Source organism: Narcine bancroftii, chromosome 13, assembly GCF_036971445.1.
Source record: "Narcine bancroftii isolate sNarBan1 chromosome 13, sNarBan1.hap1, whole genome shotgun sequence".
NCBI lineage: Eukaryota > Metazoa > Chordata > Chondrichthyes > Torpediniformes > Narcinidae > Narcine > Narcine bancroftii.
The window spans coordinates 45,026,693-45,285,454 of record NC_091481.1 but is presented as its reverse complement, the minus strand read 5'-3'; the positions used below and the strand labels follow the sequence as shown (position 1 = coordinate 45,285,454).

The following is a 258,762-nucleotide window of genomic DNA, read 5'->3' as shown; positions in this document are numbered from 1 at the left end:
CAATATAAATACAGAGGTTTAAAGTTGAAATAGAGAAGGAAAAGAAAGGGAGGGAAAAAAGAAGAGCTTTGTTATATGTATAGAAAATGAACAGTGTTTCTCTGGGGGGACTCGGGATGGGGGAAAACCGTCACTGCAAAATTGATTGACGCTTGCGATTATTATCACAAACCAAATGGAAAGAGTAGTTGTGTTTGTCCAGCAAAACGGGGTTTAATGTTATTTTGGTTAAAAGTATATTTGTTGTGGGGATTTTAGGGGTATTTTCTGTTCTTATCGTGTTGTGTATTTAGAAAAGCAAGGAAAATTTTAAAAAATAATGTAAGAAAGGAGATGGAGGAGCCAAGGAGCAGAGAGAGAAATAAAAACAAAGGTATAAGATGGCTACGTTGAATTATATGACCATATACATTAATGGAATACACAACCAAATTAAAAGGAAAAGGCTAGTAACAATACTCAAAAAGGACAGAATAGCTATAGTATTTGTGTACGAACCAAGGCAGAGCATAACAAATTGAAGAGAGACTGGGTAGGTCATGTGATGGCATCATCATACAATTCAAAAGCCAGGGGAGTAGCTATACTAGTCAATAAAAATGTACCAATCAAGATAAAGGAAGAAATAACAGATCCAGCAGTGTAATGATGAAGTGCCAGATATACTCAGAATTATGGAATTTGCTTAATATTTACACACCTAATGAAGAAGATCAAGAGTTTATACAGGATATCTTCCTGAAGACAGCAGACATGCAGGGAAATATTCTGATGTGGGGGAGGGTTAACATTAATTTGGACTCAGTGTTGGATAAAACCAGAAAAACAAACAAAAAGAATAAAGTAGCTAAGTTCACACTTAAATCAATGCAAGAAATAAAAACTAATTGATATATAGAGGAAGCAACATCCAAAAGAGAGGAAATATTCATACTATTTGAGTAGGCCAAAACATACTCAAGGATAAATATGTTTTTGTTGTTGGCCCAGACCAAAGGGAGAGTCAAATATCTGAGGACAAAGCTCGGCTACTTTCCAATCATTCTGCCCTGCTATTAACAACAGAGTGAAAGGATGTCCCACCAAAAACATACAGATGGAGGTTAAACCCCATTTTGTGAAAAAGACAGGACTTTAGGGAGTATATTGAATGCCAAATTAAAACAAATTTTGAGATAAACACAGAATCTGTAAAAGATAAGTTCATATTATGGAATGCAATGAAGTCCTTCATTGGAGGACAGATAATTAGCTATGTAACCAAGATTAAAATAGAATATCACTGGGAAGTAGAGCAATTGGAAAGGGAGATAGCAATTGCAGAAAAGGAATTAGTGAAAAAGGAAGATATTGAGAAAAAGAGAGAATTGGCAGATAAAAAAAAGTACAAAATATAACAAACTTATAAGGTGGAGAAGAATATAATGAACACAAAACAAAGATATTATGAATTGGGAGAAAAAATATAAAATATTGGTCTGACAACTTAAAACAGAGCAAGCTAAAAGACAAAGAAGAATAATAAACAGATCACATACAATCCAATAGAGATCAATGAAAATTTTAACAAATTTTGGAAACAACTGCACCAAACTGAAAATGCATGAAAGAATGATAAAATAGATGAGCTTTTAGCTAAAATCAAATTGCCACAATTTGAAGTGGAGGACCAAAACAAACTAACAAAGCCTTTTGAAATGGATGAAGTACGGGATGTATTAAGGGAACTACCAAACAATAAAACACCAGGTGAGGATGGATTTCCAATAGAATTCTATAAAGCATTTAAAGATTTATTAATCCTGCCCCTTATGGAAGTAATTAAGTAGGTGGAAGAGATTCAAATTTACCAGAATCATGTAAGACAGCAATAATTACAGTAATACTAAAAATGGGGAAGGACCCAAAATCACCAGCATCATACAGAACAATATCCTTACTAAATGCAAAACTATTGCAAACAGGTTGATGGACTGTGTATCAAAATTGGTATGCAGAACCAAACTGGATTTGTCAAGAATAGATGAGCAGCAGACAATGTTTGTAAATTTATTAATTTAATTCATGCAGCACAAAGGAATAAAAGGCCAACGGTGGCGGTTACTTTAGACGCAGAAAAAAGCCTTTGACAGGGTAGAGTGGAAATATTTGTTCAAAGTACTACAGAAATTTAAATTCCCAGAAAAAAATATATTAATTGGATTAAGGCAATATAAAACTAGCTGTCGACAAAAGTAGTAGTAAGTGGATAGGTATCGAATAATTTTAAATTGAGCAGAACAACTAGGTAGGGATGACCATTGTTCCCTTCATTTTTTGCCTTGGCAATAGATCAATTGGCGAGGGATAAGAAAGGAAAATAAAATAAAAGAGATAAAATGAAGGAGAAAGAATACAAAATCAGCCTATTCACAGACAAATCATAGTATATTTAACAGAACCAGAGAAATCAATAAAGAGCTACACATGAAACTGAAGGAGTATGGAGAAATATCTGGGTACAAAGTTAACACAAATAAAAGCGAAATGATGCCAATGAGTAACATGGACTGTACAGAACACAAAAAAGAATTTCCATTTAATGGCAATCACAAGCGATATGTTACCTTGGTATCAGGATAGTCAATAACCTACATCATTTGTACAAATTAAATTATCAACCATTAATAAGGAAAATACAGGAAGATTTGGAAAATTGGAGAGAGTTGCCATTAACATTGATAGGGAGGGTGAACTGCATTAAAATGAACGTATTCCCATGGGTACAATCTTGACAGAGAAATTCTTTGTAGGACTCAGGAGGATAATAAGGAAGTTCTTATGGAAGGGGGAAAAAATCGAGAGTAGCACTGGATAAACTAACAGCAAGGAGGGTTGCAAGCAAGGAGGGTTACAGTTACCAAACTTTAAAATCTATTACAGAGCAGCACAGCTGAGATATCTATCAGATATCTATTAGACGGGAGAAAAACCGGATTGGACTAAGATAGAACTCGATAAATTTGGAAAAAAGGTACTGGGGCATATACTTTATAAATGGGATGAAAAGCTGGTGCAATACAATAATTCACCAGTACTGCACCACATACTTAAAATATGGAAGAGAATACACGTGGAACAAAAAAAGATAAATGATCAAATACCAAAAATGCTATTGTCACAAAACCCACTAATCCCTTTTACAACAGATAACTTATATTTTTAGAGAATGGGTGAGAAAAGGAAGCAAGAGAATAGAAAATTGCTTTTTGGGAAATAACATTTGAACAACTGAAAGACAAATATGGTACAATGTTCGCATATTACCAGTTGAAAGCTTATTTAAAGGACAAATTGGGAAACAGTTTGAGACTACCAGAAGGAAGCAGGTTTGAATATATAAATGCAGATACAAAGATAATAAAAGACATGAAATAGGCCTGAATGACTAACCTAGTCAAAGGCCTTGGTGAGGTCGAGGAAGCACACATAGAAGGGTTTGCGTTGTTTGATGCATCTCTCTTGCAGTTGGCTGAAGGTGAAGACCATACTGATAGTTGATCAAGATGGTCGAAAGCCACATTGGCTTTCAGGTAGTATTTTGCCAGTGATAGCTTGCAGATGGGGGAGGATTGCATGATCTTGCCTACAAGGCTGAACAGTTTCACAACATGCAGGCCACTGTCCAATTCGATGGCTCAAGATCAGAAGAGTTCCCAATCCGCTGTGGGGTAAAACAGGGCTGCGTACTCGCTCCAGTTCTGTTTGGCATTTTCTTCTCTGCTCTTCTGCGCCGTGCATTTCTGGAAGCTTCTGGCATAGCCCTGCACACAAGGAGCTCCAGAAAACTTTTTAATCTGCCACGGCTCTGGGCCAAAATCAAAATCAGAAGAGTTATGATTCGAGAACTGCTCTATGCAGATGATGCTGCCTTCATGGCTCACTCCTAGCATTGTGCAATGCATTTGCATCTGCCTGCTCTGAATTTGACCTGAAAATTAGCCTGGGCAAGATGTTGTTCTTTAGCCAAAAAACCCACGACACACCATAAATTACCATCAATGGGTCAGTGCTCACCAAACGTAGAGAAAATCTGCTACTTGGCTCCACAATGACAATGCAGAAATGGACACACACCTGGAAAAAGCATTCACTTCCTTCGGACACCTCCATGCCGGCATGTGGAATACTGCCACCTCTCCACCAAATTGAAGTTCCGAGTTTACGAGACCTGCGTGCTGAGTACTCTTCTCCGCAGCTGAAATCCTGGGTGACATACAGAAAGCAAGAACACCGCATTAATGCATTCCATTTCTGCTGCCTCAGATCCATCCTAGGCTACTCATGACGTAACAGAGTCACAAACGTCCAAGTCTTGGAGAAGAGTATGGACCCCTACTCAATCATCTGCGATGGGCTAGCCATATTGTCCGTATGGAGGACGGACGTAGCCAAAAGATATCCTCCACCATGAGCTACCAGATGCTCCCCACCCACATCTTCACTGCAAAGACGTAAACAAGAGTGATCTCCAGTCATTCCATGTCAACTATACTGACTTAGAGGACCTCACAAAAATGGCACTGCATGGTGTTCCATGATTCGCAGTGGTACGTCACCATGTGCCAACAACTGCAAAAAGTTCTGTGAGGACAGAAGAATTACAAGGCACTGTGTTCATCTTCACTCACGAAGGGATGGGCCAGGAATGAGTGAATGAAATTTTAAAAAAAATTATAACAAACATGTACATTAAATTGCAATGCAAAGAAGTGGACGAAACAAGGCTGGGATTCAAAATTGAAAACTTTCTGGGAAAAACTAAATCAGATATTAAGCAAAATTACAAAGAACAACATACCAAAACAAAAACCCAGAAATTTTTCTGTTAAATAATATAAGAGGGAAAGAACTAGGTCTCAAATTGGATAGAGCCCAAAAAAGATTTATTATGATAGCCCTAGCAGTAGCAAAAAAGTGCATAATGACAACCTGGAAAATGGAAGAGAAACTAAAAATACAACAATGGTTTATAGAAATGAATTCTTATTAATGCACTTCCCATTGCAAATCTGATTTCTTGTCTTTTGACAGAAGGTCCGAGTTTACTCATTTTCTCTGGGTGGCCTTTTTCTTCTCATATCTAAGCCAGCCTTGCATGAATGTAGACCCAGCAACATTGAAATGTTTCTCCTTTTCAAATATGATGTTGAATTCAATCACGGTTTGATAAATACATGAATTTTTATACTCTTAACTTAAAATGGATCATTTGGGATCACGCTGCAACATTTTGAACATTGATAGGTGTAGACTGAGTAGATTAAGAAAGCTTGATTCCCATGGTGGGAGAGTCTAGGACAACAGGGCACAACTTCAGGATTGAAGGGCGTCTACTGACAACAGAGATGCGGAGAAATTTGTTCGGCCAGCGGGTGGTAAACCTATGGAATTTGTTGCCACAGGTGTTTGTGGAGGCCAGATCATTGTGTGTATTTAAAACAGATATTGTTAGGTTCTTGATTAGCCCAAGCATCAAAGGCTATGGGGAGAAGGCCAGGCAGTAGGGGTGAATGGGGGAATGGACCAGCCCATGATTAAAAGATGGGCAGATATCCTATTTCTGTTTCTATGTCTAATGGCTCTTTTGCATGTAATGTCAGTTCACATTAATATGTTGGTTGGAGGAGATAGCAGCATTCTAGAAGCTGCCCCGGGACACTCTGAATCCTTGCACCCAAACCAAGGGGTCCCAGGACAGTCACAGCCTTAACTGCGTGAAAAGGAGAGGGAAGAGGGTGTGGGCACTGGAGGAATGGCCTCTGTAGAGGGACTGGGAAAGAAGAAGATACTCAGGAAAAAGATATGTACACAAAAGAGAGAAATGAAAGCACACTGCAAATACAGATGTGCAAAGTAATATTTTTAACTGTACCTCATTAAGTCTGTTGTTTAGGAGTCTGATGGTGGTGGGGGTGGCAGTGGGGAGGGGGGAGCAGCTGTTCTTGATCCTGGTGTTGTGTGTCTTGTGGCACCTCTTTCCTGATGATACCGGCAAGAACAGGCATGCCCACATACCAGGCCACGACACAGCCGGTCAGCACACTTTCCACTTCTGTGGAAATTTGTCAAGGGTTCTAATATTACACCGAATCCCTGCAAACTCCTGAGGAATTAGAGGCACTGACGTGCTTTCTTCATGTGATATCAGTACGTTGGGTGCAGGAAAGATTCTCTGAGATAGTAATTCTCAGGAATTTAAATTTGCTCACACTCTCCTCCTCTGATCTCCCACTTGTTTTCCCTTCCTAACGTCTACAATCATCTCCTTGCTTTTGGTGACATTGAATGTGAGATTGTTGTTAGTACACCACTCAGCCAAGTTTTTAACCTCCCTCCTGTATGCTGAATCAATGCCCTTTTTTATACAGCCTACTACTGTGGTAATGCAGCAAATTTGTAAGTGGCATTGTACCGAGCCTTGGAGTGTAAGTGGAGTAAAGTGGAGGCTAAGTATGCAGCCCTGTGGTGCTTCGGTACCAATGGAGATTGAGGAGCAGGTGATCTTGCCAATCTCCGCTGATCTGGGTCTGGGGGTGAGGAAATTCAGGATCCAATTACACCGTCTCAATTCCTCTGATTCCACTGCATTTGATCCCAGGATGTGGTTTTCGATTCCATATCATCCAAGATTACCTTTTTCTTCAAAAATTATGGCTTCCTCTCGACCACCATCAGCTCAGCCCTTACCCGCATCTCCTTCATTTCCTGCACATCTGCCCTGGCCCCCTCTGTCTCTAGACACAACAAGAACAGGATTCCCCTTGTCCTCACCTACCACCCCTGCAGCTTTCCCATTCAAAACATTAACCTCTGCAACCAGGCACATCATCCCCTCTCCTCACCTCGCTGCCTTCCATTGGGGCAGTTCCTCTGTGACTTACTGTCCACCAAATTTTGCCATTAAATGCCCACTTTGCACCTTCCCCTGTGGCTGCAGGAAGAGACCCACTTGTGCCCACACCTCTCTCTCCAATACTCATGGCCCCAAACAGTCCTTCCAAGGGGAGCAACACTTTGCTCATGAATCTGCAGGAATCGTCTACTGTATCGAGTGCTCAGATTTTGGCCTCCTCTACATCAGAGTTACTACACACAGTCTGGGAGATCACTTCATTGAGCCCCTTCACTCAGTGACTGAGATCACCATTTCAATTCCGCTCCCCACTCCCACTTTGAAATGTTTGACCATGGCCTCGAACTGTCGAACCGAGGCCACCTGTGAAATGGGCCATCTCCAATCAGATGGCAGTTACAATGACTTCTCTGGTTTCTGACAGCCCACTCCCCATTCTCCTCCCTTCCCCATCCCTTTGTCTCCATTTCTCCAGCTCTCAACCCCCTGGTCTCTCCATTCACAGAGCTAGCCCCTTACACCCTCTTTTCTATTGTGCCCTCCATCCCTTATTCCCTCCTTCCTGTGGATCTGTGCCCCTTCCCTCACCATTTTATTCAGGTGCCTGCCTATATTGAGCTTAAACCTGTTAGAAATAGAAGTACCTTAACAGAAATTGCTCGAGACAAAAAATGAGAACAAAGAACATTTATTATAACAACAACGCAAAGTTGGGTGCTTCCCCTTACTCTGGGAATACACACATACACTGGAGCTCACCCAACTTTTATACAGTGAATTTCTGTATAGGAATGCCCTTCCCCTTACATTCTTCTGCCTCCTGGATGGGTTTGGCATTAGGCAATCCTTCCTGCCTACGTGCAGTTTCTGTGAACTTGGAGGACCGGGGGTGGGGGGGGGGGGGTATCCTGTCGGTGTCTCATCATGTCATTGTCATCATTGTCCTTATTCACAACCTTGCCCTTGTCCCCATTCACACCTTTCCAACTCTCAGAGCTACAGTCTCTTCATATGCAGAGTTCGCTAATCCTGTCTAGGGTTTACTAATTTAATATGCATAACTTGATAAATCTGTGTAAGGCTTACTAATGATATATGTAGAACTTGGTACTTCTGTCTAGGGCTAGGAGACCCTTATCTCACCCAGACTACCTCAACTTCCATTCTCTCATTATTATTATTCCTTACCTCTCCTTATCTTATTCATACGGTGGGCTCACTGATCCTGTCGAAAAGACTAGAAGATTCTTATCTTACATAGGCTGACTCTGCTTCCTGCATTCTAATTTCCATGCTTAGCCTGTTCATACTGGTTTAATCCATCACTCCATGTGTCTGTACTAGTTTCCCCATCTTTCATATTTTCATGTCAAATTTATTCATCTCTCACAATCCTCACTTCTCTTTTAGATCAGTATCACTGATCTGTCAAATTAACTGTGCTATTGGCAAACTTGGTCTTTCTCCCAGCGGGTCAATAAACGAATTGCAGTGTCATAAGCATCCATTTGGGAAACACACATCCTTTGGGTTATAGAAATAGGGGTCCGCAAAATCATGAAATGAATACAAGCATTTAGGTAGGGGAGCACCACAATGACCAGAATAGTGAGTCCTGCTGCAAAAAGGGCTGTGAGTATCAGGCTCCAGTTTTCAGTAAAAAGTCTAGTCCATCCCACATCAGTCCAAGGTTGCCAAGTCTGAACATAAGCATGGGCAGATTCTTGTCGAAGTCCTGAAGCAGTGTCTTTATCCGCCTGACTGTTGTAAGCATTGTCAGTACTGAGTCTCGCACAGACGCTGCCTCCAGCAGCCAACGAGCAATAGAGAGCCAGGCGGTTTTGTTGAAACGTTGCTAATAGCTGCCGTCTTTCTTCATCCGCTACATTAAGGGCCATCGCCGTCCGTTCGGCGACGATCTCCAAAGCCGCCTGGAGTCTGAAAAAACGATTTAAATGCCCAGCAGCTTTTAGTATTCTGGAGCTGTTTATTTCGTTTACCATTGGGACTCCCCTTAAAATAGTGGTATTTAAGAATTGAAATGGCTGTGTAACCCAAAGGATGCTCTACAATAGCACAGGTTGGGGAGGGGTGTTTCTTGTAACTTAATCTGTGAGTTGTAGCCTGTCTGCAAACACTAGCATATGTATCAACTCTCTCTCTGCCACATGTACAATCCTGACAATTATCCTGTCTGCCTTTGTGCCCACATCTGCTTTGTGCTAAACGCTTTGAACTGATCTTGTTAATATCTGTAGAGTCCACAATACCATTAAAATCATCATATTGAGAGGTTTTCTGTTCCCCTGGTCCACATTTGAAATCTATATTAACCCCTACCTTACTATGATCGTACCCTATATCTATGTCCCGTCTACATTCTAAAGTAAAATAATGGCCATCTATGCTGCCCCTATTCCAGGAGGACTTAATACATTTTGAATACTTTAGTGATGTCCCAGAATTTGGGAGGTGTTGGAATCTAGGGGTTAAAACAGTATGAAATAAATGATTAATTAATAAGTGTATATTTACTGCATGGTTCAGGGAAAAAGGAATGTGATTAAGTGGCAATCACAGCATGGAGCAAAGCTGGCTGAGCAAAATTGTCTGCTCCAAAATACAGGGAGAGGAAATGCATAAAACGATTTAGGAGGAATGCTCAAACTAAAGGAGGTGGTGAGTAGCACAGGAGACACAGGCCAGATCAGAACAAAGAATGGCCTGCAAGAAACAAAGGGAATAGAAAACCAGTCTAGGAGGAAGATTAAGGCAGGAGGAGGTGTTAAAGAGAACAGCAGAAATTGGCCGGACAAGAACAGAATGGTGATTAGAAATATCTGGGGATGAATTAATTTCTGATCAACACAACAGGATAGTCTGGCCTGGAGGATTAAGATGGGAGTGCTACACCCCAGATATCTGCAAAACAGGAGATGACTTGTGATAACCCTTATGCAAAAAGATCTAGCAAAGGAAGACAACTTTTGTTCTGTATGATAATGAAATCTAGCAAAGGAAGCCAACTTTTGTTTTGTATGATAAGGTTGACCTATATAAACTGAACCAACTGGACAATAGGGGTCAGTCTTGGGGAGTAGCTCACTGTGCAGGTGACCTATGAACTAATGAGTGACCCAGAGCTCTGTTAAGTTTTATTCTTGTGCTGTGTAATAAATTGACTGTTGAACCGAATACCTTCTCCTATCACTTCATTCAAAGAACACGCTGGACTCAGACTACACATAGACTAAATTAAGAGTAAGGTAAAGCCAGAGTCCGACAGAGGTAACAATTAAACAGTACAATAAATAATAAAAACAACATTACAAGACTTTTTCCCAGCGTAGTGTAACTTTCAAGTCAGGATGAAGGACTGCACGCCAGGTGGAGGGTGGATTTTGAAGATCTGTAGTCTGTGGTTCAGCAGCTCATTTGATTCGTTGGATGTGGCTCCAACCCTTTTCTTTCGTTCGTACATCAGTGTCTGTAATCAAAAGTACACAGTAGGGGCCATCCCAGACAGGTTTTAGTTGTGTATCTTGCCAAGCTTTAACAAATACCCAATCACCAGGTTTAATAGAATGAATTGGATACTCCAGGGGGGGAGTTTGAGCTAGTAAACCCTTCTGTTTTAAATCAAGGAGCGAAGCAGACAGTTCCTGTAAATATTTAGAGCTATATTGGTCATTAGCCTCAGGGATGGGAGTATCAGTGTGGAATCCCATGTAAGGAAGACCAAACATCATCTCATATGGTGAGACAGCAAGGTCTTTATAAGGAGCTGTGCGAATCCTGATTAAAGCTAAGGGTAAGCATTTAATCCAGGAGAGGCCAGTTTCCTCATGAAGTCGAGTGAGCTGATATTTCAAAGTCTGATTCATTCGCTCAACCCGGCCCAAACTCTGGGGGTGCCATGGGGAATGGAGCTGCCAGTCAATGCCCAATCTTTTACAAACCCCCTGGAGTACCCGAGAAGTAAAGTGTGTACCACGATCCGAGTCAATGGTCTGGATCATCCCATACCGTGGAATCACAGAATCCAGCAGTACTCTGATAACGGTGCTAGCATGATCATTCGGGGTCAGGAAAGCCTCAACCCATCGCGTGAAATGATCTACCATCACCAACAGGTACTTGTAAACACCTATCTTAGGTAACTCCACTTGTATCCGTTGGAAAGGGCATACAGTGATATTGCGACCGCCAGGCATTACCTGGCGCATGACTTTCTTATTAATTTTCTGACAAATTGGGCACCCCTGAGTACTCTGCTTGGCTATAGTGTATACGCCCGAACAATGAAAGGAGCGTACAAAAGTGTCGACAAGTGCCTGGTCTCCCCAGTGTGTCTGTTGTTGGAGCTGATCAAACATTTGCCGTGCCAATGCTTTGTTCAGAACTTGGCGTCCTTCGGCTGTCCACCACAACCCATCACTAGTTTGACACATCCCCTGATCCCTCATATCAACCTCCTCTTCTCGTGAAAAGATGGGAGTCTTTTTAAGCTCCTGTGGGATGGGGAGTAACAGCTGCATGTCCACTTTCGCAGTGAGCGCTGCCTGTTTAGCAGCTGCATCTGCCTGTCTGTTGTCCTGTGCTTCAGGGCTATCACCAGTTTGATGGCCCCGTACATGGACCACAACTATTTCCTCAGGTAACATCAGAGCCTCCAAGGATTGGACAATTAGGTTCTCATGCATCAATTTCTGTCCTTTTCCCATTATCATTCCCCGTTCCTTCCAGATTTTCCCAAAGGTGTGCAATACCCCAAAAGCGTATCTTGAATCTGTGTAGATTGTGCCCACCTTATTTTCCAGACCTTGGAGAGCTCGACAGAGGGCATATAATTCACAAGACTGGGCTGACCAGTGACCGGGAAGGCAACCGGCTTCAATAACTACCACCTCTTTCCCATCCACTACACTATATCCGCTATAGCGAGTGCCATCAATATCAATACAGCGGGAAGAGCCATCAATAAACCACCGTTCTCCCTCCTGTAAAGGCTCATCACTCAAATCTTCTCTAATCTTAGTCTGCAGGTCTATCACTTCCAAATATATATGCTCTAACTCATTGATTGTGTTGGGAGAGGATGGAGAGACTAAAAAGGCTGCTGAATTATGTTCTCTATTTGTAGTCAGAGTTAGATCATCCCTATCCATCAAGATCGCTTCGTATTTCAAAATTCTAGAATCTGTAAGCCACCTACCAGCACGCTGTAACAGAATATTGCGAAAGGTGTGAGGAGTGTGCACTATCATTAGGGCACCAAATGTATTTTTTCGCGCTTCTTCAACTAAAATAGCAGTGACTGCGATAGCTTGAACACATTCTGGCCAACCACGACAAACAGGATCCAAAAGTTTTGAGAGAAAAGCAACTGGCTGCCTGTTGCCTGCAGCCTGCCCTTTTTTGTGTTAAAACACCGGTTGCTCCACCCCCTTTCGCGTTAGTATAAAGGTCAAAAGACTTATTAAGGTTGGGTAAAGCCAACACTGGGGCACTAATAAGGCGCTGTTTCACCAAATTAAAATTATTAATTTATTCTTCTGTCCAAACAAGTGCTTCGCCCCCTAGAATCGCGAGTTTATCGTAAAGGAATCGAACTAGATTAGAATAATTTTCTATCCAAATTCTACAGTATCCCACTAGACCAAGAAAATTCCTGAGTTCTTGGGCATTCTTAGGAGGTGGGATCTGTAGAATACCTTGTATCCTTTCTGGACTGATATTTCTGGTTCCCTGACTTACCAAATGACCCAGGTATTTAACCTCTGATTGTACGAATTGTCATTTGGATTCACTCACCCTGAGACCCTTCTTTTCGAGAAAATTCGAAAGTGCAATGGTATATAATTTAGCTGATTCATACGTTCTTCCTGTAATTAATAAATCATCTACATACATAACTGACAACTCTCTTTCCGAGGAGCCTCCTCTAATATTTCTTCTAGGACCTGGCCAAATAAGTTTGGTGATTCCGTAAAGCCCTGAGGGAGTACAGTCCACCTGTATTGATTTTTATGTCCCGTAAAAGGATTCTCCCATTCAAAAGCAAACATATCTCTGCTCTCTGTTGCTAACAGGCAGGTCTAGAAAGTATCCTTGAGATCAATCACCATTTACTATGGGGATCGATTTTATCCATTATTGAGTATGGATTAGGTACGACAGGGTGATGGGTGAGAATAATTTTGTTTAGTTCCCTCAAGTCCTGTACTAATCTATAGGTACCGTATGGTTTTTGGATGGGTAAGATTGAGGTATTAAAAGGTGACATACAAGGTTCTAGAATGCCATCTTTCACCAATTGGTCAATTACTGGCTGCAGCCCCTTTCAGCCAGCCATTGGAATGGGATACTGCTTTCGCCTAATAATCTGCTCAGGATCTTTTAAGGTAACTCGTAGAGGAGGGATATGTAACACTCCTCTATTGCCTCTTCCTGCCCATACTCTAGGATTTATGAGTTCCCGATCCTCCTCACTTAATACATATAGTTGAACCCCAATACCTGATTCTTGTGGTCTGATGCGGATAGCCAATTGATCTTGTAAATCTCGTCCCAGCAAACAAACTCCAGCTTGGGGAACTAGTAAGAGATCCTCCATTATAACCTTTTCTCCCATCTGTATCCTAACATCTCTTAATACAGGGACCGGGAAATCTCTTCCCCCTACCCCCAAAATCATTACTGTCCCTTCTATCCTCACACCCTCGGGTGGGTGTAATATACTAGACCGGGCTGCCCCAGAATCAACTAAGAATATCATCCTATCACTGTGGGGTCCTATGCTTAAATTTACCAGTGGTTCTCCGTGCAGCCCCACAGTGTGTATTGACTGAGAACCGTGACTCCCCTATTCAAAGTCTGTTTCCATCAGGGCATACGATCGCGTCTCCCTGGCTTGCATGGGGCACTCTCTCTTGAAGTGTCCCTCCTTGTTACAATAGTAGCAGACCATTGTTCCCACTTCCCAATTCCTAGTTGGGTCTCCCCGGGGTCCCGGGAATGGTAGGCATCCCCAGAATCCTCCTCTAATCCTTCCTCTTCTCTGGACCCTATTTCCCCACCCCTGGCTCTCCTCCCAATGCCCAGGAGCTGGCACAAAGTCCCTACCTTTTCCTTGTTGTCCCTCCACAGCTCCCTTTAATGCCTGCATTAAAATCTTAGCCTTTCCCTTCTGCTTATCCTCAGATCTCTGTACAAAGGCTTTTTGCACAATTTGTAGAAGCTGGGTTATTCCCTGCTCATGCCAATTCTCAGTTTTCTGTAATTTCCTCCTTATGTCTGGGGCTGAATTTGTAACGAAACTCATTAATACTAATTGTTCCCCTGCTGGGGATTCTATATCCAGACCCCCATATTGCTGTATAGCCGTTTGCAATCTATTCAAAAATGCCGAGGGGGTCTCCTCGGGTCCCTGAGGAACTTCAAATGCCTTTTTAAAGTTCTGTCCCTTCGGAACAGATTCCCTGATTCCTTTAATCAGATTAACCCTATACTCTTCCATTAATACCCGACCATCATTGGTATTTTTATCCCAATTAGGTCTAGCCAAAGGGAATTTAGCTTCTCCAGGTATCGCATCTGGTCCCCCTTGGGGATCCCGATCCCAGACTCTGATCCCTGCCTGGCGAATCATTCCACGCTTATCCAGGGTAAACAGAGTCCTAAATATAGCCGTTAATTCATCCCATGTATATATATATTCGGTCCCAACAATTGATCCAATTGTTCAGCGCATCCCTGGGGATCCTCTATCAGGGAAATCATTTCCCTCTTAAAATTACACACCTCCGTACTGGTCAAGGGCACATTTACAAAACTGAGACCACCTCCCATGGGAATCTCCTGCAGGGGTCTCATCCAGCTAACTTCTAGCTTATTATTTCTGAAATCCTGCTCTTCAGGAACTGACTCACAGTATCTTGCCCTTTCTTCCAGTAGGTTCTCATTCTGCTCAAAACTCTCGTCGACCGTGGAGGCAATCTAATACTTTGCGAACGGGTTAACATGCCACCCCTATTCTCTTCTTCTTTCATTAGTTGCCGGGGAGGAGGGGAAGGTGCGGAAGGGTAGAGCACAGGAGGGGGGGGTGGAGAGATAGGAACTGGTAAAGGAGGGGCATAGGGTGGAGGAAGGGAATGTAACACATCCCATCCTTGCGTTTCAAGTTCAAGGGGTTCCTCATCCCTCTTGTCCTCACTTCTCTTTTCGTTCAGGACCAGTTGGTCAACCGATCCCCTGAGCCAGCAGGCGGCCTATTCCCTGCTTTCAATGTTATCCCTTTGATTCTTATACAGCCAGATGCTCAGTTCCTGACACATCCAGTCATCCTCGGATCCGAGCCTCGGCCAATATACCGAGCTCCCTTTAATAGAGATATTAACCCATTCCAGACAACAGTACTTAATCATGATAAGTTTGTCTTTTCCCCGGGTTCTCCCCGAACCCCAGTCAGATAACATTACTCCTAACGGACTCTGTTTGGTTATCTGATCATCCAATCCTTCACTAGGATTCTCTTTCTTACTGCCCATACCTCCCATACTGACAGGTATAAAACTTTCTCTTACCAGATCCAGTAGCTACACTTATCGCGCTTCCTAAATGTTCTCCCGTCGTTTGTTCTCAATGCCTCTTCTCGGATATCACTCGTTTCTTCCACTGACCAGCCACCCGTCATCCGTGAGTCTAGCTGAATCAGCGGAGGGTGCACCTACTCTCGTCGTCAGGCACTCTGTCAGTGGAGGGAGTGGGATCCCGGATGAGCCCCCATTTGTTAGAAATAGAAGTACCTTAACAGAAATTGCTCAAGACAAAAATTGAGAACAAAGAACATTTATTATAACAACAATGCAAAGTTGGGTGCTTCCCCTTACCCTGGGAATACACACATACACTGGGGCTCACCCAACTTTTATACAGTGAATTTCAGTATAGGAATACCCTCCCTCTTACATTCTTCTGCCTCCTGGATGGGTTTGGCATTAGGCAATCCTTCCTGCCTACGTGCAGTTTCTGTGAACTTGGAGGACCAGGGGGTATCCTGTCGGTGTCTCATCATGTCATTGTCATCATTGTTCTTAATCACAACCTTGCCCTTGTCCCCATTCACACCTTTCCGACTCTCAGAGCTACAGTCTCTTCATATGCAGAGTTCGCTAATCCTGTCTGGGGTTTACTAATTTAATATGCATAACTTGATAAATCTGTGTAAGGCTTACTAATGATATATGTAGAACTTGGTACTTCTGTCTAGGGCTAGGAGACCCTTATCTCATCCAGACTACCTCAACTTCCTACATTCTATTATTCCTTACCTCTCCTTATCTTATTCATATGGTGGGCTCACTGATCCTGTCGAAAAGACTAGAAGATTCTTATCTTACATAGGCTGACTCTGCTTCCTGCATTCTAATTTCCAAGCTTCGCCTGTTCATACTGGTTTAATCCATCACTCCATGTGTCTATACTAGTTTCCCCATCTTTCATATTTTCATGTCAAGTTTACTCATCTCTCACAAACCTAAATAAGGTAAAAGGCTCAAGCTCGAAATATTGCATCTGTTTCTCTATCTTTGCTACATAAATGACACTGTTTGATCTGCTGAGTTTCTCCAGCTCTGTGATCTTCAGCAAGGTACACATTGGGTTGCTTTGTTCACGTGTGCTAGCAGTGCCATCGGGAGCTGTATGTCAGGGTGCTCACCCAGTAGTTTTTAGTGGGAAAAGGAAACTGAGCTATTTTATCTCTGGGTTTCAGCACTGTTGTCCTGTCAGCAGTTTGGGTAACTGGCCAGTGCTTCTCCTGTTCCTTTTCAAGAGGAGGGCTATGTGTGACGGGACCACTCAAACCAGGATGTCCAAAGGAGAGGACTTGTGTGACAGAGGGTCACTTACAAATCCTAAGAAGGGCTTCGGAGAAGTGAACCTCATGTGGTGACCAGGAGGGTGGTTGTTGCCACATTCAAAACTCAAACTAGTCTCGTGTTTCCCTGACAGGGTTGGAAGTCTCTAGGGACCACGGTCAGCTGGATATAGCCTCAAACTAAAAGATCAGTGGGCAAGGAAACAAATAATCTCAAACCTGGAGACCAGATCCGTGAGCTGGTCGTTCTTGGCTGGCTGACTTGATGAGACTGACTGAGGAATTTTGGTGATTTTTTTTGGAAATTTCAGCTTGGACTGTAATGGTCTGGGGTTTTTTCCCCACATAGGCCGTATAATAATAATGTTATTTATGTAGAATGTCCATTAAGGATGATGTTTGTGGGTTGTTTATTGGATTAATTCTATTATTGTAAGTTTGTTAATAAATTTTGTGCTAAACTTAACCCATTCGTTTATGTCCACACCCTTGAACCATGATTTAAATAAATGCTGTCTCTCCACTGATCCTTTAAGATTGTTTTAAGATTTGCAAATTAGGTTTGTCATTCGAGTACTTGAGACCCAAGATCTCAGATCTAACATCTGACCATTTAACTCCTGTGTGAGCTCCCCTGCTGGAGATGCAAATGGATGACCCTGGAATTTTGCCAACTCGTTCCATATACAACTGAATTAATGGAAAATATTTTCTGATTTTGGGCTAAGAGGCCCATTACTAATGTTTAATTCAGGGAACCAAAGTAATTGTACAAATGTGCAGTAAAACCCCGGGTATACAGCACCGATGGGGATTGGTCGATGCCAGATAAGTGAATTTTCCAGTTGCTTGCGATTATGTGTTGCGTGATTGGCAAACTGACTGCTGGGTGGTGGGGTGGGGGAGTGCAATTTTAAACTCCTGAATTTTTTAAATATTAATTTTCCACCTTTTTCCAGTTGCATGAGGCTGCCGGGAGCTTGAATTCAGGATAACGGGTTTTACTGTATTTTGTGAATTTATGATTATTGGATTAAAAATCTCTTTTGTTTCAAGGTATCACAGTCGGAGGATTAAGCACAATCCTCCAAGAGACAGATAAAGCAGTGAAACTAAAAGTTGGTCCCTCTAACTGGCATCTTGGTCCATTCCAGTCCAAAGGCAAGAACTTTGATTCATCTCCAATTTAGAATTTGTTGCTGTTTGGTATTTTCACTATTGAATTGTTTTAGAAGCAGATCAGGTTTAAAAGTCGTCTTTCACAGCATCAGAATGAAATGAGCTGATCCATCTCATTGCAGTTGGTTATCGACAGATCACAATGAATTGCTTAATACAATAAAATCTTAAATGTGAATGTTCTTGTCTCAGTTATTGATGAAGAAACTGTTGAACTCATTTATTCAAAACGAGATAAACAAGAAAAGTCTGCAGTTCCTGGGTTCAGTGTCACGCACAAACGTGCTGGAGGATCTCAACAGTCGTCGTTTCAGGCCTGATCCCTTCATCAGGAAGGTTGAAAATCAGGCAGATGTCTGAATGAAAAGATGTGGGGGTGGGGACATTGGGTGGGGGAAGGGGGAGGATCACAGACTAACAGGTAAGTGGTCATTGACACACCTACCGAAACAAAACAAAATCCTCCACACCCTATTGGGCTGTAGTTTTGTATCATCCAAATCCCTGTCTTAAGGTCTTAAAAATGCCTCTATTGTTCCACCCTCCACTAACACCCCTGGAAATGCATTTCAGGCTCACACAACTCTGTACAAAAAACTTACTCCTGATCACTCCCCTGAAATTTCTCCCTTCATTTTGTACTGATGTCCTCTGGTGTTTACACAGCCAAGGTTCCCTGTATCCCATGTGTCATAAATTTGAGTTTCCCATGCGGTATCTTGTCAAATGGCTTACTAAAATATATATAGACCATGTCGACTGCCCCATCATCAATTTTTTTGTTACTTCCTCAAAGTCCTCAATTAGGCTCAGGACATATAACCTGCCCCTAACAAAGCCATTCTGACAATCCCTGAGATGACTTCACTTCTCTAAATGGTGGTAAATACAGTCCTTAAGAATCCTCTCCATTAGTTTGCCCACCATTGATGTAAGACTCACTAATCTACCATCCTTAAATCCTCCCTATTACATTTTTGTAAAGATTGGGATGACATTTGCCATTCTCCAATTCTTCAGCACCCTCCCTGCAGCAAAGGAGAACGCAAAGATGATTATCAACACCCCCAGAAATCTCTTCCATCCCTTCCAGAGCAACCTGGGGTATATGTTGTCTTACCTCAGGGACTAATCAATCCTAATTTTTTTTTAAATGATCTAGAACTTATTTTTTCTTAATCTTGACTTGTTCCAGCACATAAACTTGTTTAGAACTTACCTTGACCCAGCTTCTCTCTCTTTACTGAAGCCATGTATCATTATGGACCTCCCCAACAACCTCCACCTCCAGATACGTTGCCTCCTTTATCCTAAGTGGCCCTCCCTTCACTCTCATTTTTCTTCTGTTCTTCAAGTAAACATAGAAAGCGTTAGAGGTTTCCTTCCTCCTACTTGCCAAGACCTTCTCATGTCCCCCTTCTATCTCTTCATTGTCACTTCTTAACTTCCTTCTTGGCTACCATATAATTCTCATGAATCCTTTTGTTTTTTTGCGTCCTAAATCCAATGTCTGCTCCCTTCTTCCTCTTAACCAGCTGCCTCACCTGTTTTGTCAACCACAAATCCCTTTTCCACAATCTTTTCCCTGACTCAAATGTAACATGACAATTTGGTGATGCAGTTACTGAATAAAGAGGAAACGGGCAAATATTTATTAATATTTGAATAAAACAGACATAAATTAAGAATATCTTCAAAATGCCAAGGACACACAAAATTAATGCTATGTTAACAAGAAATCTGTTGAAATAATCTCAGAGAAATTATGTCATTTTCAAATGAACACAATTTGAAATTTATAAATTGGAAAGTAAGCAGAATCTTTTAAGAAAGTATTGATATGCTTCTGAAACATAGCACTGGCCCTGTCACTGAGATATTTCAATTTCTGACACATTTACATGATGTAATTTCCTCATTTACAAAGAGAAAGGAAAATATTTATAAAAAAAATTAAAATATCCTTTAATTGTGATTTTTCACAGTTCATCTTGTCTCCATTTCAGACATTAAGTAGCCTGGGCATTGAATGTTATGGCGTGAGGTTTGGACCATGGGACTAAGTAGAAAAATAGATCAGCTTATCATTAAAGATTGGGATAGACTCGATGGGCTGAATAGCCTATTTGTTCCGTATGGTCTTATCCCATGCATGGAGGAAGAACACATGGAGGGCTGACTTGCTTTTAGTGGACAGTTTCCAGTTCTGAGATCCATATCTTGGTCTTTGCAATAGTTCCAGTAAGAATAATTTCATTCTTATAACTAATAACACTGGGAAACTATGATGTTGCTTCCTGAAGTATTTCTGGGTGTATTTTATGGATTATGGAACACAAAAGTCACCTGAATATTTTCTAATCACATATCATTATTTCAGATATAGCCTTTATTTTTTTTATTTCCTATCATATTTTAGGTCTATAGTATATTGCCCACAAAGCAAGCTGTTTAGCTCAGTTCAAATGGAAGTGCTGGGCACATGTTGTCTTAGGCTTAGTCATGCTTAACCAGGATAGATGCAGACGGGTAATAAAAGCAGTTCACATCTACAAATGCTCTGCATTACATTGATATGGATTGAATGCACGATGATGCACAAATTCTTCAGGCAAAAGTATTGCGACTGTACTTAACACTAGCATTTATTCTCTTCAGAAAGATTCAATGGAGCACAATTATCTCATCAATGTTGAAACCACAGCGATACATTCTTTTGAATTTGCTAAAGGCTCAAATACACAGAATGACAGGACTTATTAAGAAAACATATGAGCTCCACCTCAGTTGTAAATTTGGCATCAGGTGCTGAATTCGAATGAAAATTAGCAGCTAAACATTTGTAGGTCAGTTAAACACGTGCAACGTGTCAGCATCATCATGGTAAATTCAATTGAAGTTAATCTAATGTTTCCCCAACTTCCTATGTGATACAGTCAATCTGAAGGTATCTGTGTGTTCAACTTGAAGGTGTCCATCATAATCCCCAATTAATTTTCACGAAGCAAACGTTTTGAAAAAAATTGTTATCCAGTGTAATTAGTAAGTTTGGAGCTTCTGGCTCATTTCTGTGTGGCTGGTGAGACAAAAGTTTCCTGTTTAACTTTCACATCAATATTAACTATTGGTTTTTAAAAGAAATTTTTTCGATACAAAATATAAGCATAAACGTTCTGTGTCAAAACAAAGAATTATCATGGTTAATGCAGTAAAATTTTATTTTCAGTGAAAACCTTATGATCGTTAAGCAGAATGACAAATTCTTCGGCCGGGTAACTGAAATATTTCCCTCATTTTTTTCAGGAAGCCAACCAATTGAAAAAAAATTGTTCTCTGGTGTAATCACAAGTGGAACATTATGAGGTAGTTCCGTTTTGGTCCAAAGGCTGCATGATGTTTAAAGCTGTTCATTTGATTTGATTGGAGAGCAGAAGATGGCTCCATTCGTTTGCCATTATGTTGTTGTTTGGGAAGAAGACTGTGAAGAGAATTTTGAGAGTTTCCCCTTGTGCTGTGAAGAGTTGTATTGGTGTGGTCAACTATTGCCGCACTGCCAAGTCTCGTCTGCCACTGGGAATTCATTATTGGACTCTGCAGAATCATAATGTTACTCAGCTGGAGGTCTTGCTGCCTGCACGTAGATAATGTTATTCAGGATCAAAGGAGGAAAAGTAGCTCTTGATGGGAAGGTTGGAATCTGCAAGGCAACAACAGACCTGTGGAATGGAGCAGATAAGTGGAATCATCAACTAAAACATTACAGAAATTCTCCATTAATTTCAGATCTTTTGAATCCTCTGATCAACCGAACTATGAGAAAGCTGAGAAACTAAAGGAGATCTAAAATGCAACCTTTAATCTGCAGGATTTGGGATGATTATAGTGATTAATGGGTCTAATAATGGTCAGGATTGAATACACTTGTCACTAATTCATGCAGTGGCTCATGAAGAATGCAGAAAAGGGTAGAAGTGTCAGAGGACAGAGAGGACGTGGGAAAGGTGAGACATCAGGGAAATGAAATAGGAATTTAAATTTGAAACACTGGTGTGAAACAGAACACACATTTTCTGCAAAATTTTGTGAGAATAATTACAATTCAAAATAATGACTCGCCAGGTTAGGTTTTAAACCTTTCATTATGCAGAATGGAAACGTTTAACCAGACTATTCACTTTCAGATTCTGTGAAAAGTAGTTTGCAATATGATTCTTATTTCTCAGTTCAATATGCAGTTGCATCTCAGTCCCAACACACAAAATCTGCCCTTCACTCATAACCTGCAACAGAGATCTAGGAATGCATCCACTAAAAGTGAGCTGATTGAACTCAATTACATGAGTTCTCTTGTTTGCAGAAACAAGAGACTGCAAATGTTGCGAAGAACAAAATGCTGGATGAACTGTTGAATCAGGCAGCTTCTCTGGAGGCAGAGAAGAGGCGATGCAGAGTCTCAATCCAATCTGTCCACCATCTCTCTTTGTCCTCACATTCTGTTTGAATTCCTCCAGCAGTTTGTTTTTAGGTCTCTTCTTTACCCTAATAGCATAATCATGAAATAGCACATGCCTTCAATAACTGGAGGAGATATTCGGGAGTTCTGATCATTGAAAATCAGGATAATAAATAAAGGGCACACAATGGGAGTGTGGATGTTTATCCAAAATCCAGTGTATAATGAGCAAATTGAAATTAAATGCACAAAGTGCTACTGTTTACTGTGGGCAGCACGGTTAGCGGATCAACTCAGTTACATCGTCAGGATCAAATCTGGTGCTGTCAGTAAGGAGTTTTCCCCACATCTTCCTGGGTTCCCTCTGAGTGCTCCAGTTTTCTCTCACCCTTCAAAAATATACGGGGTTGTAGCTTAATTGGGTGTAATTGAACAGCACAGGCTCGAGGACTGAAATGGCCTGAAACCGTGCTGGGTGCTAAATTTAAATTTTAATTCAGATGTCATTAACATACAAACGATAAACATTTAGAATTTATTAATTTGAAATTTCCTCAGATGATGAAAATGCTAATTATGTTAACATCACGTGCATTCCCATCCTCTTTTGACCTTTCCCACCATGTAAATTCATCAAATTGCCTTGATCGTGCCTTTTCGTGTGGCCTTTTATTTATTCTTTCTTTGGACTGACCGCAAATCATGGAGACGGAGCTTTTCCAATTGAACAAAGCCCCAAAGGAGCATCGTAGAAGCAGTAGAAGGGGCAAACCTCACATACTCCCCACCTACCTGTCTCATGGCCACAAGAGATTTTTCAGCTTCCTCAAAGCCCACACAAGCACAGCAGAATGAAGTTGTCTTCAAAACAGGAAGAAGACAATGACGCTAATATCTTCTGAGAGCAGTATTTTCAAAGTTTCACCGGTCTGACTTCTCCCCCTCCACTCCGATAGTAATTTACAACTTCAATTGTTGCCTTTTCCTTTCGTTCTTATTAACAACATTCCACCGCCCTGGGCTGGGACATAACAAGGATCCTGAATGGATGTGTTGAAAACGTTTTGTCATTTAGCATCTGATCAGGATAAGTTGGACTGAGAATTATTTGACTCTCCTCCCAGATACTAAAAGTGGACACCACTTCAGTTTCATACTGGAGTATAAAGATAACTTCATCCTCAATGATCTTATTCACTCTCAACTATAAAAACACTTCATGCATGTCTTTGTCACAAAGATCAGGACCATCTAGTCTCCTATCTCTACTGCTTCACTTCATTTACCACACCAGCTACACATTTTCATCCCCAGACTAATCTCCAACTCGGGTGACCATTCCAAAAAGAGGATATTATCATAGGTTACCATGTATACATACAGTATTAGCCAATTTCAAATTATAAAACACAGTAAATTGTGCTATTATGAGGAAAGTGTGTTAACAATTTCTGAAATTTGACAAATATAAAAAAAATTAAGGTTTATTCCTTCCTTTAATTAATCCTTACCTGTTTTTGAAAGAGGGGCAACAGATAATGACTGATGGGCACTGACTAAAGCGCTGATTCTAACGATGTTGGTGGGTTGGAGGAGTTTCCTCTTTTCCTCTACTTCTACAAAAAGTGTAATATTAATGACTCAGATTGGTCATCTAATGTAAATATCTGCCAGTCCCTGGTTAGAAACTTAACAGATTTGCTCACATGCAAAACCACAACTTCACTCTAATTTCATATTCTCCGAACCTCATTTAAATTTTCAAATCATTGAAATGATTTGCAGTTAAAAAAAGATCTCAATGTGTGGCCTCTTTATTAGTCATTGTCCTTCCAGCAGCACGAGGCCTACCATCATAGAAAGTGTTAAGATCATGGATGCTTAGTGAACAAATATTTTGTTCATCCTTAAACTCATAATTGATTGAAATTCCAACTCCTATCAATTACTCATGTTTCTCCTTTCTCTAAATTAATTTAAATGTTGTTGAAAGAAACAAGAATCTGCCAGTGACTTTCAGCAACATTTTGTGATGACACTTTGAATTCTTTTATATATTTTTAAATTCTCTGTGCCCTTGGAAGACGTTTTCCACTAGTTCGCTGAACCACACCAGAAATTGTCGAACCAGGAATATTCGCCTGATTGCTAATGGATGGCTTCACAACACCATTTTGTAACCGTTGTGATGTACTGCAAAGGAACAGAGAGCATCAGGTGGCATCGATAAAAAGGAAAAAGCTGTTGACTACATCCTCGATGGGGATTCTTATGTGGTTGGGGATTCTTTGGTTAGGTGAGGTTCTGTGAACAACATCAAGCCTCCTGGATACTATCTTGCCTCCCAGGTGCCAGGGGCCAGGGACTTCTCTGATCCAGTTTACAGCATTCTGAGTGGGAGAAGGTGAGGAGCAAGATGTCATGGTCAATGTTTGGACCAATGACAGAGATAGGAGTCCTGGAGAGGGAGGAAAAGGAGTATGGTGAGAAGTTGAAAAGCAGGACCTCATTGGTCATCTCAGGATTGATGCCTGTGTCACACACCAGCAAAGGTTGGAATAGGAAGTTGTGCCAATAAACGAGTGGCTGATGAGTTGCTGCATGGGCCAGGTTTGTGGATCGTTGGCATCTCTACTGGGGAACGTCCGGCCTGTGAAAAAAAGGACAGGCTGCCTTGGGGCCAATATCCTGGCAGGAAGGTTTGCTGGAGCTGTTCGGGTGGGTTTAAACTAGTTTGGGCGGGAGATGTGAACCAGGATGTGAGTGTAGAGAAGAGAACAGAAGGTCAAAAGCATGATGCTATGCGTTCTGAGTTTGTGAGGGTGGACACGCAGGGGATGAAACATAAATGGAATCAGTGAGAGGTTTTGAAACATGTCTATTAGGAATAAAGGAGATGAACTTAAGATTATGGATTTGTTCGTGGAATTATGATGTGGCCATTACAGAGACTTGGCTTGAGGAAGTGCAGGATTGGTTGATGCAGCAACTGGGATTTAGGCATTTAAAAAAGAATAAGATGGGAGATAAGAAGAGGGGTGGTGGAGTAGCATTACTGGTCAGGGATACAGTATCACATCTATAGAAAGGGAGGCGCTGCAAGGAGGTGTCAACTGAGTCGGTGTGGCTGGAAGTCAGAAATAGGAAGGGAGCAACCAATGTATTTGGAGTAGTCTATATGCCCCCAAATAGCCCTCTGGACACCATGGAGCAAATAAGCAGGCAAAATTTGGAATGGTGCAGGAAATACAGGGATGGTGTTATGGGAGAATTCAACTTCCCTCACTTTAACTGGCTCTCCCTGACTGCAAGAGGGATACATGGGGCTGAATTTATTAGTTGTTTTCAAGAAGAATTCTGGACACAGTATGTTTACCAGCTGACAAGAGGAGAGGCCATATTTAAACTAACACTGGGTAATGAACCATAACCATATCACCATACAACAATTACAGCACAGAAACAGGCCAGATCAGCCCTTCTAGTCCATGCTGAACACCTCCCACCTAGTCCAATTGACCAGCACCCAGCACATGACCTTCCATCCATATACCTATATCCATCTCTCATCTATGTGCCTATTCAACTTTATCTTAAATATTAAAATCCAGCCTGCAAAGAAATGTCCTCTCATGCTTCCCCTATACTTTTCCCCCCTTCAATCTCAATCCCTGTCCTCTTGTTTGAATCTGCCCAAAAGCCTATCCACATGTACTCTTTCTGTCACTCTCATAAGTTTAAATACCTCTATCATATCACCCCTCATTCTTCTCCATTCCAGGGAATAAAGTCCTAGCCTGTTCAACCTTTCCCTGTAACTCAAACCCTGAAACCCTGGCAATATTTTTGTAAATCTTCTTGTAAACCTGGTCAGGTGGCAGACCTCTCAGTGGGAGGGCATCTTGGTGAGAGTGACCCAACTCCCTGACCTGATCAGGATAATAGCAGACAAAATGGGAATGAGATCAATTGGGGAAGGGCTAATTATGATGGGATGAGGCAGGAAGGAGCAAGAGTTAAATGGAAACAGAGTTTCAAGGGTGATAGGTCAGAACTAATGTGGAGAAAGTTTTGGGACAACTTGTACTGGGTCCACTGGGACAGGGAAAAGATGGTAGGAAAAGGGAACTGTGGTTGATGAAACAGGTGATGCAGCTGGTCAAGTGGAAGAAGAAAGCATACATTATATATGGGAAGCAGGTAACAGGAAGCACTCATATGAAATATATGGTAGTCAAGAGGGAGCCTAAGAAAGGACTTAGTAGAACTGGAAGGGGGCATGAGAAGGCCTTGGCATTTAGGATGAGGAACCTATGGAAAGGATTCAGAGGAGATTTACCAGGATCTTTCCAGGATTGGAGAATAAGTCTTCTGAAGCAAGGTTAGCAGAGCTGGGACTTTTCTCTTCAGAGCAAAGAAGAATGAGTTGAAACCCAAGAGAGACTGGCAAGATTACATGAGGCAATGATAGAGTGGATAGCCAGCACCTTTTTTCCCAGGGCAGGAATATCAAACACCAGAGGACATGTGTACAAAATGAAGGGAGAGAAATTTTAAGGGTGACATCAGGGGAAGTTTTTCTATACACAGAGAGTTGTGGGACCCTGAAATTAATTTACAGGAGTGGAAGCTGAAACATTAGGGGCATTAAAGAGACATGGATGGAAGGAAAATCGAGGGTTATGGAGTAGGGAGGGTTTAATGCTTTTTTTAAAGGAATATATGGTTTGGCCACCAAAGAGGTACAAGGACTGCTTAAAGAAATCTCTTAGTGCCTGCCACATTGACCACCACCAGTAGGCTGATATCGCCTCCAACCGTGCATCTTGGCGCCTCACAGTTCGGCGGCCTGCAACCTCCTTTGAAGACGACTGCAGAGCCCACCTCACTGACAAAAGACAAAGGAGAAAAAACCCAACACCCAACCCCAACCAATCAATTTTCCCTTGCAACCGCTGCAACCGTGCCTGCCTGTCCCACATCGGACTTGTCAGTCACCAACGAGCCTGCAGCAGACATGGACATACCCCTCCATAAATCTTCATCAGCGAAGCCAAGCCAAAGAAGAAAGAAAGAAGATATGGTTTGGCATAACATTGAGGGCTGAAGGGTCTGTACTGCACTGTGGTTCTTTATGTTATATGATCTAACCACTGGTTTATCTACTCTGCAATGTTGAAAATAGTCCAGTTTTCTTTTCTTTTTTAAAGGATGTTTTAATTTGTTAAATATTTATACATACATATATTTTTTTTTTTCTTTGGCTTGGCTTCGCGGACGAAGATTTATGGAGGGGGTAAAAAGTCTACGTCAGCTGCAGGCTCGTTTGTGGCTGACAAGTCCGATGTGGGACAGGCAGACACGATTGCAGCGGTTGCAGGGGAAAATTGGTTGGTTGGGGTTGGGAGTTGGGTTTTTCCTCCTTTGCCTTTTGTCAGTGAGGTGGGCTCTGCAGTCTTCTTCAAAGGAGGTTGCTGCCCGCCAAACTGTGAGGCGCCAAGATGCACGGTTTGAGGCGTTATCAGCCCACTGGCGGTGGTCAATGTGGCAGGCACCAAGAGATTTCTTTAGGCAGTCCTTGTACCTTTTCTTTGGTGCACCTCTGTCACGGTGGCCAGTGGAGAGCTCGCCATATAACACGATCTTGGGAAGGCGATGGTCCTCCATTCTGGAGACGTGACCCATCCAGCGCAGCTGGATCTTCAGCAGCGTGGACTCGATGCTGTCGACCTCTGCCATCTCGAGTACTTCGACGTTAGGGGTGTAAGCGCTCCAATGGATGTTGAGGATGGAGCGGAGACAACGCTGGTGGAAGCGTTCTAGGAGCCGTAGGTGGTGCCGGTAGAGGACCCATGATTCGGAGCCGAACAGGAGTGTGGGTATGACAACGGCTCTGTATACGCTTATCTTTGTGAGGTTTTTCAGTTGGTTGTTTTTCCAGACTCTTTTGTGTAGTCTTCCAAAGGCGCTATTTGCCTTGGCGAGTCTGTTGTCTATCTCATTGTCAATCCTTGCATCTGATGAAATGGTGCAGCCGAGATAGGTAAACTGGTTGACCGTTTTGAGTTTTGTGTGCCCGATGGAGATGTGGGGGGGCTGGTAGTCATGGTGGGGAGCTGGCTGATGGAGGACCTCAGTTTTCTTCAGGCTGACTTCCAGGCCAAACATTTTGGCAGTTTCCGCAAAGCAGGACGTCAAGCGCTGAAGAGCTGGCTCTGAATGGGCAACTAAAGCGGCATCATCTGCAAAGAGTAGTTCACGGACATATATACATTGAAAAGAAATGATTTAAAGTAATATAAATAAAAACAATCAAATAATCCTTCCTTTAAAATCTTTCCCAAGTAAGTGCAGTCTAGTTGGTTGGAATAATGTTCACTGGATTCGGGAAGGTAGCAGCAAGACCTGTGGAATCATCAACCAAAGCATTACAGAAATTCTCTATCGATTTAAGTTGTTTTATTTCTTCTGATTAACCAAAATACGAGAAAGCTGAGTAACTAAAGGGGATACAAAATGCAGCCTTTAATCTGCAGGATGTGGGATGATTACAGTGATGGTCAGGACTGAATTATATTGGTCATTAATTCTTGAAACAGGTCATGAAGAATGAAGAAAAGGCTCAAAGTGCAGGAGGGCAGAGAGGACATGGACAATGTGACATCATGGGTAAATTAATAGGAATATAAATTTGAAACACTGGTGTGAAACAAAGCATATTTTCTGCAAAATATGAAACATATCATGACTATTTGTCAATTTGTGACCAGAATTTCAATTCAAAATGATGACTTAACAGGTAAGTTTTTAAACTCTTCATGGTCTCGTGCACTGTCAGGCTGGGGCTAAAGTAGATTGTAGGATCAGCACCTCATATTCTGTCTGGGTGCCCTCCAACCAGATGTTATTGACTACTCTGGTTTACATTCCTCCCACCTTCGTCTTACCCCTTCCCCATCCCAATTTCTCTCCTCCAGCTCTGCATTCAGAGCCACTCCCTTACCTCATCAATTCCCTCCTTTCTTCTCCAGTCCAGCTATCAATGCCCTTCTATCTGTTGACCTGATCCCACTCCACCACCCCCCCCACCCCCCCACCACCCACCTTTCTTCCCTCCTTCCCGAGCTTTTTCACTTCGATGTCTGCCTGCTTTTTGCTCATAGTTTGAAGAGTGGCAGAGGCCCAAAGGTCACTAATATATCTTAATAATCTCTGTACTCTGTGAGACAGGCTGAGTCCCTCCAGTGTTACTACATTCCTACAAAGTATTAGGGATGAGGTGAGACTTTAGAGACTGTAAATCAACAGACCAATTTACAACTAACAGTTTGTTCCTTCTCTGATCTGCTTCAATAAGTGGCTGATTTAGTGCCATCACATAGAGCCATTATTGAAGACCAAATTAATCCATGATATTCATGGATTGAACTGTTGTTTGCTGTTATGTTGCATGAATTCAGATTCTCTGAAGAATACCTTGCAAAATGATACTGATTTATCAGTTCCATTTCCAGTTGCATCTTAATCCCACCACTTCACTCATAAACCTGCTGCAGAGATCTAACGAATGCAGCCACTAAAAGTGAGCTGATTCAACTCACTTGCATGAGCTCTCTGGTTTGTAGACCCCTGTCCCTCCATGTTAATTCACCAAAGTGCATTGATCCTGCTTTTCCTGTGGCCTTTTTTTAATTCCTTCTTCAATCCAGGTTCAAAACATGGAGATGGTGTTTTGGCAATTGTACAAAGCACCAAAGGTACACCCCAGAGCAGAAGGTGCAAACCTCACATACTCCCCACCCACCTGTTTCATTGCCAGAAGTTTATCAGCTCCCTCAAAACCCACAGAAACAGAGCAGAGTGAAGTTGTCCTCATTTCTGTGAGACTGCTCAGAAAGAAGACAATGATACTGATTTCTGAGAGCAATATTTTCAAAGTTTCACCTGTCTGACAGAGAACCCTCCAGTCCCAATAGCATTTTGCACCTTCTAACCTGCACAACCCAATCGCTGCCTTTTCCTCTCATTCCTATTAAAATCACTTCCCTCACCCTGGCCTGGCACAGCACTCCCGACATAACAAGGATCCTGAGTGGATGCGTTGAACACATTTTGTCATTTAGGATCTGATCAGGTTAAATTGGATTGAGAATTATTCGACTCTGCTCCCAGATACTAAAAGTGAACACTGCTCCAGTTTCAAACGAGAGTATAAAGATAACCTCTTCCACTTTTATCCAAGTAAATTGTTTCTAAATTCCTCTAAATGATCTCATTCACTCTCACCTATAAAAACATATCATGGACTTCTTTGTCACGAAGATCAAGACCATCTAGCCTCCTCTCTCTGCTGCTTCCCTTCCTTTACCACACCAGTTTAAAATACTCATGCCCAGCCATTTCTCCAGTTCCTCCTTTCTCTTTTCATTCTCTCTGCCAATAAATTTTATGCAGATTCAGATTTATTGTCAGTATACATACATGACATCACCTACAACTCTGAGATTTCTCTCTCCTGCCGGCGTTTCAGAATTACCACTAATTGGCGGTGCAAAAAAAAAACGGTACAGAATATAAAACATGGAAACAAAGAAAGAACTAAACAAACTGACAGTGCAATAAAGAGAGAACATGTGGAAAATCAATAAAGTGCATAGGTAAGAGTTTTTGATTGAGTTTGTCATTGGGGAATCTGGTGGTGGAGGGGTAGCAACTGTTCCTGACCCTGCTGGTGCGAGTATTGTAGCACCTATATGTCTTCCCCGATGGCATTAATGAAAACACAGAATGTGATGGATGGTGAGGGCCTTTGATATCTGCTGCTGCACTCAAATGGCAGCACTCACTGTAGATGTGCTCGGGGGTCGTGGCAAGATGGCGTAGGGAACAGACGTGCCTTCCAGACCTCTCCTTACTCTGATTTATTGTTTTTCTTTAAGTGCCCGTAAAAGTTCTTTTAAAAGTTTATAAATAATAAGAGGTGTTGGATTAGTGCCTAATGGTTTATATGAAAAAAAAAGGTAAAAGAAAATATCAACAGACTGTTAAAAAACTACATTTTCTGAAATTGTCTGAAGCCAGGTCTCAACGTAGAATGGATCCAGAGGAGGACGTGCAGAGTTCGGCATTGAAGCTTCGTTTTAAGCCGGTGAGGCTCTCTGAAGGCCGCACTCAACAGCTTTCAGAACAAGGGGCTGGACGGGTGCCAGTATTTCACACAGTGGCCACTGCAGGTGTTGTTGCTGAGGCTTTGACAGTTGAATCAGCTGGGGCGCCACCAGCTGGAGAGTTAAAGAGTTGTCATTTGACTGCTATAGTGGTGGCGCTGCAAAATGCATCTTCAATTACAATGGTTTTTCCAGTCATCGATTCAGTGAAGATGATTAAAGAGATTTGGCTTAAAGATAACCCTGATCTTCAGTCTCCTGGCATTGCTGGGAGGACTTTGAGAGGGATTTTTATACAAAGTCAAACTGCTAGAAAAGATACTACATTAAGGGAAGGGACAGAAGATCCCGTGGTCTCTAAGGAACAGCAAGACCCCGTTATGCCTGAATCTACTTCTGTTGAAATCTCTGTTAAGGATCTTGAAGATAAGATATATTCTGTATCAAGTCACTTAGCTAATTTTGTGAACCTGTTTATTTCCAAGATTAATGCGATGGCGGAAGTCATTAATGGAGCTTTTAAGCTTGAAACCATTGAAAGATTTGAAATGTGTGATCAAGGTTTAGTTGATGCACAGGATCAACTGCAAGATGAAAATAGAATAATTGAAACATTGCAGATAAAAATTTAGCAAAAAAGGTTGATTATTTGGAGAATCAATCTAGACGGAACAACGTGAAAATTGTTGGTTTGACAGAAGGCATAGAAGGACCAGATCCAAGAAATTTTTTTACTGAATGGATTCCACGAGTGTTAGGACAGGATAAATTCCCTGAAGGTTTAATACTGGAACGTGCTTATAGAGTTTTAAGAAGAAAATATTTTTCAGGACAGAATCCAAGATCTGTTTTGATCCGTTGTTTAAACTATTGTGTACGGCTATTAGAAATGCCCAGCAAAATAGATCTCCTTTGATGGTTCAGAATAATCCTGTTTTCTCTATCAAGATTTGAGTCAAGAAATTATGTTTCAATGATGCAAATTTAATTCTCTGAAAGAACGGTTGTGGAAAAAAAGACATAAGGGAACATTCAGGTATTCTGCAGTACTGAAGATTTTTTAGGATGGAAATTAGCCAAAGTTCTTTGACAATCCTAAAGGGGTTATGGACTTTGCTCAGTCTCTACCAATCATGCAGTTTCAGGAACGATGTAGTCCTTCAAGGTCTCCAAAGAGAGTAGAGATGTAAGGTGGGATCCAGTTTTTTTAAAAGAAATGGAAGCAATGGTAACCGAAGTGGTAACGTTGATTTTTAAAAAATAAATCTTTTATCTTTTTTTTTAGAAGAGTTTAAATAGTTTAAATAATGATGATAGTTTAATGAAATGGGAGTTGGGAGAAGGAACTGGGTGGGCACTAGTTTCCAGAAGTCATCAGCTACCTGTGAGTTATCTCACAGCCAATATTTTGGGGGAGTTACCGCTTTGGGCGGTTTAAACAGGAGGAGGTAGTTGTGACCTCCGACCTGTTTTTTTCTTCTTTTTAATTTTTGGGTTAAGAAGTGAAGGTTTTTTTATTATTATTTTTTTAAATAAATAATTTTTTTAACTCTTTTTGTTTTCTGATTGTAATTGAGAGGGAATTAGGAGGTTTTTTTTCTCTCCATTTTTTCTCCTTTTTTTCGGGGGGGTTTTTTCTCTTTATTCTTTCTTTTTTATGAGGATGATGTCACAGAAGATAATAAATCAAAAATTGAGGATGTTGAATTAGATGAAGAGGAAGATGAGGGGAAAGGTGATAAGAAGAAAAAGTACAAATACATTGAGGGAGAAGAGTTTAATAAAATTAAGTTAATTTCGATAGAGAATTTTGAAGATGTTATAAATGAAGAATATGGAGAATTTTATAAGAGTTTGAACTTTTTCTTTTTTTATATAAGGGGAGGGGAAGGGAATAAAAAGTTTATCTGATTGTTCTTCTAAGGGATGTTTTTGTTCTCTCGATGAATTATAAAGGAAACTTCGTATTAATGGAAATTCTGTATTTATGTATTATTAATTATGATTTTTTTGAATAACAGATATGTGGTTGATATATGATTTTAATATTTGAACTTAGTTTTAAAGTGGATTTCATTTGTTAAATACATGTATTATGTTTGATTTAAATATATGTTTAAGGGTATTATTTTAGTATTGATTTTTTTTGTTGTTAGTAATTTTTGTTGTTGTTAAGTTTTATTCTTTTTTTGTACGTGGGGTTTTTTCTATTTTATTTACAATATTGTTAATCAATTCTTCACTCTTTATATTGGGGGGGAGGGTTGGACTAATTTTAAATTAGATGATTAATGTTGTGTTATAAATATTGGGGGGGGGTTAATTTGTGTAGTTTAATGATGTTGTATTCTAATTTTTATTATCTTATTTTTTATTATATCTTTAAATGTAATTTTTATTTTATTCATGTCATAAAATTTTAAATAAAGTTTAAAAAAAACTGCAGATGTGCTCAATAGTAGGGAGGCTTTTGCCTTTGATGGCTTAGGCTGTGCCCACTACCTTTGGGAGGGCTTTACGCTCAGGGGTATTGTTGTTTCCTTACCAGACCGTGATGTTGCCAGTCAGCACACTATCCACCTCTGTAAAAAAATACAGGGTTTCTGATATCTTATCAAACCTCAACTCCTGAGGAACCAGAGGCACTGACATTCTTTCTTCATGATATCATGGGTGTGTTGGGTGCAGGAAAGATCCTCCGAGATAGTGACAGCTAAGAACTTAAATGTGCTCACCCTCTACACCTCTGAGCCCTCCCTAACCACTGGATTGTAAACCTCTGGCATTCCTTTCTTGAAGTCAACAATCTGCTCCTAAGGTTTGGTGCCATGAGTACAAGGTTGTTGTTTCATCATTCAGCCAAGTTTTCGATCTCCATCCTGTATGCTGACCCATCCCCTTCCTCTTTTAAGCCCTCTACTACGGTATTGTCAGCAAATTTGTAGATTGTGTTATTGTTGTACCGAGCTACGCAGCCAGGAGGGTAAAGCGAGGAGAGTGGGGCTTAAGAACCGAGCCATGTGGTGCTAATGGAGATTGTGGAGAAGTTCATGACACACCGATTGGCACTGAGCTTGAAATCCCCTTTAAATGGGGTGAAAAGAATAGTAAATCAGCAGGATGAAAGGGGGTGGGAGACTTGATGGGCTGAATGTCCCAATTTCACTCATGTCTTGTGGTCATTCCTGCTCTCACATTGAATGACTGTTAATGATTCTCTCTTTAGGCTCTTTTGCCTTTTATTGAAATGTTCTATTTTCACACCTCTTCCAAAAGGTTCTGTTTCATTTCTGACCACATCATCTCTAACTGCCCTTTCCTATCCAATGCCCATGAAGGAACTACAGCTTCCTACAACTGTGTCAATCTTATTCAACTCTCCATCTGATCCCTTACATCAGATTCTTATTGGTGCTGCACTATTGATCCAGCTCAAATCACCATTGTCAGTACATTTGATTGTAACAAGAATCTCTCTCTCTATCTCAAATTCAATACCGTCAATCTCACTTTCCTTATCCCTAACACCTATTCACTGTTTTGTGGATACAAGGAACCACACTTACAATGTTAAACCCTGATCTAACCATTCATCGTCAGACTGTCATCTGCAATGGATTTTTGTGTAGCATTTTCAGCATTTGCTCCATTATCTCTGGTGTGGCTCGAAGGATCCAATGTCATCTCCCACCGAAGTGTCATACAGGAAGCCCCATTGGAAACCTCAGCTGCATTTGAAATGGCAGTGCACAAATGATATACACTTTTACCTGACAATCACTTCTCTTGACTTGTGATGTTCTCTAAATTAATAGACTGGCCATTGATAAGACTACCAATGGACCTCTATTTTTTTTCGCTCCACTCCAACCCTGCCACAGCTCATCTGCAACTCAAATATTAGCCAATTTCATATTACGAATACTTGGAAAATCATACTATTATTAGAGGAGAGTGATAGTTCACTGTTCCTGAAATTTGGCAAACATCCACAAAATATTATTTTCAAGTTTTATTGCTTCCTTTATTTAATCCTTACCTGTTTCTGTCAGAGGGGCACCGACTAAAGAACTTATGTTAAAGATGTTGGTGGGCTGGAAGTGCAAAAAGATTAACATCAGTAACTCAGATCGGTCACCCAATGTAAATCTAAGTCAGGCCCTGGTTTGGATCTTGACAGAGTTGCTCATATGCAAAATCAAATAGGATCATTGTTATATTTTCATGGGAATTTTACATCTCATGCACTAAAATATTCTAGCCATGAAACACCCACAATCCGCCAATCGAATTCAATTTCACACCCCCAGCGGCGGCATTTGTTTGATTTTCGTTATCCAGGTCTGATGAGATGGAAATAAAATTGAACGAGACACAACCAACAACTGTGCCATCTCCGAATCGTGACTGAAGGATGTTATTGAGGAAACGATTCACTGGATTTGGGTCAGGAATACTGCCCGGAGAACACCTGTCCAGATGCTCCTTTGTGCCCGGTGCTTTCCCTCTGATGCCCACTGTTGTCAATTGATCAGGATGCCTTGATACCACATTTCGTCAAATGCTGCCTGTCTCTCTCCCCTCACGGCCGCATTTCTGCTGCTTGAAACATTTTTGCAGCGAGACTAGACTGATCCTGGCAAAGCCAAAAAGTAGAACTCGTGTCCAACAGCTGATCCTTTCCTTCTCTTCCACAGGTCATTGAGCTGGAGGTGCCCTGGTCATAGACCAAGGAGTTTCAATGGGAAATGTTCGCAACCTCGCACCGCCTTCCCGCGTGTCGGCATTACATGAATACATTCGTGGCTGTTCTCTGGATTTCAATGTTTTCATGGTCCACTCCCAACTCCGCCGAAAATGTTTTGACCATGGGACCCAGCGACCATCCTTGAACCTAACCTGGGTTAAGCTGCTAATTAAGCAACTCTTCGGCTGCTCACCCCCGAACTGACCTGAACAATGTTGCTCGAACCCACACTTCCCTCACAGAAGAACCATTTGTCAATCAACTCCCACCTCCCACCCCGATTTCATCAGATTCCAGAAATGGAAGTTGATTCCCATATTTTCGTCCATCTTTCCTCGAATCCTTCCAGTTCCTATATCTGCCCTTTTAAATCACTAATGACACCCGCTGTGGCTGGAAAATGAACATTTCTACTTTTCCCTTCTCAACACTTTGATTTTTTCACCGTCGGCATGTTTGCTGTGTCCACAGGGTGTGATCACATCGTTAAGTTATTGTTAAATGCATTGTACAATGTACAAATGCACGGAACATTCATTTCCCTAGTCCATTTGTTACTTATCCATGCTTCCCGCGAGAGAATGATTTGTTGTCACACGAGAGTTTCATGTCTATCTATTCTTACTGAAATTCTCACTTGTTGCAGCCAAACAGGTCCCTTTGCAGCGCCAGCAATCGGGAAGGGGGTTCGAATCCCGCGATGCCTGTAAGGCACAAATGTACATTCTCCCCAGGGACTCCGGTTTCCTCCCACCGTTTGAAGCCTACAGGGATTTAAGGTTAATTGGAGTAAATTGGGCCACACGGACTCGTGGGCCGATGAAGCCTGTTACCGGGCTCTATGTCTAAAACATACATAAAATGTCGATAATACAGATGATGCAAGAAAAGAAACAAGTTCAGACAGGTCTTTTTTGTGGAGCTGTAGTAGTTTATTGTCCATGGTAGGAAGGTGAGGTTCAAGGGTCTGATGTCCGTTAAGACTCCGAGACAGGCAGATGGATGTAATCAAATAGAGAGTTATCGATATGAGGAAGGAAAGGTTTAGATTGTGGGGCACAACATGGTGGGCCGAAAGGCCTGACATGTGCTTCAATGTTCTCTAGAAGCAAAGCACAGGAGGTCGCGCACTATCGACATACGAAGGAAATGTAACTAACATTTCCGACCCGTGTCCTTCGTTAAGGTGCGAACAAAAAACAGACAGGCCTGCTGAGTTTCGCCGGCACTTTCGTGTCTTGTTCTCAACGGCAGCGTCTGCAGATTCTCCATTTTCTCAGCCAGGAGAAACAAAACCATTGTTGAACGTAGAGTTGATGCTGGACTTCACACTGCTGTCCCCTTTCCAGAAGGTCTCAGAGCGAGAAGAGCTTGTGACCAGCTTTCTGATGTTGGCTCCCTGTTCAAACATCGAAATAGAAATTGCTTCCGTTAAAGAAAGAATTGCCAATGGTGAAGCAAACAGTCTCATTTTCCCCCATTCAAATCAGACAATTCACAATATCTGATCGTCCAGGTCAGTATCTGCTCTCTTTTCAGCAGCAGAGTCTTTGGATTGTCCAACTTCGCTGCAGTCAAGACTTATGTCGGTGTTGCCGAATCTTTCAGCCATTGCCCTCGATACCTGTTGCCTTGACTCCTCCATAAGTACAGATACCCTCGTCCCGCTCCTCATGAACCACTTCAGCCTGAACTTTGATGGCCGCCACGCCTCGCACAACTTCCTTTCCATCATGGCCGTTTGCTCTGTACTTTGTTGTCCTTCAATCTTCCGGACATGCAACTTGTTGACGAAATGGAGAGAGTTCAGCGCTCGGCTTGGATGGGCTTTCGGGGCCGCAGGTGGACAGAAATGTGATGGGAACCATCCCTGGGATCTTCCTGCTGCCCTTCGTTTGCGGCTTCTCCGTGTCCTCCAGTCATCTGCAGCCACCTGTGGGGTCGTTCTTTTCCGTCGGCGCCGTGACCTGGTGCCTCGACCCATCAGCTCGGACGCAGTTGTTTCTCCGCAAGGGAAGGCCCTTCTTCTTCCTGGTCGGCAAAAGAGCTGGTTTCTCTCAGGCGACCCGTGTCGCCCCCGGGAAACAGTGGGAATTGGTCGATGGCGTGAACAGGAGTTGAGCATCGCTGGTTCCGAATGTGCCCCGAGGTCTCCGTTCCTGCCGAACATCGGCTCCGCGACCTGTTGCAATTGGTGGCTCCACTTTGCTGCTTGAAGCTGAGCCGCAGATTTGGCCGTTTCCGACCTGCACCGACTCGAGCTTCCGACTTCCATCCCGCGGCATCAGGCCAACCCCCCGCTGCACTTCTCCGCATTGGCTTCTCTGGGGCTCTCGGCTCCTTGCACCAATGGGCCTTTCCCGTGGAGGGAGGGGAGGCCCGTGTCCTCGTCCTCTGAAGGGAACGAATGTGGAAGCGGGCCCGGGATGTCAGGAGTTGCCTCAGTTCAATCTCCCTCTGCACCGCAATCCTCACCGCAGCTGGAAAATTCACCCCAACAGGACACCTTCCGTCGTCCGTTAACCGTCCCGCCTCCCCCGTCCCCCCCAAACCCGTCCCGTCCCCCCCAATAGACTGGATCCCCCGACAAGAAACGCGCTCAAGCGGGTTTCCCTTCACAGGGTCATGAAATGAGCCGAGTCCAGAAAGAGCCAAGGAATCAAACCATTGGCTCATCACAGTTCCCAGGGACAGTGGTGCATGAAACGCCGCGTCATTTCAGGGAGACCGTGAGGGAGAGCAGTTTAACGATGAGCCCCCAACATGAGGCCGACACTCACAAGGTTTCCCGCCCACACACCGGGCGTCCGCCTCCCTTTACTTCGCTCCAACCGGTTCGAACACTCCCTTTTCCCGCCCCAGCACCATCCTCGCGCCCCACACCTCGCCTCGACTCCCCATTGGCTCAGTCACAGGCGCGTCAACGCTGCTTCTCGCTCTGACCGCGCCTGCACGTTCCTAACGTGGAAGGCGAGTGAGGCGCATGCGCAATACGTTGCCAAGGAACACCCGCGCTGCGTTTGGGCCAGGTCAAAGTCGGGGCGCGACCACGACAACAGGCAGCTCTTTCTGTAATCCAGGAGTAGGTTATGACTCGGGCCGTGAGGGGAGGAAACTGTCGACGAAGTCAAGGTGCTGGACTGCAGCCTTCTGTGCCTTCTTCCCGGAGACGGCAGCGAGAAGCCGTCGTGTCCAGGGCGACGAGGCGCCTTCATGATCCGCCTTCTTGAGGCAGCGCCTTCAGCGCGCTGAAGGTCGGAGTCTGTGAGGGAGTTGATTGTGTTCGCTGCCCTCGGCAACTCTGCTTTCCTGGGCTCCTGAGTTTCCAGCCCGGGCCGTGATGCAGCCAGTCAGTCTTCTTTCTGCAGTGCATCTGGAGAAGTTTGATGGAGTCGTTCGCGGCATCCAAATCTCCTCCAACTGCTGTGAAAGTCCACGTGTTGGTGCAGCGTCTTCACCCTGGCCTCCATTGGCTGCCTTCAGGAGAGGTTCTCTGATATGTGGAGCCCCACGAACTTGAAGTTACCTCCACCGCTGTCAAAGAGGTGCGTCGTCCCTCAGTCTCCCATTCCTCCATTTACAATGACCTCCTTGGTCTTGTTAGTGTTCAGAGCACGATTATGGTCTGGCACCACCCAACCACATTCTTGATCTCCATCCTGTATTGTAGTTTATCGTGTCCACCAACTTGCTGGCTGAGCAACTGATCAAGACAATGCAATTGTGTATTCCAGGGTCGAAAAGCTCATAGCTTTAAGATGCCCTTTAAGATCGACAGCAAAGAGGAAGTAACATAGAACACTGCAGCACAAACTAGGCCATTCAGCCCTTGATGTTGTTCTGACCAAACCATTCTGCATTAAGGTGGGTAACTGTCCCACTCCACAACAATCATTTCGGGCAAAGCGTGTGTTGTGGGTGATGTTCTGGTTGTACAGGAGGGATCTGACCAGGAGGGCTCCTCCCACCACCAGACAGTCCAAGTTTTGATGCTTGTTTGTGAGCACTGGCAATGAGGCTTTCCATCAGATACCCTGGACAGTGTTCTCAAGGAACCATCCCAGCATATAAAAAGAAATTGATATAGATTGGGAAAGAGATGTGGTGTTTATGGATTTTAGTCGGCATTTGTCAGGGATGTCATGGGAGATGTTCAGAAACTAATGAGGCATGGGATCAGACTGATGCCGCCACACACAAAGGTGGTCATCAGGTTGTAGGCCTTTGGCACCTTTGTATGGGGCAACTTGCACATGTCTATCCTTTGTACCCTTTCCATCTTGGATCCCCATCTGAACCTAAAAAATGCTATTGTTGTTGTCAGGTTGGAGGTTTGGGGCATGAGCCATATTGCGCCATGTACAGCTGTACCAAAAGCAACTCGCACCTGATGACAATGCTATTGAGATGGATATCTGTGCCCACAGATCATGTTTTGGGTTGATCTTTGCAATTCGCTCTGACCAATTTGTGTTCATGCTCACCAGACCAAAGACCCATCTCCTCCATTCTGACTGTAAAGGGGATGGTGGACCAGTCAGACAATTACTGAAGTCTCTCTCTTTTCAGATTTATCCTGGTGCCTTATGCAGACTCTGAGTTGCCACAGATGGTGATCATTGTTGTCCATGTAGAGGATAACCTTGACCAGAGTGCCTCTACTGCCTGCTTACATTGCTTCTCATACCTTCGTCTTTCCTGATGGATTTAGCAAAGGGCTCTATGCAGCACACAAATTAAACTGGAGAGAGAGGGTGATCCTGCCTGTCTAGTTTTGACCAGCAAGAACAATCAGCAATTAAATGACAATTGTTTTTCCCTTTCCCTTTACCAGTGCTAGTTATCTTTCTTGCAGACCCAGCCTTCTTAGGATGAGTTTCTGATTCTACCCAATCTGGCGTATACCAAGCGGTTTCCTGTTTTAAGTCTTGAATGGACTTCCTTCCATTTTCCTCCTGCCCTGGTGGTTCCCAAGAAGAAATGGGCCTGAATCTACCCCGTCAAATAGTTCCTTCACTTTAACAGCCCTAACTCATTGAATCAGGTGAGATTCGAGGTTCTAATTATTGTCGTGCACAAAATACACAACATCTGTTTGCCCCATGAAGGTGTTCAGAGGCGCCACTGGTCCAGTTCCCCGATAGAGATCAGGAAGAGAATCAAATGAGAGTCCGTTTAGAGAGGTTTCCTCCTACACTTCAAAAACACATGGGTTTGTTAGGTTAATTGGTGTGCTTGGGCAGCACAGGCTCATGGGTTAGCAGGTCTTGTTACCGTGTTATATCACGATATTATTCTTGCATGTTCTCCATCCTATGTTTGAACAAGTGTGCTGTATTCAACCTCCATAATCTGGGGACTGATTCCTGTTAATGTTGGCAAACAATCAATAGCTGTTGACTTCAATGCTCCGATAATTGTAAATCATCACAGCCCTTCGGCCCATGATGTTGTGCTAACTCATATGTACCTATGAAAACAAAACTAAGCCCTCCATATCTCATAAGCCTCTATTTTTCTTTCGCCCGTGACCCTGTCTAAAAATCTCTTAAATGCCCTGACTGCTCCAGCCTCCACTAACACCACTGGCAAATTATTTGAGGCACACACAACTCTGTGCAAAAAAAACAATTCCAATCACTCCCCTGAACTTTCCTCCCTTTGGTGTTTGCACAGCCAAGGTTCCATGCATCCCATGTCTCATGACTTTCAGAATTTCCCACGGGGGACCTTATCTACTGGCCTATCATCATCAATTTCTTTTGTAACTTCCTCAGAGACCTCAATTAGGCTCAGGACACATAACCTGCCCCTCACAACCCCTGAGAAGAATGTACTTCTCTAAATGCTTGTAAAGCCCGTCCTTAAGAATCTTCTCCATTAGCTTGCCCAACATTGATGTAAGACTCACTAATTTATAATCCCTAGATTCTCCTTTTTATGTTTTTTAAACATTGGGCCCACATTTGCTATTCTCCCAAACTTATAGTCAAGGAGAACTCAGATATCATTGCCAATGCTTCAGCAATATCTTCCCCTAGCAACTTAGGGCATATCTTGTTTGGTCTCAGGGACTTAAAAATCTTAATGGTTACACGAAAATGCAGCTCTTCCACTTGCTTAATATCAACATGTTCCAGCACACATGCTTGTTTTATTCTGACCTCACCTTGACAAAGATTCTCTCTGGTGAATACTGAAGCAAAGTGTTCATTTAGGACCTCCCAAACCTCCTCTACCTTCAGGCACATGTTGATTCCTTTATCATTAAGCAGGCCTACCTTTATTCTCATCTTTCCTCTGTTCTTCACATAAGCATACAATGCCTTGGGGATTTCCTTCATCCCACTTGCCAAGGCCTTCTCATGTCCCCTTCTAGCTCTCCTTAGTCACTTCTTAACTTCCTTCCTGCTACCATATAATTCTCATGAACCCTTCTGTTTTTTTCTTCCTGAACCCAATGTCTGCTTCCTTCTTCCTCTTAACCAGCTGCTTCACCTGTTTTGTTAACCACAGATCCCTTTTCCTACAACCTTGTCCCAATTTGGAGATGCAATAACTCCACAGTCATATTTGAATAAGGAGACAGTCAATTGTAGATTAACCATTTATTAATATTTGGATAAAACAGACATAAATTAAGACTTCACTCATTCTTCAGAATGCCAAGGACACACAAAATGAATGACAAGAAATTGGTTAAATTAATCTCTGTGAAATTATGCCATTTTTGCATTGAAACAATTTGAAATTTATAAACTGGAAGGTAAGCAAAATCTTTTTTTAAAAAGTATTGAGATTGATACGAACTACGCGTAACGAGCAGCAATAGACAATGAAGCAGACAATGTTTTAATTTTAAAACACTAACTTAATTTATAACTTTAAACTTTTAAACTATCTTTAACACTAAAGCTATCCCCAACTAAGCGCAGGTGTGTGTCTGTGCGTCCGTGCGTGTTATACCCAGACCATTAGAGTCTATGCCAAAATGTAGAAAGTTACTACAGGTACAACGTTCAGTCTTTTAAATTCAGTATTGAAGAGTAGGCCTTTGAAATTTGATGCCCAGAACTAGTGTCGAACTGATGGGATGAATGGAGTTGTAGCTGCGACACACTCACAAATTCTCCTTGTGTTGCCTTTGAAGAAATGTCCATCCATACGAACTGTGGGCATAACACACCTGGATCTTTTGTAGGCGAGACTTCAACTGGGCAGTCTTCACAAAGCACCAGTATCTCCAAATGACCTTCACAGTTAGCCACAATCAAAATGTAGCTTCCCAAAAGACCCTCCTGGCACAAGTCAATCCACTGTTATTCACAGAGCATGTTTTGCTCTGAATTCCACAAAAATGGCTGGCCATAAGAGCTGCATCAAAATGCCACTTTCTCTTTAGCAGTCAGAATAGTTCTCAATTTGCAAATGTATCGAATTTGGAACAGACGATGACAAGCCTTCCCTCAGTTCTCCCAATGTTTCCAATTGTCACTGGGCTGTGACTTGTGTTGTGATGGTGCTTGTGTGAAATGTTAAATGTTATCTGACCATTCAGTTCCTCCTGCCTAACTATCCCTTGCAGTCATAATCCCATTTTATTAAAACGGAAGCTTGAAAATATGCATCTAAAACCCTGTCCCTGAGATATAGTTCCATTTCCAACATATGTACATGGATGTGGGAAATATTATTAAAGAAAATATTTTAAAAATATATATTGAAACCTCTTGTAAGATATATTTTCACAGCTCACTTTTGTCTCCGTTTAAGAGATTGATAGTTGTTGATTAGCCTGGGCATCAATGGTTATGGGGTGAAGGCTGAGCTGATGAACTCAGTTGGGATCAGCTTATCATGAAATGGTGGGGCAGACTCGATGGGTGAATAGCCTATTTCCACTCTTGTGTCTTATAGTCTTATCCCTGACATGGAGTACAAACATTTAAAGGAGTAAAGGCTGCCTTGCTTTTAGTGTTCCAGTTCTCAGATCCATAACTCATTTGTTTCAATAGTTCCAGTTGGGGTAATTCATCCTTCTTGTGACTAATAACACTGGAAAACTAAGATTTTGCTTTCTGAACACTTTTGAGTGTATTTTATAGATTTTGGAGTGCAGAGCACAAACATTACCTGAAAATTTCCAATCGTGCTGTTTTTTAGGTGTTTCCTGTCATATTTTGTCTATTAATATATTGCCCAGAGAGCAAGCTATTTTGGTCAGTTGAAGCATGCAGTACAGATGCTCTGCAAATGTCTGTTGGTCCTAGGCATGCTGAGCTAGGATAGATGCAGACAGACTATAAAAGCAACACATATCTTCAAATGTTTAAGACTCAAGGTGCAGAATGACTGTACCTATTAAGAAAGCCTATGAGCTCTACTTCGGTTGTAAAATCGGCATGAGGTGCTGAGTACAAACGAAACTCAGTGGCAAAACATTTTTAAGTCAGTTGGACTCGTGGAATGTGTCAGCATTGAGTGGCTTGGACTTTGTGTCACTGTGAGTGGTGGTGGATGGAATGGACTCCGGGCATGTGGGTGCCACTCAATGCCAAAGCTGGACTGGACTGCTTGTGCCATGGGGAATAGGGCACTTTTCGGGTGACCAGACCAATGATGAGAATGATGGTCTCGTGACTTCTCAGGTGGTCTGAGGCAGGCGTGAGGCATCACGCGTGTCTGTGATGGCGATGAGTTTGATTCCATCTTTCTCGCTTACTTTGTGCACAAGTTTTACAGGGTGCATTTTTCCAGGATCGACCAGACTTGGAGGAAATGTGGTTCAAAAAGCAGAATTCTGCTGACTCCTCTCACCAATTTATATCATTCTGTTCTCAGTCTCTTTCATTCCATCTCTAATTCGCTGGTTTTAAAATAAAATATTTATGCATCAGTAAGTAATACAATTTTATTTCAAAAGATAATTGAAAGATACCCTCTTTATATGGGGAAATGCTTCTCCATTTTGGTTAGAAGTTCAAAAGTTCACAGTTGATACCAATGATCATTGGAGGAGACAAATATACTTTGAGAAGTATCTTCATCAACTTTATTGCTGACTCAAAATATTAGGTTTCATGTAACATTTTAAAATTTTATTGCAGATGTGACAGATTATGTTTGTATTGTATGTTTTGGGGATACAAATTGGGGCAGGCTTTTTAGTGTAGGTCACATACAAACACTTCAAAGCATCTCATTCAAAATACTGGAGCTCTGCTCAAGCCAGATGGGGCAGCTCCTGGGTGCCTTTGCAAAAACTTGGGGAGTGCCCAAGAGACTTCACTAATGGTTGGTTGTTTACAAAAAGGCAACAGATCAAAGAGATCAGAGGAGTAGTTTGGAGCTGCAGGTTGTCTGGAGTGCAGCTTGCTGTTCTAAGAGGGTCATGTGGTTTTGCAAGCAGAGAGAGTCAAAAAGCATTTTTCTTTGAGTGAGAGAGAGATCAGTTCTGCAGTTTTACTGTCAGCAGCAGCAGTTGGGAGTGGAACAGGACAAGCTGGCAAAACCCCATTTGGAAGACAGGTTGTGAGTGCTTAGTTCAGCCTGGTCAAAGCCCTTGTGGTCCATACAAGAGGAGAAGACTGGCTTTTCACTTGATATAAGAGAAACAAAAAGGAACTCTGGTGACCTGAAAGAAAGAGATTATCATCTGGAAAACCCTGATGGGACAAGTTTCTTCGGTAAGACACTGACATGGCTGATTAAAAGGGATCAGTTTGTGTCCAGGAACAACAAATCTCTCTCTCAAAACTGACAAGAACCTTCCTGAGTGGTAACCATTTACCTTTCAAGCACCAAAGCTTGGTGGAATTCATAAATGGTAAATTCTGTGCACAGTATAAGAATTGCCTGCAACCAGTGAACTTGGAGGAATGAGAAGTGTCAATCAAAGAACTTTTCTGAACTTACCTACACTTTACATACATGTGTGCTTAGAATTAGATAGGGGTTAAGTTAGTTTAGTTAAGTTAAAGATTGATTCTGTTTTCATGTTTAAAGATAATTAAAAATAACTTTTATTTAAGTAACCATTTGTTTTGGGGTCCTCTGGGCTCATAACCCAGAGGAATATATCTGAGAAGAAATCTCAGAAGAACTTCAATAGAACTGGACCAATGAAACTGGACCATTAACAACAAGCCATCAAGAACCAACGGCTGGAACTGGCCGCCCCATCCATTCCAACTCATCTGTGGGGTGGTCTACTTGTTTTCTTTAGTACCACATTTGCCATTTTGATACCACTTCCTCCACCTTGGTGGTTACCTGTTGCTTAATCGGTATCCTTTTGAATATCATCATAAAACTGGATAATGGATTTTAGAACCTAATTGTCAATAATCTGTTGTCTCATATGTTTCACTTCACTGTTGTATATTGGTGACAAGTTGCCTCTTGCATCAATCTTGTTCATGAATGGAATCATTTCAGTAAATAAAATAAATGAATTTAAACAGAGAAAGGATTGTCGTGGAGGCAGTAATAATCATTGTGTAAAATATAGTTAGTGCATTTTATAATTAAAATGATTTTGACTTGGGACAATAAAAGAAAGTCTACAGTGTGCTTATGCAATGTTTATGGCATTTCTATGTTTATGCGTTGTTGACCAAAAGAGATTTCCTGCTCTTTTTAAATAGGTAAATGGGGCCTCTAATGTATTATCTGTTGTAGGTGAAGTCTGAAGGGTGTTACTCCCTCAGCATTGTAATGAAGTAATTAGTGTTGGTTGAATGCTCCGTTCTCTGTGGTGGAGCCTGAACAAACTTTTTTTGAAAATTCCATTTTTCAATTTTTCCAAAAACATAGTATCACATCTCAAAAAACTGTTCTGTTTAACATATTTACACTTTCTTTTAGAATCCTTCACTTTTCAGACTAAAAACATTCTACTAGTTACTTACAATTTCCTTCTCTCCCCCCCAAAACTTTGAATATTAAACAACTAAAGCAATTAATGTAAGAAGCAGAAAAAAAATAAAGAGAAAAAGAGAAGAAAGTTTCAGCATCTGCCACTGTCTCCAATCTACCTACACTCCTTGAGGTGCTTCACTGCTGTTGTCTTTATGTATTTTGTTACCTTTTTTGAACTGTGAATTGTTGTTATAGCTGTGGACCAAAGTGATCTAGCTTGGGTTGTCATATTTTGGCAAAAATATCGTCCTTATTTCGTAAATTACATGCTTCTTTCTCCATGGGCACACAATTGTCGCATCTCTATTGTCCATCGAGTGATGAATAGGGGGGAGTCGGAATTCCAGGTCTTCGCTATGCATTTCTTTGTGAATGAGAGGGCAATATCTACAAATTTAATTTCTAATTAGTTAATGTTCTGCCCACTGTAAGAGTATATAGAGGTGTTTGAGAGAGAAATTGGGAAAGGATTGTTAGAGCAGGTCATGCACAAACACTTTAAAACACAGAAATTTTGCAAGAGCTTTTGCAGAGTGCTCCAGTGCTCACTGGAGTGTTGTTTGCAAAAGGCAACATATATAACAACAGGCAGTTGTCGCTTTGTCTGGAAAAGGGAGTTTACTATCTGGAAGATCATGTGATCTTTGCAGACAGAGATGAGAAAAAAGCAGGCTTTGCTCTCAGAGTTGGGGGGAGTGAGAAAGAGAGAGAGAAGAAGAGACACAGACTTCGGTTCCAGAGTGTCACAGCCAGCAGATAGTAGCTGGGATTTGGACAGGACAAGCTGGCAAGCTTTTGGAAGATAGCCTGGTCAAAGAAGAGGACTGGCTGTCTGGTGTTTCCCTTAGAATTGGAGAAACAGATTGCAACTCTGTGGTGACCTGAAAGAAACAGGTTATCATCTGGAGAACCCTGAAGGGGGCACATTTCATGAGCAAGACACTGGAGTGGCTGATTAAAAAGGAATGAGTTGTGGATGCCCTGGAACAAGAAAACTCTCTCTGAAAACCAACAAGAACCTTCCTGAGTTCAGAACCACTTACCCGTTAAGCAATAAAGCCTGGTGAACTTCATTAATGTTAAATTCTGTGCACAGAACAAGAATTGCCTTAAACAAATGAGATTGGACTGTGAACCAAAGAACTTTTCAGAACTTACATACACATTACACACACATGTACTTAGAATTAGAAGGGGGTTAAGTAGCTGAAGTGAGTCAATAGAGATAAGTTAAAGTTTGATTCTATTTCCATGCTTAAAGATAATTAAAAGCAACTTTTGTTTAACCATTTATCATGGTGAATATCTATTGCTGCTGGGTTGTGGGGGTCCTCTGGATGCGTAGCATTTTATCGGGGTTAATCCATTCACGATTTTAAATTTGGAGTTTTTGTGATTTATTAGTTAATTGGGTTTTTTTGTCAAGCTAATTTAAAGCTTGTGTGGAATAACAGCAGAGGAAACTGAAAAATGGAGGATAGAGGAAGCTGATAAATGGAGAAAATAGGCAGAAGAAGTTGAAAAACAGAAAATATTGACTTGGAAATGATTGAAAGGGACAGACAGTTTTAATTCGAGAAGTTAAAAATCGAGATGGAGAGAAGTAAGAGAATTGAGGCTGTAACTCCTGGGGAGAGTTTTCTGGCTAGTAGAGAGGTAAATCTAGTTCCTCCTTTTGATGAGGGATATATAGGTACATATTTTCAGCTTTTTGAAAAGGTTTCTGAGAGCTGAAGATGACCAAAAGAAAAGTGGCCTCTCATGCTCCAAAGTGTATTGAAAGGAAAAGCACAAATTGTATACTCTAGTTTGACTGCAGAGCAAGTGGCAAATTATGATACTGTTAAACAAGCAGTATTGAAAGCTTATGAGTTGTTTCCAGAAGATGATAGACAAAAATTTAGGAATTTACTGAAAACATAGAATCAATCTTACATGGATTTTGCTCTGAAAAAATCTGTGTATTTTGACCATTGGTGCACCTCAAAAGGAATAAACATTGATTTTCACTGATTGAGAGAATTGATATTAATAGAGGAAATTAAAAGGTGTGTTCAAAAGGAGATTAAATTATACCTGGATGAGAGAGGTGGGGATGTAGCAACAAATGGCTAGATTAGGAGATGAATTTGCTCTAATTCACAAAAATATATTCCAGAATAGTAGGCGATGTTAATGTGGAGCAGAATAGTAGGCCTGAAATTAAGTATGAAGAGCATGCTAAGAGAAAAGATCAAGGTAAGATGGGAAAGGACAGAACTTCGGCATTTGTATATCATTTTTGTAAGAAATCTGGTCATGTGATTGCGAATTAACTAGTGTTGAAAAGGAAATGAGATAAAGAGGTTTTACCAGAAGCATGTATTCAAACAGTGGAATTTAAGGAGAGCAGATGTTTCAAGCCTGGTAAGGAGGTCATGGATGTTTTCAAACCTTTTGTGTCAGAGAGCTTGGTTTCAGTAAAGGAGGGAGAAGCATAGGTTCCAGTTAAAATTCTTAGAGATACTGGGGCTGGTCAGTCACTGTTGTTGGAAAGTCTTTTATCTCTGGATCAAGGGAGGTGAGGTAGAGTCAATATCGCATCACAATATTGTGCAAAATTCAGAATTAGTTAAAGGACCCGTTGTAGTAGAAGTAATTTCAAAGTTACCCATGCAAGGTGTCTCATTTTTATTATGGAATGATTTAGCAGAGGATAAAGTTGGCTCAGTTTTGAGATTAACAAATCGGCCTAGTAAGGATGAGGTTAGAGAGGATTGTGAGATATATCCTGTAATGAGGTCTGTGACTAAGAAAATTATGAGAGCTGACGAAGATCCACATGATAGAGACTTGCCCAGTACTTCTCAAATACTTTTGAAAGAGCAGGGCCATTGTGAGAGTAAAGATTTCTCTTTGTCAAGGAAAGAATTAATTCAGCATCAGAAAATATACACAGATCTTGTTGTCTTAAGGGACAAGGCAGTAACTGAACAGTAGATTAAAGAAATGGCTTGTGGATATTACTTGAAAAGTGAATTGTTGTTGAGAAAATGGAGACCTCTTGATATTCCTGCTAATGAAGACTGGGGGTGGAGGGGGTGGGGAGATTCATCAGGTGGTTATTCCTAAAAATCACTTGAGGTAAATATTAAATTTAGCCCACCTTTGAATGGTCATATTGGTGTAAAGAAAACCATGGATAACATTTTGAGACAATTTTTCTGGCTTGGTTTGAGGAGTATGTTGTAAATTAGTGCCTGACATGTCACTTTTGTTAGGTTGTGTAGAAACCTAACTAGGGTCCTCCAGTGGCTCCATTGCAACCCATTCCTTTTGTTGGGGAATGTTTCACGAAGGTTATTGTAGGTTGTGTAGGTCCCCTGCCGAAAACTAAGACTGGTAACCAGCACTTATTAACAATCATGTGTACAGTGTAGAGATTTCAAGAGGCTATACCATTAAGAAATATTAAAGCCAAAACAGTGGTAAAGGCTCTGGAAAGATTTTTCACAGTTTTTGGATTACCGAATGAGATCCAGAGTGATCAAGGATCTAACTTTATGTCTGGGTTGTTTCAGCAGTTGGTTTATGAGTTGGGAATAAAACAGATCACTTCATCTGCGTATCATCCTGAAATTCAGAGAGCTTTGGAAAGATTTCATTCTACTCTTAAAAATATGATGAAGATTTATTGTCTGGAGAATGGAAAAGATTGGGACGAAGGTATTCATTTATTGTTATTTGCAGCAAGGGAGCCTGTGCAGGAGTCATGAGGTTTCAGCCCTTTTGAAGAGTGGGGGAGATTCAAACTAGAGGGCATGGTTTAAGATTGAAGGGGGGAAATTATAAGGGGAACGTGAGGGGAAATTTCTTTATGCAAAGGGTGGTGGGGATGTGGAATGAGCTTCCGACAGACATGGTTGAGGCGGGATCATTGGTTACATTTAAGGAAAGACTAGATAGTTTCATGGATAGGAGAGGACTGGAGGGGTATGGACCGGGTGCTGGTCAGTGGGACTAGGAGAGTGGGGATTTGTTATGGCATGGACTAGTAGGGCCGAACTGGCCTGTTCTGTGCTGTAAGTGTTTGTACATCAGGTTAGAGGACCTTTAATGTTGATAAAAGAGCAGTACGTTAATGAGGATGTGCAGTTGAATTTGCTGGTGTATGTTTCTAAATTTAAGGATTGGTTACAAAAAGTGTGGACTTTGGCTCAAGAGAATTTAGAAATGGCTCAGGGTAAAATGAATTGTTTATTTGAAGTGCTGTAGCTCTGATAATACTGGAGACAGTGGCTTATCACTCCTTTTTGAAGGAGCTTTGAAGAGTGCTTGAGAGAGGTCACTGATGGGTTCTTGTTTATCCAAAAGCAACAGATGAAAGAGAATGCTGGCTCCTATTGTCTGAAGGAGAGGGTCATGTGTTTTTGCAAGCAGAGGGAGTCAAACAGGCTTTGAGACCTAGCCTGTGAGTGTTTGTGTGTGTGAGAGGGAGGGAGGGAGGGCGGGCGGGCGGGCGGGCAGTGCCAACCAGCAGATGTTGCTGGAACTGAAAACAGCAAAAAGCTGGCAAGAAGCTCCAGTGTGGAAGATGGGATAGTCACAGCCCTTGTGGTTCATGCAAGAGAAGAGGACTGGCTGTCTAATGTTTCATTTGGAATAAGGGAAACAGAAAGGAACTCTGTGGCGACATGAAAGAAAGAGGTTATCAGCTGGAGAACACTGATGGGGCAAGTTTTATCGGCAAGACACTGAGGTGACTGATGGAAGTACATCAGTTGCGGATGTCCTGGAACAACACATCTCTCTCTGAAAACTGACAAGCGTAACCATTGACCTTTCGAGCACCAAAGCCTGATGAACATACATGTTAAATTCTGTGAACAGTATAAGAATTGCCTGCAATCAGTGAACTTGGAAGAACGAGAAGTGAGATTGGATTGTGAACCAAAGAACCTTTCTGAACTTATACACACATTACACACACGTGCGCTTAGAATTAGAAGGGATTAAGTTAGGTTAAGTAAGTTAATAATAGATAAGTTAAAAATTTGATTCTATTTTCATGTTAAAAAATAATGAAAAACAACTTTTGTTTAAGTAATCATTTGTCTTGATGAATATTTATTGCTGCTGGGTTTTGGGGTCCTCTGGGCTCAAAACATTTTATGGGGGCTCATCCAGGATCAGGTTAGAGGACCTTTATTGTTGATAAAATAACAGTGGGTTAATAAGGATGTGCAGTTGGACTTGCTGGATTGTTTCTAAATTTAAAAATAGGTTACAACAAGTGTGGACTTTGGCTCAAGAGAATTTAGAAATGGATCAGGTTAAAATGTAGCATTTATTTGACAGGAAAGCTCAAGTGAGGAATTTTAAAGACAGGAAGTAAAGTTTTGATTTTGTTTCCAACATATGACAATCCTTTGAGAGATAGATTTTCTGGACCATACGTAGTTAAAACAACTATGTGGTTAACACTCCAGATTGGAGGAATAAAACTCAGGTTTGTCACATAAATATGTTGAAACCTTATTCTGTGGATAAGGATAATGGAGAACAATCTGTAACAGATGTGTTAGTTATGGATCATAAGATTATGGAAACAGAATCCTAATTTTAGGAAGGATATAAACAGAGTGGAGAGAGTGCAGAGAAGGTTTACCAGAATGTTACCTGGGTTTAAGCATCTAGAGTATAGGGAGAGATTGGACAGATTAGGTCTTTATTCTTTGGAGCGTAGAAGGTTGAGAGGGGATTTGATAGAAGTATTTAAGATTATCACAGAGTGATTATCCACAGAGTGGATGTGGATAGACTATTTCCGTTAAGAGGAGGAAAGATTAAAACAAGAGGACATGAGTTAAGAATTAAGGGGCAGAGGTTTAGAGGTAACATGAGGGGGAACTTCTTTACTCAGAGAGTGGTCGCCGTGTGGAATGATCCGGGAGAAATAGTGGCGGCGGAGTCAATTGTATTATTTAAGAAAAGGTTGGACAGGTATATGGATGAGTAGAAGATGGAGGGTTATGGGCATTGTGCAGGGAGGTGGGACTAGAAAGGGGTGTTTGGTTCGGTGCGGACTAGAAGGGCCTAATGGCCTGTTTCCGTGCTGTAATTGTTATGTTTTTTTTCAGAATCTCATGAGGGTAACTTTCCTGTGCACCTGTCTAACTCAGCAATTATGAAAAATTTGGAGGAAAAGTTAGGACATCTTAAGTCACAAGAATAGATGCAATTGAAGGAATTAATTTTGAAATATACAAATTTTTTCCCTGATGTGCCAAAAATGATAGCAGTGATTTACCATGATGTGGATGTCGGAGAAGCAAGTCCCAGTAAACAATACCCATACAGAATAAACATTCAGAAGAGTCATGGGTCAGGAGGTGGAATATATGTTGAGAAACTATTATTAGACCTTCAGATTGGACTTCTTGTATTCTGGAACCAAAACCAGATGGAACTGTTAGGTTCTGTACAGATTATAGGAAGGTTAATTCAGTAACTAAAACAGATGCTTATCCTATTCTGAGAAAAGATGACTGTATTGATAAAATTTGCAAAATATTTTTACTAAATTGGATTTATTGAAGGGTTACTGGTGTGTGCCTTTAACTGAAAGGATATTTTGGCTTTTGTAACTCTATCCGGTTTATATGAGTATAATGTATTATCCTTTGGCATGAAAAATGCCCCTGCAACATTTCAAAGGATGATTAATTCGATAATCCAAGGGTAAACACCTGTGGATGCTTGTATTGATGACTTAGTCGCAAAAAGTGACACATGGAAAGAACATCTATGGCAAATGGGACAAATTGTTTGCAAGATTTAGCAAAAAGTCAATTTGCAAATGCCACTATTGTAAGGTAAAACATCATGAGATGGGAATGTGTAAGGAGTTACCCTGTGCAGGGCTGTAACAAGATGTGAATGCATCCTTGTACTTACAAGATAAGAGAGACATTGATGGATTGAGAGGCAGGAAGCTAGCAGGGAAAGGATAGCAACAGTTTTAGTCATTGGACAAGTAATGATATGATGATGTTCTAAGCACGTATCCAAGGGTATAAAAAATCACCATTTTGCTGATAACGGCAGAATGCATTCTCCAACTAACATTGTTAGTTGCAAGTGTTACAATCCGGTAATAAAGAACAAAGAACCCTGATTTCGACTCAGTCTGGTGTTTGTCTCACTCATTCATGAACAAAGCAGACCTAACAATTTGGTGACCCCGACGTGATGGGTGAGTGAACACTGGACGACGGTTTCTGTTTTTTCTGACAATCATCTCAGCCGGCTGATAAAAAGGTCCAGAGAAGCCTGTTTTAACAAAATTCTCTTTTTTTTTTTAAATCTTTGATTGTCAGTAAGAACTGGAGATCGGACAAATTAGACGACCACAATTGAAGGTCGCATGCCAGGATTGTAACACGTAAGTGATTACAGACAAGAAGAAAAAGTCCTTAAGGTGTTTGAATGACATTTATTAAGTGCTTCGCAAGAAACTACTAGAGTTTAAAAGTCTTTATTGTGTCGTTGCAAAGTCCAATAGAGTGAGAAGGTGGTCTATAAACAATTGAGGACCTGAGTTTTCTGCCCTAAACTGGTTATTAAGAGGAGAAATCTCCCACGTGAAGGTTGGGCTTTGAAAGAAAACAAAGGTTCAGGCTTATTGGCCTCAATTGTATCTGAGAGACTGACTTATAAATGTCCGGTAGGTATGATAATGTCTGTACACTTGAGAAGTTAAGAATTTATTTCCCCAATTCGCCGTGGTGGAATACCACAGCAGACACTAGAGACCTTGAGACAACAAAAAAAGTACTCAGGGACGCCTGCCTGGTGAACAAGAACGACGACAGAAGGCTGCGACAGCTGTGTCCGGATCAGTTTCACAACAGGTGGCGAATGCTAGTAAGGAGAACCCGGACACCGAAGGAGTTCCAGTAAAGGAGGGAGACGAGGATTCCCTAGAATTGCGCCACACAGAGAGTTGGCTGTGGAGAAAAAGGAGGAGTGTTGGACTCTTGGGGCCGGGAGGAAGGAACCCTGATGGGGTATGGATTGATGCCATTGGCCAAGCCCGGAATATTCCGGACGAATTTAAATTAGCCGATGAGATTGCAGCTGGGTTTGAAAGTTTTCCTGTTTTTAGTGCAATTTTTCCCATCACTGTAAATAAAAATGTTAATAGGATCAACCTTATTCACTATAATGTCCAGCGCCTTGCAAATTTGACCAGGGACGTTGTTGAGGCAATACATCAACAACTGTCAGAAACTTCCCTTATGACACTTCAGAATAGGATAGCGATTGATATGGTCCTGGCAGAGAAAGGTGGAGTGTGTGCTATGTTTGGAGATCTATGCTGCACTTCTATCTCTAATAACACAGGGCCAGATGGATCACTCACTAAGGGGTTAACGAAACTTAGGGCATTGGCGAAAGAATTAAAAGCCCAGTCTGGAGTCTCCAATCCTGTTTTATCCTGGTTACAGGGAGTGTTTGGGAGATGGAGCACATTGTTAGGACAACTTTTGCTGGGTTTGTTCATTTCTGTATCAATTTTTATCACTTGTGGCTGTTGTTGTATTCCATGCATTCGAACGCTGGTCACGAGGACCATAGAGAGAGCCTTTGCTGACCGTGATGAACTGCCTCCGAAATATCAAGCTGTGCAGGCTGTGGAGCAAGACTATCTCACATTACAGGAGGCGGAGAAAGTTGCTGAGATCGATCTGGAGTCTGAAGGGGAATGTGATGGGAAGGAGGGATTGTGAATTAGATTGTTACACATATAATTTTAACCTTGCTTGTAACCTAAATATTATAACCTTGATTGTAGAACAAATATTATAACATTGATTGTAACACAAACATTATTAATCAGATTGTAGAACAAGTATTATGAATTAGATTGTAGACCATATGTTAACTTGGGAATTTACTAATGTACGGGGGGTTAGCTAGTTTTTTGCTTGGGGGCAAATGGGATGAAACTTGTAAACGGGCAATGGGATCGGGGTGACGGATGGGGGGTGTACGCAAAGGAGGGTTGGGGGAGCCCTCGCCCACCAGCCGAACTACCCTGTGAACAGAACCCGTATAGAGCTTGGCAATAATAGGCGAACTAATGTAACGCGGTGGTAGCATAGTCAGGGCGAGATTGTCCTCTAAAGAGGACAAAGGAGGGATTGTAAGGTAAAACATCATGAGATGGGAATGTGTAAGGAGTTACCCTGTGCAGGGCTGTAACAAGATGTGAATGCATCCTTGTACTTACAAGATAAGAGAGACATTGATGGATTGAGAGGCAGGAAGCTAGCAGGGAAAGGATAGCAACAGTTTTAGTCATTGGACAAGTAATGATATGATGATGTTCTAAGCACGTATCCAAGGGTATAAAAAATCACCATTTTGCTGATAACGGCAGAATGCATTCTCCAACTAACATTGTTAGTTGCAAGTGTTACAATCCGGTAATAAAGAACAAAGAACCCTGATTTCGACTCAGTCTGGTGTTTGTCTCACTCATTCATGAACAAAGCAGACCTAACACTATGCAATACTTGGGTCATGTAGTTGATCATGGAAAAGTTGCACCTATTCAAGCTAAGGTGAATGCAATTTCTGAGTTTCCTATTCCCAATGGCAAGAAAGCAGTGAGAAGGTTTTTAGGAATGGCAGGATATTATGGGAAATTTTGCAGAAATTTTGCTTAGGTTGCTCTTCCTTTAACCAACCTTTTGAAAAAAAGGGGAGAAATTTGTGCAGACTAAAATTTGTCAGACAGCTTTGGAAAATTTAAAGGAGGTGCTATGCCTGTGTTAAAATCTCCTGATATGACAAACCATTTTCTTTAGCAGTGGTTGCAGTAAGGGAGCAGCAGGTGCAGTTTTATTGCAAAGACATGTTAGAAATAGAAGTACCTTCACAGAAATTGCTCGAGACAAAAATTGAGAACAAAGAACATTTATTACTACAACAATGCAAAGTTGGGTGCTTCCCCTTACCCTGGGAATACACACATACACTGGGGCTCACCCAACTTTTATACAGTGAATTTCAGTATCAGAATACCCTCCCCCTTACATTCTTCTGCCCCCTGGATGGGTTTGGCATAGGCAATCCTTCCTGCCTACGTGCAGTTTCAGTGGACTTGGAGGACCAGTGGGTATCCTGTCGGTGTCCTTCCATGTCATTATCCCCATTGTCCTTATTCACATCCTTGTCCCCATTCACACCTTTCCAACTCTCAGCACTACAGTCCCTTCATATGCAGAGTTCGCTAATCCTCTCTAGGGTTTACTAATTAAATATGCCTAACTTGATAAATCTGTGTATGGCTTACTAATTATATATGTAGAACTTGGTACTTCTGTCTAGGGCTAGGAGACCCTTATCTCATCCAGACTATCTCAACTTCCTACATTCTATTATTCTTTACCTCTCCTTATCTTATTTATTCGGTGGGCTCACTGATCCTGTCGGAAAAGACTAGAAGATTCTTATCTTACAGAGGCTGACTCTGCTTCCTGCATTCTAATTTCCATGCTTATCCTGTTCATACTGGTTTATTCTATCACTCCACATGTCTGCACTAGTTTCCCCATCTTTCATATTTTTATGTCAAGTTTCCTCATCTCTCACAGACATAATGTAATTGACCATCCAATTTTGCCGACTTTTCAAAAAAATTCAATGTTCATCAAATGAACTAACCCACTATTGAAAAAGTACTGTTGTCTATCATAATTGCTCTGCAGAATTTTGATGTATATCTTGGTACCTCTCATGAACCAATTGTAATATTTACTGACCACATCCTCTGGTGTGTTTGAATAAAATGATGAATAAAACAGAAGATTGTTAAACTGGAGTTTAATATCACAAGAATTTAATCTGCAAATTAATTAAATCAGAGGTACAAATAATGTGATAGCAGATTGTTTGTCAAGAAGTTAAAATTTATCACTTATAAAAATACTCTCAACTTGTGAGTTGCTGTATTTTAATGTTATATATTGTGTATTGTTATCTCTTTAGTGATTTTTAAAGACAGCTTAGTTAAAATTCCTTTAAAGGGGGAAGGTGTGACAGAGTATATAGATATGTTTTGGGGAGATAAATTGGGAAAGGTTTGTTAGAGTTGGTTACATATAAACACTTTAAAACAGATCTTATTTAAAATACTGGAGCTCTGCTCCATGATAGATGTATCAGATCCAGAGCTTTTGCAAGTGCTCAAGAGACCTCACTAATGGATGGCTGTTTGCAAAAGACAACAGATGAAAGAGCATGCTGGAGCTGCTGCTTTCTGGAAGACAGCTTGCTGTTGTAATGTGGTTTTGCGAGCAGAGAGAGTCAAACAGGCTTTCAGAGAGAGAGACAGACAGACAGACGGACAGACAGAGCAGCTGGGACTGGAACAGGACAAGTTGGCAAGCTTATGAAAACCCCAGTTGTAAGATGGCCTGGTCAAAGCCCTCATGGTTGATGCAAGAGGAGAGGACTGGTTGTCTAATGTTTCACTTAAAAAGGAACTCTGTGGTGACCTGAAAGAAAGAGGTTATCATTTGGAAAACCCTAAAGGGGCAAGTTTCATCAGCAAGACACTGAAGTGGCTGATTAAAAAGGAACAACAAATCTCTCTCTGAAAACCGACAAGAACCTTCCTAAGTGGTAGCCATTTACCTTTCAAGCACCAAAGCCTGGTGAACTTTATAAATGTTAAATTCTGTGCACAATATGAGAATTGCCTGTAACCAGTGAACTTGGAGGAATGAGAAGTGAGATTGGACTGTGAACTAAATAACTTTTCTGAACTTACACACACATTACATATACATGCACTTAGAATTAGAAGGGGATTGAGTTAGGTTAAATAATAGTGATAAGTTAAAGCTTGATTCTATTTTTATGTTTAAATATAATTCAAAGCAACTTTTGTTTTAGTAACCATTTGTCTTGGTGAATATCTATTGCTTCTGAGTTTTGGGGTCCTCTGGACTTGTAACATGACTAATAATATAACACATTAGTGAAATCAAAACCAACTATGGGCAAATGTACATGTGAATGTGTGTATGTGTGGGTGGGTGTTTCCCTGGGTGTTAATGTGTATGTTGGTGTCGGTGTATATGGGTGTGTGTGTGTGTGAGAGAGAGAGAGAGAGAGAGAGAGGATACCCAAACCATTACAGCTGAGGCACAATCTGCAAAGTCATTCCAAAGTTCAGTTTGTGAAATCCATTTGTTGAAGATGCACAGATGTAACCATGAAGGAGATGGGGGAGATTGAGTGACCGGACTGCCAAAAAGTCGCAATCCTTATCGAGTTTCTTCCAGAGAAATATTGTTTCGTACAAATGTTTGACACAACTCCCCTTTTCCTTGTGTAGGAGAAACGAAACACGTAACTTCCACGATGGTTCCAAAACCCAATCAAAATGACCTTTCCTGACAGGGAGAATCAGCCAAACTGTCCAATTGAGTCAGTCCTGCCCAGTATTCTATGAGATGGTCGTTGGTCATTGGCTATTTCCTCAGTGTTCCACACACATGTCTCTCTCACCACCTGTGTCCCAGAAAAAGCACCTGATCTCCTTTCTCCTCATCAAACTCGCAAATTTGAGTTCAACTTGCATTCAATGATGCCACTTAGTCTCTCCAAAGCTGTTTCAGTTTATCCTTTGTCTCAGTGAGTTGTTTAGGAGAACAGGATTCTTGGCAAAGCAACTTGTAGTGCTGGTAAATTCTGCTGACTTTCTGGACACCCATCTAGTATCACAACGTTTCTTTAGAGCCAGTGCAAAAGATTTGATATGATTGCATTGTTATTTTTAGTACTGAAAGACGAGGTAAACTGGCAGAAACAAAAGGTGAAGACACTTTCTCGAGCTCAAAAATACAATTTGGTTTAAATACTGGAGCTTACTGCATCAGTTGGAACTAATTTGAAATTCTGTGCACAGCAGTGGGTAAAAAGTGCATTTGGAGCAACTTCCTAATCTTTGTTTGGAGACCAAAAATTTCACCCGACATGGTGCTTGCTCCATCATAAGACTGACCCTAATACTGTTATTGACAGCCCTAATTTTTTGATTGCTGGGAGAAGAATGTTGAAAAAATCTTCAGCCCTTGCTCCAGGAATTCACTGAATTGTAGAAATTGTTCTTCAGCATCACCGTTTATTGGATAAGTCTCGGGTGAGATGGGAGTCAGACCTGGACACAACAATTGATGAACAACTCTGGCCAGATCTGTGTCAGGGACGTTTGTTGGCTACTATCAATGCCAGGTATGGATTGGTCCATTATAATTTTCTCCATCAGCTGTACCTCACCCCACAGAAATTACACCAATAAAACCCTGAATTATCAGAGATGTGTTTTAGATGTGGTATAGAGGTTGGTTCCTTTTGACGTTCTATCTGGCTTTGCACATTCCCAGTAGATCCAGAACTTCGTCTTCTGGGGAACTTTACCACAATGGTAACTAATTCTCAAATTAAATTCATAGAAACTGCCTTAAGTGTGGCCAGAAAGTTCATAGAAGTTACATGAAAGTCTGACCCCCATCTCCTCATGGGAACAGCTGCATCGCTCTTGAAAAGGACACATACAATCTCAGGAAGGAATATAACACCTTCCTAAAAATCTGGCAGCCTTATTTAGAGTATGCAGGTACCTCACTGGCACCAATATAGGGTCACTATACTGGCCAACCAGTAGACCTCTGTAAAGATTTGAACCATATAGGATTATCAGGTCTCCATATGTTTTACTGTACACATTGATAAGGGGATGATCTTTTTGAGTTTCTTTCTCTTTGTTCTTTCTTTGTTTAATAGAGGGGAGGGGTTCTCTTGATGTTTTTTTTATTTTGTATTTAAAATGATAAATAAAATTACCAAAAAAAAAAGCATGTACTCGATCAGGTGTCCATCTGTTGGGTTTTCCTCAAATATAGTCTTATTCGAGAAGTGTGCTGGTTGATAGTGTGCTGAAGTGGTCATGTCTTCTAGGGGCTCCACTTCCACTCCCTATGCAGCTGCAGTAGCCAGGGTGCAGTCACCAGCCCCTAGGCCAAAAGTAGGTACTAGCAAGTCTTTAGATGGTTTCACCTCAGGTGCAACAATAGCCTGGTCACCATCTCCATCTCCTGGCCCTGGGCTGAAGGCAGGTAGCAAGTCATCAGAGGGTTCCACCTCTGGTGCAGTGGATGTGTGCTTGCCAAATGAAAAGTAGCGATCACTCCCCAGATCACATTTGTTCAAAAGTGGTACCTTTTTGAACTGCATGACCACCATTTGTGGATTAACCATTAGTTTAGGCCAGGGTTCACCAACACGGTGCCCGCGAGCACCAGGTCGCCCGCAAGGACCACATAAGTCGCTCATGGGCATGTTCTAAAAATAGCTCAAGTCACCAACGAGCTCCATCTAAAATTTTATTTAATTGTGTTGCTATTCTTTTTGAATCACAATGGCAGAGATGTAGATTTGAAAATGAAAATAACTATATAAAAAAAAATTCAAAAAAATAAGTATGTTTAATATACATGAACTCTGATCTAGTCTGGTTCAAAAGTCAGTATGACAACCCTTCAGCATTTGCTGAATAAGCTAGTGGGCACTGTGAAGATGACAAGCTAAATAGGGTTTCTACTTCCAAATATATGGCAGAGAAAATAAAGAAAACTTATTATTTTCACAGTGAATGGGAGGAAGAGTTCTTTTTCACTACTGTGAAAGAAAACGGTGTGTGTCTCATTTGTGAGGTGACTGTGGCAATGGCAAAGTGGCACAATGTGGAGAGACACCAGTACGTGTCTAGAGTTAGCTACCATGCTACCTTCCCACCGGGCAGCGCACTACAGGCAGAAAAAGCCTGCGGTTTAAAGGCAGCTTTGGGTAAACAGCAGTTTTTTTATGAGGCCGGTGAAAAAACCACCAGAAAACAACTGAAGCCTCATTTAGAGCTACACATTTTTTGATAAAGAAGAAGACATTTTCAGACGGGGAGGTTTTCAAAGAAGCAATGATGACACTGTGTTTAAAGATGAGACGAATGGAGCCAATGTCATATCCACTATCTCTGATGTCCAACTGGGGGAAAGTACGATGGTTAGAAGAGTTTCGGCTATGTCCGGAAGTACACTGGTGAGCAGTATGCAATGCTAACAGACAAAAAGCAGATACCAGATGTTGTCAGTGGATACATGGCAGTGCCATAGCAAAGTTAAATTCTGTTGGAGGTGATAAGTTTTTCTATTAAATTACCCATTTTTTAATGTTTATTTTTACTGACTCCAACAAATTCAAATATTGAAAAATTGTGACAAATGTGTTCGTAAAGTGTAACAAATATGATGATTTTGTTAAATGTTACAGATTTGGTAATTAGTACAACATGTGATAAGATTTATTTAAAAATCTGAAAAAGTTGAATTTTGTATCTTACATAATTGATAACTTGTACAAACATGGTACATAGTTCATGATTTGTTAAAAATTTTTAGAGTTAGTGGCTAGTAAAAATGGGACATGATGATTTCCTATGAAATGTTGCAAAAGTGATCATTTGAAAATGAAACAGTTGCAGAGATTAATAGAAATAAGGTGTTGCGGGATGTGGCAAGATGGCATAGGGAGCAGATGTGGGATTCCACCTCTCCCCAGCTGAATAATTAATACCCGAATTTTAAAAACTGTTTGTACTTTAAAAGTATTTTTAATAAAATTTTAAAGAATTTTGAAAGTTATAATGAGGGGTTATAAAGCTCAAACCTCAAAAAAAGCATAGTTTAAAAGAGCAGAAAGAGCAGTAGAATTGAAGCCTACTTCGTTGAGGGATCCACAGAGGTCGATTTTCGAGCAGCCGAAGACTCAAAGGATCAGCCAGGCAAAGGTATCTTTAACACCAGCGCCCTCGACACAAGATGGCACCACTACTGGCCATTTGCTGGAAGAAGGTCACGCCTGTGATTCAGAGCACGCTCCCGGGGATGTGGGTTCTTGTTTGAGCGGGGGCCTGACTCCCAATTCTGGACTCGCGCACGCCGGACCATTTGCCAATGTGCCGAGCCTGACTGTGGAAATGTTGGGCCTTCCTCACGGAGTCAAACCTGTACTGGGCATGCGCGAGGGTTCGTGCATGTGCTTGACGTCCGAATGGGCCCGACGATTCGGGCAGCTCTCTCCTGATGGCCTGAACATGTCAGGCATGTGTGGGAGGGGATGCTGACCTGGAGTCGGGAGGCCCGGGCAGCAGCGTTCGGGCTATTGTTGGACCAATCTGAAGAAGATGTAGAAGTAATATTGAAAGCAGATGAACTTCTTCAAGCTAGGCCTCAAAAGTTTTAAAAACTTTAAAAAAATCTCCTGGAACTAATTCTCCCACTCTGGAAACTTTTAAAGCAGTACAGGTAGAGGAAGATACCACTTCATCTGTTTCAGAAGAGTTTGGACAATATGGCTGTTCAAGATACTCAAGGCTTTCAAAAAAGCAAGCTTCAATTTACTGAATTAAGAGGTGAAGTAGCATCAATTAAGCAAGATATAATTAAATGGTTAAGAGAACTAGATGTGGTCCAAAGGGAATTTAAGGATATCAATCGAGCATTCCGTGATTCTAAGGATACTGTAGATTGATATACTGAACGAATAGATTATTTGGAACATTGTCTTACAGATTGGAATGTTCAGAAGCGTGAATTTTTGCAGAAGATTGATTCATTGGAAAAACAAAGTAGACATAATAATGTTAAAATAATGGGTTTGCCAGAATATTTTGAAGGAACAGATCCAGTGAATTTTTTTTGGAAATGGATTCCCGAGGCATTGGGAAAGGATGCTTTCCCGGAAGGATTGGAATTGGACAGAGCACATGGGGCAATATGAAGAAAACCTTTTCCTGATCAACCTCCACGGGCAGTTTATTCGTTGTTTAAGATATCAAGACCGTGAGTTAATTTTGCAATTGGCAGTTCAGAAAGCTCAGCAGAATCAGGGATGTAGGGTTTTTTTATGCAGATTTATGCCAAGATGTGATAACGTTGGAAGGAGTTTAATCCAGCTAAGGCCGTGTTATGGAAGAAGGGTTATCGGTTTGCTTTTAGGTACCCTGTTGTGTTGAAGGTGTTCTATGGAGATTTTCAGGTGAAGTTCTTTGATGATGAAGCTGAAGCTTTGTTTTTTGCTAATACTTTGCCAAATAATTCTCATAGTTCTGAGTTGCAGAAACAACCGAAAACACAGGATTCTCCAAAGCATAATGGGAATGGGAACAGAAACAGCAGGAGGAATGTTCAAGACCAATATTCGACCCGGAAGGGAGAAGAGGATTTATCTGTTGCTGCAACTGGTGTTCAGGATCAATCTGTTGGAGTTGTTGAGGTAGTGGTTGAATTAACATTGTTATTTGGGTGATGTATTGAGATATATTAATATCAGCTGGGGGGGGGGTGGTGGATGGCACTACAGCTTCTGAAGTCATTTGCCACTAGTGGTTTAGACCACACCCGGTCAATAGAGGGGGGTACCACTTTGGTGGGTTTATTCTTTCTTTTTTTCTCCCCTTTTTTTTAATTTGAGGGGTTTAAAGGTATTTTTTCCTTGTTTTCTTCTTTTTTTTACTGTTTATTTGTATTTTATTTAGGGTAAGGTAAGGGGGCGTGGTTTTTTTAATCGGCGTTTCAGTGTGTTTGTGGGTTAATTATGTTGAGAGTTAATTGTTAAGATAAAATGAGTAAATTGAACTTAGCGACATTTATTGTTAAAGGATGAATCATCCAATAAAGTGGAAGCAAGTTTTGGATTATCTCAAGAAGATGAAGATGGATATTGCTTTTCTACAAGAGATGCATTTGACAGAAAAAGAACACTTAAAATTGAAACGAGACTGGGTTGGGCATGTTTTGGCATCTTTTAATTCTAAAGTCAGGAGAGTGGTGATTTTGATACATAAAAGGGTACTTTTTATTTTAGAATCTGTTTTTGAGAATGCTGGAAGAATTCTGAAGGTGAATTGTAAATTGTTTTCAGAAGCCTGGACTTTATTGAATATGTACGCACCGAATGAAGATGATGTACAATTTGTCACTGATGCTTTTTTAAATTTGAATCAATCAAATGAGAACATAATGGTAGGAGGGGATTTTAACTGCTGTTTGGATCCACTAGTGGATAAATCTCCAAAATTTATTACAAAAACTAAGATGGCCAAAAGGGTAATAGAATTGATGAGGAGCTGAATTTAGTTGAAATATGGCAACATATTCATCCGACCGAGAAGGATTACTCATTTTATTCTGCTCGTCATGATTCATTCTCTAGAATAGATTTTTTTTTGTTTCAGCCCGTTTACAGGGAAGGGTTGACTGCAGAATATAAGAGTAAAATATTGTCCGACCATTCTTTGCTGTTGATTTCCTGTGAAACTGTAGCGGTTGGAATAACTTATCGTTGGAGGTTTAATGAGATGTTACTTCGACAACCTGAATTTGTTTTGTTTTTGAGAGATCAAATTCAATATTTTTTGGAGATGAATTAATGTTGTGGGATGCTTTGAAAGCATATTTGCGAGGTCAAATTATTAGTTATACAGCCAAAGTGAAAAATCAATATTCGGTGGAACTTTCGGAGTTAGAGATAGAAATTGTAGATTTAGAGAAAAAGTTTCAGAAAAATGCAATGTAAGATAATAAGATAGTTATATAATTTGAAACTTCATTACAATATGAAGCAAACTTATAATTAGGAGAGGCTGCTTTTGAGATCAAAACTGCATTATTACGAATTAAGGGAATGAGGACATAAGGTACTGGCATGGTAGTTGAAAACTGAACAAGTTTCTAGAACAATTAATGCAATACAAGGAAATTCAGGTGTTATTTACAAACTATAATAGATTATTGAGGAATTTCGTGCTTTTTATCGATATTTGTATGCATCTGAAGGGATTGATTCTTTTTTGTCTTTATTTATCTTTATTGAAAGAGAATGATATAAAATTGTTAGATGCTTCATTTACAGATTTTGAACTTAAAAAGAGGCACTACAATCCATGCCGATTGGTAAATCACCTGGCGATGATGGGTTTACGGAGGAGTTTTATAAAGAATTTCATGATTTGTTGTATGGATGTATTAAAGCAGGCTACAGATATGATGCTGTTTCCTGAATAATTTTCGAGAGCATTGATTACAGTTATACCAAAGAAAGATAGAGACCCATTGAAGGTTGCTTCTTATAGACCTATATCTTCATTCATAGATTATAAGATTGTAGCAAAAGTTTTAGCAAATAGATTGGCTAATTTTTTTTAACCAAAATTGATGCATGAAGATCAGGCAGGATTTATTAAAGATATTCAGCTGATAATATTACTAAATTACTTACAATAATCAATGAGTCAAGACAGCAACCCAATCAACCAATGATACTAGCGTTAGCTGCTGAGAAAGCTTTTGATTGGGTTGAGTGGAAATTTTTGTTTAGTGTTTGAAAGATTTAAATTTGGACCATATTTTATTGGCTGGGTTAAGGCATTATAAACTAAACCCTCTGCACAGGTGGTGACAAATGGTCAGGTTTCTCAGGTATTTATTTTTTTAAATCAAATAGACAAGACTGCCCATTGTCACCAGCCTTATTTGCATTGGTTACAGAACCTTTACCCTAGACAATTAGACAAAATACGAATATTCAGGGTATTACAGTGTGGCAATGAGAGTATAAAATTAATTTATTTGTGGACGATGTGTTGATATATTTATCTAAACCTAAGAATTTTTAGAAACTTTACAGGATTTATTAAAATTTTATGGATCAATGTTGGGGTTTAAGGTAAATTGGGATAAAAGTGAGATCAAATTGTACGCAAATTACTAAATTTAAATGGTCAGACAATAAGTATTTAGGTGTAATTGTTGATAAGAAGTATAGGAATTTATACGGTTTAAATTATTTACCTTTGTTAAATAAGATTATGTCTGACTTAAATCGATGGAAGGATCTACCATTAACATTGATTGGTCGGGTAAATTGTATAAAAATGAATGTATATCGAGGGTGCATGACAAGATGGTGTAGAGTCTCGATGTGCAATCCCAACCTCTCTGCCCAGACTTTTAAATACCCGTTTTTTAACCCTTTGTTTCCAAGTTTAAACTTTTTAAATTTTAGTTTAAAGTATTAAGGAATTATTATGACCACTCATGGTAAAAAGACTAAATCTCAAGTTCAAATGAAGATACATTTTCAAAGTGCTGAAGATTTGGGGCCTAGACGACTTGGTACAGCCTCAGGCTTAATCTCTTCAGTGTCTAAACTGCCTGTGGGAGTTGAAAAAAAAATGTCTATTACTCATGAAGTGAAGGATGGCGCTGGAATTACTCGTTCTCTGGAAGAAGGTGTGTGTTCCCAAGAAGTGGTCCCCGATTTGGAAAGCCTTTCAATTTCAACAGAGGGAAGACGACTCCATTGTTGGAAATGCATCTGGAAGCACTTCAATCTGAAGAAATTGCTTTTCTTCGTGATTTCATGAAAAAACGAGATGCGGGGGGAGACCAGCAGCAACTCCCTGAGGAAGTCGGAATGCCATCTGTTGAGTTGCAGCAGGAGCTGCAGTTACCTTGTTTTTCCATTACATAAGAGAGAGCAGGGCTGAGCTTTTCTAACCTACAGTGTATGCAACTAAATGATATTGTTCAAGAAGTTATAAAACCTTTGACATCTCAAATGAATGAAATGGCTCAAATGAATGCTGGTATAAGTTCAGAATTAAATATGTGGGTGCATCTTATGAAGAATTTTTAAAAATTCAGACTGCTTTTTTGGACTGTAAACAACAAGTGGCTTCTAACACAGAAAAAGTGCTGAAGGTTGAAAAATCAGTCATAGAATTGGGAGAACGCGAGAAGGAGCTAGAGAGGAAAATAGACTACTTGGAGAATCAAAGCAGAAGGAATAATGTGAAAATTGTTGGTTTGCCAGAAGGTATAGGACAAGATCCTCTTCGCTTCTTTAAAGATTGGATCCCGCAAGTATTAGGGCAAGATTTTTTTTCTGGGGAATTGGTACTGGAAAGAGCCCATAGAGCTCTAAGAACACCCTCAGCTGGTCAACCACCAAGACCGGTAATAATTCGATGTTTGAATTATTTGGACAGAGAAGCAATATTACGACTAGCAGTGCAGAATGCGAGACAACGACAAACTCCGTTATTGATTCAGAATAGCAGAGTTTTATTTTACCCTGATTTGAGTCCAGAGGTCATTCAACATCGACGTCGATTTAATCCAGTTAAAGAAGTTTTGTGGCGTAAAGGTTATAAGTCTACTTTTCGCTACCCTGCAGTGTTGAAGGTGTTTTACGGAGACTATCAATTTTGGTTTTTTGAAACTGATTGTGAAGCAATGATTTTTGCTGACTCATTGCCAGATATAAGAGGACCCTTTGTATAATAATCAACTTATTCCTTTTTCAATACATTTTATTGCATTGGAGATTTAAAGGTGTGAAAAATTTGGGAGATTGTTTTAGAGAGGGTAAATTTTTATCTTTTAATCAGATGAGGGAAGGTTTTGGTATTGATAAGAATTTTTTGTTTCTATATTATCAAATTCAATCTTTGGGAAGATGTATGTTTGGTAGAGATATGATTTTACCTGAAATGACTAAATTTGAGACTTTTCTTATGAAGGTACCAGAGAAGGGTTATATTTCATCTATGTATCAAATATTACAGGATGGTATGGATAAAAAGGGTTGGGATAGATCTAAAAGTAAATGTGAAGCGGATACTGGTTTTATTTTTTCCAAAGATAGTTGGTTAGATATTTGCTATGATAGTGTAACTCGATTGATAAATGCCCGTTATGCAATGATTAACTGTAATTTTTTACATCAATTATATTTAACACCTGAAAAATTTAAAAAGTATGGTTTTCATGAATCAGATTTGTGTTTTAGATGTGGTGATACAGTTGGAACATTTTTTCATGCTGTTTGGTCATGTATACATATACAATCTTTTTGGAAGAAAATTCAATCATTTTTAGAATATCTGTATAAGTTAAAGTAGTTTTAGATGCAACAGTATATTTATTGGGTAGTTTGCAACCTCTGAAAGGCTTGGGATTAGATAAGTTTCAGCTTGCTTTTGTATATTTAGCTTTATCTGTAGCAAAAAAAATGTATTGCTAGTACGTGGAAAGATACAAATATGATAGATATTTATAGATGGCATAATGAGATGAAATATTGTTTAATAATGGAAAAAATATGTTTCGCATGATAATTATAATTTTTTATTAATAAGTGGCGGTTATACTCAGATTATTTACATTTCAATTTATATTGATTAGATTTTAATATGTATATTTAACTTTTTAAAAATATTCTTTCATTTTTCTTTTTTATGGCTCTCCTTAGGTGAGTTGGCTGAAGGGGGGGCATATTTTCTTTTCTTTTATATATATATTAAAAATGTTCATGTTTAATTGCTGTATATGTCATATTATTTGTTTTTTTAATAAATAAAGTTTAAAAAATGAATGTATCAAACAGTATCTGTTTCAATCAATTCCATGTCCTATACCAGGGAAATTTTAAAAATAATTAAATAAAGTGATACGTTCCTTTTTGTGAAAAGGTAAATTATCTCGAGTATCGATGCAAAAATTGACGTGGACATATAATTTTGGAGGTCTTCAGTTACCATATTTTCAAAATTATTACCAGGCAGCGCAGTTGAAATTTATTAGTAGACTGACACTGATCAACCACCAATGTGGACTTATGTGGAAATGGATCAGATACTGGAAAGATCAATGCATCATTTTATATATAAATGGAATTTTTTGCTTTTACAAACATATAAATTACCCATATTGAGTTATTTTTATAAAGTATGGAGTAAGTGGAATCAATCTAAAGATTTGAAGGATGTATGTTCAATTAAAACTCCACTGTATCAAAATCAGTTAATTCCCTTTTCTATGTAAACGGTTTGGTATTAATTGAAGACTGTTTTGAGGCAGGCTCATTTCTTTCATTTGATAGTCTTAGAGAGAAGTTTGGGATATCACAGAATACATTGTTTGCTTATTATCAAGTATGTGATTTTCTAATGAATAGTTTTGGTCAGGAAATGATATTACCAATACAATCGAAGTTTGAAACGTTACTTATGGATAAGGGAAAGAAAGGATTTGTTTCTGAAATATATTCGTTGTTACAGGTGAAAATGAAGAAGGTAGGGGTAATAAGAGATAAATGGGAACAGGAGTTATCTACTTCTATCTGAGGAAGATGGTCAGATTTGCGTTTGCATATGTTACAAAATTCGTTAATATACGTTATAGTCTAGTTAATTATAATTTTCTGCATCAATTATATTTAATGATTTTAATGATTCTGATTTGTGTTTTCGGTGTGATCAGATAGGTACTTTTGTTCATTCTGTGTGGAATTGTGTAAAGGCTAAGACTTTTTGGGAAAATATTATAAAATTTTTTTGAGATTTACTCCAAATAGATTTGTATGTGGATCCATGGTTGTGTCTATTAGGTTATATGAATCCATTAACAGCACGTTTGGATAAACTTTGGATTTGCATTTATTCGATTGAGTTTGGCAGTGACAAGGAAATGTATAGCAGTAACCTGGAAAAATGATGTGGAGTTAAATATACAAAAATAGCATAATGAAATTCAATCATGTTTACGTTTGGAAAAAAAACACAACTTGCAAAATAATTACTTTTTTTGAGAAAATGTGGACTCCGTATTTGGAATGTGTGAATTTAGATGCTGTAATTTTACATTTTTGTTTTGATTGGTGATTAAACATATTGCAACCTAACCCACTTTCTTTCTTTATAAATACTTTTTATGTGCATGTTAAGCTCTGAGGGGGAAGGAGGGATAGTAAGGGGTGGGATAGTGGTGTGGGGTGTGGGGGGGGAGGGGTCTATAGGGGATAGATTTAGATGGGTTTGTTTTCTTTGTATTTTACATTTGTATTTTGTAAAATTTTAAATAACTTTTCAAATAAACAAAAATAAACTGTTGCATGTTGAAACGTTCTGTTTCCTATCTTGTTAAATCATTAATAATTATTGTGAGAAATCATTAATGTGATCAGTGTCTTCACATAGATGAATATCATTAATCATAACATATAATTAAAGGTAAACCATGCAACTTTGTATTTCAGAAGTGTGTACTAAACTGGTAGCCCTTCGTATTACTCAGTATCCTTGAAGTAGCTCGCAGTTTCAAAAAGGTTGGTGACTCCTGGTTTGGGCTGAGTCAGCTCAAGTCTAGGGCCTAGAAGGAAGGGGGGGGCCCAATAGCAAATTGGTTATAGCAATCGCTGATTGGTGACAAATGGTTTTTCAGATCTATCATTGATTGGAACCCCGGCCTGAAACATCAACTGTTCTTTTTCTCCTGCTGAGTTCCTTTTGCAGATTGTGATCAGCTTCAGACCAGTGTCTCCTTGTGTCCCTCCAATTGATTGGGTGTCAATCATGTAAGTTCCCTGCTGATTGGGTACATTTAGCCCTTCAGCTATTAGCTGGCGTCGATCAAGGATTGCATGACATTCACGTATGAATCACAAGACCAAGGCGATTTATACTTGAAGTAAATCAGAGAGCTGCGAGTAAAATGTTTTATTTAAAAACTAAATTCATAAGATGCAAATTGTGTCCCACAATTAAGGTAGGCCAAGGGGAAATCAGAAGTGCTGGTAAGCAGTACGCCGAGGGGAGGGTTCAGAGTTGGGGCATCGGAAGCTCCGGTAGGTGTGCAGTAGGTTTCGGAGTCAGGCATTGCACAATTTCTTCATTGCTTCAACCCACCTGTGGGAAATACTTGTGGGTCACTGGGATATATCTGGCAAGAGATTGACTGCACGAGGTGTATCAAAATACATACATTTGCTTTAGAACTGATCTGTCCTTAATGAGGTAGAAAACTGGATTTGATATTGGCTATATGAGAGAAGCCAGAGGGTAGAGGTGGATGATAGCTTCTCAGACTGGAGGCCTGTGACTAGTGGTGTGCCTCAGGGATCGGTGCTGGGACCATCGTTGTTTGTCATCTGTATCAATGACCTGGATCAGCAAGTTTACAGATGACACTAAGATTGGAGGCATTGTGGACAGTGAGAAAGGTTTGCAGATGGATCTGGACCAAATGGAAAAATAGGCTTAAAAAATGGCAGATGGAGTTTAATGGAGACAAGTGTGAGTTATTGCATTTTGGAAGGGCAAACTAAGGTAGAACATGCATGGTAAATGATAGGGCACCGAAGAGTGTGGTAGAACAGAGGGATCTGAGAATACAGATACATCAATCCCTAAAAATGGTGTGAGAAGTAGATAGGGTTATAAAGAGTCATTATTCAAAGTTCTGAGTATAGGAGTTGGGATGTTATGGTGAAGTTGCGCAAGACATGGGTGAGGCCAAATTTGGAGTATTGTGTACAGGAAAGATGTCAATAACAGAGTACAGAGAAGATATACTAGGATGCTGTCCGGACTTTAGGAACTGAGTTACAGGAAAAGGTTAAACAGATTAGGAATTTACTCCCTGGACTATAGAAAAATGATGGGAGATTTATTAGACGTATATAAAATTATGAGGGGTGTAGATTGAGTAAATGCAAGTAGGATTTTTCCACTAAGGAAATGAGAGGACATGGGTTAAGGGTAAAAGTTTAGGGGGAACATTAGGAGGAACTGTTTCACAAAAGAGAGTCTCCGCTTGTACACTGGGAGTAGAACAGCCGGGTGATCAGACTTGCTGAAGTTGGGATTCTTTATGCTGGTACAAAGTGCATGACTATACACTTCCTAACATTTTATTTCACTTACACTTCTCTGTCCAATCTCCTAATCTGTCTTTCCGTGTTTCCTCAACACTACCTGCTCTTTCACCTACCCATGCATCTTCGTATTATTGGTTTCCATCTAAAGGAGAATGCAAGCACATTGGAAGCAGTTCAGAAGTCAAATACCAGGAGTTAGCTGATAGTCTGATGTGGAATAAAGTAAATGGATTAAGCTTGTGCACAAGAGTGAAAGGCGAGATGAGATCTTGAGGAGTCTTGATGGGGTGAATATGATGAATATTGAACTGAGGACTGTTTAAACATAAGCAGTTATCGAATAAGAGGCATTTTACCTTCAGAGTGTTTGGTGCTCTTTGGGTGTAGAAGCAGAGTCTGAATATTTTTAAGACAAGGTAGATAGAATCTTGAGAAACAAGGGGGAGAAATACTGCAGATGGAAAATAATTTGGAATTGAGATTACAAATTAGCCAGTCAAACTGAATGGTAAACCAGGCCCAAGACACTTGCTTCTACGTCAGTGTTCCTACGTCAGAGTTGACACCTGCTAGGATTTGAAAGACTCAAGGATTGTCACAGACCCCCATACATTGGGAGCCTTGGTCATTGAACACTGGGTGCTACAATGGGATTCAAAGAGCAAAGAATGCAAAATGGAAGCACTTTGTCAGAGTCCCATACCCTAGGCACCCTCCTAACTCTCAGGTGGTTCCCTGCTTTGCTACAAATCAGTGAGAAATTAAATAGCCATTATTCCTGTATTGTGTATCCCAATCAAGGGTGTGTTCACTGTGGGAATGATCTTGGTAAAAAGAGTGTGTTCTAGATAGAACTTGAGTACCCCACAAACAGTGGATCAGCTTAAATACACCAGGCTTGTTGGAGCATTGAAAATATTGAAGGATGTAGCAGCTCCATGATCACTACATTTTCAATGATGGTAGACCCCAGTAAATTAATGTCTTACTTACCAGGGCAACATTTCATTTAGCAAACAATCCAAGGCTGCATTCATGAGTCAGTCATGACCAGATCAAGGGACCCACCAGAGTTTCTCCAGCAGATCATTGTTTGCTCCAGATTCCAGCATCTGCAGTTGTTACAATTACTGAATTCACCTGCCTTCTTCCTTTTTCATTTGTTTTAATATTCCTTGCCAAATTGTTTTGCTGCCTCCTGAAATATTCCCAAAGGCTTATGCTCTTGTTCTTTTTAAAAATTCTTTATTTAAAATAAAAACTTTTTAACAAACATATCAGAATATTTCAAACTTAATCCAAATGCATGTGTTTTATAAAAAAAAGTAAAATACAAAAGAGAAACATCCTATTAATCTCCCCACCCCCCCCCTCCCCTCTAAAGTGACAAGAAAACCACACTAGGAGAATGTCACTTTCTGATACTTTTAAACATAAATACTTAGAGGAATGTTTGAGATTCATTTAAATTTTCATACCAACAGTTTGTAAATAGGGCCTCCATATTTTACAAAATGTATGTTATTTATCTCTTAAATTCTATGTGATTTTCTTGTGGAATATAACTCCAAACTTCCATGGTCTAGTTCTTGATTTTATATGTTCCTTGACCTTCGTTAACCAAAGATTAATAATCTTGCTCAACACATCACCTCTTTCTGACTGGGATCCATTTTGCTGTGTATTATAAAATAGCTACCTTGGTTTAGCCTATTTTCCCAGTTCACTACATCTTCCTATGTTTGTCAAATCAGAGCACAAGTTTTTACCCTCAAACTGTAGCAGGAATTCTACCAATTTATGATCATTGTACCCAAAAGGATCTCTTTTACCAGCTGTCCCCAAATGGCATCTGTTCTTAGTTGATTTTGTTAAAAATCCCCTGATTATGGTTACATCTCCAAAGTATTGTGATGTATAGCATCAAAAACAAACAAGATTAATAAGAAACAATTACCAAGGCTGGAGAAAGATGGGAAACTATTTCCATCATTTGCTGTAATAAATTTACCAGGGATGTTGGAATTAATATTATGGGAATTTGATCTTATGGAAAGGTGTCCATAAGTCAGGCACCTGTAATCCAGGAATAGGTTGTAATAATTACACATAACTAAAGCTAACGTAGCCTGGGCAGATTCTATGGCAGATGAAGCAGGTGTCATTTGGCAGAAAGAGCAGGTGGATGGGTAATTTGTGAGGAGGTACCCTCCTTTAAGTTGTTCACACTAAGCTTCTGTGTACTCCATTTCCAATGCTCCACCACCACTTTGAATGGTCATGAAGCAGGGATTCCCAGGAATTAGTGGCAAGTTTTGGTGGGTTGCCACAAAGCTATTGTTCCAGACGATGGGAATACCTTTTGATAATGAAAAACTATGCACAACATTATGGGTAAAGGTTTCTGAAATAAGTCTTTGGGTTCCATTCCTGGTCACCTTGATAAAGATTACTTTGCAACTTTGGCACTCACTTACTGGAAAATACCAAATGAGAATACATATACAGTTATTTCCTTTCCTCACTGGCAAGTATAAATTCAAACACATCATTTTAAATTCATCTGGTATAAGTGACACTGCTTAGGCTAGTGTCCATCCCCAAATGCCATGAAAATGATTTCTAGTACTCTTGCTCACTGCATCACTCACTATGTTAGCCACAAGGATGGAAAAGGATAACCAGATGCCTTTGGATGCAAATGATTGCATCACTAAAAGACAAAACCACAGGGATAACAATTAAAATAATTTTATTTCAAAAATTTATTCCACAGAACAATTCAATACAGAACAAATTTTATTTTGCTTTAAACCGGATGAAAACTGATTGGAATAGTCAATTTCCTTTTTTTTGTTGATTAGTAGCAATGTAGCCAAGGTGCTTGATTTTGCAATTTAATCCAAAACAGTACAAATGCTGTAAATAGTCAGATATCAGACAAGATGGAGATCCTTGGCCACAAGAGCAGCTGTGATCGGATGCATGCTGGGTTTGTTTTTCATGAAGGTATCAATCGTTTGCTGACGGGCTTTTTCAAAGTTGTACAAATCCCTGCAACGTTCATTTAATGATAAAGACAATATTAATGAACCATCTAAACACAAAAAAAGTGGTATCTTTTTAACCTTGGGATTCATTGAACACTACAGCACAGTACAGGCCCTTCAACCCTTGATGTTGTGCCAACCCATATATTCCTTTAAAAAAAGTATTAAACCCTCTCTATCCATAACCCTTATTTTTCTTCCATCTATGTGGCTGTCGAGGAGTCTCTTAAATGCCCAAAATATTTCAGCCTCCACTACCGTTCCAGGCACCCACAACCCTCTGCGTGAAAGACTTAACTCTGATGTCTCCCCTAAACTTCCCTCCCTTCACTTTATACACATTGTCTGGTGTTTGCTACTCCTGCCCTGGGAAACAGATGCTGGCTGTCCACCCTATCAAAGTTCTGGCTCATTTTTAGCCAAACATTAAGAGTTACTCGTTACATCAAAGGAAAGCTGGAGTCCACGATCAGATTTTAAAAAAGTACAAACAGGGTGCATTATCTAACATTAACACAACCCCACTGGCAACACTTCATGGCTTCTTATCAATTAAACAGATGAAGAGATTTGTATTCAAGACTTCTTGTTTATTTTGACAAAACATTTCATTAAATTTCAGAAAATATGAAATTAAACATCTTTAATGCTAAATGGCAATCAATCAATAACTATTTTCATTTGCCACATTTTGTATTGAAAAACATTTGCAGTTTTCAACTTTACAACTTCAGCTTTCAGTCAAGAAGAGCTAGTCCAGTGCAGTTCAATTTTAATAATTTGTTGAGCAGTAGAAATACCCATCTTTAATTATCCTTGAATTGACTAAGCCATTTCAGCAAATAGTTGAGGTAAAAACATTGCCGGGATTTCTTTACTGGTACATTTCTTTACTAAAATTCTTAAGTGAAGGAGTTTTATACAATTTAATTTTAACTTTTAAATACTTATCAGATTTTCTCTGTTCCAAGATGAATGATCACAACTTTGGGTCTATCTAAAATTCTCCAAATCTGCTATTATTTTATATTTCCATAAAGTCTTTGACTAATCGCCTCAGTTGACAATACCTGCAGGTTTTGTTTGCATTATCTGCACATTTGGAAATCATGTCCTGTATACTCCAGTTCAAGTCAGCAGCACACACCAAGAAAACCTTGAGAAACCTCTTGAATGGAAAACAACTCCTCACTATTAATTCTTTCACAAGTTTAGATGCAACAAAGTAGCTATTCCCCTGCTAATATACACAGCAATGATCTGATTGTCGAGTTAAAACGTACCTGTAAAGAGGACGAGTGAACTTCATTCTGCCTTGTACTGTAACCATTTGCAAAGCAAGAGGAATGGCTTTCTCCCATCGACTTCGGAGGCATAATCGCAGCCATCTTGCATTTTAAAAAAAATTAAAACATGTCTAGGTAAGTTGTTTGTACATTCTCCTAGTGTCTGCATGGGCTTTCCCCAGGGTCTCCGGTTTCCTCCCGCCCTCCATAACGTACCGGGGTTATATGTTGGCTGGGTGCAATTGGGCAGCATGGACTCATGGGCCGAAAGGGCCTGTTATGCTGTATGTCTTTTTTAAAAAACATAAGTAATTGCTAAAAATATTGTCACTCAGCCCCAACAGTAGTGAGATGAAGCTGTGGTTGGGGAAATGGCAGATGTAATTTTTGGACAGTTTGGCACAGAACAGATGGTCTGCTGTTGTGGGGTATGCCCCAGGTTACAACCTTGAAGTTATTTACATTTATACCTTAGTTTAGATTATATTTTTGCTTTTAATCTAGTTATTTTCCTCTGCTCGAGATGTCAATTCAGTTACTGGGCCTAAACGAGGTCCGATGGCAAAGATCATGTGGCAATTGACTCTCTAAAGCCTTTCTGTCTTTGACAAGTCAGAAGTGTAATTGAATATTTCTTCTTGTTGGATAAGAGTAGCTCCAGGTGACAGCCAAAACACAAGATTCAGTGAAGAAATCATCGCAGAACCTCCTACAATATGACCTCTGTCCTCCCCAAAACCAATTGCAAGTTCCCCTCCATATCTTAACTGTATGAATTATTACTTCTTGTGCACCAGGTTAAAATCCTGGAACTCCCTCCCAATGCCAGGTAAAGTGGCACAGGCATAAACTCACAGCATCTTTCAGGGTAAATAGTGACAAGCATTCAATATTGGCCTTACTAGTTTGATCTAAAGCTAATTAATTAAAAGCATCTTTGGTGCAGTCATTGTCATTATCTGCTTATATCAAACATTTGCAGATTTCTCCACTTGCCCTCTCCCACCTGACTCACGCAAGTTAGTCTTTTCAATGGTCATGTTATAATTTGGGTACCATAGTTCATTCATCACTCCTGTGTAAGGCTACTTAATCAAGGTTTCAACACAAATTTGGAAAAAGTATGGTTTTCCCAGATCTTTTCATTTTCTACTTCCATTCCCAAAGTATTCAAGATTTTCATTAAATTCTACCTGAACTTTATCTCTGCATTTTTGATGCCGTTAAAGTTGTACACCTCTTGCATTTTTTCCACTTTGTTAAGTCGCAGTGGAGGCTAAAACCCAAAGAATAAAATTATTACTGGGAAAAAGGATTTGTTTTAACATTATCTGAAAATGTCTCTACTTAAGTTATCATTCTCCTTCATTGCAAAATATCACAGAAAAAATCCTTTTACAAGCAGCTATTTTAAGAGTTGTGCGATTTTTGAATTTTTAAAAAATATTGCACTAGAATATTTGTACAAAGTCAATGTTTGAACTCAGTCACATGTGCAACTTTTTTCAAATAATTTCATGGCAATGAATAGTATACCAATTTATCAAAAGCACAGGACTTTGAAATCCTTCTGGTTGGAATTATTCAATTTGGTAATCAGAAACACAATGTGCTGGATTGAATGAGGACTCCCTCCTCCCATCAACGTGATCTACTGGGATCGTTGTGAAAATTCATTAAGGATCCCTTCCACCCTGCGCACAGGATCGTTCAGCTGCTCCCATCGGGGTATCAAAGCCAGTACTGCCAGGCTGATGATCACATCCACTGAAAACCGGAGAATGCTGGTTCATCAGGTTGTACTTGTATTAGTCAACTTTATTGTCATCTGATTGCACAAGTTGTGTATTTAAACCCTAGTAAATGTGCATTCTTGAAAATAATATTCAAGATATGCAAATATCATGTTTGTAAAGCCCTTTGTTTTTTGGGTGATATAGTAACACTGTATGTAGTGCAAATGTCCTAGGGCTCCAGTGACCTTGTTTCCATTCTGACCCCTGCGGTTAATTCTATGGAGTTTGGATGTGTGAGAATCCCCTGGTTGCTTTGGCTTCTTCCTACATCCCAAAGACAGACCGTATTCAGTGAATTGAGGACTGCAAATTGCCAAGAGTATATATGGCTCATGGCAGGAAAATTGGGGTGGGGGCTATTAATAGTATTAACAAGAAAACAGGTTGCAAGGAAATCTGAGGAATTGGGAATGGCGGAATTCTCTAGGAGTTTGCAGAGCTCAATTGCCAAAGCAGCCTCTCTATATACAAGGAAATGAAAAACCAGTAATTATGTATACTTATTACGTCCATTTCAGAATCATTTTTCCTGAAATACAGAATGAATGCATTTTAATCCTTCCAAATAACGTTCATACCTCCAATAATAAAAGAGCAAGAAATTCAATTTTTTGCTGTGAAGACATGTTCTTCAGGTCCTCTTCACTAAAACAGCTCAGTTCAGAATCTGATGCCTGCAAACATGATTTTATTTCACAATTTTTGCCAAAGACGGATATCCACATTCACTAAATTAACAAATTGCTATCATTTAAAAGAGAAGCAGTTTACAAAGGTATAACAAAAAAATCCTGAACCACTCTTGGTCTTTAAGGCATCAGGTCACGAGATGGTACTTTTGCTCATATAAAAAAAATAAAAGGAGTGACAATCAAAAACAGTGGGACTTGATTGAAAGCACCAACATTTCAAAAGAAATCAAATTCCAGTAAGTCTGTACCAATTCCCATCGAGCTGATTTATGAACATTATGCTTCAATATCTGAAGTTCAGTGCATCTGCATAGAGTGTAATTATTTCAATGTATTGTTCAGGGAGAAATATTTTTTATGCTTATCTTACCTGCTGAAGGTAATAAGGTCAGTCACCACCTTTTCATTAAAACTGCAGGAGATAATTATCAAACAAAACCAACTTCACATTGGGGATTGGATTCAACATGAGATGCTTAAATTTGCCTCTTTAAGATCACATTGTAAGCTACCCATCAAATAAAACTGATAATTCCTGGAAAGATTTGATCCTACCAATTGCAAGAGTTGTAACGTGACGAGAAGCAGCATGGATGGCGTAGCGGTTAGCGTAATGCCTTTACGGCACCAGCAATTGGGACCAGGGTACTGGACTGTCTGTAAGGAGTTTGTACATTCTCCTCATGTCTACATGGGTTTTCCCCGGGGGCTCCGGTTCCTCTCACTGTTTGAAATGTACAGGGGATATAGGTTAATTGGGTGTAAATTTGACATTGTGGAAGGGAACACGACTTTAATCAAGTAGACGCCAAGAGAGAAGAGGGTGAGGGAGTAATTCACACGAAGCTGTTGGAATGTGATAAGGATGCGTCCTTGTATGTTTCCTGCTTTTCAATCTGTCTTGTAACCGTACTGTGCAAGAGGGAGTACATATCCTGTCTCTTTGGCTTGGCTTCGCGGACGAAGATTTATGGAGGGGGTAAAAAGTCCACGTCAGCTGCAGGCTCGTTTGTGGCTGACCAGTCCGATGCGGGACAGGCAGACACGATTGCAGCGGTTGCAAGGGAAAATTGGTTGGTTGGGGTTGGGTGTTGGGTTTTTCCTCCTTTGCCTTTTGTCAGTGAGGTGGGCTCTGCGGTCTTCTTCAAAGGAGGCTGCTGCCCGCCAAACTGTGAGGCGCCAAGATGCACGGTTTGAGGCGTTATCAGCCCACTGGCGGTGGTCAATGTGGCAGGCACCAAGAGATTTCTTTAGGCAGTCCTTGTACCTTTTCTTTGGTGCACCTCTGTCACGGTGGCCAGTGGAGAGCTCGCCATATAATACGATCTTGGGAAGGCGATGGTCCTCCATTCTGGAGACGTGACCCATCCAGCGCAGCTGGATCTTCAGCAGCGTGGACTCGATGCTGTTGACCTCTGCCATCTCGAGTACCTCGACGTTAGGGGTGTGAGCGCTCCAATGGATGTTGAGGATGGAGCGGAGACAACGCTGGTGGAAGCGTTCTAGGAGCCGTAGGTGGTGCCGGTAGAGGACCCATGATTCGGAGCCGAACAGGAGTGTGGGTATGACAACGGCTCTGTATACGCTTATCTTTGTGAGGTTTTTCAGTTGGTTGTTTTTCCAGACTCTTTTGTGTAGTCTTCCAAAGGCGCTATTTGCCTTGGCGAGTCTGTTGTCTATCTCATTGTCGATTCTTGCATCTGATGAAATGGTGCAGCCGAGATAGGTAAACTGGTTGACCGTTTTGAGTTTTGTGTGCCCGATGGAGATGTGGGGGGGCTGGTAGTCATGGTGGGGAGCTGGCTGATGGAGGACCTCAGTTTTCTTCAGGCTGACTTCCAGGCCAAACATTTTGGCAGTTTCCGCAAAGCAGGACGTATCCTGTAGCAATTGATTAAAGACTTGTTTGTTTTGGGTTATAAAAGCTTGTTCTCTGCCTGACACAGGCAGAGTCTCTGTTGTGGACTCTCCAAGGTTAATCTTGTCAATAAACTCTTCTGAAACCATCTCCCGGGCTGTGTTTTCTATTTAAATAATTATAAAGTCCCGAAGAAATCAGCGACAGGCATCGCGGACTCGTGGGCCGATAAGCCTGTTACCGTGCTGCATGTCTAAATTTATGAACACAAATATACAGACATGCTGCTTCACTGTAGTGGGTTTAGCAAAATGCTATACCACCACTTTCCTGAACAAAGAACAATGCAGCACAGTACAGGCCCTTCAGCCCTCGATGTTGTGCCAATCCATATATTCCTTCTTAAAAAAAGATACTAAACCTCCCCCTACCCAGTAATCCTCTATTTTTCTATCATCTGTGTCTATCTAAGAATTTCTTAAATGCCCCCAGTGTTTCACCCTCCACCACCAACCCGGCAAGGCATTCCAGGCACCCACAAACCTCCGTGTAAAAACTTCCTTCCCTTAACTTAGTACACGTCTTTTGGTGTTTGCTGATCCTGCCCTGGGAAACAGGTGCTGGCTGTCCACCCTATTTATGCCTCTCATAATCTGGTAGACCTCTATCAAATCTCCTCTCATCCTGCTACACTACAAAGAGAAATGTCCCAGCTCTGCAAACATTGCCTCATAAGGCAATGGAGTATGTCGGGACCAATAACTTAGTTAGAAGTGGGGATGAGGTCCTGAAACAGGAATACATAGAATTAGGCAGGAAGTTGAAAAACAGGACCTCTAAGGTAGTAATCTCTGGATTGCTGCCGGATGTGGAGGATGAATGCATGGCTAAAGAGTTGGTGCAGGGGGGCAGGGGATAAGATTTTTGGATCATTGGGATCTCTTCTGGGGAAGGTCGGACCTGTACAAAAGGGACAGACTCCACTTGAACTGGAGGGGGACCAATATCCTGGCAAGCAGATTTGCTAGAGCTGTGGGGGAGGGTTTAAACTAGTTTGGCAGGGGGATGGGGAGCAGAGTTTGCGAGGAGTGTCTAGGGTGCATGGGCACCTAGTTAAGAATGACAAAGATAACAAAGGAAGGATGGAGGTTAAGGTAAAAGGTAGAAAAGGGAATATATGTGAGGGTCATTTTCTGAAATGCATGCACTTTAAAGCAAGAACCATAGTGAACAAGGTAGATGAGCTTAGAGCATGGATTGCACTTGGAATCATGATGTTGTGGCAATTAGTGAGACCTGGTTACAGGAGGGACAGGACTGGCAATTAAATATTCCAGAATACAAATGTTTTAGATGTGATAGAACAGGGGGTAAAAAAAAAAAGGGGGAGGAGTTGCTCTGCTTGTTAAGGAGGACATTACTGCCATGAGGTGGCAGGATGGTTTGGAGGGATCGTCCAGTGAGGCCGTTTGGGTGGAATTGAGGGGTGGAGGAGGCATGAGGGCACTAATAGGAGTGTATTATAGACCACCAATGGGCCAAGAAAATTGGAAGAACAAATTTGTAAGGAGATAGCATATATGTGTAATAAACATAAGGTAGTGATCATTGGGAACTTTTAACCAACCAAGGAACTTCAATCTCACGCTCTACTTGGTTGATGTCGCTACATTTCCATCTCCATTCAGAGAGCTTTCCCCTCTCCATTCACCTCAGCTTTTTTCTCTCTTGCCCTCCACCCATATGACCTACCTCAAAGATAGTTAGAGAACCCAATTAAACTTACCTCGGCCATGTCCACAGGTGATTTGCGCCCAGGTATGGTCCAACCTAGGAGGGGAGGCAGGCCCCTCCAGCCCGGGTAAGAAACCTGCATAGGAGAAGGCCACTCCTATATTAAACCTACGACCCAAGGACCTCGCTGCCACGTCCCAGCTTGCTTGGCCTCTGCACACGAACCATGGGGGTAAAGGGTGGGGCCAGTACTGTGCACACTGCACTCCACCTAAAAGCTCTTTTGCGCAGGCCCGAGGACAGGTCCACGTCCTTCCCCTCAAAAGATGCTCACAAACTCAAGCTAGCATGCTGGAACATCAGAACCATGCTAGACAACTGCGCTGGGTAGGTCACGTCTCCAGAATGGAGGACCATCGCCTTCCCAAGATCGTGTTATATGGCGAGCTCTCAACTGGCCACCGTGACAGAGGTGCACCAAAGAAGAGGTACAAAGACTGTCTAAAGAAATCTCTTGGTGACTGCCACATTGACCACCGCCAGTGGGCTGATATCGCCTCAAACCATGTAACTTGGCGCCTCACAGTTCAGCAGGCAGCAACCTCCTTTGAAGAAGACCACAGAGCCCACCTCACTGACAAAAGACAAAGGAGGAAAAACCCAACACCCAACCCCAACCAACCAATTTTCCCTTGCAACCGCTGCAACTGTGTCTGCCTGTCCCGCATCGGACTTGTCAGCCACAAACGAGCCTGCAGCTGACGTGGACATTACCCCTCCATAAATCTTCGTCCATGAAGCCAAGCCAAAAAAGATCATTGGAGATTTTAACTTCCCTCACATTGATTGGGATACCCATACAGTAAGAGGGCTGGATGGGCTAGAGTTTGTCAAATGTGTACAAGATAGTTTTCTTAATCAATATGTAGAGGAACCGACTTGGGATGGTGTCATTCTGGATCTCCTGTTAGGGAACGAGATAGGTCAGGTGTCGGAGGTTAATGTTGGAGAACAAATTGGGTCTAGTGATCACAAACTTTAGGCCCTTCTTTGCTCTTCCCTAAAACTACCCTAAAACTAATAGAGTTATGTTCTGCATTGGAGAAAAACAAATTTCGAAGGAATAAGAATGGATTTGGGGAGTATTGAGTGGGACATGATTTTTTCAGGAAAGGATGTAAATGAAAAATGGAGAATATTTAAAGAAGAAATTTTGAGAGCACAGAATAGATATGTCCCAGTGAGGATCAAAGGAAAGGTTGGAAGTCATAGGAAGCCTTGGTTTTCGAGGAATATTAGAAATTTGGTAAGGAGAAAGAGGGAGGTGTATAAGAGGTATAAAGAGCAGGGTGCTGAGAAATTGAAAGAGGACAATATTGAAAATATTAAGAAAGAAATTAGAAAGGCCAAAAAGAGGCACGAAGAGGCTTTGGCAGGCAGAGTAAGAATAAATCCAAAGGGTTTATATTGGTACATTAAAAGTAAAAGATTAGTGAAGGATAAAATTGGACCCCTTGTAGATAGGGAGGGTAGTCAGAGGAGATGGGGGAAATTTTAAATGATTTCTTTTCCTCGATATTCACTAGGGAAAAAAATATTGTCCCAATTGAAGTAAAGAAAAATAGTGGGGAGGTCATGAACCATTTAAGGATAACCAAGGAGGTAGTGATGGCAGTGTTAAAAAAGATAAAGGTGGACAAATTTCCGGGTCCGGACAAAGTATTCCCAAGGACACTCAGGGAGGCTAGTGTACAGATAGTGGGGCCATTAACAGAGACATTTAGGATGTCACTGGTCACAGGGGTAGTGCCAGAGGATTGGAGGGTAGCTCATGTTTCTCCGCTGTTTAAGAAAGGGTCCAAATGTAAGCCTGGAAATTATAGACCTGTGAGTCTGACGTCTGTGGTGGGTAAGTTGATGGAAAGTGTTCTGAGGGATGGCATTTACAAATATTTGGAAGAACAGGGATTGATAGGTAGTAGTCAGCATGGTTTTTTCAGGGGTAGATCATGCTTAACAAACCTTATAGAGTTTTTTGAGGGGGTTATGAAAAAGATTGATGAAGGGAAGGCAGTGGATGTTGTCTATTTAGACTTTAGTAAAGCTTTTGACAAAGTTCCCCACAGGAGGTTAGGTAAAAAGGTGGAGGCATTAGGTATAAATAAGGAGGTAGTGAAATGGATTCAGCAATGGTTGGATGGGAGGTGTCAGAGAGTAGTGGTCGAAAATTGTTTGTCAAATTGGAGGCTGGTGACTAGTGGAGTTCCTCAGGGATCGGTCCTGGGTCCACTATTGTTTGTTATATATATTAATGATCTGGAAGAAGGGGTGGTGAATTGGATGTGTAAGTTTGCAGATGATACAAAAATTGGTGGTATTGTGGACAGTGAGGAAGATTACCGTAGCTTAAAAAGAGATATAGGAAAGCTAGATGAGTGGGCTGAGAAATGGCTGATGAAATTTAATACGGATAAGTGTGAAGTGTTGCATTTTGGAAAGGCAAATCTAAATAGGTCATATACATTGAATGGTAGACAATTGAGGAGTGCAGAGCAACAAAGGGATTTAGGAGTTATGGTAAATAGTACCCTCAAAGTTGATACTCAGGTAGATAGAGTGGTGAAGAAGGTATTTGGAATGTTGGCTTTCATAAATCGGAGTATTGAATTCAAGAGTTGGGATGTTATGATGAAATTGTACAAAGCATTGGTGAGGCCAAATTTGGAACGGTGTGCAGTTTTGGTCACCAAATTATAGGAAGGATATAAACAAAATAGAGAGAGTGCAGAGAAGGTTGACAGGATGTCAGGGTTTGAGTTACAGAGAAAGGTTGAGCAGCCTGGGGCTTTTTTTTGTTTGGAGCGTAGAAGATTGAGGGGGGATTTGATGGAGGTGTTCAAGATTTTAAAAGGGACAGAGAGAGTCAACGTGGATAGGCTTTTTCAATTAAGAGTGGGGGATATTCAAACCAGAGGCCATGGTTTGAGATTGAAGGGCGAAAATTATAAGGGGAACATGAGGGGAAATTTCTTCACGCAAAGGGTGGTTGGGATGTGGAATAAGCTTCCGGCGGAGGTGGTTGAAGCAGGAATGTTATTTACATTTAAGGAAAGTCTGGATAATTACATGGAGGGGAGAGGATTGGAGGGGTATGGACCAGGTGCTGGTCAGTGGGACTAGGAGGGTGGGGATTTGTTCCGGCATGGACTAGTAGGGCCAAACTGGTCTGTTCTATGCTGTATATGGTTATGACTTGTTTACCAATCCAGGCAACATCTCCTCTGTCCCCTTTTCACAGCTTCCATATCCTTCCTATAATAAGGTGACCAGAACTGAACACATTAAGTGTGGTCTTACCAGAGATTTGTAGAGTTGCAACATGACCTCTCTACTCCTGAATGCAATCCCTCCATTAATGAAGCCCAGCATCGCATAAGCCTTCTTAACTATCCTATCAACCTGTGCAGTGGCCTTTTTTTTTATATATTTAGGACCATAGCTAAGGAGAAATTTCTTAAGAGGACAGTGAGCTAATCTCTTCTACAAAATGCAAAGCTGATGTGCTACTGAATGTAATTAAAAGTTCCTAAAAATTTACAAAATGCATCCGGGAATATTTAAAGAAAGTGGAAATATGATACTGAGAAAAATCACCAGGTGTGATCATAATGAAGGGCTAAATGGGCTCAATCTTCAATAGCTTGTTCTCACTTCTACTTTGCATTTCAGCCTTGAAGTGCATATTATCATACTGAAACATAGTCCACTTATGGCTGAACCACACATAAAAGTTGCTTAACGAAGAAACAAAATGTTGCTTTGTTCATTAACATCCAAATCTGTTGATTTTTTTTTCCATTACAAATTTGTAGTTGTTTTAAAAAAAATTGTTACCAGCTAATGTTCAGGCTATTTGGCGATTACTTATTTCATTATTTCACCGCTGACACAATTCCATTCAAGTGGGTTTACAAAGGCAATTCCAACATAGGGCTGAACAAGATTTGAGAGTATCTGGGGTAAATAGGAACACTGAAATTTATGATGCAAATATTATATGTAGGAAATGAATTAGATTTATATTCCACAATCGAATTAAGGTTAATGTGTTATTTGGTAATCCATATGGTCTCCAGTCTCCACCTCCTGGAGAGTTGGGATATTAAGACCCATTTTCATATCATGCACATTTCATTAATATATCTGGTAAGACCATCCACAGCCCAAGCACATACAGTCTGATATGGCCACTAAATTGTCTTTCGTATGGGTTGGTGAGTGGTAGAACTTGGGCACGGTTGTTGAGCATGTGGGGAGAATAAAATGGGACGAAGGTTGAATTAGAAGGGGAGTCACATGATGGAGTAGTGGCTGGTCAGGTGGAAACAACCCTCTCCATAGAAAAGAAAAAAAAGTGTGAAAAAACAGAGTTCAATAAATATAAAATACAGGAAGAGAAAGATAAAGTTACAGAGAAGAGACAGAATATGGTGCCCAAAAGAGAAAAAGTAAGAATAACAGAGAAAAGGGAAGAAGGAAAATCACTGGAGAAGAAACAAGGCCTTACCTGCACATCAGAACAGAGAGCCACCATGGAGAGTGTCCTCCCGACCGGCGGACTTCAAAAATAGCTCTCAGAGACAGGAAGAGGAGCGCAACTGCGCAAGTAAAAGAAAAGGTTAACACCGACGTGAGGGGGACTCAGCTGAGGAACGGCCAGCTGCAGAGTGGCCAGCTGAGAGACGCCCAGTATCGGGGCATTCGGCTGGGGGAAGTAAACAAGAGAGAAGGAAAGGTGAGAAAGAGAATGAAGAGCTGGAAGAGGGTGAGCAGCAATGGGGTGACCAACAGGGGGACGACCTGCGGCAGGAGACCCAGCAGCTGGTCAACCTGCAGCACGAGGCCCAACAACGGGTCGACCTGCAGAGGGAGGCCCAACAATGGGTCGACCTGCAGCAGGAGGCCCAGCAAGGATACAGAAGCAGCTCACCAGAGAAGGATGAAGATACAAAGATACAGAGAAGAAGACGACACAGACATAGATACTGACATAGAAGAAGAGGAGGAAGAAGACCAAGAATTTCAAAGGAAAGAAGAAGGTAAAATAGAAGGACAAAGTTTAGATAAAGCCTTTTTTGAAGAACAAATGAGGTCATTAAAAGAATGGCTATCATTAGAATTTCATTCAATCAAAAGAAAAATGAAAAGAGCTGAAGACATGACTGAAATAGGGAAAAGAGTAGAAAATGTGGAGGAATGAGAAGCTGCTGTAGAAATGGAGATAAGTTATTTAAGAGGGAAGTTGGAAGAGAGTGAAAAAAAAATTAAAGAGACACAAGATTTATTGTCACAAAATGTTGACGTATTGGAAAACTACAATAAGCGAAACAACATAAAAATAGTGGGCCTGAAAGAAGGCAAAGAAGAGTCAGATATGAAGGAATTTATAAAAGGATGGATCCCGAAGGTGTAGGGGATGACAGATTCACATGAAGAAATAGAAATCGAAAGGGCACATAGAGCATTAGTATCGAAACCACCACCACATCAAAAACCAAGATCCATATTGGTAAAATTTCTAAGATATACGACAAGATAAAACATACTGGAGCAGGCAAGAAAGAAGGTTAGAGAAGACAATAAGCTGTTGGAATGTAAGGGACAAAAAAATTTTTTTTTTACCCGGACATAAGCTTTGAGCTTTTAAAGAAGAGGAAGGAATTCAACACGGCGAAAACAATCTTATGGAAGAAAGGTTATAAGTTTATATTAAGACATCCAGCAGTACTCAAAGTATTCATTCCTGGGGAACGGAATAGACTTTTATTGGACCCTAAGAAATCCCAAGTATTTGCTGAACATTTGCAGGATAGGAGAAGAGAGGGAGGAGTGAAAAGGATGACCAGCAAGAAAATATACAAAAATATGTAAAAATATAAAGTAATGATAATGTATATATATATAAAGATTTAAAGATGGTAAGAGGAAGAAGGAAAGAAAAGAGAGCTTTGTTATAAGTATAGGAAAATAGTGTTCTCTGTGGGGGTGGGGCTGGGGGTGGGAGAATAAGGGTCACTGAGAAATCGGTTGACGCTTGCGAGTAAGTTCGCAAACCGAATGGAAAGGGGAGTTGTGGTCGCTGTCAAAGGATAGGAAGCAATCCAAGGAGGGGAGGTTCATTTGGGGTTAAAGGGTTATTGGTTGTGGGAATTGTCTTAAATACGTTGTCATATATTGAGATTGAAAAGGAAAACTTAACAAACAGTAATGGAAAAAAGGGATGGAGGTGGTGAAGAGGCAGAAAAGAAGTGAAAATAAAGATACAAGATGGCCACGTTGGACCATATGACTATAAACCTCAATATAACCAAGTTGGGACCAAAAAAAATCACATATAATTTAAAAGAATAAGTTACAATGTTTGAAAAAACCTGGGAACCATATACAGAACATAACAGAAAGAGCAGGCCTAGGACCACCACAACATAAAATGATAAGATAAACATGATCAGATTTAATGTGAATAAGTAGATGATACGTCTTTTTTGTTTGTATTCCTTTTGTATATTATTCCTTGATGCATCTGTAAATATATTGGTTGATATGGTTCATAATTCTTTATTAATAAAGAATTACAACAAAAAAAAAGGTGGAATTAGTACAAATGCATGGCTGATGGTCATACAGGCTCAGTTGGTTGAAGGGCCAAGCTTTCACTTGTTGTATCTGACTACTTTAACTTATGAAAAAAACTCATCTCCCTTTGCAAGTGTTAACAAATGGACATCACATCCAATAGAAACAAATGTTATTAGACGACATCAACTAAGCACAAAGCCAGTGTCTTGGATTTCAAATGGGGGAAACGTCAAGGCCCCAAATGTGGAGTGGCCTTTAGGCCACTCTGTTCAAGGTCCCTCTGTTCATCCACACTCTAAGTAACCAACCATTAATACTGTTTCATCCTTCCAAAATGCATCACCTCATACTTATCTGGATTGAAATCCATCTGCCACTTTTCTGCCCAACTCTGCATCCTGTCTATATCCTCTTTGACAATCTTCAGCTCCATCCATAAACTTAATGACCTATCTTTCCTCCTCTTCATCCAGGTCATTTATAAACATCACAAAGAGCAGGGATCCCAGAACAGATCCCTGTGGAACCCCACTGGTCACTGACCTCCAGGCAGAATACTTTCCTTCCACTACTGCTCTCTGCTTTCTTCCTAGAAACCCATTAAAAAAAAATCCACAGACAAGTTTCCACTGATCTTGTGCCTCATAACTTTCTGCTTGAGTCTCTCATGGGGGACCTTGTCAAATGCCACGTAAACCGCATCAACTGCTGTACCGTCATCAATTTCTTTTGTAACCTCCTCAAAAAACTCAGATTCATAAGGCACAATCTTCCCCTCACTAAGGCCCTGCTGACAATCCTTAAGTAAACTGTACTTCTCCAAATGCTCAGAGATTTTCTCCTTCAGAATCCTCTCCATAGGTTTGTTTACACACCACTGACGAAAGACTCACCAGTCTATAATTCCCAGGATTCTCCCTATTACCTTTTTAAACAATATATTTGCTGTTCTCCAATCCTACAGCACTTCCCCTGGGGCCAAAGAGGATTCAAAGATCATAGCCACTGCCCCAGCTCTATTTTCACTCACTTCCCACAGCAGGGGTGTATCACGTCCAGTCCAGACTTAGCAATCTTGATGTTAAGAAGATCCAACACTTCCACTTCCTTAATCACCGCATTATCCAGCACCCAGGTCTGTCCTATTTTGACCTTTTCCCTTGAGTATACTGTCACAAAATATTCATTTAGGATTTCCCCAACCTCCTCTGTACCTTTCTCCTTCATCCTCATCATCCTTCTGTTCTTCACATATGCAAAGAATGCCTTGGGGATCTCCTTAATCCTACTTGCCAAGGCCTTCTTATGCCCCCTTTGAGCTCTCCAAATCCTTTCTTAAGTTCCTTCATGGCTACCATATACTTATCATGAGCCCTTCCTGCTTCCTTTATCTAATGTATGCTTCCTTCTTCCTCTTGACTAATTGCCTGACCGGTTTTGTCAGCCACGATTCTTTTCCTACCATCTTTTCCTTGTCCCAGTGGGACAAACTTTTCCTGAACCCTGTACAAGTGATCTCTAAACTTCAACCACATTATTTCTGTGCTTTCACCTATAAACATTTGTTTCCAATTTATTATCCAATTTATTATCCCTTGTTCCTGCCTCATCCCTTCGTAATTATCCCTTCCCCAGTTAAGCATTTTCCCAGTTTGATTTTTAAAAAAATCCTTTTTCCATAGCTATGTTGAAACTAAGGGAGTCGTGGTCACTCTCACTGAAATGCTCTCCCACTGAGAGATCTGCTACCTGACCAGGTTCATTCCCCAGAACCAGATCCAGTCTTGCCTCTCCTCTCATCGACTGGTCCACATACTGTGTCAGGAATCCTTCTTGGACCATCTATCCCTCTTGCAGTCAGGAGGTGCCTGTCAATATTAGGGAAGTTGAAATCCCCTGTAATTACAACTCTATATTACCCGCACCATTCCAAAATCTGCCTGCTTATCTGCTCCTCAGTGCCCAGAGGACTATTTGTGGCCTACAGACTACTCCCAGTACAGTGATAGCTCCCTTCCTATTTCTGATTTCCACCCACACTGACTCAGTGGGCACTTCCTCTACAACATCCTCCCTATAGCCGTGATACTATCCAAGACCAGTAATTTCCCCCTCCCACCCTGTTCTACCTCCCATCCTATTCCTTTTAAAACACCAAAACCCCAGTACTTGCATCAGCCAATCCTACCCTTCCTCCAGCCAAGTCTCCGTAACAGCCACAATATCGTAGTTCCATGTACTGATCCATTCTCTGTTCTTCCCCCTTATACCTAATAGTCCTAGCGTTCAACCAACTGAGCCTGTATTCCTTACTAACTCAAAACACATAGCATCATGCTTTTGTCCTCCCCGAATCTCTGCCCTCACATTCTAATTCCCAACCCCCTGCCAAACTAGTTTAAACCCTCCCCAACAGATTTAGCAAACCTGCCACCAGGATTCTGGTTCCCCCTCTAGTTCAGGTGCAGCCCGTCCTTTTTGCACATATCAGACCTTCCCCAGAAGAGATCCCAATTATCTACAAATTCCCGGCACCAACTCTTCCGCCACTGATTCATCTCCCACAACTTCCTGTTCCTACCCTCTCTGCCACATGGCAAAGGCAGCAATCCTGAGATTAAAACCCTCGAGGTCCTGTTTTTTTAACTTCTTTCCTAACTCCCTGTATTCCCTCTTCAGGACCTCATCCATGTCATTGCTCCCCATATGGACTACAACATCTGGCTGCTCACCCTCGCCCTCCAGAATGCTATGAACTCGATCAGAGACATCCCTGACCCTGGCATCTAAGAAGCAAAATACCATCCAGGAGCCTCGATCTTGTGCACAGAACCTCCTATCTGCTCTCCTAACCAATGAGTCCCCAATTACCATTGCTCTCCTCTTCTCCCCCCTTCCCTTCTGAGCCAGATATAACCACTTCGACTTGACTCTGGTAGATCATTACCCACCCCCTCAACATTATCCAAAATGGTATACCTATTGTTGATGGAACAACCACAAGGGCTCTTTCTGCCTCTTCCCATTCCCTCTCCTTACAGTCAACTAGTTACCTATCTCCTGACTTTTAGAGGTGACTGCCTCCCTGAAACTCTTGTCAATCACTATCTCTGCTTCCCTTAAGGTCCAGTTCATCCAGCTCCAGTTCCCTAACTTTGCTTGTCAGGAGCTTCAGCTGGATGCACCTTTGCAGGTGTAATCATCAGGAACAAACGTGCTGCCCCTGACTTCCCACATCCTACAACCGAAGCACTGGACTGCCCTAACTACTGCCTCCATTACCTACTCCTAAGTTAATTAAATTAATTAAAGAAACGTACTGGCCTTACCTCACTGGCAGTAAGCTCTTCCTCAGACTCTGCTCCTCAAAGCCTGAAAGCTCCTCTCCTTCACTGGACACTCCTCTTTAGCTACCCCTCTTTTTATTTGTCCCTTTGAATTATTTCAATTACTCACTCCAACAAATCAACACTCTGCTTAACCCTTTCTCCTACGCACTCTTTAGAAATAGTCTCTAAACTCTAACATTCCCCTCTCTAACAAAACTTCCACTCCCGCGATCCAAAAGTTATGAAAATATTACAGGTCCGCAGCATCTGAGAAAAATGACACAGCTGTTATTATGAAGCTATCAACAGCTTTTTTTTTTAAAGCAATTTTTTTGTTTTTGTTTTTGTTTCAGGTTCCCAGTATCTTGCATATCACAATCCTCCTGGGCAGCTTTCAACCTTCTAGCCTGACCATGAAATTTTCCGACACTTCTATCTAGTTCCACTGTTTCAATTTCTCCTTCACCTGTTCTCATTCTCACTCTTCCCAACCCCTCTCCCCTCAGTGGTCTCCTTCCCTACCTGTTGCCCCATTTTTTTTTTCTTCTTCTACCCCATTACCTCTTGGCATCTCCAAAACCCTCCCTCACTCTTTCAAACACCCCCTCCCCCCATTTAAAAATACTTGACATGTTCCCTTCCTAGTTTCGTCTTGACAAAGGAACCCAATCTGAAATGTTGACTGATGTTTCTAACCAAAATGAGTCCCTTCAGCCTCTATTCACTCAAGGTTTCAACATCAATGTGTCATTTTGGGCACCTAATTACAGGAAGGACATCAATAAGATTGAGAGAGTGCAGAGAAGATTTACCAGGATGTTGCTGGGTCTTCAGGAGTCGAGTTACAGGGAAAGATTAAACAGGTTGGGACTTTATTCCTTGGAGTGAAGAATGTGGGGAACTTTGATAGATTTACAAGTTTATGAGAGGTATAGACAGAGGGGATGTGAGTAGGCTTTTTCCACTTAGATTGGAGAGATAAATACCAGAGATTATAGTTTTAAGCTAAAAGGAGAAAGGTTTAGGGGGAACATTAGGGGAAAGTTCTTCACTCAGAAAGTGGAGTGAATGTGGAATAAGCTGCCATCTGATGTGGTGAATACGGGCTCGATCTTGAGTTTTAAAAATAAATTGGATAGATACATCGATGGGAGAGGTCTGGAGGGTTATGGAGTGGGAGCAGGTCAGTAGGACTAGCAAAATAATGGTTGGAACAGACGAGAAGGGCTGAATGGCCTCTTTTCTGTACTATAGCATTCTACGGTCCTATCAAATTTTTGTGTTTGCCGAGGTCACATGATGCAGGGAGAGTAGGAGGAGGTGGAATCTGAGAGCTCCCAGAATTTTCAAGAATAAACAGAGTTAAAACCTCAACTGGATATCCAAAATGTCAAAAAAGCTTGTGGGAAGAAATTTACAATACATAATAACAAAAAAAGTAAACTCGTAAACAAGAATGTGAAGGAATCTCCACCAAGACGAGAGATCAAGTCAGGAATGCCTCGTGGCGAAGAAAATGGCAGGGCCACACCAGGGCCCAAAGAGGGAGCTGCAGTTTTAAATGAGAGACCCACCAGTCGGGTAAAATGGAACTCGGGTGAAAATGGAGTTAATGCCCAGCAAAGTTCCCTGAAGCGCCTGAAGACAGGGGAAAGCTTTGTGCCCCCCACCCCCCCACAGCGGGAATGCTAGATCGGACACGCTCATGGTGTATGCGAGGCCCGGGAAGAAGTCGGCATCAGTCGCGGGGCACTGGCGCTGAAAACTGCAGGGAATGGACTGGTCCATGTGAGTATGAAAATGCAGGGAACCGACATTGGGAGGGGGGGGGGGGGGGGAGGTTTGTGCTTACATCTGTCCCAACAGTGGGTCTGGACCTGAGCCTCATGGTGCAGCGGGCGTCCCAACAGAGAGCGGTGTCGAAGTGAGTGGAGCAGCTAATGGGTTCAGTGATTGAACAGAAAAAGCAGCAAATACTGGCAGCAGTGGTGATGGGTCCAAGAGCTCAGAAGAGGATGAGTCCAGCAGTGAAGGAAGGTTCTGTAGGGCTGTGGGACTTAAGAAAAAAGTCCTGTCAAGTAAAGTAAGCAGGGGGCTCAGAGTCCTCCCTGCAACATGTAATTGACAAGCTGGGATAGCTGGGAGGCAGGCTTTTCCAAGCTGTCAATAAAAGAGCCCAAGATATGGGAGAAAAGCAGGACAAGGTCAAGAGCATCCTATCTGGGCTGATGGGTAGGGTGGCTGAAGTGGAGGAAAGGGTGAGTAAAAATGAGGATGTTATGCACAATGTGGGCAATAAAGTGGAAATTCTGTTGAACGAAAGGGTGAATATCTGGAGGAAACTGAATGTCCTTGAGAATTACAGCAGACAGAATAATATTAAGATAATGGGGCTAAGGGAAGGGTTGGAGGGCAGAATCCAGTATGCTTTTTCCAGACGTGGATCCCTGAGGTGCTGGGCAAGGAAATACTGGTAGAAAAGATCGAGGTGGAAAGAGCACATAGATGCCTTTTCCTTAGTCCTGGTCCTGGACAGAGACCGCTTTCTGTCCTGGTAAGGCTATTACGGTATCAGGACGGGGAAAAAGTATTAGGAGCGGCAGCGATGGGTGCAAAAATGAGATAGAAGAAAATAATTTTTTTTAAAAATCTGGATATTAGTGCGGCAATTCTGAAGGCCAGGAAAGCATTCGAGCCAGCTAAGAGGCTGATTTAGCAAAAGGGGTACAAATGTGTACTGAGATATCCAGCCACCCTGAAAGTGTCGCTGCCAGGAGGAGAAAGAAAATTCATCGCAGATCCAGAAAAGGGGCAGGAATTCGCTGAAGGTTTGTCCACATTGGGGAGCACAAAGAAGAAGTCCGACTGGAGATCCACCTGTGGTGGTTTTATTACATTGCAAACTTAACCCATGTGGGGGGGGGGGGGTGGATTAATATGTTTGATGGGTGCCGGTGCTACAACCTGTTGTTGATGTTGACAATAAAAGGAGGTTGTCAACAAAATAGAGGGGAGGATGAGTGTAGTAGCAGGGGTAGAGGTTACGCTGGGAGGGTAATAAGGGGAAGCATGATTGTATATGTTTTTTGGTTTTGTTTTATGTTGTTTTGGTTAGCTATTTGAGCTATTAGCTACTTGTCCTGTTCCCCACTTTGTTTATTTGCTTATCCTCGCAGCTCGGATAGTGGAGCAAAGGGCACATGGTAAGAGATTGGGAGTGTGTTGGGGGGAAGTCTGGAGAGGAACCTGTGGATAATGGCTAAGCATGTAAAGTTTGTCTCTTTTAATGTCAACGGTTTAAACAGTCCAGTGAAATGGAAAAGGGTCTTGACACATATTAGAAAAATGGGAGTAGACCTGGCCTTCCTTCAAGCGATGCATTCAACTGAGCAGGAACATCAAAAGTTAAAAAGGGGATGGTGGGTCATGTCATATCCTCCTCGTTTGGCTCAAAAGCAAAGGCAGTGATACTTTTAGTCGGGAAAAATGTTCCAGTGCAGGTGCAGAAGGTGACCGCAGACAAAATGGGAAGATTCATAATAGTGCACTGTCAAATATATTGAGTCCTGGACCCTAGTCAATATGTATGCCCCCAATCTTGATTACTAAAAATTTATACATGACATTTTCCTACGTTTGGCAAAGGAGAGTGAAAATATTTTAATAGGGGCAATTTTAATTTATGTCTGGATCCTATGTTGGATAAGTTCACAAAATGTATAACTAGGACCAGAACAGCAAAAGCCACCATTGACTGTATGAGAGAGTTGAATCCAAGAGAAAGCATCCAAGTGAGAGAGACTACTCATTTTACTCAAAACAACATGACTCCTACTCTAGAAAAGATTTTTTTCAGGCTTCAGTCCATTTAGAGGGTAGGATCATGCAAGCTGAGTACAGAGCGAGACTTCTCTCAGACCACACCCCTCCTGGTCTTGACTATAAGCAAGACGTGGCATACAGGTGATGTCTTAACACTTTGCTATTGAAAAATAGCTATTTTTCAAAAATAGCTACAAAAATTGCTGTTGTAGTTTCATAAGATCTCAAATAGCCCTGTTTTGTGAGGACAACTGCTCTTCTACTCCAGGCAAGTTCCTTCTTTGGGACACCCTCAAGGCGTACTTGAGGGGTCATATAATTGGATATTCGAAGACAGTTAAGAAAAATTATATAAGGGAAGTGGAGGAATTGGAAAAAGACATTACCCATTTAGAGAGGGATTTTTAGAAATCAGGCCTGGAGGACCATTATAGAGCTCTCACAAACAAGAAATTGAAATATGCTTCAGACATATAGTATGGAGAAAGCCATTATGAGGTCGAGACAAAAGTATTACGAGTTGGGGGAGAGAGCACATAAGGTGCTCGCTCAGCAGTTGAGGGCAGAATAAACCTCTGGAACAATTAACACAATACAAACTGGGAATGGCCAGATCTCGTATAAGCCTAAGGAAATTAATGAGACTGATTGGTAATTTTATGAAGGATTGTATAAATCTGAATTAACTGGGGACCCCAATCAAGAGGACAAGCTAGCCAGATTAGACCTCCCGTGCCTGAACCCAAAGGAGCAGGCAGGATTAGATCTTCCTTTTACAGAGGAAGAGCTAGGTAAGTTGGGTGCGCTGCAAACAGGCAAGTCTCCGGGGGAGGATGGATTCCCGCCTGAGTTCTATCGAGAATTTAAGGACATTAATGCCTTTGTTTATGGAAGTGATAGGTCAGGCCAGGGAAATGCGGTCCCTTCCAGAATCTTTTACAATGGCGATTGTTACAACGATTTTGAAGAAGAGTAAAGATCCACATGCCCTCTTCCTATAGGCCAATTTCTCTGCTGAATACCAATTATAAGATCCTAGCCAAAGCCTTAGCAAATAGATTGGCAGTGTATTTGCCGAAATTGATAACCAAGGACCAGACAGGCTTTGTGCAGGGGAGGCAGGCAGTGGACAATATTGGCAGGCTGCTGAGCTGAGTGTAATGCATCTGGCACAATCTAGAAGTGAGAGGGGACTGGCCATTTCCTTGGATACAGAAAAGGCCTTTGATAGACTGGAGTGGGAATTTTTATTCAAGATGCTGGAGAAGGCAGGGCTGGGACCAATTTTTTCAAAATTGGATCAGGGTGCTATATCATGCGCCCAAGGTGAAAGTTGTAACCAATGGGCAGGTTTCTTCGGCCTTCCCACTCACCAGATCTAGTAGGCAAGGGTGCCCACTCTCACCGGCTCTCTTTCTGCTGGCAATGGAACAGTTGGCGGAAGCCATTTGTCAGGATTCAGACATCAAAGTTTATAGAGTGGGCCTGGAGGAGACAAAATTAATTTGTTTGCTGATGATGTGCTGATATATTTGACAGACCCTGCGACTTCCCTGCCTAGACTGCATTGGGTACTGGAGGACTATGGGAAACTTTCTGGGTACAAGATCAATTGGGATAAGAGCGAGGTGATGCCACTCACCGAGGTAACTATATTCAATTTAAAGAAAATAGTAATTTAAAGTGGCCACAGAAGGGGATCAAATACCTAGGAGTTAATATTGATAGTAACTTGAATAATTTATAAAAGTTGAACTATGCCCCCTTTCTGTGAAAAGTTGAGAAGTGGATGTCCCTGCCTATCACTCTGGTAGGCAGGGTCAACTGCATCAAAATGAAGGTGTTGCCAAGACTCCAGTATCTTTTCCAAACATTGCCTCTGCCGTTGTCACAGGGTTTCTTTAAACAGGTGCTACATATGGTTAGGTTTCTTTGGAATGGTAAGGTTCCAAAGGTTTCTATGGAAAAATTAACTTGGGCCTATAGTCTGGATGGATTGAGATTGCTGGACTTTAAAAAAAATATTATTGGGCAGCTCAGGGAGATGTACCATCCTGGCCATAAATTGATCAGCACTTGGTGGGCAAAAAGATAGCAGAGGATTTTATTTATAAATGGGACATCAAATTGTTGGCAGGGAAGAAAAGCAGTCCTATACTTAAACAAGTGATCAGTATCTGGACCAAAATTAACCAGTATTTGAATGTTAAAGTGGAGCTGTCGCCAAGAATGGCCCTACCTCAATGAGGCCCTAATTTGAAAGGGGATCGGCAAGAAATTTATTTCAGCAATGTATTACCTGTTCCAGTCAGAGGGACCCAAACCGGCCTTCATAGGTCGAGAGAAAGATGGGAGTCGGACTTGAGCATTAAAATTGATGAGAGGTGCTGGTCCGACTTGTGCCGGGAAAGCAGGACCACGGTCATTAATGCAAGGTACAGGCTGGTCCAGTATAACTTTTTGCATGCCGCAGAAAATTAACAGATCAAAGCCAGAACTCTCGGACCAATACTTTAGGTGTGGCGTTGCAACCGGGACGTTTGTGCACGCATCCTGGTCATGTACCAAGGTGAGGCCCTTTTGGGTAGATCTAGGCCAAGTCCTGGAGAAAATCATATGGAAGCAATTCCAACAGGACCCAGAGATGTCCAAATTTCAAATCAAATTTGTGTTAATCGCATTGGTAATGGCCAGGAAGTGCATTGCGGTGACTTGGAAGTCCAAATCTATTCTTGGTATTGAGTGATGGAGCAAGGAAATGCAAAGTTGCTTTCCCCGGAGAAAATAACATTACCTGAGAAATAAATACAGTATCTTTCGTAAGATCTGGCAGCATAGGCACAAGGGGGTAATTGCTTTCCCCATTCCCTGCTGCGGCTTCCTCTCCCCCGCACTGATCCCTATCAAGGAAAGTCAAGAATGAGCATCCACCCAGAGGCCACCTGTTGAGCTGCGACAATCCCTGCCCTTTATTTATTATTTATTTTCTTAATGCTAATGTGGTTGATCGTAGTGTGAGTGAATCGTCTCGTTTTACATGGGGGGGGGGTGTGTGTGTGTGTGTGTGTGTGTGTGTGTGTGTGTGTGTGTGTGTGTGTGTGTGTGTGTGTGTGTGTGTAGTCATATATGTGATTGTGATCTGCCATCGTTGCAGGACGCTGTTTATGACTGTACAAGCTTGTGTGAAAATATAAATAAAATATTCATTAAAAAGTTTTTGTGTTTGCCAGTATCTGTTTATTCTTTAATTTTCTGAAAATTTTGATCCTCGACTTCCTGTCTAACAAACGCCTCTGGTGAAAATGAGTAACAACATCACTACGATCTCACTTAATGCTAGTTTCCACAACTAAAGGTAATCAGCCCCGTACTAACCCTCTATGCACCTGACTATATTGCTCTAACTTCATCTTCAAATTCAATGACAAACACCACAGCAGTGGACAAGTTATCAGGTAATAATGACACAGAATACAGAAAGGAAACTGAAAGGCGAGTGATACCAATTTCCCTCTTAATGTTAATAGGACATTAACAATAATGACTTCAGGAGAGTGGGCAGATACCAAGAACTTCAAGTTCTTGGGAATAAACATCTCCTTGACCTGAACCATTACATTAATGCAACAGTCAAGAAAACTTATCAATGCCTCTACTTTCTAAGAAAATTAAAAATTCTGCATGCCCCCTTGTGCCTGAAGAATTTGTTAAGAGACACTATGAAAAGCATATTTACTAGATTCAACACATGGTGTTAGAGAAGCTGCTCTGGTCAAGGTCAGAAGAATCTATGAAAGAGGGCGAGTCCAGCATGGAACATAACACAAACTGGTTCCCTCCTCTCCATGGACCCATCTGCCTCTCCTAAGAAAGGCAGTCAACATACTGAAGGACCCGTCACACCCCAGACACACACTCTTCCCCCATCAGGAAAAAGGCTCAAGGGTGTGAAAACACGCACCAGACATGGCATGTTTCGACCCTGCAGCCATCAGACATCTAAACCTCACCGCAGTGCTGTCAAGCTACCCTTGCTTGGTAATAATGATCTTTTATTTTCATGGTAACTCTATATTTTGTAATTGTGCTCTTCTTGTTCTACCTTTTACGGTTGTACACTGTAAATTTGTTAGAAGTATTCCAAATCTAATGTGAAAAATATATTTAAACTTTAAAATTAACCCAACACTTCACAAAATTGATAACTGGGAGATGACTGTCCCATATATCGAGCTTTCGTGATTTCTTTTGACAAATAAATTTTACTCACTGTGGTCCACTTTTTACGAAGAGATATGCAACCATCGGTCAAAGAAGTGTTGTAACTGCAAAACAAATGCCATGATACTTATTTTAATGCCAAGGTTTAACAAGTTGTAAGATGCTAGGATTATTCAGAAAGATTTGTTTTTTCCAATAGAGAATTTAAAAATCTGACGTTTAAAGCATTTTTCTCACTTTGAGCAGAAGGACAGTGAATCAATGTCACCTGCCACAACAGCCTCATGCTCATTTCTATCCTCAGTTACCATTGCAGATGTCGGATCAGCCTTCTTGTGAGTGAACAGTGAACAGCAATTGGCCCAGATGAAGCCCCTGGCTGTGTCCAAAGACCCTGCATAGTCCTGCTGGCAGGAGTATTCTTCTCTCCTTTCTACAGTCTTAAGTTCTCATCTGCTTTAAGGGCACTATCATCCTGGTACTACAGGAAAACAAGATACTATGCCTTAATGTAGTCTTTCCAATGAGTCTGAAGCCCATCATAATGAAGTGCTTTGATGGTCATCGTTCATATTAACTTCAGCCTCCAATATAACCTAGTTCCTCTACAATTCACCCAACATCTCAACAGGCCTGCAGCAAATGCCATCTCCCTAGCCCTATACTCATTCCTGGAATATTGGATAACAGAGACACCCATGACCAATGACCTCTTATAATCCCAAACAAATTCCTCTTTAAACTCCTGGACCTAGGTCTCAGCACACCCCTCTGCAAATGGATCCTCAACTTCTTGACCTGCAGGTCATAATCATTGGGAATTGGTAACAACACTTCTTCCACAATGATCCTTAACACTAATGTCCCACAAGCTGTAGATTCACCCTTTTACCATCCTCGTTATATACACTCATGACTGTGTGGCCAAAAACTGCTCCAAGTGCATCACATTTGCAGATGACACCACTGTTGTAGGCTTGATCTCAAACAATAACAGAGTTCAGGAAGGAAACAGAAAGTCTAATGTCATGGTGTCAGGGCAACAATCTCTCCTTCAAAATGAAGGAACTGGTCAGACTTCAGGATGAAGAGTGCAGTACACACCATGGTTTGGATCAATAGTGCTGAGGTGGGGATGGTAAAATGCATTGTTTTTATGAGTAATCTGTCCAGGCCCAACCATTTTAACGTTAGAGCCACAAAAACATAATAACACCTCCACTTCCTTCGACATCTTACATGGGCAGCAGGGTCTAAAGGTCAGCACAACATTGTGGGCTGAAGGGCCTGTACTGTTCTATGTGTGACAATAAATAATTCGATTCAATTAGAGAATCATCTATATATAAGATTAATGGAACCATGTTCTGTCATCAAAACTGATTTTCAAATGTTGAAGCAAATACCTTTAAGAATTTTCTAATAAAAATTAAAGTTTAAATTCAAATTCAACTTTATTTGCCATCCGACTACACTAATACAACTTGAAGAAACAGTATTCTCCAGTCCATGGTGCAGGACAATGCAATAATGTGTACAGGGATAGCACGTACAGATAAATGCTGCATATATCACCTACGGCTCCTAGAACGCTTCCATCAGCGCTGTCTCCGCTCCATCCTTAACATTCATTGGAGTGACTTCATCACCAACATCGAAGTACTCGAGCTGGCAGAGTCCGCAAGCATTGAATCCACGCTGCTGACCCAACTGAGCTGGGTGGGTCACGTCTCCAGAATGGAGGACCATCGCTTTCCCAAGATTGTGTTCTATGGCGAACTCTCCACTGGCCACCGAGACAGAGGTGCACCAAAGAGGTACAAGGACTGCTTAAAGAAATCTCTTGGTGCCTGCCACATTGACCATCACCAGTGGGCTGATCTTGCCTCCAACCGTGCATCTTGGCGCCTCACAGTTCGGCGGGCAGCAACCTCTTTTGAAGAAGACCGCAGAGCCCACCTCACTGACAAAAGACAAAGGAGGAAAAACCCAACACCCAACCCCAACCAACAAATTTTCCCTTGCAACCGCTGCAACCGTGTCTGCCCGTCCCGCATCGGACTTGTCAGTCACCAACGAGCCTGCAGCAGAAGTGGGCATACCCCTCCATAAATCTTCATCTGCGAAGCCAAGCCAAAGAGAAGAGATACGCATATACATGTACATCTAATAAAATAAATTTTCTTAATAAATAGTAGAATCACAGAGAGTTTCAGCAGTCTCTCTGCCTGTGGGAAGAAGCTGTTGCTCAGCCTGGTGGTTCTGCCCCTGATAATTCTCCTCCCTGATGGGAGGAGCTGGAAAATGCTGTGTGCAGGATGATCGGGGTCCTCCCTGATTTTGCGATCCCTCTTTAAACAACGACCCTGGTAAATCCCATCAATGGGATGGGGGTGGTGGAGGAGAGTCACCTCAGTGATCCTCTCTGCCGTGTTTATATTCCTATGGAATGACCTCCAATCCAATGCTCTATAGCGACCATGTGATACAGCTGACCAGACGCTTTCAATAGAACTCCTGTAGAAAGTTGATTGAATGCTGATCAGTAACCTTGCCCACCTCAGCCTTCGCTGTTGCACCTTCCTGCCAAGTGAGATGTTATGTGTCCAGGATAGGTCACTTCTTAAGTGAACTTGGTGCTCTTCACTCTATCCTCTTCAGAGCTATTAGTGTGTACTGGAGGTCGTCATCCCTGCAAGAACAGCTTCTCCACCAGTTTCCAGAGTGTGATGGCATTAAATGCCAAGCTGAGTCAATGAACAGCAGCCTGGCAGATGAGGCGTTGTTCTCTAGGTGGGTCAGGCCATAGTGGAAGGATAAGCCTATCACATCGTCAGTGTAATGGTTCGAGGGTCTCTGGAAGGTGCGCTTTGATCTATTCCATCACCAGACACTCAAAGCATTTCATCATGTGGAGGTCAGTAGCACTGGGAGGTAGTCATTAAGGCCTATTAACATCACCCTCTTTGGTACTAGGATGACAGTGGCTGCCTTGATACCCGCAGAGGACAATGGACAGCTGCAATGATGTGTTGAAGTCATCCATAAGGACCTCAATCAGCTTAGTCAGCACAGTATCCGGCTGGGTGTATTGTCTGGTCCTGCTGCCTTGTGTGGGTTCACCCTGAATAGGATTCTACTCATATCAGCTATACAAGGGGCCTGTTCTTCTCGTCGAACCATGCTCAGGTGTTCAATCTGTTCAGAAGGGAGGCATGGTTGTCATCGACTCACAAAGTTCTCTTGTGGTCAGTTATTATTTTGATACCTTGACACATGCTTCTTGTGTTGCTGGTGTCCACACTTTGCCTTCCGGTTTGCATGAGAGAGTTCAGCCCTGGCCCATCTTAGTGCAACTATTTTCCTGTTGTCTAGGCTGCATCTTAAGCTCTGAGAAGTGAATGGACCTCCATGATTTCTGATTAGCTCTGGTTGTGCAGCATTTGATCTCCATGACATCCTCCATGCACTCAGAGAGCAGTGTTCAAATCCAGAGCTGTCTATAAGGAGTTTGTATGTTCTTCCGTGTCTGTGTAGGTTTGCTCCAGCTTCCTCACATCCTAAACATTCCGGGGGTTGTAGTTTAATTGGGGTGTTTGGGTGACATGGGCTTATGGGCTGGAAGGGCCTGTTGCCTGTTAAAAATTTAATTTCCTCTGAATCAGCCTGCCTGGCACTTTTATTCTATCATCTCCAGCAGCTCTTCACTGATCACACAGGGGTCATAAAATGCAACAGAACCCTTGTTGCCTAAGAGGAAGAGCTGCATTTGTTTTCAGTTCAATTAATTCATTCGCCTGGCCTTACAGGTATGGTGCCTATCTGCTACATACAAGTGAATGGAGAATTCCAGAAGACTGGTTCCTCAATTTCAGCTCTTGCTCTACCAAAACCGACCATCTGACCAAAGACACTGTCCACTCGAACATTGCTGAAATCCTATCTGTGCTCAGTTCATCTGTTAATTAAAGCTCTTTCCTGCATCTTAACAGAAACTTCCTCCCTTGCCTGGGAGCAAATGTCTCATGGTGGTTTTGAAATCCTCATGGATTTTCCGCTTCCTCCTCCAGTCTTGCTCTTGAACATCAACTGTGATCTCCTGATTTCACCACTCATTTGGCAGTCATATTTTCAACTGCTTTGAAGCTAAATGCTGAAATTCCACCCCCCCCCCCCCAAAAGAAAACCTTTTCTTTTCAAAGTCTCAAAACTCATCTCTGGCTGAAACATGTTTGCAAGTGCATTACTTTATATACAAATTTCAATTAAATATTGAAAATTACTCCTTTCCCAGATATTCCAGCATTTAGCCTAAAGACCACACTTCCACATTTCTGGTGGAACCAAATTCATTACATTCTAGCCCTTGTTTTAGTTTTTAAGTGAATGGATGTGTAATTCCAAAGTCATTCAAGACTTCAGGTTTGGAAAAAATATCAATATGTCAGAAATTGTTTTCCAGTTTGTCCAAAAGAGACTAAAATGTCTGAGGGGAGACTAGCACTTCAGCTAGTCTAGAGAAATCTGAAAATTTACAGACAATAAAGTTAATATCCAAAACACAAACATGCAAGTTCCAGAACAAAAATTAGCACACAAATTACCTGCATAATGAAATATCTCAAAAATTAAATACCTTCAAAATATTACCATCCCAATTGTTAATTGAGATGGTAATAATTTTAAATTATGGCTTTCTCGAAGTAATTATCAGAGCAAATGGAACCATCTTTTCCCAATTGAATCATCTCAATCTCATACAAGGAATTTCTTCCATATAACTAAGGTCCAAGACAGTTAATTTGGGTTCCAAAATATTTTCCATAGAATTAACTCTGATGTGATCAATTTAAAAAACACTGTCAAACGATAGGATTTAAAGTTAAGAGGATGGTTAATGTAGTGGTTCACACCTCACTATTCCAAAGCTCGTGACCTAGATTCAAATCCTCCAGGTGCTTCACACCCCAAAAACATATAGGGTTAGTAGGTTAATTGGTCACCTGGGTGTATTTGGGCCTGAAGGTCTTGTTACTGTGCTGTATCTATAAAGCTGCAGCTGAACCATGTCCATTCAGATAGCACTCTTTCTTGCTTGACTGACAACCTGTAACTGATTGATTAGGTTAATAAATAAATATACTAAAATTTTAATGATCTTCAGCAATTCCAAATCCATTTGTATGGTTTGGTTTAATTAATTAAAGCAAGATTCTTACAATACCCTCCCATTGGGCAGAAGATATGAAATCTTAAAGGCTGGCACCTCTAGGTTCAAGAACAGTTTATTTCCCCCCATACAGCTATCAGGCTCTTGGGCTTCCCTATACGACCCTAACCATATCACTACCCAAGACCACACCACAGATCTGTCTGCACTACTGACACAGCACATTTTATGGGCTACTTGCTAACTGGGAAGATCTATTGAATTATTTATTATTTCTTCTCTTCCTTTTATATGTATTATCATTCTTTCAGCAATTTAAGTATAATTATGTACTGGGAAAGGTGTTACAAGCAAGACTTTCATTGTAACCATACATTATATTTATTTACAAATACATTCATACTCTTCAGTCATCCATACTCACTGCGGTGTGAAAGGTGGTATCCCAGGAGAATGGAACCAAGCATTCCAGTCAATTTGATCCAAAACTTCAGTCTAGTAAAAAGGAAAAGCATCAATAAGTGAGTGCTACTTTGACATCTAGAGCAGAAAAAGAATATGCTCCAGCATTTAACTAATCAAAATCAAAACTGCCTTTTTTATTAATGGTCCCTCAACTTTCCTAATCTCCCATTTCATACATTTCTGCTAGAACACCTGTATTAGTTATGACACTGCACAACTCACTCTCTCTGCTTGCATGCTAGCAAAACGTATTCCAAGGGGTTCAGTATTCACTGTTATAGAATTTATTAGTTGCATTCTCTTAAATACAATGTACGCTTAATTTCATCACTTGTGTTCTTTTCCCTCAAAACTAAGTAGAAGTCCAGGAACAGATGGATTCAGTAATTCTTTGGATTTTAAGGGGGTGGGAAAGAAGATAGAAAGATCAGACATGGTCAAAAAGGTGCATATATGCAGAACCCAGTGAGGTGGAGTGGACAGGAATAAAGGGACAAGTGGAGACTGGCCTTGCAGGGGAACTTGTTTATTGGTGAAGGGAAGAGTGAGAGTGTGTGATCAGATTACAGGAGAAATTAAAATTACTCTGGGTCATTCACATCTCACCAATGTTTTACTCTAGTTTCAGTACAAATGCATACCTTTTAATATGGAATCAGGAAAAACACTCCATTAAAGAGCCTTTTTTCTGGCAGCAGGGATTTGGTCTTCTACACTTCTGTATTTAATTCTCGTGAGGAACCTCCTAAAGTTCATCCTACTATACTGGAGATTTCAATACACACAGTAGATGATAAACAGGGAGGACCCCTCTAAATTTAGAGGGTCAGACTTAACTTTTTTTTAAATAAATAAAATTAATTCTCCCCCTTTGAGAATGTGCATGTAATGTGAATCCTTCTGCCAATACCCTCCAGACTTAACTTTCACAGCAGCTCAATTTTTCTATTTAGAAAATCAAGGTGTTAAAATAATAATTGTTAATTTCCAGGACTTTTATTTTGGTGGGGGAGCACCAAGGACTTAAATTTTATACTGATGTAACTTAAAATCAATTTAAAAAATAACAATTAAAATGTAAAGTTACTCAATTAAATAATTCAAGACTTGATCCCCTGCCTTCCTATCTGCCTGTGACCCACACCTTCCTTCCTCCAGCTCCCCATCGAATTCCCTTCCTTCCTCCTACCAGAGTGCACATTCATCAGCCCTCGAGCTCTTCCTCCCATCACCTCAGCCTTTTTAATAAATTTCTTCCCCCTTCACCTGTATTCACCGATCTCCTGCCAACCTGTGCTCTGCCCCCTGCCTCCCACCCTTTATTTGGGAGTCTAACCTTTTATTGCTATTCCTTTTTTTTTAAACTTTATTTAAAGATTTTATCACATGAATAAAACAAAAAAATTACATTAAAAAAAAAATAAAAATAAAGTAATTATTACAACACAGCATTAATGACCTAACTTAAATTAGTCTAACCACCCCCCCCCACATATATACGGCCACTAAAAAAAATCTATATATAAAAAAAACCACCCCTCCCCCCAAAATAAAGAGTGAAGAATTAATAAAGTTAATAATATTATATATAAAAAAAAACTCACAAACAAACAAAAAGAAAAATAACAGGTAAAAATACTAATATTAAAAAAAAGTTATCAAATCTAAGATATCACACATAAAACATATTTAAGTCAAACTTAATTGCATGTACTTAACAAATGAAATCCACTTCAGTTTATAAAAAGACATCCTATCTTGAATTGAAAAAGATATCTTTTCCATAATTAAACAAGATTTCATCTCTAAATACCACCTATCTAAGGTTAATATATTTCTATCTTTCCAAGTAAGCGCTATACATTTCTTGGCCACCGCTAAGGCTAAATAAATACAAGAAATCTAATAATCAATTAAGCCTAAGTCAATTAATGATTGCATATTCCCTAATAAAAATATATCAGGATCTAATACAACATAGATATTATATAAACTATTAAAAATAGATTGAATACCTTTCCAAAACTGATGCAATCTATCACAAAACCGAACAGTATGTGTAAAAGGAACAAGTTGATTATTATATAATGGCTTAATTACTCTTGGATACTTGTCCAATAAAGGCTCCAAAACCACATTTAAATCTCCCCCAATCATCACATTAGAATTTACTTGTCCAAGTAATAAAGACATATCCACAACAAAAGCTATATCCTCAACATTTGGAGCATAAACATTAAGCAAAGTCCAAGCCTCGTTAAAGATTGTACAATTCAATTTTAGTAATCTTCCACCATTTTTCTCTTCATTCTGTAACTGAAATAGTAGATTCTTGTGCACCAAAATTGCCACTCATTTTGCCTTTGAATTAAATGAAGAATAGAAAACTTGTCCAACCCATTCACGTTTAAGTTTCAAATGTTATCTGTTAAATAAATTTCCTGCAAAAAAGCCACATCAACTTTTAATTTTTTTAAGTAAACAAGTACTTTCTTACGCTTAATAAAATTATTTAAACCCTGGACATTAAGAGAAGCAAACTTTAATTTAGACCTTTCTTACAACAACACAACAAGAAAAAAAAAGAGAAAAAAAAACCAAGAAAAAAAAGACCCCCTCCCCTTATCCCCTCTTAAAACTACAACAAAAAAAAGGAAATTATTTTAAAAAATAATAATAATAAAAAGAAACTTCACTCCTTAATCCAAAAATTAATTAAAAAAAACAGGTGAGAGGTTACAACTACCTCCTCCTGTCTGAACCGCACAATGCGGTAATTCCCACAAAATATTGGGTGTGAGATAACTCACACGTAGCTGACGACTTCTGGAAAATAATGCCCACCCAGTTCCCTCTCCTAACTCCCATTTCACATTAAACTATCATCATTATCTAAATCTTCTCGGAAAATTTAAAAAAAAATTCAGCTTTGTCACTCCGACCACCATTGCTTCCATTTCTTCTTGAAATTCGATTCCCATCTTGCGTCTCCACTCTCTTTGGAGACCGTGGAGGACTACGTCGTTCCTGGAATTGTGTGATTGGTAACAGTTGAGCAAAGTCCATAGCTTCTTTAGGGTTATCAAAAAATTTTGGTTGACATCCATCCTAGAAAATCTTCAATACTGCAGGGTATCTAAATGTTGCTTTATATCCTTTTTTCCATAGCACTTCTTTCACAAGATTAAATTCACGTCGTTGAGACATAACTTCTTGACTCAAATCCGGATTAAAAAAAACACGATTGTTCTGGACCATCAAAGGAGATCTGCTTTGTTGAGCATTTCTAATAGCCACACGCAAAATTGTCTCTCTCTCATAATAGTTTAGACAACGGACCAGAACAGGTCTTGGATTCTGTCCTGGAAAAGGCTTTCTTCTCAAAGCTCGGTGAGCACGTTCCAGTATTAAACCATCCAGGAACTTATCTTGTCCTAAAACTTGAGGAATCCAATCAGTAAAGAATTTTCTTGGATCTGGTCCTTCTATATCTTCTAGCAAACTAATAATTTTTACGTTGTTCCGTCTAGACTGATTCTCCAAATAATCAACCTTTTTCGCTAAATTTTTATTCTGAATTTGTAAAGTTTCAATTGTTTTATTTACGTCTTGTATTTGATCTTGTACCTCAACTATACCTTGGTCACAAACATCAAGTCTTTCATTTGTTTCAAGCTTAAAAGCTCTATAATCAACCATCTGTTGAGTATTAATATCCACCAAGGTATTAAGGTTAGTATTAACTTGAACCAAAGATTTACCTAACTCTTTGATTGAAGAAGAAAACTTAAATTCAAGATTCTTAATAAGCATATCAACTGGAATAGATTCAGGTACAATAGGATCCTGCTGTATCTGAGTCAGAGGGTCTTCTAATCCTTCCCTTGGTTTAACTGCTTTTCCTGCAGTCTGACTCCGTGTAGAAACCCCTGCCACAACCTCCTCAGCAATATCAGAAGACTGATAGTCAGGGTTATCCTTAACCCATATTACATCAAGAGTCTTCATTACATCGAGATCTATTGAAGTCTTCATAACTGGCGGTGCATTTCGCAGCGCCACCGCTACATCAATCGGTGGACGTCTCTTTAAAGTCGGGTCTTCAGCTGGCGGCGTCCCAGCTGTTCCAACTGTCAAAGGTTCAGTGACAGCGCTCATAGCGGGTGTTGATTGAAATACATGCGCCTGGCTAGCCCTTTGTTCCAAAGGCTGCCGGGCGCCATCTTTAAAGAGCCCTACCGGTAAAGAGCGGAGCTCCGTTGCCGAATCCTGCACTTCTCCTCCTGGATCCATTCCACACTGAGTCCTGGCTTCTTGTAAACAGGTAGGCTCAGATAACTTTGGGAAATGTAATTTCTTAGCGATCTGTTGTCGTTTTCTTTTACTTTTTTTCAGCAATTGTACCATTAGAAGCTAGTTCAATACCTCTAACTATTTATAAACTTTTTAAAAAGTTTCAACGGGCACTTATAGACAAAACAATAACAAAGAGTCAGGGGAGGACTGGAAGGCACGTCTATTCCTTACGCCATCTTGCCACGCCCCCCTTTATTGCTATTCCTGATGGGTTTCAGCTGTCAATAGATGCTGCCCAACCCACTGAGTTCCTCCAGCATTTTGTGTGCTTCTTTAGTGACAAGCTTCAGCATCAATTCAGCGACTGAAAACATCTTTAGATATGATCATTGTTGCAGAGTGCAAGAACTAGATAACTTCTGAAATACAATTGGGTAATAATGTAAATGTTATCGAATCCCAAGGAAGTTAGCATATTAAACATGCCTGCTTACATGGCATGACAAATGGCCTATTTTCAAGGCTATTCTAGAGACAGCTAATAGAAATGGGGAGATTCTCATTGTTCCTTTGGTGTAAAATACACTAAAAAAAAACCCTTACTACTTGTGTCCATACGCAGCTAACTTTCAGATTTACCTTTTAAAGGATCATTAGGGTTAGGGTTAACAAAATGAAAAATCCAAAAAAAAAAAATCAAATATTCCAAAAACATTCACCTCATTACAAAAATATGAATAGAGACATTTCTTCCATTCTTCTGTAGTTATGCTGCTGTAGGCGTAAGTCTGAATATAGACTTTGAGGAATCCCATGAAGATTTCTAAAAATATAAATATTTGTGTGAAACAATTTGGAGCAATTTAGGTTAAAATATTAATTTAACAAACTGAATAATTTTTAACATTTCCCATTTACCTGGTCCTCCAAGCAGCTGCTCCAAATGATACAGTAAAGCAAATCCCTTTTCATAAGGAACCGATGAAAATGCATCATCAGGATCAGTATCACTAAGTTCAGGAACTAGATTGGTCAAAGGATTAGTAGGTCCAAGAGTCTCCATCTAGTGAGAAGCAAGAGTTTTCATCACTTCTTACTTGTTGCTATTCACTGTACAATCAAATAAACAAAGCCACTAAAAGTCCTTTTTTTTTTACATAGAAAGCCAAAGTATTGTTTTCTTAATGTATCAGTGTCCTCTTAGACTTAGACTAATGTATTGAGTATCTTGCAACCCTACAAATCTCTGGTGAGACCACACTTGGATAATTGTGTTCTGTTCTGTTCACCTCATGATAGGAAAGATGAGGAAGCTATGGATAGGGTGCAGAGGAGATTTACCAGGACGTTTCCTAGATTGGAAAATAAGTCTTATGAGGCAAAGGTAGCAGAGCTGGGACTTTTCTCTTCAGAGAGTAGAAGGATGAGAGGAGACTTAGATCACTACAAGATTATGAGAGGCATAAATAGAGTGAACAGCCAGCAGGAAGAGCAAACACCAGAGGACACGAGTACAAAGGGAAGGGAGGGAAGTTTAGGGGAGACATCAGGCATAAGTTTAAAAAAAAACAGATTTGTGGGTGCCTGGTATGGCTGGCAGGGATGGTTGTAGAGGCATTTAAGAGACTCTTAAAGAAACTCACAGATAAATGGAAGAAAAAAGAGGGTTATGGGGTAGGGAGGAATATATAGGTCAGCACAACATGAGGGCTGAAGGGCATGAACTGTGATGAAGTGTTCTATGTTCTAAACGTGTTATTCAATGAGATCAGTGTCTTGCAATCAAGAGCACGCATAAATAACTGTATCCACTGGACTTGTTTAAACACACTGTAATGTTGGAAACTCAGACTGTTTCACAGCGTCTATAGGAGAAAAGGATATATTACTGATTATATGGGTCTGATCCCTTCAGGGAGGGAGTGGGGCAGAGCGGGGGGGGGGGGGCGGAACGAGGGAGGCCGAGCGAGGGAGGCCGAGCGAGGGAGGCAGAGCGAGGGAGGCAGAGCAAGGGGGGCAGAGCAAGGGGGGCAGAGGTCTTGAGGTCTTTATCAAGGTATGGAAAGATATCGGCAGGCCTCCGAATAAAAGAGTAGTGAGATGGAGGGGCATGGTCGCAATGGTGAAGAAGGGAGGGAGGTGTCAGCAGCAAGTAAGGGAGGAGGGATGGTTGAATGAATAGAGAGGGAAGGGGAGTGGAGGAGAGTTGGAAGGGGTAAGGGAATGGGGTGGAAATTAAGAGAGAATGTTAACATTTAATGTTAAAGGGATGAAGCATCCAATAAAGAGCAAGCGAGTTTTGGATTATATCAAGAAGATGAAAGTAGATATTGCTTTTCTGCAAGAGACGCATTTGACCAAAAAAGAACATTTCAAATTGAAGAGGGATTGGGTCAAACATGTATTGGCATCATCTTTTAATTCAAAAGCAAGAGGAGTAGCGATTTTGATACATAAGAGAGTACTTTTATGTTGAACTCTCAAAGTGCTGAAGAGTTTTGAAGGTGGATTGCAAATTGTTTTCCGAAACATGGACTTTATTGAATTTATACGCTCCAAATGAGCTTGATGCACAATTTGTAACTGATGCATTTTTGAATTTGAGTCAGTCAAATGAGAATATAATGGTAGGTGGGGATTTTAGCTGTTGTCTGGATCCATTATTGGATAAATCTCCAAAAATTGTCAAGAAAACACAAATGGCTAAAAGATTGGGAGAAGTAATGGGAGATTTGAATTTGGTGGACATTTGGCGACGTATTCACCTGACTATTATTCTGCCTGACATGATTCATTTTCTAGAATAATTTTTTTTAGTGTCGGCTTATCTACAGGGAAGAGTAGATTTGGCAGAATATAAAAGTAGACCATTCATTATTGTTGATATTTGTGAGATTACTGTAAAGGCCATGAGGAATTACTGTTGGAATGTTACTTAGACGACCTGAATTTGTTATGTTTTTAAAGGACCAGATAAAACTTTTTTTGGAGATAAATGAGAGATCAGCGCAGAGTAAATTTACATTGTGGGAAGTTTGAAAGTGTATTTGAAAGGTCAGATTATTAGTTATACGGCTAAAGTGAAAAAGCAATATAACAGGGAACTTCTTGAGTTGGAGAAAGAGATTGAAGAGTTACAGAAAAAATTCCAACAGAGTCAAACAGAAGATAATAAGATTCAGTTAGCTAATTTAAAACTTCGTTATAACACGAAACAAGCTTATAATAATGAAAAATTGATTTTGAGATCAAAACAGCAGTATTATGAGTTAGGGGAAAGAGCACATAAAGTACTAGCATGGCAGTTGAAAGCGGAACAAACTTCCAATAATAATTAATGCAGTATGTGGAAATTCGGTTATTATTTATAACCACAGGAAATAAATGAGGAGTTTCATACTTTCTATCAGGAATACATCAGAGGATAAGGTGGATGTTGAACAGATTGATACTTTTTTATCTAATTTGAATTTGGATTTTGTAACATGGAAGAGCAAGATGCAAGATTGTTAGATAATTCATTCACAGAGTTTGAATTGAAAGAGGCATTACAAGCAATGCTGATGGGTAAATTACGTGGCGAAGATGGATTTACGGTGGAATTTTATAAGGAATTTCATGATTTGTTGTTTCCAGCATACATGGAGGTTTTGAGGCAGGCCACGGATACTGGATTATTTCCTGAATTCTTGAGAGCATTATAACAGTAATACCAAATAAAGATAGAGATCTATTGAAAGTTGGTTCTTATAGGCATATATCTTTACTTAATATGGATTATAAGATTGTAGCAAAAGTTTTGGCTGATAGATTGGCTAATTTTTTTTACCGAAATTAGTACATGGATACCAAACAGATATTCAGTTGATAATATTACTAAATTAATTACAATAATTAATGCATCCAGATGGCAAGTTAATCAACCAATTATATTAGTATTGGATGCTGAGAAAGCTTTTGATCGTGTAGAGTGGAAATTTTTATTTAAAGTGTGAGAAAGATTTAAGTTTGGGCCATTTTTTATAGGTTGGATTAAGGCATTATGTAAGAACCCTTCTGCACAAGTGGTGACAAATGGTCAGATTTCTCAAGCATTTAATTTGTGTAGATCAATTAGACAGGGTTGTCCATAGTCACCAGTCTTGTTTACAAGTGGACAACATGAGTATAAAATCAAATTATTTGCAGATGATGTATCAATATATTTATCGAAACCGAAGAGTTCATTACGACCCTTACAAGAATTATTGGAATATTATGGGTCAATGTCAGGATATAAAGTAAATTGGGAGAAAAGTGAGATATTACCAATATCTGAAGAAGATTATTCAGACTGTAGCCAAATTACTAATTTTAAATGGTCTGAGATTATAACTATTTAGAGATATTTATTGATATGGAATTTAAGAATTTGTATAGTTTAAATTATTTACCTTTGTTAAATAGGATTAAATTTGATTTGAATCGATGGAAAGATTTACCATTGACATTAATTGGCTGAGTAAACTGTGTTAAAATGAATATCTATCCACGTATTCAGTATTTGTTTCAATCAATTTCATGTTTAGTACCGGAGAAATTTTTCAAAGAATTGAATAAGGTGGTATGTCTTTTTTTATGGAAAGGTAAATTATCAAGAGTGTCGACGCAAAAGTTGATGTGGTCATATGACATAAATTAGACCATACTTCATCAGGAATTTGATATTACCAAGGCAACTGAAGTTTGAAATGCTGCTTTTGGATAAGGGAAAGAAAAGGTTTGTTTCAGAGATGTATTTGTTATTACAATCAAAAATGAAGAAGTCTGGAGTGTTAAGAGTAAGAGATAAATGGGAACAGGAGTTAGCTATGGTTATTCCTGATGAAGTATGGTCTGATTTATGTCTACATAGTGTTACAAAAGTTAACTTTTTACATCAGTTACATTTAACTCCAGAAAAGTTAAAGAGGTATGGTTTTAGGGATTCTGATTTGTGTTTTAGATGTGGAGATCAGGTAAGTACTTTTATACATGCTGTGTGTAAAAGTTAAACCTTTTTGGGAAAAGGTTATTAAATTTTTGCGAGATTTATTTCAAGTAGATTTGCTTATGGATCCATGGCTATGATATCTGAATCCATTAACAACAAGTTTAGATAAATTTCAGGTTGCATTTATTTTTTTTAAGTAGCTAGGAAATGTATAGTGGTAACTTGGAAAAATTATGTAGACCTAAGTATACAGAGGTGGCATTCATTCATGTTTTTATTTAGAGAAAATTACATTTAACTTGAAGAATAATTATTCCTTTTTTTAAATATGTGGTCATATTTGAAATATATGAAGCTAAATGTTAAGTAATTATTATTTTTATTTACATTGTAATTCAACTCACACTACATATTCGTATTTTGTAATAACCTTCTTTCTGAAGGATAGAAAGAGGTGGGGGGGTGATAGGGGTAGGAGGGTGGGAGGTAAGGGGAAATAAGGGTTTTTTTTTTGTTTTGTTATATTATATTTCTTTCCTATTCCTTATAAAATTTTCCAAAAAGAAACTGTGGGAAATATGATCTTAATTTTCTCTCTAAATATCCACGCTGCAAAACTGAACACAGACATCTAAAAGATACAATATATACTACAGAAGCAGCAGATAAATTCAGAAGGCTATTGGAACTTATTTTTCCAAAAATACACTTTATTTACAATAAAATTATTCACCAAAAATCTTGCAATGTCTTATTGAATCCTTAGAGTCATATTCATTCCATTGTTACATTTATTCTTCAATTTGCTACGTGGTACCAATACCACCACTCTGGCTCCTTTTAGTTTTTCTCCCTTTGATGTTTGAGGGCTTCCCTTTGGTCTCAGCCCCTCAATGTCCAGTAAACTGTGGTCCTTCCCTCTCAAAGCCCTCAGTAGCATTCCCTCAAAAACATCTCAGTGTGCTGGAAGACCAACAGACCAAGTTGCAGGCCAAAAGGTGTCTTTCACCAAGTTCATGGATCATCCAGCAGCCTTTAGATGTTTGTGCACATGTCTCTGGGAACAGACGCACATCAGCGATCCTCTGTAATACTGCTGCTGCGGATGAACTATGACAAGAACCTTTGCATCCTTCTCTACATACTCTTAGCAAATCCACACAAAACTATTCACTATATATTTAGATTGGAATACGAGTCCATGCATTGTTATTTCTATATGATATACCAATCCAAATGTATATATTTAATTTATATGGACTGTAACATATGATAACATTCAATAAAAATAATTTTAAAAAGCAAATCCACATTCTATTAGAATCCATATTAGAAGGATTACTATATCCATTAGTATACTCACTGCTTCCAGAAGAGATTTCCAGCCGCTATTGGCTTCAAATTGCCTGAGCTCTTCATCAAACATGCATCGACCTATCATGCGCTCCAAGTATACTGTATGGCCTTCATTTAACCTAATGCCAATTAAAATCAACACATTAATTCCATCAAATGCAACCCAAAAACATACTACTTTAATTGCAATACAACGCAAGAATGTTTTAAGATATTCTACATGACAGGCTGAACTGGAAGAGTAATGAATATCACCATTAAGGAGCAGTTTAAAAACTGCATGTCCAATTGGCACAGCAAAGTTTCTGTAGGACCAGTGTATGATTGTACAGATGCATTTTGTCACAACAGAATTAAAAATTGAACACCAACCACCAGCATGACTTGAAATTGCATAATTACTATATAGAAGAACCTACTAGCTGCTGTAGGTCAATTGGGTGTAAATGGGCAGTATGGGCTCCTGGGCCCATAAAAATGTCCAGTAGCCTTTGTGAAGAAAATTTTGAAAGTTATTATTTTAAGAAATAATGAAAATAATGTCAAATATGTTTCAAGTCACAGTTAAAGGCAGGGGATGAGTCACATACAGGATGGAGATTGAAAACTTGGCTGAATCCATCATTACTGAATGAAGATCTACCGGGACCAATGCCTGAAGAGGGCGCACAAAATCAGTGAACCGGTGTGGACTCGAAAGGCCAACATGGCCTGTTTCTGCTCCGTAAATGGTTATATGGTTAACACAAACTAAGGAAAGTCTGTTAACTGAATTCAAATAACAATTGTGATTTAACAAACGAGATGTGCTCCACACCAGGGTCATGCCTAGCGCGGAATGCCACACTGACCACCGGCTGGTTCGCTGCAAGCTCAACCTTCACTTCAAACCAAAGCCCAGGAACAATAAAGCCCCCAGAAAGAGGTTCAATGTTGGAAACCTGCAGTCAGACGAAGCGAGAGGAAACTTCCAGGCAAACCTCAAAGCAAAGCTCAACGATGCAACCCGCCTCACGGACCCGTCCCCTGAAACCCTCTGGGATCAGTTGAAGACTACCATACTGCAATCCACTGAAGAGGTACTGGGCTTCTCCTCCAGGAAAAACAAGGACTGGTTTGACGAAAACAGCCAGGAAATCCAGGAGCTGCTGGCAAAGAAGCGAGCTGCCCACCAAGCTCACCTTACAAAGCCGTCCTGTCCAGAGAAGAAACAAGCCTTCCGTCGCGCATGCAGCCATCTTCAGCGCAAACTCCGGGAGATCCAAAATGAGTGGTGGACAAGCCTCGCCAAACGAACCCAGCTCAGCGCGGACATTGGCGACTTCAGGGGTTTCTACGAGGCTCTAAAGGCTGTGTACGGCCCCTCACCCCAAGTCCAAAGCCCGCTGCGCAGCTCAGACGGCAAAGTCCTCCTCAGCGACAAGATCTCCATCCTCAACCGATGGTCAGAACACTTCCAATCTCTTTTCAGTGCCAACCGCTCAGTCCAAGATTCTGCCCTGCTCCAGCTCCCTCAACAGCCCCTAAGGCTAGAGCTGGATGAGGTTCCCACCCTGGATGAGACATATAAGGCAATCGAACAACTGAAAAGTGGCAAAGCAGCAGGTATGGATGGAATCCCCCCAGAAGTCTGGAAGGCTGGCGGCAAAACTCTGCATGCCAAACTGCATGAGTTTTTCAAGCTTTGTTGGGACCAAGGTAAACTGCCTCAGGATCTTCGTGATGCCACCATCATCACCCTGTACAAAAACAAAGGCGAGAAATCAGACTGCTCAAACTACAGGGGAATCACGTTGCTCTCCATTGCAGGCAAAATCTTCGCTAGGATTCTACTAAATAGAATAATACCTAGTGTCGCCGAGAATATTCTCCCAGAATCACAGTGCGGCTTTCGCGCAAAAAGAGGAACTACTGACATGGTCTTTGCCCTCAGACAGCTCCAAGAAAAATGCAGAGAACAAAACAAAGGACTCTACATCACCTTTGTTGACCTCACCAAAGCCTTCGACACCGTGAGCAGGAAAGGGCTTTGGCAAATACTAGAGCGCATCGGATGTCCCCCAAAGTTCCTCAACATGATTATCCAACTGCACGAAAACCAACAAGGTCGGGTCAGATACAGCAATGAGCTCTCTGAACCCATCTCCATTAACAATGGCGTGAAGCAAGGCTGTGTTCTGGCACCAACCCTCTTTTCAATCTTCTTCAGCATGATGCTGAACCAAGCCATGAAAGACCCCAACAATGAAGACGCTGTTTACATCCGGTACCGCACGGATGGCAGTCTCTTCAATCTGAGGCGCCTGCAAGCTCACACCAAGACACAAGAGAAACTTGTCCGTGAACTACTCTTTGCAGACGATGCCGCTTTAGTTGCCCATTCAGAGCCAGCTCTTCAGCGCTTGACGTCCTGCTTTGCGGAAACTGCCAAAATGTTTGGCCTGGAAGTCAGCCTGAAGAAAACTGAGCTCCTCCATCAGCCAGCTCCCCACCATGATTACCAGCCCCCCCACATCTCCATCGGGCACACAAAACTCAAAACGGTCAACCAATTTACCTATCTCGGCTGCACCATTTCATCAGATGCAAGGATCGACAATGAGATAGACAACAGACTCGCCAAGGCAAATAGCGCCTTTGGAAGACTACACAAAAGAGTCTGGAAAAACAACCAACTGAAAAACCTCACAAAGATAAGCGTATACAGAGCCGTTGTCATACCCACACTCCTGTTCGGCTCCGAATCATGGGTCCTCTACCGGCACCACCTACGGCTCCTAGAACGCTTCCACCAGCGTTGTCTCCGCTCCATCCTCAACATCCATTGGAGCGCTTACATCCCTAACGTCGAAGTACTCGAGATGGCAGAGGTCGACAGCATCGAGTCCACGCTGCTGAAGATCCAGCTGCGCTGGATGGGTCACGTCTCCAGAATGGAGGACCATCGCCTTCCCAAGATCGTGTTATATGGCGAGCTCTCCACTGGCCACCGTGACAGAGGTGCACCAAAGAAAAGGTACAAGGACTGCCTAAAGAAATCTCTTGGTGCCTGCCACATTGACCACCGCCAGTGGGCTGATATCGCCTCAAACCGTGCATCTTGGCGCCTCAGTTTGGCGGGCAGCAACCTCCTTTGAAGAAGACCGCAGAGCCTACCTCACTGACAAAAGGCAAAGGAGGAAAAACCCAACACCCATCCCCAACCAACCAATTTTCCCCTGCAACCGCTGCAATCGTGTCTGCCTGTCCCGCATCGGACTTGTCAGCCACAAACGAGTCTGCAGCTGACGTGGACTTTTTACCCCCTCCATAAATCTTCGTCCGCGAAGCCAAGCCAAAGAAGATTAAGAAACTACTTACATAACAGAAGCAACAGCCTAGTCTTGAAAACGTTCAAATAAATGCAGATTCCATTAATGTGATTACAAATAGGTTCAGATAATATGGAACTTTGAATAAGTTTGTTGTGATAAATATTCACTGCATCTTTGAAATATTCACATTGATGTTTAATTACAGATGAAGAAAGCTTCTCAGTCATCCATCTGGGCCACCAATTCTGCTTATTGCATTATATATAATTTTTTTTCTTCAATTATTCCAATTTGGGAGGCATTAACAACTAATGAAGAGTCACTAGACATGTAGGATTAACATAAGTTTGGAAAAAGTGCAATTTTATTTAAAAAATGAATGCAAAACTGGGAGGGGTTCAAGTTTTGTATCTACTTCATAGGAAACAAACTGAAGCAGGAGAAAATATGAGCGTGAATATATTGCGCCACATACTTACACTGTCCTTGAGTAGGGCTGGTCACCGCTGGTGAAACAGTGGCCATGTTTGGGAAACATAATGTGCATGCATGTGTTGGAACAGGGAGCAGAACAGCATAGAGGTTACATTCCCCGAGTTCGGCTTGCTTGCAGTGTGCTTGCAAGGTGGAAGACATACTATTGAACCCAGAGAAAAACATTCCATATGACATCCTTAAGGCGGCCATATTGGAGCAAATGCAGCCAGCCGAAAAATACCACATCAAGGAACTGCTAGCCGATTTCAGCATCAGCGATACGAGGCCGTCAAAGATGTTGAGAAAGTGGCGCAGGCTGGCTGAAGAGAGAATCGAAGGAGATGTCTGGAAACCGAAGTTCTTCTGTTGTTTGCCTCCTCAGGCTCAGGGACATCTGGGAGGAATCTTTCAGGTAGCCACCACTGATGAATTAGCCAACCTCATTATGGACGTAACTTTTGCAGTGCAATTAGTAAACCACAAAATATTGAGCTGGAGCAGCAAGAGGCAACAAGTCGAGACTTCCACAACCCAACGGAGTTACCCTCGTTTCTGGTTCAACTAGAATCGTGCAGGTTGAGAATGGGACAGAGATAACACGTTTGTTGGAAGCACCGGGCCTGGTCATGCCATCCTCCTTGCACCTTTCCACAAACAGCATCTGGGAAGCAATGGGGCCCTGCAGTAGAAGTGACCTGCTGCCACCACCTTTTCCACTGTGGAAATAAATTTCTTGTCAATTCAGGTGCAGAAATTTCGTGGTCCTCCGGTTGCAGTGTGTGCTCATAGGCTACCTCCAGATTGGCTTAAGATAGAAGGCTGAGTTTGGTCACATGCAGGAATTGAGGATGGTCCATAGATCTGATAGCTGTTGGGCATTACTGCTACATATGGCCCTGAAGAAATTTCCAGGGGATTGGCAGCCTTGTGGGGATTACCGGATGCTAAACAATGTCACCATCCCTGACTGATACAACAGTCTGAATTTACAGGATGTCTCAGGCAACCTTCACAGCAAACAGGTGTCTGTGAAAGTTGACTTTGGTGTGTGCCTATTATCAGATTCTGGTTGAACCTGCAGATGTTTCTAAGACAGTAGTAATGACTCCTTTTGCCACATTCTAAATTTCTTTGAATGCCCTTTGGTTTGCAAAATGCAGCTCCAACGTTCCAGCTGTTTATGGACCACATCCTCTCCGGCTTATTTCATTTATACTTGCATTGATGATATTCTGGTGGCACGCGCAACACGGTGGAGAATAAAAACCATCTTATGAAACTGTTCCATCGGCTCACTGAATTTGTCATTGTGATCAATCCAGCCAAATGCATTTTTCGTGCTGTCAAGCTTATGTTTTTGGGGCATAAGGTTACAAGGAACGGCATTTTGCCAGAAGAAACAAAGGTAAGGGAAATTCAAGACCTCCCAACATTTGGCCAGTTAAAGCATTCTCTCAGGATGATGAAATTTCTACTGCTGTTTCTTACCCTCTCATCTCTGACCAACCTTTGACCAGCTGGAAGGACCGAACTGTGAGATAGCAGGAGAAAATATGAGCGTGAATATATTGCGCCACATACTTACACTGTCCTTGAGTAGGGCTGGTCACCGCTGGTGACACAATGGCGATGTTTGGGAAATATAATATCCATGCATGTGTTGGAACAGGGAGCAGGAACAGCATAGTGGTTACATTCACCGAGTTCGGCTTGCTTTCAGTGTGTCTCCCGGAGCACATTGCTTGCAAGGTGGAAGACGTACTATTGAACCCAGAGAAAAACATTCCATATGACATCCTTAAGGCGGCCATATTGGAGCAAACGCAGCTATTCCTGTCTCCAATATTTCTACAAAGACAGCCATTCAGGCATTCGTTGTCCGTTGAATTTTGGACTTTGGTGTCCCAGGCACCATCATCCCAGACCGAGGGTCTCAGTTCAAATCATTGTTGTTCCAAGCTCTCACTGACCTTTTGGATACTACCCGCATTCAGACTACACCTGACCACCAGCAGGCCAACAGCCTTATTGAGCAGTTCCAACAGTTAAAAGCAGCATTGACAGCTGAGGGTAATGAGCTCTTACTCAGCTTTCGTACTGCCGTAAAAGCAGATAGAGGTTGTTTGGCAGTGGAAATGGTATATGGCACCACACTAACAGTGCCTGGTGAAATTATTGAACCAGCTACTGTGACTAGACTGTATGACCCAGCCAATTATGTCGACTGACTGCAGAAGAGCATGCAATTACTTAAACCAACATCAACACGACATGCCACAACTGCAGTGTATGAGCCAACACTACACACATCCTTGTTCGGCATGACGCCATTCCAGCAAGTTTAAGACAGACCTTACGAGATCACACGATGCCAGCCTTAAAGTTTAGTGATCCAGCAAAACAGGAAGACTGACACTGCCTCGACTGACTGTTTGAAGCCGGCATACGTTGAAGATCAGCTATCTATGTCCCAACCAATACCAAAGAAATCTCAAAGCCCCAGCCAGTCCAATGTTGCACCCATGTTGCAGGACTGAACTAAATATGGCCAGACAATGAACCCCCCCCAGACAGATCCAGATAACCACCACCTTGCATGACTCAGAGGCCGTTGTGGCCCCATACTTCTGCAGGTCTTCAGTAGGGCCAGTCGCTGCTAGTGATGATTTAGTGGTGACTCTTGGGAAATGTAGTGTGCATGTGCCTGTTGGAACAGGGTGCAGGAACAGCATAGTGGTTAATGAGCAGGTGTGGGGGTCAGAAAAAGGAGAGAAAGAAGTGTCGCGGTCACCTGTGGTTCTGTAGTGAATCGGGAAGGCGAGGGCGTGGCGAGGGATGCTACTGGGAAGAAGTTTGGTGTAGAGTTACCGTAAATAAAAATGCTGACAGGTTTTTGCTCAAGGCCTTTGAGTGTGTGCTTTTGTTTATGCAGTGTGTATTCAGCAGCACCAACAATGTATTAACCCATTGAACAGTCTTCAGAGGAAAAGAACTTATCAAAACAATTTTCTGATTACTCTGAGAAAATGACAAAGCAAATTGCCAAAAGGAAGCCTTTCCTGCAATGTTCGTAGAATTAAAGTTCAATGAAAAATAAGTTAATCAAGTAACAGAGGAACTAAACAAGTATTTTGTATCAGTCTTCATTGTGGAACACATTAGCAGTTTTAATTTAGACATGCACCATGGTAACAAGCCCTTTTGGCTTACAAGTCCACGCCGTTCAATCGATCTAAAACCCCTGTACATTTTGAAGGGTGAGTAGACACAAGAACATAGAAACTCCGAACAAACTGCTCCAGATATACCTGCCTTTCAAGGGTGTCAGGGAGGAGAGTGAGTGTAATCACAATTATTAGAGAGAAGCTTTGGACCACATGGAATGAACCCTCGGGTTCTGAAAGATTGAGATAGTGGAGGCATTTATAATGATCTTCCAAGAATCAATTATCTGGAATTCACTCTGGGAATGGGGTGTGGAAATGGAATCAATCAGGGCTTTCAAGAGGGAAGTGGATAGATGTTTGAGCGATGACATCTCATTGTATAGCTATGGACAAGCATAGGAATAAGGTAAAATGGGATTAGGCAGGAACTTGGGGAGTGTAAATTAGGAACACTTTCTCAGGAAAATGCACAGCAGAAATGTGGAGGATGTATAGGGATCACTGGTGCAGGGTCTTTAGTAGGTTTGTTCCATTAAGACAGGGAAAAGAGAGGTGGAACAGCTAGTCAAGAGAAAGAAAGAAGCATGCACAAGTTTGGGAAACAAATGACAGGAAAGGATCATGGTAAACAGGAAGGAACTTAAAATAGGTCTTGGGAAAGCTCTAAAAGGTCATGAAAAGACCTTGGCAAGTAGGATTAAGGAAAACACCAAGGTGTTCTACACATGTGAAGAACATATGTTTTTCATAAGAACTGGAATCTTAACATGACAAGACAAAGGAGATGATTATGGACTTCAGGAGGACCAGAGACAACCACCATCCTCTACATATTATTAGCTTGGTAGTGGAGAGATTGGAGAGCACCAAGTTCCTTGGAGTCCACTTAAGAAGTGACCTTTCCTGGACACATAACATCTCCTCACTTGTCAGGAAGGCTCAATATCGTCTAATTTCCTTTAAAAGGCTGAGGCAGGCAAGGCTACCGTACACCATTCCGTCAACTTTCTACAGGAGCTCTATCACAGTGTGGTAAGGTTGTTGTAAAGCATAAAATTGAAAGTCAATCCACAGGACCATAAAAGAGGCAGAGAGGATCATTGAGGTCTCTTTCCTCTACCTTTCTTGTGATTTGTTGGGATCACTGTTTAAAAAGAGCTCGCAAAAGCTATATAGATTCCTATTCCCATCACAGCATCTTCTAGCTATTCCTGTCAGGAAAGAGATACAGAAGTATTAGACCCACTTCCACCAGACTGAGGAACAGCTTCTTCCTACAGGCAGTGAGAATGCTGAATGACTGCTGAACTAGACTACCATTTATTAACAATATTTATTTTTAATTATGTATAGAAGACATGTACATGTCCTGAAGAGAGAGAGAAAGAGAGAGAAAGAGAGAGAAAGAGAGAGAAAGAGAGAGAAAGAGAGAGAAAGAGAGAGAAAGAGAGAGAAAGAGAGAGAAAGAGAGAGAAAGAGAGAGAAAGAGAGAGAAAGAGAGAGAAAGAGAGAGAAAGAGAGAGAAAGAGAGAGAAAGAGAGAGAAAGAGAGAGAAAGAGAGAGAAAGAGAGAGAAAGAGAGAGAAAGAGAGAGAAAGAGAGAGAAAGAGAGAGAAAGAGAGAGAAAGAGAGAGAAAGAGAGAGAGAGAGAGAGAGAGAAAGAGAGAGAAAGAGAGAGAAAGAGAGAGAAAGAGAGAGAAGAGAGAGAGAGAGAGAGAGAGAGAGAGAGAGAGAGAAAGAGAGAAAGAGAGAGAAAGAGAGAGAAAGAGAGAGAAAGAGAGAGAGAGAGAAAGAGAGAGAGAGAGAAAGAAAGAAAGAAAGAAAGAGAGAAAGAAAGAGAGAGAAAGAGAGAGAAAGAGAGAGAAAGAGAGAGAAAGAGAGAGAAAGAGAGAGAAAGAGAGAGAAAGAGAGAGAAAGAGAGAGAAAGAGAGAGAGAGAGAAAGAGAGAAAGAAAGAGAGAAAGAGAGAGAGAGAGAAAGAAAAAGAAAGAGAAAGAGAGAAAGAAAGAAAGAAAGAAAGAGAGAAAGAGAGAAAGAGAGAAAGAGAGAAAGAAAGAAAGAAAGAAAATGTACCTGGAGCACCTACCATTCTCTCTCTAAAAAAGCTTGCCTTGTAAATCTCCTTTAAACTTTATTACTTTCACTCCAAATGTATAACTTTAATATTTGATACTTCCTCCCTGGGAGAAAGACTGACCATCTCCCCAATCTATACCTGTCACAATTTGATAAGCTTCTGTCAAATTGCTGTCATCACTCTAGAGAAAACAAAACAAGATTATATAACCTCTCCGTGTAGCTGATACCCTCTAATTGAGGCAGCACCTTGAGGAACCACCAGCGGCGTAGTCAGTTCTAAAATCAAGGGAGTGGGCACAAAAAAGGTCCAATGGTGCATACCAAATAATTTTAAATTCATTACATTTTTTATTTTATATTTCACAAAGCAACTACAATAGCCTCTTTAATCTAGGCCTCATTCTAGCAAAGATCAGGGTACTATTGGGAATCTTACCCCTCCCTACTCTCTCCTGCCTAAAGTCCCACTCTCCTACCTCAATCCACCCACCCCTCCTCCATCCTTTCCTTCTCTCCCTCACTCTTCTTTGCTCTCTTCCCTTCCCTTCATATCCACCTCTCCCCTCCATTCTTTGCTGCCCAACTCACCCACCTCCCTAGCCCGTTTGCTCCCTCCTCCCTTATCCCACTATCATCCCACTGCTTTAACCTCCTCTCTCCCTCCATCCCCTTCCATCTCATCCTTTTTCCTCCCCATTTCCCACCCTCTGGGATCTTGCCAGTCCCCCTCAGCTTTCTTGTGCTCCCATCACCGCCAGGTGGGATGACTGGGCCAGGACAACAGGACTAACGCTGGCTTCTTTTGCCAGGTTGGGAAAAGTTCCACGGGCTCGGCTCCATGTACTGCCGGGGCATGGCTGACAACATCCTCACCTATGACATGAATAGCTGGCAGAGCCTCCATCAGCTGATGGACTACTTCCTGACACTGACCAGCAATAAATCCGACTTGACCGACGAGTGTGCCCCGACTGTCAAAGCAAGTGAGGAGGGAAGATGCTGTCTGCCTGTACAAGCGGCTGGTTCGGTACCAGATGTTGGCAGAGCAGGATGTGCCCGCCACCAAGACCATGTACTTCGAAACCAGTGCCAAGACTGGCAACAATGTCGACCTGCTGTTTGAGACTGTCCTGGAGCAGGTGTTGATGGGAATTGTCAGGAACTCGAGGGAGCGGTCCCAAACCGTGGAGTTAAAGCACAGCGTAAGCCAGAGCAGCCCTGAGCAGCCTGCTGCACCTAGCAGACACCGTCGGCAGGTGATCAAAGATAGCTGTGGGAGAGCAGCCAGAGGCGGAGGCTTGGTGAGTAGAGCGGGCAGGACGGTCTGGCCTCACTGCCCAACGACGTGGTCTCATTAAAGGATCAATCGTGAGGACCACCGCGTTTTAGATACTGTCATGGACAGACCCGCAGTGGATGATGTGTTTGAGAACACACATGGCCCGGAACAGACAAGAAATGATCACTGGTGACAAGACAAAAAGATCCCACTTTTGAAAAATGTGCTTGGGGGAGCTGTTGCTCCCTCTGCACCCCCTCTAGCTTCACCAATGGGAACCACTTCTACACCAACTCCACTCCTCTGCTCTCATTTCAACTGATCTACCTTCTTTGACAATCTGTCCACAACTCAGCAATTTTTGTGTTGTCTGCAGATTTACTAATCAGACCACCTGTAGTTATCAAAATCATTGCTATTACAAATAGAGGATTCTAAAAAGCATTTCAAAGTTCATAAAGCTGAACTTTGTATCAATCAACTGATTACAGTAATTGCTCCAGTCCAAACTACATCAGAGCATTTTGAAACAGCATAAAAAGCAAATACCAAATTGTACAATTGTACATGTGGAGGTTCCAGTAGCAGCTAAATCAGTTTCATGGGGAAACTGCAGCAAATGCTGATGCTTTTATCACTCCACTCCCAAATTCTAACCCATGGCAATTTTAACACATGATGCCAAAAGACATGAAATTCGTCTGAAATTGGTTAAGTTATTGGAGAGTCAATGGAGAGAACTAACATGAAGGTGAATTATTGCAGGCATTATTTTTTAAATATGCAACTAAACAGATCTACAATTGAGCCAAGCAAGGGAAATCCTAACCAATGGGAAAATCAAGGAAAATTTGGGGCAAAACCCAATGTCATGGAAACATTGATATTCATTTGAGAGTCGACAGCTTATAATTATGGAGTATTGATTATGTTAATCCTATCCATTTCCCTTATGCTGTACAATACATTTACATTAAAAGTCCTATTATTTTACTGTTTTTTTAAAAATCCAACATCATTTATAACTTTTGAACTGTCTTCTTAGGCAACTCAAAATAAGGAGTTCAATCCCCAATAGTCTGCTGATGTTTAGAGTTGACCATTTTGTATTTGATTCCAAACTTACATCATCTGTACAAATTCCCCTACATTGTCAGATGAATGGAGTTGAGAAGGCACTCTCTGCTTAGGTATTCTTGGGCAGCACGGTTGGTGTAATACCTTTACAGCGCCAGAGATCAGGAACAGGGTTCAAATCCCACACTATCTGTAAGGGGTTTGTACGTTTGTATGCATGGGTTTTCCCTGGGGGCTCTGGTTTCCTCCCTCCATTCGAAACCTAATGGGGTTATAGGGTTAATTGGGTGTAAATTTGGCGCCACGGAGTCATGGGCCGAAATGGCGTATGTCTATTTTTTTAAAATTAAATTAAATTAAATTTAAGAAATTATGTCATTTCTACTGAAAACATTTAACTAAATCATTAGCAAACATACAAGACAAAGATGAAGTCAGAATCCAGTTATTGTTCACTTACATACCAAAAATGCTCCCAGGTTTTGTTGGTCACCAGATTTCCTGTCCAACTGTGGGAAATTTCATGTGCAATTACCTAAAAATATAATTTTTATTTTAATTCTTCATAATTAGTTCATAATCAGTGGCTGCTTTCAATTCATTTCCACCCTGTCCTACACACTGCTCAACAAATTCAACATGACCAAATCTCAAAAAGGGACTCAAAACAAGTGGAGAACCAGCAACTGCACAAAAAAAGTAAACAATACAAATGAAATCACCCAGCACATGAATGGAATAACGCACAACAATTCACTCCTTTCACATAACAAAACTTTGAACTGCAATTTGCTGGGGAATGCCAAATTGCACAAATCTATGAATGTTTGGTCCAGAACAGGAGGGCATTAGAGGCACAAGTACTCAAGAGCAGGGATTGTGGAAGGATTGATTCGCAAGGGTCCTGTAAAAACAGGGAATACGATGGATTGCTAGCAGAGGTTTTTGGAAATTGGCCTGTCCTACAGGTGAGAGCTGCTCACAAGGCTGGACTGAGGGAATGAACCAGCCATCGATGCCCTGGCCTTCAGTGTAGTGTCACGCAACTCATTCCTTCCTGATGGTTGAGAAAGGATAGGAACCAGCTCAAAAAGAGCAGCAACATATTTACAAGTGAAAATTAATTTTATCAATTATGCATTTATAGTTTGAGCTACTTTTCCTGAATTGGATCCTGAACTTCTTCATCTCCAGTCCCCAATCAGTACGGATTAGCCAGAACATCTCCCTCACAATCTCCATCATCTCTGAAATAGCACAGTACTGCATATTTAGCCACCTGCTCATTTTACACCTATGACTGTATGGACTGGCACGACAACAAATTTGCTGACGATATCACAGTAATGGCCTGTATAAAAAGGGGTTAGGAGTCAGCATATAGGAGGGAAATTAAAAACTTGGCTGAATGGTGTACTAACAACAACCTCTCAATGTCACTAAAACCAAGGAGCTTTTGTCCTAGTGAAATTCCCTGGAATTCAGGTCTTTCACACCGCGGTCCAAATTCCCTGGAATTTGTCCTCCTCAGCAATTTAGGGGGTCCCATCCCCAACCGATGAAGTGTTACCCACTCACAGGAGTCAATGCAAGTTCACCCCCTGTCTGTTCGTCGCTCGCTGCCTGCTAGCTCCCTTATTCCCCCCCTCCCACCCTGGCCGCATCCCCAGGCTTTGGCATGTGACGATGGCAGCACAAAGTGGGAGGAATGGCTGATTTTGGTTCCCATAATCTGTTACACAGCTGGAACCGCTCTGGGAAATCCAGTTGCATGAGGGATTATGGTTAATGAGGACACCCATTCATCCTGCATTATACTGACATTACGAAGTGCCGAAGCGGCTCACTGTTTCAGGAGGTAGGCAGCATGCAAGCGTCGACATCACGAGGCTTCCCATTCACCCATTTGCCTTTTCACGTTGCAGGGATAGGGTAGGGTGGTCTGAGGAAGGGCCACGGACCGGTTTAAAATTCCCGGGCCAACCTTTTCACACTGCAGGTTCGTGGGAAGGTTCCCGGGAAAATTTCCCTAGAATCTTCATTTTACACTGTGGTGTGAAAAGGTCTACTGAAATGCAAACTTCACTTGGGCTGCAAGAGATCCTCATTTTTATTTTTTTTTTCTTCAAGTTGCAACATTGTATAACCACAGTATCTGATAAGTTTGGTTCGTAAAATTCATTTAAAACCAATTACAAAACTTCCAGCAAGATGTTTTAAACTACATCCTGCATTTGGCGCAACATCTTTACCATGCCAGCAATCTGGGTTTGAATCTCCACTGACTGCAAGGACTTTATACATTCTCCCTGTGAGGCCGGAGGTTTCCTCCAGGTGCTCCGGTTTCCTCTCACATTCCAAAGACAACAAGAGGTGATTAAGTGTAATTGGGCAGCATGGACGAGGGCTACCATGCTGAATCTCCAAATTAAAAGTTAAAAATATTTACTGGTACTTACATTGGAAAGACTTTTATCACCAGCCTAGAAGAAGATTAAAAAAAATTATACATTCTGCAAATCATAGCCATGAAATGAAAATTCATAACAGCACTGTGATGTAACCCTAAATTCTATCACATAATAAAAATGATTGACGATTAGATTCAGTTCCATTCACACAACCTGCCAAAAAGCTGTGTCATTTCATATCTTACCAGTAAAGTTGGTGTTACAAAGGTGAGGCATGGGTTTTCCATCCCACCATATGGAAATGATGGAGGAAGGACAAGGAGGTCATACTGTCCCCACACGTATGCGCCAATAAGATTTTCAGCAGTTTTCAGCATCGTTTCTGTCTATAACAACAAATTATATGCATTCAGGATACAGTCACAGAAAGGTAGTCTGCTTTGTCATTTCTAAATACTGTGAATTTTTCTCCAATAATTTAATCTTTTATGCAAATTTGATGGTAGGTATCAAACTCTCATTTCTTTCCTCCAAGTCAATATCAATAATTATTAGTGCAGCTCCAGGTCCCTACTCCAAAATGACTCAAATGAGCATAGAATATCGAAAGTGTGAATACAAAGCCTTCTGAGTTTCAATTGAATGTAGAACTTCTTCTCATTGCTAGGACCTTTGATCTGTAAAAGCTCCCTTTATTTTCTCTTGCTTTTCTGGTGGCAAGAACTTAAACTAGGAAGGAACTGATCATTTCCATTGGAGAGTGTTGTCAAATTTAGGGTTCTCAATGAACCAAAGTAAAAGTATTTAGCAAACAAAATGTACACTATTGGGACTAAAGGTTTACATGCTACTAATAGCACACGTTGACATTGGTAGACATGTGTTTCAACATTAGAGTGCACATGGAAGCTCCCTCCATATCTGTGAATAATGTTACAAGAGACCATCAGCATATCAAGCTGAGGCAGCCATGAGGAAATGGTGGACACCAATGGTAAGATGTAGAAAGGCTGTTGATATTCATGAAAATGCTCTGGGTAAAATAGAAAAAAGTGAAAATAACCAAGGATGAGTCCAACCAGTCAAACAGGTGTTGGAGAGGATTGATGTGCCCACATATCAAAGTTTGCAAAATATTAGAAAAACACCATTGTTACTACATTCCAAATACATATCCAAGAATGTGGGAGGCACAGTTGACATAGTGGTTAGTGCAACACCTTTACAGCATCAGGGATCGGGATCGGGCTTCAGGTCTTGCGCTGTCCATAAGGAGTTTGTATGTTCTCCCTGTGTCTGCGTGGGTTTTCTCCAGGGGCTCCAGTTTACTCCCATTGCTCAAGGGGGTATAGGTTAATGGGGTGTAAATTGGGCAGCACGGACTCATGCTTTATGTCTAAACTTAAAACAAACCTCTTCAAATTCACGTGCAGCTGCATCCACCATCTCTTTCTCTGACCAGACCCGGGACCTCGGACCAATCACTCTGCAAAGTAAATGCAGTTTCATATAGATACATTAATTAATCTAGCTTCTGAAAGAGCGGGTTTATAGGATTTAGCATATTTGATTAACCTCCAAGTAATGCTGTGAACTGGAAATGGTAATCATGACTAAATAATAATGATTCTATTCTCCAATAGAATCTAATGAAACTCTTTAAGCTCTTTCTGTCCATACATGTACTTTCCTGGAGACATAAATGGCACACAAATTAGGATGAGGAACTGATCTAAAAACAACTGTTTGGGTTTTCTCAGTGAGACAAGATAATACTGTTGTTTTTTTAAAAAAAAATATTTATTAGCAATGATTTCTAAGTAATTTCACGGATGACATTTATGCTAAATTACTCCTGTTCAATAGACCATCTGGCTCCACAGACTGATATTGCCTCATTGGCAAATCAGTGCAAGGATTTTTGTTTTAAAACTGATGACTGAAGAAATGGTAGTAGTTTTTGCTGCTGCAATTTTGTAACAGCAGTTTTTGATCACTCATTGCACTCATGGGGGCACTAGATGGAGTAAGTCACAACTCAATGCACCCACAGGTTAACCTTACCATTCTACTTAATCTATTCACCTCACTGAATATTATCAGATATACTATGACCACCCAGTTCTGGATCTTGCAGAATCCACATTCAAAATTCTCGACAAATTAAACAAATTCTTGCCGTTTTTTAATCTGTCAGGGAGAATTATAAATTTCACAACCCACTTGTAGCTTAGAAATTGCTTGCTCAACTCTGCCATACTTCAGCACAACCACCAAAGCTCACACCCAGTGGCTTTTCTTGCCTCTATATTGAACTAACTATGCTTCTGGTCAGCTTTCTTCTTACAAAAAAAAAATCTTTCCCTGAATCTCAACTGAGAAATCCTGGATCATCCATGTTCAGTGACTTACATTAGGTCCCTGCTTTACATGCTTTTGCTTTACTTTTTTCCCCCCATTCATTTTAAACAATATTCTGTAGCTTTATCTCTTCCCTCTTCCGTCCTACAAAGTTTTGACATCTTGACACACATGCAATCTCTTTATTATTAACATTCACAGTTTCTGATGCCTCAGGCTTCAGTTCTGGAATTTCCTCCCTAAATTCTTCTCACACTTCCTCCACCTTTAAGGGAATTCATAATTATTTCACCAAGTTTTCGCCATCTATCTTATTGTTTGACATCATCCTTTAATTATGCTTGTGAAATCCTTGGGACTTTGAGTGACATGAAAGCCAACAAGTAAGTTTACCCTTATTGAAGAAGAAAAACACACAGCAAAAGTCAGTACCTTGCTACTGCTCTCAATTAAATCGCAGATTTGATCAAGAAAATGCTCTGCTTCACTTTTTTTTTTAAACTTTATTTATTCGATCAAAAAACAAATAATATATGACATGCAGCAATTAAACATAAACATGAATTTTTTTTTTAAATATAGAAAAAAAGAATTCCGCCCCCCCCCCCCCAATTCAGCCAACTCTCCTAAGGAGAGCCATAAAGAAAGAAAAATGAATACTAAAAAAGTTAAATATACATTTTAAAATCTAATCAATATAAATTGAAATGTAAATATTCTGAGTATAACAACCACTTATTTATCACGTGAAACACAAGTAATTTTTTCCATTATTAAACAATGTTTCATCTCATTATGCCATCTATTAATATCAATCATATTTGTATCTTTCCACGTACTAGCAATACATTTTTTCACTACGGATAAAGCTAAATATACAAAACCAAGCTGAAACTTATCTAATCCAAAACCTTTTTAATCTTATACAGGTATTCTAAAAAAGATTGAACTTTCTTCCAAAAAGATTGTATATGCATACATAACCAAACAACATGAAAAAAAGTTCCAACCGTATCACCACATCTAAAACACAAATCTGATTCATGAAAACCATACTTTTTAAATTTTTCAGGTGTGAAATATAAATGATGTAAAAAATTGTAATTAATCATTCCATAACATGCATTTACCAATCTAGTTACACTATCATAACAGATATCTAACCAATCATCTTCAGAAAAAATAAAACCAATATCCGCTTCCCATTTAATTTTAGATCTATTCCAACCCTTTTTATCCATACCATCCTGTAATATCCCTAACCCTAACCCAAACTACAGGGGAATCACGCTGCTCTCCATTGCAGGCAAAATCTTCGCTAGGATTCTCCTTAATAGACTAATACCTAGTGTCGCCGAAAAGGTCCTCCCAGAATCACAGTGTGGCTTTTGCACAAACAGAGGAACGACTGACATGGTCTTTGCCCTTAAACAGCTCCAAGAAAAATGCAGAGAACAAAACAAAGGACTCTACATCACCTTTGTTGACCTCATCAAAGCCTTCGACACCGTGAGCAGGAAAGGGCTTTGGCAAATACTAGAGTGCCACGGATGCCCCCCCCAAGTTCCACAACATGGTTATCCAACTGCATGAAAACCAACAAGGTCGGGTCAGATACAGCAATGAGCTCTCCGAACTCTTCTCTAATGATAACGGCGTGAAGCAAGGCTGCGTCCTCGCACCAACCCTCTTTACTATCTTCTTCAGCATGATGCTGAAACAAGCCATGAAAGACCTCAACAACGAATACGCTGTTTACATCCGGTACCGCTCGGATGGCAGTCTCTTCAATCTGAGGCGCCCGCAAGCTCACATCAAGACACAAGAACAACTTGTCCGTGAACTACTCTTTGCAGACGATGCCGCTTTAGTTGCCCATTCAGAGCCAGCTCTCCAGCGCATGATGTCCTGTTTTGCGGGAACTGCCAAAATGTTTGGCCTGGAAGTCAGCCTGAAGAAAACTGAGGTCCTCCATCAGCCAGCTCCCCACCATGACTACCAGCCCCCCCACATCTCCATCGGGCACACAGAACTCAAAACGGTCAATCAGTTTACCTACCTCGGCTGCACCATTTCATCTGATGCAAGGATCGACAACGAGATAGACAACAGACTCGCCAAGGCAAATAGCGCCTTTGGAAGACTACACAAAAGAGTCTGGAAAACCAACCACCTGAAGAAACACACAAAGATCAGCGTGTACAGAGCCTTTATCATACCCATGCTCCTGTTCGGCTCCGAATCATGGGTCCTCTACTGGCATCACCTACGCCTCCTAGAACGCTTCCATCAGTGCTGTCTCCGCTCCATCCTCAACATTCATTGGAGTGACTTCATCACCAACATCGAAGTACTCGAGCTGGCAGAGTCCGCAAGCATCGAATCCACACTGCTGAAGTCCCAATTGCGCTGGGTGGGTCACATCTCCAGAATGGAGGACCATCGCCTTCCCAAGATTGTGTTATATGGTGAGCTCTCCACTGGCCACCAAGATAGAGGTGCACAAAAGAAGAGGTACAAGGACTGTTTAAAGAAATCTCTTGGTGCCTGCCACATTGACCACCCCCAGTGGGCTGATATCACCTCAAACCGTGCATCTTGGCGCCTCACAGTTCGGCGGGCAGCAACCTCCTTTGAAGAAGACTGCAGAGCCCACCTCACTGACAAAAGACAAAGGAGGAAAAACCCAACACCCAACCCCAACCAACCAATTTGCAACCACTGCAACCATGCCTGCCTGTCCCGCATCGGACTTGTCAGTCACCAACGAGCCTGCAGAAGACATGCACATACCCCTCCATAAATCTTCGTCCGTGAAGCCAAGCCAAGCCTATAATATTTGATACATAGAAGAAATATAACCCTTCTCTGGTACCTTCATAAGAAGTCTCAAATTTAGTCATTTTGGGTAAAATCATATCTCTACCAAACATACATTTTACCAAAAATCAAATTTGATAATAAAGAAATAAAGAGTTCTCATCAATACCAAAACTCCTTAACCATTTTATTCAAATCTTGAAAAAAATGTTATCAAGTAAATACGGAATAGATTGAAACAAATATTGTATACGCGGAAAGATATTCATCTTAATTGTATTTATCCTACCCATTACATTAATAGGTAATTTAATCAAATCAGTTTTAATTTTTTTCATTAACGGAGCATAATTTAATTTATATAAAGATTGATAATTAACATTCAAAATTATACCCAGATATTTAATTCGATCAGTCCACTTCAAATTAATAATATTCTTATAAACTGAATAATCTCCTTCACTTACCAGTAATATTTCACTTTTTTTCCCAATTAACTTTATATCCAGAAAGACATCCATATTGTATTAAACATTCCTTCAAGTGCAAAAGTGACTGAGCTGGGTTTATTAAATACATCAATAAATTAATTTTATACTCCTCATCTAAAACTTTCATACCTTGTATCTGTGTATTTTGTCTTATCAGCTGTGCTAAAGGTTCAATCACTAACGCAAACAAAGCCGGTGATAAAGGACAACCTTGACGAGTTGATCGAGTTAACTTAAAGGATTCCAAAATCAAACCATTCGTCAATACTCTAGCTACCGGTTTACTATAGAGAGCCCTAATCCAACCAATAAAAAAACGACCAAACTTAAATTTCTCCAAAACTTTAAACAAAAAATTCCATTCAACTCCATCAAATGCTTTTTCTGCATCTAAGGATATCACCATCGGATGATCTGAGGATTGGCGAAATCTATTAATCAAACTAATCACGCGCAAAATGTTATCTGAAGCATATCTATTCTTTATAAAACCTGTTTGATCAATATGAATCAACTTGGGTAAAAATTTGGCCAATCTATTCGCTAATATTTTAGCTATTATTTTATAATCTACATGTTACAATGAAATTGGTCTATATGAAGATACTTTCAAAGGATCTCTATCTTTTTTAGGAATTACTGTAATTAAAGCACTAGAACAAGACTCAGGTAATTCATAATGTTCTCCAACTTGACTTAATACATCCCCAAACACTGTAGATAAATAATCATAAAAAATTTTATAAAATTCAACTGAAAATCCATCATCACCAGGCAATTTACCGTTCGGCATTTCCAGCATAGACATTTTAATTTCCGAATCAGTAAATGGTTCTTCTAACTCCTGTACATCTGCATCCTCTAATATCGGTAAATTCAACTGTGATAAAAAAAATATCAATCGATCTAGTGTCTTGTTTTCCTTCAGATGTATATAACTTTTTATAAAATGAATAAAATTCATCATTAATCTCACGAGGTTTATAAGTAATAAGAGAATTCCGTCTAACAACATTAATAGTCCTCGAAATCTGTTCTTTCTTTAATTGCCACGCCAGTACCTTATGTGCTTTCTCTCCCCATTCATAATACTGTTGTTTAGTCCTATTAATCACACATTCAAATTGATAAGATTGCAAAGTATTATATTCCAATTTCAACTTAGATAATTCTATTTTCTGATCTTCTGTAGCATCTTTCTGAAATTCCTTTTCTAACTCATTAATCTGTTTCTCTAATTCAAAACTCTGATTTAATCGATTCTTTTTTATTTTAGAAGTATAACTAATTATTTGTCCTCTCAAATAGGCTTTCATAGCATCCCATAATACAAACTTACTTTGAACAGAATTAGAATTTTCTTTCATAAAAAAGTAATTTGTTTTTTCAAAATATCAATAAATTCCCTATTTTTTAACAACATTGTATTAAACCTCCAATGATAAGCCATTTGAATTTTCTCAGAGGTTGCATACGTCTTGTCTTTCTTTCTTTGGCTTGGCTTCGCGGACGAAGATTTATGGAGAAGTAATGTCCACGTCAGCTGCGGGCTCGTTGGTGACTGACAAGTCCGATGTGGGACAGGCAGACACGGTTGCAGCGGTTGCAAGGGAAAATTGGTTGGTTGGGGTTGGATGTTGGGTTTTTCCTCCTTTGTCTTTTGTCAGTGAGGTGGGCTCTGCGGTCTTCTTCAAAGGAGGTTGCTGCCTGCCGAACTGTGAGGCGCCAAGATGCACGGTTTGAGGCGATATCAGCCCACTGGTGGTGATCAATGTGGCAGGCACCAAGAGATTTCAAAGAGTGATCTGAATTCACCCTACTTTTATATTCCACTTGTTGTATTTTCCCTTGTAAATGGGGGATACTAAAAAGAAGTCAATCCTCAAAAACGATTCATGTCTAGATGAATAAAAAGAGAAATCTTTCTCTGTCGAATTAAGATGTCTCCAAATATCTACTAAATTAAGATCTTTCATTAACACTTGGACCTGAATTGCCATCTTGGATTTCTTAACTTTCTTCGGAGATTTATCTAATAAAGGTTCCAAAACACAATTAAAATCACCACCAACTAAAATATTATCATTAGCCTGACCCAAACATAAAAATGCATCTGAAATAAATATTTTATCATCTGCATTTGGGGCATAAGTATTAAGTAAAGTCCAAAATTCACTAAAAATCATACAATACAATTTAAGAATACATCATGCCTTTTCCTCCATTGATTGTAATTCAAAAGATAAATTTTTATGTATCAAAATTGCTACACCTTTAGCTCTAGAATTAAATAAAGAAGAATATACATGTCCAACCCAGTCCCTCTTTAATTTCATGCTTTCCTTCACATTCAAATGTGTTTCTTGTAAAAAAGCATTAGCAATTTTCATTTTCTTAATATACACCAAGATCCTTAATCGGACTGTTTAATCCTTGAACTTTAAAAGTAGCAAACCTCAACTTTGACATACCTACTATTATTGCTAAATACCAATAATATCTTTATAGAAAAACTCAAATCAACGTATATAGGCCCTCAAATAGAAAAAAAAATCACAAATTAAAAACTAACTAAAATGAAAATTAAAAAATAAAAGAAAAGAAAAATAAAGAAAAAAAATCCCCCCCAAAAAAAACTACCAAAAGTAATCCTAAACAAAAATTGGGTGTGGGTCACCCACCAGTGGCTGATGACTAGTAAAGAACTTAGTGCAAATCTCTCCCTCCCCAGCCAAACAATCAATTATATCAAAATATCATAATAACAAAAAAAAGTAGAATAAGAAAATTCTTCTTTTCATACAAAAGATTCCAATCTCGGAGATCCCATTTCAGAAGGAGATAGACTCTTTCCATTCCCGTTTTTCCCATTTTTGCCATTTCTTCCGTTACCAGAACAACCAGATTTTTCTTTAGGAGATAATGGTGGACTACGTCTTGGTCCTCTTATATCTGGCAATGAATCAGCAAAAATCATTGCTTCATGTTCATTTTCAAAAAACCGAAATTGATAGTCTCCATAAAACACCTTCATCACTGCAGGGTAGCGAAAAGTAGACTTATAACCTTTACGCCACAAAACTTCTTTAACTGGATTGAATCGACGTCGACGTTGAATGACCTCTTGACTCAAATCAAGATTTTAAAAAACTCTGCTATTCTGAATCAATAACAGAGTTTGTCATTGACTTGCATTTTGCACTGCTAGTCGAAGTATTGCTTCTCTATCCGAATAACTCAAACATCGAATTATTACCGGTCTCGGTGGTTGACCAGCTGAGGGTGTTCTTCTTAAAGCTCTATGGACTCTTTCCAGTTCCAGTCCCCCAGAGAAAAATTCTTGCCCTAATATTTACGGGATCCAGTCTTTAAAGAAACGAAGAGAATCTTGTCCTTCTACACCAGGGGTGTCAAACTCAAATTCACAGAGGGCCAAAATTAAAAACTTGGACTAAGTCGAGGGCCGAACTAAATATTTATTGAAAATTTTCAACAACATCTGCATGTTTTCTCTTCTTTCAACATATGTAATGTTAAACTTTTTCTTATTAAAATAAATGTTTAATAATAGTTTTGGATAAACTCTTTCCAGAAGCATTAACAAATGAGAAATAAAATATTCAATAAATAATATTTCTCTATAGAGGATTTGTCAAATGTTGCTAGTGTGCTGTCGAATAGTAAAATCTGAGGGCTATTGAGAATGTGGGAGAATAACATGATTCCTGAAACAATCAAATGGGTGACTGATTGTGGGCATGAACTCTAGCAGGGTTATTTGCCATGCCCTTTTTCCATTGGTACAGATATCCTTTGATTTACACACTTTTCAAGTTTTATGCCTAATGAGCTTGTATCCAGGTGCAGGACCATTTTTAACCAGGAATATATTTATCACTGTGACATGAAACTATTGGAAGATCGTTTTATCCTGAGATTAAAGTTCATAATATTTACTCAGGCCTGTGTGCGGGAGGGCGGGGTTTGCGGGCGATCGGGTTGGACAACGACAGTGCGGGGGCATCGGCTCTCGCTGCAGGGCGGCATCTCGGCGGATCAGCGGCCCCGTCACCGTGAGGTGCGGATCGGCCTGCGGCAGGGAGGGGGAGTGGGCAACGGTCCTGGCGAGGTCAGGACCGAGGCCTCCGGTTCCGGGCGCTGGGAAGCGGCCTTGGCTTCCCCTGACACCGGCCAGGCCCCAAAACCAGAGTCCACGGTGAGACCCTGCAACGTAAACAGAGGAGGTGGGGGCGATTAGCAGGCTGACACCAATGCATTCTGGGATTTGTTGTATTACTGTGCATGGGCGGCCAGCGGGCCACCTCTCATACATTTTTGAAATGATCTTGCGGGCCAAATATAATTATATCGCGGGCCAGAGTTTGACATGTGTGTTCTACACCTTCTAGAAAACCAACAATTTTCACATTATTCCTTCTGCTTTGATTCTCCAAGTAGTCTATTTTTATTTCTAGCTCCTTCTCACGTTCTCCTAGTTCTATGACTGATTTTTCCACCTTCAACACTTTTTCTGTGTTAGAAGTCACTTGTTGTTTACAGTCCAAAAGAGCAGTCTGAATTTTTAAAATTCTTCATAAGATGCATTCACACGTGCTTTAACCATATTTAATTCTGAACTTATACCAGCATTCATTTGAACCATCTCATTCATTAAACATGTCAACATAGGTTGAATAACTGCATTTAATTGCATATATTGTGAATCCGTAAATCTCAACTCTGATCTCTCTGACATGGTGGCAGAACAAGGTAACTACAGCTCCTGCTGCAATTCAACAGAAGGCATTTTAAAAGATTTACTGCAGGTCTGGACTCCCAGTGACAGCACTCCGACTTCCTCAGGGAGTCGCCGCTGGACTCCCCCTTTATCTTGTTCACGAAGATAAGCAATTTCTTTAGATTGAAGTGCTACCTGATGCATTTCCAACAATGGAGTCGTCTTCCTGCTGTTGAAATCAAAAGGCTTTCCAAATCGGGGTCCACTTCTTGGGAACACGCACCTTCTTCCAGAGAATGGGTAATTCCAGCACCATCCTTCACTTGGTGAGTAATAGACTTTTTTTTCAGCTCCCACAGGCAGTCTTTGAGGTTTAGACAATTAAGAGATTGAGCCTGGGGCTGTATCAAGTCGTCTAGGCCCCAAATCTTCAGCACTTTGAAAATGTAACTTCTTCTGCACTTGAGGTTTAATCTTTTTACCATTAGTGGCCATAATAATTCCTTAATACTTTAAACTAAAATTTAAAAAATTTAAACTTGAAAACAAAAGAGTTAAAAAACAGGTACTTAAAAGTCTGGCCAGAGAGGTCGAGATTACACGTCTAGACTCTACGCCATCTTGCCACACCCCCTCCCCCACTCTGCTTCACTTTAACTCCACACCGAGCAGTATGTATTTTCTGCCTCTGATCGCCTCCTTTGGAACAAAATTGGCAGCAAACTTAAACATGCTTTTTGGCATCTGTAGCTAAACAATCCAACATTTTCATCCGATTCACTCTAGTTGATCAGAAAGTTACATTTGATAGAGGTCCATGAATCATTGTAAAATTAAACTCAAGAGGCAGCAACAGAATTAATCTGAGGCACAATGGAACAGATATAGGGGTTTCCTATAGTGACAAATCAAATTGGGATGAAACTAGAGCTAAAAATGCAATCTTGAACATTGAATATTTGTAACCAATACAATCAAAGATTCTGTTGGCCCTTAGATAACTGAAATATTCTGTGAAGATGTCAGAAGTTCAGAATCAAACTAATTTTCCTGATGAATAATTCTGCAATAACTTTAGAACATCAATTCAAATTTTCACAGAAAAAAAGATTCAAGAAATTACCAAGAAAACTAATACAAACAAACTAAAGATCAAACAATTGCAGCCAACTAGATTGTGACATTTGGATAACAGGATATTTGAAGGTCATTACACGAAGATGATTTTTTTACGTTGCCAGTAAGTGCTCACACCTAAAATAAAAACATTGAATTAGAAAATTTCCTGTAAGGCAACAAGAATGGGATCAGATGCTTTGCTTAAACAGAAATCAATAGGCTTGAAGAGGAAATCACTTCAATGACTGAAGTTGTGCATCCCACACTGAATGACTGTTGTTGGAGGTCAATCATCTAAATTCCAGGATGGAGTTCCTTAGGCTGATCTCCTGGGCTCAATCATCTTCAGATGCTTCATTTCTGAACTTTAACCACAGTCAGGTGGAGATGTTCTCTAATGTTCAATTCCATTTGCAAATCCTCAGCAAATGATGCAGCCCCTGCCTGCATGTATCAAGAACCAGATAAATTTCAAGCTTGAGCTGCTAAGTGTTGCATAATATTTGCACCACAAAAGAGGTAGAAAGACTATCGCATCAGCAAGAGAAAAATCTAACCTTAACAACCAAGAAAAATGAGAACAGCACAACTCGACCACAATTCCTGATTTGGAAATCTATCACTGGTGATTCATTATAGCTGCACCCAAATTCTGGAACTCTCAGTCCAATAGTACCTTCACCAGGTCTGCAGTGGTTGAAAGTGGCAGTTCATTATCATCTTCTCAAGAATAATTTAGGCAATAAATACTGGCCTTGTCAGTGACACACAGAACCAGAAAATGAATACATAACTACAAGTTCACTACATTTGCAATTTAAAATTTCTCCCTTTAAGTACAGATATAATTTTAATAAATTACCTGCTTTCCAAGCATCCAACCACCAGTGCAATTAAGTAGCTTGGTATCGGAACCTATGAGAAAATAATCATCATATTTTAGATATACATTTATTGTACTAATTTTAGAAATTGACAAATTTTTACTTTCTTTTTGTATTTTTATTGATTTTATACACAAACATGCACTTTAAAAATGATAAATTACATAGCTCAGCAAGTTCTAAAGGCATCTAGAGCGCATCTGCAATATATAACACAAACATATCTGATCATTTTAACATGGATAGATGTGTCTCTAAACCCCATCCCCTTACCATTGTTGTTTAGCTAAATAGAAGAAAAAAAGGAATGTATTTCTTTCCTGAAGTTAAACAGCAAAATACTAAAGTTTTGAAGTGGCCCACAGCCCGCACCTCAGGCTTACACCGGAAACTGGCATCAAACGCGGCAATTGGCAAGGCCTCGCACAGGCTGAGATGCCCGTTTCCATAGGCTGCTGGTGGAACTGGCTAACTTTCACTGGCGGATCGCAGGGCACCTAAATGGGGTCCGGATGCTGGAACCAACTAATCGGTGGCTGGCCTGCTCAAGCCATGCCCTGGTGGTGACAAGGCTGAGCTCACTATAAAAGGCAGAGCTGCCCCGAATAAACTCCATGACAAATACACTCTACTGGAGTGCTTGTCTTCTTTCCTCTGCAGGTTTTGAGCTACAGCCCAGGAGCTATAACCGTGAGCTATAACCTGGCTGTAGCAGTAGCGACCCCGCTACAGTGGTGACTTCAACTGATCTAAACAGCGTTTTGGACCTGACGATGGAGCAACAACCCAAGATCAACACCATGGCTTTGAAACTGCCCTGTTTCTGGACCACCCAACCACGGGTGTGGTTCCAGCAAGCCGAGGCGTAGTTCAGCTACGAAAGATCTCAGAGGATGACACAAGCTACTACTATGTGGTCAGCGCCCTCGACCAGGACACGGCAGCCTGGATTATCAATTTCCTCCGAAACAAGGAAGGTATGTAGCCATCAAAGAGCTACTAACCCGGACTTTCAGGCTCTCAAAGTGCAAGTGTGCTGTCCGTCTGCTGCATATCGACGGTTTGGAGGTCAGGGCCCTATCCACCTTCATGAGTGACATGCTCACTCTCTGCGATGGGCACACCTCCTGCCCTCTGTTCAAGCAAATATTCCTGGAGAGGCTGCCCAAGGAGGAGTGGCGAAGAGGGACACCTGCACTTCAAATGACCAGGTGATGACACCACGTCAACAACGCCTGGCCATGAGGAACACTGACTGGCCATCCAACCGACCATCCGACTGACCAACCAGACACCCCACCGGTAAGCTGTACTGTTATCATCAACGGTGGGGCTCCGATGCCTGGCGATGCTGCTCCCCCTGCACGTTCCAGGGAAACGCCCAGGCTGGCCGTCGTTGAAGGCTGTGACAACCAAAGAACTGCATAGCCTCCTACATATCCAGGACGCTTCTTAGTGGACACTAGGGCACAATTCAGTGTCATCCCCCCACCAGCTTCAAGGCTCACTGCAGCAAAATGGGCCAAGAACTCTGAGCGGCAAACGGCTCCAGTATCTGAACTTTTGGTACCCATTCCATGCCCCTCTGTTTCAGACATCGCTGGTTCACCTGGACATTCACCGTGGCAGCCATGCACCAACCACTTTTAGGTGCCATCTTCCTGAGGGCCCACTCCCTCCTAGTGGTCATCAAGGGCCGTCAACTGGAACGTTCAATCGTTCTCCCTCAATGGCACCAAGCTCACCAACCCCCCAGGTGCACTTGGTGAGTACTGCCACCAACGAAAATTTGTCAGGATCCTGACGGATTTCCCCACCATCACCACACCTCTCTTCCGTTCGGCAGAACCCAAACATGGATTGAGGCACAGATCATGACTGAGGCCTCTCCGCTCCATGCCAGGGCGCATCACCTCCCCCCTGTAAAATTTAGCTTGGTTAGTGATGAGTTTTTTAAAAATGGAGGAACTGGGCATCATGCGGTGCTCTAATAGCCCCTGGGCTTCACTCCTGCACATGGTTCCCAAGTCAGCGGGTGGCCACCGTTTCCAACAGGTATCCTGTGCCCCATATTCAAACTTTATTGCGAACTTACAAGAGGGCATGGATATTTTCAAAGGTGAACCTCATCAGAGGCTACCACCAGATCCCGGTTCACCCAGATGATATCCCAAAGACGGCCATCATAACCCCCTTTGGATTGTTTGAATTCCTCCGCATGCCGTTCGGGTTAAAATCCTGGGTCAGACTTTCCAGAGGTTGATGGACGTGGTGGGCTGGGACCTGCCCTTTGCACTAGTCTACTTTGATGACATTCTAATTGCCAGCCACACCCGCACCAAGCACGCCGCCCACTTACGACAACTGTTCTCCAAGCTAAGTGATTTTGGCCTCACCATCCACCCAGCCAAATGCCAATTTGGCTAAGAGACTATCGACTTCCTGGGCCATCAAATCGATCATCACGGGGCCAGACCGTTGCCAGCGAAGGTGGAGGCTATCCACTCTTTCCCCATGCCTTCAACGGTGAAAGGGCTACAGGAGTTTGCAGGTATGGCCAACTTTTATCACTAGTTCATACTTGCAGTGGCCACGCAACATGAGACCACTCTTTCCCCTCATGACAGAGCCCAAATAAAAACTTACAATGGACCCAAGAGGCCACTAAGGCCTACCAGGTCACTAAGAACGCTCTAGCCAACGCCACCCTCCTCGTGCACCCCAGAACAGATACCCCTACTGCCCTCACCACAGACGCCTCCGGCATAGCAATCAGAGGATGTCAGCTCGTTGATGGACATTGGCAATTGCTGGCCTTTTTCAGTAAACACCTCAAGCCACCAGAGCTCAAGTACAGTGCCTTTGACAGAGAACTGTTAAGCTTATACCTGGCAATTCGGCACTTTCGATACTTCCTGGAGAGCAGGAAATTGAAAATTTACACGGAACACAAACCCCTTACATTCTCCTTCCATAATGTGTCTGACCCGTGGTCAGTCAGGCAACAGCAGAACCTATCTTACATCTCTGATTTTACTATAGACTTTGAGCATATAGCTGGTAAATCCAACATGGTGGCTGACGCCCTAACCCGTCCAGCTATCTTGGCTGCACACGGCCCTACCCCTGGCATCGACTACGCGACCATGGCAGAAGCACATCAAAAAGACCCTAACATTCCAATGTACCGGACAGCGCTCACCGCCTTACATCTGGAGGACATCCAGATTGCCCCCGGCAATTGCACGTTGCTCTGCGACACCTCAACGGGTAAACCTCGCCCTGTTGTTCCAGTCGCATGGAGGAGGCAAGTATTCGACTCAGTTCATAACTTGGCTCACTTCGCTATCAGGATTACAGGTATGTCTGGCATGGCCTCCGCAAAGAGGTTGTGCTATGGGCCAGGACTTGTACTCATCGCCAGTCGTCCAAAATTCAGATGCACACCAAGGTCCCCCACAAACATTTGAGCCCTCTGGCTCAGCTACATGCACGTTGACATTGTGGGGCCCCTACCTGTGTCCAGAGGCATACGCTACATCCTCACACTGACCAGATGACCCGAGGTGATGCCACTATTGGAGGTTTCCACAGAGGAATGCGCACTGACCCTACTCAAAACTTGGGTAGCGTGTTACAGAGTCCCCAAACACCTCACTTCAGACAGGGGGCCTAATTCACTTCTAGTCTGTGCCTTAGCCCACACCTTGGGGACCCAACTCCACCACACCATGGTGTACCACCCACAGGCCAACAGGTTGGTGGAGAGGATCCACAGATACCTCAAGGTGGGTTTAATGGCAAGGCTGACTGGACCTAACTGGGCTGATGAGCTTCCCTGGGTCCTCTTGGGAATTCAAGGCACACCCAAGGAGGACCTCGAGGCATCCTCCGGTGAGTTGCTCTACGGCACACGCTGGTCACACCGGGCGAATTTGTAATGACCCCTGAAGGCTTAGGGGAGCCCCCAGCAACCATACTGTCCTGGCTTCGTGGGCGCCTAGGCACCCTAGCCCCCACCAAGCTCAGACCCATATGTACATCCCCAAAGACTTGGCGGATTGTAAATATGTACTTGTTCAGCACGGTGCACACTGGCCACCTCTCCAGAGGCCTTACAAGGGGCTATACCATCTCAGAAGCTCCTCCTGTGTTCTGGACATTAGTGGCAGAGAGGAGACTTTTATCATCAACTGGTTGAAACTGGCCTACTTAGACTCTGACCAGCCCATCACCCATCTGAACCCACGGAGCAGAGGTCAGCCTCCTAAGAACTCTGCCCCGATTGCTGGTTCTGGGGGGGGGGGGTCGTGTAGAGGCCCACAGCCCGCACCTCGGGCCAACACTGGAAATGGCCGTCGAACGCAGTGACCAGCAAGACCTCACACAGGCTGAAATGCCTGCTTCCATAGACTGCCGGTTGAATAGTGAAACTGGATAACCACCACCAGCAGATCGCAGGGGTCCCAATTGAGGCCTGGATGCTGGAACCGACCAGCCAACTCAAGCCACGCCCTGGTAGTGATGCAGCAGAGCTCACTATAAAAGGCAGAGGTTCCCCTGAATAAACTCAGTGTCCAATACTCTCTACTGGCGTGCGTGTCTTCTTTCCTCTGCAAGTTTCGAGCTACAGCCCAAGAGCTATAACCGTGAAATATAACCTGGCTGTAGCAGTAGCGACCCCACTACAGTTTAGGATTTCTATTATGCCTAAGAGTTGTGGAAAAGATTCAAGAATGCTCCCCATAACATTTGAGTTAATAATTGAATAACAAATGTTACAGAGTTCTGTGTTGTGTATTGGCCTATGTGTTGTGTGGTTTTATGTTAAAAAGTAACTGTTTGGCTTAGAAAGTCAAGGTGAAGGAGGACTGCTGAGAGAGTGGGAGACGGACTGAGCATGTGCAAAAAATGATCTAAAAATTTCTGGACTTGGACAATAAACCACCACTGAGGGTGCTGTGGAGTGGAAGAAGGCCTAGAGCATGAGTCATGGTCTGGAGGATAGTTTAGAATGTTGGGACTTCAAAAAGGATGAACATTCCGAAGGCAGCCAGAAGGATCCGGACCAAGCCAGTGGTTCCTCTCTCTGCAAGCAACAAAAGATAACTTCGAATTTTCTGCTTTCTCTCTCTCTCTCAAAGATCTTTTGGCTTCAGTTCACCAAACTGAATTTTGTTTATGATCTTTGCTTCAGTTGAGATCGAAGTTTTGTAAGTCTTGTGTGTTTAGTGTCAAGTTGGCAAGTTTTTCTGTAGGGGCTAGTTGAAAGTGTAGCTTAGACTTTAATTACATATGTTACATTTAGGCTGAGGAACTTATTAGTTTTACACTGTTATAGAGATTTGCATAGTAACCAGTCAGATCCTGTTTTAGACTATTCAAATAAATGGGTGGAATTTTAATTAAAGTTTTAATTTTAATTAAAGTTTGAAGGTGAATTTTTTGTTCATCTTTACCCCTGTGTGATATGCCTTCTTTGTGGTTGCTGGTTTGATCTTGTAACACAAATTTTTTCTAGACTTAAACAGGACATAATGTCCCTTAGCCATTGAGCATAGGTAGGCAAGGCAGCAACTGTGGCTAAGAGAGAGGCAAAAGACCGAACTTAACATTTGATTAGAGTTCAAAGAAATTCATCCTCTCTTGTGCCAAAAATATTTAATTTAATTTAGGATAAAGTTTGAAACATCTTTTGAGTCTAGGACATGACCAAAACATGTGGATGAGAGAAGTCTCTCTCCTTTTATATTTATCACAGAAAGTGTCTATATCTGAATAAATAGGAGCTGATTTAATTTTAGACATACAACTATAAACAACTTTAAATTGTAACAAATCCTGTTCGCAGGCATTTTTAATTTTAACTAAGGGAGCATGTCTTAAACCTTCCAACTTATCATAAATAATGGATATTAGACATTTGTGAGAAAGTTGTAAACTAAAAAAAAAATCAATAATGTTCACATTAGGTGCCCAAGGGAAATTAGGTATCTGGGGTGAAAGAAAAAGCCCGATTTGTAAGTATCTGAAAAAATGAGTATTTGGTAAATTGAACTTTTCAGAAATCTGTTCAAATGATGCCAAATTGTTGTCAATAAAAAGATATTTGAAACGTTCAATACCCAATCTGTACCAATCAGAAAAAGCAAAATCATGTAAAGAAGGTTGAAAAAGATGATTGGATAGAATAAGACTTGAAAGAGAAAAACTGTGAAATCTAAAATGTTTTCTGAGCTGCACCCAGACTCTCAGAGTTTGCCTGACAACAGAATTGGCAATTGATTTATTTAAAGAAAAAGGGAGTGAGAATCCGAGAAGTGCTGAGATGGAAACGTTTTTAGCAAAATTCAACTCCATTGCTATCCATACTGGATGTTTCATTTGGTTATGAAAATGTAACCAAACCAAAAGGTTATGTATATTGACTGGCCAATAATAAAATCTGAAATTAGTAGTAATAAGTTAAAGTTTGATCTTTTTATTATATTTAAAGAAAATTAAAAGCAACTTTTGTTTAAGTAACTATTTGTCTTGGTGAATTTCTATTGCTGCTGGGTTTTGGAGTCCTCTGGGCTCATAACATTCATATAAATCAGGACTTTTTTTAAAAAACTTGAACACATGCTTGATCTATTTGTTTAATTTGATTAACTAATTCTAATCTCTCTTCAGTGGCCTTCCTTTTTATATTCGTGGTATAAGAAGTGATCTGTCCCTGAGAAAAGCTTTCAAAACATCACAAACAATCAAACTGGAAGTTTCTAACAAAGTATTTGTATTAAAGAAAAAAGTTATCTGCTCCTCCATAAATTTCACAAGATTATTATAATGATAGCAAAATTGAATTGAAATGCCAGTGTCTTTTTATTTGAGGGAGGCCAGGGAGGGTCATGAATAATACAACAGGGGCTTGATCTGACATTACCACACTCTGATAATCACAAAAATGTGTCAGTGAGATCAATTGATTAAAGTGAGAAAATAGTCAGTTCTAGAAGAAGTATGACAGTGTGAAAAGAAAAAAATACTCTCCCCTATTTGGATACAGAAAACGTCAACATCAGAGATACCATAATCTGATAAGAAAGAATTAATTAATGAAGCGGATTTACTCATTGTGACAGGGTTAGGGGTTGAACAGTCTAAAACAGGATCTAACCAACAATTAAAATCCCCACCCAGCACTACATTAGGGGCATACACATAAACAATAGCAAAAATCACCATTTTATTGTACAATTTCCATGAAACAATAATATAGCGACCACTTGTATACGATTCAATACTATGATGGACAAAAGGTAGATTAATCAAAATTAAGAATCGACACTATCTGGCTTTAGCTTGAAATGAAGATTAAAAATACTCCTCCTGCTCCTTGTAAAGATTAAAATTTTGTATTTGATTCATAGTTATGCCTATCCCTTTAAGAAAGGATTGTTTGTGGTGTTACCATAGTGACTATGAAATCATATGTCATAATATCCGAGGAGACCGAGAGCTTCATTTCATACTTTGAAGATTCATGAGAGACATCAGCTCGAGATACTTTTCTTTGAATTCATCTTATTTTGTCTTAATTTTTTCTATTTATTCTTATATCTGTTTAAAGTTGAATATTGTTATATCATTATACTTATGAAAATCTCAATGCAAAGTTATGCAAAATGTTTATCTTCTTTATTAACAAATTAAAGCTACTTAAAGCTGCAGCTACAAAGTTTGGTTTATTGAATTAATAAGATAGTAATTCAGAATTGACCTCACGTTTCCTTGAAGATGACATTTTGAAATTGGGAAATACTAGGACTTGGAAAGTGTCGTCTATACTCCTCCTCCCTTCACCTCTCCGCTCCACCCCCTTCATCTCCTCTACCTCTACCCTCTCCTCCACTCAGCAGGTCAAACAGTGCCTTTATGTAGCAATGGGAATGCTAAATCACCAGTGTTTCATATCTTTACCTTTGCTACATAAAGGCTGTTTGACCTGCTGAGTCTCCTCCCTCCCCACCCTTCCTTCCCCTCTCCTCTTCCGACAGCCACATGGATGGGAAAGGTATGGAAGGCTATGGACTAGGTGCAGGTCAGTGGAACTAGACAAATGGCTTGGCACAGATTAGAAGGGCTGAAGGGATCTTTTTCTGCACTGTTATGTTCTCTGGACCTCCTATCCATTTGAATCATCATCTTTTGCCTGTTGGCTTGTGCCCCTCCTCACCCAGCCTGCTTTTTGCTCAAATGGTGAAGGGCTCAGGCCTGAAAAGTTGGTTATGCATCATTACTCCTATGGAAGCTGCGAGTCCTGCCGAGTTCCTCCAGCATTTTTACTACAATCACAGCAACTAGAGACCTTTGTATTTCTAAAGAAAAAATGAGGAGACTGGATCTCACAAGTACAGCTGCTGAGGGAGTGCTCTTAGAAGTGTTTAAAATTTGAAAGATTTTGACAGTGGAAAGAAAGAGAGTATATTTGCCCTCCAGGGAATCTCATGTGTTTTAATTTGATGTGAAATACTGTTTAATAGAGAGGCAGTTGCGATTACTGCTTCTTGCCGTTTTTTTGCCACATGTTAATAGTGGCTTTTCGTTGTAGCTCTGTGTGTGTGTTTTGTGTCTAATAACGTTGTCGTTTTGAATAAACTTTGTCATGTTAGTTTAAAAAAATAGAATATAATTTCACCTGGGAAGCCTACAATTTAAGACCATCATCAACAATCATGAAATTCAGTGAGCAATTCAGAAACTTTTTTTTAAAAAGTCATAAAGGGATGAAAATATAGTAATGCTGTTGGATGGTTCAAATCAGATGAGAAAATTATCAAAAAGAGAACAGAGGGTTACACTGACGAGAAAAGGGTGGAAGAGTCACAAGTGGACCATTAACAGCAGCATTGATTAGTTGGAATGAATAGACAATTATAGATGATTTACAGCATAAAAATGAAGAAGACCGCAGAGCCCACCTCACTGACAAAAGGCAAAGGAGGAAAAACCCAACACCCAACCCCAACCAACCAATTTTCCCCTGCAACCGTGTCTGCCTGTCCCGCATCGGACTTGTCAGCCACAAACGAGCCTGCAGCTGACGTGGACTTTTTACCCCCTCCATAAATCTTCGTCCGCAAAGCCAAGCCAAAGAAGAAGACAGCATAAAAACAATGTAATTCTTCTATGAGAAGAAAAAAAATCTTGTAAATGCTTGGAACTTGTACGACCATGTTACATTTCCAGTCGGAACTAACAAGTCTACAGTATGCTTATAACATTTGGACAATTCAAATGTTTACTATCAGTTGTGCAACTTTGCACAGGTTACACGGAACTGGCCAAATGGTAGTGTTCTTCAGTTGGGTCATGGATTCAAACCTTTCTTTCTTATGGCTTCAAATTCTGCATTGAAATTAATGAATTTGCATTCCCTAAGCCAGACAATTGCAGAAAGCATTTACTTCACCTTTGGAGTATAAAACCAGCATTAAAATGTGCTAGTGCAAGCTGCTTAGCACAGTCAGAGTCCTGTCTTCAATTGCAGCAAAACTTGAACCATTGCATTTTCTCATGCACAGGAAATTGCAAAGTGCTTCATTTGCATCTGACATACAGAAACTTTTCCAGCAACTGAGGTATTGAATTTGGTGTGTCTTTTTTTTAAGCCTTGCAAAACTTTGCTGGTGCTCGAATGAAGCTGGCTACAAGTATATTATCCCAACCACAGAATTCCAAACCACCTGACCACAAGAAAAAACTCCCATTATTTGGAACTCAAGCAACTGGCAAAAAAATAACTGGGAAAGATAAATAGATAAAAAGTACAAAAGTTTAAAATTGACACCCCCTTGTGGTTGGTTCACCAACCATTCAATCTCAAGCAACTGGCAAATACATTTATCCAGCATCTACAGGTCTCCATAGGTGCCAGATACAGGGGGTTTTGTTCAGCCACTCTGATTCCCAATAGTTGCCTTCAAGTGATATTACATGCTACTTTATTTACAGATATACACACATACACAATGAGTTTCTTCTTTATCAAGACTTTTTTTTTAAGTGAAGTTCAGTTTCAAAAGTCAGTCTGAAGAAAACTGAGGTCCTCCATCAGCCAGCTCCCCACCGTGACTACCAGCACCCCCACATCTCCATCGGGCACACAAAACTCAAAACGGACAACCAGTTTACCTATCTCGGCTGCACCATTTCATCAGATGCAAGGATCGACAACGAGATAGACAACAGACTCGCCAAGGCAAATAGCGCCTTTGGAAGACTACACAAAAGAGTCTGGAAAAACAACCAAATGAAAAACCTCACAAAGATAAGCGTATACAGAGCCGTTGTCATACCCACACTCCTGTTCGGCTCCGAATCATGGGTCCTCTACCGGCATCACCTACGGCTCCTAGAACGCTTCCACCAGCGTTGTCTCTGCTCCATCCTCAACATTCATTGGAGCGCTTTCATCCCTAACGTCGAAGTACTCGAGATGGCAGAGGTCGACAGCATCGAGTCCACGCTGCTGAAGATCCAGCTGCGCTGGGTAGGTCACGTCTCCAGAATGGAGGACCATCACCTTCCCAAGATCGTGTTATATGGCGAGCTCTCCACTGGCCACCGTGACAGAGGTGCACCAAAGAAAAGGTACAAGGACTGCCTAAAGAAATCTCTTGGTGCCTGCCACATTGACCACCGCCAGTGGGCTGATATCGCCTCAAACCGTGTATCTTGGCGCCTCACAGTTTGGCGGGTAGCAACCTCCTCACTGACAAGAGCCCACCTCACTGACAAAAGGCAAAGGAGGAAAAACCCAATACCCAACCCCAACCAACCAATTTTCCCCTGCAACCGCTGCAACCGTGTCTGCCTGTCCCGCATCGGACTTGTCAGCCACAAACGAGCCTGCAGCTGACGTGGACATTTACCCCCTCCATAAATCTTTGTCCGCGAAGTCAAGCCAAAGAGAAAGAAACATATGCAATACTTACTGTTTGTCGAAAACAATAAATCTTCCTACTCTCATCATGGTTATCAGGCAATTCTCCATCTCGGTTAGCACTCATAAGAACAACGAGCTCTTTTGGAACAGATACCTAATTAGAAAAGAAAGTGTCCACACACATCAATTGTTTTCACTGTTAAAATAAGTAAAAGCAGATCTACAGCCATGTAATTTTCCCTTGCTTAACTCCCAGGCTGTCTGCTTACATAACACCCTTCTCAGTGTTCCATTTCAAATCATATATTTATGCATCTTCCTGGTTCTTCTACCAACAATCTTAAAAACACAATCACAGATTAAACTTTGTAACACCCAAGAAATGTTTTGCTTGATTTATGTTTTGAGCAATTTGTTAATTTTGCCATAATTTATCAACCTTTGTGGTGTCTCCACAAACTGAAATCCCACATCTGCACAATTCTGACAATCTCTTCCACATTCTATGCTCGGCTAGTTTCTTGAAATGGAGACTAACATCTATTGAGGCCAGCAATGCTTCCTTTCTTTTATAATCTTGCAACTATGCGTTCAATTTATGTTCCTGTATTTAAAATATATCCAGGTTATCAATAGAACCATAGAACATTACAGCCAAAACAGGCCCTTTGGCCATTCTAGTCCATGCTGAATTATTCTTCTGCCTAGTCCCACTGACCTTATCCCTCCATACCCTTCCCATCCATGTAACTGACCCAATTTTTCTTAAATATCAAAACTAAGCCTATGTTTACCAATTCAGCTGGTATCTCATTCCACACCCCACCATTCTTGAGGCAAAGTTCTCCTTTTCCCCTTTCACCCTTAAGTCAGATTCTCTAGTTTTTAAATCTCTTCTAACCTCAGAGAAAATGCAAGCAGACTTTTTCCATGATTTATACCCATCATAATTTTGTATACCGCTATTAAATCTCTGCTCACTCTTCTACGATCCAGGGAATAATCCTAACCTGCTTAATCTTTCCTGTAACTCAGTTGCTCAAGTCCCAACACTATCTTTGCAAACATCCTCTGCACTCTTTCAAACATATTGTAATCCTCTCTGTAGTTAAGTGACCAAAACTGCACGAAATACACCAAATTTGGCTTCACCAATATCTAACAACTTGACCATCACATCCCAACTCCTATACTCAATACTTTGATTTATGAAGGCTATTATGGCAAAACCTCTCTTTTCAACTTCTTTCTACCTGTAATTCCATTCCCATGTCCATCCATTCCTAAGCTTTTTAAAAAAAAATAATAATTTTTTACCATTTACTTAGATTTCCTGTCCTTATTTCTTCCCCCTATTCCATGTCCCCCTCTCCCACAAAATCAAAATCATGGTTTCACACTTCCTGGCACTAAATTATCTAGAATGCTAACATGCATCTGAAGAGTTCTCCATATTTTTTTACCTTTTTAAATATACAGTATACGAATACTTTGAAATTGTGGCCATATAACTATATAAATTCACAAATCTTATGACTGAACTTAAGAAAATATCATGATTTTACTCGCCTCCCTGAAAAACTATTCATGCACAGCCCTTTTAATTCATTCATTGAAACTGGGTTACAACTAGACTGCCATATTACTGTACTGTGAATACAGAAGGAATGACCGAGAAGGGGAACTATTAAGGCAAGTCCTACATATTCTTAGAAATCTACTCATACTTAGTGTTTCAAACCCATTATCTGGGACAGATGGTTTCTTCCACATTGTTACCATTAAAAAAGAGATAAGACAAATTACATTATAGTGCAAAGCAGGACCATGTATTGATGCTGTTAGGGTCAGGCAATAATTGCTGGTCTAAAATCCCAAAATAAATTCAAGAAAATAAGACAAATGCATCTCCATTTTATTGACACATATTTGGTTACTTACCCGTGCATTGTAAGTGCTTTTCACAGATGGTGTGTCCTGACAAGGAACCATACTTCGGCAATGTATTGCCTATTTGTTTTATATAAAAAAAACAAAACACAAAATTGATGTTGACCAGTTCTTAATTAGTTTAAATAAATCCTAGTGAACAGGTGTTAGATTACACTGCACAACTAAGATTTGCTTTCTGAATAATTTTGGATGTATTTTATGGATTTTGGGCTGCTGATCACAAAAATTATCTTAAAGATTTCCACTCACATTTCTAGACATAACCTATTTTTGTGGTTTTAAGCATACAAAACCATGAGGTGTAACACGTCATTTGAAAATTCATTTTCTGCATTCTTATTTAGACTTCTTCCCTGCTGATCTTGGTGCAGTCAGTGACAAACACAGTGAAAGGTTTCACCAGGACATTATGACCATGGAAAAGCAGTGTCCGGGCAACTGGAATTTATCAATGCTGGTCAACAATTGTTGGACACTGACACAAAAGGCACCAGATGCAGAGTGCAAATGAAAATTAGCGGCAAAACATTTTTAGGTCAATTGAACTAATGCAATGTGTCAGCATCATTATGTGATTAAACAGGCTCAATTCAATACAAGTTAATTTAATATTTCTAACTTCCCTCACGATACAGCAGATCTGAAATTATTTTTGAGTTCAGCTTGAAGTTGTCTATCAAAATCCCAATTTTTTTTAGGATGCAAACATTTTGAAAAGAATTGTTGACTAGTGTTATTCATACAAAACAAAAAAAAATTCCACCTTTTTACATTAAGGATTTCAGAATCAGAATTTATTGTTATGACCAAGTCACAAAATTCGGGGTTTTGTGGCAGCATCACAGTGCAAACATTCAGATTATAACCTTCTTACAAAAATAATATATAAAAAAATAAATAAAAATAGTAGTGCATGAAAAGTAAGGCAGTGTCTTTGATTCATTGATCATTCAGGAATCTGATGTCCTTGTGCCCCTGGATGCTCGTCTTTAGGCTCCTGTACCTTTTTCTCGATGGTAGCAGAGTGAAGAGCGCATGGCTAAGTTGGTGGGGGTCTTTGAGGATAGAGGCTTCTTTTTTAAGACACCACCTCATATAGTTGTCCTCGATGGAGTGAAGTCTGGTGCCTGTATTGTCGCAGGCCAAGTTAACAACCCTCTGGAGATTTTTCTTGTCCTGAGATTTGGCGTCTCCATGCCAGACAGTGATGCAACCAGCCAGAATGCTCTCCATGGTACACCTGTAGAAGTTTGAGAGTCTTCGGTGACATAACAAATCTCAAGCATCTCAAATTCTAGCCGCTGGCAAGCCTTCTTTGTGATTGCATCAAAGTGAAGGCTCCATGACAGATCCTCAGAGAATCTGACATCCAGAAATTTGACCCTCTCCACTACTGAACGCTCGATGATTCCCTCCTGAAGTCCACAGCAAAAATGGTTTTGCCAACAAAACCACAAAGATGCTGATGTGACACCTCTTATAGAGCTGATCTCTCTCCCTCCTGTTTACTTCCTTATTGCCATTTGTGATTCTGCTGACATTGGTGAACTTTTAGATTTTCAATTTAACTTATAGGCCTAAACAGCGACATGCAGAAGAGTGTCTCAAAATTAACGCATTTTATAATACTAGAATCATTCAAATAGAATTAGGGTACAAAATGACTTGCAGCAGGCCAAGTTGTAAGCCTATTTAAGCACAATAGCTGTTTCAGTAACAAGAATGTCCATTTCCAGTATCATCAAATGTGGGGGTTTGAATTATAAAGAAAGGCTGGACATCCCGGAGCATCAGTAGTGGAACAGGGTCTTTTTTTTAATATATATATATATCCAAAATCTTGGGTGACTTGGTCAATATAAATAGTCCACCCAGGATATAAGGAATCTAAAATTAAAGGGCATTGATTTACAGTGAAAGGGAAAAGATTTACGAATATAAGGAGCAATTTTTGATGCAAAGGGTGATAGGTAAAACGTGGAACAAGCTGCCAAAGTAGTAGAGTTGGGTACAATTGTAGCATATTTTAAAAAGGTATGTGGATCGGAAAGGTTTAGCGGGATATGGGCCAAACGTAGATGGTGGGACTTTTTTGGCATGGACAAGTTTGGCCAAAGGCCCCATTCAACGTTGCAAAACATCATGTCTATGACTAGAAAGGAGACATTTTTCTTCCCCCTAATCACCCTGCTTCCAATGCACACACTCCACAGCAATAACTACACTCCACAGAAACAAGAACAGAAGAAAGAAGTGTAGCCAACTGATCTGGCCATGGACACAAATTCACCTACCAGCCTTTTCAGCGTAACAATTTCTTTACTATAGGTAACCTCTACTGCTTCCTCGGCCAGAAGATTTCAGATATTGACTACTCTAGGAAAATCAGTTCCTCTACTCACCCAAATCTTGAGACTATGTCCCATCATTCTAGTCTCACCTAACAGTAGATAGGTATGTATCCCTTTCATAATTTTATGTTTCAATAAGGAAAACACCAACCAGTCCTCATCAAGGGCTCAGCAGTGGAGAGGGTCAAGAACTTCAAATTCCTGGGTGTCAACTCTCCAAGAATCTGTTCTGGAGCCTCTATACTTTCTGAGGAGTTGGAGGAGGTTCAGTATGCCATCAAAGACTCTCCAAAACATATATAGATGCACCGTGGAGAGCATACTGGCTGGTTGCATCACTGTCTGATACAGAGATGCCAGCACTCGACACAAGATAAAACTCCAGAAGGTTGTTAACTTGGTCTGCGACATCACAGGTACCAGTCACTCCATCAAGGATATCTAGAAGAGGTGTTTCCTCACAGACCCCCACTTCCCTCTTCATTCTTCACTCTATTACCATTGGGATAAAGATACAGGAGCCTGAAGACAAGCACTCAGCGGCACAAGGACAATTTATTCTCCTCTGACATCAGACTCATGATTGAACAATGAACCACACACTGCCTTATTTTGACTTTTATTGCATTATTTTAAAATTTATTTTTTAAGGTGGTTTATATAAACGTTTCCACTAATTGATGATGCTGCAAAACAATGATCTGTCCATGTAAATAAATGCTGAAGATCCTATCTCATTCTTCTGAATTTCAGCAAGTATAGTCCGAGGCAATTCAATCTCTCCTCAGGCTAACCACCTCACCACTGGAATCAACCTCATGAACTTGCTCTGCACCACCTTCAAAGCCACCATCTTTCCTCAAGTCTGGAGGCCAGAACTGCACGCAATACTCCAGGTGTGGTCTCACCTGGACCCTGTATGGTTGCAACAGAACTTCCCTGTTCTTAAATTCAATCCCTCCAGCAATGAAGGCCAACATTCATTTGACTTCTTGATTACCTTTTGCACCTGAAAACCAACCTTTTGCGATTCATGCACAAACACTCCCAAATCCCTTTTTGTAACGTGCTGAAATCTTTCATTATTTAAATAATCTGATCCTCCATTTCCTTCCAGAGTGGATGACCTCATGTTAACCAACATTGTACTCCATCTGCCAGACCCTTGCCAACGACATCTCTCTGAATTCTCTACATATATTCTGTGCAATTTGCTTTTCCACTCAGCCCCTCTTCCAAACAGTCAATGAACAGTTGACTATTCATTGAACAGCACCAACCTCTGTGACACTCTGCTCATCAGGGATTACCACCCATTTAACCAAAATCTCTGCTTTCTATTGATTAACCAATCCTCCAACTCTGTCAATCCTTTACCCCCAACTCCATGCATCCTCATCTTTGTGTAGCACTTTATTGAACAACTCCTCAAAATCCAGCAGGCAAATCCACCTGTTTCCCTTTATCCACTGTGTTCATTATATGCTCAAAGAACTCCAGTAAGATTGGGCAGCATGGTTGGTGTAGCAGTTAGTGCAACGCCCTTAAAGCACCAGTGATCAGGACTGGTAACTCTTTGTCTGCCAAGAGTTTGTATATTCTCCCCTTGCCTGCGTGGGTTTTTTCCCAGGGCTCCGGTTTCCTCCCACCATTTGAAACGTACTCTGGATGTAGATTAACCGTTGTAAATTCGATGGCATGGACTCATGGGCTGCCTGTTACCGTGCAGTATATCTAAATTTAAATTTGAAATTTAAATTCAAACAAGACGGTCCTTCCTGAGTACATGCTCTGTCTGCCCGATGGAAAAATATCTGGCCAGATGTCTAGCCATTCTTCCTCAAGCATTTTCCTCAACTGCAGACCTAGTGTTATCTGCCTTTGGCCAAATCATTTTATAAATCGTGGTGTGACATTCACTGTTTAATTTAATTTATCTATACTGCATAGTAACAGGCCATTTCGGCCCACGAGTCCATGCCACCCAATTAACCTACAACTCCAATATGTTTTGAATGATGGGAAGAAAGCAGAGCTCCTGGAGAAAACTCATGCAGACACAGGAAGAACATACAAACTCCTTACAGATAGCGCAGGATTCGAACACTGGTCCCGATTGCTGGCACTGTAAAGGCGTTCCGCTATCCGCTATGCCAACCATGCCGCCCAATCCATTTGGTCTTCCAATCAACTGGGACCTGCCCAGAGTTCAGAGAATTTTGGTAAATTATCACACTTTGACTATAAATAACTTCACTATTTCTTTCATTATCCTGGAATGCATTCCATCAGAACTAAAGAGTGATCTTTGCGCCCACCATTTGTTCACCATTACCTCTTTATTAACTGCAAAGTCTTCTCCTCCCATCAGTGGCATGTTAGACAAATCCTCTTCCATGAAGATAGACACAAAATAGTCATTCAAAGCCTTGGCCTCTTTCATATCAACCCATATTGATGCTCCCTTCTCATCTTCCAGGAGACCTACGTTCACTCTAGCTACCCTTTTCGGTATATATAATTATAAAAACTTTTACAACCTGTTTGTATACTCTGTACATTATCTGTCTTTTCTTTCTTTATTCATTGTTTAGTGGTTCTTTGTTGCTTTTCAGAATTTTACCAATCTTACAGTCTCCCACTACTGTTGGCAACTTTGTACGCTCGAGCTTCGAGTTTGATGGCTTCTTTATTTCCTTTGAAATCCAAGGCTGGCTTTCCTCATGCTTACTGTTCTAGTTTTTAACTAATACTTTTGTTGAGCACTGTAAAAAAAAAATCTTTGAAATTTCAACTGTCCCACCATATAGCCTGCTAGCCAACTTCCCCCTCATCCTGTTTTGATCAAGCATAATACACTAATTTCAGATTAAACTACTGCACCCTCCATTTGTATAAGAAATTCAATCATACAATGATCACTCTTTCCGAGAGTATCCCCAACTATACAATCATTAATTTTGTCTCATTGCACAGGACTCAATCTAAGATAGCATGTTCCCTTGTAGGTTCCGTAACATGTTTTTCAAGAAAACTATTACTAATGCATTCTGCAGTCCTTCTCAAGACTTCTTCAATCGACTTGATTCGCCCATTCTATGTGAAAATCCCCATAACAACTGCTATCAGATATTTATTGGTTGTGTTATTGTGTTATTGTTGTGCTATTACTTGGTGGCTTATGAACAACTCCCACTGCTTTTTTCCCCTCTTTCTTCACTATTCCTAATCTCTTCCCAGATGGATTCAATATTCTACTCCTTTGATCAAGAGAACTATCCACTTCTCTTATCTTCCTTCCCCTCCTTCTGTATTACTTGATATCCCTGGATATTTAACTCCCAATCACTTCCACCCTGCAAAAACATTTCTGCAATGGCCACGAATTCATTCATATCCCTTTGTTTTTGAATACTATGGGCATTCAGGTAATTTACCCTTACACTCATTATCTTTTTAGAATCCAGTAATCTACGTTTCTATTGCATTTGACTTTTCTGGACACCACTCTTACTTTTGTCATTTCTAACTATTGCTTTGGTCTCTGCATTGCTTCCCTCTGTTTTTCTGCCTGGATTCCAATATTAGCTTAAACCCCCTGCCATATTAGCTTAAATCTTCCTCAGCAGCACAAGAAAACACCCCCCCCCACCCCCCAACAAGGACATTGATCCCAGTCATGGCCAAGAACTGACCATCTGGTTTATACTGGTCCCACCTATCCCAGAACAGGTTCCAGTGCCCCAGGAATCTGAGACTCTGCCTCCTACACCACTGCTCAAGCCACACATTCATCCTAAAGATTTTGCTAGTTCTTCTCTGACTGGCAGGTAATTCTGAGATAACTTCTTATGAAAACTTACTTTTTAATTTGTCTTACTTCCCTAAATTCCTGTTGTAAGACCTCATCCCACTTCTTTCCTATATCAGTGGTACCTATATACACCATGACAACTGGCTGTTCACTGCCCCCCTTCAGAATGCCCTCTCTTGGGCATCCCTGACCCTTATACTCAAAGGGAACATACCAATCTGGAGCCCTGACCAGAGCCACAAAAACTCCTGTTTATTACCCTCACCATGGAAAATCCCTTGCCACCATAGCTCTGTCACTTTTTATCCTGCCTTTCTATCATGGTGCCACAATCTTGACTACTGCCTTCCCCAAAGCAGTATATTTGTTTGGGAGGGAGATGACCACAGAGGACTCCTGTACTATCTTCCTGCTGCTGCTCTGCCTGTTGATCACCCATTCCCTATCTGTTCTTAGCCTCTTAAACTGTAGTGTGATTAACTCTCTAACTATATTATCCCCAACATTCTCAGCATCAAGATGTTCCAAAGTGAAGCCATGCACAGCTGTAATGCTGACAGGAACTGCAGCTGGACACACCTCCTACATTGCGCAGGAGGATCAAGGCACAGGACTGAACTTATGCATAAAAATTTTGAAGAAAGAATTTGACTGGCTGTGAAGGTAGTACCAAAAAAATCAGTCCCTCACCTTAAAGTTACTCGCTCTCCTCGCCAAAGCCAGATATTCACCAAAGCCCAAACCGAAACAACCAACAGCAATTGGACAAGACATTTTGTATTCCCATGAAACTGACCAGCACACATCTCAGTGCTAGAATTTCCTGCATAGCCCCTCCAAAAAACAACAAATTGGATCAGAGAGACGTCAATCTTATTCTCCTTTATGACTGGCTCACATGACAGACTCTTGAACTCCAAAAATATTACTTCCTTTTGCAATGTAATGAAGAAGTTCATTTGCAAACACTCAAGAAATGCCAAATTGCCTTAAAATTTTTAGTCTCCATGAGATACAAGTCCAAGCTGATGATACTGAAGAACAACAATATTGGCAGTACCAGCCTTTAGGTGAAAAAGAAAGCTTCTGAGGAAAGATTATGAAGACAAAAGAACTTTTAAATGTGGTTATGGCCAGGAACATCATATGGTGTTAAAGAATGTATTTATGAAAATAATTGTCTTTTAATTGCAATTTTTTTTGAAAAATGGAAGCAAGAGATGAATTCCAGGTCATTCGGGAGGCTAGGGGGTGGTAGACAAGAGTTACAGGGATGCAATCACATCTGGAAGGCAGGAGAAAGGTAGCTGGGTGACAGACAGGATGGGGCAAGGATATAGGCAGGTAGTACAGGGTACCCCTATGGCAATTTCTGTCAGCAACATTTCCCTTTGGATACCTTTTGGATACCAGCGAATGCAATAACCTATCTGGGCCAGGCAGCAGCAGCTGCAGCCAGACCAATAGGCCTGGGATTGGCTCTGAGGCTCTGAACAGAAGGGTGAATTCAGATAGAGTGATAGTCAGGGGAATAGAGAGGAGATTCTACAGCCACCAAAATGACTCCAGAATAGCATGTTGCCTCCCAGGTGCTCAGGTCCAGGGTGTCTCTGAGCTGGTGCAGAATATTCTTAAGGGGGAGGATGAGCAGCCAGAGGTTGTGGTATATAATGATACCAATTATATACCGTAGGTAGGAGTGGGGAAGAAGTCCTGCAAAGTCAGTTTAGGGAGTTAGAAAAGAGGCTGAAGAGGAGAACCTCCAAGGTGATCATTCCTAATTATTCCCGGTGCCACAAGCTGGGGGAAAGTCAGAACAGAAAGATAGTGCACACAAATGTGTGGCTGAAGAGATGGTGCTGGTAGCAAGGTCATTGAAACATTTTCTGGGTTAAGGGGTGATCTATACAAATGGGATGAGTTGCACCTGAACTGGAGGGAAAGAGGAGTATTTGAACTAGATTCACGGTGTGGGAGGGGGAGAACCAAACTGAAGAGGCAGAGAAGAGACAGTTGGCGCACAAGTTGGGACAACTGGTAGGGAGTTTGTGTGGAAGGACAGGCAGAGAGGGCAAAATTGCAGCCAGTGGGATGAGTTGCAATGCCAGAGAGACAGTCAAAAGTAACAAACAGCTTAAGGTTTTGTATCTGAATGCATGCAGCACAAGAAATAAAGATGATGACCTTGCAGTGCAGCTACAAGTTGGCAGGGATGATGTGATAGCTAAAGGATGGATGTCATTGGGTGTTTAATGTCCAAGGATACAAAGGATCGAAAGGATAGGCAGGTAAGCAGAGAGGGTGGTGTGGCTCCGTTGGTAAGGAACAACATTAAATCATTAGAAAGAGGTAAACAGGATCACTGTGATTTAAGAAATGGCACATCCTGGCTACTGTTTGGATGTGTGTATACAACTGCCATCAGTCTCATTGTACCCTTACAGATTCTTAATTTCACACATGGGGATTCTATATCTTCAGATCCAATGTCACCTCTCTCCAAATGTTTAATTCAATTTTTAACCAGCAAAACTACCCCAACCCCTCTGCCTACTTTCCTCTCTTTCCAATACCCTGTATGTCAATAGATATTTGATTCCCAGCTGTGCTCTATTTTCAGCCATGACTCAGTAATGGCCACAATACTTACTATATGTGCGAACTTTCAGCTGCAACCACTAGATCAACCACCTTATTTCAGCCATTTCAGCCGACGAGGTCCTGCCACTCAATTTACATCCAATTAACCTACACCCCAATATGTTGTTTCGAATGGTGGGAGAAAAACTGGAGCCCCTGGGGAGAATGTACAAACTCCTTACAGACAGCGTTGGATTTGAACCCCGGTCCTTATCGCTGGCTTTGTAAAGATGTTGCGTTAACCGTTAAGTCAACCGTGCTGCCCTAATACAAGACCTTCAGTGTTGTATTTATCACCCTTCACAATTTTATTTCCAAAGTACACCAAGTTAAATAATTAATCTTGCACTTGTAATTTTGCCCTATTGACTGCCTTTCCTTCCTAAACTTCCACGATCTTACTGCAAAATTCATCACCAATGAGTAGGAAAGCAGCTTCTTCTGCCCTGTTCACTGCCCTCTTATTCTGGTTCCCATCCCCTTACCACACTAGTATTAACCCTCCCCAACTGCTTTTGCAAATGTGCCTGACAGGATATTAGTCCCTCTACCATTCAAAAGCAACCCATCCTTCTTGTATAGAAGAGATCCCAATGATCCACAAATCTGATCTCTGCCCCCTGCACCAACCCTTCAGCTATGCCATCTGCCATCTTCCTAATTCTACCCTCACTGGTGCATGGCACAACAATGATTACCACCCTTCTGTTTTTTTAGCTACCTTCCTAACTCCCTATATTTCCTTTCCTATCTATGCCACTGGTACCAATGTGGATCATCCTCCCGCTTGAGAATGTTGTGACTCTATAGGAGAACCTGGCACCTGGGAGTCAAAAAACCATTAGAAGTCCCAAACTTATTCACAGAACCTCATGTTTGTGCCTCTAATGAATCTCCAATCACTACAGCTCTCCTCTTCTTGCCCTTAAGGGCCAGACTCTGGACCAGAAACCTGACCACTACAACATTCCTGGTACATCATTTCCCCTGCCCCTCCCCCAAAAGTATCCAAAACAGCATAAAGTACTTATTCTTGAGTGGATCAGCCACCTGAGTGCTCTGCATTGACTGCTTTATTCCCCTTGTCTCTCCTAACAATCGCCTAGATACCTGCCTCTGGTCTCAGGTGTGACTATATCCTGATAGCTTCTATCTATCACCCCACCTTTATCTCCCCAAATTATCCAGAGTTCATCAGGCTCCAACTACAGTTCCCATAATAGTCTGTAAGGGGCTGCAGCTGCATGCACCTGTTTCAGGTGTAGTTATTAGGGATTCTTGGACTGAGCGGTTGGCACTGAAAAGGGATTGGAAGTGTTCTGACCATCGATTGAGGATGGAGATCTTGTCACTGAGGAGGACTTCGCCGTCTGAGCTGCGCAGAGGGCTTTGGACGGGGTGAGGGGCCGTACACCGCCTTTAGTGTCTCTGAAGTCGCCAATGTCGGCGCTAAGCTGGGTTCGTTTGGTGAAGCTAGTCCACCACTCATTTTGGATGTCCCGGAGTTTGCGCTGAAGATGGCTGCATGCGAGACGCAAGGCTCGTTTTTTCCCTGGCCAGAAAGGCTTTGCAAGGTGAGCCTGGTGGGCAGAGAACAAAACAAAGGACTCTACATCACCTTTGTTGACCTCACCAAAGCCTTCGACACCGTGAGCAGGAAAGGGCTTTGGCAAATACTAGAGCGCCTCGGATGCCCCCGCAAGTTCCTCAACATGGTTATCCAACTGCACGAAAACCAACAAGGTCGGGTCAGATACAGCAATGAGCTCTTTGAACCCTTCTCCATTGACAACGGCATGAAGCAAGGCTGCGTCCTCGCACCAACCCTCTTTACTATCTTCTTCAGCATGATGCTGAAACATGAAAGTCCTCAACAATGAAGATGCTGTTTACATCCGGTACCGCATGGATGTCAGTCTCTTCAATCTGAGGCGCCTGCAAGCTCACACCAAGACACAAGAGAAACTTGTTCGTGAACTACTCTTTGCAGACGATGCTGCTTTAGTTGCCCATTCAGAGCCAGCTCTTCAGCGCATGACGTCCTGTTTTGCGGAAACTGCCAAAACGTTTGGCCTGGAAGTCAGCCTGAAGAAAACGGAGGTCCTCCATCAGCCAGCTCCCCACCATGACTACCAGCCCCCCCACATCTCCATCGGGCACACAGAACTCAAAACGGTCAACTAGTTTACCTATCTCGGCTGCACCATTTCATCTGATTCAAGGATCGACAAAGAGATAGACAACAGACTCACCAAGCCAAATAGTGCCTTTGGAAGACTACACAAGAGACTCTGGAAAAACAACCACCTGAAGAAACACACAAAGATCAGTGTGTACAGAACCGTTGTCATACCCACGCTCCTGTTCAGCTCCGAATCATGGGTCCTCTACTGGCATCACCTACGACTCCTAGAACGCTTCCATCAGCGCTGTCTCCGCTCCATCCTCAACATTCATTGGAATGACTTCATCACCAACATCGAAGTACTCGAGCTGGCAGAGTCCGCAAGCATCGAATCCATGCTGCTGAAGACCCAACTGCGCTGGGTGGGTCACGTCTCCAGAATGGAGGACCATCGCCTTCCCAAGATCGTGTTATATGGCGAGCTCTCCACTGGCCACTGAGACAGAGGTGCACCAAAGAAGAGGTACAAGGACTGCTTAAAGAAATCTCTTGGTGCCTGCCACATTGACCACCGCCAGTGGGCTGATCTCGCCTCCAACCGTGCATCTTGGCGCCTCACAGTTCGGCGGACAGCAACCTCCTTTGAAGAAGACCGCAGAGCCCACCTCACTGACAAAAGACAAAGGAGGAAAAACCTAACACCCAACCCCAACCAACCAATTTTCCTTGCAACCGCTGCAACCGTGTCTGCCTGTCCTGCGTCGGACTTGTCAGTCACCAATGAGCCTGCAGCAGACGTGGACATACCCCTCCATAAATCTTTGTCCGCGAAGCCAAGCCAAAGAAAGAAAGAAAAGTTATTAGGGGCACTTGTGCTGAACCCTTTTTCCCCACATCCTGCATTTGGAGCGTACCACTGTCTGTGCTGCCATCTCCACTTCTACTATGAAAAGATCTTATCCACGTCCTCAGCCTCTGCTCGCCAAATCCTCTTGAACCAAAGCCTCCAACTCTCCACTTCTACAATGGGCCATGAAAAAAAAACCACAATATTTTTCATTAAAAAGTGCTTCTATAATTCTTATACCTGACATTGGCTGAAGAGATATGGGTGCTTTCTCCCAGCAGTTTGTTCAGCAGTGAGCCACTGCAAAGCTGAAGCTTCCGGTGACGTCTCGTATGAAATTTCCACCACTGCCTGTTGGCCTCTGCAAGATCAGAAATAGTCGAGATGAGTAATAATTAGAATTTGGTTCATGTTGAGGCATACACAATCAGGTGGCTAGAAAAGACAGAAGGTCAGAAAAATCACTGAAATCCTTAAACCTTGTTCCACCATCCATCAAAATACACATTAACTTCACTCTCCATCTGATCCATATATTCCCCAATTCCCCTGCATTCCAAGAATCTATCTGAGCCTTGGGTTTATCAAATCATAGCTAGAACAAACATTTTATGTGATCACCAGCTGTCTACAGCCAACTCTTTTACAACCCAAGGATGTTGGCCATCAAATGCAGGGGATTGGTCTTCTATTAGCTTCTCTATTACTTTACTGATATTACTTGTCTCCATGCTTATTAATATTTTTTGTCTTTCTTGTGCTTCAGTTTAATTTTAAAGTATTATTCAGGCATGTTCCATTCTAAACTTGAAAAAAAAAGCTTAGAACACATAAATGACATAGTGAAACCTTTTAAAGTGAGATCAAATCTCTCTAATTTCAATTCACCCCACAATCTTCAATCCCATCTGTGACTACACAAAATTCCCCAGCATCAAATATACAGTGTGGCAGTTAGCCAGTGCCAGCGATTGGCATCAGACTTGGGTTTGAATTCCAGGCAGTCTAAAAGGAGTTTGTACATTCTCTCCGTGTCTGCGTGGGTTTTCCCTGGGGCTCTGGTATCCTCTACCCTTCAAAAATGTACTGGGGTGTAGGTTAATTGGTTGTAAATTGGGCAGCCGAAATGGCCTGTTACAGTGCTGTATGCCTAATTTTTTTTTAAGATGAAAAAGGTGGCGAGGAACCAAATTAGAAACCACTTCCTCAGATTTAACATCCATACCGTAGCATTTCAAATGGAAAGGAAATTGTTAAGGGTGTTCCTTTAAAGCTGTGCTCATCTCCAAGTGAAAATTCTGCTTCAAGTCCATTGCTAGTAGCTTTAATTATTTTAAGGTCTCTTGTATCCAAGGTCTGTGAATAAAATGAAAATAGTGAATCAATAAAAAGTTTGAAAATTGCACGCTATTTGTGTCCACAATTTTACAAGACTTTTTTCAAAATTTTTTAAAATTAAACAGCATGTTAGAAGTCCCGATTACACCTGACTAACCTACTAAACCACATGTTTTGGAGCATGGAAGGACTTTGAAGTGCCCGGAGAAAACCCAAGCAGGTTATGGAGAGAACGTACAAATTCATTACACCAACACCTGATTAGAACAAAGTTGCTCATGCTGTAACAGCTTTGTGCTAACTGCACTGCTCTGTACATTGATCCACAATGTCTGCACCAAAAACGATGCCCGAATTGAATTAATATTCTGCTGCTTGCGCATGATAGATACTGCCCTCCACAATATTTGGGATAAAAGACATTTTTTTTTCCATTATTTGCCCCTAACCTCCATTGTTTTAAATTTGTAATCAAACAATTCACATATAATTAAAGTGCACATTCCAGATTTTATTTAAGGTTATTTGTATATATTTTAGTTCAGTGGTTCTCAACCTTTTTCTTTCCACTCACATACCACTTTAAGTAATCCCTTGCCATGGATGCTCTGTGATTAGTAAGGGTAGGAAGGGAAGGTTGAGAATCACTGCATTAGACCCAATTGTTACTGTAATATTTTGCTGGAGAAAAATTGTCACTCGCCCATTTCTTTTGGAGTTATGAAACCGTGCACATGAGTCAATGAGGTACGATTAAAACAGTGGATTTCAAACTTTTTCTTTCCACTCACATACCACCTTAAGCAATCCCTTACTAATCACAGAGCACCTATGGCATAGGGAATACTTAAAGTGTATGTGAGTGGGGGAAAAAAGGTTGAGAATCACTGTTTTAGTTTGACCATGTAAAAAATTATAGCACTTTTCATACTTATTTCCCCTCATTTCAGGGCAGCATAATGCTTGGAAATTTTGACTTCACAGGTGTTTATGAGTATGATTCATTGGTACAGGTATAAGAGAGCTAGGCTTACTTCTTAACCTTTTGATCACCTTTGGAGTTTTGCCATTTTTCTACGTGAGTTGAGAGACATCTCCCAAACCTTAGGGTTACCAAAATCAAAAGTTTGGAACATGATTAAGAAGGAAGGGCAAGGATGCACTCAGTAATCGTAAAGGGACTAATATTTCAAGGAATTCACCCACTGCTGAAGACAGAATAATTCATTATAATGAAGAAAAATCCCCAAATGGCTTTGCCACAGATCAGAAACACTCTTCAGGAGATAAGTATGGATATGTCAATGACTACTGTCTGCAGAAGACTTTGTGATCAAAAATACAGAGGCTACACTGCAAGATGCAAACCACTAGTTAGTGACAGAAACAGGATGGCCAAGAAGTATTTAAAATTCTGGAAAAATGTCTGTCAAAGTGATGGCAAGAGAAAAGTGTGGAGGCATAAAGGAACTGCACAGATCTAAAACTATGGTATGCATCTTGCAGTGTAGCCTCTGTATTTCGATTCATTTCTACTGTCATGCAGACAGTAGTCATTGACATACAGGTAGTCTCTAACTTACAACTGTAATGGGGGCTGAAGGATTGGTTGTAACTCAGGTGTGGTTGTAAGTTGGAGAACAGGGACTTCAGGCTGTTGCAGAGTATGGGGACCACTGTATACAGTACTTTTAATACAAAATTTGTACTTGTACCTTAGTTTTAATAAAGATATTTTTAAAATTTTGGTCATATGTGTGGGTGGACGTAACTCACGTAGGTCCAAAAAAGAGGACTACCTGTATCCACATCTGCCTCCTGTAGAATGTTTCTGATCTGTCAAACAGCCATTTAGGGATTTTTCTTCATTATAAAACCATATAACCATTTATGGAGCAGAAACAGGCCATGTCGGCCTTTTGAGTCTGCACCGGTTCACTAGAAAAACTCCACTAGTTCAAACCTCCCACTCTCCGCCAATAACCCTCCAACCCCCTCACCTCCATGTACACATCCCGCTGCAAAAGGATTCACTCTGCAGGCTGATGAGAATTCTTCTGTCATCAGCATTGGAAGTCTTCCTCGGAATACCAGTTCCTATGCGATTACTGAGCTCACCAGTACGCTCTTTCTTCTTAATGATGTTCCAAACAATCTTGAGGTTTGAGTGATGTTTTATTCTGGTTTTTCAGCCTCATAATGGTTTCTTTGATTTTTCATTAACACAACTCTGGTCCTCATGTTGAAAATGTCAACTACAGATTCCAAAGGAGATCAAAAGCTTAGAAGCATCTAGCTCTCTTATACCTGCACTAATGAAGCAATTAAAAATACCTGCATACTCACAAACACCTGTGCCCTAAAATGAGAGGACTATGTTAAAAAAGTGCTATAATTTCTACATGGTCAAATCAAAATTCATACAAATAACCTTGAATAAAATTTGGAATGTGCACTTTTATTATATGTGAATGGTTTGATTACAAATTTAAAATTGTAGAGCACAGGAGCAAATAAAGGGTAAAAAGTGTCTTTGTTTCAAACATTATTGGGGTGAGGGCACTGTATATCAACTGCATATATTTTTTAACCACAAGTTTCTTAAATACTACAACAGTATCAGCTGCCACCTCTACTCCTGGAGCTCGTTCTGGCACCCACCATACTGTGTAAACAAACTTCCCCTGCACATCTCTTTTAAAGTCCCTCCATCACTTCAATTTAAACATATGTCCTCTCGTATGTGACATTTTTACCCTTGGGAAAAGTTTCTATCCACTAACAATGCAACTAATTTTAAAATAATTCTATTGGGTCTTTCCTCAGAGAAAGTAGATATTGGGTCTCCAGAGAAAATAACCCAATTTGTACCCTCTAATCCAGGCAACACTCTGGTAAATCTCTTCAGTATGCTTTCTAAAGCTGCCACAGTCTTCATGTAATGGAGCAACCAATGCTGCCTAACCAAAGTTTTGTATTGCTGCAACATAACTTCCTTTTTCTTACACTCAATGCCCCAATCAACAAAGCTTCTTTACCACCCAATCTATTTGTGTGGCCACTTTGAAGGAGCTAGGACATTGCTTAAGTTAGCTCTATTGATGCAGTATACAGTGTTAAGTGATGCAGAACACCTACCTGTATTTAAATACAATTTTTTACTGCATATGAACAAATGAAATCCCTTCTATTGTCAACTATATCACAAGAATATAGGAGTAAGACAACAGGCCCTTCATGCCTTCCCCACCATTCAATGTGATCATGGCTGATCTATGCTGGCCTCAACTCCTCCCTTCTATCAATTCCAAAAGCCTCCATTCCTTAATCTTACAAATATTTATGCATCTCCTCTTTAATCTAAAGATTAGCTTCCAGAGAGAGAATTACAGAAATTCACTACCCTTCATAAGAAGTTTCTACATATCTCAGGTTGAAATGAGCAGCCCCTTACCTTGTAGTTATATTTATTGTTCAAGACACTACAAACATCTACCTTGTCAAGCCCCCTTAGGATCTGCATGTTTGAATAAGCATACCATCCTTTCCTTGACAAAGGCTCAAGATCAAAAGAAAGCCTCAGCCCGATCTTAACTCTTCTCAGCCTTTAGGCTAAGGTCAAGTGTAGACCATCTACAGTAATATGATCAACTGGATTGGTGAGAAGCTGTAGCATAAATAAGGAAAGAAGAAGACAATTGAAATGACCGTTGGAGCAGGAAACTGTCTGGTGTGAGCTGGTCTGCTGACGCAGGGGTGGATCCAATCGGATCGTGGTATCCATCCAACACCATTACCAGCAGCAAGTCTGAAATTCTCTCCCTGGAAGCCAATCTTTAGATTAAAGAGGAGATGGATAAATATTTGACAGATTAAGGAATGGAGGCTTTTGGAGAGTTTGAGGATAGATCAGCCATGATCACATTAATCTTACAGTTTAACGAGGATGGCTGCAGCAGTAAACTCCTTGGGAGGACAAAGAAACCAGGACTCAGTCAGGGTAGCAGTGAAGGACCTGCGCGAAGGTTTCATGTTTTCCCAGGACCTCTCTGTCCAGAAAGACTTGATGAAATGCAAATTTCAGGTGAAGGAAATCTACTGACTCCAGGATATGGCAGATAAGCCTCTTCAATGTGACATTCAAGACCCCAGCAGGATGGCAGAGGATGCTCCAGTACTTCTAGGAGAAGGGGAGCATGGCTCCACTTCTACTATTCAAGATGCAGTGTTACGTACCAGTCAGCAGCAATAGAAATTAGCCCAATAATAACACCAACTACGTGTGAACATACTGCTTTGTGTGTGGAATACCCCAAGCCACTACAACTCAAGGCACAATTCTTGAAAGGCAGTTCAAAGTTCGGTCTCAGAAAATCCAATGTTGACACATAGGCTTGAAATTAATGCGACATGCAGGCTTTCAACATATGCAAAGAAGTTCACAAAGTAGGTGGGAGAGACCAAGCTTTGGACAGACAGTTGTAAACTCGCAAAATCTTTGTCGAGACTTCCAGACCAATGTTATTTTCCAGATGAGTGGCAAAACTCCCCTCTTCTTTACCCCAAAGGGATACAAAGCGAGTGATTTTCATAAAGCTTCCAGAACCCTTTCATGGGTCAGCCGAACTGCAGTGTTTCTCTGCTTCCTGAACCCTTTCACTTTTGGTCACAAAGTGGTATTTCATTCCCCTATAACACAGAGAAATCAGAAAAATTGTCTATAACCACACACGAGGCAGTAATGTATTACTTCCAAGAGCTCTGCTGCCCAGCACTGCTTCCTTAAAATGACCCCTTCAGGAGTGACTTTTCCTTTTCCACGATGAGATTCAGCAAGTCTCCTTTAGCCATGATGCTATCGCTCCTGTGCTCCTCTACACAGGACGTCACCAGAGCAGTTGTTTGGTTCATATCAGGATCCAAAATGGAAAGGATCTGAAGGGTCACCATCTACAAGTTGCCAGACAATGGAGGTACACACCCAATGTGGTCCTCATCCTGATGTTCACCTTGTGTAGCTGCATTAGGCTGCTTGTGGAGCTAAAGGATGAGTGAACAAAGTTCCAATATGTGCTGAAGATCTACCTGTCCCAGGTGTTGCGAATAGGTCTGGCTCCAGTGCCGTGCAATGTTTCAGTCAGTTGAATTTTGCCACAACACCTATAGGAAAAGGCAGTGCTGCCTGAGCAGCTGTGGCGAGGGAACAGAGATGCAGTGTTCCCGTGGGGTCCAGTTGCCCAGTTGACTGCCATCAGATCTGCAAGCGCTTTGAACAGTTCATTGAGGGAGCTGACTGTGGTTTTATTTGATATTCCGTGACCGCGGGGTGTGTGCCCAAGATGGCAGCAGCCACAAGGGGTTGCAGATTCTGGGGAAGTGGAGAACTGGAGCAGGACACCAGAGGATAGAGAAGGAAAAGCGGAGGAGATGATCCACGGGATGGTGACCACAGCGGACCAGTTAGGGGCTCTGAGGCTGAGGGACCAGTGAGTGAAGCAGGCCGCTGATGATAGAGAAGTTGTGGGCTGCTGTATGAGATGTGCGCCAAGCTGTGGACTGCTGGAATCTGGCTTAATCAGGCTGCAGGAGTACCAGGTATCAAAACCGGGATGCGAGAAGGTGCTAAGGGCATCGAAGGGTTCCTGTGTCAGAGGTTTGGATTGGGAGCTTGGGTTGCCAATGGTTTGGTCTGGACTCTGTGTGGCTGCAGAGATGTGGAAGTGCTGGAGGTGAATCTATGGGCATTCAGGTAACTCTGGGGTGTGGGTTGGGGCGGGGGGTGGGGGGGGGGGGGGGGAACAGACTCTCTTTGGCTTCTCTTTCTCTAAGTCTGACTGTAAGACTGTATGAGCCAGTTAGGCAATTCCTGCCAGTGACAAATCTGTCTGCCTTGCAGCAGGCAAAAAGAAATTTCATGTAATGTGACACTGTTCTATTACTATGATAACAAAATGAATCTTGAATCCTTCATAGAAAAGATTTTCCAGGCAAACACATTTTACCACATGGCCATCAGGCAGTGGTCAGCTCAGAACATCCAGCAGACAATGAGAGATGAGGACTCGATGGACACGGGTTGGGGGGTGATGTGGTTCCCTGAGCAGCCCACATCAGCTGTGTTCACAAACAAGCACAAGGGCTTGGCCTGGCTGGTGGCGAGAGGTCAAATTCTTCCTGTACAACTGGAACATCACCCACAACACATGTTATCCCCAAGATGACTCCACCTCTATATGCAGAATCCAGATTTGCTAAGAGTGTGTGTGGAGAAGGATGCAAGGGTCCTGTCACAGTTAATCCCCAGCAGCAGTGTGACAGAGGGCTCTCTGATTTATGGGCTGTTCTTGGGGACACAGTGAAAGATTAACTCGGTGAAAGATACATTTTGGTCTGCCCAAAACCTGCTGGCCTTTCTGCAAACTGAGATGTCGATGCGGGACTGCTGCTAACTGGCATATTCCAAGCCGCAGGAATACGTGCTGAGGGACACACTGAGGATGGTGCAGCCAATGTGAGGGCGCTGTGGGGAAGGACCACATTCTAGAGTCTTTCCATTATTGGTCATTGAGGGGTTGAGACCAAGGGGAAGCTCTTCAAACAATAGAGCAGAGAGTAACAACAAGATGCCACAATTGTGTTAATGGTCTAAATAGAAACGAGTGTAACAATGTTCTGTGAAGTAAATGCAGATACAACATTAAGGATGGAAAGGGACTTCAAACTTTTTTACTTTGTCTATTTTTGGTTATAAAAAAATCATGGCCAACAAAGCTCGCATTCCCTTTGGAAAGTAATTAACCACAAAAGTCTGCAGACTCCGTGATAATAGTAAAAACACAGATGCTGGAGGATCTCAGCTGGTCTCACAGCATCCACAGGAGGTAAAGATATATAACCAACGTTTTGGGCCTGAGCTCTTCATCAAGGTAAGAGTACAAAGCAGGCAGATACCCGAATTAAAAGGCTGGGGAGAAGCATAGATCAATAGACAAAGGGTAATAATATTTGGACAACAAATGTTTTCAAAAGGTTTGCTTCCTGAACAAATTGGGGATTGTGATGGACAACTTCCAGCTGAACACAAATTTCAGATATGCTGTACATGTAGGAAGTAGGAGAAATATTAAATGAAATGTTACTTAATTTGGTACATTTAATTCCATAATGATGCTGACATATTGCATTAGTTTAAACGACATAAAAATATTTTGCTGCTGATTTTTGTTTGTATTCAACAACTAATGCGTTTTGTGTCACTGTTCAACAATAGTCAGCCAGCATTGATAAACTGCAGTTGCCCTGATACTGCTTTTCCATGGTCGCAATAGGCCTTTTCACAGAGATTCCCTGGAAATTTTTGAACCTGTGGCGTGAAAGGGCTGGCTCAGCAATTTTAAACAGGTTCGTGGCCCTACCTTTCCTGGACCACCCTCTCCCTGCAGTGTGAAGAGGCAAATGGCCAAGCAGGGAAGCCGTATGATGTCAGCACTTGAGTGCTGCATCATGTAGCTGATTAAAAAAGGAGTCACGTGATGGAGTAGTGGCCGGTAGGGGAACTGCAGCCCTCTCCAGAAAAGTAAACAAAAAGATAGAGAAAAAACAAAGGCACAAACATAAAAACCATAACAAAGTGAAAGTAAAAGTGTGGAGAAAATGCCAGCAAAGAAAGAAAAACCAAAAACAACGGGAAGAAAAGAAGAAGGAAGGACGTCGGAGGAGGAAGGTGAAGGCCTTACCGGTACGAGGAGGCCCTCCGTGGAGAGAGAAGCCCGCTCCCTGAGGTCAGTGGAAGCCCCGAACTCAGGACTACAAAAATGGGTCACAGAGCCAAACAAAAGTGCGCAACCGCGCATGCGCAAGACAAAAATAACACTGACGGGAGGGGGAACAGCTGAGGAGTAAATCTCCACAGCTGAAACAGACAACTACAACACAACAGCAAGACTCTCAACAGGAAAACATAGAAAATAACGAGAACAAGAAGGAAGAGAATAAAAATAGGAAATCAAAGAAACAACAGATGACCAACCCAGAGGAAGAAGACCAACACCAAGACACTTTTAATAAAAATAAGAAGACCAAAAATACCCAACAAAATAAAACAAACAATCCAACAAGAAAACCAGAAGAGACAGAGGTAAAGGACACAGATCCTGGAGTGGACTCAGAAGAAGAGGAGGAAGAACACAGAGAAAAGAAAGATGAAGGGAAGGGCAAGTACATGGATATATTTTTTTTTAAAGAATATATGGAAACAGTAAAAGAATGGCAGTCACAAGAATTCAGTGAAACAAAAAGAAGAATAAAAAGTACAGAAGAAAAAGTGAATAGATTAGAGATGATCATGACAGATATAGGAAAAAGAGTAGACAAGGTGAAAGAATGAGAAACAGCCATAGAAATGGAAGTAGATGACTTAAAAAAGAAATTAGAAGAATCTGATAAAAAAAGTTAAAGAGACACAGGAGCTGTTAGCTCAGAAGATAGATATAATGGAAAATTATAATAGAAGAAACAATATAAAGATAGTGGGCCTTAAGGAAGATGAAGAAGGCAAAAATATGAAAGAATTTATAAAAGAATGGATCCCCAGGGTCCTAGGAAGACCAGAATTACAGGAAGAAATGGAAAGAGAAAGGGCACACAGAACATTAGCCCCTAAACCACAACCACAACAAAAACCAAGATCCATTCCAGTAAAATTCCTAAGATATACAACAAGAGAAAATATATTGGAGAAGGCAATGAAAAAAATAAGAGAAGACAAAAAACCACTGGAATACAAGGGTCAAAAATTTTTTTTCTATCCAGATATAAGTTTTGAACTCCTGAAGAAGAGGAAGGAGTTTAATGCAGCAAAAATGACCCTATGGAAAAAAAGTTATAAATCTATGTTAAAATACCCAGCGATACTTAAAATAGCTATCCCGGGGCAGCAAAGCAAACTATTCTCGGATCCGGAAGAAGCACGAAAATTTGCAGAACAACTACAAAACAGACAGAGAGATGAAGAGATGTAACAAGAACAAAAATGACAACAAACTATATATATTAAAAAAAATAGAGTATAAGTAAGAACTAAGAAGGGAAAGAAAGGGAAGAAAGGAAGTAAGGAGGGAATTAAGAGAGTGACCTTTGTTATTATATGAAGATTAAAATCTTTTCTGGAGGGGGCTGGGTGGGGAAGAATAACAGTCACTGAGAAATCAGTTGACGCTTGCGAGCGGATTCGCAAATCCAAATGGAGAGGGGAGATGTGGTTGCCCGACAAGGCACAAAGGGCAACTCAGAAAGGGGAGGGACTATTGGGGTTAAAGGAATTTTAGATATGAGAATAGTGGAAATATTTTATGTTTTAGAAATGTTGTCTTATAATGTGTTCAAAAAAAGAAAGCAGAAATAGATAAGAAGGGAAGGTGGTGATAAGGAAACAGAAAGGAAAGATAAACAAAGTATGAAATGATTGTATTGTTGAACTATATGACTTTAAATATTAATGAAATACATAACCAAATCAAAAGGAAGAAACTGTTAAATTTACTGAAAAAAGAAAAAAAATCGATATAGCATTCATACAAGAAACACATCTAACTGAAGTGGAACACAAGAAATTAAAGAGAGATTGGATAGGACATGTAACAGCAGCATCATATAATTCAAAAGCCAGAGGAGTAGCTATATTAATCAATAAAAATGTACCAATCAAAATAGAAGAGGAAATAATAGATCCAGCAGGGAGAGATGTAATGATAAAATGTAAGATATATTCAGAATTTTGGAATTTACTCAATGTATATCACCAAGTGAAGAAGATCAAAAATTTATGCAAGATATATATTTGAAGATAGCAGATATGCAAGGGAACATACTAATAGGAGGGGATTTTAACCTTAATTTGGACTCAAACATGGATAAAACTGGAAAAAAAACTAACAGAAAGAACAAAGTAACCAAATTTATAATTAAATCGATGCAAGAAATGCAACTTATGGATATATGGAGGAAACAACACCCAAAGGAAAAGGAATATTCATATTATTCGGGTAGACATAAAACATACTCAAGGATAGACCTATTCCTGTTATCAGCCCACATTCAAGGGAGAGTTAGGAAAACGGAATATAAAGCTAGACTATTATCGGACCACTCACCCCTGTTATTGGAAATAGAGCTAGAGGACATCCCACCAAGAATGTATAGATGGAGATTAAACTCCAAGGCAAATAGCGCCTTTGGAAGACTACACAAAAGAGTCTGGAAAAACAACCAACTGAAAAACCTCACAAAGATAAGCGTATACAGAGCCGTTGTCATACCCACACTCCTGTTCGGCTCCGAATCATGGGTCCTCTACCGGCATCACCTACGGCTCCTATAACGCTTCCACCAGCGTTGTCTCCGCTCCATCCTCAACATCCATTGGAGCGCTTTCATCCCCAACGTCGAAGTACTCGAGATGGCAGAGGTCGACAGCATCGAGTCCACGCTGCTGAAGATCCAGCTGCGCTGGGTGGGTCACGTCTCCAGAATGGAGGACCATCGCCTTCCCAAGATCGTGTTATATGGCGAGCTCTCCACTGTCCACCGTGACAGAGGTGCACCAAAGAAAAGGTACAAGGACTGCCTAAAGAAATCTCTTGGTGCCTGCCACATTGACCACTGCCAGTGGGCTGATAACGCCTCAAATCGTGCATCTTGGCGCCTCACAGTTTGGCGGGCAGCAACCTCCTTCGAAGAAGACCGCAGAGCCCACCTCACTGACAAAAGGCAAAGGAGAAAAAACCCAACACCCAACCCCAACCAACCAATTTTCCCCTGTAGCCGCTGCAACCGTGTCTGCCTGTCCCACATCGGACTTGTCAGCCACAAACGAGCCTGCAGCTGACGTGGACTTTTTACCCCCTCCATAAATCTTCGTCTGCGAAGCCAAGCCAAAGAGAGAAGAAGAGACTTAAAAGACAGGATTTTAGAGAATTCATTGAACGACAAATTAAAATGTACTTTGAAATAAATACGGAATCAGTGAAAGATATGTTTATACTCTGGGACGCAATGAAAGCGTTCATCAGAGGGCAAATAATAAGTTATGTAACTAAGATGAAGAAGGACTACAATCGGGAAACAGAACAGTTGGAAAGGGAAATAACAAATATAGAAAAAGAATTAGCAATAAAGGAAGATACAACTAAAAGAAGAGAATTGGCAGATAAAAAATATGTAACACTACAAACATATAAGGTGGAGAAGAACATAATGAAGACAAAACAGAAATATTATGAGCTAGGAGAAAAAACGCACAAAATTCTAGCGTGGCAGCTTAAGACAGAACAAACTAAAAGAATGGTATTGGCATGAAGGAAAAAGGACAAACAAATTACATATAATCCAACGGAGATCAATTAAAACTTCAGGGAATTCTACGAGCAACTATATCAAACTGAAAACGAAGGGAAAGAAAACAAAATAGATGAATTTCTAACTAAAATTGAACTACTAAAATTACAAAGAGGAGCAAAATAAATTAATAAAACCATTTGAAATGGAAGAATTACAGGAGATATTAAAAAAACTACTGAACAATAAAACACCAGGAGAGGATGGATTCCCAATAGAATTCTATAAAACATTTAAAGACTTATTAATTCCTCCCCTCCTGGAAGTAATCAACCAGATTGATAAAACACAAAGCATACCAGATTCATGCAAAACTGCAATAATTATAGTAACACCAAAGACAGGGAAAGATCCACTTGCACCAGCACCATATAGACCAATATCTCTACTTAACACAGATTATAAGATAATAGCTAAACTATTAGCAAACAGATTGGCCGACTATGTACCAAAAATAGTAAATCTAGACAAAACTGGATTTATTAAAAGAAGACGAACAACAGACAATATCTGTAAATTTATTAACTTAATTCATGCAGTAGAAGGAAATAAAACTCCAACAGTAGCTGTTGCTTTAGACGCAGAGAAGGCCTTTGACAGAGTAGAATGGAATTATTTATTCAAAGTACTACAAAAATTCAGCCTACCAGAGAAATATATTAATTGGATTAAAGCATTATATAAGGGGCTGTTGGCGAAAGTGACAGTAAATGGATATATATCAAAACAATTTAACTTAAGCAGATCAACAAGGCAGGGATGTCCACCATCTCCCTCACTGTTCGCGTTAGCTATAGAACCACTAGCAGAACTGATAAGAACAGAAAATAAAATAAGAGGCATAAAAATAAAAAAGGAATATAAAATCAGTCTATTTGCAGATGACGTTATGATATACTTAACAGAACCAGAAATATCAATAAAAGAATTACATAGGAAATTGAAGGAATATGGAGAAGTATCGGGGTACAAGATCAACGCAAATAAAAGTGAAGCAATGCCAATGAATAATGCGGATTTCACAAAGTTTAAGAAAGAATCGCCATTTAGATGCCAAACAAAAGCAATGCGATACCAAGGTATTCTTCTTTGGCTTGGCTTCGCGGTCGAAGATTTATGGAGGGGGTAAATGTCCACGTCGGCTGCAGGCTCGTTTGTGGCTGACAAGTCCGATGCGGGACAGGCAGACATGGTTGCAGCGGTTGCAGGGGAAAATTGGTTGGTTGGGGTTGTGTGTTGGGTTTTTCCTCCTTTGCCTTTTGTCAGTGAGGTGGGCTCTGTGGTCTTCTTCAAAGGAGGTTGCTGCCCGCCGAACTGTGAGGCGCCAAGATGTACGGTTTGAGGCGATATCAGCCCACTGGCGGTGGTCAATGTGGCAGGCACCAAGAGATTTCTTTAGGCAGTCCTTGTACCTCTTCTTTGGTGCACCTCTGTCACGGTGGCCAGTGGAGAGCTCGCCATATAACACGATCTTGGGAAGATGATGGTCCTCCATTCTGGAGACGTGACCCACCCAGCGCAGCTGGATCTTCAGCAGCGTAGACTCGATGCTGTCGACCTCTGCCATCTCGAGTACTTCGATGTTAGGGATGAAGTCGCTCCAATGAATGTTGATGATGGAGCGGAGACAACGCTGGTGGAAGCATTCTAGGAGCCGTAGGTGATGCCGGTAGAGGACCCACGATTCGCTGCCGAACAGGAGTGTGGGTATGACAACGGCTCTGTATACGCTTATCTTTGTGAGGTTTATCAGTTGGTTGTTTTTCCAGACTCTTTTGTGTAGTCTTCCAAAGGCGCTATTTGCCTTGGCGAGTCTGTTGTCTATCTCGTTGTCGATCCTTGCATCTGATGAAATGGTGCAGCCGAGATAGGTAAACTGGTTGTCCGTTTTGATTATTGTGTGCCCGATGGAGATGTGGGGGGTCTGGCAGTCATGGTGGGGAGCTGGCCATCTATATAAACTCAATTACCATCCATTAATGAAAAAATTACAAGACGACTTAGAGCATTGGAAAGACTTACCACTAACACTGGTAGGAAGGATCAACTGTATTAAAATAAATATTTTCCCAAGGATACAATACCTATTTCAGTCATTACCAATACACCTAACAGAGAAATTCTTCAAGGAGTTAAAGAAAATAATAAGGAAATTCTTATGGAAAGGGGGGAAACCGAGGATAGCACTAGATAAATTAACAGAATGGTACAAACAAGGAGGCTTACAACTACCAAACTTTAAGAATTATTATAGAGCCGCACAATTAAGATAACTTCAGATTTTTATCAAACAAGGTAAAAACCAGATTGGATCAGATTAGAACTAGATAAAATAGGGGAGAAGATACCTGAACATATACTATAGAAATGGGATGAAAAATTGGTGCAACGCAGGAATTCACCGGTATTGCATCACCTGTTCAACATTTGGAAGAAGATTCACGTAGAAAGGAAGAAAACAAATTACCAACTACCAAAACTAATATTGACGCAAAATCAACTCATCCCTTTCACAATAGATAACCTTTCCTTTAGAGAATGGGAGAGAAAAGAGATCAAAAGAATAGAAAATTGTTTTTCGGGAAATAAATTATTATCCTTTGAACAAATGAAGGATAAATATAATATAACTCACGATACAATGTTTGCATACTACCAACTGAAAACCTACTTGAAGGACAAATTGGAAAACAGTCTGAGGTTACCAGAAGGAAACAATTTTGAATATGTGATTACAGACACAATGATAATTTAAAAATTTGTAACAAACATGTACATCAAACTGCAAGAAAAGGAAAATGAGGAAACAAACAGTAAACCTAAACAAAAATGGGAACAAGATCTAAACATAAAGATAAAGAATGAAACATGGGAGAAGCTATGCTCCGGAACTATGAGAAATACAATATACACGAGGTTACGCATGATACAATATAACTGGATGCACAGGCTATACATCACACCTCAAAAGTTAAATAAATGGGACCCAACAGTATCAGACAGATGTTTTCGCTGTAAAAAGGAAACGGGAACAACGATTCATGCAATTTGGACATGTGAGAAAGTGGAAAAATTTTGGGAAGATCTAAACCAGATATTAAATAAAATCACAAAAAGCAATATACCAAAAAAACCCAGAGATCTTCCTCCTAAGTAATATAAGAAATAAAGAATTTGGACTCGATTTGGATGGAGCACAATAAAGATTTGTTATGATAGCCCTAGCTGTAGCAAAAAAAATGTATTATGTCAACCTGGAAATTAGAAGACAACTTGAGAATACAACAATGGTATATAGAAATGAGTAAATGCATTTTGAAGACTACACAAAAGAGTCTGGAAAAACAACCAACTGAAAAACCTCACAAAGATAAGCGTATACAGAGCCGTTGTCATACCCACACTCCTGTTCGGCTCCGAATCATGGGTCCTCTACCGGCACCACCTACGGCTCCTAGAACGCTTCCACCAGCGTTGTCTCCGCTCCATCCTCAACATCCATTGGAGCGCTCACACCCCTAACGTCGAGGTACTCGAGATGGCAGAGGTCGACAGCATCGAGTCCAAGCTGCTGAAGATCCAGCTGCGCTGGATGGGTCACGTCTCCAGAATGGAGGACCATCGCCTTCCCAAGATCGTATTATATGGCGAGCTCTCCACTGGCCACCGTGACAGAGGTGCACCAAAGAAAAGGTACAAGGACTGCCTAAAGAAATCTCTTGGTGCCTGCCACATTGACCACCGCCAGTGGGCTGATAACGCCTCAAACCGTGCATCTTGGCGCCTCACAGTTTGGCGGGCAGCAGCCTCCTTTGAAGAAGACCGCAGAGCCCATCTCACTGACAAAAGGCAAAGGAGGAAAAACCCAACACCCAACCCCAACCAACCAATTTTCCCTTGCAACCGCTGCAATCGTGTCTGCCTGTCCCGCATCGGACTGGTCAGCCACAAACGAGCCTGCAGCTGACGTGGACTTTTTACCCCCTCCATAAATCTTCGTCCGCGAAGCCAAGCCAAAGAAAAAAAAGAAGAAATGCATTCCATTAGAAAAATAACATAATTTAAGAAATAACATTACAATATTCGAACAAATATGGAAGTCAGACATGAAACACAATAGAGAAATCCTACCATGGACTTCCACCACCTAAAATGACAGAAGAAGATAACGAAAAGAACTGACTCAGTAAAATTTCTTTTTTATTTTTATTAAGTGACAATATTGTTTAACGGGTTCAATGTATCTTATAGATTGAACTTCAAATAAACGGGGAAGAGGGTGAGGGAGGGAGGGAGGGAAGGGAGGGGGGAAAAGGGGGAAAAACCGACACTGTATATATTTAAGAAGAAAAATGTCTGTATGTATCTTGGTCAATATGGTTTATAGTGTGAAAAATAAAAAAAATTAAAAATGTAGCTGATTAAAATTAAAATATACTTACCGCCAGAGAACAGCAGCCTGTCACGACAACAGCACAATGCAGGATGAATGCCTATCCTTGTTAACCATAATCCTTTACACAGCTGTATTTCCCAGAGCAGTACGAGCTGTGTGAGGCATTATGGGAAATGAGCCGGCCATTCATTCTACTTTGTGCCATCATTGCCACATGCCGAAGTGGGCCTGGGGTGACCGACAGATAGAGGGATTGAGGGGTTGAGGGAGTGGACTGGCCAGTCACCTACTGATGGCCAGGGGAGAGGGAGCAGGTTGGAAAGCTACCAACCTACCAACAGCCCGTGGGAGGGAGGAGGCAGGCAATCAATGAATGGGGTGGGTGGGGGGGGGGGAAGGATCTTACTGCTCCTATGGCTGTGCTGGGGGCAGGATTACCCCCAAATTTCTCCTGGATAAAGTAGGGCCACCGCTCGCCTGTGATGTGAAAAAGCTACACCAAGATCAGCAAGGGAAAAGTCCAAGTGTGAATGCAGAAAATGAATTTTCAAAGTCATGTTGAACTTGGCTTTGTATGCCTAACGTAGACAAAATATGACAGAAAAATCACAAAAATAGGTTTTATCTAAAAAACAGTAGGCAATTTGTGTGATCAGCAGCCTAAAATCCATAAATTATACCCAAAAGTGTTCAGGAAGCAAAATCGTAGTCCAGTAGAATTGGACATAGACATTTAGGAGAGAAGAAAAGTGAGAATCTATCAGGGGGAGTGGATGGCTCTGTGAATGAAGAAGTGGAGAAAAGGAGGAACAGTGATAGAAGGGGCCTGCTTTCCTTTTACTCGTACATTCAAGAAGGGCTCAAGCTCGAAATGTCAGTTATATATTTCTACCTCCTATGGATGCTGAGACACTTGTTGAGTTCCTCCAGCATTTCTGTGTTTTTACCATTTTTAAAACTACTTCAGTTTATAAATTAACTGAAATAGCAGCACTCCATAATGAATTTGCCAAGCTAGTTCCATTTTACTTGGAGCAACATTGGATCTAATATGTACACACTGACAGATAGAGAACTATGAACTGTCACGAACTAGAACAGCAGCAATAGAAATTCACCAAGACAATATCTTCAAAAATAAATTTATTAATAATATAAAATATTACTCAACTCTAAAGTGTGTGTGAGAGAGAGAGAAACTGACAGTTCAGGCATAATTCTGAAGAGATGATTTCAGAGTTCAGTCTCAGAAAGATTTTTTGTTGAAACTCGGTCTTTACTTTTCAAAGGTTCTCAAACTCACAAATTTTTGTCGACTTGTTTTCAGAGGAATGCTTCTTCATACAAATGGCTTGCCACAAATCCCCCTCTCTTGCAAGGAGGTTTCAGAATCTGTGTTTCACATGATGATTTTGCAAACTCAGATCCGAGTCAGACGAAGTAGCCATCGCAATGGTTATGATCCAGAAACAAGAATGATCTTGCTTTCTTTTACCCAGAATTAGGTCAGTCAGAAGTGACCATTTTAAATGGTTCCTGCAGCACTGCTCTCTCTCTCTCTCTCGATAAAGAAAAGCAGCACAGTAGTCATCCTTTCTGACCAACATTCTCCTTGACAAGGAGAACACAAGCAGCTCTTTTCTCACAGAATTCTACATTTCTAACATCAGATAAAACCAGTGCAATATTAAAAATGTCTCCTTGACGTGTCTTTAATCACATAACGTCACTGCTGGTTTTGTTTGAAGTTCCTCTCTTCTAAAACTTGATGAGAAAATGCTTCCGGGCTATCTGTTCAGCTTATTAACAGGTGGCTTTCGTGTGTACACAGGTATTTTTCCTGAGTAAAAGTTATTGACTTTAGTTTCAATGGATGATCACTTCAGTTTTATGGCTTCCACTGAACAATGGATTAGCAGACATTTTGACTTTTAAAATGGTATTCTGTGTGTATGTATGTGTGTCCCAGAATCCAACCCACAAAATAACTTTACTAAAATAATATTTTATAACTAGAGATTGATTCCATCACAGAACAAAGAACAAAGAAAACTTCTAAATAATAAGTAACAATTAAGAAATATACAATAATTCTGATGCATCTTCCCCAAACTAGAGATCAAAAATGTTTTCTTTGGAAAAAAAAATCATAACTGCCTCTCTTTTTTAAAGGATCTAGAAGTACAGTGGCATGTACTGGTGATTTTCTCAGAAATATACATTGCTGGATGAATGATCATAACCGTCTTAACATGATTTGCCAATTAGAATATCCAGAATATGGCCTCAGTCATACCAGGAGCTTTATACACATGAATCCAATTATAATAATTTTTCTTGATTAGCAAAATCCAGTTACACATTATTTATACATTGGGGCAAGACAGAAATCCTATAGTATAGCAATTAAGTTACTGGATAAGTATCTAGAAGCATGATGATCCAAAGTAGAGTTCACATCTCATCAAAGTAGATGGGAAAATTAAATTCTGGAAGCGAAGCATCGAGAGCAAAGCTAATATAGCAAATGTAATTATTAAAACTACCAAATTATTGTAGCACATAGAACAAACAGCACAATATGTGCCCTTCAGCACATGATGTTGTGGAGACTGATAGAAGCCTGTTCAACTAAACCCCTACCTTCCATCCATAACCTCCTATTTTTCTTATATTCATGTGCTTGTCTAGGGTCTTAAAAGCCCCCATTGTACCCACCTCCAACATCACCACCCATGGCAATCCATTTCAGGCACCTGCAACTCTGTAAAAAAAAGTGTACCCTGATGTCTCCCCTAAACTTCCCTACCTTCACTTTGTACAGATGTACTCTGGTGTTTTCTACTCTCGCTGCAGGAAAAAAGGTGTTTGTTGTCCACCCTATCTATGGCTTTAATAATCTCCTCTGTACCCTATCCATAGCTTCCAAGTCCTTCCTGCAATGATGCAACGAGAACTGAACATGATATCCCAAGCTGTCTAACCAGAATTTTATAGAGCTGCAACATTACCTCACAACTTTTGAACTTAATCCTTTAACTAATGAAGACCAGAAAACCTTTTTAACTACCTTATCAATCTGCGTGGAAATCTTGAGAGAGATATGGATTCGGATCCCAAGGCCCCTCTGTTCGTCCACAGAATCCTGCCATTAACCATGCCTTTAGGTTTGATCTTCCAAAATGCATCCCTTCACTTATCCAGATTGAACTCCATCTGTCATTTTTCTGCCCAACTCTGCATCCTGCCTATATCCTGTTGTTGTTACAACAGCCTTCAACATGATCCACAATTCCTTCAACCTTGGTATAATCCACAAACTTACTGACCCATCCCTGTACATCCTCATCCAGGTCATTTATAAAAATCTCAAAGATTGTAGTAACCAGATTCATTGTTGTTCTTTTGGAAAGAAAACCTAACATTCCAACACTGATGACCCTTAACAGATATTTGAAATAGTCCAGCAAGCCGGTTCTACAAGGTACATATGAAAACAATGGGAGCACTGCCAGAGAACAGGGTGTGGAGACACGGTACTACTCCGCAAAGTCCTACTGCCTGGCCCTGATGCTCCATACAGGCTTCAAGCAGCCCTTTAGAGGAGCCAATGGTGTTTTTAAAAAGCATCCTTTTTGGAGGTCAGTGCCCTAAATGGCAGCGCCTGTGCTGGGCAGTGTACAACTAACCGTTGCAGGACCTAATACAGGCTGTGGGTTGCTGGCAACTAGCGGTCAAAGAACATTGAGTCATGGGAACCAGGTACAATTTCAGAATGCTGAGGGCATGAAGGGCTCCCGAAGGGCCTCAGTCACTGAAGGCTTCCTGATCGTATCAGAGGTTCGGATATGGAACTCGAGTTGCCAATGTTTTGAACAGGAGTCTATGGTTGCATAGGCTGTGGAGGTGAATCTACAGATACTGTCTCTGAAGGGTTTCTTTCACTTCTAATGTTCTTATTGTTAGAGGTGCTCTCAATGCTAAAAGCAACTTTGCCTTATGGCAGGCAAAGGTTGAAGTACATCATGCATTACATTTTTTGTATTATTATGTTACAATAAAAGGAATGTCGATCTGCATCTCGAACAAATGAAAGCTACCCTGCTTTCCAAATCTGTGCTTGCCTTTAGAATCTAGCTACTAAATGTGCTTTTAATATTTGATTTTCCATTAAAAATGAAAATATACACATTCTGCACAAAAGATGAAAAATCACAATTAAAAAAATAAATGGGAAACAATTAAAACCTTTCACCTCTCAATATCCATGAAATTAAAATTACTTTCCTTCCTGAAGAGAAACGTTTATTTAGATTTACATAGCCATCTTTTACAAAGCAGCCCTAATCAGGAGTGATTTAATGTAATAGCAACATTTTCTATTGGGTTTTTTAAAAATGCTTTGTGGAAAATATCTAACCAATTACATTTGGAAGAAAAAAGTCACCATGACAAATTATGATGACCAAGCAATCAGGACAGCTCAGGTAAAATAGTCATCAAATTCTATTTCAAAACTGCTTCATTTCCAACACTTACAGTCAGCATGGTAGCAAGGCTTGCTCTTCTTATTGCAATGGCAGCACTGCTGCTGGTGCAGACCCAAGGGGAGTGGAGACACAGTGCATGTCTGCAAGGTTCCACCACCTAGTCCAACTACCAACAGTTCTGTATGGGCTTTAAATGGCATTAAATGAGGCAATGGTGGTTTATTTTAAAATCTCATGACTGAAGGGTCTGGGCACAAGACGGTGACACCTGTGTTCCACAGCAGCCGAGAGGGGTTGCAGTCTCTGGGAAAGTAGAGGACTGGCCTAGGGCACCAGAAAATAGGGAGAACAACACACCCAAACCCTGCTCTCCTCACTTGAATGGGAGAAGAGATGACCAATGGATGGCGACCACAACGAAGAACCTGTGATGGGCTCTGTGGCTGAAGAACACACAGGCGGCAGGCTGTTGGTGACTCAAAGCAAGAACCCACACAGGCTGTAGGCGCCTGCAGTCGAAGGACTCACACCAGGCTGTGGATTGCTGGAGACTGGCTCAAAACTAACCGAAGGGGTAATAGTTATCGGAACCAGGATGCGAGAGGGTGCTGAAGGCTTCCTGATTGTGTGGGAGCTTTTGACGTCAATGGTTTGGATTGAAATCCAGCATCCTCCTACTCCCTTTGCGTCATGTGACCCCTTATACTTGTAATGTTGCTGTGAAACAACAAATTTTGTAACATATGTTCATGACAATAAATTCTAATTTGACCTGAAAGGATCAGAAAGAGAGAGAAAGGAACAGAGGGAGTGTGAGTTTTTTAAATTGGATAATTCAATGTTCATGCCATTGGGATGTAAATGACCCAAGAGAAGTAAAAGGTTTGTACTCTACTCATAACAAAATCTTAAACTGATTCCTTGTAAATGGGTGGAACACTAAAGTCTGCAGACACTGGTCATAGTGAAAACAAAAGTGCCGGAAGAACTCAGCAGGTCTTGTAAATTTTGCCAAGGAAGCAAAACATTTACCTTGTTGTTTGAGAATTTTTATTCATATGTGACACACCCCATAACAAAATGTGCAGTGTAACTTCAAGTCTTCAAGGTTCCTTATTTGTTGTAATAAAAAACAAGTGTAATATTTCATGAAATTGATTTTAGCCTACTGTAAGGCAGTCAAAGTTTTGCCATCAGAAGAAATTGCTTGGCACCCGTTGCAGTTAGAGAAAGAAGCAAAAGAGAGTTCCTCAGAGTCACTTGAGTGTCCATGGATTCACCTCCAGTGCTTCTGCAGCCACACAGATTTCAGCGGAAAGGAGGGGGGACTCAGACTCAGACTCTCACTAAAGAAATAAAGAAAACAGAGAGAAGACTCTAATTGGACTTGGGCAGGAAAGCAGGCCAATTTAAATGTCAAATTGGATAAATGTCATTCAGTATTGAAGGGAAGATGACAGAATTGGAAGAAAGAATAGGGGACAGTGAGGACAGGATAGGGCATTTGGAAAAAGAGGTTACAGTATGGGGGGGGTGGCAGAACAGGGGCATTTATGGCAGAAATTGAAATTCTTTAATATTATAGTTGACACAATATAATTAAAATTGTGGGACTAAAGGAAAGGATAGAGGGGAGAAACCCCATCGTCTTCTTTCAATGCTGGCTCCCTGGAAAATTGGTAGCAATTAAGAGAGCCCTCCTGTCCTTCTTTGCGCGCCCAGGCCCTGGACAATGGCCACACTTGGTACTGGTGCTGCTATTGCACCTCCAAGATAAAGAAAAAAACTTTGGGAGCTGCGGTGGCTGGGGCGAAAGCGAGGTGGGAGGTGGCCCACTGGAGCTGGAGGGCAATGAAGTATTCTTTTATCCCGATATGTGGGACCTTCATGCATCAAAGAAAGGAATTAGAGCCACTGAAAAGGGCAGCAAAGCAAAAGGGGTATGTGTGTAATTAATTACCCAGCAATCTTGAAGATGGTGATGCCAGGGGGTGGGATTGGGAATAAGATTTTTCTCAGATGCAAAAGAGGCTCAAAAGTTTGTTAAGCAACTGGCAAGTTGTAACAATTAAGTGTAAATAACAAACATATTCATGAAATAACAAAATTAAAAAAAGGAAATATCTAGGTGTAAAAGTAGAAAATGGAAGAAACTCAATAAGGAAAATGGTATGGGAGGCTCAGGGAAGGTGCTGGGGAGGAAACAGAGATAGATGGGTGCAAAAGACACAACTATTAATTTGGGTAATGGTGACAATGTAGGGGTTTCAGTCACTAGAGGGGAGGTTTACGAAGAGATGGAAGGAAAAATGTGTGGGGTTGGTCATGTTTCAATGTCTGGTGTGATATGTTGTTTCCTTTTTGGTTTCTTTTCATCCCTTTGCCATTTCCTAATTTTCCTAGGATTTGTTGCATCCCCAGTGACCTGGACTGGCTGGCTGGAAAGAAAAAATTGAGTGGATGGTGGGGGTGGAACTGCAGAGGTACATGGGCACAAACTTGGTGGAAGTCCTTGGGGCAATGATTCATAGTATAAAATACATTAGTCTTAACGTAAACAGTTTGAATGGAGTTGTGAGGAGGAAAAGGGTCTTGGCACTCATCAAGAAAATGGGGGTGAAACACATTTAACAGAACTGGAACATCAAAAATTAAAAAGGGATAGGTGGGCCAGGTCATAGCCTCCTCGTTCAGTTCAAAGGCGGGGTGGGGGGGGTAGCAATGCTGATAGGAAAGAGTGTTCCAGTAAGGGTGCAAAGTGTGGTTCATATTGGGGCACTGTCAAATATTTTAGAGCCCTGGACCTTGCTGAATGTGTACACCCCCAACTTTGATGATGAAAAGTTTATAAAAGACACCTTCCTGAAATTGGCAGAGGGAAATGAGAATATTTTGGTTGGGGGAGACTAACTTTTGCCTGGTTCCTGTCTTGGACAAGTCAGCAAAAAAAAAAATAACCAAAGCAAAGGTGGCAAGTGCTACCATTGACTGTAAGGGGGAGCTTAATTTAATAGACGTGTGGAGACAGTAACATCTGAGGGAGAGGGACTAATTTTCTATTCAAAGCAACAGGACTCCGACTCGAGAATTGGTGTTTTTTCCTTGGCTTCATTGAGGGTAGGATCATGGAGACTAAATATGCAGAAAGAATTCTTTCAGATCATTCGCCTCTGACACTAACTATAGAAATGCCAGATAAGCAGGTAACGCCTTAACACATTGCTGCTAAAGATGGCAGTTTTGTAGTTTTGTCAGGGCAGATAGAAGTGTTCTGTGAGGCCAACTACACCTCTACTGCAGATAAATTTCTTCCGTGGGATAGACTCAAAGCGTATTTGAGAGGTCAGATTATTGGGTACACTAAAACACTTAAAAAGTACATGAGGAATTAGAACGGAAAATTACCAATCTAGAGAGGGCCTTCCAAAAGTCAGGCTCGGAAGAACACTACAGGACCCTGACAAATAAGAAATTAAAATACAATATGCTCCAAATGTATAATATATCCAAGGCCCTAATGAGATTGAAACAAAAGTGCTATGAATTGGGGGAGAGGGCAAACAAGGTTCTCTTTTGGCAGTTGAGGGTGGAGTAGGCCTCAAGGACGATCAATGCGATACAAGTGGGGAATAGAAGGATCTCGTACAAGCCAAAAGAGATTAATGAGACCTTCAGGCAAAACTATGAGGCCTTATAAAAATCATAATTGGCAGAGAGGTGTCTAGTAAAACAGATGAGTTCCAGTCAAAATTAGAGCTACCAAATATAGATCCTGAAAAATGGGAGGGGTTAGATCTCTCCTTCACAGAGGAAGAGTTAGGGTTTTATTTGAAGTGCTGGAAAAATTAGGGCTAGAGCCAACTTTTATAAATTGGATAAGGGCAGTGTATCAAGTACCCAAGGCTAAAGTTGCAACCAATTAACAAATTTTGCAAGCTTTCCCACCGTCAAGATCTAGTAGACAAGGCTGCCCACTATCTCCAGCTCTATTTGTACTAGGCATGGAGCCCCTGGCCAAGGCCATACACCATGAAGGGATTCAGGGCAGGCCAGGAGGAACATAAAACGAACTTGTTTGTGGATGATGTGCTGATATATCTGACAGACCCAGTGAACTCACTGGCCAAACTGCACTCTGGACTATGGGGAGATTGATTGAGAGAAGAGCGAAATGATGCAACTAACAAAAGGAGATTACAGTCAATACCAAGAAACAGCCCTTTGAAGTGGCCACAAAATGGGATCAAATACCCTAGGGGTGAGGATGGATAATAATTTGAATAATTTACATAAACTAAGTTATATCCCCCTTACTCGGTAAGATTGAGGACTTGAATAGGTGGATGACCCTGCCCATAATACAAGTGGGCAGGGTTATCTGTGTTAAAATGAATGTGTTACTGAGGCTTCAATACCTTTTACAAACATTGCCTGTGGCATTGCCCTAGGGATTCTTTCAGAAATTGTTCTCTCATGTGCGAAGATTCTTATGGAATGGTAAGGTGGCCAGGATCTCTATGAAGAAATTGACTTGGGATTTCAGTCTTGGTGGATTACGGTTGCCAGACTTTAAGAAATATTATTGGGCAGCCCAGTCAAGATACATTGCCTCACTCTTTGAGGAGGGAGGTGTACAATCCTGAGCACAAATTGATCTGCATGTGGTGGGGGAGAAGAAAGCAGAAGACTTTATTTACAAGTGGACTGCTAAATTGCTATCCTGTAAGAAGGGCAGCCCCATTTTAAAAACAAGTAATCCTAAATTAGAAGAAAATTAATCAACATATAGGGTTCAAACAGGGGCTGTCTCCAAAAGCACCCCTAGCTCTGAATAAATTGCTCCAATGGATGATGGGTAACAAGATACTAGACATCTGGTGTTATAATGGCGTCCGGTGCATAGAGGACTGTTATAAGCAGGGGCAGCTAATGTTGTTTGAGGAGCTCAGAAGTAAATATGGTTTATCAAATAAGACATTCCACTGCTATTTACAATATCCTTTGATGGACAAAATAGGTCCACTATAGCTCTACCAGTGTATCGTAACATAGAGACCCCAATTCAAAAGGGGAAAACGTGGAAGTTTATTTCATAAATGTATTTCTTACTTCAGGCAAAGGGGCCAAAACTTGGGCTTCATAAGTCATCAGAAGTGGAAGTTGGACTTAGGAATAATGATTGACTAGCAATGCTGGTCGGACCTGTGTCGGATCAGCATTATGGCAATCATTAACACATGGTACAGCCTGGTGCAGTACAATTTTCTTCACCAGCTATATCTGAGGCCCGCAAAATTGAACAGATCAAATCCAGAAGTCTCAGATCAATGCTTCAGATGTGGCACTGTGCCAGTAACTTTTGTCCACACAACCTGGAAATGTACTAAGGTGAGGCCCTTTTGGGTGGACTATGGAAAATATATCTATATACTATTTATTATGTTGTGGCGGCACGCCATTAGGCAGGCGAACCGGCCCCGCATGTCACACACGCGGCAGGGAAGTCAGCCAAAATAGCGCCATCGGGGGTTTCTTCCCGACCTCGGCACCAGGCTTAGCAGCTCACATTCTGTAGCCCATGTGACACCCTGATGGCATGGTTCTCAGTCAGGTCCAGGCTGGGAGTATAAGAACAGCCAGGCAGGCCTCAATAAATCAGTTTTGCTCACTGAACTCAACCCATTTGGTTGTGGAGTTATTCAGGAAGCAGAGTAGCCATCACTACAATGTATTCAGTTACTATGTAACAATTTACTATGTGGTTCAACTACACTTTTTATGGGAAATATTAATGTAATTAAGTAACAGCCACAATAGGTAGAAAAGTTGGCTGATTATATTATGTGTAGAATTTGCTGACTCCAAAGCCTGCTAACTTTAAAATACAAAGAGGGAAAATATTTTAATTCCCGAGGTTACACAAAACTGCTACCTTTAAAGCACAAGTCCAGAGAGAAAACATCAAGGTCATACATGGGAGTAACAGGAGATCAGATAGGAGAAATTAAACAGGATGAGGTCGAGGGAACCATAGTGATGAGTGATTTATTCTGAAACAAGCCAGTTACAAGATGATAAATGTAGCACAAGAAGTGATAACAGTACCATGACCGAGAAATGAACCCAGGATGAACTAATTGGTACAAATCATCGATCAAAGTCGAACATTGATAAGTAACTGAAAATCTGTATAAAAAAAGGGCAGTGTCTCATAGCAACAGACATTTCAGAGTCCAGATTTCAATTTGTCTCAGCTTTTGTTTGCAAATAAAGGCTTAAACTTTTCTGAAGAATTCTCCTGACTCATTTTTGGACATCAAAAAATCACAACAGGACCTGGGTGAACCCCTGTTAAAAAAAAATCATAGCCAAAGAATTCCCGCAGGATCCAGAGTTGTTCCTGCTGGGAAATATGATGGACACAAGACTTACAATGGAACTGTCCAAATTTTAAACCCAATTTGTAATGATTTCATTGGCTGTGGCCAGGAAGTGCATAGCAGTTACCTGGAAGTCTGAGTACAGCTTGAGCATTGCACGCTGGAATGCAGAAATGCAGAGATGTGTTCCCCTAGAAAAGATTACCTACAATCTCAGGATAAAGCACAGTACCTTCCTTAAAATTTAGAAACTGTATGCAAATTTCATTGGTGCACAGCTATAGGATGGGCCATCCTGTCTCAAGGCCTAGCTCCATCCTAGCCACAGACAGGATACTGCCCAGGTCACAGGCCGCCGTGGCATAACAAATCCGCATATCCCTGATTTATGTTTTTAACCTTTGTTGTGTGTGTCTTGAATGTAGCATGTTATGTGATCTGTTGTGTGTGATACAGGGGGAGGGAGGGCTAGAGAAAGGGCTCGTACTCAATGGTAACCTTGTACAGAAATGACAACTAAGCTTTGAAGAAAGCTGATCACTACGAGTTTGAAAACTGATAAATATTCAAATAACATTACAGGTAAAAACTGCTGTAAATTTATTTTATTTTTAATAAATAAATTAGTGCAAAAGTGAGGTAATGTCTGGTTCATGGACCATTCATAAATCTGATGGCAGAGGGGAAGCTGTTTTTGTACTGTTGGATGTTCATCCCGTACCTCCTTCCTAATGGTAGTAGTGAGAAGAGGCCATAGCCGAAGTGGTGAGGGTCCTTGAGAATAGAAGCTGCTTTCCTGAGATATAAACTCTTGTAGATGTCCTTAATTGAGTGAAGACTGATGCCCATGATGGTGCTGTCCGAGTTCACTCTGTAGTATTTTCCTGTCCTGTGCATTTGCACCACCATACCAGTGATGCAGTCAGAATGCTTCACTGTGGAATGCTTTACATAGTGCACCTGTAGAAGAAAAGTTCTTTGGAGACATACCTAATCTTCTCAAACTCCTCATGAAGTATTGCAGCAGACTAGCCTTTCTCATGATTGCATCGACATGGAGGCTCCAGGATAGATCTTCAGAGATGTTGACACCCAGGAATTTGAAGTTTTTAACCCTTTCCGCTGGTGATTCCTCAATGAGACTTGGGTTGGTGTTCTCTTGATTTCCCCCTCCTGAGGTCCACAATCAGTTCCTTCGTTTTGCTAATGTTGAGTGAAAGGATATTATTGTGACACCACTCAGCTAACTGATCTATCTCACTCCTGTAAGCATCCTCATTGCTGTCTACGATTCTTCTGACAACCATGGTGTTATCGGCAAATTTGTTGATGGCATTTGAATTGTGACTAGCCACACAGTCATGGGTGTAGAGCGAATAGAGCAGTGGGCTAAGCACGCATCCCTGATGTGTCCCTGTGCTGTTTGTCAATGGGGAAGAAACAATTTCCAATTTGTTCTGACAGTAGTCTTCCAATGAAGAAGTCAAAAGGATCCAGTTGCAGAGGGAGGTGACCAGGATGATGGCAGTCAAGTCTCTCAGCGGATAGAATGGTCGACGTTTGATTGCCAGTTTTTCCCAGGTCAAAGGAGCAGGTCTAGGACACAAACTTCACATTTTAACACATTGAAGTGCTAATGACACAAACGCTGCCACCTCTACCTTTACTGCCACCTCTACTGTTGCTGGTGCCCTGTTTTAGTGTGACAGCCCGAGGGCTTCACTCTCAATGTCCAGAATACGCAGATATCACTGATATCCCTCTGCTGCTGTAACATGGCTCTGCCATCCAGTTTATATTCTAAAGATTGTATGTTGGCCAGGAAGATGGTGAGGAACAGAGACCTCAGGGCCCGGTGTTTTAGTTTAATTTGCAGCCCCCCCCCTCGGTGTCAATTTGGCCATGTCTTCTTCAAATGGCCCATACACTGACTGTCTGAATCACCTGCGATCCACCAGAGTTAGGCATTCCCGACAATCGCAAGGTCTTCCAACAGGTATACCCTGCTTTACGAATAATTGAATTATGAAAATTTGCTTTTACAAAAGGTTTTGGAATGGGTTTTCGCTTTTACAATAAAAGCCTCCATTTTGGCTTATGAAAGATTTCCTAGGAACGCTCTAGTTTCTTAAAGCGTGGTATACCTGTACTTGTGGTTATGTTAGTTTCTGTATCTGTGGGCCTGAGCTGTAGTAATTCTGAACAACTGTAAAATCTGATGGATCAGTCAATTACATTTTACTTTCTCAAGTGCCCTCTGGCATCATTAGAAAAGGCATTCATCATTTGGGAGAAAGAGAATGGCTGGATCACATGACCTGGGTTTTTACCCAGCATCTGGGAGCTGGCCCAGGGACTGCAACTCCAGCAGACCAATTGAAAGGTAACTTCAGGTGACCAACTGCAAGGTTCTATTGACACTGTGGGTGAGTGTGACATTCAATGATTGGAGGGGGGGGGGTTGAAGTGGTGGGAGCGTGGTCAGTGACTTTCAACAGCTTTTCCTATCTGACTAGTAGAGTAACCCTCCGTGTTACAGGACAAGGCTTAGTATCACTAACGCTCCTGGTTACCCATCACCAATTAATGGGAGCAACATCAAGATGGTGGTTTTGCATTCTATGATCACATGCATATTACAGCCTACAGTCCAAAGTCCATCTCTACATTCAAGGAACATCATTTGAGTTAGTGAGTGCTTGTAATTATTAAAACTGAATTGAACCTTAAAACATTTCAATTTAAAAGCAGCACTTAAGTGATTTAAGCAACAGAGGATGGTGTTTCACAGAAGTTATAGATTGAGCCAGTGAATGATTTCAAAAGTGTTCCAATGTAAAATGATTATTCCTGTAGTTTCCCTGGCAAATTAAATAGCATTAACATGTAAGAAGTTGAGAGGTCCTTACTTCATATACTGTGGAGTTCACGCTGCGCAGCCTGCAACTGAGGACATTCAAGAGCCCAACAAGGGAGCTGGTAGCAGCTGAGCCAGAAAATGAAAGTCACGAGTGTATTGCAAGGATTTCTTCTCTTAAAATTTGCAAAGCTAACCATCCCAAAATAGAATGTAGTATAAAAACTGGCCTTGTCATTGAGCTAAACATAGAGTTGTCTGATGTAGTGACAATTATGTCAATCTGCCTCCAATGGATCAGTGTTTATTACATTAATAAAATATGACAAATCTTCACAGACATCTGACTCATTCCCCTTTTCCACAACCACTGTTTGGACTGTCTGTCCATCTCCCACACCAAGTTCTTGTGTTGAAATGTTTTTGTTGTCCCTTTCCCCTGGCTATGAAGTATTTTATACAACTTCTATAAAACAAACATGTTGATATTGTTCTATCATTCTTTTTTTCTGTAAGAAATCACAGAAACTACTGCATGAATTTTTGCATAACCAAGGATTCTCTAGTAACATTTACCTGTTCATAAACTAGAGATATCTTTATCAATAGTTTTACATTTGGTGAGAATGGGGTTGAAAAGTGAAGGAGGTTAATTGTAGATGGGTTTTTTTAAACCATGGAATAAAATATACATGCCTACAATTTATTATCTCTTTTTGCAAATCAACAAAATTCAGAAAGATATCATCAAATCAAAGTTCATGATCCAAGGATCAATCCATCAAGAGGTTTGTTAAATTGCCCCATTGCTTACTCCGCACCAAATGCTTTCTCACAGACTTTTCTCAGCTCTTCTGATGGAATTTTTGGGAAAAAAAATTGATAGGGGTGGTTGATCTACAGAACTGCAACAGAAAATTGCTTCAGATCAAGTCAACAAAAATCTGGCCACAATTTTTTGATATCCATCTGCAACTTTAACGATCCAGTTTCAAAAAAATGATTTAATATTTCACCAGCAATGTATAAAATGTACAATTTTAGAAGGAAATATTTCTCCTCAAATCTGGTAGATTCCAAATTTTATCAAAATTGTTGTTTGAACACTTGTAAATGGAAGACACTTCACTGTAGCTTAAACCATTAGCAATTCAGAACATAACACAAAGATTAAATAATATTACACTTAATTTTAAGTGCCAGGAGACTATATATGGAAAAAAAAGTCTCACGATAATAAAGTCACTGAGACAAAAGGCAGGGACAGCACATACAGCATAATGAAAGTAAAACTACCTGTCCAACAACTCCTTAATTTATCTGGCTAAAGGTACCATCAAGTAGTTAGGTTACCACACACAAAATAAAAAGAATTCCTGTGGCAGCCATTAAGTATCCACCCCATTTCCAAGAAGTCAGTCAATGACTTTCTACACCTTGGCATTTCAAGCGCACATCTGTAATAGAGAGGCAGCCTCCACCACTGAGTGGCGCTGCTGCGCTCCTGTTCGGAGGACCCACTACCTGCCAGTCAAGGTCAAAGTCTCACCCCAAGCCATCAAGGTGACCCTTAAATTTCCCACCTAAATCACCAGGTGCTGCAGTCCTGGCAGCCCACCCAGACTGAGCTCTGTCCTTCACCCAATTGGCCCAGGTGAATCACCTCAGTTCACCCTGCTCTGCCCCTGTACTTGGCTTCGAGTCATTGCCACAGCAACCAACCGGGCCACACTGATCCTTACAATTGGCCGCCCAGCTTTGCCCCCAGAACTATACAGGACCATGTGCCCTTTTGTTCTGCCTCTTTGGACTCCTCGTAGCATGTAATTATCACCTTCCACACTGGGTTTAGGTGAGTCTTGAGGCTAGGTAGCAGAGCCATGTCTGTACCGGTCAAAGAGTGGGGGCACGTAATATCATCTTGATCTGACTGTTGAATATGTATGCTCTTGTAACTTTCCCACTTTCTGTCGGATTCCTCCTCGTCAACCAAAAGTATTGTGTATGTGCAGAAGTTTGCTTGACATATCGACCCTGTTGTTTCAATTCCGTCCCTGAAATAAACATGTGCTTTGCACATGCACTTTGGACTGGTTCTTAACCTGTGGGACCCACACAAACCCAAAAAACAACATCTAAATGACTGGCCCTGCCTCCAGCACTCCCTTTGGCAGCAAGTTCTAGTTATCAATCATCTGGAGTTTAAAAAAAACTTTCTAAATTTCTCCCTAACCACAATTAATTGCAAGATTTGAAAGTAGAATGGAGAGAACAGTCATTTTGAACATTAAATAGTCTTGGATTAGAAAAATTTCATATTCCAATAATAAATATATCCTAATGATGTTTCAGCCCATTGAGTCTATCAATCCCATTCATCCATCTACTGCCTTGAAAGCAATTCTCTCAGATGCCAATTAACTACCATCTGATTCCACCATCACCTACCTATAATGGCAAATTAGCATTACGACCAACAAAACTTTAGGATACTGCAGTCACAAGGAGAATGTAGAAACCCTACACAGAAAGCATCCAGATCAAACCTGGTCACCAGAACAGCAGGGGTCATTACCTGATGCACCATGGGTCACGTCTCCAGAATGGAGGACCATCGCCTTCCCAAGATCGTATTATATGGCGAGCTCTCCACTGGCCACCGTGACAGAGGTGCACCAAAGAAAAGGTACAAGGACTGCCTAAAGAAATCTCTTGGTGCCTGCCACATTGACCACCGCCAGTGGGCTGATAACGCCTCAAACCGTGCATCTTGGCGCCTCACAGTTTGGCGGGCAGCAGCCTCCTTTGAAGAAGACCGCAGAGCCCACCTCACTGACAAAAGGCAAAGGAGGAAAAACCCAACACCCAACCCCAACCAACCAATTTTCCCTTGCAACCGCTGCAATCGTGTCTGCCTGTCCCGCATCGGACTGGTCAGCCACAAACGAGCCTGCAGCTGACGTGGACTTTTTACCCCCTCCATAAATCTTCGTCCGCGAAGCCAAGCCAAAGAAAGATTGTACTACCCCTTTGATACTGAACTAATTTATTCTGTTTCCATAGCGAATGTTAAAAAAAAAGAATTTCATGGTTAACGCAGCTTATTTATTACACGAGTACCTTTTTTTTAAATAAATCCGATAAAGACTGCACGTCGATGATTGTTTAGTATCATATTGTGTGTCATTCATGCTTGTTGCAGTCTCATGCCCCCCTTCACCCTGCCCCTCCCCCCTCTCCCTCCCCCCTCTCCGTCCTCCCTCTCCGTCCCTCCCTCCCTCCCTCCCTCCTCCCTCTCCCTCTCTCCCCCCCTCCTGGCCTCATCAGCACCGACTGCCCCTCTCCCCATCCACCCCACCAGCCATCGCCGATCACTCCTCCCATGGCTGCCATGGCATCAGGCCGAAGGAGAAGCCAGCAGCGCCCGGGGAGAGCGTCGCGGGGCCCGGGCGAGCTGCTGCCGAGCGCCTACCAGAGAAGTCAGCCCGTCCCGCAGAGCCTCGATGGTGAGCGCGGCGCGGCCCTGCAGCCGGCGGGCCTGGAAGTCCACGCGCAGCGTCAGCGCCAGGTGCCGGGTGGTGTAGTCGCGCGCCTCCGTGCAGGAGCTGCCATCCCGCTGCTCGTCCATCCTCCTGCCTCCGACACTCGCGTCTGTTTGGATGGAGAACCCTTCGCGGCTTCCCATCAAGCACCGCGAGCGTCCGAAGTGGGAGGGAGTCGCACGAGGTGTAGGCTGCGCCTCGCGTCTTGCCGGCATCCCCATAGGCGGGGCTACTGCGCTGGGAAGATCCGGGCCCCTGCGCTGGGAAGGTCCGGGCTGGAAAGGACCGAGCCCCTGCGCTGCGAAGAGGCCCGGGCCCCTGCCCTGCGAAGAGGCCCGGGCCCCTGCCCTGCGAAGAGACCCGGGCCCCTGCCCTGCGAAGAGGTCTGGACCTGACGAGCCAGGAGCCCGTGGCAGACAACAGGTTGCTTGTTGGGCTTCTGATTATGTCTGGGAGTCCATAGGAGAAGACGTTCGAGGCCTCACAGGAAGATACCATAGACAAGGAAGATGGTCTGTTAATGACTGGAGATGAAGGTAAAACCAAAGCTCAGAGAAAGTTGGAGAAATTACATTGGACTGACCAGTGGGCTTATTTACTAGGACCATATTGGGAGTGGACAGAAGTTCTCTCTGTGGCCTCCAATTCAGGGAGATTAAATGCAAATTGGGTTGTTCACACCACTATAAACATGAGTTAGCCCTCCAAATTGGATGGGAAACTATTGGAAAGGATATCTAGGGATAGGATATACACACATTTGGAAAGACATCGTTGGATTAAGACCAGTCAGTATGGCTTTGTGAAAAACAAGCCATGGCTTATCAATTTGGTTTTTTTTTGAGGAGGTAACAAATGTGATTGGTGTGAGAGATGGGAAAATTGATCTAAAATTATGAACATGGAAGAAACTAAAATTCATCAGTTAATGGCTGTAACCAGTACAAACAGGATGAGCTTGGGGATTAGGATGCAAGAAAGCAGAGTCAGCACGATTAACATAAGAATCTTCTTTGTGACAAGAGCCACCATAAGACTAAGAAAAGGAATGGTAAGGTACAATAGAATGTAGGAAGTTGAGGTAGTCTGGATCAAATAAAGGTCTCCTAGCCCTAGATAGAAGTACCAAGTCCTACATATCTAATTAGCTAACCTTACACAGATTTATACATATTAAATTAGCCAACCCTAGATAGGATGAGTCAACTCTGCATACCAAGAGATTGTAGCCCCGAGAATCAGGAAGGTGTGAATAAGGACAATGACATGATGGGACACCCACAGGATACCCCCTGGTCCTCCAAGTGTACTGAAACTGCACGAAGGCAGGAAGGATTGCCTATGTCAAACCCATCCAGGGGGCAGAAGAATGTAAGGGGGAGGGCACTCTGATACTGAAATTGACTGTATAAAAGTTGGGTGAGCTCCAGTATGTGTGTGTATTCCCAGGGTAAGGGGAAGCACCCAACTTTGCATTGTTGTAAAATAAATGTTCTTTGTTCTCAATTTTTGTCTCGAGCAATTTCTTTAAAGGTACTTCAATTTCTAACAAAGGTGATGGTAACTCAGTGGATGTTGTCTGTGTGGACTTTAATAAGATGACTGACATTCCCTCATGATCAGCTGATTCAGAAGGATTCAGTATGGAAGTTGAAAGTTTGAAGATGTAACAGCTCATAAAAAGCAGTGGTGGAAGTCTGGTAGATCATATTGAGACCCCTGTTTGTGCTATACATAAATGACTTGGATGAAAAAATAAGTGGGTGATTTAGTAAGTTTGCAGATGATATGTAGATTGGTAAACTTATCAATGAATACAGCAGGATAGAGATCAGTTATGAGCAGAGAAATGGCAGATGGAGTTTAATCTTAAGGGTGACGTGTGCAATGTATACATATAATAGCAGGCATCTTAAAAGTATTGATGTGAAAGAGATCCGGGTGTCTCAGTCCATAGCTACACAAGTAGATAGGTGGTCAAGAGGCACATGATATGCTTGGCTTCATTGGATGAGAAATTGAGTGTAAAAGTAAAGAAGTCATGTTGCTGCCATATAAAAATTTCATTAGAACCATAGAACACTACAGCACAGAAAACAGGCCCTTCCAGTCTATGCTGACCAGTATTTCATTAATCCCACTGACCTGCTCCCATTCCATAACCCTTCAGACCTCTCCTATTCATGTATCTATCAAGTCTGCATTCACCACATCAGATGGCAGCTCATTCCACACTCCCACCACTCTCCTGAATAAAAAAACTTTCCCCTAATTTTCCCCCTAAACTTTTCCACTTTCAGTTTAAAACTATGACCTCTCTTATTGATCTCCCCAATTTAAATGGAAAAAGTCTACTTACATCCACACTGTCTGTAGCTCTCATAATCTTGTAAACCTCCATCAAATCTCCCCTCATTCTTCTTCGCTCCCTGTAACTCAACTCCTGAAGACCCAGCAACATCCTAGTAAATCCTCTGACACCTGCACTCTTTCAATCTTAATGATATCCTTCCTGTAGTTAGGTGCCTAGAACTGCACACAATATTCCAAATTTGCCCTCACCAATGGCTTAAACTTCAACATAACATCCCAATTCCTATAAAGGCTAAGATGCCAAAATCTTTCTTTATAACCCTGTCCACATGAGATACTACCTTCAGGGAACAATGCATCTGCACTCCTAGATCCATCTGCTTCTCAGTGCCTTATCATTTACTGTGTATGCGTCTACCTTGGTTTTCCATTCCAAAATGCATTACCTCACACTTGTTTCCATTAAACTTCATCTGCCATTTTTTTGGCCCATTCTCCCAGTTGGTCCAGATCCTTATGCAAACTTTGAAAATCTTCTTCGCTGTCCACAACGTTTCCTATCTTTGTGTTATCAGCAAACTTGCTGATCCAATTTACCACATTATCATCCAGATCATTGATATAGATAACAAACAGTAATGGTCCCGATATGGATTCCTGAAGCACATCACTCAACACAGGCCTCCAGCCTGAGAATCAAACATCCACTACCACTCTCTGTTTTCTCCCACACAAATAATTTCTAATCCAGTTTACAACCTCTCCATGGATACCTAGTGTCTTAACCTTTTGAACTAACCTCCCATGGTGAGACCTTGTCAAAGGCTTTACTAAATTCCACATAGACATCATCTCATCCCTTCCCTCATCTACTTTGTATATTTTGTCCAATTTTTTAATCCGTGAGCTGTTCTTATAAATGGGCACCAAAGTGCTCCAGATAAGGTTGCCATATTTTGGCAAAAGTGTTGTATTTATTTCTTAAATTATGTTATCTTCTCCATGGCATACAATTGTGCTTCTCAATGATGAAAAGGATGGGGAATAGGACTTCCAGTTGATCGCAATACATTTTTTTGCTATTGACAGACAAACTTTGGAATTTTGTTAATTTTCTGCCCATGTTCACCAGGTTTCCCAATAAATACAACTCCAGGTCCAGCGGGGTCTACTCCTGTAGTCCCTTTCTAGACTGTGCCAAATGTATTATATTCAATAATCTTCCCTGATTGTTAGCAGAATGTCTCTCCTACTTGGTCCGGATTTATTAATTTTGGTAAATACTGGCCTAGTCTCTCAGCCATTGCCTTGGCTATTATCTTATAATCTGTATTTAATAGCGAGATGGGTCTATAAGATGAAGGATTTAACGGATCTCTTTTTCTTGGGTAATACCATAATTATTTCTGTTGAAAAGGGAGAGACTTTTTCTCCACCTAACCATGTCCATCATGAGTGACAACAACAAATCTTTCTTTTTCTTTGGCTTGGCTTCGCGGACGAAGATTTATGGAGGGGGTAAAAGTCCACGTCAGCTGCAGGCTCGTTTGTGGCTGACAAGTCCGATGCGGGACAGGCAGACACGGTTGCAGCGGCTGCAGGGGAAAATTAGTTGGTTGGGGTTGGGTGTTGGGTTTTTCCTCCTTTGCCTTTTGTCAGTGAGGTGGGCTCTGCGGTCTTCTTCAAAGGAGGTTGCTGCCCACCAAACTGTGAGGCGCCAAGATGCACGGTTTGAGGCGATATCAGCCCACTGGTGGTGGTCAATGTGGCAGGCACCAAGAGATTTCTTTAGGCAGTCCTTGTACCTTTTCTTTGGTGCACCTCTGTCACGGTGGCCAGTGGAGAGCTCGCCATATAACTTGATCTTGGGAAGGCGATGGTCCTCCATTCTGGAGACGTGACCCATCCAGCGCAGCTGGATCTTCAGCAGCGTGGACTCGATGCTGTCGACCTCTGCCATCTCGAGTACTTCAACGTTAGGGATGAAAGCGCTCCAATGGATGTTGAGGATGGAGCGGAGACAACGCTGGTGGAAGCGTTCTAGGAGCCGTAGGTGATGCCGGTAGAGGACCCATGATTCGGAGCCAAACAGGAGTGTGGGTATGACAACGGCTCTGTATATGCTTATCTTTGTGAGGTTTTTCAGTTGGTTGTTTTTCCAGACTCTTTTGTGTAGTCTTCCAAAGGCGCTATTTGCCTTGGCGAGTCTGTTGTCTATCTCATTGTTGATCCTTGCATCTGATGAAATGGTGCAGCCGAGATAGGTAAACTGGTTGACCGTTTTGAGTTTTGTGTGCCCGATGGAGATGTGGGGGGGCTGGTAGTCATGGTGGGGAGCTGGCTGATGGAGGACCTCAGTTTTCTTCAGGCTGACTTCCAGGCCAAACATTTTGGCAGTTTCCGCAAAGCAGGACGTCAAGCGCTGAAGAGCTGGCTCTGAATGGGCAACTAAAGTGGCATCGTCTGCAAAGAGTAGTTCACGGACAAGTTGCTCTTGTGTCTTGGTGTGAGCTTGCAGGCGCCTCAGATTGAAGAGACTGCCATCCGTGCGGTACCGGATGTAATCAGCGTCTTCATTGTTGGGGTCTTTCATGGCTTGGTTCAGCATCATGCTGAAGAAGATTGAAAAGAGGGTTGGTGCGAGAACACAGCCTTGCTTCACGCCATTGTTAATGGAGAAGGGTTCAGAGAGCTCATTGCTGTATCTGACCCGACCTTGTTGGTTTTCGTGCAGTTGGATAATCATGTTGAGGAACTTGGGGGACATACGATGCGCTCTAGTATTTGCCAAAGCCCTTTCCTGCTCACGGTGTCGAAAGCTTTGGTGAGGTCAACAAAGGTGATGTAGAGTCCTTTGTTTTGTTCTCTGCACTTTTCTTGTTTTGTTCTCTGCACTTTTCTTGGAGCTGTCTGAGGGCAAAGACCATGTCAGTAGTTCCTCTGTTTGCACAAAAGCCGCACTGTGATTCTGGGAGAATATTCTCGGCGACACTAGGTATTATTCTATTTAGTAGAATCCTAGCGAAGATTTTGCCTGCAATGGAGAGCAGTGTGATTCCCCTGTAGTTTGAGCAGTCTGATTTTTCGCCTTTGTTTTTGTACAGGGTGATGATGGTGGCATCACGAAGGTCCTGAGGCAGTTTTCCTTGGTCCCAACAAAGCTTGAAAAACTCATGCAGTTTGGCATGCAGCGTTTTGCCGCCAGCCTTCCAGACCTCTGGGGGGATTCCATCCATACCTGCTGCTTTGCCACTTTTCAGTTGTTCGATTGCCTTATATGTCTCATCCAGGGTGAGGACCTCATCCAGCTCTAGCCTTAGGGGCTGTTGAGGGAGCTGGAGCAGGGCGGAATCTTGGACTGAGCGGTTGGCACTGAAAAGAGATTGGAAGTGTTCTGACCATCGGTTGAGGATGGAGATCTTGTCGCTGAGGAGGACTTTGCCGTCTGAGCTGCGCAGCGGGCTTTGGACTTGGGGTGAGGGGCCGTACACAGCCTTTAGAGCCTCGTAGAAACCCCTGAAGTCGCCAATGTCCGCGCTGAGCTGGGTTCGTTTTGCGAGGCTAGTCCACCACTCATTTTGGATCTCCCGGAGTTTGCGCTGAAGTTGGCTGCATGCGCAACGGAAGGATTGTTTCTTCTCTGGACAGGACGGCTTTGTAAGGTGAGCCTGGTGGGCAGCTCCCTTCTTTGCCAGCAGCTCCTGGATTTCCTGGCTGTTTTCGTCAAACCAGTCCTTGTTTTTCCTGGAGGAGAAGCCCAGTGCCTCTTCAGTGGATTGCAGTATGGTAGTCTTCAACTGATCCCAGAGGGTTTCAGGGGACGGGTCCCCTGAAACAGGGGACCTGAAACAGGGAGAGCTGCGGCGGCCTCGGCCCCGGTCCGGGCAGTATGGACCGACCTAAGAGAGGAGGCAGATCCCTCCAGCCTGGGTAAGAAACCTGCATAGGAGAAGGCCACTCCGATATAAAACCTACGACCCAAGGACCTCGCTGCCACGTCCCAGCTTGCTCGGCCACGGCACACGAACCATGGGTGTAAAGGGTGGGGCCAGTACTGCGCGCACTGCACTCCACCTAAAAGCTCCTTTGCGCATGCCCGAGGACAAGTCCACGTCCTCCCCCTCCACGTCCTCCCCCTCCACGTCCTCCCCCTCCACGTCCTCCCCCTCCACGTCCTCCCCCTCCACGTCCTCCCCCTCCACGTCCTCCCCCTCCACGTCCTCCCCCTCCACGTCCTCCCCCTCCACGTCCTCCCCCTCCACGTCCTCCCCCTCCACGTCCTCCCCCTCCACGTCCTCCCCCTCCACGTCCTCCCCCTCCACGTCCTCCCCCTCCACGTCCTCCCCCTCCACGTCCTCCCCCTCCACGTCCTCCCCCTCCACGTCCTCCCCCTCCACGTCCTCCCCCTCCACGTCCTCCCCCTCCACGTCCTCCCCCTCCACGTCCTCCCCCTCCACGTCCTCCCCCTCAAAAGATGCTCACAAACTCAAGCTAGCATGCTGGAACATCAGAACCATGCTAGACAAGGTTGACAGCCACCGACCTGAACGTCGGTCTGCCCTCATTGCACATGAACTCCTCAGACTTGACATCGACATAGCCGCTCTCAGTGAAGTCCGCCTGGCAGATGTAGGCAGCCTCCAAGAACACGGCGCGGGCTACACACTCTACCAGTCTGGCAAGCCTTCGGATGAACGACGCCTATCTGGTGTAGGCTTCATGGTCAAGAACTTCATTGCCTCCAAACTCGAAAACCTTCCGACAGGCCTCTCGGGCCGAATCATGTCCATGCGACTCCCCCTTCAAAACAAGCATCGCATCACCCTCATCAGTGTCTATGCTCCAACCCTCCAGGCGGAACCAGCAGAAAAGGACAAGTTCTACACCGACCTGCGCAACCTCATCCAACGCACCCCTACAGCCGACAAGGTTGTCATCCTGGGCGACTTCAACGCTTGTGTCGGCAAAGACTCAGAAACCTGGCCAGGAATCCTGGGCAAGCATGGCGTCGGCAAGTGCAACGACAACGGGCGCCTCCTGTTGGAGCTCTGCGCAGAACAGCGGCTTATCATTACAAACACCCTTTTTCAGCAGAGGGACAGCCTTAAGACCACCTGGATGCATCCCCGATCCAAACACTGGCACCTCCTGGACTACATCCTGGTGCGAGAAAGTGACAAATGAGATGTGCTCCACACCAGGGTCATGCCTAGCACGGAATGCCACACTGACCACCGGCTGGTTCGCTGCAAGCTCAACCTTCACTTCAAGCCAAAGCCCAGGAACAGTAAAGCCCCCAGAAAGAGGTTCAATGTTGGAAACCTGCAGTCAGACGAAGCGAGAGGAAACTTCCAGGCAAACCTCAAAGCAAAGCTCGACGATGCAACCCGCCTCACAACAAATCTTTAAATTCTTTATAAAACTCAAGTGGAAAACCATCCTCCCCCAGAGATGGTTTGTAGCAATCCCAAAGCTTTTTCAATTTCCTCCCAAGTAAAGGGGTCATCTAACCTCATCTGATCTTCTTGGCTCAATCTCGGCTGCTCGACTTTATTCAGAAGGTCATCTATATTTGTTTGGTCCTGCAGTAATTCTGATTTTGTAGCGGCAGCTCCACTGGTCCTGAAAAATCACACACAACCAGACGGGTTGAGCTCAGTGAGCAGACTAGTTTATTGCAGGCTGCTGGGCTTCACTTATACTCCCAGCTGAGAACCACGCTGGAGGGCGCTGACGTCACCCGGGCGTCACGTGGTCCCCCAGTGCAGGCTTCTGAGCCCTGTGCTGGGAGGAAGGGAAAACCCCCGACAGCGCCATTTTGGCCAGCTACCCCGCTCCGTGGCTTACAAGCGGGGCCGGTTCGCCTGCCTTGTGGTGAGCTGCCACAATTTATTCATTTCTGTGTAAAACTGTTTAAAAGTATCATTAATTACTTGAATCATAGAATATCATATCTGGCCCCAGTGAATTGCATTGATCATCCTTGAGGTTTCCTCTACCTTTAACTACCAAGACAGAACTTTATGTGCTCTCTTCCCCTAGTTCATAATATTATATATTTTTTTCTATTTTGTATGTTTCTATTGTATTGTATTTAAGTTTTTTATTTATTAACGTTTGGTATTTGTCCTTTGAGCTGTATTTTTGGTTTTATTTCTCTAATTTCTTTTTCCAGATTATTGATTTTCACCATGTATTTTATCTTGACATTCTTGGTGTATGATATTATTTTTCCTCTCAGATAGGCCTTCAGTGAGTCCCATATCAAGAAACTGTTATCAGTAGATGGGCAGTTGTTTTGTCCTCCCGCCATTTTAAGAAAGACGTTTTGTATAAATGTCTCATCATCTGTATTTGGCAACAGTTTTCTATTGTATATCTTCCATTCGGGTCCACTGCTACATCATTTACCACCACTGGAACCTTTGTGTTTATTAAAATGGCTACCCCCTCAACTATGATGTCGATATTACTTGTCCCACCCAATCTCTCTTCAATTTGATATGTTCTTGTTTTGAGAGATGTGTTTCTTGCACAATTATCTGTCCCACTTCAAAACAAGCGTCACATCACCCTCATCAGTGTCTATGCTCCAACCCTCCAGGCGGAACCAGCAGAAAAGAACAAGTTCTACACCGACCTGCGCAACCTCATCCAACATACCCCTACAGCCGACAAGGTTGTCATCCTGGGCGACTTCAACGCTCGTGTCGGCAAAGACTCAGAAACCTGGCCAGGAATCCTGGGCAAGCATGGCGTCGGCAAGTGCAACGACAATGGGCGCCTCCTGTTGGAGCTCTGCGCAGAACAGCGACTTGTCATTACAAACACCCTTTTTCAGCAGAGGGACAGCCTTAAGACCACCTGGATGCATCCTCGATCCAAACACTGGCACCTCCTGGACTACATCCTGGTGCGAGAAAGTGACAAACAAGATGTGCTCCACACCAGGGTCATGCCTAGCGCGGAATGCCACACTGACCACCGGCTGGTTCGCTGCAAGCTCAACCTTCACTTCAAGTCAAAGCCCAGGAACAATAAAGCCCCCAGAAAGAGGTTCAATGTTGGAAACCTGCAGTCAGACGAAGCGAGAGGAAACTTCCAGGCAAACCTCAAAGCAAAGCTCGACGTTGCAACCCGCCTCACGGACCCGTCCCCTGAAACCCTCTGGGATCAGTTGAAGACTACCATACTGCAATCCACTGAAGAGGTACTGGGCTTCTCCTCCAGGAAAAACAAGGACTGGTTTGACGAAAACAGCCAGGAAATCCAGGAGCTGCTGGCAAAGAAGCGAGCTGCCCACCAGGCTCACCTTACAAAGCCGTCCTGTCCAGAGAAGAAACAAGCCTTCCGTCACGCATGCAGCCATCTTCAGCGCAAACTCCGGGAGATCCAAAATGAGTGGTGGACTAGCCTCGCCAAACGAACACAGCTCAGCGCGGACATTGGCGACCTCAGGGGTTTCTACGAGGCTCTAAAGGCTGTGTACGGCCCCTCACCCCAAGTCCAAAGCCCGCTGCGCAGCTCAGACGGCAAAGTCCTCCTCAGCGACAAGATCTCCATCCTCAACCGATGGTCAGAACACTTCCAATCTCTTTTCAGTGCCAACCGCTCAGTCCAAGATTCCGCCCTGCTCCAGCTCCCTCAACAGCCCCTAAGGCTAGAGCTGGATGAGGTTCCCACCCTGGATGAGACATATAAGGCAATCGAACAACTGAAAAGTGGCAAAGCAGCAGGTATGGATGGAATCCCCCCAGAAGTCTGGAAGGCTGGTGGCAAAACTCTGCATGCCAAACTGCATGAGTTTTTCAAGCTTTGTTGGGACCAAGGTAAACTGCCTCAGGATCTTCGTGATGCCACCATCATCACCCTGTACAAAAACAAAGGCGAGAAATCAGACTGCTCAAACTACAGGGGAATCACGTTGCTCTCCATTGCAGGCAAAATCTTCGCTAGGATTCTACTAAATAGAATAATACCTAGTGTCGCCGAGAATATTCTCCCAGAATCACAGTGCGGCTTTCGCGCAAACAGAGGAACCACTGACATGGTCTTTGCCCTCAGACAGCTCCAAGAAAAGTGCAGAGAACAAAACAAAGGACTCTACATCACCTTTGTTGACCTCACCAAAGCTTTCGACACCGTGAGCAGGAAAGGGCTTTGGCAAATACTAGAGCGCATCGTATGTCCCCCAAGTTCCTCAACATGATTATCCAACTGCACGAAAACCAACAAGGTCGGGTCAGATACAGCAATGAGCTCTCTGAACCCTTCTCCATTAACAATGGCGTGAAGCAAGGCTGTGTTCTCGCACCAACCCTCTTTTCAATCTTCTTCAGCATGATGCTGAACCAAGCCATGAAAGACCCCAACAATGAAGACGCTGTTTACATCCGGTACCGCACGGATGGCAGTCTCTTCAATCTGAGGCGCCTGCAAGCTCACACCAAGACACAAGAGAAACTTGTCCGTGAACTACTCTTTGCAGATGATGCCGCTTTAGTTGCCCATTCAGAGCCAGCTCTTCAGCGCTTGACGTCCTGCTTTGCGGAAACTGCCAAAATGTTTGGCCTGGAAGTCAGCCTGAAGAAAACAGAGGTCCTCCATCAGCCAGCTCCCCACCATGACTACCAGCCCCCTCACATATCCATCGGGCACACAAAACTCAAAACGGTCAACCAGTTTACCTATCTCGGCTGCACCATTTCATCAGATGCAAGGATCGACAATGAGATAGACAACAGACTCGCCAAGGCAAATAGCGCCTTTGGAAGACTACACAAAAGAGTCTGGAAAAACAACCAACTGAAAAACCTCACAAAGATAAGTGTATACAGAGCTGTTGTCATACCCACACTCCTGTTCGGCTCCGAATCATTGGTCCTCTACCGGCATCACCTACGGCTCCTAGAACGCTTCCACCAGTGTTGTCTCCGCTCCATCCTCAACATCCATTGGAGCGCTTACACCCCTAACGTCGAAGTACTCGAGATGGCAGAGGTCGACAGCATCGAGTCCACGCTGCTGAAGATCCAGCTGCGCTGGATGGGTCACGTCTCCAGAATGGAGGACCATCGCCTTCCCAAGATCGTGTTATATGGCGAGCTCTCCACTGGCCACCGTGACAGAGGTGCACCAAAGAAAAGGTACAAGGACTGCCAAAAGAAATCTCTTGGTGCCTGCCACATTGACCACCGCCAGTGGGCTGATAACGCCTCAAACCGTGCATCTTGGCGCCTCACAGTTTGGCGGGCAGCAACCTCCTTTGAAGAAGACCGCAGAGCCCACCTCACTGACAAAAGGCAAAGGAGGAAAAACCCAACACCCAACCCCAACCAACCAATTTTCCCTTGCAACCGCTGCAGTCGTGTCTGCCTGTCCCGCATCGGACTTGTCAGCCACAAACGAGCCTGCAGCTGACGTGGACTTTTTACCCCCTCCATAAATCTTCGTCCGCGAAGCCAAGCCAAAGAAAGAAGATCTGTCCGTAACTTTTTGAGGTGTGCCAAAACTCTCTTTCTTTTAAATTACCCATTTAATCCATTTATATTAACACTGACAAACTTTAATGCCTTATTCATCAATATCTATAATTATTCTTATCGGCATATGATAGCCCACATATATTCTTTTACAGCAGTTTGCATACCTAATTTCAAATATTTCTTTCATTCAAGCTGGATTACACTGAAACAAAAAGACAAAGAGAAAAGAAGACAAATCCTCACTTTATAGGTACTAAATACCCTCCCTTTTGTTTTAGCACCATTAGCACCACCATTGCTCCACTTTTTTTTTTAAATTTTTTATTTTTCACACCATAAATCACATTAACCATGGTACATACTTTTTCCTTTTCACACATATACAGTGCCATTTTCTCCCCCCCACCCTCCCTACATCCCCCCTCCCATCCATTTAAGGTATACAATCTAGGATACATTAAACCAGTCAGACAATGTTGTAATTCAATAAAAATACACCAGAAATTCTACTGAGTCCATTCTTTTCATTTCCTTTTCCTTCCGTTAACTTAGGTAATGATTGTCCCCGGTAGGTTTTCACTATTGTATTTAATGTAAGGCTCCCATATTTGTTCGAATATTTCAATATTATTTCTTAAACTATATGTTATTTTTTCTAATGGAATACATTTATTCATTTCTATATACCATTGTTGTATTTTCAAATGATCTTCCAATTTCCAGGTTGACATAATACATTTTTTTGCTACGGCTCGAGCTATCTTAACAAATCTTTTTTGTGCATCCTCCAAATCAATTCCAAATTCTTTGTTTTTTATGTTACTTAGGAGGAAGATCTCTGAATTCTTTGGTATATTGTTTTCTGTTATTTTATTTAATATCTGATTTAGATCTTCCCAAAATTTTTTTACTTTCTCACATGTCCAGGTTGCATGAATTGTTGTTCCCATTTCTTTTTTACATCGAAAACATCTATCAGATACTGTTGGGTCCCATTTATTTAACTTTTGAGGTGTAATGTATAGCCTGTGTATCCAGTTATATTGTATCATATGTAACCTCGTATTTATTGTATTTCTCATTGTTCCGGAGCATAACTTCTCCCATGTTTTCTTTTTTATCTTTATATTTAAATCTTGTTCCCATTTTTGCTTAGTTTTACCATTTGTTTCCTCATTCTCCTTTTCTTGCAGTTTAATATACATATTTGTTATAAATCTTTTTATTATCATTGTATCTGTAATCACATATTCAAGGTTACTTCCCTCTGGCAAACTCAAACTGCTTCCTAATTTATCCTTCAAGTAGGATCTCAATTGGTAATATGCCAGCGCTGTATCTTGAGTTATATTGTACTTATCTTTCATTTGTTCAAAGGATAAGAATCTATTTCCTGAAAAACAATTTTCTATTCTTTTATTCCCTTTTTTTTCCCATTCTCTAAAGGAAAGGTTATCAATTGTAAAAGGGAGTAACTTGTTTTGCGTCAATATTAGTTTTGGTAATTGATAATTTGTTTTATTTCTTTCTACATGAATCTTCTTCCAAATATTGAGGAGATGATGTAATACTGGAGAACTTCTATGTTGAACCAATTTTTCATCCCATTCATATAATATGTGTTCAGGTATCTTTTCCCCTATTTTATCTAATTCTAATCTCGTCCAGTCTGGTTTTTCCCTTGTTTGATAAAAATCTGATAGGTACCTTAATTGTGCGGCTCTATAATAACTTTTAAAGTTTGGCAGTTGTAAGCCTCCTTGTTTATACCATTCTGTTAATTTATCTAGTGCTATCCTCGGTTTCCCCCCTCTCCATAAAAATTTCCTTATTATTTTCTTTAACTCTTTGAAGAATTTCTCTGTCAGTTGTATTGGCAATGCCTGAAATAAGTATAATATCCTTGGAAAAATGTTCATTTTAATACAGTTTATCCTTCCTATTAGTGTTAGTGGTAAATCTTTCCAATGCTCTAAATCGTCCTGTAATTTTTTTCATTAGTGGATAATAATTGAGTTTATATAGTTGGCCGAGATTTTTGTTTATTTGTACACCTAGGTATCTTATTGCTTGCATTTGCCATCTAAATGATGATTCCTTCTTACATTTTGAGAAATCCGCATTATTCATAGGCATTGCTTCACTTTTATTTACGTTTATCTTGTCACCCGACACAATAAAGGTGATAGTGGGCATCCCTGCCGTGTTGACCTGCTTAAGTTAAATTGCTTTGATACATGTCCATTTACTGTCACTTTTACTAACGGTCCCTTATATAATGCTTTAATCCAATTAATATACTTCTCCGGTAAACTGAATTTTTGCAATACTTTGAACAAATAATTCCATTCTACTCTGTCAAAGGCCTTCTCTGCGTCTAAAGCAACTGCTACTGTAGGTGCTTTATTCCCTTCTACTGCATGAATTAAGTTAATAAATTTACAAATATTGTCTGTTGTGCGTCTTTTTTTGATAAATCCAGTTTGGTCTAAATTTATCATTTTCGGTACATACTCTGCTAATCTGTTTGCTAATAGTTTAGCTATTATCTTATAATCTGTGTTAAGTAAAGATATTGGTCTATATGACGCTGGTGAGAGTGGATCTTTCCCTTGCTTTAGTATTACTGTAATTATTGCTGTTTTACATGAATCTGGTAAGATTTGTGTTTTATCAATCTGGTTGATTACTTCCAGGAGGGGCGGAATTAATAAGTCTTTAAATGTTTTGTAGAATTCTATTGGGAATCCATCCTCTCCTGGTGTCTTATTATTTGGTAATTTTTTTATTATCTTTTGTATTTCTACTATTCCAAATGGCTCTGTTAATTTATTTTGTTCCTCTATTTGTAGTTTTGGTAGTTCAATTTTAGTCAGAAATTCATCTATTTTCCCTTCTTTCCCTTCGTTTTCAGTTCGGTATAATTGTTCATAGAATTCTCTAAAGTTTTCCTTAATTTCTTTTGGATTATATGTAATTTGTTTGTCTTTTTTCCTTGATGCCAATACCATTTTCTTAGCTTGTTCTGTCTTAAGCTGCCATGCTAGAATTTTGTGCGTTTTTTCACCTAGTTCATAATATTTCTGTTTTGTCTTCATTATATTCTTCTCCACCTTATATGTTTGTAGTGTTTCATATTTTATTTTTTTTATCCGCCAATTCTCTTCTTTTAGATGTATCTTCCTTCATTGCTAATTCTTTTTCTATATTTACTATTTCCCTTTCCAACTGCTCTGTTTCCTGATTATAGTCCTTCTTCATCTTGGTTACATAACTTATTATTTGCCCTCTAATGAATGCTTTCATTGCATCCCATAGTATAAACTTATCTTCCACTGATTCTGTATTTATTTCAAAATACATTTTTATTTGTTTTTCAATAAATTCTCTAAAATCCTGCCTTTTAAGTAACATGGGGTTTAATCTCCATCTATATATTCTTGGAGGGATGTCCTCTAACTTTATTGTCAATATTATGGGTGAATGGTCCGATAGTATTCTAGCTTTATATTCTGTTTTTCTTACTCTATCTTGCATACGAGCTGATAACAAAAATAGGTCTATTCTTGAGTATGTTTTGTGTCTAGCCGAGTAATATGAATATTCCTTTTCCTTTGGGTGTTGTTTCCTCCATATATCCAAAAGTTGCATTTCTTCCATCGATTTAATTATAAATTTGGTTACTTTGTTCTTTCTGTTAATTTTTTTTCCTAGTTTTGTCCATATTTGAATCCAAATTCAGGTTGAAATCCCCTCCTATTAATATGTTCCCTTGCGTATTTGCTACCTTCAAAAAGATATCTTGCATAAACTTTTGATCTTCTTCGTTAGGTGAATATACATTGAGTAGATTCCAAAACTCCGAATATATCTGACATTTTATCATTACATATCTCCCTGCTGGATCTATTATTTCCTCTTCTATTTTAAATGGCACATTTTTACTAATTAATATAGCTACTCCTCTTGCTTTTGAATTATACGATGCTGCTGTTACGTGTCCTACCCAATCTCTCTTTAATTTCTTGTGCTCCAATTCAGTTAAATGTGTTTCTTGCACAAATGCTATATCAATTTTTTCTTTCTTCAGTAAATTTAGCAGTTTCTTCCTTTTAATTTGGTTATATATTCCATTAATATTTAAAGTCATATAGTTCAACGTAGCCATTTTATACTTTGTTTATCTTCCCTTTCCGTTTCTCCATCATTACCTTTCCTTCTTATCCATTTCTGTTTTCTTGTTTTAAACCCTTTATAAGACAACATTCCTAAAACATCAAACATTTTCCTTATTCTCCTAATTAAAACTTCTTTAGCCCCAATCTCCCCTTCCCCTCCTGAGTTGTCCTTTATCCCTTGTCGGACAACCATATCTCCCCTCTCCATTTGGATTTGCGAATTCACTCGCAAGCATCAGCTGATTTTGCAGTGACCGCAACTCCTCCCCACCCAGCCCCCCCCAGAAAAGATTTCACTTTTCATATGTAACAAAGGTCACTCTTTTAGTTCCCTCCTTATTCCCTCTATTCCATTTCCTTCCCTTATTAATTCTTGTCTATACTATCTATATTTTCCTCCAAATACGGATACATTCATGTATGCACATTATACATATACACACATATACCTCTTTACCCACATACATATAAATCGTGGTCATTTTTACTCTTATTACATATCTTCATCTCTCTGGTTGTTTTGTAGTTGTTCTGCAAATTTCCTTGCTTCCTCTGGATCCGAGAATAGTTTTTTTTTCCATAAGATTGTTTTTGATGTATTGAACTCCTTTCTCTTCTTCAGGAGTTCAAAACTTATGTGTCTTTTTAGTTCTCAGTCTTTTGTACTCTCGTTACACGTCTTCATCCCTCAGTCTATTTTGTAATTGTTCTGCAAATTTTTGTGCTTCCTCTGGATCCGAGAATAGTCTGTTTTGTTGTCCTGGAATAAATATTTTCAATACCGCTGGATGCTTTAGTATAAATTTATACCCTTTCTTCCATAAAATCGCCTTTGCTGTATTGAACTCCTTTCTCTTCTTCAGGAGTTAAAAACTTATATCTGGATAAATGAAGATTTTTTGCCCTTTGTACTCTAGTGGCTTGTTGCCCTCTCTTACTTTTTCCATTGTCTTCTCCAGTACCTTTTCTCTTGTAGTATATCTTAGGAATTTTACTAAAATAGATCTTGGCTTTTGTTGTGGTTGTGGTTTAAAGGCCAATGCTCTATGTGCCCTTTCTATTTCCATTTCTTGCTGTAGTTCTGGACATCCTAGGATCCTGGGGATCCAATGTTTTATAAACTCTCTCATATTCTTGCCTTCTTCATCTTCCTTAAGGCCCACTATCTTTATGTTATTTCTTCTGTTATAATTTTCCATTATATCTATTTTCTGAGCTAACAGTTCTTGTGTCTCTATAACTTTTTTATTAGATTCCTCTAATTTCTTTTTTAAGTCCTCTACCTCCATTTCTACTGCTGCTTCCTGCTCTTCCATCTTGTCCATTCTCTTTCCCATTTCTGTTAAGGTCATATGTATTTTATTCATTTTCTCTTCTGTATTGTTTCTTCTTCTTCTTAAATCATTAAATTCTTGCGCTTGCCATTCTTTAAATGACTCAATGTATTCTTTAATAAGAGCAAGTATATCCTTTATCTTGCCTTTCCCTTCTTCTTCTATTTCACTGTACTCTTCCTCTTCCTCTTCCTCTGGGTTGGCCATCTGTTGTTTCTTTGTTGCCCTTTTCTTCTCTTCTTTCTTGTTTTCATTGTCTTCTGCGTTCTCTTCTTGCTGCAGGTGTTCTGCAGCTGTTGTTTCCGGCTGTGGAGATCGACTCCCCAGCTGGTCACCCCTCCCGTCGGTGTGTTTTTTTTCATGCGCGGTTGCGCACTTTTACTCGGCTCAGCGAGCCATTTTTGTAGTCCACTTTCTACCGACCTGAGGGAGCGGGTTTCTCTCTCCACCGCGGGCCTCTTCGAACAGGTAAGGCCTTCTCCTTCTTCTTCCGTTGTCTTCTCTTCCTCTCTTCTTACCGTTGATTTCGATTTTTCTTTTTTCGTCGCCATCTTCTTTCCACCTTTATACTCACTTTTCTTTAATTTTTATTTTTGTGCCTTTGTGTTTTCTTTTGTTTTTTCCGACTTTTCTGGAGAGCGCTGGAGTTCACCGTCTGGCCACTACTCCATCACGTGACTCCTCCCACCATTGCTCTACTTCAATCCAAGTACACCTGCACTCTCATTGGAGCTTTTAGCATTCTGTCTAATTCTCATTATCTACATTGCCTATCCTTATTTCCTCGTACTATATTTTGTCATTTAAAGTTTATGTCACAATCCATTTGGTACATCTTTACATCATAAAGAAAATACCAAGTAAAGAAATATCACCATTTTCCGTATCCCTTATATCCTTTGTCCCTTAGTCTATTTTTCTTGCTCTTCTGTCATTCCTTCGGGCCTTCCCTTTATTTTCTGTGCCATCTCCATTGCCTCTCAAGAATCTTGTAAATATTTTCTTTCAGCTCCTGTCATATTGACTCATAATGTCGCTGGGTACAATAGTGTATTCAATTTTTTTGTGCGTAGAATTCTTTTGATAGTGTCAAATTCTTTCCTTTTCTTAACCAGTGCTGCACTCAGATCAGGAAAAAACTGATCCTCTCCCCTTTGTCTATCAGTGACCCATCAAATCCTCTTCCTATCTTGGTATTTATGCAGTCTTATTAATAGCAGGCATGGGCGTGGATTTGGCCCTGATCGTGAACTGGAGGTTCAGTGCCCTCTCAATAATAATAACAACGCCCTTGCATTCCCAAGATTTTTGGGATCTACTTCCCAAAGAATCCCACCAAATCTTGACCTTCTGCTCCCTCCTTCAGTCCTATAATCCTTGTATTCTCCCGCCTGCTGTAATTTTCTAACGAGTCCAACCTCTCCAGTAATTTCTCTCTCTCAACCTTCCATGCATCCATGTCCTAAATCTTTTCCATTCTTTCTTTCATGGCCTCCATTTTATTCTCGGCAGCTGCCGTGCAGGTGGTTAGATTGGCAAGTGCAGTCTTCAACTTGCACACTCCTTCCATATCTTCTAAACCCTCCTGTCGAGGGTTTTGATCCTGGTTGCTAGTGTCTGTATAACACTCAAAAGATTGTCCATTGTTGACATTGATCTACCATTTGTCAGGCGTGGGCCCTCCGACCTCATGCTGGATTCTTCTCTCATCTCTCTGCTCCTTTGAGAAGGCTCCGACAGCATTTGGCCTCACCCATTCCCAGGAGAACTGCTTTGTTCTTATTTCCCATAGTACTATGTTTTTGAAATTTTTTCAATAATTTAATGTTTTTGGTCGATTTTCAGGATTATATTGTGGAGCTCCTGTGAGTCCATCCACTCAGCTCCTCTGCATCACATGTCCCATGAGGCATTTCTTTATTTTTGTATATTTTGAAAATTTTCAATCAACATACAGTCAAAATGAAGAATAATCAAAAAGTTGTCTCCAACCCACTGATGCCTTAGGGACCATGTGGAGGGAGAGGCCAAGGGACTTTTGGAGCAGTGGACAATGCCAAGTTCCTCCATTTAAAAAAAAACTCCTCCTTGGTGAGGTTAAGTTTATTTGGCAGGAGGCGGCCTGCTCTGGCGTGAAGTGGGGAGCCTTTAGTGAGGATGTGATGCCTTACTCCGTGTTTTGGCTCAGTGGAGTTAAAGTGCGGCATTGTGATGGAGGGGAACTTGGCTAGAATCTTGGCGAACTCATTGCTTGGACTTGCCACCGAGTGTAGATGGGGAGCGATCAGTTTGTTGCCTTCCAGTGCAAGGGTCTGAAAGTCTTTTTATGTACTAGCCAGCAGCCCTTGACATCGACTAGGAGGGAGTTGGCCGTCAGGAAGTCTGCCCTGGGGAGAGGCTGGTGGATGTCTGCTAAGACAAATCACAAAGTGAAGCGGTGGTTGCAGAAATGGGAGGGGATAGTACGGGTGCCATCAGTCCATATTGGAGGTGGGGGGGGGAGGATGCTAACCTTGGCCCAGGAACCGTTGGCCTGACACTATATCCCAGGCATGGAGAATCTGTCGTGTGGGCCAGCCGCCGCAGCCACTATCGACAGCTGGTGTTGGCATTTCCCAGGAATCCACAGGGTGATTGGCATCAATGGGACTCAGCACCCGATTGCTGATGGTAAAAACAATATGACTCACTGGGGTTTTCAGGCTTGAAGGAAGACTTTCTGGATGGTCTGTCGAGTGGCCTCCTAGTAGACTGATGTTGACAAGAATAGGCCACGTGGTCTAATGAAACGCAGGTGTCCCTTTTTGCTGCACAGAGCAGGTTGGCTCTGGTAGCTACCTTTCTGGGGTCCGCGGTCTTCTTCGGCTGATGTTCTCAGGTAACCTCTCCAGGAAAATTTACTCGAATAGAGCACAAAGGGGTATGCCATCATTCATGGCGAGCATGTTGCTCATGAGGGCGAATGGGGCCCTCTACCCCAACCGTCCATGTGTAGCAGACATGAAATGTGCTCGCGCTGTGAAAGCCCTAAAGCGTGGGTTAGTAGCTCCTTGATGGCCTGATACTTCCCTTGTTCTGGAGGAAGTCTGTAATACAAGCTGCCATGTCCTGCTCGAGGGCACCAACCACATAGTAGAAGCGGGTGTCGTCAGCTGCGATGTTCCGTACAGCGAACTGTGGCTCGGCTTGCTGGAACCACACCCATGGTTGAAATGCCCAGAAACTGGGCAGCTTCAATGAGACTGCATTGATTGTAGGCTGGTTGTTCGTTCTTCAGGTCAACGATGCCAATTGGACAAGACAGGGGTCACCACTGTAGTGGCTGCTACTGCTAGAGAGGTTACGCTCAAAGAAGAGACACACACAATGGGAGTAAATTCAACATTGATTTATTGTGCTGGCAACTCTGCTTATAAAAGGCTCAGAACCCATCTCTGATGTCGTCATGCCACCTGACTGGTGGTATTATGATCCACTCCCTGGGATTGGTCATTCAATGCTACCCAGGGAGTGGCCAATCTGTGAGGCCCTTTCATCCATGGGTATGGCTGTTTCCTTAGCTCCACCCAATTAGCTGCTGCTGGCCACCCCATGAGAGTGTGGCGCTACAGTCTTGTGCTCCTGAGTCGAGTGCCAACTTCGAAGTGCATAGCCTGTCTTGGCTGGCTGTGAAGGCTGTGGGCTCCCGGTGTCAGGTCAACACTTCGGGCATGGCACATTCAGCGGCCCACTACAATACCCAAGTATTTAATCCCATTGAGCAGCCACTTAAATTGAGAATTTCTCTTAATTTGTTCATAATTTCCACCCATAAGTGGCATAACTTCACTCTTGTCCCAATTGACTTTATAACCCGATAAAATCCCAATATTTTCCAACTTAGACTGTAATTTTTGAAATGAATTAACTGGTTCTGTCAGATATATCAAACACCATCAGCAAATAAATTGATTTTATGTTCTTCCTGATTGGTGCTGAAACCCTTTATGTCTGGATCTAGATAGATGGTTTCTGCTAAAGGTTCAATAAGCCAGGAAGAAAAGTTGGAGATCATGGACAACCTTGTCTGCTAGATCTGGATAGTGGGAATCCTGATGAAATTTGACCATTAGTTATTACTTTAGCTTTAGGCTCAGAATATAGAACTCTAACCCAATTAATAAATGTTTGTCCTAGTCCAAATTTTTCCAGCACTTTAAATAAAAAGTCCCACTCCAGTCTATCAAAGGTGTGAGAAACAGAAGTACCTTCACAGAATTTGCTCGAGACAAAAATTGAGAACAAAGAACATTTATTATACAACAATGCAAAGTTGGGTGCTTCCCCTTCCCCTGGGAATACACACATACACTGGGGCTCACCTTCCTGACTCTCAGGGCTACAACCTTCTTATATGCAGAACTTGCTAATTCTGTCTAAGGCTAGAAGACCCTTATCTTATTCAAACTAACTTTACTTCCTACATTCTATTATCTATCCTTATCCTATTCATACTGGCTTTATTCATTACACATATATCCATACTAGTTTCCTCATCTTCATATTTTTATATCAGTTTTACTCATTTCTCACAATCCTCACTTTTCTTTTAGCTACGCTTCGTGAATTCTCAACTGGAATGTATTACTTGTAAACTTGGTCTTTTTCCAAGCTGGTCAGTAAACAAACTGCAGTCTCAGCATCATCAGATAGAATTAGGGAAACATACATCCTTTGGGTTCTAGTGATCTGACGAGGGGTCCGTTGAATTAAATACTGCACACAAGTCTTTAGGCAGGGAAGCACCATAATGGCCAGAATAGCGAGTCCAGCTGCTATGAGGGCTGTGGGTATCAGACTCCAATAAAAAGTCTAGTCCATCCCACACTGGACCAAGGTTGCCAAGTCTGAACCTGGTCATGGGAAGATTTTCGAACTCCTGAAGAAGTGTCTTTAACCGCCTGACCGTTGTGAGCATTGTCATTAACCAGTCTTTCACAAACGCTGCCTTCAGCAGCCAACGAGTAATCGAGAGCCAGGCGGTTTTGTTGAACTGTGGCTCGTATCTGTCGCCTTTCTTCAGCCCATAAATTCAGGGCCATCATGTCTGTTCAGTGATGATCTCCAAGGCTGGAGTCTGATTAAACGATTTAAATGCCAAGCAGCTGTGGTGTTCTGGAGCAGCTTACGTCGTTTACAACTGGAACTCCTCTTAGAGTGGTGGTTCTTAACATTCCGAATGTCTGTGTGACCCAAAGGATGATTTACAGGAGACCAAGTTGGGGAGGGGTGTTTCTTGTCACTTAACCTGTGAGTTGCAGCTTGTCTGCGAACATTAGCATAAGTATCACTGAACCTGTGAGTTGCAGCCTGTCTGTGAACATTAGCATATGTATTCACTCTATCTCTGCTACATGTACAATCCTGACTAACATTCTGTCTGTCCCACCATCTTCTTTGTGTTATCCCTTTAAAACTCCTCTTTTTAATACCTGTAGAGGCCAAAATACAAATCAAATCTCTCCTCTAGAGTCGTTCTGTTCCCCTGGTCCTTGTTGGGATCCTATATTAACCCATACCCCACTATGACTATACTTTATATCTGTGCCCTGTCTATATTCTAAAGGTAAATAGTTGTCACCTCTGCTGCCCCTATTCCAGGAGGACTTAATACATTGTGAGCAATTTGGTGATTTCCCAAAAATTGGGAACCAACAAGTAAACAAAACAGCAAATGGTAAAAACAACATTACAGCACTTTTTCCCGGCGTAGTGTAACTTTCAGATCAGAAGGATGAAGGACTGCATGCCAGGTGGAGGGTAGATTATCAATGTCATTAGTCTGTGGTTCAGCAGCTCGTTTAATTCGTTGGATGTGGCTCCATCCCTTTCGTTCGCACGGCAGTGTCTGTAATCAAAAGTACACAATAGGGGCCATCCCAGACAGGTTTTAGTTGGTGATCTTTCCATGCTTTTACATATACCCAATCACCAGGTTTAATAGAATGAATAGGATACTCCAGGGGTGGGCAGTAACAGCTGCATGTCTATTTTCTCCGTGAGCGCAGCCTGTTTGGCAGCTGCATCTGCCTGTCTGTTCCCCTGTGCTTCAGGACTGTCACCACTTTGATGGCTTCATACATGAACTACAGCTATTTCCTCAGGTAATGTAAGAGCATCTAGAGATTGGACAATTAAGTTTTCATGGATCAAATTTTATCCTTTTCCAGTTATCATTCCCCACTCTTTCCAGATCTTCCCAAAGGTGTGCACTACACCAAAAGCGTACTTTGAGTCTGTGCAGATCGTGCCCACCTTGTTCTCTCGACCCTGGAGAGCTCTACAGAGGGCATACAATTCACAAGATTGTGCTGACCAATGACCGGGAAGGCGACCGGCTTCAATCACCACTCCTTCCTTCCCATCCACTACACTATACCCGCTATAGCGAGTGCCATCAATGCAACGGGAAGATCCATCAATAAACCACCTTTCACCCTCCTGTAAAGGCTCATCGCTTAAATCCTCTCTAATTTTGGACTGTAAATCTATTACCTCTAAACATACATGCTCTATATATTAATTGGATTAAAGCATTATATAAGGGGCCATTGGCGAAAGTGACAGTAAATGGATATATATATCAAAACAATTTAACTTAAGCAGATCAACAAGGCAGGGATGCCCACTATCACCCTTATTGTTCGCATTAGCTATAGAACCACTAGCAGAATTGATAAGAACAGAAAATAAAATAAAAGGGATAAAAATAAAAGACAAGGAATATAAAATCAGTTTATTTGCAGATGACGTTATAGTATATTTAACAGAAACAGAAATATCAATAAAAGAATTACATAAGAAATTGAAGGAATATGGAGAAGTGTCGGGATACAAGATTAACGCAAATAAAAGTGAAGCAATGCCAATGAATAATGCGAATTTCTCAAAATTTAAGAAAGAATCACCATTCAGATGGCAAACACAAGCAATGCGATACCTAGGTATACAAATAAATAAAAACCTCGGCCATCTATATAAACTCAATTATTATCCACTAATGAAAAAATTACAGGATGACTTAGAGCAGGGGTGTCAAACTCAAATTCACAGAGGGCCAAAATTAAAAACTTGAACTAAGTCGTGGGCCAAACTAAATATTTATTGAAAATTTTCAACAACATCTGCATGTTTTCTCTTCTTTCAACATATGTAATGTTAAACTTTTTCTTATTAAAATATGTGTTTAATAATAGTTTTGGTTAAACTCTTTCCAGAAGAAGCATTAACAAATGAGAAATAAAATATTCAATAAATATTATTTCTCTATAGCCTTTCTTTGGTTTGGCTTCGCGGACGAAGATTTATGGAGGGGTAATGTCCACGTCAGCTGCAGGCTCATTTGTGGCTGACAAGTCCGATTAAGGACAGGCAGACACGGTTGCAGCGGTTGCAAGGGAAAATTGGTTGGTTGGGTGTTGGGTTTTTCCTCCTTTGTCTTTTGTCAGTGAGGTGGGCTCTGCGGTCTTCTTCAAAGGAGGTTGCTGCCCACCGAACTGTGAGGCGCCAAGATGCGCGGTTTGAGGCGATATCAGCCCACTGGCGGTGGTCAATGTGGCAGGCACCAAGAGATTTCTTTAGGCAGGCCTTGTACCTCTTCTTTAGTGCACCTCTGTCACGGTGGCCAGTGGAGAGCTCGCCATATAACACGATCTTGGGAAGGCGATGGTCCTCCATTCTAGAGACGAACCTATCCAGTGTAGTTGGATCTTTAGCAGTGTGGATTCGATGCTGTCGGCCTCTGCCATCTCGAGTACTTCAATGTTAGGGATGAAGTCGCTTCAATGAATGTTGAGGATGGAGCGGAGACAACGTTGGTGGAACCGTTCTAGGAGCCGTAGGTGATGCCGGTAGAGGACCCATGATTCAGAGCCGAACAGGAGTGTGGGTATGACAACGGCTCTGTATACGCTAATCTTTGTGAGGTTTTTCAGTTGGTTGTTTTTCCAGACTCTTTTGTGTAGTCTTCCAAAGGCGCTATTTAGCCTTTAAGATCCTTTTAAATGTATTTTTTTTCACAAGCCAATAAGTCAAAAAAGTAACAACTTGCTTCAATGACAAACAGGTTTGTCTTTTAAAATGATGAACATATAGTTTGCCTCCCACCTGTCTTGAAAGGTCCTGTTTTCTGTCTTTGGTTTGGTCATTTTTTGTAAGGGGTTTATTACATGTGAGTTGGGCGACAGGTCGCAGATGCTAATGAAAGTAAACAGAGGAGGTGGGGGCGATTAGCGGGCTGACAGGCTGGCGCCAATGCATTTGCAAAGCATTCTGGGATTTGTAGTATTAACTGTGCTTGCGCTATACTGGCACGGTGGCCAGCGGGACAGCTCTAATACATATTTGATATGATCTTGCGGGCCAAATATAATTATATCATGAGCCAAATTTGGCCCGCGGGCCTGAGTTTGACATGTGTGACTTAGAGCATTGGAAAAACACTAATAGGAAGGATAAACTGTATTAAAATGAACATCTTCCCAAGGATACAATACCTATGTCAGGCATTGCCAATACACTTGACAGAGAAATTCTTCAAGGAGTTAAAGAAAATAATAAGGAAATTTCTATGGAAAGGGGGGAAAACCAAGGATAGCACTAGATAAATTAACAGAATGGTATAAACAAGGAGGCTTACAACTGCCAAACTTTAAAAATTATTATAGAGCCGCACAATTAAGATACCTATCAGATTTTTATCAAACAAGGGAAAAGCCAGATTGGACTAGATTAGAACTAGATAAAATAGGGGAGAAGATACCCGAACATTGAAAAATTGGTACAACGTAGGAATTCTCCAGTATTACATCATCTGCTCAATATTTGGAAGAAGATTCATGTAGAAAGGAATAAAACAAATTACCAACTACCAAAACTAATACTGACGCAAAATCAGCTAATCCCTTTTACAATAGATAACCTTTCCTTTAAAGAATGGGAGAAAAAAGGGATCAAAAAAATAGAAGATTGCTTTTCAGGAAATAAATTATTATCCTTTGAACAAATGAAGGATAAATATAATATAACTCACGATACAGTGTTGGCATACTACCAACTGAAATCCTACTTGAAGGACAAATTGGGAAGCAGTTTGAGGTTACCAGAGGGAAGTAATTTTGAATATGTGATTACAGACACAATGATAATCAAAAAATTTCTAACAAACATGTATATTAAACTACAAGAAAAGGTGAATGAGGAAACAAATGGTAAAACTAAACAAAAATGGGAACAAGATCTAAACATAAAGATAAAGAAGGAAACATGGGAGAAGTTATGCTCAGGAACTATGAGAAATACAATAAATACGAGGTTACGTATGATACAATATAACTGGATGCACAGGCTATATATTACACCTTAAAAGTTAAATAAATGGGACCCAACAGTATCTGACAGATATTTTCGCTGTAAAAAGGAAATGGGAACAACAATTCATGCAATCTGGAGATGTGAGAAAGTGAAAAAATTTTGGGAAGATCTAAACCAGATATCAAATAAAATCACAAAAAGCAATATACCAAAAAACCCAGAGATCTTCCTCCTAAGTAACATAAAAAACAAAGAATTTGGACTTGATTTGGATGGTGCACAAAAAAGATTTGTTATGATAGCCCTAGCTGTAGCAAAAAAATATATTATGTCAGCCTGGAAATTAGAAGATAACTTGAGAATACAACAGTGGTATATAGAAATGAATAAATGTATTCCATTAGAAAAAATAACATATAATTTAAGAAATAATATTACAATATTTGAACAAATATGGGAGCCATATATGAAACATAATAGAGAAAACCTACCGGGGACATCTACCACCTAAAATGACAGAAGGAGAAGAGAATGAAAAGAACTGACTCAGTGGAATTTCTTGTTAATTTTTATTGAGTTACAACATTGTTTGACGGGTTTAATGTATCTTAGATTCTGAACTTTAAATGAATGGGAAGGGAGGTAGGGAGGGTGGGAGGGGAAGAGAGAGGGGGGAGAAAACGACACTGTATATATTTGAAAAGGAAAATGTATGTATTTTGATCAATGCGGTTTATAGTGTGAAAAATAAAAAATTTTAAAAAAACATACATGCTCTAACTCATTTATGGTATTGTCAGAATTTGGAGAAACCAAGAAAGCTGCTGGATTGTGTTCTTTATTCGTAATCAGGGTCAAATCATCCCTATCCATTAGGATCGCTTCATATTTTAAAATTCTGGAGTCTGTGAGCCACCTTCCAGCATGTTGTAAGAGAATATTGCGGACTGTGTGAGGGGTGTGAACTATCATCGGGGCACCAAACATAATCTTTCGTCCTTCCTCAACTAAAATAGCAGTGTCTGCAATGGCTTGCACACACTCTGGCCAACCACGACAAACAGGGTCTAAAACTTTTGACAGAAAAGCAACTGGCTGTCTACAGCCTGCCCTCTCTTGTGTTAGTACTCTGGTGGCTACACCTCCTTTCGCATTGGTATATAGGTCAAATGGCTTATTTAGGTTGGGTAAAGCCAACACTGGGGCACTAATAAGGTGCTGTTTCACCAAGTTAAAATCTTTAATCTCTTCCTCTGTCCAGACAACAGCTTCGCCCCCTAGAATCGTGAGTTTATAATAGAGAAATCTGACTAGGCTAGAATAATTTTCAATCCAGATTCTACAGTATCCCACTAAACCAAGGAATTTCCTAAGTTCTTGGGAGGTGGGATCTGTAGAATACCACGTATCCTCTCTGGACTTATTTTCCTAGTTCCCTGACTTACCAGATGACCTAAGTATTTAACTTCTGATTGAACAAATTGTAATTTGGATTCGCTCACCCCGAGACCCTTATTCTCCAGAAAATTCAAAAGTTCAACAGTATACTGTTTAACTAATTCGTACGTTTTTCCCGTAATTAACAAATCATCAACATATTGTATCAACTGACAATTCTCTCTCCGAGGAGCCTCATCTAATATTTGTTCTATGACCTGGCCGAATAAATTTGGTGATTCTGTAAAGCCCTGGGGAAGGACCGTCCACCGGTATTGATTCTTGCGTCCAGTAAAAGGATTTTCCCATTCAAAGGCAAACATGTCTCTGCTCTTTGTTGCTAACGGACAGGTCCAGAAAGCATCTTTGAGGTCAATCACACTAAACCATTTACTATGGGGATTGATTTTACCCATTATTGTATAGGGGTTAGGTACAACCGGGTGACGGGTGAGAATAATTTTGTTCAGCTCCCTCAAGTCCTGCACTAATCAATAGGTACCGTCTGGTTTTTGGACAGGTAACATTGGGGTATTAAAAGGTAACATACAAGGTTTGAGTATACCATCTTTCACCAACTGGTCAATTACTGGCTGCAGCCCCTTTCGCCAGCCATCGGAATTGGATACTGCTTTCGTCTAATTACTTGCTCAGGATCTTTTAGAGTAACTTGCAGGGGAGGAATATCTAACACTCCTCTATTGCCTCTTTCTGCCCATACTACAGGATTTATTACTTCTCGATCTTCCTCGCTTAATACATACAATTGAACCCCGATACCCGATTCCTGTGGTCTGGTGCCGATAGCCAATTGGTCCTGTAAATCTCGTCCTAACAAACAAACTCCAGCTTGGGGAACTAGTAAAATATCCTCTGTTATTATCTTTTCTCCCGTTTGTATTCTTACATCCCTTAATACAGGAACGTAAAATCTCTTCCTCCTACTCCCGAAATCATCACGGTCCCCCATATCTTAACACCCTCGGGTGGTTGTAAAATACTAGACCAGGCTGCCCCAGAATCTACTAAAAATACCATCTTGTCACTGTGGGGACTTATGCTTAAATTTACCAATTTTTCTCCGTGCAGCCCCACGGTGTGTATTGACTGAGAACCGTGACCTCCCCCCTATTCATAATCTGCTTCCATCTGTCGGACTCTGGCTTTACCCTACCCTTAATTTAGTCTATGTGTCGTCTGAGTCCAGCGTTTTCGTTAAATGAAGTGAAAGGAGAATCAGTTTATTACACAGCATAAGAATAAAGCTTAACAGAGCTCTGGTTCAGTCGTTAGTTCATAGGTCACCTGCACAGTGAGCTATTCCCCAAGACTGACCTCTACTGTCCAGTCTCTACAGTTTATATAGCTCATCCTTACACAGAACAAAAGTTGGCTTCCTTTGCTAGATTTCATTATCATACAGAACAAAAGTTGGCTTTCATTGCTAGACTTCTTGCATAAGATTTATCACAAGTAATTTCCTGCTCTGCAGTTATCTGGGGTGTAGAGCTCCCATCTTAATCCTCAAGATCAGAATATCCTGTTGTTTTGATCAGAAATCAATTCATACCCCAGATATTTCTAATTATTTCTTTGTTCTCATCTGGCCATATTCTTCTGTTCTACTCAACACCTCCATAGTACTGGATTCATGTATACAAACTGAATAGTACATAAGCATATATTCTACATATTCTACATATTTTCTATGACTAATTAACCCCTATATTCCAACACATCAGTGCGTAAGATCGCGTCTCCCTGGCTCGCATTGGGCATTCTCTCTTAAAATGTCCCTCCTTTTACAATGGTAGCAAACTAATGCTCCTGTTTCCTAATTCCTTCCGGGATTACCACGAGGTCCCGGGAACAGTCGTCGTCCCCGGAATTCCCCTCTACCCTTGCCCCTGCTCTGGTCTCTACTCTCCCACTCCCGGAGCTCCACCCAATGTCCAGGAGCTGGCACACAGCCCCTATCCTTTCCTTGCTGTCCCTCCATGACTTCCTTGACTGCCTGCATCAAAATCTTAGCCTTTCCTTTCTGTTTATTGGGCATTCTCTCTTAAAATTACGCACCTCCGTACTAGTCAGGGGCACATTTACAAAACCGAGACCCCGTCCCATGGGAACTTCCCGTAAAGGTCTCATCCAATTAATTTCTGGCTTATCCTCTCCTTTATAATGTCTAGATTCCTGCTCTCTGGGAATGAATCAATTGAGGTCGTAATCTAGTACTTTGTGAACAGGTCATCATACCACCCCTACTTTCTTCTCCTTTCTTTAGTTGTGGGGGAGGAGGGGAAGGTGCAGGAGGGTAGAGCATAGGAGAGAGGGGAAAGATAGGAGCCGGCATAGGAGGAGCATAAGGTGGAAGAAGGGAATGTAACACATCCCATCCTTGTGTTTCAGGAACAAAAGGTTCCTCATCCTTCTTGTCCTTACATTCCTTTTCATTCAAAACCAGTTGATCAACCGATCCACTGAGCCAGCAGGCTGCATATTCCCTGCTCTCAATATTATCTCTTTGGTTTTGATAGAGCCAGATGTTCAATGCCTGACACATCCAGTCATCCTCGGATCCGAGCTTTGGCCAATATACCGAACTCCCTTTTATCGGACTTTTAACCCATTCCAGACAGCAATACCTGACCATGGTCTATTTGTCTTTCCCACGGGTTTTCCCTGCACCCCAATCAGATAGCATTAATCCTAACGGACTTTGCTTGGTTATCTGATCGTCCCATCCTTCCCTGGGACTATCTTCCATGCTACTCACATCTCCCATACTAACAGGTAAGTAAAATTCCTCTTACCGGGATCCAGTAGCTATTCCTAGCGCGCTTCCTTAACATCCTCCCGTCGTTTGTTCTCAATGCCTCTTCTCGGATATCACTCGCTTCATCCACTGACAAGTCACCCGCCGTCCGTGAGTCCAGCTGAATCAGCTGGGGTGCACCTACCCTCGTCGTCGGGCACTCTGTCAGTGGCTTTCTCTGCATCTAGATCAACAGTGACCCTCAAGTCATCTCTTGTTTGTGCCAGATGTATAACACTGAGCAATCTGTATATATTGTCTGCTGTTTGCCTCCCCTACACAAAACCAGTTTGATCAGTGTTTATTAATGTAGGCAAATATGTTGTCAATCTGTTTACCAAGGCTTTGGCAATAATCTCATAGTCCATATTCAAAGTGACATGGGTCTATAAGATGATGGCTTCAGTGGATCCCTATCTTTTTTTGGGAATCGCTATGTTACAAACTGACAACCCTTTTAAATTTTGTTCGTGACTACTGTAGAAGAAAGTAACATTAAGAGAAATATTGATTAATCATAACATGTAATGAGCTTAGGTCCTTGTAACCTTCTAACATCCATGTAATGGTCAACAGAAATTATTGATGCCTAACTCACCCTCCTGGATAACCCCAATTGACAATGTGGGCTAACGAACCCATGTGTAAACCTTTGTACGTGCTCATTGAAGAAAGCGCTGGGCCTGGCTGCAACACCTCGCTGCTGGGGCCGAAACGAACATGTATGCGTCACCACATTCCACGGCACATGCTTACTGGCAGACACGCTGTCCCCAACTCTAGCTGCTGGGGCTGTACCACCACGTTCCTTTCTACTCCGTAAACAGTGCCAGCCCTCATGCATGTGGCTAACAGGAAGAGTCCTATGGACCCTGAGACATTGCCGATACCTGCGGCTAAACAGTCGGTAATAACCAAGCCTTTGACTCATTCCAGCACCTAATTATAATGAGACGTAATGTCTCTAATAATAATTACATAATTATACGATTAATCACAAATAACAATTAACCACATAACATTCGAACATTACGCAGGTGGTCTTCATTTGTTAGAGGGCCAGAGGTAACTAGCACATAGCCTTGAAAAGAGTGATCTTTACCACCTCTCTCCAGTCTGTGTAGTGGGCAAAGTACAGAAATGACAAAAATAAAGTCCGTTTATAATTATCAAAGTTTCTTTTGTCTTTTGTAGAATCCTTGTTAAAATGTCGACCAGTAAACCTCAGATCTTTCTCAGACAGAATAATCACAGCTTTCCTTTTGAGTTTAATGTGAGTATGTCTTCAGCATGTGGTTTGGCTTTCTTCAGCATTCTGCTTCTCGTAGGAAGAATTTGAGCTCAGAGCCAGATTTTGAAGATTTATCTGAACCTCTCAGTGGCAGCTGGGGGGAGGGGGCTTCATGTTTGAATGGTCCCTGTAATGCCGGCTGACCACAAATCCCGGGGGCGTGCGCTGAGATGGCGCTGGGCCCCTCCCCTTCGGAGATTAAGCTCACGGGCTAAGAACAGCCAAACTGGAAATGACTTAAAAAGTAGTATAGAGAGATTAAAACAGTTCTTTTCTGGTTACTACGTGAGTCAGTGTTTTCTTTGCAGCTCTGTTTTAAGAGGCACCGCATTGGTGACCCCGAAGGTTCAGACGTCTCTGAACCCAACACAATGGCCGATAATCCAGTGCTGAGCACAGCCAGCATTCTGGCCACACAGACAATGTGTGTGGTTCATTCAGGTGGAAGCACCATACAACCTCTGCAATATCACCAGAGAGGCTACAAAATTTTGGCATGTCATTACATCGCTAGACGAGTTGACCACAAAAGTTGAACTTTTCCTTAGCAGTCCTCTGGCACAAAGTCAGTACGAGGCTTTTAAGGCCCACCTCCTACGAACTTTCACCATGACCGAGCTGGAGAGAGGCACGTGCCTCCTACATCTAGATGAACTTGGGGACAGGTCCCTCTCCAAACAAATCACTGAAATGCTCACGCTAGCCGAAGGACCTCCAAGAGCCTTGGCTGCATTCTTATAACACCTTCCCTACGATATCGCCTTGTTCCTGTCTGACACAGACTTTTCTGACCCTCAGGCTGTGGCAAACTAAGAGGAGAGACTATACGGAGTTCCCAAAAATTCTGTCACAACAGTCCATTTTGACAAGCGCCACAACCCAAGACAGACAGGTGGTGTATCTATCATAGGAGGTGGGGCCGCAATGCCCGCCGACATGTCCTACCGTGCACTGACACAGCTGAAACCCAGGGAAACTGCACCGCCAGCCGCCAGTAATGGCCGCAGTGGTTGGCGAACACACAGGCTTCTTTTGCACTGTCAACCAGATTTCTAGACGAAGGTTTTGAGTCAGCACGAGAGCCGAAAGCAGCATCCTACCACCGAACCCCTTTGAACGAGAAGCCTGGACTAACCAGCTACGGCACCAGGTCAGTATGTTGGCCACGAGGAGACTCAGCTGGTGGGTGGGATTTCACTATCACGGCCGTACACCAACTGATCCTGGGAGCGGATTTCCTGAGGGCCAATAACCTTGAGGTCGATGTGAGGGGGCGACAGTTAGTCCTTGCCTCCACTTTCCAGACATGCCCATTCTCGCCTAGTACGAGGCCAGCACTGCATGTACAAACCCTGTCTACAGACAAGTTTGCAAAGGTCCTGAATGAGTTCCCCGCGATCCTCCGCAATTTTCATTTGAACACCCCGCCGCACAATGTCCAACATTATGTAACGACTGAAGGAATGCGCATTCATGCCAAGGTGAGGAGACTTCCCCTGACTGTTTACAACAAGCTAAAGAGGAATTTAAAACGATGGAAGATCTGGGCATTGTCAGGTGTTCTGCCAACCCCTGGTCGTTTCCCCTACATATAGTCCCTAAAGAAAGCGTGGGCTGGTAACCATGAGGGGACAACTGAAGAATGAACAGTGCAACAGTACTGCTACCCAATACCTCACATTCTGCATTTCGCCACAAATCTGCACGGGAAATGGTTCTTTTCCAAAGTGGTCCTTGTGAAAGGTTACCACCAAATCCACGTACACCCAGATGAGAATGCCGTTTGGGTTGAAAAACACAGTGTAACCCTTTCAACGTCTAATGGACGCAGTTTCCAGAGACTTCCCCTTCATTTTCGTCTGCCTGGACGATATCCTGGTAGCCAGCACTGTGGAAGATGAGCATGTCCAGCACCTCAGACTCCTATTCCAGACGCTCCGTGATTTTGGATTTACCTTCAACCTAGGAAAGTTCGACTTCGGTAAGGAGACCATTGACTTTTTAGGGCACATCCGCCGGAGCAGCCCCATTGCAAATTAAAGTGTCAGCCGTCCGGAGCTTCCCATGGCCCTCCACCGTCAAGGGTTTACAAGAGTTTTTAGGCATGGTGAACTTTTAATATCATTGTATCCCTGCAGCTGCCAAGGTACTATGCCCACTTTTCCACCTGTTGACTGGCAAACAAAAACTGTTAACAGGGACACCTGAGGCAGAGACAGCATTCCAGGAAGCTAAAGAGGCACTAGCCAAATCAACCGTGCCAGCACACCCACATGTGAAGGCCGCATTGGCATTGACATCAGATGCCTCCAACACAGCAGTAGGAGCTGTCCTAGAATAGCAAGTCAATGGACATTGGCAGCCACTCATCTTTTTCAGCTGCCACCTATGTATCCCCAAACTTAAATACAGCTCCTTCGATCAGGAACTGTTGGTGCTTTACCCGGCCGCAAATCACTTCGGCAGTTCATTGCATTCACCGACCACAAACCCCTTACCCAACGACATCTGTCTTTCATCTCAGAGTTCACCTTGGACATTCAATATATGTCAGGGAAAGACAACGTCATTGCAGATGCCCTCTTCGGACCTGTGATCAGCTCCATCATGGAGGGCCTGCACTTAACCACTTTGGCGAAGGCCCAGCAAGAGGATGTAGAGGTGCAAGTTTCCCGGACCTCAGTCACAGGACTTGAGCAGCAAGAAACAGAAATGGGCCCAGATAGGACTAACCTACTCTGTGACATTTCCACAGGTAGAACCCGGCCCCTTGTAGCCACATCATGGTGCAAAAGACTTTTTGACCATGTACATGGACTGTCGCACCTCTCAATACGCACTACAGTCAAACTTATAGGGGTTGAAAAAACAGGTCTCTCAGTGGGTGTAAGGTAAAAACATCATGAGATGGGACCGGAGAAGGAGTCACCCAGTACTAAGGAGTAACAGAATGCAGATGTGACCTTGTACACTCAAGATAAGCTTTGCACTAACAAGAATGATGTGCAGCAGACTAACAGAGAAGGATAACAACAGTTTATTCATTGGACAATGTAATGGTATGATAATTTACTAAGTACGTATCCTGAGGTATAAAAAAACACCACTTGCTGATAATGGCAGAATGCGCCTTCTCCAACTAACACTGTTAGTTGCAAGTGTTACAATCCGGTAATAAAGAACAAAGAACCTTGATTTCGACTCAGTCTGGTGTCTGACTCACTCATTCATGAACAAAGCAGACCTAACATGGGTAAAGACTTGTCTGGCTTGTCAAATGGCCAAAGTCTGTAAGCACACCAAGGGCCTGGTGCAGCATTTCCCTCCCACCACCCAGAGGTTCCAACACATCCAGATTAACATCGTTGGACCTCTGCCTGTGTTGTGTGGCCACAAATACATTCTCACTATGGTTGATCGATTCACCCGCTGGCTAGAAGCTGCACCCATGTTTTTTTTTAAACTTTATTTAATATTTTATAACATGAATAAAATAAAAAGTTACAGTAAAAAGATTAAACATAAGATAATAAAAATTACAATACTACATCAGGAGACTAAATAAACTAAACCCCCCCCAAATTAGTACACAACATTAATGACCTAGCTTAAAGTTAGTCTAAACCCCCCCAAAATAAAGAGTGAAAGAGTGAAGAGTTAATAAAATGAACAATAATTATTAAAAAACCCTTACACAAAAAAAAGATAAAACATAACAACTAAATATACTAATATAAAAAAAAATCAATACTAAAATATCAAACTTAAAAACATATTTAAATCAAACTTAAATGCATATATTTAGCAAACGGAGTCCACTTCAACCTATAAAAAGACATCCTATCCTGAATTGAAAAAGATATCCTTTCCATAGTCAAACAGAACTTCATCTCCAAATACCACCTATCTAAAGTTAATATATTTCTATCTTTCCAAGTAAGAGCTATACATTTATTGGCCACAGCTAAAGCTAAATAGATAAAAGAAATCTGATAATCTTGTAGGCCCAAATCAATTAATGATTGCATATTCCCTAATAAAAATATACCAGGATCTAATACAAGACAAATATTATATAAACTATTAAATATAGATTGAATACCCTTCCAAAACTGTTGCAATCGATCACAAAACTAAACAGTATGCAAAAAAGTATTAGCCGTCTGGTCACAACGAAAACAGCAATCCGACTTACTAAGACCAAACCTTTTTAGTTTCTCCGGTGTTAAATATAACTGATGCATAAAATTGTAATTAATCATCGCTAATCTAGCATTAACCAATTTCCTAATACTATTCTGATAAATTTCCATCCAAGCTTCTTCAGCTATTATAAAACCTAAATCTTTTTCCCATTTCAACTTATCCTTATCCCAATCTTTTTTACTATCAATTTCTTGTAAAATACAATACAAATCAGATATATATCCCTTTTGTGGTATTGAAAGTACATATTCTTCAAAATTAGAATCAGGCAATAAAAAAATATGTCGACCACATAACTGTTTTACGAAAGATCTTAATTGATAATACACAAATACAGAGTTTCCACTAATACCGAATTTCCTTTGTAATTCATCAAAAGAACAAAAACATCCCTCAGAAAAACAATTTTTTATTCCCTTCCTTTCCCACTGTTTCAAAGTAATATTGGAGACTGTAAAAGGAACAAGTTGATTGTTATATAATGGCAATCGTCCAGACCATTTATTTTTGAGCCCCAATTTATTAAGTTTACTTGTCCATAAATTTAATAAATGCTTCAATATTGGGACATCATAAGTTCGTAATAAATTTTTATTCCATCGAAACAAAAACTCATGAGAAAATCTTTCTGAAATAACCGCCATTTCTATCTTTGCCCAACTGCGCGGATCATCCATATTCATTAATGCACTAAGAAATTTAAATTGAGCTGCTTCATAATAATGTTGAAAATTCGGTAATCTTAAACCTCCAAATTGAAAATCCCACATCAGCTTTCTCACCGCTACCCTCGGAAATTTTCCTTTCCATAAAAAGTCTCTAATTGCTTTATATAGATCCTTAAAAAAACTTTTATTTAAAAAATAAGGAATTGATTGAAACAAATATTGTATTCGGGAAAAAATATTCATTTTTATAGTATTAATCCTCCCTAATAGACCCAAAGGCAAATCCTTCCACCTAGTCAAATCCAATTTAACCCTTTTTATTAAAGGAAGATAATTAATTGAATATAAATCTTGAAATTCCGTATTAACATTAATTCCTAAATATTTAATTTGTGTGGTCCACTTCAAATTTGTAATACTTTTATACATTGAATAATCATTTTTACAAATTGTTAAAATTTCACTTTTGGCCCAATTTACTTTATAACCAGATAATTGACCATAAATTTCTAAACATTCTTGAATTGTTGGTAAAGAAATACCCGGATCCACCAAATATAATAAACATCATCAGCAAATAGATTAATCTTATATTCCTCATTCAAAACTCTCATGCCTTTAACATTTTCATTTTGACGTATTATTTGTGCCAAAGGCTCAATAACTATAGCAAATAAAGCAGGTGACAATGGGCATCCTTGTCTAGTAGACCTTATTAAATTAATAGATTCTGAAATCTGCCCATTGACAGCAATTCTGGCCTTCAGACTATTATATAAAGCCTTTATCAATCCAGTAAATGAAGAACCAAAACAAAATTTCTCAAGTACTTTAAACAAAAACTTCCATTCCACTCTATCAAAAGCCTTTTCTGCATCCAACGAAACCACTATTGGATAATTCATCTGAGATTTAGATTTATTTATCAAAGTTATTAAACACAAAATATTATCTGACGCATATCTATTTTTTATAAGTCCCGTTTGATCACTATGTATTATTTTAGGCAAATATTGAGCTAATCGATTAGCCATAACTTTTGCTACAATTTTATAATCTACATTTAATAGCGATATTGGTCTATAAGAAGAAACCTGTAAAGGATCTTTATCTTTTTTTGGTATAACTGTAATTATTGCATTAGAACAAGACTCGGGTAATCGAAAAACATCCTTATATATAGGAAATATATCAGCATAAAAAGTTTTATAAAACTCTATAGAAAACCCATCTTCACCAGGTGCCTTTCTATTTGGCATATCTCTTATCGCCGTTTCTATTTCCTTTTCTGTAAAGGATTTATCTAACTCCTGTCTATCTTCTTGATTCAATTGTGGCAATTTAATATTTTTCTAAAAAAGAATCTATAGCATCCTCAGTTGAATCTTTACATTCCGAAGTATATAATTTTTTATAAAAATTACAAAATTCCTCATTAATTTCCTTTTGACTAAAAGTAATACCCGATTTCTTTCTAATTACTGGTATAATTCTAGATAATCGTTCCTTTTTTAACTGCCATGACAGAACTTTATGAGCTTTCTCACCCCATTCATAAAATTTATGTTTAGTTCGGTTCATTAAACATTCAAACCGATAAGTTTGTAATTCATTATATTTAAATTTTAAATTAGTTAACTGATTCTTTTGCTTTTCAGTAGCATTTTTTTAAAATTCTTTTTCAGTAACAGTTATCTTTTTCTCTAAATCTTCAATCTCTTTAATTCTCTCTTTCTTTACTTTAGAAGCATAACTAATAATTTGACCTCGTAAAAAAGCTTTCATTGCATCCCATAAAACAAAATGACTAGAAACAGAATTACTATTATTACTAATAAAAACCTCAATTTGTTTTTTAAATAACTAGTAAATTCCGGTTTTTGCAGTAAACATAGTATTGAAGCTCCATCGTGGAGCTCTCTGAACATCCTGTGAACTCTGATATTCATTATTCTAATCATAATAATGAATGGTCCAAAACCAGTCTTGCCTTATAATCCACAGATGAAACCCTATCCTGCAAATATGTTGAAATTAAAAAATAATCAATTCTAGAAAAAGAATAATGTCGTGACGAATAAAAAGAAAAATCTTTCTCTGTAGGATTAAATCTTCGCCAAATATCAACTAAATTCAAATCTAACATCATATTAGTTACTTGAACTGCCATCTTCGATTTCTTAATTACTCTTGGATACTTCTCCAATAAAGGCTCCAATACCACATTCAAATCTCCCCCAATCATCACATTAGAATTTGATTGTCCAAATAATAAAGACATATCGACAACAAAAGCTGTATCCTCAACATTCGGAGCATAAACATCAAGCAAAGTCCAAGCTGGAGGAGTCACGTGATGGAGTAGTGGCCGGTAGGGGAATTCCAGCCCTCTCTAGAAAAGTTAAAAAAAGATAGAGAAAAAGCAAAGGCACAAACTTAAAAACCAAAACAAAGTGAAAGTAAAAGTGTGAAGAAAGAAAAACCAAAAACAACGGGAAAAAAAGAAGGAAAGACGTCGGAAGAAGAAGGTGAAGGCCTTACCTGTCTGAAGAGGCCTGCCACGGAGAGAGAGGCCCGTTCCAACAGGTCAGTGGAGGTCCTGGGCTCGGGACTACAAAAATGGCTCGCAGAGCCGAGTAAAAGTGCGCAATCGCGCATGCGCAAGGAGTCGCGCATGCGCGATGCGCATGAAATAAAACACACTGACGGGAGGGGGGAACAGCTGAGGAGTCGATCACCACAGCTGAGAGTGACACCTGCAGCACAGCAGCAGGTGCAGAACACAGACAATAACGACAACAAGAAAGAAGAGGGTAAAAAGAAAACAAGGAAACAACAGATGGTCAACCCAGAGGAAGAAGAAGAAGAAGAACAGAAAGAAGTGGAAGAAGAAGAGAAAAGCAAGACAATGGATGTATCTTTTTTTAAAGAATATATGGAATCAGTGAAAGAATGGCAATTACAAGAATTTGATGAGATAAAAAGAAGAATTAAGAATGCAGAAGAAAAAATGAATAAAATGGAAGTGGCCATATCAGAATTGGCAAAAAGAGTGGAAAATATGGAAAAATGAGAAACATTTGTAGATATGGAAGTAAAAGACTTAAAAGAAAAATTAGAAGAATCTAATAAAAAAGCTAAAGAGGCACAGGATCTGTTAACTCAGAAGATAGGTATAATAGAAAACTATAATAGAAGAAATAATATAAAGATAGTGGGCCTTAAGGAAGATGAAGAAGGCAAGAATATGAGAGAATTTATAAAAGATTGGATCCCCAGGGTCCTGGGAAGACCAGAATTACAGGAAGAAATGGAAATAGAGAGGGCACATAGAACTTTAGCCCCGAAACCACACCGCAGCAAAAACTAAGATCCATTTTAGTAAAATTCTTAAGATATAGAACAAGAGAAAATATATTGGACAAAGCAATGAAGAAAGTAAGAGAGGACAAAAACCCACTGGAATATAAAGGTCAAAAATTTTTTTTCTATCCAGACATAAGTTTTGAACTCCTGAAGAAGAGGAAGGAGTTCAACACAGCGAAAACGATCTTATGGAAAAAAGGATATAAGTTTATGTTAAGGTACCCAGTGGTACTTAAAATAATTATTCCAGGGCAACAAAACAGACTATTCTCGGATCCAGAGGAAGCAAGGAAATTTGCAGAACAACTACAAAACAAGCAGAGAGATGAAGACATGTAATAAGAGTAAAAATGACCACGATCTATATGTATGTGTGTAAAGGGGTATATGTGTGTGTATATATACTCCACTGGCCACCGTGACAGAGGTGCACCAAAGAAAAGGTACAAGGACTGCCTAAAGAAATCTCTTGGTGCCTGCCACATTGACCACCGCCAGTGGGCTGATAACGCCTCAAACCGTGCATCTTGGCGCCTCACAGTTTGGCGGGCAGCAACCTCCTTTGAAGAAGACCGCAGAGCCCACCTCACTGACAAAAGGAAAAGGAGGAAAAACCCAACACCCAACCCCAACCAACCAATTTTCCCCTGCAACCGCTGCAATCGTGTCTGCCTGTCCCGCATCGGACTTGTCAGCCACAAACGAGCCTGCAGCTGACGTGGACTTTTTACCCCCTCCATAAATCTTCGTCCGCGAAGCCAAGCCAAAGATATATATATATATATATGTAGTGTGCATACATGAATGTATCCGTATTTAGAGGAAAATATATAGAGTATAGACAAGAATTAATAAGGGAGGGAAATGGAATAGAGGGAATAAGGAGGGAATTAAAAGAGTGACCTTTGTTACATATGAAAATTGAAATCTTTTCTGGGGGGGGCTGGGTGGGGAGGAGTTACGGTCACTGCAAAATCAGCTGACGTTTGCGAGTGAATTCGCAAATCCAAATGGAGAGGGGAGATGTGGTTGTCCGACAAGGGATAAAGGACAACTCAGGAGGGGGAGGGGAGAAGTTTTAAATGGGAGAATAGGGAAAATGTTTGATGTTTTAGAAATGTTGTCTTATAAAGTGTTCAAAACAAGAAAACAGAAATGGATAAGAAGGAAAGGTAATGATGGAGAAACGGAAAGGGAAGATAAACAAAGTATAAAATGGCTTCGCTGAACTATATGACTTTAAATATTAATGGAATACATAAACAAATTAAATGGAAGAAACTGCTAAATTTACTGAAAAAAGAAAAAATTGATATAGCATTTGTGCAAGAAACACATTTAACTGAATTGGAGCACAAGAAATTAAAGAGAGATTGGGTAGGACACGTAACAGCAGCATTGTATAATTCAAAAGCAAGAGGAGTAGCTATATTAATTAGTAAAAATGTGCCAATTAAAATAGAAGAGGAAATAATAGATCCAGCAGGGAGATATGTAATGATAAAATGTCAGATATATTTGGAGTTTTGGAATCTACTCAATGTATATTCACCTAACGAAGAAGATCAAAAATTTATGCAAGATATATTTTTGAAGATAGCAGATATGCAAGGGAACATATTAATAGGAGGGGATTTCAACCTGAATTTGGATTCAAATATGGACAAAACTGGGAAAAAAATTAACAGAAAGAACAAAGTAACCAAATTTTTAATTAAATCGATGGAAGAAATGCAACTTTTGGATATATGGAGGAAACAACACCCAAAGGAAAAGGAATATTCATATTAATCGGCTAGACATAAAACATACTCAAGAATAGACCTATTTTTGTTATCAGCTCGTATGCAAGATAGAGTAAGAAAAACAGAATATAAAGCTAGAATATTATCGGACCATTCACCCTTAATATTGACAATAAAGTTAGAGGACATCCCTCCAAGAATGTATAGATGGAGATTAAACTCCATGTTACTCAAAAGGCAGGATTTTAGAGAATTAATTGAAAGACAAATTAAAATGTATTTTGAAATACATACGGAATCAGTGAAAGATAAGTTTATACTATGGGATGAAATGAAAGCGTTCATTAGAGGGCAAATAATAAGTTATGTAACCAAGATGAAGAAGGACTATAATCAGGAAACAGAGCAGTTGGAAAGGGAAATAGTAAATATAGAAAAAGAATTAGCAATGAAGGAAGATACAACTAAAAGAAAAGAATTGGCAGATAAAAAAATATAAAATATGAAGCACTACAAACATATAAGGTGGAGAAGAATATAATGAAGACAAAACAGAAATATTATGAACTAGGGGAAAAAATGCACAAAATTCTAGCATGGCAGCTTAAGACAGAACAAGCTAAGAAAATGGTATTGGCATCAAGAAAAAAAGACAAACAAATCACATATAATCCGAAGGAGATCAAGGAAAACTTTAGCGAATTCTATGAACAATTATACCAAACTGAAAACAAAGGGAAAGAAAGGAAAATAGATGAATTTCTAACTAAAATTGAACTACCAAAACTACAAATAGAGGAACAAAATAAATTAACAGAACCATTTGGAATAGTAGAAATACAAGAGATAATAAAAAAATTACCAAATAATAAAACACCAGGAGAGGATGGATTCCCAATAGAATTCTATAAAACATTTAAAGATTTATTAATTCCTCCCCTCCTGGAAGTAATCAACCAGATTGATAAAACACAAAGCTTACCAGATTCATGTAAAACAGCAATAATTACAGTAATACTAAAGCAAGGGAAAGATCCACTCGCACCAGTGTCATATAGACCAATATCTTTACTTAACACAGATTATAAGATAATAGCTAAAATATTAGCAAACAGATTAGTAGAGTATGTACCGAAAATGGTAAATCTAGACCAAACTGGATTTATTAAAAAAAGACGCACAACAGACAATATTTGTAAATTTATTAACTTAATTCATGCAGTAGAAGGGAGTAAAGCACCAACAGTAGCAGATGCTTTAGACGCAGAGAAGGCCTTTGACAGAGTAGAATGGAATTATTTATTCAAAGTATTGCAAAAATTCAGTTTACCAGAAAAGTATATTAATTGGATTAAAGCATTATATAAGGGACCATTGGCAAAAGTGACAGTAAATGGATATATATCAAAGCAATTTAACTTAAGCAGGTCAACACGGCAGGGATGCCCACTATCACCCTTATTGTTCGCGTTAACTATAGAACCACTAGCAGAATTGATAAGAACAGAAAATAATATAAAAGGGATAAAAATAAAAGACAAGGAATATAAAATCAGTTTATTTGCGGATGATGTTATAGTATACTTAACAGCACCAGAACTATCAATAAAAGAATTATATAAGAAATTGAAGGAATATGGAGAAGGGTCGGGTTACAAGATTAACGTAAATAAAAGTGAAGCAATGCCTATGAATAATGCGGATTTCTCAGAATTTAAGAAGGAATCACCATTCAGATGGCAAATGCAAGCAATGCGACGCCTAGGTATACAAATAATTAAAAATCTCGGCCAACTATATAAACTCAATTATTATCCACTAATGAAAAAATTACAGGACGATTTAGAGCATTGGAAAGATTTACCACTAACACTAATAGGAAGGATAAACTGTATTAAAATGAACATTTTCCCAAGGATATTATACCTATTTCAGGCATTGCCAATACACTTGACAGATAAATTCTTCAAGGAGTTAAAGAAAATAATAAGGAATTTTTTATGGAAAGGGGGGAAACCGAGGATAGCATTAGATAAATTAACAGAATGGTATAAACAAGGAGGCTTACAACTGCCAAACTTAAAAAATTATGATAGAGCCGCACAATTAAGATACCTATCAGATTTTTATCAAACAAAGGAAAAGCCAGATTGGATGAGATTAGAGCTAGATAAAATAGGGGAAAAGATACCTGAACACATATTATATAAATGGGATGAAAAGTTGGTACAACGTAGGAGTTCTCCAGTATTACATCATCTACTCAATATTTGGAAGAAGATTCATGTAGAAAGGAATAAAACAAATTACCAATTACCAAAATTAAATTGACGCAAAATCAGTTACTCCCTTTTACAATAGATAACCTTTCCTTTAGAGAATGGGAGAAAAAAAGGATCAAAAGAATAGAAAATTGTTTTTCAGGAAATAGATTATTATCCTTTGAACAAATGAAAGATAAATACAATATAACTCAAGATACAGTGCTGGCATATTACCAATTGAGATCCTACTTGTAGGACAAATTAGGAAGCAGTCTGAGTTTACCAGAGGGAAGTAACTTTGAATATGTGATTACAGATACAATGATAATCAAAAGATTTATAACAAATATGTATATTAAACTGCAAGAAAAGGAGAATGAGGAAACAAATGGTAAAACTGAACAAAAATGGGAACAAGATTTAAATATAAAGATAAAAAAGGAAACATGGGAGAAGTTATGTTCTGGAACGATGAGAAATACAATAAATACGAGGTTACGTATGATACAATATAACTGGATACACAGGCTATACATTACACCTCAAAAGTTAAATAAATGGGACCCAACAGTATCTGATAGATGTTTTCGATGTAAAAAAGAAATGGGAACAACAATTCATGCAATCTGGACATGTGAGAAAGTAGAAAAATTTTGGGAAGATCTAAACCAAATATTAAATAAAATTACAGAAAACAATATACCAAAGAATCCAGAGATCTTCCTCCTAAGTAACATAAAAAACAAAGAATTTGGAATTGATTTGTATGATGCACAAAAAAGATTTGTTAAGATAGCTCTAGCCGTAGCAAAAAAATGTATTATGTCAGCCTGGAAATCGGAAGATAATTTGAAAATACAACAATGGTATATAGAAATGAATAAATGTATTCCATTTGAAAAAATAACATATAGTTTAAGAAATAATATTGAAATATTTGAACAAATATGGGAGCCTTACATGAAACACAATGGAGAAAACCTACCGGGGACATTCACTACCTAAATTAACGAAAGGAGAAGGAAATGAAAAGAATTGACTCAGTGGAATTTCTTGTTTATTTTTATTGAATGACAACATTGTTTGACTGATTTAATGTATCTTAGATTTTGTACTTTAAATGGATGGGGGGAGGTAGGGAGGGTGGGATGGGAGGAGGGATGGGGGGGGAAATGACACTGTATATACTTGAAAAGGAAAATGTATGTATCATGGTCAATGTGGTTTATGGTGTGAAAAATAAAAAATATTTAAAAAAAAAGAAAGTAGAAATGGATAAGAAGGGAAGGTGGTGATGAGGAAATGGAAAGGAAAGATAAACAAAGTATGAAATGACTATGTTGAACTATATGACTTTAAATATTAATGGAATATATAACAAAATCAAAAGGAAGAAACTGTTAAATTTACTGAAAAATGAAAAAAAAATTGAAATAGCATTTGTACAAGAAACACATCTAACTGACGTGGAACACAAGAAATTAAAGAGAGATTGGAGAGGACATGTAACAGCAGCATCATATAATTCAAAAGCCAGAGGAGTAGCTATATTAATCAATAAAAATGTACCAATCAAAATAGAAGAGGAAATAATAGATTCAGAATTTTGAAATTTACTCAATGTATACACACCTAATGAAGAAGATCAAAAATTTATGCAAGATATCTTTTTGAAGATAGCAGATACGCAAGGGAACATACTAATAGGAGGGGATTTTAACCTTAATTTGGACTCAAACATGGATAAAACTGGAATAAAAACTAACAGAAAGAACAAAGTAACCAAATGTATAATTAAATCGATGCAAGAAATGAAACTTTTGGATATATGTAGGAAACAACACCCAAAGGAAAAGGAAAATTCTTATTATTCGGGTAAAACATAAAACATACTCAAGGATAGACCTATTCCTGTTATCAGCCCACATTCAAGGGAGAGTTAGGAAAACGGAATATAAAGCTAGACTATTATCGGACCACTCACCCCTGTTATTGGCAATAGAGCTAGAGGACATCTCACCAAGAATGTATAGATGGAGATTAAACTCCATGCTACTTAAAAGACAGCATTTTAGAGAATTCATTGAACGACAAATTAAAATGTACTTTGAAATAAATACGGAATCAGTGAAAGATAAGTTTATACTATGGGACGCAATGAAACGTTCATCAGAGGGCAAATAATAAGTTATGTAACTAAGATGAAGAAGGACTACAATCGGGAAACAACAGTTGGAAATGGAAATAACAAATACAGAAAAAGAATTAGCAATAAAGGAAGATACAACTAAAAGAAGAGAATTGGCAGACAAAAAAATAAAATATGAAACACTACAAACATATAAGGTGAAGAACATAATGAAGACAAAACAGAAATATTATGAGCTAGGAGAAAAAATGCACAAAATTCTAGCGTGGCAGCTTAAGACAGAACAAACTAAAAGAATGATATTGGCATTAAGGAAAAAGGACAAACAAATTACGTATAATCCAAAGGAGATCAATGAAAACCTCAGGGAATTCTACGAACAACTATATCAAACTGAAAACGAAGGGAAAGAAGACAAAATAGATGAATTTCTAACTAAAATTGAACTACCAAAATTACAAACAGAGGAGCAAAATAAATTAATAAAACCATTTGAAATAGAAGAATTACGGGAGATATTAAAAAAACTACTGAACAATAAAACACCAGGAGAGGATGGACTCCCAATAGAATTCTAAAAAACATTTAAAGACTTATTAATTCCTCCCCTCCTGGAAGTAATCAACCAGATTAATAAAACACAAGACATACCAGATTCATGCAAAACAGCAATAATTACAGTAATACCAAAGACAGGGAAAGATCCACTAGCACCAGCATCATATAGACCAATATATCTACTTAACACAGATTATAAAATAGCTAAACTATTAGCCAACAGATTGGCTGACTATGTACCAAAAATAGTAAATCTAGACCAAACTGGATTTATTAAAAAAAGACGAACAACGGACAATATCTGTAAATTTATTAACTTAATTCATGCAGTTGAAGGAAATAAAACTCCAACAGTAGCGGTTGCTTTAGATGCAGAGAAGGCCTTTGACAGAGTAGAATGGAATTATTTATTTAAAGTACTACAAAAATTCAGCCTACCAGAGAAATATATTAATTGAATTAAAGCATTATATAAGGGGCCATTGGCGAAAGTGACAGTAAATGGATATATATCAAAACAATTTAACTTAAGCATATCAACAAGGCAGGGATGTCCACTATCTTCCTCACTGTTTGCGTTAGCTATAGAACCACTAGCAGAACTGATAAGAACAGAAGATAAAATAAAAGGGATAAAAATAAAAGAGAAGGAATATAAAATCAGTCTATTTGCAGATGACGTTATAATATACTTAACAGAACCAGAAATATCAATAAAATAATTACATAGGAAATTGAAGGAATATGGAGAAGTATCGGGGTACAAGATCAACGCAAATAAAAGTGAAGCAATGCCAAGGAATAATGCGGATTTCACAAAGTTTAAGAAAGAATCGCCATTTAGATGGCAAACACAAACAATGCAATACCTAGGTATACAACTAAATAAAAATCTCGGCCATCTATATAAACTAAATTATCATCCATTAATGAAAAAATTACAAGACGACTTAGAGCATTGGAAAGACTTACCATTAACACTGATAGGAAGGATAAACTGTATTAAAATGAACATTTTCCCAAGGATACAATACCTATTTCAGTCATTACCAATTCACCTAACAATTCTTCAAGGAGCTAAAGATAATAATAAGGAAATTCTTATGGAAAAGGGGGAAACCGAGGATAGCACGAGATAAATTAACAAAATGGTACAAACAAGGAGGCTTACAACTACCAAACTTTAAGAATTATTATAGAGCCGCACACTTAAGATACCTATCAGATTTTTATCAAACAAGGGAAAAACCAGATTGGACCAGATTAGAACTAGATAAAATATGGGAGTAGATACCTGAACATATACTATATAAATGGGATGAAAAATTGGTGCAACGTAGGAATTCACCGGTATTACATCATCTGCTCAACATTTGGAAGAAGAATCACGTAGAAAGGAAGAAAACAAATTACCAACTACCAAAACTAATATTGACGCAAAATCAACTCATCCCTTTCACAATAGATAACCTTTCCTTCAGAGAATGGGAGAGAAAAGGGATCAAAAGAATAGAAAATTGTTTTTCGGGAAATAAATTATTATCCTTTGAACAAATGAAGGATAAATATAATATAACTCACGATACAATGTTTGCATACCACCAACTGAAAACCTACTTGAAGGACAAATTGGGAAACAGTCTGAGGTTACCAGAAGGAAGCAATTTTGAATATGTGATTACAGACACAATGATAATTAAAAAAATTATAACAAACGTACATCAAACTGCAAGAAAAGGAGAACGAGGAAACAAACGGTAAACCTAAATAAAAATGGGAACAAGATCTAAACATAAAGATAAAGAATGAAACATGGGAAAAGCTATGCTCCGGAACTATGAGAAATACAATAAACACGAGGTTACACATGATACAATATAACTGGTTACACAGGCTATGCCTCACACCTCAAAAGTTAAATAAATGGGACCCAACAGTATCAGACAGATGTTTTCGCTGTAAAAAGGAAATGGGAACAATAATTCATGTAATTTGGACATGTGAGAAAGTGAAAAAATTTTGGGAAGATCTAAACCAATATTAAATAAAATCACAAAAAGCAATATACCAAAAAACCCAGAGATCTTCCTCCTAAGTAATATAAGAAATAAAGAATTTGGACTCGATTTGGATGGAGCACAATAAAGATTTGTTATGATAGCCCTAGCTGTAGCAAAAAAAATGTATTATGTCAACCTGGAAATTAGAAGACAACTTGAGAATACAACAATGGTATATAGAAATGAGTAAATGCATTGCATTAGAAAAAATAACATATAATTTAATAAATTACATCACAATATTTGAACAAATACAATAGAGAAATCCTACCATGGACTTCCACCACCTAAAATGACAGGAGAAGACAACGAAAAGAACTGACTCAGTAAAATTTCTTGTTTATTTTTATTAAGTGACAACATTGTTTAACGGGTTTAATGTATCTTATAGATTGAACTTCAAATAAATGGGAAAGGGGTGAGGGAGGGAGGGAAGGGAGGGGGGGAAAGGGGGAGAAAATGACACTATATGTTCAAGAGAAAAAATGTCTGTATGTATCTTGGTCAATATGGTTTATAGTGTGAAAAATAAAAAAAATTTAAAAAACAACAGAGCGGGGAGAAAAATGACACTGTATATACTCAAGAGAAAAATGTCTGTATGTATTTTGGTCAGTATGGTTTATAGTGTGAAAAATAAAAGAAAATTAAAAAAAGGTACATTCTTGATTGTTTTCCCTAGTCAGCTATCTTGTGTTATTAACCAATGACATTCTCCTTCAAAAAAATGAATCTCCTCCTTCAACCTTTTGCATATTGATAAACCTGAATCCCTTTCTTCAGTAAGCTTATTGTGACAAAGTATATAGAGGTGTTTGAGAGATAAATTGGGAAAGATTTGTTAGAGCAGGTCACACACAAACACTTTAAAACACAGATTTTTGCAAGAGTGCTTACAGACTCATGATGGACTGTTATTTGCAAAAGGCCACAATGCAGCACATGCCGTGGCAGCTTTGTCTGGAAAACAGTCTGCTGTCTGGAAGAGCATGTGATCATTGGAGACAGAGAGCAGAACAGGCTTTGCTCTCAGAGTAGGAGGAAGTGAGAGAGAGGAGAGACACAGACTTTGGTTCCAGAGGGACAAGCTGGCAAACTTTGGAAGAGGGCGTGTTCAAAGGAAACAGAAAGTGGTTATCATCTGGAGAACCCTGAAGGAGGGAGGTTTAGTCAATGTCACTGGAGTGGTTGATTAAAAAGGGATCAGTTGTGGATGTCCTGGAACAAGAAAAACTCTCTCAGAAAACCAACAAGAACCCTCCTGAGTGGTAACCATTTACCTGCTAAGCACCAAAGCCTGGTGAATTTTATTAATGTTACTTTCTGTACACAGTATAAGAATTGCCTGCAACCAATGAGATTGGACTGTGAATCAAGGAACTTCAAGTGGACTTACACACACATTACACCCACCTGCGCTTAGAATTAGAAGGGGATTAAGTAGGTTAAGTAAGTCAATAGAGATGTTAAAGTTTGATTCTATTTTCATGTTCAAAGATAATTAAAACCAACTTTTGTTTAAGTAACTTTTGTCATGGTGCATATGTATTGCTGCTGGATTTTAGGGTCCTCTGGACTTGTAACAGTATTCATTTCTTCAGCAGTTGTTCTTTTCTTCTGCTTTCTGGCTTTGGGAATTCTATCTAATTAATTTTTTCTGATTACTGTTTTCATAATTATCCAATATTTCCAAGTCCCATTTCAGTATTTTGTTCTCTGAAGGCTGTTCCACCAGTTTATAGCCATTTGTTTTAGTCCTGCCTCAGATTAAATTACATAGAAATACCAACAGTATTTGCAAAATTCTTCTAATACTTAATTTTCATCTAGTTGATGAAAATAATTCCTTCAGTATTGATTTAGAAGCCTTTGATTTATTTTCAAATTGATCTGTTTTCTTCTGAAGTTACTTTTTTATTTACAGAGTTTTGTTGTTCCCACAGCTCATCAAGTTGCACATTTGTCGACATTTGTTGCTGACCGCTCCTGAGCAATATCTAAAGGTCGATTAATTGTCCAACCAAGCATGGTTTTAACAGAGTAAGGTCCATTTCCCACTGATGGATAGGTTTTTGATTTGGGATATTTCCTTCATGCACAGGCATAGTCTTCTATGTATGTCTGAAAGATTGCAAACATCATGGCGATCACTCCAGAAACTCTAAACCTCATACAATGCTGGTTTCAACCACCTTCTCTTGTCCCATAGTTTCAATAAAATCATTGACCTTCTTCCTTGAAGATTAAGTTTGTTCATTGGTTCCAACATGCAAAAAAGATGCAGTGCTACTTGGATCAAGAAATACTCCCCTTCCTGGTTTTGACCTGACAGGCACTATTGACAGTTTGCAGTTACCTTACCAGCCCAAGCAAGACCATTTGTTTGAACTGAGGCTATAACACTGTTTTTGCTGTTTCTGTTTGCTTCCTTTCTAGTTAATTGTTCATCTGGTGAATATGTAACATTCAAGGATGCTTCAAACCGTATGTTTCAGCTAAGTTACTTCTTGCAGTTTTTGCTGATGTGCCCTTAGCACAAATAGCCAAAACATACATTTCCTTCAAGAAAATTATCTTCTCATTTTGTTCCTTCTTTTCCAACCAGGAACACATTTCCAAAGCATGCCACCTTTACAGAACAATCAGCTCTTCTTTTCCTTAGCTACTTTATCCTTTTCCTTATTTACAATTGACACAGTACTCCTTTTCAGTTTTGGACTAGGCTGTGAGTTGGACCTCATTACATCTTTGTTTCCCATTAAAATGTCGTTGATCTTTCCATATTCTAGATCTTTTGCAATGTACACCTGCCCTTCAAGCAAATCCACTAAATCCTTTAAGGTGGGTCTTTTTTCTGGAAATCACAGGCCAAAGTTTTCCATATTATCCCATAGCTGATAGGGTAATTTCCTTAAGATGATTTGCATATTACCAGGCACATCAACCTCAATAATGTAGTTGATATCTTCTATGGCATTACAACATCCTCTTAGAAAGAGAATGTATGCTTGTAGAGCTTTCATGTCATCTGGTTTTATTGATGACCATGAAAGAGCCTTCTCTATATAAAATGAAGCAATTCTATGCTTGTTGCCAAAATGCTTCTGTAATAAAGACTTAGCTGTGTCAAATCCTTTATCCACAGACATATGTTGACAACTTTTTACAAGTTCCTTTGGCTGTTCTCTTGTGAACTGTGGCTTTTTACAAGTTCCTGTGGCTGTTCTCTTGTGAACTGTCCAAATAATAAAGACAATATTCAGAGTTTTGACACTTGGTTTCAATATTGCGTCTAAAAGATCTAATGAACACTTGGTACTGAAGTGGGTCACCTCAAAAACTTGAATCGTTCTTGGGCAAAGAAGAGAGAGACTGTAGCTCGATCAATGATGCAGTGATTTCATTTCATGTTGCTCTGTTCACTGCCACTTGTAATGTATCTGGAAACATCACGTGTAGGGTCACCCATATTTCTGATGCTTGAATGGAATGTCAAGGAAGCTGCAGCATTTGACCGGACCCAAGATACAGCTCTGTCTGGATGTTACCGCTGGTACATGTGGATTGATAGCTCTGTGGCCACTGGAATTGCAGTGGATATAGCAAAATAGCCACACAAAGCGTTTCTAGAGTGAATCAAACAGATTTATCTTCAGCACCCATGAAACATTTTAAAAGCCAGAATCACGTGTTTGACACGTGCTGATGTCATCACACACTGACGTCACACGGCTGGTTCGATGCCTCCTGGGAGTTGTAGAGCTGCCATAGTGCCACTAAACAGCACCCCACTACCCTCCCTCTAGAACTGGCAGAAAAGTTTGTCTGTCTTTTAGGTTTTGGACCTCTACAATGGACTTCTGGCTGCTGCAGTGCGGAAGACCTAGTTTGTCTGATTATTCTGTAAGGTCTTTTGTAGGCCATCTGTAAAGGTTGACCAAGTATTCTCCTCCAGACGAAGACATATTCACAGTTTTTGAGGTCTTCAGGTACAAAAGAAAAGTGTTCTCCATGTGATGATGGTGGTTTAGGGGTCAGTTTTCCTACAGCCTACTCAACAGTTCCTTAGGATTATCGCTGGAGTTGGAATGGTAGGCGACAAACTAATGGAGCGCTATACACGAACTCCACAGTGAAGCTTTGAGGTCTGATGCCCAGTAATACCCATGGCAGCTCATCAACCCAGTTTGGGTCCTCTAACCAAGCCATCAAGGCTAATTTGAGATGTCGATGAAGTCTTTCCACTGTTTCATTGGCCTGGGGATAATAGGCATTTGTATGACGAATTGATGCTCTGAGTAAGTGAGTCAAGGCCATCCACAGTGAGGAAGTAAATTGTGGTCCTCTATCCAAAGTAACATGCACCAGTAAACCAAATGAGACACCCAGGAACTGAGGAGCACCCAAGTACAAGTGTCTGTAGTAGCATCGACCATAGGCACGGCCTTGGGCCACCATGTAAACCTGTCTATTACTGTAAAAAGATAACGGTATCCTCTTGAAACAGGAAACAGACCAACGATGTCCACATGGACCTGAGCAAAATGACGAACAACTGCTGGGAAGGACTGCAGTGATGCCTTAGTATACCGCTGAACTTTTACTTTTTGGTAGGCAATTCAGGACCTCACCATTTGTGTAACGTCTTTTTTAAGATGGTGTCACATGAACCAGTCAGAAAACATATGAACAGTCGATCTAAGCAATGGATGTGAGAGACCATGCACAGAGTCGAATACTCAACGGTTCCATGATGCCAGAACTGCTGGGCATGGGTGTCCCATTGATATATCACAGAGGAGTAGTTTGCCATAATCTCCAAACTGGACATCCTTCAATTGAAGGTTTGTGATTGCAGTCCGATAAGCATTCGTCTCATGGTCATGTTCTTTGGCTGTGGCCAAAGCTGTGTCTACAGATGAAACCTGGAGCGGATCAGAATGGAACAGTGCATCAGCTACTGCATTGTCTTTTCCGGAATTGTGTAGTATTTTTGTGGAAAAATTCTGAAATGAATGATCATTGCCATTGTTATCGTGCCAACCAGGGCTCTGCAACCTTGGAAAACACTAATGTTTTGAGCTTGTGGTCGGTGTATATAGTAAAATTTCTGCCCTCTAAAAAATAATGGAAGTGTTGAATAGACAAGTTAATGGCCAAAAGCTCCTTATCAAAATCACTGTATTTCTTCTCTGCTTCACTAAGATAGTGGCTGAAGAATGCTAATGGTTTCCATTGCTCGTTGACATACTGATGAAGTGCACCTCCTTTGGCCATACTGAAATCGTCTGTAGAAAGGGTGATGGCTGCATTTAAAACTGGATAAATTAGCATATTGGCATGAGTCAGCAAATCTTTCGTCTTCATGAGACGAAAGACGTTTCCCTCTTCAGTTCGGACAGTAAGTCGAAAAGAGGCTTTTTAATATGAGCTGCTCACGCAAGAAACCGACAGTAAAAATGTACCATTCCTGCAGGCTTTTAACCATCACAGTCTTGAGTACTTTATAATGGCCTCAACTTTGGATGGCAGCAGAGTCACGCCTTCCTGAGTAATCCTATGCCCCAAGAAATCAATAATTTCTTGTCCAAAATTGTATTTATCTGGATTGATGGACAGTCCAAGCTTTTGAAGATGAATAAAAAAATCTACAAAAATGTTCCAAATGTTCTTCCTTAGTCTCACTGGCCACTAAAGTGTCATCGAGGTAAATGAAGACATGGGTCATACCACGTCCTAAAGCATCCATCACCCGTTGAAATTATTGAGCGGCATTCTTTAATCCGAATGGCATTCGTAAAATTTCGAACAACCCACACGGGGTAATTATTGCTGTTTTGGAATGTCTTCTGTTCTACTGGTACTTAATGATAGCCATGCACCAAGTTTTGGAGAAGATCTTTGGTCCATGCAAATTAGCCGAGAAATCCTGAATATAAAGTATCAGATAGCAATCCATGATGGTGGCATTGTTAGGCCGCCTGTAATCTCCACATGGTTGCTAGAATCCAATGTGTTTTGGGACCAGATATAATGGAGATGCCCAGGGACTGTTGGACCTACGAATTATGCCTAGTTCCTCCATCTTGGCAAACTCTTCCTTAGCTAAATGCAGATTCTCTGGAGGCAAGCAGCACACTTTAGCATGGATAGAATGGCCCTTAGTACAAACACGATGAGTAACACTATCCTTTGCATTGGAGACAGAAAATGTTAGAGTAGTAATCTCAGGGAAATCTTCCAACAGCTTGGAGAATTCATCTACTTGTTTACCTAATGTTTGAAGGCACAGAGTAGGGGTATAGGTGTCTACCAGAGGAATGGTCTTCATCACCCATGCAACCTTTTAAAAGCCAGATTCACGTGCTCGACACGCATTGACGTCATTGCGCACTGACGTCACGTGGCCAGTTCAATGCCACCTGGGAGATGTAGTACTGCTATAGCACCACTACAGCACCATGCTATGAGAGGATTTGTCCACGTATATGTATGTCTTGTACCTGT

General features: G+C 40.9%; 1 protein-coding gene and 2 long non-coding RNA genes across 6 annotated transcripts; 2 read left to right on the top strand and 1 right to left on the bottom strand.

The window, feature by feature from the left end:
- The first annotated feature begins 39,364 nt into the window (after positions 1–39,364).
- Positions 39,365–51,700, top strand: LOC138747954 (uncharacterized). Its single transcript, XR_011347745.1, has 3 exons — positions 39,365–39,866; positions 40,056–40,185; positions 40,891–51,700. It is a non-coding gene; the product is annotated as an uncharacterized lncRNA (long non-coding RNA).
- Positions 51,701–51,759: 59 nt separating this feature from the next.
- Positions 51,760–55,040, top strand: LOC138748190 (uncharacterized). Its single transcript, XR_011347859.1, has 2 exons — positions 51,760–54,475; positions 54,600–55,040. It is a non-coding gene; the product is annotated as an uncharacterized lncRNA (long non-coding RNA).
- Positions 55,041–75,809: 20,769 nt separating this feature from the next.
- On the bottom strand, positions 75,810–203,259 carry lta4h (leukotriene A4 hydrolase). Of its 4 annotated transcripts, none has more exons than XM_069909136.1 (19): positions 202,966–203,259; positions 169,864–169,994; positions 168,879–168,999; positions 156,850–156,918; positions 154,958–155,062; positions 143,954–144,006; positions 132,976–133,048; positions 131,808–131,948; positions 131,611–131,634; positions 129,616–129,686; positions 117,768–117,879; positions 112,351–112,495; positions 112,152–112,255; positions 107,096–107,166; positions 101,551–101,605; positions 79,785–79,880; positions 78,604–78,686; positions 77,408–77,512; positions 75,810–76,128 (listed from the first exon to the last, which is right to left on the bottom strand). In XM_069909136.1, exons 1-19 carry the CDS (start codon positions 203,254–203,256, stop codon positions 76,011–76,013), a joined length of 1,968 nt encoding a protein of 655 aa, XP_069765237.1. In that variant the 5' UTR covers positions 203,257–203,259; the 3' UTR covers positions 75,810–76,010. The 4 variants fall into 4 exon arrangements, with proteins under 4 accessions (XP_069765237.1, XP_069765240.1, XP_069765239.1 ...); XM_069909139.1 differs by lacking the exon at positions 202,966–203,259 and adding an exon at positions 188,837–188,959; XM_069909138.1 differs by lacking the exon at positions 202,966–203,259 and adding an exon at positions 171,977–172,062.
- Positions 203,260–258,762: the final 55,503 nt, after the last annotated feature.

Coding starts and splice junctions, on each gene's coding strand:
- lta4h (XM_069909136.1), bottom strand. CDS start 203,256: ATGGGGATGCCGGCAAGACGCGAGGCGCAGCCTACACCTCGTGCGACT. Junction 169,000..169,863: donor TTTCCATTTGAAATGCTACG/GTATGGATGTTA, acceptor CTGATCTTGCAG/AGGCCAACAGGCAGTGGTGG. Junction 133,049..143,953: donor GTTGGATGCTTGGAAAGCAG/GTAATTTATTAA, acceptor TTTACTTTGCAG/AGTGATTGGTCCGAGGTCCC.